This window comes from Dipteris shenzhenensis, chromosome 32, assembly GCF_047967505.1.
Source record: "Dipteris shenzhenensis isolate YYH24624 ecotype China chromosome 32, Dip_SZ_1.0, whole genome shotgun sequence".
NCBI classification, from domain to species: domain Eukaryota; kingdom Viridiplantae; phylum Streptophyta; class Polypodiopsida; order Gleicheniales; family Dipteridaceae; genus Dipteris; species Dipteris shenzhenensis.
The window spans coordinates 25,201,194-25,489,551 of NC_141627.1; the positions used below are offsets into that span (position 1 = coordinate 25,201,194).

Below are 288,358 nucleotides of genomic sequence, written 5' to 3' on the forward strand. Positions count from 1 at the left end.
TAAAAAAATTAGTGGGGTAAAATAGGGCTTCTTGTGGCCCTATTTAGCCCCACTCATGTCTTTTTTTAGTTTCTGCTAAGCATCGCTATATAGCGACACTTTACCAGTGTCTCTATATAGTGATGTTTACTAGAGTCACTATATAGTGACTCTTATATAGCAACAGTTCTTTTTCGATGCTAATTGTGACGTAAATACCGACCTTTGCGCCAATCAAAAAGAAACTTTTTAGTGTGAAAAAAATCAGTATTTTCATCGAAAAACGGCTTGTGCCTTGTAGTGAAATTCATGCGAGAGGATTCCATTAATGACAATGTGTTCTTTGTTCATATAGAATAACTGCCAAAGGGAGGAGGAAGTGACATGAACATATTTTGGATGATCCTTCCATTAAAATAGGTCCTTACTGTCCATAGGTTCTCATTGTGTGTAGACCCTGTTTCTCGATAAGTAGTTTTGTGCATCACAATCATTGCTACCTTGGTTTTCCATGCAACTTGACTTAGAGGATCATTTTCTCTACTTTTCTTGTCTACATAATACATAATGTTACTAAAGCCTAGTGCCCCCATGACTTGGGCTATAACACCTAGCCAATCGTGAATCTACAACTTTCAATTAAAAATGCACATCAAAATCACATAAATATGCATGTTGCATGTGAAGTTAAACTCCACTTTCCCTTCTTTAAGGTCCATGTTTGTATCACCCTGTGCATCACTAGATATGGAAGTAAAATGTTTGTATCACCTTATGCATCACTAGACATAGTAATGTTTCAAGGCACCAGATACCATGGCTCATTGGTCCCTTGTCTTTCATTTTGTGCTACAAATGGAAGCTTTCAACTCTTTTTTACTCTGATAACCACATGTTAAGCTTTTACACTGCATCCATTGGCAAAGTAGCCCCTTTTATTGACTTAAAGAATCCTAGAAAAGCATGTGTAGACTATGTCTTGCACTTCAAACCTTTTCCTTTTGGGATCCTTTGGAAGTTTAAACAAATTGTTTCAAAAATATGTACTTGCATTTGTTCTAAGACTTGTGGCATTGATATAATGTTTTGAATATCTTCCTCTCTTAGACTTTTGGTATATTGCAAGGTAGGCTTATGAATGAGCATGGGAAGCTCCATGGTGAAGGTAGGGGGGAAGAGATCGAGAGGGTAGGTGTTGGTAGGGAGGGCTCAGAGAAGGGGAAGGGAAAGGAGTTATAGCAATGGGGGATTCCATGTTGACTTGGGTGCCATGATGAAAATTTTAAAGACTTCTATAAAGCATGAAAAACTAGTAATGTAAGAAATCAAACTAATTTAAGCAATGAAATAAACAACCAATCGCTATAATGAAGTACAAGTTGTGGAATAATAAAAACAAGAAGAATATCAATGAATTAGGCATGCAATAGACTAGCTATAGTATATAGTATAAACTATTGGGCTTACGAAAGTACTCGTTATGGACATTAAAGCAATATCGAGAAGATTTAGGGTTAAAAATTTTTATAAACATAAACAATTATTATAATATACACAGTAGATTATAAGAATCACAAAAGTATTCGATATCAAATATTGAATCAATATCAAGAGGGATTAAACAAACAAAAGCTACAAATTTAAAGTAGCAACTCAAGACTGTGTAAAAAAGGGGGGGGGGTCACTAACAAATGTGCACAAGAGCAACTACAATCAATCGAATGGGTTTTCATGTGGAGTTATAGCAATAATACATAAATTAGGGATATAAAGGATATATAAATATCCATTGAGCAATCACAAGTGCTATATGGGGTTCCATTGCCTAGGGAGACTTTGAAAAATGAATTAGTGATGGAGGATGATACCCAAGGTCAGTTTTAAAACCAACTTTGAATATCCAACTTCATCATGAAGGCTATTTCTTGTGAGGGAGGTGCGTTGAGTATCCTCCACCTTGCATGTTACCTTTCTCTTCCAAAGCACTTAGGCTCCATTAAAAACTGACCATGGGTATCTTGCTCCATCATCAAGGATGTCCCTTGCTCTTATAGAGGTGCTACTACCAAGGTCAATTTGGCTATCCACTACCTTGCCTAAGAACCTCCCCTTCAAAAAGAAGGGTGCCACCAAGGTCAATTTCCAAAGGAGGCCCTCTAATTACAAAAGGTTAGGTTCTAAGGTCAGCTTTCAAAGGAGAGGTGGAGCTATCCTTCACCCTACCTAAGACCCTCCACTTCCAAAGGAGAGTTGCCACCAAGGTGACCTTGGGTATCCCACTCTATTACCAAGGCTCTCCCTTACTCTTAGAACAGGAGCTAGCAAGGGAAATTTTGAAATTATTCTAGGGTGTCCTCAACTAGGTATGAGGCTTCTCCCTTCCAAGAAGATATGTGCAACTGAGGTTAATTTTCAAATAGACCATGACTATCTAGGGCCTCAAGAAAAGTGGAGAAAAGACAAAATTGACCTTGGGTATTCTCCATTACCAAGGGAGAGTTTTAGATATGTATTGGTGATGGAGGAAGATACCCAAGGTCAATTTTAAACCTGATCTTGGATATCCTGCTCCATCACCTTTGTTCCATGGTAGGTGCCTTAGGTAACCTCAACTTTGAATATTACCCTCCCCTTCCAAAATGCCAAGGTCAATTTTGAAGCCACCAAACCATGGTGATATTGCTCTATCATCAAGGAACTCTCTTGCTCATAGGACGGTTTCAACCAAGGTCCAAAGCTTGTTGAGATTTTACATTACAATGCTTAGAGGGGTTTAAATGCACATTAAAATGATAGGTGGAGATAGATATTGGATAGGATTTGGGTTAGGATATGAGAAATCGGTTGCTATAATAAATGGGTGGTCAGCTCCCTTGCATAGTGTGCATCACTCTAGCCTGAACCCTTTGATAAAGGTGGCAGCCAATACAATCTTTGATGTGTTAACTCAAATGTGTGTTTTCCATTTCTCTCTCCTCCCTCGTGAACTCCTTGCCTCCTTGAGCACTCTCTCTGTTTGGTTTTCAACATGGTATTAAAACTCCTAAGCTCTTCTCCCTCCCTTCCTTTTGCCAATATTTCTGCCACCAAGTTTTTATAACTGTTAGTTCTTGAAGCTTTTTTGGTTGAAAAATGGTTGTCATAGCAGCCTTCCTCTTTTCTCCAACATTTATAAGAGGCAATATTATCAGTACTTGTTTCTATGAGCCATTTCCATCGTATCTTTTTTGCACAAAAAGAAGTGGTATTATATCATCAAAAATATTTGTACATGATGTTCTTGTTACATTTCATCTTCAAGTAACAGTATGGACAGAGCCAATAAACAAGATGTGTAGAAAGACATTGATAGACATGATCATCAGATTCTGAAGCAGACTCAAGCATTCCCTGGAACTGAATCTCCTTGTGGTATGACCTCTGGAACTCATCTTCATGTTCGTGGATCTCATTGCACAATATTTCCTGGTCCTTATTGTAAAGCTGAATCACCTGGGACAATCTTGTTCTTTCCCATTTAACAGTCCAACAACAAAATCTCAACACTCATATTTTCATGATTGAACTGGAAAGCATTTTTGGAAATCCAAACAAACAATAATGCATGGTCCCTAGTAGGTATCCATAAACCATGTTTCACCACAAGACACGAGCCTCTTTCCGACATGTCTATCGACGCTTCATAGATGCGGGCACGAATATCATCGGTATGGTTGGTGAGCGTGGAAGGTGTCGGTGTAGTCGTCAAAATATCAGTTGGTATGGTAGTCAGTATATATGTAGGTATAGGGTTTGGTATATACCGACCCCTATACCGACATACATACCAACTACTTCCAAACCTTCCATCGATGCTTTTATCAATGCTTTCATCGACTTTTGGGTACAATTTTCCATACCGATGTTTTTACAGGATGTCATTTCCAAGGGTCCCAAAATAATTTTTGGACCACAAGTGTGGTCATTTGAAAGATTAAAAATATAAGATTATGTACACCAAAATTGAGATCAAAACACTCATATTTTCATAGTGCAGTTAACATACAGATTAATGTGCAAAATGTCACTATAAAAATGTGAGGGCCAAATTACACATAGGAAGTCTCATTGATGTCAAAACTATGAATCAGTAGCATTTACATCGATGGATTCATCTTGAGCCAAGTCTTGCATGCCAAATATGTCTATCTCAAGGCTTACATACAATTGATCACCTACATCATCATCCCCTATTGTATGTCTACCTAAGACTTGATCCTCTAGTTCACCGGCCTCTAGTTCTCCCTCTTCTTCCCCAAAGTCATGATCTCCACCTTCCTCCATTATAGTGCCATTATCGTCACCTTCTTCGTGGCCCATATCGTCATCTTCATCCTCTTCCCTAGATCCATCGACATCATTATTTGGATCTTCTGTCGGCATCCCCATATCCACATTCATATCTTCAAGAATATGTTTTCTTTGAGGAGCAACTTGGACCACGTACCATCATCTTGGATCCAACGATCCTGATGAAAGACCACCTACGTTGAAGATACATATCAAGTTCTAGTAATTATATTCATTTATGCTTAAGTATATATATATATGAACATCTACCGACATTTGTTTGAAAACGAAGATATTAGCTTTTAACCAATTCATTAGTATATACCTGTTCACAATGCTCTCGAAGAACCAAAGTACCACTTTCATTGGTCCAGGGTCTTGGTGGAGTTAATGGTAGAGAAACCACTACTATCTCTCCTGAATGTAGCATTGGGACCATTGTAGATAGTTCTAAACCATTTGACATCAAGAATGAAAATACTAAATCATCAAAAAACAAATTCATAGATGTCACATATGGTCCCACAATAGTCTAATTATGAGGTGAGAAGATTGGTATCAGAAGCACTTGCTCAACTATGTTGTAAAAAGTTAGCCATGACTCCATAATCATATGAGACTCTCCTTGGATTGATGCGTTCCACACAAAAATTCCATCCATGTGACCACAATGCACTGTACTTTCTGTACTAAAAAAGAACAAGATTAAAACAATGAGGATGCATTTGGTAGCGATTGTGATCATAAATGCCCAAATTTAGTAGAAAGGTAAGAAACTTATACACAGTATACATCCGACTGCAAGCTCTTGCTCTCGATCGGTTACATCCTCTCCATCATCTTCGACTTCACAAAGAGCTTCTTGAAGCCAATCACGAGACATGTGTCTTGGGAGAAGAGCAATGTTGGCTCTTTCCCATGGCTTCCACATGAAGAGCAAGGTATTCTCAATATGCAGGGTTCCGAGTCTTTTTGTCACCTATAGATGTATCAGTGTTGTCATTTGTACTATGTGTAGCTTAGGACCTCGAGTTGTATTTTGGTGAGAGATGTAGGCTTAACTGTGGTAAGCAAACATACTGCATGCATGTGTGAAAGAAACATGCATCATCATGGTTGGGGTAATGAAGGCTTTTGCCTTCATTGAGGGTTGAAGGGTTAAGGAGGAGTTTAAGGGTTAGAGGTAGGTTCAGGGTTTAGAAGGAGGTTCCAAGGTTCAGAGAGAGGTTCTAGAGTTTAGAAGAGGTTCAAGGGTTAGAAGGAGGATCCAAGCTTCAGGGTAGAGTACATGGTGGAGAACTTGTCTCCCTCGTAGATCATGGAGGTTAAGGGTTGAGGAACTAAGTGTTAGAACATGAAGTCAAGTTGAGTGTTCTAGTGTGTACTAGGAACTAGTATTTGTGTGAGAGTGCCACGTGTCATATTGGGAATTATCCCATATACACTAGGTACTTTAGTTTTTGTGTGCACTCTATAAGAGTGTTGTACTTCCTTGTGTCAAATCAGGGGAGTCTACATCTACATCAAGCTTTCCATCATGTGAGTACTTTGGTTATCTTTGCTCTAGCATTTTCATTATGTCTTTCCATTCCATTCTTGCACCTTCATGTGGTATCAGAGCCATGTTCTCTCCTCCTTTCCCCTTCTCCTAGCTCAGCCTAGAGGATGAGGGCGGCCAAAAAAGGAAGTTGCCCTCTTCCTCTATGATGGAGCTCCCCTTCCCTTAACCCCTTCATGTGGAGCTGGAACTTCCCTTCGATCTTCAACATGAGTTGCCCACCATCTCCGTCTACTTCTGCCCACCATCTTCCTGAAGTTGCCCGCCATCATCTTGCCATGTTCTTCTCCTAATTGCAGCCCACGATCTACTCCAATATTCAGCACACCATTTCATCCTTCTTTGCCTTGCCATTTCCAGCTGCATTCTGCCTGCCACTCTGCACATTATTCTTGCCATGTTTTGCCCCAAATCTACGTCACATTCAGCTCCAAAAATAGCGCCACATTATGCTCAAAATCTGTGCCATTTTCTTCTCATTCTGCCTGCCATAAACTGCCTCAGATCTATGCCATTCTGTGCTGAATTTCTACACCACATCTTGCTGAAATCTGTGCGCCATGTCTTGCTCAAAATCTGCCCCAAATTGTGCTGATTATGTTCGTTGTCTTCCCATGAATCTGCCCGCCATTTTCAGTTCACTGTCTGCGTGCATGGGAGTTGCATATTGCTGATCTTCACTTCGAGTTTGGGGTACTTTCCAGCTTGATCATGATGAATACTCACGTTGCCATTGAAAAGTTCAATGGCCAAGGATTCCACACCTGGCAAATGAAGATCAAGTTTCACTTGATGAAGTACAATCTGTGGAATCTGGTCAAAGGAACTTCTTCATCAAACGAGAGGGAAAAGGAACCTCAACGTCTCGAGCAAGCATTCGCAATCATTGCATTGGGTCTTGGAGACAATTATCTACATCACATTGCCAATCTTGAAGATCCTGCTGAAGCTTGGGCTGTGCTTGACCACTTATTTGGTGCAAGTAGCAAGCATTCTAAGCTGTCACTCAAGATTGAGTTCTTTGAGTTAGAGCTGACATCTGGAGCACCTCTTGATGCTCACATCAACAAAATGAGAAGTCTCATGAACCAGTTGGCTTCGGTTGATTCACCGGTGATAGAAGATGATTCTATGGCAGTGCTTCTCAAAAGCATGCCAAAAGAATACGATAACCTGGTAACCACGCTGAAATATGGTCCTAATCCTTCATTTGAAGGAATCATAAGTGCATTGCAGGAAGAGGAAAGGAAGAAAGAGAAACAGAAGGATGAGGGAGAACTAGCTTTGGCAACCAAGTTCAAAAGGATGAATTTTAAAGCTTGTAGACATTGTGGCAAAAACAATCATGATGAGAAAGAGTGTCTTCGCATCAAGCCATGTGGGATTTGTGGCAAGAATGGCCACTCTGAAAATAATTGTTTCTCAAAGAAAAATCCAGCAAATATGGTGGATGACACAAGTGATGAAAAAGCATATATGGTAGATGATAAAGATTTCTGTTTCTAGGGTTCCCTGCCTGGATCATGTTTCCAAAAAGGATTTTGTAAACCTGTTGCAACCGCTATGAGTATGCAAAGGTATCTTGTCTTATTTTGTCTCAGAGGTATCTATTATGTTTTGTGTGTTTATCCTGGTATATCCCATATTATGTACCTACCCAAGGATGTCCAACTTGCATGAGAGACTAGAGCCGTGGATTTATCCTTGACCAGAGACCCTGGCATGAGAGACCATGAGCCTATGATTTATCCTTGTAGTATGAGGCATTTCCTTGAGGGGGATTTGTTGGGAATATCAAGGAATTGCATCTTTTATGAACTCATGCTTTCACTCACCTTTCCTTCATGGGGGGGTGTTAGAACATGAAGTCAAGTTGAGTGTTCTAGTGTGTACTAGGAACTAGTATTTGTGTGAGTGCCACGTGTCATATTGGGAATTATCCCATATACACTAGGTACTTTAGTTTGTGTGTGCACTCTATAAGAGTGTTGTACTTCCTTGTGTCAAATCTGGGGAGTCTACATCTACATCAAGCTTTCCATCATGTCAGTACTTTGGTTATCTTTGCTCTAGCATTTTCATTATGTCTTTCCATTCCATTCTTGCACCTTCACTAAGGGTTTAGGGGGCGCATAGGAGTGGAAGAGGAAGAAGATGTAAGAGCATGGGGGGAAAGGAGAGAGAGAAGAAGGGAGGGAGGAGGAGGAGGAGGAGGAAGGAAGAGGAGGAGGAGGGAGGAGGGGGGAGGGGGAGGAGGAGGAGGAGGGAGGAGGGGGGAGGAGGAGGAGGAGGAGGAGGAGGGAGGAGGAGGAGGAGGAGGGGGGAGGAGGAGAGGGAGAGGATGGGTTGCAAGGTTGGAGGAGAGGGGAGGAGTTGCAAGGTTAGGACATGCTTTTGGATGTGGAGTGCAAGGAAGCATGGACACTTGAGACAAATGCTTGGAATACCAAAGTAGAACTCAACACAATGTCCCAAACAGTGTGGGCTTCATTCCATTATGGGGTATTTATACAAGTTGGAGAGCTTCTCTCTCTGCATGTAAGAATTGTAAGACTTTCTCTCTCTACATGTAGAACTTGCATATAGAAGTTGCATGTAGGAGTTGCATGTTGCAAGTAGGAGTTGCATGTTGCATGTAAGAGTTGCATGTAGAACTCGCATGTTGTATGTTGCATGTAGGAGTTGCATGTTGAATTCAAATGTAAGAATCGCATGTAGGACTTGCAAGTAGAACTTGCATGTTGAGGATTCCTAAGAGAGATTATTCCTAGCCTTATGCAAGTACAAGTGGAGCTTTGCCACTACTCTACACACATATTCTGTACTACCTAAGTCCATGTTGGCACATACACAACATACTCTCACATCCATTTTATTACCCATCCTCAGGTTATGGATTATTATGATCACATAGTTGGGATGCCATGTGTGAAATCTAGTGGCTGTGGAACTTGTGTCATGCCAATCGATCCTGCTGTAAAGTCTTGGCACCATACAATTTATACTCTGTTTCCAGGTAGCTTGTATCCACCATTTGTTCGAATCGAGATATGTGGTGTGCTTCTAAGAAGATGACTCTTTGATAGATTCGGCTTGTAATCTGAGCATCGATCCGTTCATTGGGATTGAAACTGAGTGGAGGAAAATGGCGGTCGATGTGGCTGGGGACCTCTAGAATGTATTCCAATGTTTTCCAGAAGATAGCACTTTGGCGAAGGAAGCAGTCAATGCTACCGTGCATTATTATTTGCTCATGCTGCTGAAGTGCTCAGATCATTGTGCCTTGGATATTTCACTCTACACTACAGTATGGTTCGATCATTGGCCAATTAATGATGTGATCTTCACCCAAAGTGTATGTTGGCTTCCCATCTATGATGTCGTGGAACTGCATAGAACTTGGGATGGGTTCTGAGACATGGAGGTGCATGTAGGTACTCTTTCAAGAAGATTACATCAAAGAGCTTGGGATGGTGCCAATCAGGTTGGGGATCCAACTTGTTTATCCAATCTTCACTAATTTGACACTGACGAAGGTTGGTAGGGAAGTTGTCCAGGGTCGTCCAAGGTTGAATTCAGTCGGCTTGCATGTTGATGTTGGTTTGCGTGTTGAAGTAGTAGCGCTTCAGTCGGCTCCCGTTTATGGTTGTGTTGAATTGGACTCCATCCAATGTTTCTTGTAGCACAGCTCCGATGGGATTCATCTTTCTAACTCAGTAGGGTCCTTGACCTAGATACTTGAGTTTTCCCTTGTGTACTTTGGCATTGTATAACAAGACTAAGTCACCTTCAACACGCAAGCTTCAGTCGGCTCCCGTTTATGGTTGTGTTGAATTGGACTCCATCCAATGTTTCTTGCAGCACAGCTCTGATGGGATTCATCTTTCTAACTCAGTAGGGTCCTTGACCTAGATACTTGAGTTTTCCCTTGTGTACTTTGGCATTGTATAACAAGACTAAGTCACCTTCAACACGCAAGCTTCAGTCGGCTCCCGTTTATGGTTGTGTTGAATAGGACTCCATCCAATGTTTCTTGCAACACAGCTCCGATGGGATTCATCTTTCTAACTCAATAGGGTCCTTGACCTAGATACTTGAGTTTTCCCTTGTGTACTTTGGCATTGTATAACAAGACTAAGTCACCTTCTTTGATGTCTTTAGCTTTAAGATTCCTATCAAACCATGCCTTTCTTCTACGTTTTTCTATTGTCATGGCATGGTAGGTGACTAATCTGGTCTCTATATGCTTCTCTACTTGATAGAGTCTTTCTTTCAAGGATGCATGATCTCCCATGCGTTCCTGTACTGCTATGAATAGGCTTGGTATTACAAATTCTAGCGGGACCATAGCTTCAAGACCGTACACCAATTGAAAAGGTGTATTCCCTGTACTGACCTTGAGTGTGGTTTGGTATGCCCATAAGGCTGCATTTAGTTTCTCTGCCCAATCAAAACGTTGTGGTTCTACTACCTTGATGAAAATCATGCATAATATTTTGGTGGTGGATTCAACCTGTCCATTCCCTTGGGGTAGTAGGGTGAGCTTTTTCTATGGATTACCATAAAGCCAGACAAGAGTCCTTGGATTACCTCATTGACAAAATGTGTGCCTCTATCCGACACAATTTCAATGGGGCATCCGAATCGGGTGATCACATTCTCATATAAGAATCTTGTTGTGCTTCTAGCATTTGCCTTTCTAACTGCTTTAGCTTTAGCCCATTTTGTAAAGTAATCAGTGGCCACAATGATGTAGCGTGCCTATGTTCCCTTTGCTGCTGGATGGATGGGACCCACATAGTGAATTCCCCATTTTTCAAATGGTTTTTGTGCAACAAGTGTTGTTAGGGGATTGAAGTCTTTGTGTTGGGGTTTAGTGGTCCGTTGGCATAATCACAACCTTTCACATATTCATAGGCATCTTCCCAAACTGTTGGCCACCAATAGTCTATGAGGACTTTTCTTGCTGTGGCTTCCCCTTGGAAGTGTCCTCCTGCAATGCCTTCATGGACTTCACTCAAGATTGGCATAATCTCATGAGGCATTACACATCTTCTTAAAACCTAGTCCTTGCCCATCTTGTACAGTTGTCCTACAATGAGTTGATAGGGTGCAACTTTTAAAATTAGTTTTCTGGCATCCATTGCTTTCATTTCAAGGGGTGGTCACCCTGCCATTAAGTACCCAATGATATCTCCACACCAATCTGGAACAGCATCTATCTGAAATAGTGTGGCACCTAGCAAGTCATCTCCTACTCCAGTGGCTTCTTCTTCCAACTTGACACGAGACATGTGATCGGCAATGTAGTGTTGGGCACCTTTGCGGACCACTATTTTGAAGTTGAATTCTTGAAGCAAGAGGAGCCATCTGGTTATTCTTCCTGTTGTACATGGAGGGTTCACAAGATAAAGCAATGTTTGATGGTCGATGTAAAGACAAAATCATTTGCCAGTAGATAGTGCCAAAATTTCTTAACACTATACACCATTGCTAGGGCTTCTCTTTTTGTGGTAGTGTAGTTGATCTCCGCATCATTGAGTTGTTGACTGGCAAAGTAGAATGGGTAGTCTTTCTTATGTTCACCAGGTTGACAAAGCACACTCCCAATTGCATACTTGGATCCATCAGTATGAACATGAAGATAAATATCCCAATTGGGAGATATAAGGATGAGTGTTGTGATTAGGCACCACTTTAAAAGCTCAAAGGCTTGGTCGCACTCTTCTGTCCATAAGAATTCCACTAATAATTTGTAAAGTGGTCTGGCTATCATGGCATACCACAAGATCAATCTTCGATAATAGCCGGCATGTCCCATAAAGACCTGTACACCTTTGGAAATTGTAGGAGGAGGCAATTCCATGATGATTTTGATTTTGTCCATGTAAGTTGCAATTCCATGTTGAGAAACAATGTGTCCCAAAACAACTCCGTGGGTGACCATGAACTGGCATTTTGTTGGATTTAGGGAGATGCCATACTCCCTGCATTTGATTAGTACTACTTCAAGACATTTGAAGTGGTCTTTTTTGTTCAAGTGGATTCATAAATCATACCAAGAACACTTGTAAAAACTTATTCATAAATGACTTGAAGCTGTGAACATGACTCACTGGAATGTGGCCGGGGCATTACAAAGGCCAAATGGCATGACTCTAGAGGCAAAAATACCCCATTCTGTAGCAAATGTTGTTTTTGATTGGTCTTTAGGAGCAATTTGGTTATAGCCACTAAAGCCATCCAAGAAGCTATATATCTCAAAACCTGCCACCTTTTCCAACACTATTTCTGTTAAGGGTAGGGGATAGTGATCTTTAATTGTGGCGGCATTCACATTCTTTAAGTTTACGCATATTCTGAGCTTCTTGTTGCGTTTAGGCACGATGATGATGGGTGAAACCCAATCAGTGTGCTCTCTCTCATAGATGAATCCAACATCTAAGAGTTTTTCCAGCTCGTCATAAACCATGGTGCCATACTTTGGATTGGTTCGATAAGGTCCACATACCTTAGGGTGGGCACCTTCCCTTATAGGTATCGTGTGTACTGCCACTCTTTGTATGACCATGCTAGGCAGTCATAGTATTCCATTAGGAGTGCTTTGAGCTTGATTTCATCTTCCTGTCAAATCTATTTCCCAATGAAAACCAAATTTTCTTCCTCCCCTTCAAGGGTGAGGTTTATTGTTTAAGTTTTTGTTGGTCCCTCATAAATTGGAGTTTCTCCAATGCTATCGATTTCTTGAAATTTAGATTCTCTTAGTGGTCTTGGCATTGCTATGGGGACACTCCCACGTGCAATTCTTGAAGTACTCCGGCACTTCTCGAAGATTGGCCTCTGATGGTGTTGAACTAGCCTGACATGTGCTATGGGTACTGGGTGGCATAGTATCGTTAACCAATTTGTTTGGCACTTGGGGACTTTTTTTTTTTTAAGTCTCTTGGCACGGGGAATGAGATTGTCCACAGTGGTTTGGAACTTGCAGATCTCTTGAAGTGCCTTCACACCTAATTTTTTGCATCTCTTAATCTTTGGGGGACCCTGCACTCGCCTTTGGACATGGCTCCATGGCCGCTTGTCTGCTTTGAACTTCTTTCACCTCTCCTCCCTTGCAACCATCTCTACAGACTCCTCTTCCTGTGTCTGATGGGTCATTTGAGGTGGTTTGTCGTGCCTAGGGGCTACTTTGTCCTCGGTCTCTTTTCCTTTTCGTGAGGCTGTGAGACAGCAGGCTGAGGCTCTTGCTCAGTTCGTACTAGAGGCTCCTCATATCTGATAATATCGAGGCACGGAGGGTTGATGGTGCTCTTCTGTGCGGTCTGCTTGGTTGGAGGATTGGGGCCAAGGTTCATAGGGCATGCAGAATGGCTAAGTCATTATTAAAGATTTAATCTTCAATTTGAGCATTCTTAGCCTTAGTTTCGAGGTCTCAAGGAAAATCTGAGTCATCATTGGTATGGGTACCTTCTTCAGGTTCATTATCCCACTCGAGATCAGCCATAAAGAATGGCACCTCTAGATCGATTAGTTCTTCATCTGTGAGTTGAGGATCTACCTGTTTCACCTTAGCATCTCTCTGTGAGAAGATGGGGTCTAATGTATGGTAGTTGTCAATGGTTGCCAATGTTTGTATCCAATTATTGATATTGCTTTGTGTATCGCCCGCCATGGCATGCTATTGCAGGTGAGAGCTGATTTGCTTGAGATCATCGTTGAAGAGGTTTCATCCAATGCTCTAGGCACAATTGGTTTTATTGCTCCTGTCCCCACATTTACTCTTACTGCAGTGTCACAATTTTGGATTGTCAGTTTATCAATTCCCTCATGGAGAACTGATGCTTCTCGCAACCAAGGACGTCCCAACAAGATTTGATAGGATTTCTTAGGGAGATCCAAGATTGTGAATGGAAGGGAAAAGCGAACTCTTGCGACTTTTATTGACACGCCATTCACTATTCCCAAGGGTTTTGCCCGTGAATTATCGGCAAGGCGTATGTTGAAATTAGCCTTTTGCATTGGTGGGAGACCCCATTCATCGTAGAGCTCCTTGGATAGGACATTTACACCTGCTCCACCATCCACTATGGCTTGGACTTCATTATATGACTTGTGGATCAAAGGCACAGTGATATTGCGTATGTCAGCTCTCCCACCCATCCGCACAGGGATATCTTCGATGTCTTCCATAGGTGGAGAGGAATTTGCGAGTTCAATCCAGCCTTTGAAACTCTCCTAGAGATTGGGACAATTCTATAGTAGGATTGTGATGGGAATTGAGACAGGACAACTACGAACGCTAAAAAGCACGGCTCCTTTAAGTTGGTGGGATAGTACATTATGTTGCGGATCCTGTTGTTGGAACAGAGGCTTGAGTATAATATTAATACTCTATGGGGCCAAGTCAAGGATTGGATCTTGTGCTTGCTTCTCAGCCTCAAATTAAGCTTGTTCCTTTTGTACCCATTGTTGAAGTGCCTAAAATCGAGCCTTATCCTCTATGTCTTCAAAAGGCATTGCGATAGGAAGCAAATAGGAAGAGTGCACCCAATTGAATTATCGGTCATATATCAAGATTGTACCTCCATTCCACTGAATGTTACCTTTCCATAAAGATAGACGTTCCCCTATTAAAGATGCATGCTCGTTTGAGAGACCAAATTCCCTTCTAATCTCAATCCATGTTTTCCTATCTTCTTTGTTTCCTTTGCCATAGTTGGCCCTAGCTTTGGAGCCCTTTTTAAAAAAGACCATAAGCTGTGGTAAAATCGTCACCCTTTAACGGGGAAGACCTATGCATAGAGTAGATCCAAACCCCTTACCAGAGAACCTTATTTGGGTTTTGATTGTTTCAAAAGAAGCCCATATTTCCCTCATATGTTGAATGAAGGACTTGAGCTTGCTTACCAATCATGGTTGCCTCATTTTCATTTTCCTAGGAGGTCTGCCCACATTGCTTTGTCGAGTTCTTGCCAACCTTCTATTCAACACATTGTATGTTGTGTCTTCTTGGAGAATCCTTTGTTTCCATCACCGATGTTGTATTTCCAGGTGGAGTTTATTTTCCTAGCCTATAGTTATTGCTAGGAATCATGGGTTTGCCAAATAGAGTATCACATGCTGCTGCTCATTGAATCAGATGACATAATATGTAAAAGAGCATGCTAATCATCATGGATCTCTTTTGTTAGAATCAAATATAAGTTATGATTGAAGAGTTATCCATTAATTGTTTGTCATTAGGAGCTCTAGGTTATTTTTCTTGCAATGTATATTTAATACAAGGTGGTTTTTTATTGACTGCAAGAGGTGGTCTTTAACAAGGGACAGGCACATTATTTCTTTGTTTTTTACAGCTTTGTTGTTGTTGTTTGAAGGCCTTTTCCATGATGTGGCGATGATAGTTGCTCTCAAATGACTTTTCATGTTGTAAAAAGCTTTTGTTCTATTGTAGGGAGCTTGAATGTGACATGATGTTAATAATGTAAATTTGGAAATGCATGACTACAACATAGGGGCTGGAAACACAAAACGATAAGTGGTGCCAAAAGGAAGGAAGTGAGGAGCAGGGCAAGGTTGGAAGTGAATTAGCACGGGAACCTGTCAAGTTCTGGGAGCCTTGGACTGGATGTAGTGGTTTCACATTCAAGATATCAAATCATCCCCTCTTTGGGTGTGACATATGACCAATACGAGAACTAACATCTACTAGGGTGGAGGGAGTGTGGAAGTATATTGGGGGGGCGGAGGGGGGGGAAGCATAGGTAGAGCCCATGGGGTGGCAAGTGACGAAGCTGGGAGTCACTTTTACTTTGAGGTAAAGGCCAAATTATGGCCTGTACGTCTCGTCAAAGTTGGGGTGAGGAGGATGCAATTTTAAAAAAAATTAACAATGATGTGATGGACTAATTGGAAAGTTGGACACATAAAACCTTTTATCGAGAGTTAACCATGATGAGTGTCAGCTAAGGCTGAAGTGCTCACCATTTTCCTTGGATCAGTATTCTGAGGCCGGCGGGAACGTAAGTGCACTAGTAGGTACTAGGAAGAAGGGAGGAGAGAGAAGAAGAAGAGGAGAATTTTTTTAGATTCAGGTTACAACGCAGGTGTCAATGGGGTCATCGGATGTCGATCCTGTAACCTATGCGGGTTGTCAAGGGGTCATCGGAGGTCGATCTTGGGGAGCGAACTCAACACACCCACAACAACAAGAGTCAATGTGGTAACCAAGAGGTCTCCTCACCAAGAGAAAGAACACAAGAGTCACCCTCATGCACCTCCTTGTGGCGACTACCAACTTTCCCCCCAATCAATGCTACCGTAATTACAGTTATTCTCGGTTTTTGACGGACAAATGCTACCTGGTCGCATGAGCGATCGAATCCATATCGGTGACGATGTTTCGTTCATTGCGGGTGGCATTTTGTTTATGTTAAACGATGCGGGCAAAAGATATTGAAATAAACAAGTAAATCTGGCTAGCAAAATTGATGTAATGTGCACCGCTGAGACGAGCAGCGATCTCTAGAGTTCGAATTTTGGAGGGTGGTTTTCTGTGAGATGCTTTCACGTGAGTGTAAACGGATGAATACTTGCGATATGGGTGGAGCGAAATCTCGTAAAACATCATCCATCTGACCTTGTTTGATTCAAACAGTATCGGCCAACGAAATCAATGAAACAGAGTTACCCGTCAACATTAATTGAAGTCCCTCTCAGTTGCAAATTGGTGTACTTATCTGTGGACGATGGGTTGATGCTACAGTTTGAGTGGGCATGTTCTAGCTATGGCTATGGAAATAACTTGCCGAATTCCCAATGCTCATAGCTGCCCAATTCTAAGCGTCGCCTATAACAAAGACCGCAAGGAGATATACAGCGGCTCGCACGATGCAAAAATCAAGGTTTCCCTTTTTAACTGTCCGCAATGTTTCCTTGAATTTCTTATGATTATGAAAGAGCTCTCATGGAGGCTCAATTGGTTCCTATCAGGTCTGGGACGTAGAATCGGGAAAACATCTAAGGATTCAGCAAGGCCACCAGGCTTGGATTACAGACCTCCTGTATTCCTACGCGGCATCCATACTGTTTTCTTGTTCTCTAGATGGGAATATTTTGGTCTGGTCAGACAAAGGCAAACTTCTGCAGGTTTAGTTAGTTTGTTTGAATCTTCTCTCCGAAGTTCAAGCGTAACATAAGTACAATTGAAATATGAGTTTTGATAAAAAATTATATAGGCAATCAAAAAGGCGTATATTTTACTTAATGATTGGCACTTGCGCACTGTGGTGCAATTTTTAAAATGGATCTCACTGGAATGTCCATAGACTGAATAATATTAATTACTTCTTTCTAATTAAGCTTTTAAATCCATATGTCGAGAAGCTTAAGCTCAAGAAGAGAATAAAATATCAAAATTTATTTCTTCCTTTTTTTGTCATCAGATGGTCGAGTTTGGAGGACCTGTAAATTGCCTTGCATGGGATGCTAAAGGCAAGCACCTCATAGCTGGAGGACGTGGCGTAGTGCAACTTTTCCGTTGTGTGAGATCATCTTCCAGCATGTACATCAAGTCTGACTCTCAAAATCAGAGAATTGGGATTGTGAGTGACTCCTCCATAATTGTTTATTGAGATGCACATGGAGGATACATGCGTCAAGTATCTCAATTACTTTGCAAATTTTTAAATCGACTACTGGCACTGTCAGCCAAGGAGTCAGGCAACACGCTGTTAATTTGAGTGTATGAGGATTGCCACTGAGGCTCCTTACACCCTAAAAATGGGTAATATACTGGACATGGCTGTCTCCTGACAGTAAAATCCCTGGTGTTTGCCAGTTCTGCCTTTCTGAATCACCAGGGGGCACAGCAAAAGCCGGCATGGCCTAGGTCAATGTCTCTGTACTAAACTTGTGATATGTGGTACCGTGGTTATCTTTCACATATAACTATCTCAGATGATCAAAGATCAAACAAATGAGGAGCATAACCAAACTGTAATCATGATATTCTTCTTTTGGGCGTCATTTATCCAGAGAGAACTTGTGTCTCTCCTTTTATTCTATCCCAGATTCCATAAAGGTTTTTGTAAAAGGATATTGCAGACTCTGGAGAGTGATATCTTCAAACACCATGTCATACTTTGATTGGGACTCACCATTAGTCAAGAGGTGCAAGATTGCCAAAGGGAAAATCAGTTTGTTTGAAGTTTTTCAGTAGTCCTGAAGAAGTGTTTTTTAGAGACCTGCAATGCCTTAGGTTAGTGCATGGAAGGAATTTGCCTTTCTGGGTTATTGTGGAATTAAGGGCGGAGATTCAATATAGGCATGCATAACGTTAGTTCCATGTGAGAAAATTGCTTAGTCGGCTGTTTAAACATGAGTTTTGGCTTACTCAGCCAAGTCTTCTGGATCCAGTCATCCAGATTGTCAGGCCAAGGATCTATTGAGCTGCTATCATTGTGTGGGCTACTTTGATCATTTGGAATACACTGCTCCTTGCTGCTTACCCTCAAATCTCTCCAGTGCTAAGAGAGCTTGGAATTTAGAATACTGCCAAATCGTCGAGTACATAGATGAATAGAATAACTCAATTAAATGATATTCTTCTTTTTAAGAATTTAACCCATCAGTCCTCTACCCATACACACAATTAATTACACAATTTGGACTAGAACATTTAATGTATCCTAGGCTTGCTGTGGCCATAACTCAGGCTAGACTCCTCCAAATTAACCCAAACTAAAGCTCCTACTTAGGGTTTGATGTAAAATATCTAATGTGCATGTGAGTAGTCGGTTTAAATATGAATATGCTCTAAGATTATTGATTCCAGAGATTACGTCCAACTCTCAGTTTAACCTATGTAATCTTGTTCGTAAAGATCAAGCATTATTGCCTAGCACACCAAGGCTCATCCCCCCATGGCCCAATATGAAGGTACTAGGACTGCAGGGGGTGTGTATAGTGGGTACAGAAACTCTGTGGATGGGCAGAGCATCCCAATCTCATGAGACATGATGTTGAGGGGCAAGTGGAGGCTGATCACATAAGTAGAGTAATACCAAGTCCTAGAGACATGGAAAATCCTATGGGCATGCACTGGCTCCCAGTGTCTTGTCATCGGAAGGTGACTAGCTGTAAATTGTAAGAAGTATCAACTGTGGCTATCCTCGCCAAAGGTGTCACCACCATAGTAGGATCGTGTATTCATATGCTGTATAAAAGGACATAAGATGTAAAAGACCGATGTAGGTGTGTGAAGTCGTACAAAGAACTTACACAAATTTCTCACATGTGTTGCGCAAAACTGAATAATAAATAAATCAGCTAAAATGATACGATATGGAATAAGTGTCCATGGAGAAGTAAAGGCCTGTTAATGCAACAAACCAATTTATCTTTCCACAACCCTAGATTGTAACAAATTTAGAAGCATTCGATTACTATGTTGCAAATTTAGAGTGAGGACCTCATTTCTAAGTGTGACATGGACCAAATAATAAGACTCAATTTTGCGATTTGGCATTCTCACCAAACTAGACTTTCCAACAAACATGCCTAGCTTTATATGTGCTGTACAACATACTTTGGTTCAACCCCATGAGCCCTATGCAGCCTGTATTGCTTCTACATTTGCTCTACAAATTTTTTCAAAGCTGTCATGTGACACAAATCCTTGACAGTAAATCACCGATCTTTTGTATATCAGCACTGTCCCATCATTTCTGATCCACGTACATTCTCTGCCCAGCTATCATTCCATTCTAAGAAAACTTTGCAGACTCGAAGTGCAATCTTCACTTATATCATAGCCTGTATTTACTGATGAAATGGTTAATCAATAGCAAGTTAAATCTCAACTGGCCATCAAATACAAAATAATATAATTTTCTTTAATAAATGTTAAATCAAAGAGGGCGATGCAGATTGCAGAAAGGGAAAAAGCAAGCAGGAGGGGAAAGGAAGGAGGGAGACAGGTAAATCTGAGGGCAGACAGAGAGTGCAAGTAAGGAGCTCTGGTTTATCTACGCCTGAGTTTGCTTGCTTCTATCAATTTCGTGCTCATGATCTACCAATGCTGACAAAGAAAGGGGGGTTCTGGCACTTGATTGGACCTGATGACTGACACAGAGTGATGGCGATTTGCAGATACTGCTACTCCAGGAATTTTGGTTTGACCGGATCTGACAATGTTTGCATGTTATGGCTTTTTCCGGCATCATCTGCATGTCGATTTCACTGTTTGGCATTGTTAAGGCAACTGTTGAAGTGGCCTTCCTGTGATTGAAGGAGGATTGCTGTGTCTGTAATGTTTTTCTACTAGTTCTTCATTGCCAATTATCTGAGATACTGATTGGACTGACGTGGAAAGTGATTGTGACAGGGACTAGGACCTTGAGTTCTATACTTTCATCCCATGCTTTGGCTGAGTTTTGCCATCATACATCAACAATCCATGGTTCTACTTGTCTCTTAATCTCCTCAAGATATTTTGGCTTACTAGGGCGCTCTTCTCCCATTCGATGACCAATCTAGCATAAACTCTTTTTGTGATTCTGAAATTTTCTGATTTCAGCATTCAATGTAGTGTGTATTGTTTTGTTTGCCACTATCAATGCATACCAAATACCTTCTCTAGGATAATTACGGCTGCACACATAGCTTCGTAGTGAATGTAGCGTTTGTTTATATCCCATCCTCAATCGAGATGGATTCTATCTTGTGGATCCATTGTTGCAGTTTGAATGTGTGCATCTCTCCATGTCTAAGTGAGGATAATGATTGGCATTTTCATACAGCAGTAAGTTATAGTGAGTGTGTGTGTGTGGAGACGAAGCAGAAGACATGATAAACATCTATAGCAGAGTGTCCATAGAGCCAAGAAGTACGGGCATGATATAATGACCATAAAGCCCATTACCGACACCAACTGAAAAACTGAGTGTAGTTAGAGGTGTTGGTATATCTCCCAAACAACCAAAACTGCCTGCCAAAAGCAATACGAGGAAAATGGGCTCAGAGATAAGTCCCCAATCTGAGAAAAAAAGTCACGGGCAACTAGGCAAGTCCAGAGTAGTAGATGGACTGTCTCCCTCGGGTGTGAACAAGATGGACAATGCGCAGAAGTAATGCGCCTAGCAGCCAAAAAAGAACCCTGGGCAAAGCACCAAACAAACATCGCCATAAGAAACGCCACTGTCTAAGCGGGAGCTTTGCTCTCTGCAGGATGCACGTTGCATGGTGGTCTAGCTAGAAGTGTTTTTTGAGTGTTTTTAGTTCTTTTGTACTAGCTGTTCTTTATTGGAGCAGCTTTTACTGCTTTTAGTTGTCAGGAGTAGCTGTCCCACTCTGGGACAGCTATGAATGAAAATGTTTTTTTAATGCAAAATTTCTTTCACAAAAAAAAAAGGTGTGTGTACGCCCTTGCAAAGGCCACTATGACCTCCATATTAGTAGGGCGTTGTTTTTGGTACACCTTATTGTGGAAAAGAAGAAAATCCCTAGATGCTTCAGGACGAAACTGCTGCACTTAATTCTATACACGGATGGATCTCTAGGAGTTTTAAACATGCCCAACCACTCCCTCTCGGACAGATCAGCCTCCTTTCAGGTTTTTGGATCCATTCCCATTAAACTAAGTCCATATTCAGCGTGAAAAGCCTCCTTCATAAGACACAACCTCCTTTGCTTTGGATACTCCAGTTTGGGAGCTTTCCGTCGCCTTGAACACAGAATAAACGATGTGGAGACGACACATAGAGAAAAAACCACAGTTACGCTGAAACGCGTTTCAGAGCCCAGCCAGGCCTGAAACGCCGTTTCAGAGCCCAGCCAGGCCTGAAACGCCGTTTCAGAGAAGCGCCGTTTTCTGAAACGCGTTTCAGGGTCTGAAACGTTTCAGGACCCTGAAACGGCTGGCTGAAACGTTTCAGCCAATCTGAAATGCGTTTCAGAGCCCTGAAACGTGCCATTTCAGACAACACAGGCTGCTAGGTCTCCAAAATCACATTTTTTGTCTTTTTGCTTTTGATTTTGGTCTCCAGGCTCCTTCCACTCCTTCAGCCTCATACTCTCTCCATCCTCAAGGTTTTCCAGCCCTCCTTCAGCCCCATTCACTCCTTTCCTCTCCTTTCTCTCCTGCAGCCTGCTTCAGCCCTCCATCATCATCTACTCCCCTCCCTTGCTGACGTGGCGTTTCCCCGTTTCAGCCCTCCCAGAAATCCCGAAACGTTTCCGTTTCCGTTTCCGTTCCCCGTTTCCGTTTCCCCTAACTATGGAAAAAACAAACCTCTAGGTATAGAAAAAGGACGAACCAGCAGTAGAAGAGGCGTGCATGTCGACTCTCCTCCTCTTTGGAGGGGTTTTGTCTTTTGCTTCTTGTTCTCTCCTGTGCCTCCTTTCTCTTTTCGTCTGGCAATCTTCTTCAAAGCTAGAGCTGGAGGTGGCTCTGGCTTCTCTCGCAGGAGCAGCTTTCTCTTTTCTGTTGGCAGTCTTCTTCAAAGCTGGAGCTGGAGGCTTCTCTCAAACCTGTTCTCTCTTGCGCTTCCTTCCCTCCCTGAAGTTGTGGAGCCATGCTCGCCACTCCTTCCCTTCCCAGCCATGATGATCAAGTTGTGCAAGCACGTCGCCCATTACAGAATTTGCACTTTCTGAGCTACTCACTAAGGCTCCCAACTGTCGTTTAACTTCACTTGGATTCAGTTGAGACCAAGGCCATGCAAGGCCATGCCTTGTTGTTATGATTATTCATGTACTCTTAAACATTATTTTATAAAATAAAAATATCAAATGAGTATGAATCATTCTCAAATGTGTGTGCTTTCAACTCATGCTATCTTGTCAATGCTAAAAAGCACAAAAAGCGTAGCGGGTTAACGTGCTTCCACCCTTCCACCAATCGTGACACCACAACTCATGTTCTTCGCTCCGATGGCAATGATCGAATGTGTGTATGTGCAACTGCTTCCTGCTGCTGCTACTCTGCAAGTAGTATTATTTCTTCTTGTTGTTTCTCCCTTCACAAATGTTGCAAAAGTGTCTTCTATTGCCATTTCGATACCATTGCTTTCCTCGAGCCGCAATTTGTTCCTTGTGCCTTGGCCAGGCTTTTCAGCTTTCCTGTCTCGCAGCCTCTGTCTGCTTCTCTTGCAAGCCATGGCGATCTGCATGTTGCCATTGACGTCATGGCCACGATCAGTCCAAAATAGACCCAGAGAAGGTAGCTTGTGAGGTGAGTGTGTGTGTGTTGCCAAATATCAGTTCGTCCAAGCATCTCTGAGACAATCGTTTTATAATTGATCACATGCTTGGGATCTTGATTATACTGCCTTCTTGTCACTAATGACATCTTCTTATGCTTGTAGATGATAGTCCCTTTCTTTGAGACTGTTTCTTGTAATATAATGACAACTAGATTTCACCCCCCCAAAAAAAAAGTGTGTGGAGACGAAGCACCTTGCATGGGGCCGTATACATTCTTAATATTCACATTCACATGTTGGCTCACAGAGCTACGCTCTTGAATTCTTTTTTGGAGCAGCATCAGCCTTGAGCTATTATGCTTTCGTGTATCATGTATGGTTACCTCTATTTGTACAGATGCTTTTGGCCACTGGATTCCCACTGTTGCGGATGTCATTTTTTGTCATTTGCGGCGCAGATTCCTGGCTGTCCTTTCTCTACTCACCTCATACATGATTGATAGGAACTTTGGCTCATTTGCATTGGTTGGGTCAACCTTCGGACCTGGTAACACCCTCCGTTTGCAAAGTATACAGTGGAGCTAGGTGTTCGATTCTTCTTTAGCACACCTTCAACCTTGAAAGGCGTATTTTCTACGCTGCTTGGGGCTTTCTACTGTGAATGATGTAGTGGATATTAAGGGCTGCATCCTTTCTTTTCCATAAGTCAAGAGTTAGTTTTTCTTGGGTTTACATCACAGGTGAAACAAGCCTAAGCTAATTCTCTCTCAGATCATGGGCGATGGCACTAGTTATTTCCACCCAGCCATACTCTCATGGATCGCAGTTTTGCAACAGATCCGTGTGTTCTTTTTTCTCATGCATATCCACAAGACCCACAACTCCCTAGATGGTTCCCCTTGCCACATGTCAACATTTTAGCCCTTTTCACTTGGTGCACCATTTACCCCTCTCTTGGGGCACATTTAACCCATTTGCCCCTTGGCATTATTGCACATTTAGGTGCACCTAGGCCTTAGCACTCAGAACCACCTAGTCAATGCCATTTCACCCTTACCTAGGACCTTGGCAGTTACTTCTCTTGACCATTTTATTTACGCACATTAAATATTACAAAAGTCGGTCATCTAAGAGAAAATGCCCACCGATCTTTCCGAGGTCATGCTATCTCGGCTAGAGCATAACAACAGGCCTGTTTGGCATACTCTTTCTGATATGTTGCAACCTTCTCTGCCGGTCCCTCGTTTGTTTACTTCTCTTTCTCTTTTGGATTGGAAGGTTGATAGAACACTCCAAGACTATTCTTCATTTTCATTTGTTGATCTTTCTGCTAAGAGAGCTTATCATCTTTTACTACCGCAGCCATGGATTCAACTGCATGCAAATCATTTATGGCATCTCAATAAGCCCCTTGCTTGGTGGAAGGTTGTCTTTGACGAATCTGGGGCAGTAAGCTTCCTCTCAAGCAACATGTTTTCTTATGGCAATCTTTGGTGGGGACTTTACCGCTTCGATATTTATTGGCTGCCAGAAGTATAGCCTCCTCGTCATGCCATGTATGTTCGCTGCCTAGGGAGTCTGTGCTGCATCTTTTCTGGACTTGTCTTGCCGCCGCTCATGATTTTCTTCCTAGGCTGAGAGCTGGTCTTCGTGCTCGTTTTCTGAGGATGTCCTTTGGCAGGCAGTTTTGGTTGTTTGGCGGATATGCCTTTTGGCCAGATTATGATCAGTTCTTCTGTTGGTGCCGTTATTGGGCTTTGTGATCGTTATATCAGCTCATAACATTCGACCATACGAGCACTCTAGTTGGATATTTATCATTTCTTCCATTCCTCCTTGCATCGATCTCTCCAAAATGCACATCCTATTGGAGAACTTCCTTCGCTCCAAGTTAGAAGTCTTTTACTACTATTTTTAGCTCTGAGTAGTAGCTGTCTCGTTTTGAGGCAGCTATGAATTTATATTTTTCCGATTGAATACTGCTTTTTACAAACAAAAAAAAGTGTGTGTGTTTGTGTACTTTATGGAAGGACCATAGTCATAGTGTCTTTGGTGACCCTTTCTTGTCTAAGTATCATTTCTTCGGTGCTTCCCTACGGCAATCATTCTTTGATTGCCTGCATGCACAGAATCTAGATTGTCTACCCTTCTTGTCCTATAATGAGATCTTTTGATGTTGTAATGTCCCCTCTTTTTTACAGTTTCTCCTTGTGTATGCAGGAAGGGCATATAGTGAGCCTCCACCCTCTGTTTTTCTTTTATATTTCCCAAGAGAAGGCTATATAGACTAATAGTGCACCATTAGTGCATTATATATGACACCATCAAAACTATGTCCTATCCCAAAGGTGTGTTCTTCAAAAGCTAAATAGAACTGGTATTGAAATCTGAAGCAACTTGAAGATTGATTGAAAAGTAAGGCCGGAAACTAAATTGAGTGAAGGGGAAGAGAGAGGGACAAGAAGTTCAACAAAATGAGGACTTAAATTTTCATCAGCGAACAGTGTGCATTAGCATTGAAAGAAAACAGCTACGTTGGTTTGGGTGGATTACAGGTGTGAGTTGAAGGGGGGGTGGGGGGGGGTGGTACATATCAAAGATGAAGCAGTTTTGTGTAAGCTTGCATAGTCTCAAACAGGCCAGGAGGTGGAGAAGCAGTGCAGCTTGTAGATGACACTGTCAAGTTTAGACTAAGAGATGTACAAGAATGCTGGATAGCAGGCAGACGTGCTATTTAGTGGACCAAGTGTGCAAAGAGAGGACTGGGTAAGCTGTGTGGGAAGAGACAGTATGAAGTAAAGCAAACGAGGCAACAAGTTGTAGCAGGCAGATGTGCTATTCAGTGGACCAAGTGTGCAAAGAGAGGACTGGGTAAGCTGTGTGGGAAGAGATAGTATGAAGTAAAGCGAACTAGGCAACAAATGTGAAGGATGGAGCTTGTGATCTAACTGACCACTCGAGTATTGAGTGGCACCATGTGCTTATCTCCAGTCTCTCAGATTCTCTGGGTTTTTTTTGTTAATTTTGGGATTGCATCTTTTAGATAAGTATGAGAAGGCCATCAAGGAGTAAAGGGACGCAAATAGTGGATTATCAAAGCAAGAAGTAGTCAAGAAGGCACTTGAGAATTCAAGGTGTTATATGTGAATAGGTGTTATTTCTTGTTTTCTTTCTCTTTTGTTTATTTGATGTTTTTTAGTAAGCACTGGGTTTGCCCAAGAGACTCCGCGGGTCTTTAGAAACCCAGTATAGCTGCTTATGCTTGGGCACTGATGACGACGTAAGTGTTGCTTTGCTTGCTAAGTGTGTCTTCCTTTTGTTTTTCATAAATGTTTTTGTTTACCTCTTTTTTCTTCTCTTTCATTTTCTCTTTTATTTTCGGTGTAGATTTTTTATCTTTAGAACAACAAAATGTATGATTGGACTTATTCTAGTCTTACAAAGGTATATATATATTGGATATTGGCAGTTGATAAGTAGCTACAATGCCATCTCAAATTGTTGCATGAAAATCTGAGGATCCTGTTGAAAATCAATCCTTTCGAAAACCTCATCTTCTGTCGCATTTAAAACAGCTTATAAATCTTGTTGATGCTTTTGCAGGCCAAATTTTTGCTTCATCGTACTGTTCTATACACTCATAAAGATGTAGTACAAAGCATTTGTACTTCAGATCTCGGGAACGTTTTCACGACTGGGTAAGATACTAAGTTTAGAATGTGCTGTACCAGAGATTAGCAAATGATGTTCATTGTGCACAGCACAGCAATAAATTCATAACTAGAAAGCAGAGGTCATTTCTGAACCTTTAATGCAGTAGGAAAGGTATGAAAAGCAAGCAGATAGGGCCATCACATAATACACTCATAGGCAGACTTGAATTCATTAGATTCTACTTGTATATAATTTCCAATTTCATTGTGAAAGAGAAGCTTGTTTCAGAAACTAGAAGCAGGGTATAGAAATAATCACAAATTTTTTCTTTGTTCAATAAGGAGTAGTGTTTTTTCCATGTATGCCAAAATAAACTAATAATAAAAAATATTTTAAATTTTTTATCAAGATTCAACTATTGCACCATGATTGCTCATGTTATAGATGAATGGTTTTGCCATGGTTTTTCTATAGTGGTCCTATGTATTTTAAGACCATATGCTTTTTAAATCAGTATGCCTGGGTGAAGCGCTTTCTTCACATGGCGAGTAGGATATTGGATGATAGTATAAGCCAGCTGGGTGTCACCTTGTTTCTATAACAAGGGAAAAACCACACAAAACTCCAAGATCTCGAGAAAAAGCTAGTTATAGAAATTGAGCTTTGACCAAAAAGTGAGGATTTTGAGTCGCCTTACAAGAAAAGCAAGCATCCTTGTATTAGGACATTGATGGGTTGCAGTAAAATCAAGTCAAGTGGCACACTGAAAATAGCTTTGCAGGAGGAGATTGATGGGATGAAACAAGCAAGGGTAAGTGGCACATCCAAAGGGAGAAGTGGACAGCTTGAGACTATTACAATAGAGACACCCCATGCAGTTGCTATCTTCAGGCGTTGACCACATGTCAACACACGTTGACCATGTGTCAACATAGGTCAGCCACACGACACTAGAGGTTGACCACACGTGTTCATCCAGGAGTACTATCCGAGGCGACCATGCGTCGACTCATGTCAACCACAGGTCGACACATGTCAACCACATGTCGACACATGTCAACCACAGGAGTACCATGCCCAAGGCGATCTCATCGAGAGCTACGCACATGGAGAAAGAAAGAAAGAAAGAAAGTTTAATAAAGTCTTCGGGAGACCGTGAAGGTCTATGAGACTAAAGATAACTGATACAATGAGCATAACGGTGGCGGTCTCAAAACGGGCCAGCCAACCGTTTCTACAAAAAAAAAGAGGTTATGAAGGACGGTGTGTCTAGTCCTGATACAAAAAAAATACGTGTCTACCTCCAGATGATACAAAAAAGAAGGGGGGGGCACCAAAAATGGGGCAGAGGGGGGAGATACAATATATATGTGCAGGTGGTGATCGTCAGAGACCAATCATAGAGGGGCCATCAAATGGGAGGCCGGAAAAAACCCTGCGATAGATGATTGGCCTCTGACGTCACGCGGCCTAGTCGAGCTCGGTCGTCGGGGGCGGCGGGTGGCCCTGTGGATGAGGGCAACGGTAACCCCGGTGGGGCGGGCAGAGAGCAGAGACGAGATGTCATGGACCCAGATGTGTGAGTTTGTCCGCTGGTGCAGTTGTCGTGGCTCTAGCTCTCGCTCACGTCCGCGTCGTCGGCTAGACTGAGGAGAGGTATCCTGTGACTGGAAGAAATCAGTGATGGGCCGCTGGGTGTCCTCACGCTGTGTGTGATGCGCGTGTCGCCGTGCTCGGAGAGAGGTATCTCGGTGGCGAGTCATCTCATGTAAGAAAGCAGCTAGGCATCGCTGATCCGGGAACTGCAGCATGTGTGGGAGGGGGCCGAATCTGTCGCAGAAGAGGCAGTGGTACCGGCCTCGAATGGCATAATAGATAGGACATCTGAAAGCAAAGTGCTCCTCCAACTCGATCTCCTGCAAGTCGCAAAGTGGGCAAAGGCGGCCCTCTCGTGGGATACCCTCTGTGCGTCCGCTCTCAATCTGTAATCGGTGTGACGAAACCCTAAACTGACAGAGGGAGATCCGGAGCGCATGTGGTACATGAAGCTGTGTGTAACCCGGAGGTGTGATGAAGCCCTTCTGTGAGATCTAGAGGCAGCGTCGGCGGTAGAAGTCAAGCTTCACAGGAAGCTCGGGGTGAAGAAACCATGTCCGCCAGGTGTGGAGCTAGAGCAGATCCGCTCGAATGAGCCGGTTGACCTCCTGGTCAGTGGGGGAGAGGGGAGATGGTGGAGCGTTGAGGCTGTACTGAAAAGGAGGCAACCGGTCTAAGTCGAGGCCCAGTCGGGTGAACCAACTAGAAAGACGACTATACCAGCATCGCTGGTCCCCATCAACGGATAAGGCCATAGAGGAGGATAGGGCTAGCCAAGGTAGGCGGAGGCGACCGTCGGAGGAGGAGTTGAAATCCCTGACTCTGTGTAGATAAGTGATAGCCTGGAAAGCCGCATCGAGCTGTAGGAGTGAGGCACCGAACTCTGCTAGAATGATCTGGTGTGGTACCGATGGTTTGCTGCGGATCATCCGAGCAAACATCAGTATCTGTAGGCGCTCGACTCGAGCCCACTCTGTGTCTGAAAGGTTGGCTCCCCACCACGGGCTACCGTACATGCCTGTTGGGCGGACCAAAGAATCAGAAAGGAGAGACTTGGTCCGCGGGTCCTGGAAGTGGGAGTGGTAGCACTGTCGCTCCAGCCTGGCCAGAGCGGCGTAGCCCCCGCTGATCCTGGCCTGCATGACCGGGCGCATCGTGAAGATCGGGCCTGAGAAGACAACGCCCAAGTATGTGTAAGAGTCAACTATCTCAATAGGGTTGCCGGCGAAGAGGAACTGCTTTCGGTGCATAGCAGGTCTGGAAGTGTTGAAGATCATCACCTTGGTTTTCCCAAGGTTGACCTTCAAGTCATGTGTATCACAGAAGACCTGAAGTCCATCTAGGTGTCGCTGAAGACCAGTAGCAGAAGAGGATAGCAGTACTACATTGTCTGCGTATAGGAGAATCTGGATGACAGCCTCCGCAAGAGAGCAGCCTGCACCTCCGAGTGTCCTGATGGTGGTCTCGAGCTCGTCGATGTAGAGGCCAAATAGAGTCGGTGACAAGGGACATCCTTGTTTGACTCCGATAGTGCTCGTGATCTCTGGGGTCCAGCTAGTGCCAATCCTGACCTGGCCCGTCACCTGCTCATAGAGAGCTACTACTGCCCAGATAACCTCCAAGTCGTAGCCTAACTCCTACAGGCGTCTGACAAGTCGGGCGCGGGGAACGGTGTCAAATGCCTTGCGAAAATCCACAAAGCAACAATATACTCTCTATCTCCTCTGTCTGGCCTCCTCAATGATCCCTCTAAGTGTAAAAATGTGATTGTAAGTCGAGTGATCCGTCCTGAAACCGGCCTGTCCGGATGCCCTGAGCCCCTGTACCTCTGCGCGAGCATTGACCTCGCCATCTAACACTGATGCATAGATCTTGGACATGGATAGTGAGCTTAGCACATGGAGCAATCAGGAGTATTTACAGTTACACAGTGGTTCAGTGGTTGAGTGGTGCGGTGATCCAGCTCACCTGCACCTGGAGTATTTACACCACCCTAACTAGAAGAGGCTGGCGAGTCAAGGAGTCAGGAAGTCACCGAGCCATCAAGAGAGCCAGCGGCGCAACGGGTATCCTCAACAGCTAAGGAGATAGGAGGATGACCAATCGGGAGAAAGGGGAGAGATTCTTAGCGAAGAGGAGACCCTCCAAGGCAGGGGATGAGGATGAAGGAGAAGGGGGAGAGGGGAGCTTCAGCATAGAGCATTCGGCGTTCGGCATTGGAGCGGGAGAAAGGAGAGTGTGAGGAGAGATAGAGGCTGGAGCTACGAGCTCGCCAAGGAGGGAGTGTGGAGAGACCTGTGTGTACCCCTCTATCTACTATGGGGATAGATATGTGTGTTCTTGTAACTTGCGACTTGTGACTTGTAGGTGCTGGTCCAGTGATATGTACTTTGGCCATCTTGGTCACTTTCTCATTCCGTCTCTTTCTGATATGGGGACTGTTCACTAGTGTATGACCATGTTTCTTCTTATGCTTATGTTGTGGAGTTCTCATGTGATCGTCATTTAGCATAGTGCACTCGTACGTCATCGTTCATTGCACTACACCCTACGACATCCGCACACCACTGCACAGTGCACTCCATGCGCGATCCATTGCATTAGATCATTGCAACACTCATGCTTCTCACGCCAGCGGCCTTTGGCCTCCGGTAACACCTCCAGAAGTATAGGAACCCCTCCCCTCAGATAGTTTATGGCGATCACGGTGGGACACTGCTGGTGTTGTGAGTAGCAAGAGGGAAGTGGAGTTCTAGGGTCCTAGAGGAGAGAGTTCTTATGCCGAGTAGTTCTGATACCCTTCAAGAAGCGAGTGAGAGAACTAGGAGGTACTTAAGGAGAGTGGAGAGGAGACTTCTGATCGACCAAACTCGATACAAAAAGCATTATGTGAGACGGAAGTTCGCAAAGTCCTCAAGAAGAGCACAAAATGAACCTATTGGAGTTGTAGCCATCAGAGCAAGTAACTTCATCGAGACTCTCATCGATTTGGACCAACAAGATCAGTGGTGGTCAGATCTTGACTCCAGAGAAGAAGAAGTACAAAGTGGGGAACGGGTGAAAGAACAAAGTACTAATGTGACACTCCACGTGGCCTGCCATGGTCATCCAAAATCGAGTCATTCCACATGACGGGCTACTTGTGAATTTCTTCATGAGAGGTAGGTGGAACTTTGCGAAGAGTGTTTCTGAAGCTGCTCTAAGCTTTCAGAATAGCAGCCATGAGAGGGGAAGGGGGAGATTTGAGATGGGCTTAAGTAAAGATCCATCCGATGCTATTTATCCAATCTCCCCTATGAGATGGGAGTACAAGAATGAATGCTTCGTGAGAAGAGATCTTTTTAGGGTTCCTGTCCAAGCATCAATCCACATACTACGAACTTGCAGAGCAAGGCCATACACTGCAAGTTCGGGTCAATAATATTGAGACCTCCTTCTCTTGTGGGGAGAATGAGGGTCTCCCAAGCCACCTTGGCTACAACATCTGAGATGCCATCTAAACCGCTCCATAGGAAGTTCCTAATAGGTCTCATGAGCTGAGCAATACAACCTCTAGACCTGCACCAACAAGAGCAAACAAACCAGGTAGTGGCCAATAATACGTGGTTCACAACCACAACTGTGGATGCAAGGTCAAGTCTGGCAGAACTCCAAAAGATGAGTTTCCTCATGATACTCTCCAACCTCTTCCTTCCTTTTGAACTCCTCTCCTTTTAAACTCTTATCACTTAATGCCCTTAAAACCACTGGTCTTGCCCTATAGTAGCAAACCATAAGCTGTATTGGCATTCTCAATCAACCGAGACATGTTAGAAACCTTGGACTTTGGGCAAAAGTCTCGAGTTTCCTTTCGGCAATCCACATCAATATTTCTCTACCTGCTCAAACAATGGAACATGCCGATAGGAACTAACTGGAAACAGGGCTTCTCAAAATTTCTTGTTATATTCTTCCAAGTTGCAGCAATTCTCTGCATCCAATTTATGTCAAGCTGTCATGATGTCAACTTCAAATGTGGTGGTCAACCATGCAGCTGAAAAGACCTGCTTAAACTCCACCCATGTGGTGGGTGCTCTCCCTTGCTTGCAAAAGAAGATTTGTCCACCCATTTGATGGGTGCTCTCCCTTACTTGCTTGCAAAAGAAGATTTGTCCACCATTGCAAAGCATTTCCCTTCAAGAAAGTGGCAGCTTTTAAATTTGAGGACTTTGTAAAGTTCCCACTTGAGTATGCTGTATCAAATTGCTGAATAAAACTAAGAGCTTTCAACCTATCTCGACTCCCATTAAAATTATCAAATTTTACAGCTGAACCAACGTCTTTATAAACTTTCTGCTTCCCCTTGGGTGTGAGATTATCATAGTGTGAGCGCACAACGGAAACCTACGGGAAGGGAGAGCAAGAAGAGAGAGCCGTATAAGTTTTGGTGGGTGTAGAACATCCTAATATCCATATATATATATATATGTGTGTGTGTGTGTGTTTGAGTATTGTACATAACCGGGGTTAAGGCACAGTGTCCTTTAATCCCCACAACCTCCCACTTAAAGGCCAATGTGCATTTATGGGAGAACAACCAATGGACATACTATCCAATGCCCATCAATACACGACAATACTCAAACCGCTGACTAGCAGGTAGACTCTTCGTCAACATATCTGCAGGGTTATCATATGTATGAACCTTGAGAAGCTCTATGCGCTTGTCCTCAAGTACCTCCCTAATGAAATGGTACCTGACCTCAATGTGTTTGGTCTTTGCATGAAAGACTAGATTCCGTGCTAGCTGAATAGCACTCATGGAATCTCTATGTAATGTCGGTACACTTGTATGAATCCCCAAATCTCCCACTAGCCAATCAAGCCATGTATCCTCCTTGCAACCCTTTGTGACTGCAACATACTCGGCCTATGTGGTAGACAAAGCAACGCACATCCACGAAACTGCACCACCTGCAAAGGTGAACACATAACCAGAAGTGGATCTCCTGCTATCCACATGCCCTATCCACATGCCCTGCATAATCTGAATCTGTGTACCCAAGTACACGCATCTCTCCTTTGCCAAATCAGATGCATATCTCTCCTTGGTACGCTGCATGTACCTCATGATGCACTTAACTGCCTCCCAATGCCTCTTTTCTGGATTAGCCATATTCCGGCTAACAACTCCTACTGCAAATGCAATGTCCGGTCTAGTAGCTATCATAGCATACATAAGACTCCCAACCGCTGATGCATAAGGAAACTTGGCCATCATGGCCCTCTCCTCACCTGATTTGGAACTATCTCTCTGACTCAGTTTCACATATGGAAGCAATGGAGCACTTATTGCCTATCCAACAGGGGACGACAGAAACAGGACGTAACTATCGTGTCCGCACTCAAGTAAGTACCAGGACGAGAGGCTGACAATCCTGGCTGTGAAGTCGAAGGTTCAGCAGCACGGAAAGAGGTAGAATAAGGAGCTGGTCGTGAGGGAGGTCCAAGTAGGGTGGAGCTATGAGGCGCACCCATTGACCTTTTAGGTCTTTTCTTCTTTCTTTTCCTTGGGCAATCTATGGCGAAGTGCCCAAGGGTCCTGCAAATCCTACACTGATCCTGTCTACCTACAATCTCGACTCTCTGTCTGAAGAAGGAGCCATCTGGACGTTGAAGCATAATGTGGTCATTCGAGATGTGAGGCAGTCGATCAAGCGAGCGGTGTCGAGCGAGCAGGACCAAATAAGCGAGCGAGAAAAAGCGAGCAAAGCAAAAATGGTTGAGCTACCAACACATAATCTCATTGTATGTATGTACTTATCATTAATAAAGATTTATAGTGCTTTCTCAACATTGAATATGATTATAACATAATATTGCAAGTACGCATTAGTAATAGTGTTCTATATTCTATGAGATGAGCTTAAATAGAAATACTTTGGCTATCAATAACAGGTACTATATAGTTGAAGTGCATCACTTGAGAAAAATATAACCTCACTATATGTATGTATTGATTGTTAATAAAGCTTTATCGTATCACCATAATTTTATTTTTTTATTTTTTGCAAAAAGAGACTTCTATTAAGTATTAAAGAAAACCGTTAGAGCAAGCTCCATACGAGATACATCATGCAATGCATGAAAAGCTCAAGAGCCAAAAAGAAAGGATTGAGGCTGATAGTGCTATCTCAATCCGGTAGAAACCTCCGAGAAAAAGGGAGAACCCCTCCAAACTCGAAGAAATATAGTCCTTCTAGAAGAGGCTGCCCGTGAAGGGCCCTGCATGCTAGCCCATATGGCTATCAAAGTGTGAACCGTGTCAGTCCAAATACCCGTGAACACCTGTGATGGGTGTATTTGGGTGCCATCCAAGGCCTCTGTACATCTGGCTCTCCAAATGTGCCAAGAGGAAATGCTAGCCAAAATTTCCCAAGAGGTGTCCACTGAAGCATGAGAAGCTCTGAAGGGAGTAAGTGGTACATCCTGAAGAGAGCAGGGCTCTATCACCTGCCGGCGGACCGAGAGTGCCCAAGAAGAAGGCTCACCCTCATAAAACACCTGGGGCCCAGTAAGGGATAACCATGCGACCGAGCCCCAAGTCATGAAGAAAGGGGAAGTATGAAAGATGTTGATTATCCAAGCAACCCCTTTCCAAGCAGTCCTCGCCTGACTGCAGTCCCAAAGGCAATGTCGCACTAACTCCTTTGCAGAATGACAGTGAGGACAAGTGGGATCAGCCCCAAATCGTGATCTCCACAGGTTCACTGCAATCCCTCCATGAATAGAAAGCCAAAAGAAAAGAGTGATCTTTCTATTTCTGAGGGATTTCCAGAGCCTCCTCCAGAAATTTCTACGCAAATCTGCGGTGATGAACAAGCTTTCCCAATGGGGGGCTCTGGAGGGAATCCAACCCCTACTGTTCAGCTGAAATCTCCTGGCATTACCAACGGTGAAACGAAAGAAGGGAATCCCCCTCTCTCGGTGCCCATGGTCTATCCACTCCCACTCTCCTGGGTCGCAGTGCAAGCACCTGATAGGTGCATCTCCATATAACCACAACCTCCAGGATCCCAAGGCCAAGAGCAGAGGGTCGGGGTCTAAGTACCACTGCAAGCCCGCTCCATGGTCCACAAACCCAGCATTCCTGACAGGCTGAAAGGCAACCTCTAGAAGAATATCATCCTTGGATGTAGAGAGTATACCTCCATCCCCAACGTCAAAGACCAATGCATCTTCCCCGAGACCTCGAAGAGCGATTACCTGTAAAGGAACTGCTGTCCCTGAAAAAGCTCCCATCCAAGTGGTGGAAGTAATAGGCAACTCAACTGTCCATTCCATCGGGATGGTTGCATCTATCTGCTGAATCCTGCGTGCTACCCCTCTGAGGTGACTCACGGACTGCAGTCTCTGATCCTCAGGTAGCCTGATAAAAGCCTTCCAAGTGCCTATTGTGTAGGCGGGGCCTCTCTCCCATTTAGACCACTGCATGTAATGGGAAGTGCCCAGTGGTCTGGCATGCTCATCAAGTATACTATCATTCCAAATGATCTGCTGCCTATCAATCTCTTTGACGGTAGAAGGTGGAATCCTTCGAAGAGTGTTCCTGAAGCTCCCCCAAGCTTTCAGGATGGCAATCATGAGAGGAGAGGCAGGAGATCTGAGAGGGGCGGAAGTAAAAATCCAGCGAGGGCTGTCCACCCAATCATCTCCCAAGGTTGGTGTGCAAGCCTGAATGCGTCCAAAAAAGAAATCCTTTCAAGGTTCCTGCCCAGGCATGAGTCCCCTCGCCACCACCTTACAAAGCAATGCCCTGCACTGCAAGTCCAGGTCAATGATATTAAGGCCCCCTTCACATGTAGGGAGAATAATGGTCTCCCAGGCCACCCTCGCTGCAACATCTACTGTGCCATCAAGTCCACTCCATAAAAAATTCCTAACTGGTCTAATAAGCTGAGTGATGCAATCCCTAGACCGCCGGCACCAGCAAGAACACACAAACCAGGCAGTGGCCAAGAGATACTGGATCACTATCACAACTCTAGATGCAAGGTCGAGTTTGGCAGAGCTCCAGAAAAGAAGCTTTTTCCTAGCAGTCTTGAATTATGTGTTGGTAAAGCGTGCATCAAGTGAGCATAACATCTCTGGGGTGACCAACACAGGTAAACTCTGCCAAACTTCATCTCTAGCCACATCTCTGGCCTGTGTGTTAGGATCTGCGGAAAGTAGGGAGGCATAGAAAGCTATCGCTAAGTGCATGACGGTCTCCGGATGGGACTGCAAAACACCATCAGAGTCAATAAGCTGCCTGACACTCTCTCTACTATGTCTGGGACCAAGTGTAGAGAAAAAGTGTTTATTGACTCTCCCTCCCATCTGTATCCAAAAGGACTCTCGTGCATGGAAGGCATACTCTGCTCTCTGATCAAGCAAAGTCTGCAAGTGAGCCCTTGCCACAGCAAGGCGCTCCTGTATCCAAGCATCTGATGGTCATCTCTGCTCCTCCCTCTGTAAGGCTACCAACTGCCGGCGGATACCAATCTCTCGCCTGAGTAACTCACCTCGCCGAGCACTAGCAACGGAGTGATAAAAGTCGCTGATACTGGTAAGTGTTGTGGCCACATGTGAAGGACCGGCCACCCCCCCTGCATGTGAGAAACCCTGATATCCAACACTGCCTCTGTGAGAGTCTCATCCGTGTATAAGGCATCGGGGATCCTGATACTGTGAGACCGCCGTCCTCTCAGATGAGGCTCTGAGATGGACATAACTACCAAAAAATGGTCTGAAGTGGAAACACCAGGTGCAATGCAAACTGTCCCCCCTCTATCAAGAGCCCAGTCAAATATTGGGGTCCTGGACAATGACCCTAACCCTGGGTACCCCATCCGTCCTGACCGCCTCAGCAGCCGAAGAGGGCTCGCCAAGAAGAGGGGGGATCTCTGCTACCACACCAAACCTCTCGCCAATAAAGCAACCGGTGATAAACTGAGGGGAGACTAGGGAACCTGATGAAAACAGAAACTCCCTGCTTGTCCTCTTCAACTGGGTCAAATCCCAGTTGAAAAGGAAATAAAAAAATCCTCCTGTAGCCTAGAAGTAGAAACCCAGCCTGTAGCAGGTCTCTCGTGACGTCCGGGAAATCTAAGCACACCTGAAAGAAACCTCGTCCCAACAAACAAACATCCTTAAGGTGGGGGGCGAGCTCCTGAGGAAGCGTCGCAAGCATCCAATCTCTAGCTTGTGATCTGGAGGGGTGGGAGCCATGAATGCGTGCGAAGAGAGTCGTGGAACACCCATGCTCCATATCCTTTTGCAACTGCTGCAGCTCGTCTTTTGAGAAAGTGACAGTTCTTGCGGCCGGTGCGAGCGGAGACGGATTGACTGAATGGGAACCCATTTGTCAATCGAGGTGTGTTGGCCGGTTCAAACACAAAAAATAAATAACTCCGTCTGCTTTCCTGAAACCCAGGAGACCCCTATAAGAGAATAGGGGTACTCCAGATGAAGGAGAGGGTGAAGGAAGAAGGGAGAGAGAAGAAGAAGCCAAGAAGGAGTCGTCAGCAAGGGGGCAGCAAGGAGGAGGAAGGGAGAGGAGAGGAGGATAGAGGAGAGGAGTGGAGGAGAAAGAAAGAAAGAAAGAAAGAAATTTTATTAAAGGTCCACGGAAGGCCATACATGGCCTATGGGACACAAAATCATCCGAAAGGAAAATACATCATCAACGATGCACCAACTAGGTGGCCTCATCGTAATACAGCTAAGATGCCAAAAATGGCTACAAAATCCTAGATACAAAATGAAATGAAATAGAGTACCAAAAATGCCTAGATACAAAATGTAAAATATGAAATATGAGGAACATCGTCTTCCCTAAGGGGTCTATGATCCAAAGAAATGATGGAAGTCATGGCCATCGACCATGCCTCCTGCCATGAGTGTGAAGATCTGGGCAAGTGTCAAGTGGGCTGCTGGCGGTGCCAAGTCTCCATGGAGCAATCTCCTCCGAAAATTTGCCATCATCCTCCGTCGTCTAGAAATAAAGCGACGGGTAAGATCATCCTGCGGTGCTGCCGGATCATGTCATATGTACATCCTCGGGGTGGAACCATCGGTGCTCTCTGGCAAGATGGGCTATCTCTGTGCTCATGGTCCTGCGCCTCGTCCTGCTCCTCATGAATAACCAGGTCTCTGGCAGGGATGCGACGGTGCTCTCTGAGGAATCTCTCTCTGTATCTGGTGATCTCCCTGATGAACAACGCTAAGCAATACTGATCCTCATACTCCATAATCCGAGAGAGAGGTCCAAATCCGTGCCCAAGTAAACAGTGAAATCTGCCACGGATCTCATAATATAAAGGGCATCTGCAAACAAAGTGCTCCTCAGTCTCCACCATAGTGCAACAAGGGCATATCCTAGTCTCTCGCCTGGGTATATGTCCGGTAGCTGTACGACGCATCCTGCCGGCCTCAACGTCTAATCTGTGGGAAGATACCCTGAGCTGGCCCAAGGCAATCCTGAGTGAGTGCGACATATGAACGCCGATATATCCTGGGGATATGATGAAGCCATTCTCTGAAATCCTGAGAAAATGGTCACGATATGTGGCCATCTTCGTAGGAAGCTCCGTGGGATGAACCCAAGTGCGAAACGTGTGTAGCTGCAACAAATCTGCCCTGATAACCTGACTGAGCTCTGTCGAGTGAGAGGGAGGCGAGGGGCATCTATGCTGTATCGAAATGGTGGCAGCCTATCCATATCCAAGCCCAGCGAGGTGAGCCATGTGGAGAGTGTGTGGTACCAACAAAAAGTATGACCTCTCTCCGCTAACATCTGCGAGGATGTCAGTGCTAGCCACGGTAATCGTGCTCTGCCTGCTGCTGAGTCTCCGAGCACCCTGATCCTATGCAAGTATGTAACTGACTGAAATGCTGCATCTAGCGCTAGGGGTGTAGCTCCGAACTCTGCGAACGTAATCTGATGCGGTACCGTGGGCTTCGCTCTGATCAATCTGGAGAACATGATGATCTGTAACCTCTCTACTCGTCTCCAATCTGCAACACTGAGATCTCCTGCCCAAAAGGGGCTAGCATACATGGCTGCAGGTCTCACCAACGTATCGAAAAGTAAGGACTTCGTGTCGGGATGCTGAAAATGTGACTGTGCACACTGCCTCTCGAGAAGAGCCAAGGCGGCATTTCCTCTACTGATCCTATCTCGTGCTGCATGCGTCATGGTGAAGACTGGACCTCTAAATGTGGCACCCAAATATGTATACTCCCTGACTAGCTCCACCTGCTGCCCATCAAATGTGAAAGAGAACTCGCCTCTCCTATAAACCTGGTATGACGTGTTGAAGACCATGACTTTGGTCTTCCCAAGGTTTACAGACAACCCTCTGTCCTGACAAAAGCTGTGGAGTGCATGGAGATGTGCCTGTAAACCCTGCTGGGAGGAAGAAATAAGAACCACGTCATTTGCATAGAGGAGAATCGGTATCGTGGATCCTGCCAGTAAAGAACCTGTACCACCCATCGTCTGTATGTACATCTCTAACTCATCGATATAGAGACCAAAGAGTGTCGGAGACAAAGGACACCCCTGCTTCACCCCTATCGTACTGCGTACTTCCCCCGACAGCCCCGACCGTGTCCTGACTCTACCTGTGACTCTCTCATACAAGGCCATGATCGCCCATTGAATCTCCCCACTGAATCCCAAGTCACGAAGTCGCTGGAAGAGCCTGAAACGCGGCACAGTGTCAAATGCCTTTCTGAAGTCCACGAAGCAACAATAGAGCCGTTGCTTACGTGACTTCGCCTCCTCAATCAAATCCCTGAGTGTGAAGATATGATCTAGAGTCGAGTGCTCTGCACGAAATCCTGCCTGCCCTCTAGCTCTCATGCCTGTCGCCTCGGCATGGTCATTTATATGTCCTTCTAGAATGGTCGCATAAATCTTGGCCATGACATGGCCAATCATAATGGTCCTGTAGTTCGACGCCTCCAAAGGATCCCCCAACTTGTGTATGGGTACTATAGTATTTTCTAGCCAACTAGGTGGAAGACGTGTACAAATGGACTCGTTAAAAAGACGGGAGAGGACTGTAGCTAAGGCATCAATCCCATGGATTACATACTCCGCTTGCAATCCATCACAAACGATGAGCTGCTGCTCGGACACTACTGGATGAGAATAAGGCAGAGGAGGTGGGTCTACGCACATGGGATAAGTCGAGGTCTGGAATATCATATAAAGTGGAAGTATAGGCAAGCCAAACCTGCGGGTCTGTAAGAGGAGTAGAGGAGAGGAGGAGAGGGGGAGGAGAGGAGGAGTAGAGGAGAGGGAGGAGAGGGGAGGAGAGGGGGCCGGGAAGGGGAGGCAAAGAGAGAGAGGGGAGGAGAGGGGGCCGGGAAGGAGAGACAAAGAAAGAAAGAAAGAAAGAAATTTTATTAAAGGTCCACGGAAGGCCATACATGGCCTATGGGACACAAAATCATCCGAAAGGAAAATACATCATCAACGATGCGCCAACTAGGTGGCCTCATCGTAATACAGCTAAGATGCCAAAAATGGCTACAAAAATCCTAGATACAAAATGAAATGAAATAGAGTACCAAAAATGCCTAGATACAAAATGTAAAATATGAAATATGAGGAACATCGTCTTCCCTAAGGGGTCTCTGATCCAAAGAAATGATGGAAGTCATGGCCATCGACCATGCCTCCTGCCATGAGTGTGAAGATCTGGGCAAGTGGGCTGCTGGCGGTGCCAAGTCTCCATGGAGCAATCTCCTCCGAAAATTTGCCATCATCCTCCGTCGTCTAGAAATAAAGCGACGGGTACGGCCTCTGTGTAAGATCATCCTGCAGTGCTGCCGGATCATGTCATATGTACATCCTCGGGGTGGAACCATCGATGCTCTCTGGCAAGATGGGCTATCTCTGTGCTCATGGTCCTGCGCCTCGTCCTGCTCCTCATGAATAACCAGGTCTCTGGTAGGGATGCGACGAGAGAGGGGGGGGGAGCAAGGAAGAGCAGGGGGGAGGGGAGGGGGGGGGGGGTTGTGCAGGCAGCAGCGCGGGGGGGGCCGTGCAGGAGGCAGCAGCACACGGGGGGGAGTAGGCTGCAGCGGGGGGGAGCAGCAGCAGGCGTGGGGGGGAGCAGGCTGCAGCAGGTAGGGAGGGAGGGGCAGCGCGCAGGGGAGAGGGCAGCGCGCGGGGGAAGAAGGGGGGAGAGGGGGGGAGAGGAGGGGGCAGCGAGGAGGGAAGGGAGGGGGCAGCGAGGAGGGGAGCAGGAGGAGCGGGGAGCAGCAGCAGGAGCTTCCGTGTGCAAAGCTCATCACCATAATTTTGAAGATGACTATAACATAAGCTTGTAAGTCTACATTAGTGATAGTGTTATTTATTCTCATAAGATGAGCTTGCATAGAAATGCTTTGGCTACCAGCAAGTAGTATATATTTTAAGTGCATCATTCAATAAAAACTTTAATTTGAGTGACTTTTAGTGTGTTCTAGAGGAGTACTATACTACTTTATATCCTAGAGAGCCACGTGTCACTATGGGACTTATCCCATATACATTTGACACTTAGAGTGTGTGCCTATCCTATAAAGGCATTGTTCTTTCTCATGTCAAATCATCAAGCCTCAAGCCTTTCTTGATCATGTAAGTACTTTGCTTGGTTGTACATTTCTTTGTAGCATTCTTTTATTTCCATTATGTTTGCCTAGTCTTGCTTTTCTACTTTCCTTTCCATTCCATGTTTTGCATCTTCATATGGTATCAGAGCTAGGCTATCTTCCAAGAGGTTGAGGTAAGAGATTGAGGACATTGAAGCCTCTCTCCCTCATTTCCCTTGAAGGAATGCCTTCTCCAATTTCATCTTGAGCTCCCTCTCTCTCTTCCACCTTGAGCCTCACCATTCGAGAGCTTCATCAACAAAAGATCGTGCTTCAGCTCGCGCCTCAGCTTGCCATTCAGCCCACGCTGCTGCTGCGCCATACAACAAAGCTGTACAACAGCCTGTACCAGCCGTACAGCCAGCCGTACAACTATATGGACTGTTGCGCCGTACAACAGGCCTGCAAACAGCCCGTACACCCGCTCCTAATCTGCTGCCCGCTCCTCTTCTCTGCCCGCTACTATTCTGTCAGCCACCTACAGCTCCATTCTGCCCGCCATCTCTTCCTCTGCTCACTTGTGCCCGCCATCTACTCATTCTGTCCGCTCTTCCTCTTCTACATTCACTCTTCTCTCTCCTAGCTGCCAGCTTTATGGGTTCGATTTCCACCAACTCTCTTCTTGTGGAAAAATTCAAGGGGGACGGATTCCCCACATGGCAAACAAAAGTGCAACTCCTTCTCATGAAGGAAATGCCTTCTCATGAAGGAGAATGTTTGGGATGCCATCGAAGATGATGAAGAACTTGAGGCATCAACGGAGCCTTAAACACGCAAGATTTGGAAGCAACACAATTCGAGGGCCATCGCAATCATCGGGCTTTGCCTAGATGATTCATTGATTCATCACATCGACTTCAAGTCCAAGGGCTGCCTATTTTGGCCCAAAAGATGAGAATTTTGGATGCTACACAAGAAACACTACTTTGCATGATCTTCATTGATAACACTCCAACAACCATGAACATTTCATGATCTAGAGGAGTTAATAAAGAACAAGAAGAGCAACATGTTAACCAATTGGGTTAATAATATGCCACCGCTGGTTAGGATGTGATGTGATTTGATGGACAGTGCCAAGTCCATAGAGCCAGGATTGTGACTTTTTGGTCCTGGAAGCATCTGGTATTTCTTTGCATAGAAGAAAAAAGCTCCAGTAGCTCAATTGGACGGGCAGCCCGTGACGAAACATAGGAACGGCTACAAAGATGCCAAAATTCTCATCTTTTGGGCCAAAACAGGTAGCGCGTTAACGCGCTCCCTCTTTTGGCCCAAAAGATTAGAATTTTGATGTCTTGTATCTTTTGAATTACAAATCCAAACGGGGTCATGTTACATATCAAAACGAATGGCAAGGCATGATTTCGATGATTATCATGACCTTTTTCACCATTTATTAAGAATTCATGCATCAAAATGTGAATTTAATAAATAATTAGCCGATTTCTTGCATTGGATCTAGAAGAAAGTTTACCTAATAGGAACAATGCCAATATGTTGTCTATTTTGGATTCTACCATTGATTTCTTTAAGCAAAGATTGATTTGTTTTGGAATTTAATTCATTTTAAAGAAAGGGATGTACTTACTCTTTAGATTTTGTTGGATTGGTGGGATGTAAGAGTGATTCGTTAGGGAGGGTTTTTTGCAAACAGAAAAACATGGGTTTTGTTCCAAGAGTGAATAGAGTTTCAAAAACCAAGCATTTGCACATGCATGTAATGTGGACTATTCCATTCAAGAAGTCCTATGAAAGTTTTCACTTGTGTGGAAGATTTCATTGGTGATCTCACTTATGTTGGTGGAGAGAGAGAACTTGATTATGGACGATTACAAAAAATCGAATGAGTAAAAGTGAGCGAAGATAGGGTGTATCTTTACTTGGCAATGACATAGGTCCAACTCTCTCATGGACTTTTGAAGAAATTAGACAGTTGCTAAAATAAGTATTTGTCAATCTATTATTGTTTTGTTTTGATTGTTTTTTTTTGCTCGCTCACTTTTTCTTGCTCGCTTTTCAGGCGGTACCCCATCCGACCTAACTGCCTCTACTACTGAGGAAGGAATCCCAGGGAGAGGAGGGATCTCGGTAAACATACCAAAGGCGGCTCCAATGGAATGCGAAAGTCGATGGCACACCTGAGGAAGGCTGGGAAATCTGATGAAGAGTGACGCCGTTCGGCTATCCTCCTTGACAGGATCAAACCCCAATGAGAAAGGGGTTTAAAAAATCCTCCTAGAGCTCAGTGCTAATGGACTAGCCTGAAGCACTGTACGTGCTACCTCCAAGGAGTTAGAAACAACCTGGAAGAATCCTTGTCCAAGCAGACGAACATCTGTGAGTGCCCTGAGAGGTCTCCAGGTAGAGCAGAGAGCATCCAGTCCCTAGCCTATAATCTAGAAGGGTGGGACCCATGGATGCGAGCAAAGAGTGATGTCGAACTCTCTTGCTCCGCGTCTTTCTTAAGCTCCTACAACTCGTCTTTTGAGAAAATCAATGTTTTCTCGGCCAGTGGGAGTGGACGGAGATCGGCTAAAGGCGGAGCCGGAGAGGGGGTAGGCAGAGAGGGGGGAGGTGGAGAGGAGGGAGGAGGTGGAGAGGAGGGAGGCTGAGAGGAGGGAGATGGGAAGGGGATAGGAGGCGAGGAGAGGGGAGCCGGAGAGGGAGGCGGGTACACGGGGAGAGGAGGCGGGGGGGAGAGGCCAGAGAGGGAGGCGGGGGAAGGGAGGGCTGAGAGAGGGAGGAGAGGGCTGAGGGGGAGGGGCTGAGGGGAGAGTGCAGCTAGAGGGGAGGAGCAGCAGCTCAAAAAAACCCGTTAGGGGAGATTTTATAGACGTTGCCTGACATCCAGTTTGTGTTTCTGAATCATGGGAATATCAATGGTGCCCCCAGTAACACCTGGATGAAGTTGGTTATGAATCAAGTGCCTACGACAAAAGTGAGGTACACCTCTGAGGCCCTGAACATTCCAACTGACAATCCTCATCGGCGAGAGGAAGAGGCCGTATGAAAAACCCTACTTGACCTGGTAGCGGAGATATCCCTCTCCTGGGAAAAATTCCTCTTATCGAGAGGAGGGAAGTCAACTAGGGAAGGCACTCCCACACCTACAAAAGGGGAAGCTCTATCCACAGTGATGTGAACAAGGTGGTCCCCAAGGGTAGAGGGTACAAACTCCTCTAACTCAAACTCTGCCATGTCTGCCAGAACTGCAAAATAATTCATGAATGATGCTCGTGGCACAGGTGTGTGGAGTGGTGCCATCAATAGCCTCCTAAGGTGAAACTGGCTCAACAACTTTGACTGGCACCCAACGGGAGACCATTGGAACAGGACATGCTGAAGGTCCCGTTCGCGCTGTAAACGAAGGTCCAGGATGAGAGGCTATAGCTGACGGTCCTGGGCGAGAGGCAAAAGGTCCAGTAGTGCGAGAAGTGGTAGGATGTTTGGTAGATCGTGAAGTAGGTCTTGCCAAGGTGGTGCTATGAGGTGCTACACCCGTGTACCTTTTAGGCCTTTTCTTTTTTCTCTTCCTTGGGCAATCTCTGGCAAAGTGCCCAAGGGTCTTGCAAATCCTACATTGATCATGTCTCCCAACAATCTTGACTCTTTGCCTGAAGAATGAGCCATCTGGATGCTAAAGCATGATGTGGTCATCCATAATGTTAGGGTCAAAGACAACCACCCTAATACGTGGTACCCTGTCCGACTTGACTGCCTCTGCTACCGAGTAAGGCATCCCAGGTAGGGGGGGGATCTCAGTGACCATCCCGAAAGCAGCTCCAATGGAAGATAAGAGTCGATGGTACACTTGAGGGAGGTCGGGGAATCTGAGGAAGAGTGAAAACGTCCGGCCATCCTCCTCCACATGGTCAAAACCCAACGAGAAAGGTGTCAAGAAAATCCTCCTGGAGCTCAATGCCAAAGGACTGGCCTAAAGCGTTATACTTGCTGCATCTTGGGAATCAAAAGAAACCTCGACCAAGCAGACAAAAAACTGTGAGGTGCCCTGCGAGGTCTCCAAGTAAAGCAGTGAGCATCCAGTCCCTGGCCTGTAATTTGGAAGGGTGGGACCCATGGATGCAAGCAAAGAGCGATGTTGAGCTCTCCTTATTTGTATCTTTTATGAGCTGTTACAACTCGTCTTTGATGGTTTTCGCGGCCAGTGGAAGCGGGCGAGGATTGGATGAAGGCAAAGCCATCGTCAATCAAGGTGGAAAGGCCGACTAGAACACTGTTGAGCTCCATCCCTGACTAAAAAAGCTGTTAGGATAGAGAAGAGGCTGAGGCTGAGAGAGAGGCTAGAAGAGGCTAGGAGAAAAGGGGGGGGGGGGGATGGCTGAAAGGAGAGGGGCTGAGGGAGACGGGGAGGAGAGAGGTTGAGGGCTGAGGGAGGGGGGCTGAGGGGAGGAGTGAGGCAGAGGGGTGAAAGGAGATGGGTTGAGGGAGAAGGGAAGGAGTGAGGCAGAGGCTGAAGGGGAAGGGAGGCGGAAATAGGGGGAGGGGGAAGGGGCTGAAGAGGGGCTAAGAGAGGTGGGGGAAGGGGGCAGGGGTAGGGGTAGGGGCTGAGGGGGCGGGGGTAGAGGCTCAGGGCACAGGGGAAGGGGTCGGGGGGAGAGGACAGGGGTGGGGGTTGAGGGTGCGGGAGCGGGGGTAGGGGTAGGGGGCGGGGGAAGGGGGTTGAAGGGGCGGGGGTAGGAGGCAAGGAGGGGGCTGAGGGAGGAGGGAGAGGGGAGGCAGGAAGGGGGCTAAAGGGAGGGAATAGAGAGGAGCGGGGAGGGAGGCAGGGAGAGGCTGAGAGGGGGCAGAAAGGGGAGTCGGGGAGCAGCAATGTTTGAGGGGAGGGGTTCCTATCCTTTCGGAGGTGTTACTGGAGGCCAAAGGCCACTGGCATGAGAAGCATGAGTGTTGCAATGCTCTAATGCAATGGATCGCGCAGAGTGCACCGTGCAGTGGTGTGCGAGTGTCGTATGCTATACTACAGTGAACGACGATGTGCGAGTGCACTATGCTAAATGACAATCACCTGTGAACTCCACAACATAAGCAGAATAAGAAAATCTCGTGCTACACTGGTGAACAATCCCCATATCGGGAAGAGACAAGAGAAATGAGAAAGTGACCAAGTTGGCCAAAGTACATATCACTAGACTAGTGTCTCCAGGTCACAAGTCGCAAGTCACAAGAATACACAGGTCTATCCCCATAGTAGACAAAGGGTACACACAAGTCTCTCCACACTCTCTCCTTGGCGAGCTCGTAGCTCTAGCCTCTATCTCTCCTCACTCTCTCCTTTCTTCCGCTCCAGTGCTGAATGCTGAATGCCCTCCCCCTCTCCACCTCCTCCTTCATCCTCATCCCCCGCCTTGGAGGGTCCCTTCTTTGCTGAGAATCCCCCCCTTTCTTCCCATTGGTCATCCTCTTATCTCCTTAGCTGTTGAAGATAGTCGTTGCGCCGTTGGCTCTCTTGATGGCTACGGCGACTTCCTGACTCCCTGACTCGCCAGCCTCTTTTAGTTAGGATGGTGTAAATTCTCCATGTGCAGGTGAGCTGGATCACCGCACCACTGCACCACTGTATCACTGAACCACTGTGTCAATGTAAATACTCCATGTGCGCAACTCTTGATGAGATCACTTTGGACATGATACTCTTGGTCGACCTGTGGTTGACATGTGTCGACCTGTGGTTGACATGTGTCGATACATGGTTGCCTCGAATAGTACTCCTGGATGAACCCGTGTGATCGCATGGCTGACTTGTGTTGACACATGGTCAACAGGTGGTCAACAGATGTCATCATGTGGTCAATGTCTGTCGACAGGTGATCGTCGTGTGGTAAGGTAACAGTTTCCCCTGCCGCTATCATTCACCGTCCCGGTGAATAGAAATGGAGGACGAATTCGTCAAAGAAAAAAAAAATGAACTTACAAACCATTGATATGGTGATGGAGTGGAAAAAGGAAATGGTACAGACCATGTGGTTGGCCGTGGGAGTAATCCAAGATTTGTATTAAGTTGAAACATGAAAAATAAACTGCTGCGTGATAAGGGACAACATGGAAAATTGCAAAAAAAAACAGAGTACATCTTGAGGTAAAACACTGATATTTACAGTGAGGGCCAAGCAGCTTGGCAAAAATCTAAAAAAAAACCCAAACACCCATGTATGAAACCCTTGTATGAGATTACTGAGGGTGGTAATCAGCAGCCTGTTCCTCAGCCTTCTCCTCTTCCGCCTTCGTATTCGGCCTGTGGCCTTTTGCTCATCCCTTTGCTCTGGCTAAATCATATGTATCTATGATGGGGTGCTTCCTCCTCACACTCAAGTGTGTCCATCACATTTCTCAGATTTTCATACTCGGCTTTATATCAGTGGTATCACCGGTAGTAATGATCCTTTTGCCCTTGCAAGGTGGACTGGAAGTCTGGAGGGTGGCCAACTGCGTCCGAAGATCTGTGAATTCTTCCTTCATGGATGAATGCTTATTTTCCAATTCAGCCACTCTGGATTCTGATTTTTCCTTGGCAATCTCGGAGGAAGACAACGACTCCTTTAACTGTGTAATCTCCTGGTGAAATCTAGTCACCTCTATGACATGCTGGCTTTGCAAAGTTTCCAGAGCTGCTGCATGTTGGCTGCGTAGTGTTGTCGTTTCTGCTTCCCATTCCTGCTTGTGATTATGGAGGCGATCCTCAAGGGCATCCTGCTGAATGTTCCAAGCGATGTCACGCTCATGTATTGCTGAGTCCTTCTCTTTCTGCCACCTTTCCTCCTGTTGTCAAAGTGTCACTTCTGTGGCGCGCTGCTGGGCTGCATGTGCTCTCTCAAATTCTAACTTCAAATGTTGATGTTGAGAGAGGAGCTTATGAGCATAATCTATGGAATTGAAGACCGCTATCCCAAGCTGCGTGAAGGTGTCATCCATGATACGCTGAGCAAGATGCAGGGACCTTTTCATCCACACATACCTATCGCTGTAATTCATCCTGTCTACCAAATTAATCACGTCCCCCAATTCCTCAAACATGTCAGGGAGAGCTCCCTCTTCCTCGGTTGACAGGTTTCCTGTAGGTGCCAATTTGTCTAAGTGCACAAAACATGTCGGGGCCCTAGAGATCTTTCTGTTTTGTGCGAGGCATTCCTGCAAAGGAATGGTGAAGATTTGATTGAGATCCTCCTCTTCCCCACATACTGGTGAGCGTTTCTTGTGAAGGACAGATAGTAGTTGGCTGTAATCTTCATTCTATTTTTCCACTAGGGAAATATTTGAAAGAGGTGGGCCTGATGAAGCAGCTATGTAAGCTGTGAACATATCATTCTCATGAAGGGGTGGGCAATCCACAGATTGGGGCAAAATCCCTCCCTCAAATACCTCCTCTGATGCTGAAGTGGCCGATGGAGGATCTCCTCCGGAGGGGCTCCCACTCAGGTCTTTGCTCCTGTCTCTACCCTGTGGTGGTCGTGGTGGGGAGGCCGAAATGTGAAGTACTCCCTGGGATGACATCCCCTGAGAAAGCCCGTGGGAGTCAGGGCCCAGGCTAAGATTCAGGTCCAACACTTGGTCCAACACATGATCAGAGGAGGTCGCTTGAACTGTGGTGATGACTGCATCAGTGAAAGTGGTAGGGAGGGAAATAGCTGCAGACCTTCGTAACAATACACCTTTCGAGGAAGTCCCTGGTACAACAGTCGTATCTGGTACAACAGTCGTCGTCACTGGTACAATAGGGGGTGTACCTGGTGCAATCCCTCCCACTGAAAGTCTGGAGATCCCTGGAGAAGCCTGGACAAGTGTGACTGATGGAGATGCAAGTCCGAGCACGGGCACTGGCAAAGTGACTGATGGAGATACGAGACATGTCACTGATGGGAAACCTGTAGCACAAGTAATAGAATATACTGAAGAAGCTCCGGCGCAGCCTTCATCAGGTGGCGCTCGCCGAGGTGTCCTCCCGGTCGAAAGAGGAGAGGAGGCAGTTCCGGGGGAAGGGACACTGGAAGTGACAGTGAAAGAGATGGAAGAGGGGGTGATAGGAGGGGAGAGAGATGATGAAGGGAGGCGACCTGTGACAATGGAAGGAGGGTTGGCCTTCCATTGGTGAAGTAAGAAGGTGAGGTGGGGCCCACAAGTACAGGTATATGTGCCCCGACGCTTGCGGACTGTGTTACGGAAGGCAGAGTAGAAGAGTGAGGCGAAATCATAGGGAGTGACCGAGAGAATGGAGTCTAAGGCAGAATGGATCGCCTTGGTGATGAAGAAGTGGCCTGGGGCAGAGTAGAAGTGCGTGAACAAATACCTCGCTAAAAGCGCCTCTCGGCTGTTTCCCTCGAGAACCTTCTTGCACTCATGTCCTCTACGATGAGTTTTACACGTAGACAAGAAGGAAAGGAATGTGGGTGAGTCAGTGTGAGGTGGCAAAAATGGAAGTGTGGGAAGACGGAGATATGTGGATACAAGACTAATAGTGAACATGTGACAGGAATTTAAGAATCCAAATGTGTCTGTTGTAAAGTCATAAGACTGAATGAATGCAGTACAAATTTGGACGTCCACCTGGGGAAGTGTGACAGCATCAAACTCCATGAGAGACATGCGGGCTATCTCATCAGGTGACAAGATGCTAGACAGCTTGAGTGTGGGATCAAGGAAAGGTTTGAAAACCACCCGAATGATCGAGAAAGATGAAGCAGGGGGTGGAAGATCACAAGCTGTACTTTGTGGGGCCAAATCGCCGCCACCGGTACTGTGACCACTGTGCCCACTGGATGCCTTGGATGGTATTTTGATTGTACCTGTGGGGGACAGATAGTCAGAGCCTCCATGATCTGAATCAGAGGAACTTGAAAAAGGGGATAGCTCCTCATCTGATATGATAGTGATCCTATTGGAGGGAGGTGAATCTGCAACTGCTCGAGGTCGTTTGGAAGTGCTCTGTGGTGTAGACCCGGCACCCAGGTCATCAGTGGTGCGTTTGCCAAGTGATGCCATGGAGGATGGTCCTGATCCTGTTTTGTGGCCTGTCCGAGCCCGATGGAAGTCAACGAATAGAGTATCGCGGGGTATCTGGGTTTGTACTTGTGGCGAGGGTCACGGGTAGGCATGAACGATGGTGTCGTATGGAGAGGAAAAGAGTGCGGAGGGGGTGTCGATGTCGAGGTCTGGAGAGGCAAGGAGGGAGGAGGAGGTGTTGATGTCGAGGTTAATAAGAGAGGAGCCCGGAATCTGCTACGAGAGAATTCCTTAGCAGAGCCACCAATGCAGGCCCATGCTTCGTATGGAGAGGAAAAGAGTGAGGAAGGGGTAGGAAAATAGTGAGGAAGGGGTCTCGCTGTCGAGGTCTGGAGAGGCAAAGAGGGAGGAGTAGGTGTTGAGGTCAAGGTTAACAAGATAGGAGCCTGGAATTTCGTACAAGAGAATCCTTAGCAGAGCCACCAGTGCAGGCCCATGCGTCGTATGGAGAGGAAAAGAGTGAGGAGGGGGTGTCGGTGGAGAGGTAGAGGAAGAGGCGAGTGATAGGGAGGGAGGGGTGACGAGGGGGGGAAAGGGAGTGGGAACAAGGAGGGGAGAGGGGGTGACGCAGAGGGTGCAGGGAGGAGAAGGGGGGAGAGTTGCGCAGGAGAGGGGAACGTAGGCAGGTAGAGGGAGAGGGGAGAGAGGGGGTTGCGCTGGAGAGAGGGGAGGCAGGTAGAGGGAGAGGGGGGAGGGGCTGCGCAGGATAGAGGGGGGGGGGCAAGGTGGTGGGTAGAGGGAGAGAGGGGGGGGGGGGGGGGGGCTGTTGCGCAAGAGAGGGGGGGAGGCAGGTAGAGGGAGAGGGGGGAGGGGCAGGGTGGCGGGTAGTGGGAGAGGTGGGGGGGCTGAGTAGGAGAGAGGGGGAGGGGCAGGGTGGCGGGTAGGGGGAGGGGGGGGGGGGGGGGGGGGGGGGGCTGTTGTGCAAGAGAGGGGGGGGGCAGGTAGAGGGAGAGGGGGGAGGGGCTTCGCTGGAGAGGGGGGAGGGGCAGGGTGGCGGGTAGAGGGAGAGAGGTGGAGGGGCTGCGCAGGAGAGAGGGGGAGGGGCAGGGTGGCGAGTAGAGGGAGAGAGGGGGGGTGGGGCTGCGCAGGAGAGAGGGGGAGGGGCAGGGTGGCGGGTAGAGGGAGAGAGGGGGGGGGGGGGGTGTTGCGCAAGAGAGGGGGGGAGGCAGGTAGAGGGAGAGGGGGGAGGGGCTGCGCTGGAGAGGGGGGAGGGGCAGGGTGGCAGGTAGAGGGAGAGAGGTGGGGGGGCTGAGCAGGAGAGAGGGGGAGGGGCAGGGTGGCGGGTAGGGGGAGAGGGGGGGGGCTGTTGCGCAAGAGAGGGGGGGGCAGGTAGAGGGAGAGGGGGGAGGGGCAGGGTGGCGGGTAGAGGGAGAGGTGGGGGGGCTGCACAGGAGAGAGGGGGAGGGGCAGGGTGGCGGGTAGAGGGAGAGAGGGCTGTTGCGCAAGAGAGGGGGGGAGGCAGGTAGAGGGAGAGGGAGGAGGGGCTGTTGCGCAAGAGAGGGGGGGAGGCAGGTAGAGGGAGAGGGGGGAGGGGCTGTTGCGCAAGAGAGGGGGGGAGGCAGGTAGAGGGAGAGGGGGGAGGGGCTGTTGCCCAGGAGAGGGAGCTGCGTGGAGTGGGAGAGAGCTGGTTGCCAAGGAGAGGAGAGCTGGGAGGAGGATAGTTGGCCACCAAACTAGCGCGCTTTTGAGTGTGGTGTGTAAGGGGTGGAGAGAACCGATGGAGGGGCCAAAAAGCAAATCCACCAAACTTAACCTTATCCACCAAAAATAGCATATCCACTAAATTTAGCATATTCGTCAAATTTAGCATATTCGCCAAATTTAGCATATTCGCCACATTTAGCTAAGTGTCAAAAATAGGTTGGACGTGCATCGCCAGGATGTTGCGCAAGAGAGAGGGGGGGCAGGTAGAGGGAGAGGGGGGAGGGGCAGGGTGGCGGGTAGAGGGAGAGAGGTGGGGGGGCTGCGCAGGAGAGAGGGGGAGGGGCAGGGTGGCGGGTAGAGGGAGAGGGGGGGGGGGGGGCTGCGCAGGAGAGAGGGAGAGGGGCAGGGTTGCGGGTAGAGGGAGAGGGGGGGGGGGGGGCTGTTGCGCAAGAGAGGGGGGGAGGCAGATAGAGGGAGAGGGAGGAGGGGCTGTTGCGCAAGAGAGGGGGGGAGGCAGGTAGAGGGAGAGGGGGGAGGGGCTGTTGCCCAGGAGAGGGAGCTGCATGGAGTGGGAGAGAGCTGGTTGCCAAGGAGAGGAGAGCTGGGAGGAGGATAGTTGGCCACCAAACTAGCGCGCTTTTAAGTGGTGTGTGTAAGGGGTAGAGAGAACCGATGGAGGGGAGAGAGAGAGCCAAAAAGCAAATCCACCAAACTTAACCTTATCCACCAAAAATAGCATATCCACTAAATTTAGCATATTCGTCAAATTTAGCATATTTGTCAAATTTAGCATATTCGCCACATTTAGCTAAGTGTCAAAAATAGGTTGGACGTGCATCGCCGGGATGATGGGAGATGGAAGAAAAAGAGATGAGTGTGACAAAGGGTGGAGAGAGAAAGTATTGGTAGGAGAGAGGTGGGGGAGTGACATAGGGCAGAGAGAGAAGGTGTTTGTAAGAGGGAGACAGAGGTGGAAAGGGTGGAGAGGGAATGAGTTTGTAAGAGAGAGGTGGGGGTTGGACAGAGGGTGGAAAGAGAAGGCTTTTGTAAGACGGAGGTGGGAGGTGGACAGAAGGTGGAAAGAGAAGAGGTTTGTAAGAGAGAGGTAGGGGGTTGGACAGAGGGTGGAAAGAGAAGGGTTTTGTAAGAGAGAGGTAAAAGTTGGACAGAGGGTGGAAGGTTTTTGTAAGAGGGAGGTGGGAAGTTGGACATAGGGTGGAAAGAGAAGGTTTTTGTAAGAGGGAGGTGGGGAGTTGGACAGAGAGTGGAAAGAGGAGTTTTGTAAGAGAGAGGTAGAACTTGGACAGAGGGTGGAAAGAGAAGGGTTTTGTAAGAGAGAGACAGAAGTTGGACAGAGGGTGGAAAGAGAAGGTGTTTGTAAGAGAGAGGTAGGGAATTGGACAGAGGGTGGAAAGAGAAGGTTTTTGTAAGAGGGAGGTGGGGAGTTGGACACAGGGTGGAAAGAGAAGGTTCTTGTAAGAGGGAGGTAAGAAGTTGGACAGAGGGTGGAAAGAGAAGGGTTTTGTAAGAGGGAGGTGGGGACATAGGGTGGAAAGAGAAGGTTTTTGTAAGAGGGAGGTGGGGAGTTGGACAGAATGTGGAAAGAGAAGGGTTTTGTAAGAGAAAGGTAGAACTTGGACAGAGGGTGGAAAGAGAAGGGTTTTGTAAGAGAGAGGTAGAAGTTGGACAGAGGGTGGAAAGAGAAGGTGTTTGTAAGAGAGAGGTAGGGAGTTGGACAGAGGGTGGAAAGAGAAGGTTTTTGTAAGAGGGAGGTGGGGAGTTGGACATAGGGTGGAAAGAGAAGGTTTTTGTAAGAGGGAGGTGGGAAGTTAGACAGAGGGTGGAAAGAGAAGGATTTTGTAAGAGGGAGGTGGGGAGTTGGACATAGCGTGGAAAGAGAAGGTTTTTGTAAGAGGGAGGTGGGGAGTTGGACAAAGGGTGGAAAGAGAAGGGTTTTGTAAGAGGGAGGTGGGAGATGGACAGAAGGTGGGAAGAGAAGGGGTTTGTAAGAGAGAGGTAGAAGTTGGGCAGAGGGTGGAAAGAGAAGGCTTTTGTAAGAGGGAGGTGGACAAAAGGTGGAAAGAGAAGGGGTTTGTAAGAGAGAGGTAGGGGGTTGGACAGAGGGTGGAAAGAGAAGGGTTTTGTAAGAGAGAGATAGAAGTTGGACAAAGGGTGGAAAGAGAAGGTGCTTGTAAGAGAGAGGTAGGGAGTTGGACAGAGGGTGGAAAGAGAAGGTTTTTGTAAGAGGGAGGTGGGAGGTGGACAGAAGGTGGAAAGAGAAGGGGTTTGTAAGAGAGAGGTAGGGGGTTGGACATAGGGTGGAAAGAGAAGGGTTTTGTAAGAGAGAGGTAGAAGTTGGACAGAAGGTAGAAGGAGAAGGAGTTTGTAAAACAGGATGAAAAGGGGAGACCGTAGTTAGAGAGAGAAAGTGACAGAGTGAAAAAGGGAGGCCGCATTTAAAGGGTGGTCATTTAGAGAGAGAGTGGCACGGGATGAAAAAAAGTTCACACTTAGAGAGAGAAAGTGGCTCGGGGTGAAAAATGAAGGGCTCACTTAGAGAGAGAAAGTGACACTCGGGTGGAAAGAGAAGGACCCATGTAGAGAGAGAAAGTGGCACCAAGGGGAGAGAGGAGGAGCCATGTAGAGAGACAAAGTGGCACCAGGGGTAGAGAGGAGGACCCTTGTAGAAAGAGAAAGTGACCCTCAGAAGGAGAAGATGTCACCAGGAAGGAGACGGTAAGAGTCTATTTGGAAGGACTAGGAGGGTGTTTCCTCATTGATCATGGTACCTCTTAATGCGTGACCCATTCACTGGTGCAGGTAGGAGTCTGCCTCTCAAAGTGGCCAAGTAGATTCCGCCACTTGGGATAAGCTTGGCAATGAAAAATGGGCCTGTCCAACCACTTACAAACTTAGGTTTGTGTTTGAGAAACTTACTGGAATACAAGATTACTAAATCTCCAACTTTGAAATTTCTTTTTCTGAGGTTCCGGTCATGCCAAGATTTTTGTCGTTTCTGCCACACTTCTTGAGCGAAAACTGCTTCGGTCTTGATGTAGGAGTTCTGTCGGTGCAATAGCAATGTCGGCATAGAAACATATGAACCTTCGGTAATATCCTACATGCCCTAAGAAGGACTTCACCTCTTTGGGTGTACGAGGGATGGGCAATGAGATGATCACCTCTACCTTTGCGGGGTCCGTGGTCATGCCCTCAGCAGAAACAATATGACCAAGGAGAACACCTCGGAGGGCGAGAAAGAAACATTTGTCAGGGTTCAAACACAAGCACACTTCTCTGCACTTATCAAAGACCCATCTCAACTTATGTAGATGATCATTTTGTATGGCCGGATCAAGATGGGAGGCCGATTTACCATTAAAAACAGAGAAGTCATCTAGAAATATCTCAAGAAACTTGCTAATATTCTCTTGAAAGAGTTTGGTTACAAGTCGTTGAAAGGTTGCCGGGGCATTACATAGTCCAAAGGGCATCATTCGGTAGGCGTATGTTCCCCATTGAGTGACAAAGGTAGTCTTAGGCTGATCCTGTTCTTTCACTTGGACTTGGTTGTACCCGCTATATCCATCCATGAATGAGTATAAGGCATGTCCTGCCACTGTCTCCAACATTCTATCTGTGAAGGGAAGGGGGAACCTATCACGTTGTGTTGCAGCATTCAAACTCCGATAGTCAACACATATTCTAAGTTTTCCGGTCTCTCTTTTGGGTACAATGACAATTCCGCTGACCCAATCGGAGTAATCCACTGGGTAGATTAATCCTGCTTGCTCCATTTTTTGTATATCTGTTTGGACTGCCTTGCCGTAGTTGGGATTCATGCAGTATGGACCTTTAATCACAGGGTCTGCATCCGGATATAAGTCGATGCGATGCTCCATGAAATCAGCGGGCACCCCCTTCAGATCCTTGTAGGACCAAGCAAAGACATCCACAAATTCTTTAAAAAGGTCGGTGACTGAAGCTAGAAGATAGTCATGTTCCCAGACCCAAGTGGCTAACTTCAAATGCCTGGGTTGGTCCTTACTTCCAATGTTGAGATACCGCCAGTTCCGTGCCTCATCAACAGGGGCAATGCATTGGGATGTTGAGGTACTTGGTTCACCCATTCTCAGTCCTGTATGTGCCGGAGTATCTTCAAGGGGAAAGTCCCCCTCCACTTCTCTCAACCAAGATGGGGGGTAAGTAACTGGTGGGATTTCGGGCATTGACTGAGATGTAGAATCAGTAGATGTTGCAGATGTTGTATGCCTTCGATGCCTAGGTGACTGTTTCAGCATGCCCCGGTAAGGTAAGCCTTCCACCTCATAAGTGGTTTCCGGAAGGTCTTGAATTGAGGGGTGGTCGGCTTCTGATAAGAAAAGGTCAAGCAAAGTGAGATCGGCCATGTCCTCACCTCTGTATCCGGTATGCACCCTGGGTCCCCCCAAGACCTCAAGCTGTTGGTGGTGATTCTCCTCAAGTTCAGCAATGTCTATGTCACTTTCTTCTAAATCACTATCACCATCAGTCTCGTCTTCATTAGTGTTACTGTCTTCTGTATGACCATCATTGCACTCAGCAGTACCATGGTTGTACACCGTAGTACCATGGTTGTACACCGTAATACCATGATTGTACTCTGGAGTACCATTGGTGGGTTGTGCAGTACCAGCCTCGTCTACAGTAGATCCTTCATTGTATCCTATAGTATTGTCAGCATCATTTTGACCAATGTCCTCCATGTCGGCCACAGGACGATCCTCAATGTTTATTGCAGTACCATCATTGTCCTTAGTACGATCAGTGGTGTCCGCTGTAGTACCCCTAGTGACCATTCTCTTATACATGTGTGGACTATTGCAAAGTCCAAAGGGCATCCTTTTGTAAACTAGTTTAGCTAGACCCTGTGGTTCTGGGTGGATTTCTGATACTTCAAGTAGGTGTTCTTCTTGATCTTCTTGTTGGCATAGTTCCACCATGTTGACGGCTAAGGAGCCCAGGGCTCCCATCCAATCCAAAATGACAGCTTCCTTGTCTTCTTGATCAGCCCGATCCAACAAGTAGGTCAAACTTTCAAATCCTTCTAGGGCTGTCTCCTCATTGATATCTTGGTCACCACCCTTGGGCCCGTCCCCACAGGCCCAGTGCTCCTCTTCGGCTCTGGCTTGTTCTTCAAAATCCTCCTCTGCTAGTTCTATTGGTATGTGCCTTGCCTGCCCTGTGACCATATCTATTTCGAGGGATGTGGATCCTAGGGGCAATCGAACTTCATCAGTTGACCAATCCTGAATGGCCTTTGAAGACCGCAACCATGGCCTACCAAGAAGTAGAGGGTAAGTTTGTTCATTTTCGGTCATATCAAGGACAACAAAATTGGAGAGAAAAGTTACTCTGCCAATCTTCATGTGAACACCTGTGACTGCACCCATTGGTTTTACTTTGCGTTGATAAGCCATGCGTACCTGAAAGTGGACATCACTTGTCAACTTCAACCCTAGTTTTTGGAGTGTACCTTTCGGCATAATGTTCACAGCCGCCCCACCATCAAGGAAGACGTCCTTCAGCTCCACTCCATGGATCTCCACGGTGAGCTTGGGACTTTGTTCACAAGTGAGGGCAGCATAGGCAGAGAAGTGGTCCGGTGTAGACCCATGCTGAGCCGGTAATGTCTCTGGTGTTGGCCCACTCAGAGTAGATCCCTTGTGTCAACCTCCTGGGAGGCGATTAAGAAATGTAATAGTCTGATGCTTGATTTGGGGGGACAATAGACAAAGTTGTCGTAGAGTGAGGTTGGGTTTGAAACTCATAAGATCTTCAAACAGGGAGTAGTGGTGGACACTAGCATTAGCCTTCTGCAACCTCATCCTCCTAGCCTCTGGCTGAGGGTTGAAGCTTACACGAGGATGTGGATGTAGGTCTGAACTGTGAGTCATTGTCTCCAATGGTTTCTCTTCCATCACTCCTTTCCCTTTTTCCTGGGCAGGACTAGGTCTTGTTCCCATAGCCCCTTCTCTGTTGAGTGCTGTTGGGGACAAAGTGGGAGGACCTACTCGTGCCTCATTATCCCGGTGCTGTCCGAGGGTTGTCACTTCTGTTGCAAACCTCACAGTTCTAGACTTGCAGGATGGAAACTAAGGTGTGCTACCTTCATCTTCAGAACTTGTTTGAAGATCTCTCGTGACACCCTTTACCACCTCCTGATACCTCAAAGGCATAGAGTGATCACCCGAGGATGAGGCACTTCCAGAGTTAGTGGTTGACCTTAATGGCTGTGTGCCCTTCGAGTTTGTTTTTGAATCACTATCAGAAGCCAGCATGGGTGGTCTATTCCTGGGCGTACTGTGAACCTTGGAGGGGGAGAATGACCTCGGTGGGGGAACACTTGTCGAACTCATTGGTGCTGAGGTCTCCGGTGCTGACTCTGAGTCGCCCTTACATTTGTTACCTTTTGTATGTGACCGTGTCACAGCGCCCAACACTGCGCCAATCAAATGGGGACTGTTGCCCTCCCCCGCCGCTACTACATCAACCATATTCACTTGGGATGTGGGTTCCACTCTTCCATTGCGACAATCTCTGGTGTGGTGGTCATTTGTGTTGCACTGTGTACAAGAGGGTCCCCCGAACGGCTGTGTACAATCATCTTGGTAGTGGCCGTACTCGCCACATCTGTAACACACGATGGATCTTCTAAAGTTTGTACCTCTACCTGCACCTCCACGTCCACCTCGGAAACCACCCCTTCGACCGCGTTGATAAGAGGGTCCATAGCCACCTCCTGATGTAGGTGGTTGGCACGGTGCATAGTATGGCTGAGGATAGAAATAAGGGGAACCAATTGAATTGGGGGCAGGAGCTTGGAGCAAAGGGGGAGTCGGAAGCAATGGAGGCGGCATGACAGGAGGTAGAGGTGGCTCAGATGCTCGTGCAAGAGGGGGAGCAGGAGATACTTCTGCTGGGCCAGAAGTTATGGGTACTGTTCTGTTGATTGCAGCAACTAGAGGTTCCTTCGAGGTATACTCTCGAAGAAGCTTCCTTAATCCTTTGAGGTATCTACACTCAGAGGCATCATGTCCATGGATCTCACAAAACATACAAAATGAGGTAGAAGTAGGTACCTTTCGCTTGGAGGGGCACTCCCAGTAACCATGGTTAGAACCCTTGCATTCTGTGCACCAAAGGCCACTTCGAATTTGGGCCTCAAAGGACGATTGGCCATCCACCTTTATTCTATCTTTCAGGCCTTCTTTGATTTCTTCTAACTCCTTCTTGAGTTGCTGCCATGCGGGTGATCCCTCCTCTCTTGGGAGTTGGGTGGTCGTAGTCGTTGATGAGGCAAAGCTTAGCTGTGACCGTTCCATCTTGACAGCTTCTTTTAGGAAGTCTTGAAGTGAGGCATGTTCAGGGAGTTTATCAACCAACCTTATAGCAATGGTAGGGGGTAATGCTTTCAAAAACCATCCCTTCATGACAGCATCATTAGGTGGCACAGACATCTTTGCCACCAAGACCCTCATCCTTGTGTACATCTCAGAGATGCTTTCTCCAGGCTTCATGGTGTCAGTGGATAACTCTTGGACAATCATGTGTTCGAATTTTTGCAACTTGAAGGTGCGTAAGAATTCCTCCCTTAGGTCTGTCCACGTCTGGAAGTGGTCTGGAGAAAATTGAATGTACCATACATCCGCGGCATCCTCCAATGACGAGGGAAAGATGTGAAGGAACGCATGCTCATTCTCCACACCTTTAGCTCTACATGCTGTGAGGAACTTCCTCACATGAGCTTCCGCATCCTCATGGAGGTGGCCTTTGAACTTTTGAGTCTTCACGTGGACCTTGTTGAGTAGCTCGAGAAGTCTAGCTCTATCTGGAGGACTGAGAACGGCCATCCCCACCCGAGAGGTTGGAGAAGATGCAAGAGTTGGAGGGAGTCCCGATGGGGCTATAATGAGTGTTGGTGCTCCCAAGGAGGAGACCACCCCGACAACTCCTCCTGTGGAGAACCACAATGGGGAAGTCACTATTGATGTAGTCATGGAGGAAGTGTACCCAGATGGTAGCGCGTAAGTGGGGGGTCTCGGTGTTGCAGAGGGAAAGGGTGAGAACATGGAAGATGTGGGGGTGAAAGAGGATGGGAGAGCATTTGGGAAAGAGAGGGACGGAGTTGAAGTCATGGATGAGTACGCAGAAGGGAAGGAAGGAGGTGGTGGAAAAGGCAACACCGGTGTGGATGGAAAGGGAGATGAAACCATCATGGCAAGTAAAGGCATGGCCGGAGCAAAAGTACCCCCAATGGGATAGATGTAGAAGAAGGATTAGCTAGGAGCCCGGAGCTATGCATAACAGATGAGGTAACAGCTTGTCCACAAGAGGTCGAGGCGGGAGCAGATGGAGTCACCACTCCGGTAGAAGAGGTGGTTGATGAAGACATCGTTGCAGGAGGAGGAGAGGGGCTGCCTTGACCTTGATGAGTCCCTGAGGAGCCTTCGTCCTTAGTACCCTCTTCTTTCACCTGTTCTCCGCTTTGCACTTCTTCATCTCCGGAGTCTAGATCTGATCACCAGGGTTCCTGTTGATCCAAGTCAATGAGAGTATCGATGAAGTTACTTGCTCTGGCTACTGCTCCAATGGGCTCACTTTGTGCTCGAGTTGAGGACTTCACAAACTTACGTCGCACGTAATGCTTCTTGTACCTAGTTTGGTCTGCAGGAAGTTCTCTCACTAGCTCCTTCAAATGTTTCAGAACTACTCGGCATAAGACCTCTCTCTAGGACCCTAGATCACCACTTCACTCGTGCTACTCAACACCAGCAATGTCCCACCGTGATCGCCATAAACTGTTTGAGGGGAGGGGTTCCTATCCTTCCGCATGTGTTACCGGAGGCCAAAGGCCACTAGCGTGAGAAGCATGAGTGTTGCAATGCTCAATGCAATGGATTGCGCAGAGTGCACCGTGCAGTGGTGTGCAAGTGTCTTATGCTATACTACAGTGAACGACGACGTACGAGTGCACTATGCTAAATGACAATCACCTGCGAACTCCACAACATAAGCAGAATAAGAAAATCTTGTCCTACACTGGTGAACAATCCCCATATCGGGAAGAGACGAGAAATGAGAAAGTGACCAAGTTGGCCAAAGTACATATCACTAGACTAGTGTCTCCAGGTCACAAGTCGCAAGTCACAAGAATACACAGGTCTATCCCCATAGTAGACAAAGGGTACACACAAGTCTCTCCACACTCTCTCCTTGGCGAGCTCGTAGCTCTAGCCTCTATCTCTCCTCACTCTCTCCTTTCTTCCGCTCCAGTGCCGAATGCTGAATGCCCTCCCCCTCTCCACCTTCTCCTTCATCCTCATCCCCCGCCTTGGAGGGTCCCTTCTTCGCTGAGAATCCCCCCCTTTCTTCCCATTGGTCATCCTCTTATCTCCTTAGCTATTGAAGATAGCCATTGCGCCGCTGGCTCTCTTGATGGCTACGGCGACTTCCTGACTCCCTAACTCGCCAGCCTCTTCTAGTTAGGATGGTGTAAATTCTCCATGTGCAGGTGAGCTGGATCACCGCACCAGTGCACCACTGTATCACTGAACCACTGTGTCAATGTAAATACTCCATGTGCTAAGCTCAGTCTCCATGTGCGCAGCTCTTGATGAGATCACTTTGGACATGATACTCCTGGTCAACCTGTGGTTGACATGTGTCGACCTGTGTTTGACATGTGTCGATACATGGTTGCCTCGGATAGTACTCCTAGATGAACCCGTGTGATCGCATGGCTGACTTGTGTTGACACATGGTCAACAGGTGGTCAACAGATGTCGTCATGTGGTCAACTCCTGTCGACAGGTGATCGTCGTGTGGTAAGGTAACAAGCAACAGCTCTCAACACTTCAAATGCCTAGGACAGACACCCTTGTTTGACCCCAATAGTACTCAAAATCTCATATGTCCATCCAGACCCTGTCCGAACTCTGCCAGAGACTCTCTCGTAAAGTGCCATGACAGCCCAATTGATCTCTTGATCATGACCCAAATCCTGTAAGCACTTGATGAGGCAGGCTCTCAAGAACTGTATCAAGCGCCTTGTGGAAGTCCACAAAGCAACAATAAACCCTCTTCTTCCATGCCCTAGCCTCCTCAATAATACATCTGAGTGTGAAAATGTGATCCATGGTCCCATGATCATGTGAGAACCAGCCTGTCCAAATGCTCTAAGCCCTTGCATCTCTGCAAATCGACTGACCTCAGCGTCAAGCACTGTTGCAGAAATCTTGGACATGACATGTCTGATCATGATGGTCCTGTAGTTTCCCGGGCTCATGGGATCCCCTACTTGTGTATGGGTGAAATAGTGTTAATACTCAAGGTGCATGGGAAGCCAAGGCAAAAAGCTTCATTGAAGAGCTTTGCTAGGATCGGGGCTAGGATATTATTCCCATATGCAATGAATTCAGTGCATATACCCTTATGATCTTTCACTTGGCTATCATGAAGCTTCATCAAAGCATCCTTAACACCCCCCTTGTGAAACTCAGCTTCAGAACTTTGAGCTCACTCTCTAGAGACAAAGATTGGACACAAGCCCACAAGCTCCCATCCCACAATGCACTCTCATTGCTGTATGACAGCATCACGGTACCTCATGACACCACATGTGCATCCCGTAGGGAACAATAGCAGCAAATCTTAGACAATTTCCAAAGGCACCAAGATCACCCATGGACGACACACGATAACACACACAAGAAATGTATTCCTACTTCTACTTCTAATTTTGACATTAGATTCGCCTTCACCCATATCCTCTTCCAAGCACCCAAAAGCCCAATGATTGGGCTTTCCACAATAAACTCATTATCCTTTCTTCTGGAGCAAATGGGTCATTGCCCCCCCTCCTGTGAGCCCCTAGATGAGAAAAATGTTGCAGGACTCCTGTTGCACGTTTGGAGGATGCCATCATGTGGGCACATTGTACTGGTGCTAGATGAAGAAATAGCTCCACATTGCCTGCCATGTGGGCAGTAGCATGGCTGCCACAGGGGCAGCCACCTAAGCTGCAGATCGGACCTAGCATAGAAGGCTGGATGGGGCTGAAGGAGGAAGCCCTAGTGGCACGAACAGGCCCACAGCTGGGGCTGGAGAAGAGCCTGGAAAAGGACTGCAATCTAAGGTCAGAAGGGGATTTTACAGCCACAGGCCTGGTCAGCCTAAACAGCAGGTCGTCCAGAGTCAATAGCAAGTTGGTGGGGCCAAATTAGGTCAGCATATGGATAGCAGGTACTGACCCCACCGACATCTCCAGCGCCAAACAATAGGTGTAGAGTCATAGAGACATATGCTCTCAAACATACGTCACACTTGAGCATCTTATTTTACAAAGGTTTTTGTACTGAGTTTCTGTCAGCACTCCAGAGATGAAGAGAATATATACATGAATCTATGATGCAACCACAGATTGAATTATTTGTATCCATTTTCCCTTTTGCTACTGCTTTTATCATGGTTAGTGGGCCGAATGTGTGAAGCTTGATGGTGATCTTGCACTACTCCTTTTTGCATATGTGCTTATTTTATGCTCCAGAATTAGGTCATACAGCTTTTATTCTTCGTATCTTTGCTATCCACTTCTTTGTTTTATAGTTTTCCACTCGTTTGTGAAACCTTTTGAGAATGAAAGAAAAGTTATTACCGGCATTAGAAGATCAAAATGGGCTAAGTAATTTAAATGCCGGAAGCCTAACACTTCTCCTGCTCACTAAAGAAAAACAACAAAGCGCAACTTGGCTGATGTGTGATAGGGTGTGCAGGTTTGACAAATGTATATGCATATTTGATAGTGCTAAACCTGGAGATACCATACTGAAGATCACAAGGTGCCACGAGGTATCTGCCTTTACCTTAAATGTCGAAACAGTTGGATTATTTCATAACATTCTTATTTGAAGTTGTTTAGTTTTTTTCCTTTGGTCTATGAATTTTTTGATGTGCAGAATAAGACCTGTTTGAAGCTTAAAGGAAACATGCATCTACAACTTGTCTATCCTTTGTATGCTGACATAAGCAGACTAATGGCTAACATTATGAAGATTCTGCAAAGATCGCTAAAATTAACAAAAAAAAACAGAGGGCTTGGCCAGCATCAAGTGGCATAATCATGTTTCCAGACTGAGGATTTCAGTGGGATCAGCAGGGTGTGGGCAGCTCGTGAGATAGAGCATAAACACGAGTGTCCAGATCATATATCCTCGTTACAAGAACTTCAACCTAATTTCCACAAATTGACTGAGAGAAGACACAGGATCCATGATTCTAAATGCACAACACATTGACGATTTCAAATCTGCATAACTGCCATTGACTCCTCTATGAATCCCATGCTAATATCTCCTGGGCAATTGTTTTTAAAATTTGCATTATAGAATATTTAGAATAGATCCTTTTTGAAAAGTTTAGTGTTTGGGGTCACTCTTCAAGGTTGGAATGATCCATAATTGCCAAAGAGAAATTTTTTGAAAAAAATATGGTCTTGGTGCAACATAAAAGAGTTTTGGGTTTCTTTGGACCAATGGAGAAGATGGAGAGAATGAGAGAGCTTGTACTCCCAAAAGTTGCAAACACACAATGAAGACCAAAGTCAAATTTTTGGCCTTTCATACATTCCAACTTTTGAAGGGAGGGCCAACCTTGTTCTTTCTTTCTTGTCTGTTACTCTCTTTTTACAAGCACTTGGGCCATACGTGGCTCTAAGGCCATCAGTGCCAGCTAGACGCAGAGCTACGACCAGGAGACGTGCCAAGACCGCACCTCTGAGTGGCCGACAGCACTCTATTGCCGACTTCATGCCTCCACTGCCTCATCCATCCTGATATCTTGCTGTTGCTGGGGATGATGATGATATTGATGATGATGCTGAGATTGATATATAGTCGACCATCGACATGACTATGTTGTACTTAGGACGTTGTACTTAGGACTTAGTACTGCCATTCTGCATTTTTGCATTTTTTGCATTTTGCATTTGCATTGGTATGGACACTCGTTTAGTAGCTCCACTACCACAGCTCGTTGTATCAGGATTTTCACAGTCTCATAGACCCATCGGTCTTCCGAAGACTTTAATAAACTTTCTTACTTTCTTTCTTTCTTTCTTTCTTTCTCCACAGGCACCTTTTTGTAGTTGCATGTGAACTCACAGTGCCACCTCAGCTTTAATGCTTCATAGGCACTCTGTGCTCCAGCATATGCACCCTCGATCCACATCATCATTTTTGGGTCCTTTTCGGATCAAAGTTGGCCATTCTGCTGGGAGCCATAACTTTTGATCGAGGTGGAATGTGGAGGAGCTGTAAAAATTAAAAATGATCGATAGATTGTGCTCTACGCGGTGAGCACCTCAGATCTGCGATATGACTTATGGACAGGTCAACATCATTTAATCCTCTTCATCGGAACCACCTCCTAATCCATTGCAACCACCCAGCATATAAAAAGAAACGAACTAAAATTCATTTTCCTGTATTTTGCACTTTGCCGTGTAGTCTAGTTGTAGACTAGCACAGCCATAGAGGAGGTTAAATTCCACCAAGCCATCAAGCCAAGTAAGCCATTGCCATATCATCCGATTAGTTCCCACACGTGTCAGTTCCTTGGGATCTATCATCGATATACACATTCACACATCTAACACCAGTTCAGTACATTTGGCATTTTGGCACTTCTTCACATCAGGGATTTGTGACACTTGACAGAGTCATCTTTCTCGGATTCAGGATTGTTGCATACATCTTGCACACACATGTGCCACCCATATACAATCACACATTGGTGACTTTTTTTTGGCATTGGTTCCTACACATATCCATCAGCCTCGTACAGTCTCTTGGTTACTCCCGAGACATAGTTGTCACCATTATGTTACAGGCTTGATCTTTGGCATACACATGTTCTCACATGACTTGGTTTTGACAGTTTGGCGTAAGCCCCCAGTGGCAGCTTTCACACAGTGTTCTCACAGGTAGACACTCTCGCCGGTACACGGGTAAGTCTCTTGCACAAAGCACCAAACCGCCTCTAGCACGAAGTTATTCACATCACACAGTTGATGATATACTAGTCATGACTCTAGACGAGATCCGTGAGTGGAAAGAGAACCTACTTCGACAATTCATTGCCACAGGGTATGTACTGACGATATATGATGCCGACTCCATCATTGGTCTTGAGAGATTGGATACAGATGTTAACATGGATCAACATTCACTTTCTAATCATGCACATTTGATGGTAAGCCCTCAACACGAGGCATATTCGGCAGTAAGCCCTCAACGTGAGGCATATTTGATGGTAAGCCTACAGCATGAGGCACTCCCATTGACATCAGCACAGTCTGATTCTTGTGATTCACAGCTATCAACTTCACACATGGATCCGACTCCATCTACTGTCACATCAGATGCAGATACACAATAGGAGTTCAGTTATGATCATGTAGATTTATAACATGTAAGTCCTCAGTATGAGGCACTCACATCTCCAGCCGCATGCGGAGATACATGCCATTGTGCATGTAGCTCCTTAGGTGATTCCATTCTAGCATCCATCACTGATGCTTTCACCTGTGATACGGAGCATATCACATCTTTGGACATGGTTTCCACGAGCAGTTCAGATCAGCAGATCAGTCTTTATGATACTCTATAATCGGCTCAGCCATGCCACATTGTACCACCCTTGGATCTAGTGATCACCACCTCTTTCCATCAGCAGATCATTCCTCAGCATGAGGACATTTATGCATTAGTGCAGTTCTGCCCCAGTGCAGTGGACATCATCAAGTTCAGCCATAACACAACCGAGGGAACCCCAGTGCAATGGACATCATCAGGTTAGCACAACCTAGGGAACCTCAGTGTTTCAGCATGCACTTATCACTCCACATGAGAGGCTACCTAGCAACCTCTTCCAAAGAAGAGGGAGGGATTCCCCTAAGGTTAATCCTAAAGCTGCCCCAAGCTTTCAGGATGGTAGCCATAAGAGGGGAGCAAGGAATCCTAAGATGAGGTAAAGATCCACCTGGTAATTTCCATCCAATCACCATCCCAAGGAAAAATATTATAAAAAATATTTCGGCCATGCACCTGCATATCATAATTAAGATCCAGGAGAAAAGTTTGCAATCGCAAATTGATAGCTTTTTCCAAGATCTTATAACAATTGCCAAAAGAGTGATTGGCCTCCATTGGGCAACCATAGTTTTGCCCCCTTCCTTTTGGATAAGATGAATGAGACCCTTTGTTGTAAGTGAATAAGGCATAGCAGTAGAGCCCCAGACGCCCTACAGAGTGAAGTAACATGGTCCCCAATCATGTCCCAAAAAGAAATGAAGAACGAAGGTGTCTATTATGCTCTAGCTGAGATAGCATGACCTCGGAAAGATCGGTGGGCATTTTCTCTTAGATGACCGACTTTTCTAATATTTTATGTGCGTAAATAAAATGGTCAAGGGAAGTAACTGCCAAGGTCCTAGGTGAGGGTGTATTGGCATCGACTAGGTGGTTCTGAGTGCTCTAGGCCTAGGTGCACCTAAATGTGTAATAATGCCAAGGGGCAAATGTTTTAATTGTGCCCCAAGAGAGGGGTAAATGGTGTACCAAGCTAAAGGTCTAGAATGATGACATGTGGCAGAAGGAACCATCTAGGGAACTGAGGGCTTGTGGATATGCATGAAAAGAAATTGAATTACGTATCTTTTGTACATGTCATCCATGAGATAGGCTGGGAGGATGTTCGTGATGCCTACGCGTGTGAATCTCATCCGTGAATCGACAAAAAGGCTGAGCGATTTGTTACGGTTTGTTTCATTTGGTATCAGAGCCAGGTTACGGACAGCGGACAGCAGAATAGTGGGCAGGCTGCGCAGGAAGACTTCGCAGGAACCATTTCGCCGATTACGTTCTGAATAAAGGCAATTCTGAACAGGGCTGGAATTGTTGGCGTATGCAAGTATCCATGGGCTGATGCACAGTTAGCGTGGGCTCTCGGATAAAGCTCTCAGCTTTCTGTTGCAGTGCAACCGATTCGACGATTCAGAGCAAGGGTGGAGAATATAGGTGGCTCTGTCGTGTGGACTTCCGTTGATGGAGCGGGTACAGCTGCAGGCTAATTCCGTTGCATGGGACTACGTCTGAGAGACCTGGGAAATTAGAGAAGGCGTGGCGCTCGACGACGATACGTGATTGATGAAACGAAAACCAATATCAATTGGTATCATTGGTGGCGCTCGACGACGATACGTGATTGACGAAACGAAAAAAGAGAGACATGAGAATTTGCCTTGCCTGTGATCCGACGAGAACCAAGAGAGGGGGTAGAAATTGTACGTATCATTCGCAAGGTCATCGCTTATAGCCTGTGAGCGAGGTGTTGGCGGAGTCAAGCGTATCAGTGGCCTCATCTACGAAGAAACTCGTGGTGTCCTCAAGATCTTCCTCGAAAACGTCATCCGTGATGCTGTTACCTACACCGAGTATGCCCGCAGAAAGGCTGTCACCGCAATGGACGTTGTCTATGCTTTGAAGCGACAAGGCTTGGGAGAAATAGATTGACGGAAACTCGAATTACGTGGAGCTTCCAGGGAGCATTATTTTTTCCTGTGATATAAATTTTAGTTTCCAGTTTGCAATTGATTCATTCCTGTACAGCAGAGTTTGCAGTCGATTTATTCCTGTACAGCAGAAGGAAATTCGAAGTGAAAAAATAAATAAATAAATAAATAAAATAAAATCTATTCTCCCTTTTTAAAGAATGGAGGAAGAGGTACAAGATTCCAAGGTAAATCCTGGTGAATCTAGAGCGCGATCTACACAACAAGTGTCCCATCACACAACACCTACTCTGGTGGGTAGGATTTATGTACTAGAAGATGCTTTACAACAGATCATGAACCAGCAACTTCAAGTGAACGCTGGTCAAAATGAAATTAGAGAAATGGTGCAAGCCTTGTCGGCTAGACCATCTAGGAATGATAAGGGCAAAGCTCCAGCAGAGCCAGAGCCCAGTATACACTCATCAGAACGTGCGAAGGTCAAGGTACCTAATATTGCCAACTATAGACCGGAGAAGTACGCTGGTCAGATGACCGAGCGCAGTTCTGATGTGATCGAGGTTTGGTTACACAAGTGGGAAGAAGCCTTCGCCATTTGTGAAATCAGATCTGATCTAAAGAAAATCCGGAGACCTATTGAGGCAGCGGATAGATGGTGGATTAAGCAACAGAAAGATCAAGTTGCCCCTACCACCTGGGAAGGGTTTAAAGCTGAATTTAAGAAACACTTTCTTCCACCTGACGAAGAGTCCCGAGCTTGGGATGCTTACAGAAACCTTTGCCAGAGGAATTTGTCGGTGGCAGAGTACACTGACAAGTTCAGGGAATGTGTTATGAAGATAACAGACCCTCTCCCTATGTCGGTTCAGTTAAAAGACTATATCTATGGACTGAACGACAAGATTAAAATGGAAGTTCGGGCTAAATATGTGACTACATTAGATGAATCTATTGCAGTAGCCCTGAACTATGAGGATGCCAGAGGCAGATCTAGTGGATTTGTGCAGGCAGGGACTCAGCATGAGTACCCGAGAAAAGGGGGATTACAGAGGAAATGGACTTCAAAGACAAGTGTCAGTACTCCTCCCCTTCCCTGAAAGAGCTGCTGCTCCGCCCCGCTCCCTTGCTGCACCCTCTCCCTCAGCCCGTCCCTCCCTCTCTCCCTTGCTCCTCCCCGCTCCCCTGCTGCACCCTCTCCCTCAGCCCGTCCCTCCCTCTCTCCCTTGCCCTCAGCCCCTCCCCCTCCCTCAGCCCCTCCCTCCCTTCTCCTCCTCCCCTTCAGCCCGCCCCCTTCCAGCCCGCTCCCTCTCCTCCCCCTCTCAGTCTGCTCCTCCGCCCCCTCCCTGCTTGCTTCTCCGCCCCCTCCCTGCCTCTCCGCCCCCTCCCTGCCTCTCAGCCCGCCCCTTCCTCTCCCTCTCCTCCCCCTTCCCTTCAGCCCGCTCCCTCTCCTCCCCCTCTCAGCCTACTCCTCCGCCCCCTCCCTGCCTGCTCCTCCGCCCCCTCCCTGCCTCTCAGCCCCCGCCCCTTCCTCTCCCTCTCCTCTCCCTCTCAGCCTGCACCGCCCCCTCCCTGCCCCTCCCTCTCCTTCCTCTCCCTCTCCTCTCCCTCTAAGCCTGCCGCAGCCCCCTTCCTCCCTCTCCTCTCCCTCCTCTCCCTCTCCTCTCAGCCCGGCCCCTCCCTGTCCCTCAGCCCGCCCCCTTCCTGCCTCTCCTTCCTCTCCCTCTCCTCTCCCTAGCCTGCCCCCTCCCCTTCAGCCTCTCAGCCTGCCCCCTCCCCTTCAGCCTTTCAGCCTCTCCCCTTTACCCCTCCCCTCCCCGCCCCTTCCCCCGCTCCCTCCTCACCTCCTTTCCCTGTTTTCTACCCCCCTATCTCCCGCAGCATTTTTTGGAGCGGAAGGAGCCTCCAAATTGTCAGAGTCGGCCTCCTCACCTCGATTGGCGATGGATACTCCGTCAGCCAATCCTACTCCACCTCCACCGGCCGTGAAAACTATTACCTTTTCTAAAGACGAGTTGCAGCAGCTCAAGAAGATGTAGAGATTGAATGCTCTACCACATTGCTAGCACGCATCTTCGGGTCTCACCCCTCCAGATCCCAAGCCAGAGACTGGATGCTTGCGGCTCTCCCTCCAGACCTCACTCCACGTTTGTTAGATGTTCCTCTTCTGGGATGAGGTTTTTTCCAGGTTGTTTTTTACACTCTAGAGGCTGCGAGCACTGTGCTCAAAGCTGAGTTTTTACACCTGGGACACAGGAAGATCTTCTTTGAAGCCTTTCATATTGGTTTCGACCCAGTGGAGGCAGATAAGGAAATCTTTTCGCTCTTCATTAGATTTCCCGGGCTCCCCCAGGTTTACCATCGACTTCTTTCTGTTATTGGGGAGCATTTTGGCGCAGTTGCTGAGATCCCACCCCTCCCTGGGTTGCCATTGACTACAGCAGAGGCAAGCAAGGCTGATGGGGAACCTAGAGTTAGGGTCCTTTCTAAGGATCTTAACCTCAAGATGGATCATGTTATGATCCCCAGCGCCCGGATGGTTCTTTTTTTCGCCAGAGAGTAGAGATTTCAGGCAGATAGGACCACTGCAGGATATGCAGGACCATTGGACACTTTGCCAGGGATTGCCCCAGGAAGAAGAAAAGGCCCAAGAAGCCCTCTGGTACAGCTACCGTCCCATGGCCTCGACAGGGGGGACAGGGGGGTGGTACAGGTCCAGCATTTGCTCCTCGACCTCGACAGAGGGGTGGTACAGGTCCAGCACCTGCTCTTTGACCTTCGCATGGCGGTCCTCCTCAGGATGGTGGTGGTACAGGTCCAGCACTTGCTTCTCGGCCTCGACAGGGGGGTGGTACAGGTCCATCACCTGCTCCTCGACCCCCACCTACCTCAGGGGCACGGGTTTTGGCATGTGTGCAGATCCCTCCTTCAGTTCACGAGGGTACATTAGTGGACTCTGCTTCACCTCGAGCTGTCCCTCCAGTCTCACCTCGCACAGTCCGTGACACTGAAGCTTCGACGTCCTCCCCAGTTGCAGCTTCTTCCCTAGATCCGGCGGTGCCAGACGCTCTTCTTGAGGCAGTAGAGGTCTCCACAGCTGGGCAGACACAAGATAGAGAGCAGTCCTCACTTCCTCCCTTGGATAGGGGGAAGGGGATGGTTTACACTATTGATCCTCTTCCCTCAGAAGGGATCCTTCGCACTCCGGTGTCTGGCTTGCTTCACTGGAACTCTTTTTCAGCCCTGGCAGATGGTTCAGATTTCCCAGAGGAGTAGTTTGTGCCCGCTACTTTTGGGGAGCCAGTGATTGGGTTTCCTGTTGACAGGGCTTCTTCTTCAGGTGGCAGGGTTCTTTCCCCTGTTGATTTTCCACCACTTGGTTCCATTCCTCCCTCCTCGAGCAGGAGGTCTTCCCCTATTGAGGGGTTTGTTTCTGCCACTAGGTCGGGTAAGGTGTTCCACTCTACATCCTCCCGTCGATGAGGATTATTAGTTGGAGCATATAGGGCCTAGGTGGCGTCCCACATCGCCGCTGTAGACAACTGATCCGGGATCAGCTTCATCCAGGTGTTACTGGGGGTTCCATTGATATCTTATTTATTCAAGAGCACAAACGGGATCTAGAGATTGTGCCAAGTCATGCAAGTTGCTTTCTGGCCATACTTTTTGGTCGCCTGCCTTGGGCACCAGGGGGGGCACTTCTATTTCAGTTTCGCAGTCGGTTCTCCCCTTAGTTGTTGGACACGGAGTCATTATTCCCTCTAGAGCTCTGGATTATTCTTTTGATTGGAGGGCTTAAGGTTGGTTTCCTTAACCTATATGCCTCCAACATTAGAGGGGAACGTGTCCTTATGTGGAAGAATTTGCTCTCCTGGGCCCCCATTGCGGATTCATGGGTGATTGGAGGTGACTTTAACATGGTCGAGTTACCGTCAGACAAAAAAGGGGGTAGAGAAGGTGGACTTCACTCTTTGGAGAGAGCAGCTTGGGATGCCTTCCTTTTTCACTTCTGTGGCAGAGATACTTGGTGGGATGATGCCTTTCTTATTCAGCCATAGTCCCTCCTGTTCTCTTGGTCGAACAGGAGGCAGCAGATGCCTATTCATGCACGCATTGACAAATTTTATGTAGATGATTGGGTACTAGACAGAGGTGGATCGGTATGGATTGCTGCTGGGGTTTCCAGTTCAGACCACTTTCCTTTTGTGCTGGCTATCTCAAAGCCTCACTTGAGAGGCCGGTCTGCCAGCATCAGGATTCCAGATGCCTTTTACACAGAGGAGGACCTTACAGAGGCAGCCCTACAGATATGGGTTTCTCATGTCCAGGGTGGGCAGCCATATCCATCACATGTAGTTGTTGCCCTTTCTGGTATTAGCGACTTCTACCGCTCAGTTGCTTGTACCAGGAGACGAGATATTCTAAGACGTGAGATTGGTGTTCGCCAGCAGTTGGCAGCTTTGCAGAGGGAAGAGCAGAAACGGCCTTCAGATGCTTGGATTCAGGAGCGCCTTGTTGCAGCAAGGGCTCATTAGTAGATATTGCTTGATCAGAGAGCAGAGTATGCCTTTCATGCACGGGAGTCCTTCTGGATTCAGATGGGTGGTAGAGTCAATAAACACTTTTTCTCTACTCTTGGCCCTAGACATAGTAGAGAGAGTGTATCCCAGCTTATTGACTCACATGGGGTTTTACAGACAGAGCCTGATGATTTCTTACGCATAGCTTCAGATTTCTATGCCACCCTTCTTACTGCTGATCTTGAGACACATGATAGAGAGGATGCTAGACAGGCTATTTGGCAGAGCATCCCTGTGTTGGTGAATCCGTGTATGCATGTTCTACTCGATGCACCTTTCACCAACACAGAGTTCAGGACTGCACTTTCAGCCCTTCACAAGGGCAACTGCCCAGGTTCGGATGGCCTCACCCCATCTTTTTTCATTGCAAAAAGGAAAGGAGCAAGGGGGCATCCCTGACGGACTGATCTTGAAATCTGAAATCTCTCACCCCTTACCCCACCAATAAGTACCTGGCTGTGGGCTGATCTGTACAAAGAGGAAACACCTCTAATCCAAGCATCAGTAAAGCCGAAGCGTAGAAGGCTGCCCTCCAAAGCTTTCGCAAAATCCAAAAGTAGAATGGCTAGATTCTGGCCACTCTGCATGGCCCACTCTGAAGCTTCCCAGAAAGAGAAAATGTTATCAAAAATGCTTCTGCCATGCACAAATCCCGTTAGATAAATTGGCATAAATCCAATGGCTTTTGGATTAGTGATGAGGACACTCCAATTTGGGGGCTTGACATAGGATTCACTTGGGTTTAGAGGGGTGAGCCTATCAGGTATTTGGGCTGCCAGGTCAGCCTGGATATTTCTTCCACGCAGCAGTTTGCTCCCATTTTGGAGAGCATCAGGAGGAAGCTTCTTTTTTGGAGCTCAACCAAGCTGGATCTTGCCTCTAGAGTTGTGGTGGTTAACCAGGTTCTCTTGGCCACGGCCTGGTTTGTTTGTTCATGTTGGTGCCGTTCTAGGGACTGCATCCTTCAGCTCAGAAGACCGATCAGAAACTTTCTTTGGAGTGGGCTTTATGGCACAGCAAATGCCTTAGCCAGGGTGGCTTGGAAGACCCTCATCCTCCCTACACAGGAAGGGGGTCTCAATATTATTGATCCAGATTTATAGTGCAGAGCTTTACTTTGCAAGATGGTGGTGCAAAGACTTATGCCAGGGCAGGAACCGTGGAAGGACTTTCTTATTAGCAGCATACAGAGGTGCACACCTTCTTCAGGAGGAGACTGGATGAGCAGTGTTAGGTGGATCTTCACCACAACACACCTCAGATCACCTTCGCCCCCTCTTATGGTTGCCATTCTGAAAGCTTGGGCCAGTTTCAGAAGCACTCTTCGGAGGATTCCTCCTTCCTCTCGGGAAGAGATTGATAGGCAAGCCATAATGTGGAATGACAGTATTTTAGATGATCATGGCAGACCATTGGGTGCCTCACTCTACATGCAGTGGTCCAGGTGGGAGAGGGGACCTGCATCATCTATGGGGTCTTGGAAAGCTTTCCGCAGGCTTCCAGAGGAGACCAAAGCAAGGTTGATAGGACATCTCAGAGGGAGTGCAGGGAGGATCTTACAGATTGAGGCAGCCCTTCTAGAGGTTTGGGTGGACACAGATGATATGCCACTCACTTCCTCCACTTGGGCAGGTACTTTTACGAGAGGCGGTGTTCTGCTTCAGGTTTTGGCCTTTCAAGATGCACAGGAGGATGCTTTAGTTTTTAGTGTCCAGGATGGTGGCAGATTGCTCAGGTCCACAGAGGACATCTTGCTTGAGTTTGCTTTTCAGCCTATCAGGGTTGTAGGTCTTTTGGTGCAGGGATCAGATTCAGAGTGATTCCTAGACCCAGACCCCCGCCACCGGGTCTTGGAGGCTCTGGCTCTATGGGGGAGTTCCCATCAGGTATTTGCAGTGGGACCCCGGAGAGTGGGAGGATTGACGCAGGGCATCGAGAGAAGAGCATCCCCTTCTTTTGTTACACGGTCAGTAATGCCAGGAGATATCAGCTCAGTAGTAGAGGTTGGAGACCTTCCAGAGTTCCTCATTGGGAGACATTTGATATCACTGCAGATCTGCAGAGGTGTTTCTGGAGGAGACTATGGAAATCCCACAGGAATAGAAAGATCACTATCTTCTTTTGGCTTGCTATCCATGGTGGGATTGCAATGAACCTTTGGAGATCCAGGTTCGGAGCCGACCCTACTTGCCCTCGATGCCTCTCTGCTTCGGAGACTTTTCAGCATTGCTTATGGGATTGCAGACAGGCGAGGATGATTTGGATGGGGGTAGCCAGGATTTTCAGTCACTTTGCCCACTTCCCATTTTTTATGACATGGGGCTCAGTGGCTTGGGTTTCTCTTATAGGGCCTCAGGTATTCTATGAGAGATTTGACTCCTCTCGGGCCATTTCGGTTCGACGTCAGCAAACTGAGTCCTGTTTGTTGGATGTGGTACCACACCTTCCTTTTACAGCTGTACATGCCTCTGTGGATACTTCTTGGGAGATTCTAGCGAGCATAGCATCCTGGCATATCTGGAGAGCTAGATGCACAGAGGCTTTGGAGGGTACTCAGGTTCATCCCTCGCACACATTGGCTAGTATCTGGACAGACACCGTATATACTTTGATGGCCGTATGGACGGGTATGCAGGGAGACTCCCGTGCAGCCTCAGCTAGGAGGGCTTCTTTCTTCAGGGAATGGAAGGATTCTCCTTTCTTCTCTGAGACTACTACAGGGTTGAGGTGGCACTTTCAGCCTCAGCCTTGGTTGTTTTCCACCTCACTCTGAGGGGGTTTTTATTTATCCTCATGATTTCATGATGTATTCCGCTTTGTGCTTGCTCTCGCAAGTGTCTCGCAGCCAAGTGGCCAAACCAAAAATCGGTTGAGGGACAAGCAAAGACAAGTACCACCGTTGGGGTGAAAAGGAAAGTAACTCCAATGGTAGCCAGGGCTTAATCAAAGTCCTCGTTGACCCCGGAGCAAAAAGAAAAAGCTAGAAAAGAAGGATTGTGCTTCGGCTGCCTTCAGCGACATCAGTGGAAAGATTGTCCACTAAACAAAGACCGTCGCATGGCCAATATGATAATATTTGAATGCGACACGGAAATGCAGGAGAGTCCCAATGCGGAATGTATGCAGATGCAATTGGCGGGACCTTCTCAAAGGTTAGTACCGGTGTGTTAAGTGTGTCTGTTACTAAGTTAGTAAGCGGTGCACCTGATAACATTCTTTCAAAGCCCGCAGCAATGGGGTATACGGTTTTCGATGAGCGCGAGTTGATTAAAATGAAAGGGCAAGTAGCCAATCATGATGTGATTGTGTTGTTCGACTCAGCGTCAACACACAATGTAATTAACTCGAAGCTTATTAAGAGGCTCAAGTTGAAAACTAGTCCGTCTGACTATGCTTATACGGTCAATGGCGGACGGAAGTTCAACTGAAGTATGGGACCAAAGGGTTACCCAATTGGAACTTCGAATACAGGACTATGTTGAGAAGCTGGACTTTGAGTTGACCAGGCTTGCTCACGCAGATGTAGCCCTAGGCATGGCTTGGCATTTTTGGAAAAATCCAGCGATTGATTGGAAAAAGCATATTTACCAGTTCAAGATGAACGGGGTAGAATATGTTTTACGAGGTGAGAAGGATTTACCTCGAGGGCCATTGATTTCAGCCATGGAAATTCGGAAAACTCCGAAAGAGTTTCTATATCTGTGTATAGCATCGGTAGAGTCGATTGATGATGCATCGACTAGCACTGAGGCTACCCAAGATGGGAAAATAGCCGAGTTGGCTAAAGAGATATCGGAGAAGTTCTCTGATTGTTTTAGTTTGCGATCATTCTTGGGATTTGTCTAATTTTATAAAAGGCATATCAAAGGATATTCCGAAATAGTATCGCCATTGACTGATCTGACCTCAGATAAAGTACCTTTTATATGGGGAGAGAATCAACAAGAAAGTTTTAACACCATAAAACAAGCTGTGGTCACAGGACCGGTGTTAAAAATAGTTGATCCCCAGAAACCGTTGTTCTTGAAACCGATGCAAGTGGCATTGCGGTAGGAGCAGTTCTCCTCCACCAAGAGGAAGGCCAGTAGCCTTTGAAAGCAAGAAGCTTTCTCCCTCTCAAAGAAATTGGCCAACTCATGAATTAGAGTTGTATGCTGTTGTCCATGCTTTGAAAACATGGCGACATTATTTGTATGGATCAGAGTTTTATGTGGATGTTGATCATGATACTCTAAAACATTTTTGTAAACAATCTGACTTGAGAGGCCGCCAAGCTAGGTGGGCAAAACTCATGCAGGAGTTTAATTTGACGATTCGGTACCGAAGAGAAAAAGATAATAAAGTTGCTGATGCGTTGTCACGCTTTATGCATAACATGAGTTTCACGGTGTTAGAGAGTGCTCTAATGACCGAGATTAGAGAAACTCAAAAGGTGGACGAGTTCGTCTAGAGCCTATGGCATAAGGCTGATGTATTGAAACCCGGGGGAAAGCATGACCTGGCATCCAAAAAAGGCCAAACTTATGCAAGATATGCCATAAGGGATGGTATGCTGAAAAGAAATGGCAAGGTAGTAGTACCTAATTAGAATGATCTCAGGCAGAGAGTCATTCGACAGTGCCATGATAGCCCATGTGCGGGACATCCAGGAGTCGAGAAGACATATGATCTCGTGAAGCGAGATTTCTTTTGGTCAAAGATGAAAAAGCATATTCATGAATATGTGACACGGTGTTTTTCGTGTCAGGTAAGTAAGGCCGAGCGGGTGAAGCCACCCGGACTTTTATAGCCCTTGGAGATACCACTAAGTAAGTGGGAGAGCATTTTCATGGACTTTATTGTAGGTCTGCCTACGACACAAGGTGGATATGATTTTATCCTTGTGATGGTTGATCGTCTTACCAAGATGGCTCACTTCATTCCAACTAGGGAGTCTGTTAGTGCTCCGCAAGTAGCGGATTTGTTTATTAGACATATATTTCGTCTGCATGGATTACCCAGATCCATAGTGTCAGACAGAGATGTCAAATTTACCGGTCATTTTTGGACTGCGGTATTTGAGACACTAAGGACTGAGTTGGGAATGAGTAGTGGGGATCATCTAGAGACGGATGGTCAGACAGAAAGAATCAACCAGATTTTAGAGGAGATGCTTAGAGCATATGTGTCATTGAGGCAACATACATGGGACAAGTGGTTGCCATTGTTGGAGTTTGCCTACAATGATAGAAAACATTCCTCTACAGGGTTCAGTCCATTTGAGCTGAACTATGGTTATAGGCCTGCGAATTCAACTATAGTTGGAATACCTCAAAAGTGCCTAGTGCCGCAAACTTGGTGGTTCATATGCAGGAGATGTTAGTGCTTGTGAGAGCTAACATCCGCCAAGCTATGGATAGAGATAAGGTGTATGCGGATGAGAACCGATCCACTAGAGAATTTAAGAAAGGAGAAAAAGTTTTTCTCAGAGTTCCTTCGCACTCTAAGTCTTTGACTGTAGGAGAGTGTGCTAAGCTATCACCTCGATATTGTGGGCCATGGTTAATTCTAAAAAGAATAGGCAAGGTAGCCTATAAATAAGAATTACCACCGGGGTCTAAGGTGCACCCAGTGTTTCATGTTTCTCGTTTAAAGAAATTTTTGCATACAGGTGACTCACTAATCGAAGGTGTTGTTTTGTTTCAGCAGATAGAGGATAATGCAAGACGCAAACCAACAAGAATCCTGGACCGAGGAACAATGCAAGTGCGCAATCGAAAGATACCCACGGTGTTGGTTGCATGGCATGGTCTACCTCTATCAGAAGCTACGTGGGAATCCGTATACCGGTTACGGAGAGTGTTCCTAGATTTCATCATCGAGGACGCTGATGCTTGAAGAGGGAAGGAATGTTATGCTCTAGCTGAGATAGCATGACCTCACAAAGATCGGTGGGCATTTTCTCTTAGATGACCGACTTTTCTAATATTTTATGTGCGTAAATAAAATGGTCAAGGGAAGTAACTGCCAAGGTCCTAGGTGAGGGTGTATTGGCATCGACTAGGTGGTTCTCAGTGCTCAGGCCTAGGTGCACCTAAATGTGTAATAATGCCAAGGGGCAAATGTTTTAATTGTGCCCAAAGAGAGGGATAAATGGTGTACCAAGCTAAAGGTCTAGAATGATGACATGTGGCAGAAGGAACCATCTAGGGAACTGAGGGCTTGTGGATATGCATGAAAAGAAATTGAATTACGTATCTTTTGTACATGTCATCCATGAGATAGGCTGGGAGGATATTCGTGATGCCTACGCCTGTGAATCTCATCCGTGAATCGACAAAAAGGCTGAGCGATTTGTTACGGTTCGTTTCAGTGTCAATCCATATGAGCCCAGAAACTTGCCTTATGAAGGGCAAAAAGTGTAGTCCTGAATTCCGGATTCATAAAAGGTGCATCAAGTAAGAATATCTTATCTGGTTTCACTAATGTTGGAATAGCCTGCCAAACTCTATGTCTGACAAGCGTTGGATGGACAAAAGCAGTAGAGCCCAGACCGCCTTCACAACCACCCTCATCCACATTTAAAGCAAGTGAACAACACTATCAGAAGGTAAAAGGCATTCATTCAACATCCTTGTCTCTATACCCCTTTACATTCAATTCATACACTGGCCACATTTCCTCCCAAGCCAAACAACCTAAACAATCCAGTGGATTACACAGCTCAACACAAGCTCTCCTACTGACTGAGCTCAAACTCAGAAAACACACAAAAGACACATGAAACATGAATTCATCTCTGCAAGCGTACTCCACAACTACAATTATTCACTATGCACAACCACTTAAGGCCTTCACCCATCTCATATACAAGCTATTTGCTATCCATGAGCTCTCATCAAAATTCTTTGAGTCTGAAGTGAACCAAGCTCTCCTACAATAGCTTGCTATCCTTTGAGTTCATCACAACCAGTATTTCATCTTCTTTCCTGCCTTCACATTTATCCACTGAATTGCCAACAACCTATTGGCAATACTATCTACCACCCACAAGCTCCTAGAGGGATTCATGGAAGTTTGAGGTGTGTTAAGCTTCCGTATCATAGCTTGCCATCCCTCTTCACGCTATGATAGTCCTTCACAACTTCTCCAAGCTCCCACAACCAAGGTCTCCACAGTAGCTCTTGACCCTGCCTTCTGTTATTTTCTTGCTCTCAGAGCATCCGAGCTCCCGTCACCCTTCTACTTCATGCAATGGTAGCTGCCTTTACGTAGCTTCTCTCCTACAACTCCCGTGCACACACTCATAGCCAAGGTCTTCCAATTCCCTGGCCTGCATAGTAGAGACACCACGCCATGTCTAGCCACACCCCACCGGATTCCAGAACTCCCTGTCGCTCCCAAGCCTTTTGAACCTTCAAGCAATTGCCCCGTCTAGCTCCCGCGGACAAATTCTGAAGCTCCCACCAACACAGCCGATCTCCCTTGTTCTTAGAGCTCACGAAGCTCCCATCTCTTCCAAGGTCCTCCAACTTGTGTAGTAGTGATGCTCCCTGCCAGCCCAGAATCCCTCCACATTCTCTCCCCCCCATGAGCTCACGTCCTCCCCCTCTCCCTTGCTCATGGAGCTCTCCTCCGCCATGCTCAAACCCCCCCATTGCCTACACCATCTCCTACCAGAAGCCATGCCTCCTTTATGAGAAGCTCACACGCTTTCCCTTTGCATCGTTCTTCCAACCAAGCTCTCATTGATCCCCTCCCAACTCAGCTCTCCATCACTGCCCATCCTTCCACCACGAGCTCACGTCCTCCCTACGCTCCAGCCCACGATCTCCTCCTCGCATCCTCCTGCAAGCTGCCTCTCCACATAGCTCTAGCTCACCATCTAGAAAACTCTCCTTCATCCATCACGTAGCCACGTTGCATGCATACCTTTCTTGATTATAACCACGTCACCTTGATTAGCCACCTCATGCTGCCTTTTTACCACTCCCAAGGATTCCCACAAATCTTAGTCCAAGGCCTCTACCCACATTCCAACCTTAGGCACACCAATGCATGCCACAAGCACTTAGCATCTAATTGCCCACGGACCATCCACATATGATGAACACAATCCCGACTCAATAGATTTACAAGACAACCACAATCAACACCGTCACACTCTGGATACCATGCTTTGGATTGTCTGGTGCACCTACACTGCACTTCATCATTTCCTAAAAGTCCCCGTAGAAGTATCTACCATCTCAAGAAAATATATACATCAGTGAAGAGTACTTTATGAGGGTGTCCATAACTCCAAGCCACCACCCATGAGCTATGTACATAGCTATGCACCTACCCATCAGCATGCAACAAGTGAAAAACATTTTTACATTTTTATCCACACAGCGTGTCAAAATCTGCAAAAAGAGGCGTGAAAATCATAGGCAATACATAAGTCAGAATCAAGATCTAGTTGTAAAACACGTCAGAGTCAAGTAGCTGAGAAACACCCTCTACCATGTCTTGGGCTGAAAGTAGAGAAGAAGTTTTTATTGACTCTTCCTCTAAAATGGACAAACCTCTAACACCTATTTTCCTTCCAAATCACGGCGTAGGCACATTCTTGTTCCACCCAGCCAACCTTTGGTAAAGCCAGCTCGAATAATCACCTACAAATTCGCACGTGCAAGCTTTTCCAGCACCCTCATCTCCCTAGACAAATCTGGATGCCACATGTTATAAATTGGAAGCCCCTACCATGCACCCTTTTACCCCTCTCTTGGGATAAACATTAATTCCATTTGCTGCTTGGCAATTTACACATTTAGGTGCACCTGGGTCCTCGACCTTAGATTCAACTAGTATGCACCATGTCACCGTCACCAGGACCTTGACATTGATTCCCTTAACCGTTTACTTGAAACACAACAAAATACAATAAATCGGCCCTCTAAAAGAAAATGTCTACTGACCCTTCCGAGGTGATGTTACCTCGACTTGAGCATAACACCCTCCCACCTAAATCCAAATGGACTCCCATGGAGTAAAGGCATACTCCGCTTTTTGATCTAAAAGAACCTATTGACGAGCCCTTGTTGTAGCTAGACGCTCCTGAACCAAGCATCGGCATGCTTCTTCTGCTCCTCCCTTTGTAAGGCTGCTAACTATTGTTGAAGGCCGAAACCCCATCTGAAAATATCATGTCTCTTGACTAGCAATAGAGTCGTAAAAACTACTAGCTTTTACGACTAGCAATTGAGTCATAAGTAACATTGCCTTTGTAAGGCCCTCCTTTGCATACAAAATCCGGATCCTGATATTGGCAAAACGGGCTCTCAAGCGAGGCTCAGAAATCATCAAAAAATCGTAAAGTGATTAGAGGTGAAAATGCTTGGAGAAATGCAAAGAGAACTAATGCCCAATCATCAACATAAAATCTATGAATCCATTCATAGATGGGAACCTAATGTCTCCTATTTGACCACGAGAATAGGACCGAGTAAGGCTGAGTGAAAAGCATCATCTGTCCAAGCATCTTTGCCCACTGAAATGGAAAAGAAAAGCATCCCAAGCTTCTCTTTGAAGAGAGTGAATGCCACCTTCCTTTCCTCCCTTTTTTCTCCGAAGAAAACTTCACCACGTTGAAGTCACCTCCAATAATCCATGAATATGCAATTGGGGCCGATGAAAGCAGTTACCTTCACAAAATGTCATTTTCCCCTCTATTATGGGGGGCAGACAACCTTATGCCCACCAATATGAAGTAAAACCACTGTGATCTAGAGGGTATGATGATGCCATGTCCAACTTGAAGGGCAAGAAATGAATCTAAAAGTGAAATGCAAGGTCCTCCCCTAGTGCCCAAGGAGACAAAAAAGTGTGATTAGAAAGGAGTTTGCCTGAATTTACATAGTCTTTACCATCCAAATTTTTTTCCCTAGAGAAAAACAATTTCATTAATGCTTGAAAAACCATTCAAATAAATCAACAATCCAATAAGCGGCGTTGATCAAGGGGGAAAGAGAAACAACTTACTATCAGAAAAACCAGCAAGTTTCAAGAGCTACCTAGGGAATCTTTGGAATAGGGGCTAATGACCAAGATGGAGGTCTATATGTCCAACAAATCCCTCAATCAACAAAATCATAAGAAATGCCAAGCCTTGCAGAAGTGGCGGTCACCCTTGATCTTGAAGTCCCGCACTCCCACATGGCGCATAGAGTGTAGATGATGTCGTGCAATATGTCTACCAAGGTGGCTATCGGGGAACATGATGGCCTCCCATCACCAAACTGAAGCTGGCAACCCAAATGTACCAAGCAATGATTGTTGGAATAGGACCGGTCACCTCTGCACTTGTGAGCCCCCATATGAGGAGTGCATCAGGGGAGTGGACCAAAGAGAAAAGATTAGCATGGGGCTGCCACATGAGCAGCACATGGGCTGTCATGTGGGCAACACAAGGCAAGAGCAGGTCGGAGCAGATCCATGGAGGTTTGGTTGACTGCGCCAGGTAGGAGATGACATCAACATGTGCAAAGGCTGTATGGGAAGTACAGACCTTGCATAGAGCTTGGAAAAGAACTGGGACTGCTGGAGCAGCAATCAGGCGCAGCATAGGTGGCTGAATGGAGCAGACCTAGGGCCTCCAATAGGCCTCAGATGGAGGCTGTCCAGTGGCACAATGCCACGTGGTAGGATATGGGTGCAAGGGCCAGCAAATAGGCTGAGCCCGACTCAGTTTGGGGGCTAGCAAAAGTTGGCTGGATTTTTACTTGGGATATGATGTCTCGGGTATGTTCTTTGGTTGCAGATCTAGCCAGACGGAGGACGAGTTGAAACAGACCCTGAGAGCTTGGTGCCTGGAGGACTTCAAGCTCTTCACCTACGATGAGAGGTCCGTCTGGAGGCTACTGGTACTCGGAGAGCTCAAGTTCAGAGGCGGGTTCATGACTGAAGGTGGTGGTGCCATCAAGTGTTGCTCAAAGATGGACCTGCGTACCAGACTAGTGTGCGAAAGCGGAACCGGCGGACCTGGCGGAACAGGAGCCATTGGTTGAAAATCGAGAGAAAGAATATGACAATGCCAAATTGTTCTAGAGGGCTACGACACGGGAGCTCCTGGAGCATCTTCATTGACGGATTGGGATTGGACCATTGTGGGTCGGTGAGAGGGGGTATTGGAATAGGGCTGGTCACTTCTCCACTTGTGATCCCCCCCACATGAGGACAGCACCGGGGGGGTGGACTAGAGAGAAAAGATAGCACGGGCTGCCACATGGGCAGCACATGAGCTGCCATGTGGGCAGCACAAGGCAAGAGCAGGTCGGAGCAGATCCACGGAGGTTTGGCTGGCTGGAGCAGGTTGGAGATGACATCAGCATGTACAGAGGTTGTACGGGAGGGTACAGACCTTGCATAGAGCTTGGAAAAGAACTGGGACTGTGGCCGATCTGGAGCAGCAAGCAAGCGCAGCATAGGCACCTGAATGGAGGGAATGAATGCTTTCATCTTGTTCTCTAAAGCTGTTTTGCTTTTGCTTGGTGCCCTTCTTTGAACTTCTCTCCATGACGATAGGGCTGGTCCTAGGAGTTGAAGGCCCTTATAATGATGTCCTTGACTTCCACTGGTACTCTCCTTATATAGCCCATTGGAAGCTATATTTACCCTAAGGCAATTGGCCAGTCCTAGGTATGATGTTGCTGTCCTTGACTCTTGAGTTGTGCTCTGCTTATACAGCCCGTCGTATGCCATATTTAAGTACTTTAGAACATGCCTTAAGTAGGTACTAGGTTGAAAAATAATTAAAAAACAAATTCTTAGTCCAGTTAGCCTTGACCTCATCATGCTAGTTCAGTGACATGGATTAAGGGACATCTGGTAACTATATGCAGCAGCGTGTTCTATTTCTCTGGAAATCAAGGCATATTTTTGAAATGCTTGCAATAAACACTCTTTAAATATGTTTGACGCTAACTTCTTGCTCTTGAACACAAGGCATAAAATTCAAACGTAGTAGCTCTCTTACAAGCTCCCTATTAAATTAACAGGTATTTCTCAGCTCACATCATCTCTCTTGTTATTTTGAGCTGGAAATTTTTACAATCTTCACAAAGATGGTCCTATTCTTGAGCATGTTTAATTCAATTTCTCTAATCCAAATAGCTCCATCAATGGTTGCAAACTCAACATTTCCTTAAGTAGTCTTTGAGTATTTGCTGCCATAACGGGTCCAGTTTCACAGACCAACCTGGTCGTTTGAATTTTATGAGGTCCAAATTCGGATGGTGTGTTGGGCTGTGGCTATAAAATTAATATTCAATGGGAAAATCCAATTACAAAATAATTATGAAGTAGTCTTTCTCAACAAAATTACTGTTTGCTTTATGTTCCTCAGTGTGTTTAGTGATCGGCTTTATGTACCTTGTGTGCTGCTTTTGTTCTTGTGCCTAATGCAATGTTTGTCATCAAGCTATAACCCCATTCTTGCAATATTTAGTAGCGGTAGCAGGCCCAGTTTCACAGATCAAAACTGCTCTGTGTGAGTGCCAGGAAGATTGTGTTTTGTTTGCAAAAATACAAGTAACAAAAGTTGAGTCGCTGAATTTTGTTGATATTTTTAGAGAAAGAGGCCATATTGTCGTTTGGGACAATATCTTCTGCTCTCAGTTAATAAATTCATTCGCAGCCCTTATATCTGCTGAAACTTTGGCAGTGAGTATTCCAAGTGGTGTCGTCTTTTGTTTTGTTTGTTTTGGGGCGGAGGATTTTATAAGTTGATAACATTGTTCATTATCCTAATACTTTGCCATGAGTTCTAGGGGGCAATCAGTGCTGCAGCTTATGACAAAGATGGAAAGTCTTTAGTAACTGGCTCGTATGATGGGTCTTTGAAATTATGGAGCCATGAAGGACATTGCTTGGATACTTTTAACAACATTCTTGATTGTGTCACATCCATTGCTTACATACCACAAACGAAGTGCTACTGGGTTACAGGAAAGTCAAGGTCTGTGGCTTAACTTGAGCTATCTTACACAAGTTTTGCAATGTTTTGTTCTGGGCATAAGTGATGAAATACAAAAGAAAAGAACTGCGTATGTATCACTGGATTATTTCAAATTATATAGAGCAGATTTGAGTTCTTTTCTTTTTTGGGGGGTCATAAAAGGTCCTTATTGATAAGTGTGAGAAAATTAGCTAGCAATCCTCCCATGGCTGTATAATTTCGGAAGAGAAAAAGGAACATAATGGCATATCAAAACCATGGCTGCACAACTATAGACCCCATGGTGATAGCAGCCTATGTAGCAGCAGAGTGGAAAACAATTGAAAGACAACCACCAGGAAGAAGAAGACTAATGTGACTAGAGACCATGGATGCTGATCCCTAGGGAAATCAGTAGTTTCTTGTTAAAAATGGGAGCACTACAGTGGAAACCTCTGGGAAGTCAAAATCTAGCTGGGAGAAACCCCTATGAAGTAACCTGATGTTGAGATGGGATACCTGGTCCGAAGAAAGTACTGTGAGGTTCCAATCGCGAATGTAGCTTCTCAAGAGATGAAAGCTGAAGAATTTTCCTATCAAGGTCTGTCCATGCTCCACAATGATGTCCTCCTTAGGACCCTAAGCTTGTATTCTGAAAAAGAAATGATTCTCTGGCCGTTGGGGTGGAATAGGATCAGCTGAAGTCATTTTGCAGATCAAGGGTCGAGCAAGGAGTCGAGGGAGGGATGGCACAGAGAGGCCAGGGGTGGGCTAAGGGCTGGAAGGAGAGGAGGGAGGGGGAAGCAAGGAAGCAGGGAGCTCAGGATCACCCGTGGCTATTGTTCTTGAAGGTCTCCTGGATGATCATTTGTGCCTTTTGATTACTGAATACTTTGGACCAAGATTCAGCTTCCTTGGCATGTGTTCCCATGGTGGCTTGAATCTTAGCCTCTACCTTCTTTGTGTCCTCAAAAGCATCCCCTTGGTTGCTCTTCAGTTCTTCTATGCATATCTTAAGTGCCACATCATCTTCTCATAGAGTATCTAAAGCATTCGTGTCCAAGATACTTGCATTCCGATGTCCTTCCAAGTTTTCATATCCATTTCACAATTCTTCAAGGACCTTGCTGAATGATTGATCTTCTCTGTGTTCTTTTAGAACATCAACCTCTTCCTTCAAGTCATCCTTGTATCTAATATAAATACTTCTTTGTATGCTGTGAACCCTTCCTCCGCTGCTGTGGAAAAAAGAGAGATACTGTCCAAATCCAAGGACCTTCTTGAGTGCGTCCTGAAGGGCCTTAGCCATCCTCAACTAGTAGGCATCCTTACTGTTTACGTCATTTTTGCACTGTGTATGATTTCTTTGCTCTGACTCCTTTTGCATGCCATTGTTGCGCATGATGTTCTAATGTGAGTGGATTATACTTTCCCTTTGGAGATTTCAGATTTGGGTGCTCCACCTCTATGCACCCAGTGTGAGGAGGGATGGGAATTGCCTTTTGGAGGGAGATTTTCTAGTTGGCTGCCACAGGGTAACTCTTGGATAGTAGGGGGGGACTTTAACATGGTAGAAAGAAAGAAAGAAAGTCTATGAATGTCCATGAGAGACCAACAGGTCTATGGGACAGCAAAAAACCATGTAGTACATCTGCTTTAGGGAGGGCGCATGGCAGCTCCCAGGGAGTGCAAAAGCAACCCCAGTTATTTAAAGTACCTACATAATAGTCTGAAAGAGGAATCAGCCATACATCAGTTTAAGACTGAGAGTCTTTTGGTTTGAGTAGTGCTATGCCTTCACAGCAAATTGCCCATTTTCCATCCTTCCTAGCAGCCCTGACTTTAGCTAATTCCATTGCCTTATTCTTCAATTGAGCTCGTGTAAGTTCCTCAGCTATCCATATCTTGGTCCCTTTCAACTTGTAAGATTGTTGAAGAAGCTTGATCCATTTATCTCACGACTCAAGTGTAAGGATAGCATGTCCTCTAGAGTGCCAGATATTAGTTGCTCCGTCATCATTAGAGAAGCCTATTGACAAATAGGGCAGAGATAGCTAGTTTGAGATCAAGTTCTAGATCAACGGAGCCTCAAGGGAACGCTTCATGTTAGGATTGACCGTTTCTACGTTGACAACTGGGCATAGATACAAGAAGCTGCACTTTCATCTCAGCAGACACTACTATTTCGACCAACTTCCCATTATTCTTATTAGGAAATGTGGTACAGAAAGCTTCATTTGCGAGGGACATGATACCGGATTCTATGTACTCGGATGAGAATTTTTCTAAGAAGATTGTGGATATTTGGAGCAGCTAGGGGTTCTCTACCAAAAATGGCTCTTTAGGCCTCACCGGAGCTCTTCGTCTCAACTAGCGATCTCTATCACTAGGCAATGTGAAGGAGGAGGCAGATGGTTCTTCTCTAGGAGGGTTCAATAAGGTAGCGCAATCTATCTACTCTTCAGAGAGAGGAGGAGAAGTACCCATCAAATCCTAAGAGGCTTATGGCCGATGCTGGGAGCAGCACCTTCTTGACTAGAGAACAACGTATCATTATCACACTAGGGAGGCCTTTTGGACCTAGACCGGGGGAAGATGCATTAAGCAGTTCTTCTTCATCATGGGCCAAAGACATGGAAGAGAGGGCATCCAGCAGGTTCTAGATTCTCATAGAGTCTTCTAGGTAGATCCCTTGGTAGTCAGGCAGATTGCTACGGATTTCTACTTCTCTCTCTTTTCTAACAAGGCTAGAGCCTAACTAGCTTAGAGTTTAAGAGTATTTGGGAGTACATGCCATGTCTGGTCACAACAGATATGAGGATCCAGTTGGATGTCCATTTCACAACACGAGTTTCAATTGCCATTTCTTGCTGTGTTGCCGAGAGGTAATTGCATAGGGGATGATTGGCATCTCACCCTTCTTTTTTCATTGAAACTCCATTGGGAAAACCATCACTTCAGCATTTTAGGAGATTTGGGACAGCTGTAACATGTCTCCCTCCCTATCTCTCATAGGGGCTTATTCATATCATCCCCAAAGGGAGAGACAAGGTCCTCATCTCCTAGGGAAGGATCACCCTCCTTGGCACCACGAAATCTTGGCGGAGGTTCGAAGACTGAGACTCCAACCACTCCTAACTGTCCTCATTCGTGACTCTCAGGTCAACTTCGTACAAGACAAAAGCATCTTTGACAATGTCTTCTCAATTTGGCAAGCAATTGAATGGTCCAAGGAAAGCTACCAGCCCCTTGGCTATTCATTTGCTTGACTTTTAGAAGACATATGATAGACTGAATTGGAGTTTCTTGGAGGAAACCCTACATTGCATGGGTTTCTTTGAGCAGTTGATCTTGGGAGTCTCTTCATCACTTAGTTTAGAGCCAAGTTCTCACATAGAGGGGTAGAGGGGACAACTTTGAGATTCCTAGATCCGTCCGCTAGGGCTGCCTGCTTGGTCTCTTTGTGGCTGAGGCGATGAGTCATTTTTTCTATTCGCAAGCACATCTTATAGCCCTTGGTGTTTCCATACATAATGACAAAGAACTTTCGTCAGCGGTCTTGTGAACGACACAACTGTGTTCCTTGACGCCTCCCATTGTTGCTTCAGAGCAGCATTGGAGGAGTTTTTTCTAGCAACAAGAATTGACACGTTGGTTTTTGGGTAGGAGTAGATATCTATCCTTCTAGCAGTTTGCTCTTGAAGGCACAGGAACGGAATTGAAAGGAAATGGAAAAGCTGGAAATGAAGATACAAGTGCAAAGCAATGATAACCAAAGTACTCACATGAATAGATAGCTTGATGTTGGCTGATATGTCAAGACTAGACAAGTACAACACATATATAGTGTGACACTAGACTCGGCACTGGCTTAGGACTCACACGACTATAAAATAAGTCCTAGGGACCTAGGACACACAAATACACTCACTTTGACTTCATATTCCAACATCCCACCATGAAGGAAAAGTGAGGGAGTATGGGTTCTGAAATGGAACCAAGAGCTGAACATGGTAGTGATGGAGTCAATGGAACCAAGAGCAAAACATGGTCATCTACAACATGATGGAGTCTACGCATCTGTGCATCCCAAGTAGCATAGAGGCTTAGAGTGAAGCATGGCTACTTGACCCAACAAATCGGTTTGGGAAATGCACCAGCATTTTGGAACTCGGCCAGGAGGCCTGATAACTCAAAACATCTATCCATCAAGACCAATACATGGTTCCCCAATACAGCCCCCCCTGGCTTCATATCGGGAAACCGGGATGAAGTCACACACCACTCATAAAAGAAATAACATCAGTTTAGGATAACTATCCAAGGCTGAGTACTTTAGAGACTCAATGAAAACAAAATACTCAATACATATTATTTTAGGGGGACTACCCAGGGTAGAGGACCCCAAAATAACATCAAGCATGCAGTAACAAAAAATAGATCTCTTATGATAAGAGATGTCCTCCAAGTAGCCACTACACATGTGTGCACATCCCTGCGAGACGATGACGATGTCGATGAAGTGCTAGGAAGGGATGCCCCAAAAGATGTGTCAGTGAAGTCCATGGGGTAGCTAAATGGAGCACTCACATAGTGACTCTCAAAATGCCGGTCGGAGAATCACGAGACGTCGGAAAGAAGCCCTAATGGGGGTTAATTTTGCTTTAAGGTAGCAAAATCCCCAAATACAAGATACAAATAAATGATGATTTTACATGGATTTTGCGAATCCCCAAAAGATTTACATAGTAGAGGCTTCAAGTATGCCAAGGGAAGACAAGAAACAAAAAAGCCCCGAAATTTTAGGGAGCTAACTCATCAAATTTCTGTCCTAAAGTAATCGATCACAAAATATCCAGGAGAGTGTGTGCAGCAAATAGGGATGACAACCTCGAAAATAATCCTCCTCCAAGCAAATTGTGACGCAAATTGTGGGCACAAGATAGCGAGGATGAATCAAGTTGTTGCAGAAACCATGGAGGTCATATTGTTGAGGACTGAATGTCAGCCAGTGGGTCAAGCTTTTAAAAACTGAGACAAACCTCCACCAAGGATAGCGGCGTCTCCTCTAGAAGTGGCAGCTGCTTGTGGTGCTGAACAACTAGACCAAGCTTAGGAGATTTCTGCGTGGAAGTAGATCCTCAAAGATAGGCAAAATATTGCTGGAAACCTTCTCACATTCTGGCTGGACATAGGCGATGCCAATCAGGGCCAATCGTGGCGGAATATCACATAGAGTACAGCTGGAAATTGTACGCCTCAATTAGGGACTCCTAACTGGGAAAAGAGAGATGCCAAATGGTGAAGAATCAGGCAGGAATAGGCGGCGAACTGCAGCAGGGAGGAGACTGAAATTTATGGTGCAGGTGTGGCATCGATGGATGGGCAGGACGCTTTCTCCATGACGAGTGCTTCCCCTTTGCTTTCACTCCCCTTCATACACAGCTATGGAAGGTAGGTGTGCAGCTCCATGTTGATGAATATCATCACCTCAAGGAGAGGCTAAGGAGAAGAGGAAATCACGAGTAGCTACAAGAGGAGCTCACGAGGAGAGGGAGTGGAGAAGCTAGCCTCTCCATAGGTCTGAGGTGACCTTCAAGTCCCCCTCATTCCTTGAGGAAAGCTAGCTCTGATACCACATGAAGGCACAGGAACGGAATGGAAAGGAAATGGAAAAGCTAGAAATGAAGAGACAAGTGCAAAGCAATGATAACCAAGACTAGACAAGTACAAGGGGACGAGCATTTTCTGAGCGAAATCTTCCGAGCATCCGAGCGAAGGAAAAAAAAAGCTTCCAACTATGCATAAATATGGCAAAAATCGATCAGAAGAAAACATAGTTTCACTTAGAAATATGCAAAGTATTATAGTAATGCCTATTTCATACAAAAATCTTTAGGTGAATCTGTAGGAATGGTGAGAGCATAATGGGATGGCTTCTGAAGAAACCCACATGTAGAGTAGACTTCTCTATGAAAATTCCCTTATGATCCTTCTTACAACTTTTACTTAATAGGGGGTGACATTGAAAACCCTCTCTCAACCTATCTTCATGAAAGAGTTTCTTCAAAGAAAACTCATTGAAGCAAGCCATCCAAGTAGTTTCGCCAGCGAAACCCCTTTGAAGCAAGTCTCCCAAGGTAGTTTCGCTGGCGAAACTACCTTGGACAGCACTTTTAAAAGTGACATAACTTTCATATCCAATGTCCAAATATAGTCATTCAACCACTCAAATTGATCGGAACACCCCATTTGAGCACATCTATGGAGTTATATTTTGGAAAATCTTTCATATATAGTATTAAATATTACATGTATTTTATGAGAGTGATATATAAGCCCAAGTTAATACTTATTTATAGTAATTTAAACTTCTTTAGAAACATGTCCATAAATATGCTATAAAAACACTAAAAAGATATTGCCATATGATATAAATGTGTTAATAAGTAATTATATATGCATAGTATTATTACATTGAGAGTGATTATGAGGAATGTTTCTTAAAGGAATCAACACTTTTTTAAGGTAATAACAGGGGTACAAAGGGATGTCTCTAAATAAGAAAATTATGTTGTGTAAAAATGAATGAGTGACTAGTCTGTATATTTTTATGATAAAGGGATCTAGTTCTAGTGAAAACAAAAGTGTAAAAACCATGTTTCCTAAAGAAAAACATTTTTAAAAATCTCTTGAAAAACACGCTCAGATAAACCTGCTCATAGGTTTTTGCTCGTAAAATTGACGCATCCACAAGTACAACACATATATATTGTGACACTAGACTCTAGAAAGTCACAATGCATATGGGATAATCTCCCATATGACACGTGGCACTGCCTAGGACTCACTAGACTATAAAATAAGTCCTAGGGACCTAGGACACACAAATACACTCACTTTGATTTCATATTCCAACAGCTCTAGCCTTGGAGAACATCAAGAGAATTCTACTTTGTTGGAGTTCCACCACTTTAGACCTAGCTCCAAAGAGCAATTTTTGTGGTGAACCAAGTTTTGTTAGCCTTTGCTTGGTACATAATCTCCTACTGGTGCTTTTCATGTCATTGTACATATTGGTTCAGAAGGTTGGTACAGAACTTTCTTTTGTCCAAATCTAACTAAAAACATCGACACAAGGGCTAGAGTTTCCTTGAGCACTATCATGTTGCCCTTACATGAGGATGGCCTCAATATCATCGGTCTTGACATCTAGTGCAAATCCTTGTTAGGCAACGAGCGTTGGAAGAATTTCTTCACATAGCAGTAGCATGTGGAAAGATCTTTATGTTGACGACTACTAGGCTGCTCAAGAAACATTCAATGGTCGAAGAGTCTTCAGGAAGTTGCTCTCACTGCTGCTTCCAGGATACCGCAAGCTTCCGAGCGTGCAAGTTTCAATACTCATAGACGGAATGTGTGATTGATTGTTGCTAGACCCCTATAGTGAAGGTGCATGGTGGAGAGGGAGAGAGAGAGAGGGTAGGCTAGGGAGAGAGATAATGATACTCAAAGAGAGACATAATAAAATGGAGATGAAATAGCAAGAGCAATGAACAAAATGAAAGTACTCACATGTAGACCAAAGAGCTTGTAGGCTTGATACTTGATTGATATGACAAGTGACAAGTACAGCTCTTATATAGAGCACACACACACATATGAGTACCAATGCATATGGGATAACTCCCAATGTGACACGTGGCATCCATAGGACACACTAGACTAAAACTCGCACTAGGACTCACTAGAACAAACTAAAACTGACTCAACTTGACTTCATTTCCTAGCAACCCCCCATGAAGGAAAGGTGAGTGGTTACTGGAATGGAACCAAGAACAGAACATGCAATGACAGTCATCGAACTGTGCAATGACGGTCTAGAACTAGACATGGCTCCCATGCTAACTCAGAGGCTAGTGAGCATGGTATAGACTTAGAGGCTCACCTAGCATGGGGCAGAGACTCGTCATGCATGGATGCATGACCAACCCAAAGGTCTAGGAGACCAATGGACCAACATCCTGGAACTCACATGCCAGGCCTGATAAATAGACCTATCAAATCCAATACATGGATCCCACAGTACATCCCTCTCTTGGCTCCAGGGACTAATGAGGGACATGGAGCCACACATGACAAATTTAAAATCAATACATCATTTTAGGAGGACTATCCAAGGCTGAGAACCTTTATTGATACCTCAAACATTTATTTTAGAGGGACCACTCAAGGTAGAGAACCTTTATTGATCCCAATCATAGAAAATAAAAATATATTTCATTCATTTTATGCATAGTAAGGGCAAAGAACCCATGAATGATCCCAAGTAGCTGCTGCACATAAGAGTGCACATCCCGATCTGAAGAAGTATGTCGGTGAAGAATATGGCGAGAATGCCCCGAATGATATCTCGATGTCGACCATGTGAGCAGCTACAAGGACCAATCACATGATGACTCTCAAAATGTCGCGATGTGAAGGAGGCAAAATGCCCAAATGAATGTACCAAATAGTAACATCAATTCTAGGAAATCCCCAAAAATTTTACATGTCAGAGGCTTCAATTATGCCAAAGGACTGCAAAAGTCAAAAAAACTCTAAATTCTGGAAATTAGGGTTTTCGACAAAAATTAGGGTTTTAGAAAATTTAGGGCGTTTCAAAATTTGTTGTAGGAAAGCATCCTAGCAACACTCAAGAGCCCTCTGATCATGAAAGTCCCAAAAAATACTGAGTATCCAACTTGAAATTTCGTTTTAGGTTTAAAAAACACAAATTTGACTGTTTTTCTCAGATTTCAGCACTGGATTTGCTGTTCAGAGTTTTGTCCAGTAGCAATAGAGGTGGGCGACTGGAGAGATAAAGGCGGCAGCTGAAAAATAACCTCAACCAAATCCTAAATCGTCCAAAACAGTGTGGCGGCTAGTTGAGAGGCCACAAACTTACTGAAAAAGGGGTCTAGAGTGAAGTTTTCACGATGAAGAGCTCCAAGACCAGCAGCTTCACCAATGGTAGAAGCTCCAAGCTTGAATTTTTTGAAGAAGAGCAGCTCATGGAGAGGCTAAGGTTTAGAAGAGATGTTAAGCTTTTGGTGCAGCAGGCGACCTTGAAATGGCCAATGCATTCGGCCTTAGCCTGGACGGCAAGGCAGTTCAATGGTATAGAGCTCTCACCCCAGAGGAAAAGATCAACTGGGAGACCTTGAGAAAGGCTTTCATTGTGGGATTTACTCCCAGCGGTCATAAATGGAGCCCGATCGACCAGCTATATGGGGTGAAACAAAATGACAAAGAATCCCTTAGGAATTACATTGCAAGGATTAAGCACCTCAATGCCCGCTGTGAACCCTATGAGCGAATGAGCAACGAATGACTGTTGCCACGCTTCCTTATCGGGTTAGCAGACTTAAAGCTGCATGACCATCTCATGGTGATGAATCGCACCTCCTTTGATCTATGTTGTAAAGTGGCCATCCGTATATGTGACAATATGATGGACAAAGTAGATTCGGACAAGGCCTTGGCCCCCTCCAAAGTAGCCCCATTTGTTAGGTCCTCGAGTGTAGAGTCAAGCAAGGAGGCTAACGAGCCTAAGAGCTTGGATGTGAGTGAGCTAGCCTCCAATTTGTTGGAGCAACTAGGTCAACAATGGAGAGCAAGAACCTCGAAAGAAGTGCCAAGCAACCCCCACTTGTTTCCACGACGAGACAATGTCTGGTGTGGGGTATGCAATGGCAACCATCCTTCCAATGAGTGCTCGCGCCTAAGGGCAAGGCCAGCACTCTACTGTGCACATTGCCATAGGTGGGGAAACCATGATACCTCCCAATGTCGCTTTTCGAGGTCCCTTCCCCAACCCATGTATCAAATGCGACCCCTAGTGGCCCTAACCGCCTCACCCAACCCCCAACTCTCACAAGGTGGCCCTGTAGCTAGCTCTAGCCAGTACCGTGCTCAGCCAGCTCCGCTGCCTCCACCCATACTAGGCCCACAACCCCCGCTACCTCGCATCGCCCGAGTCAATCAAGTGTTGGTTGAAGAGGTACCCAACGACTGGGAGGAAACGGACCCTGATCATGGACCTCATGATTATTACCCTTACGAGGAGGGAAGTGGAGCCTTAGCTCACTACCTTCCGCCAGAGGATCAACAAGTCCCGGTATTTCAGACTGCTCCCGTAAACACAAGGGCGAGAGATCTGAACTCAATTGCTCGGAGGCCCCCGCTCCAATGTTATACCTGCCAAGGTCCCTATAGAGCAAGTGAATGCCCCTATTGAGGCACTTCGAACCTGCCAGTGTCCTGTTTCAAATGCTAGGGCCCACACTTCTTGAAGGATTGTCCATACAGGGATCGTACGCCCACCTGCCCAACCACAACCAACCCTTCCCCCTTGTGCGCAGGATGTGGCATGGAGCATCTATTCCAGGAGTGTCCTACGAGAAGACCAACCACTCCACTCACCCCGCCAAAGAGCACCAACCTCAATCTGCTTAGCATCGAACAAGGCCATGTGGCCACCGTGCCACTACAAGTCATTACAAGGATGCAGGCTAAGGCACTAGGCAAGGCCATGAAGAAGCTCACTAAGAAGGGTAAGGTATCCCCGTTGCCTGGTCCCAAGATTCCTCCACAGCCTCTAACTCATTCCAAGAAAGCCATTCGAGTAGGTGATGGTTCCGATCAGGTGTTCATCCAGGACAGTTTTGATGAGGAGACAGCTACCCTTGCCATCTCCTCCGCTTCCAAATAGTCCTCCATCCAGGGTGACCCTGAGGTACCCCCTATTCCAAAAGTAAACACACCAGTGCAGGCTTAGGGCCTGGCACCGACTCCTACCTATAAAGAGACCTACCCTGACCCGGTCTTAGAAAAGCAATATGTAAAGGATGCCCAGGACTTGGTGCGTGAGTGCCAGGATAAGTTTGAGCATCGACTAAAGGCCAGTAAGGGATCAGATACTATCCATCCAGCCCACCTGATGGGGCATCGAGGAGCGAAATCTCTCAAGGTCCCAGAAAGAGTGGAGGAAGAAGAACACCTCAGCTTGGAGCAGTCGGAAGCTCCGGATCTGATGCAGAAGATGTTCCAACAAGACCCAATGCTACAAAACCTCCAAGACGAAGGAGACCTGTACGGCTTCGATGACATGTTGTCCATGGAGGAAGAAGCTTCACCAGAACCCTGCGACAGTGCTGGGTTGGCTGTCTTCCTATCTACAGAAGTGAAAATGCTGATCATGTCTCTGTTAAGAGGAAATCCCATCCTATGGCGTGATCTATCCACTTGGATGAATAGGCCATTCCTACCTCCAACCCTTGCCGGCCCTAAGCCCAACCAATCAATGCTAGATAAGGGGCCAAACCTACCCTAGATTCCCATCAACAAGTTAGGCGAGTATTTCAAGGGTGACGACACAAACGCCTCAATCCCCATAGTCTACTAGAACCAGAAGGTAGAGCCATCCTAGATGGGGGAGCAGGAGTGAGTGTCTGCACCAATGAATGCTGGAAAAAATGGAAAAAACCTGCACTCGAGCAGACCCATCTAGTAGTAAAGCTAGCCAATGGAGGAACCGCTGAACCTCTGGGAGTACTGACTGGCATAAACATTAAGTTGTTTGGATTCGCGTACCCTGTCAGGTTCGTGGTCATGGACTTCACACGACAGCCTGGATATGAAGCTATCCTAGGCAGACCCTTCTTACGAATGTCCGGACTCGTGCATGATTGGCGTAATGATAATATCTACTTACGACAGGAGGAGCGAACCATGAGAGTGGACCTGCATTCCTATAAGGCCCACCCATTGTCAGGACACCTCTTTGCTGTGTAGTCCGACACCACCGCCCAAACCACCTCCGTGAAGCTATTCCAACCTTGTGACAAGGGAGAGGATGAGAAGGAGTCTGACGACTTCTAGTATGCACCCCTCCCTGCGCCAGAATTCTCGCAGAACTGGATGCACATCTTAGCCAACATAGATGTCCCAGAAAGAGTAGGGTTTCAGATCACCACCCCAGAGCTCAAGGGTCTAACTCCGGTGGTTCCCCTAAGGATGTTCAATATGCTCAAACCACGAGAGGTAAGCAAGAGAACAATAAGGGTAAAATTAGATATTCACTGGCTAACCTATGTAGGCGCCACAACCACCCACCATGAGTTCTCCTCTAATTGGGAAAACAGGGTGAGTAAGGTAACCACCCCCGTCCGCTCTATAAGTACAATGGAAGAGCCCCCTTCAGGTCCCAAATCCCTTGCATCCCAAAGGCAAGGCAAAGGCCAAAAAGTCGACTGCCCGGCAAATAATGAGAAGGAGATTGAGAATAAAGAAAACCTGTGGTAGGTGCCAGCCCACTACAAGGCCTATACTATTTAGGATCGCAAGATCTTATACCAACAAGCCAAAAGAACCCAAGAGGACGGTTGTTCTTAAGGATATGATGGACCGGCCCCGGTCAAGGAAGTAAACTTAGCCCCGGAAGGCCAAGATCCACAACTTGTATTTATCGCCGATGACCTCACTCCCAGTGAGGAGAATGCCTTAATAGCTCTCCTACGGGAATTTAAGGATTGCATGGCCTGGAAGTACACGGACATGAAAGGAGTACCGGCTGTAGTAGTGCAGCATACAATCCCCATGATGGATGATGCCAGGCTAGTACGGCAATGTCCTATCCTATGAATCCTAAATACGTACTCATAGTGAGGGAAGAAATCCAAAAACTCATAGATGCAAGATTCATTTACGAGATTGAGCATACAGACTAGGTATCACCCATTGTGATAGTCCTGAAGAAGAATGGAAAAATCAGAGTATGCATGGATTTGAAGATGGTTAATGCGGCCACGAGATGTGACCACTACCCCTTGCCATTCACGGAACATGTTCTAGAAAGGGTATCCGGAAAGGAAGCTTATAGCTTCCTAGATGGATTTTCGGGTTACAACCAAGTCTCAATTGCCCCCCAAGATCAACATAAGACCGCCTTTGTAACCGAATGGAGAGTATATGCAGCCAGGGTTATGATCTTTGGTTTAACCAATGCCCCAGCAACTTTCCGATGTATGATGATCACGGTATTCAAAGAATACCCGAGGGACTTTGTGGAAGTCTTCTTGGACGATATCTGCGTGAACTCGAAATGGGATGACCACCTGAAGTATCTCAGGCTCGTCCTCCAGAAGTGCCACTTATACCACATATCCCTCAACCCCCTTAAGTGCCAGTTTTGGGTCAAACACGGTGTCATCCTAGGTCACATAGTGTCCCGGAATGGAATCTCTACGGACCACAATAAAATCAAACTCATTTTGGAGTTACCGCCCCCCACTAACGCTAAGGGAGTCCAACGATTTATTGGCCATACGGGCTATTATCGGAGATTTATTTTGTTCTATGCCAACATAACATACAAACTGCTAGTATCGTTTGAGTGGACCGAAGAATGCCAGACATCCTTTGAAACCCTCAAGCTAGCTCTAGCCACTGCCCCAGTACTGAGGTCTCTCGACTGGAATTTAATATTCCACGTCCACATTGATGCCTCTAACTTTGCCATTGGATGTGTGTCAGCTCAGCCCAGGGAGCATAATTTGGATTACGTGGTATACTTTGCAAGCCGTCAACTAAATGAGGCCGAAGTTAACTACACCACCACTGAGAGAGAGGGTCTCGCCATGGTCTATGCAGTCAAGAAATTCAGGCACTACTTGTTAGTAGCTAATAAGTCTATCTTCTTTGTGGACCATCAAGCACTGTTGTACTTGGTCAACAAACCCTGCATGACGGAACACATCACTAGGTGGATGCTGATTTTGCTAGAATTCGACTTTACAGTTGCTATGCGCAAGGGCAAAACCCACGTTTTAGCCGACCACCTATCGAGGATCCCTAATGGCGAAGCTCCAACAGGAGTAGAAGATGATCTCCCCGACGCTTCCCTCTTCTTCTTCGACATGATTCCAGAATGGACCGCCGAAATCGGCCACTACTTGGCTAACGGACTACCCCTAAGCCAAGACCTTAAGAAGGAAAGAGCCCGTAAACTCATTAAGGATGCAACGCCATATCAGCTGATAGCAGGCCAACTCTACCGCATGGGTAAGGATGGCATACTGCGAAGGTGCGTATGCAAACACGAATACATCGAGGTGCTTGAAGAAGCCCACTCAGGAATCGCAGGAGGCCATTTTGCCGCTAAGGTTACAGCATGTAAAGTGCTGCAAGTTGGTCTCTGGTGGCCAATACTCTTTGGAGATGCGGTCGAATTCGTCAAACGCTATGACCCCTACCAGCGCATCCAAATTCCACACAAGGCAGACATGATGCCCCTGACTAGGATCCTGGCTGATCAACCCTTCGAGAAGTGGGGCATCGATTTCATTGGTCCCATAAGCCCAACTGCTAAGGGAACCGGGGCACGATACATCACCCTAGCCACCAACTACTTCACCAAGTGGGTAGAAGGAAGGGCCACGATAAAGGCTGATGCAAGATCCACCGCCAAGTTCTTATATGAACAAGTCATCATGCGGGTTGGATGCCCGTTGGAGTTAGTCAACGACCGAGGAACCCACTTCCTCAATGAAACCATAGCAATCCTGACAAGCGAGTTTATGATCATTGATAGGAAGTCAACGCCATATTACCCCAAAGCAAATGGCTTGGCCAAAAGCTCCAACAAAACTTGCTGTAAGATATCACATGTACGGTAGAAGCCAGTTGTATCGACTGGGCGCATAAGCTCATAGCAGCGTTATGGGCCTATAGGACCACCTACAAGGTGGCAACACATTGTACCCTAAGTCGACTGGCGCGCCCGAACTGCTTCACTTACCAATGGTGGTCAAACGGCGGTAGTCCCGCTGTGCAGACCAAGCCCCCCTCCTCGGCCTCGACCTCGCCAATTCACAACAATGAAGCGACACAGCAAAGACGACCGGAAGCCCCAGCGCACCGCCCTAGGGCCCAGCTCGAAAGGAGCACAAAGCTCATTGCAGTGGTAAACCAATGCCATTGCACGCTCAACCCACGCCACCATCCTTCGCTCAAGAAATTTGAGAGCTGCAAGTACAAGATGCTATCCTCACCGCCCAACGTCACTTCGATCGAAACCGATGCCCGGAGAACGGTGATACAATAGCAGTAGCTCTAGCCACCTCGAGATCGCTTCCCCCATGCACAGGCACTACCCGGAGGAAGCCGCGTCCAACGCTCATGCCTCATCAACTGCCACGCATCACCAACAACTCGGGCGACCAAGGCAACAAAGTTACCTAGATCTAGAAGAAGACATTGCAAACCCCGAAGGCAATGAAGGCAACACCACAAGATCCTGTGCCCTCACAGGATACAGCACCACAAGAACCTGCCAACGATTCGGACACAACAGGCCAGCCTCACGGTACCAAATACGCAATGGTGCCATGGGCGGTCCGACTCAACACAAGCATCGCCACCACCAGTCGAGAGACCCCACAGGAACCGAATTCCACCCCATCGGGAGTTACACAAGAACGTCGCCTTAGGGCTGGACACTTGACATCGGAGCCCGCAATAGCAACAAAGTCCGACACAAAGGTGCCTCTGGCATCCAAGGTAAAGAACAAGCTGGACACGTACTCTACATGGCTCCTTACTTGCTATGCTGTAGTACGGCATCCACCTCCACCGCATTCATCATAATCATCACATCTAGGTCTAGGTGAGTCAGTACAGTAGGCATCTCACATGACGCACCAACAGCACACTAGTCTTTGCCGAACACACCGCACGTGCACACACGGTCAGCACTAGGTGACTAGAGTCCGCTCTTGCATTTTTTATAAGTGTTCATGTTCTCACATGCTGACCTCATTCTCACATCGCACAACACAAGTGCACCCCGCTCCGTCCACATTTCCCCCACCCCACTCCCCCTTCTCTTTTTTTTCCTATTTTTACATAGTCACTACCCCATTGACCATCACTAAAGCGTTCGCCACCGATCGTCGCTAAAGCATTCGCCACCGACTGTTGCCGAAAGGTTCGCCGCCGACCGTCACGATCACGATTCTCGCCGGATCGTCGCCATCCAACACAGCACCGCCCTGTCGCCATTTGGGGTATCACGCCGGCCATGGCCTAAGATACTTCGCACCGACCATCGCCATCTAAGTTCGCCACCAACCGTCGCCAAAAGGTTCGCCGTCGACTGTCGCGATCATGATCCCTGCCAGACCGTCGCCATCCAACACAGCACCACCCCATCGCCATTTGGGATACCACGGCGGCCACGGCCTAAGATACTTCGCACCGACCGTCACCATCTAAGTTCGCCACCGACCATCGCCATCTAATTCAGCACTGACCGTGGCCATACCAGTATCCCGCCGGTCGGGGGAATAGAAATCTATAAAAGTAGGCCTTAACCCGCCGGGTCGTCGCCATAGCTATTGCAGCCAAACTCTGTCAAAATTTATCCAGAAAATTGACAATTTCCTGCCCACTTCTTCTCCATCTCCACCAGCAAATTGATGTTCTCTTGTTCCTCCTCATCCACCAATTCCCTCTTCACGCAACTTCCACTTTTGTTTGCCATGGAGTCCGAACATGACTTTTTCGAATTCGAGACTCACCTGGATCTCCACCCTCATCCTATTCCAGAGGCCATTGGCCCATCATATTCTCAAAGCACTCCTTCGGCCACAATTCGAATGCCGGATGAAATACCCTCGGAGGACTTACAACACGAAGAAACCTCCACCAGGCAGGCGACTCAAGAAGAGCCAGCCACAGTAGGCACAACCCCCACGAAAACACGAAAGCGCACCCCGGCGCCAACCGTTGGCGAATACAAGATCGTGCATTCACAAGCGCACTCGCCATTGGGAGAAGCATGGCTCCAAGAGCTAAATGCTTGCGTGATCCACTCGCGCTTCGCCTTCGAGGGTTGGGACTACACCCTCCACTACCAGACCGCAACAGCATCTACCGCTCTCCAGGACCCGGCAGTCGTGGAAGCCCTTAACTTTTTAGGCTTGCAGAGAGTAGCAGTCCGCTTCCCATGCCACCTGGACATGAAGCTGCTGGCGGACATATGACAACACCAACATTGGTGTCTTGAGAGATGCAGCAGGCAACCCCTGCCACTACCAGATCAATCAAAACACGGTACAGGCAGTATTCAACCTACCAGTGGTGGTAGAAAAATATTCCAAGCAAAAGAAGAGCCTTGACTCCCTAAAGACGCGGTCTGTCCCTACGACCGCCACAAGTGCAGAGGCCGCATCCAGTTCAACACCATCTACAAGCTCGAGGTAGAGTGCACAGCAAGAGACCTACAATGGCTCACTCAAGTGAAGCACACGGATCATCATCGATTCGTGGTGTCCAATATCTTGCTGTGAATGGTGAACATGCAGCAGACGAACTGGGCTGACTACTACTGTAGCCAAATGAGAGATGACCTCAGCACCCACGGGGACGTCATCGGCAATTCAATGTTGTACATACGGGTCCTCTATTACCTCAAAAGTTAGCATCCATCCATCGGCTTTGGACTCGCCGAGAAATCCGCAATCGGTCCCGTGCAGACCGAGTAGGAAGAGACAGAAACCAGGCCCAAGAGAGCGAGGACAACGCCAAGTGCCACTACGATCACCCAGGTGCAACCGGAACCAAGTCGGTCGCTCAACCAATATGAGGAAAGCCAGTTGCACGAATTCGTGCAATGACAACTACGCATGCAACGGCTAGGTCCTCAGGATAAGGGCAAACAAGTGCAAGGAGGGCCTATTCTCATTGAAGACCTCTAGGGCGATGACACCATCGAAATCAGCCTCCATACAGGAGCCAAAACTACGCCGACAACCCCCGCTACACCCTTCATCTCAGTCTCCACCACCCCTTAGGAGACAACATCCTTCGCCACAGGCACCTCTTCCATGCCATGGGTAGGCCTAGTAGAGGCCATACAATTTTGCAGCGCACCTCCTATGGACGGTAAGAGTCGATGATAGACCTAAGGAAGGTCTGGGAACCTGATGAAAAGTGAGGTAACCCTGCTATCTTCCTCTACTGGATCGAAACCCAACGAGAAGGGTGTCAAAAAGATCCTCCTGGAGCTCAATGCCAAAGGACTAGCCCTGAGTACTGAACCTGCTGACTCTGGAGAATCAAATACCACCTGGAAGAACCCTCGTCTGAGCAGACGAACATCGGTGAGGTGTCTTGCGAGGTCTTTGAAGAATCATGGTGGAGAGAGGGAGAGAGAGAGGGTAGGCTACAGAGAGAGAAAGTGATACTCAAAAGGAGACATAATGAAATGGAAATGAAATGACGAGCAATGAACAAAAATGAGAGTACTCACATGTAGACCAAAGAGCTTGTACCTTGATACTTGATTTATTTGACACTAGACAAGTACAGCTCTTATGTAAGAGCACACACACACATATGAACACCTATGCATATGGGATAACTCTCAATGTGACACATGGCATCCATAGGACACACTAGACTAGAACTCATACTAGAACACACTAGAACACACCAAACTGACTCAACTTGGCTTCATATTCTAACATTCCCCCATGAACGCATGGTGAGAGACTACTGGAATGGAACCAAGGACATAACATGACAGTGATAGGACTACTAAACTGTGCAATGTCTGAACTGGACATGGCTCCCATGCCAACTCAGAGGCTGAAGTCTGAGCATGGTTCAGAGGTCAAACTGAGCACTCACATGGCTTTACGGCCCAAACATGACTCAGAGGATCATGTCTCAGCATGGATGCATGAACAACTGAGAGGTCTAAGACCAATGCACCAACATCGTGGAACTCATATGCCAGGCCTGATAACTAGACCCTATCAATGCCAATACATGGCTCCTACAATACATCCTCCTCTTGACTCCAGGGACTAACTAGGAACATGGAGTCACACTCCAAACATATAAGAGAAAATACATCATTTTAGGAGGACAATCCAAGGCAGAGGACCTTTATTGACACTCCAAACATTCATTTTAGAGGGACTACTCAAGGCAGAGAACCTTTAACTCAAACATATAAAAAATATAAAAGATTTCATTCATTTTATGCATAGCAAGGACGAGAACCCATGAGCCGGAAGTATCTACTGCGCAAGAGTATGCACAACCTGTGTCGATGAAGGCCATAGGAGCAGCTACCAAGGGAGATCACATCATGACTCTCAATGTGCCGGAAGGAGTTACAAATGTCGAGTAACTTCACTTGATTTTACAATGTACACATGGAGTACTTTACTCACTGACTCGTAGGAGGTTGGGGAGTTGCACAAACCATCAAGGATGAAGTGACAGAACGGCTAAGGAGATAGGAAGACAACCAATAGGAAGGAGGGAAGGGGATTTTCAGCAAGGAGGAGCCGACGAGGGGAAGGTGAAGAGGGGGAAAAGGGGGAGAAGGGGGCATTCTAGGGGTGTGCATTCAATATAGGTACATAGGGCAAGAGGGAGAGAGAGAGGCCAGATTCAAGAGCTCACCTAGTGTGTATCTTCCTTGGCGTATCATATGTGCCGGAAGGAGTTACAAATGTCGAGTAACTTCACTTGATTTTACAAATGTCGAGTAACTTCACTTGATTTCACATCATGGCAAGCCTCAAGAGTTTTACATAGAGGAGGCTGTAATACAACTGTAGGAATCAAAGAATCAGAAAAGCCCTAATTTTTGAAATTAGGGTTTCTGATATTTTCTCAGAAACATGCAGAACTGTAAGCCCTAGTGCATCAGAGGCTAAATATGCCAAAATCTCCAAAAAATACTGAAAATCTGGGCTAAAATTGCAAAAGTCGACTTTTAGGTCAAAAAGCATAGTTTTGACAGTTTTTCACAGATTTCAGCACAAAATGAACCTGGAAACTTGCTGTGAGTATTGGATAAGCTTCTCTTCAGTAGGGCGACCAGTTCTGAAGCAAAAAGATGGCTGGAACCCTAAAACCGGAGGTGGTTTTGGCAATACCAGCAGTGGTTTCGAGGATGGGAGCTGATTTTGAAGGGGCTTTTGCACCAGGATGAGGCGCCCTGCTGTAGTGACTGCAGATATGCAAGAAAATTTGGAGTTGATCAAAACCACCCAATCGAAAAGCTGTTTTCTTGTTTTAACAAGCGATTCTCGCGATGAAACTCATCCAAAAGCTCTCCAGAAGGCTGGACCAGCAAAGAGAAGGTGCGGCAATCGCTGAAGAGACGGTTTGAGTACAAGATCAAAGTGATGGCGGGCTGGAGCATCATTGGACTTCAATGGCGAGGCTAAGGAAAGGGGAGGGCAGCTCTACCTTGGAGGGAAAGGGTAGCTTCCATTTGCGGGCCTCCCTCATCCTCTAGGTTGAGCTAGGTGCAGCGAAGACGAAAGGTAGGAGAGGTGGCTCTGATACCACGTGAAGGAACATGGTGGAGAGAGGGAGAGGGAGAGGGTAGGCTACGGAGAGAGGAAGTGATGCTCAAAAGGAGACATAATGAAATGGAAATGAAATGACGAGCAATGAACAAAAAGAGAGTACTCACATGTAGACCAAAGAGCTTGTACCTTGATACTTGATTTATTTGACACTAGACAAGTACATTTCTTATATAAGAGCACACACACACATATGAACACCTATGCATATGGGATAACTCCCAATGTGACACATGGCATCCATAGGACACACTAGGCTATAACTCATACTAGAACACACCAAACTGACTCAACTTGGCTTCATATTCTAACAGTCTCCAAGTAAAGCCGATGTGTGAAGATTTTTGAAAACCCCAATATCGTCTTGTACATGTGTACATGTGCGATGTTCAACTTGTGTGTGTGCTTGCTGGCGTTCAATCAAATCTTGTGTAAGCAACTTTTGAGTACAGCAAGGTATCCAGTGTGATGGTGTTGATCGTGGGTGACATATGTCCGTCATAGTAGTCCTTTACCAAGAGTTCATAGGGTCATGAGTGATGTTCCGTATTGTGGTAAAGTCATGGAAGCATAGACCTTGTTCTCTGTGTGTGCATCGTATTGCTTTGCATTTGACATTGGAATGATGTCTAGTGTTTTGAGATTTGTGTATGTATTTGCATGCTTGCACACGTGTGATTAAATAAATGTGCAAGTGCTTGGGGTGGAGTTTTTTTTTTGTGTGCATTTGAGAGGGGTAAAAAGGCATAGATCTTGAGAAGCTAAGTGGAACGTGATGTGGCCATGCAAGCACATGTAGCCTCTCTACGTGGATCTAGAAGCATGAATGTGGGTTGACGAATTCCTCACGGTGGGCTGGAAGCGTGGATGTGTGTGGAGATTTCTAAAAAGAAGAGAATTGGAGGGAGCGGGAGGGGGATGTGTGTAGGAAAATGGACGAAGAATTGAATTCTGGGGGGAGAGTTTTGGGTCTGTTGATAGCTGTTGCGATCATCTAGGAGAAGGTTTGGTTGGAGAAGTGGACTAGGTTTGAGAGATCTCAGGCTTGACGTTGCCTCGCCAGAATTGCGGTTGACGCCTCTCCTCGATTTCTGTTTTGATTTCTATGAGGAAGGAGACCTACGTATGGAGATGCATGTGTGTGCATATGTGCAGTAGCATAGTAGCATTTGGGAATTTGGATCTGCCGTGGTCTTGAGCACAAGAGAACTGATGTGCAACGAAGCACCTCATTGGCGCGGCTTTTCCGGGTGATTGGATTCTTCCTGAATTTCAGATGCGTATGCAGCGGCAGGGGGAGGGTGAATGCTACTATATGCTATGAGAGCTTGGGCAACCGAAGGGAGAACTCTATGATGCAGAGGAGAAGCTGCAAGGCTGCAAACACTGTGTGAAGGCTGAGAAAGTCTATGCGTTGTGAGAGACGACTGTGCAAGCTTGGGCGACAGGAGGTTGTGATCATTACATGAAGACCAATACCAGGTGATGGGAGCGCTGCAGTAGAGGATCTAAGCTACGGACCGTAGGGGCGGCATCTCTACTACACTAAGGCTTGGAGAACCATGGGCAACAGAAGGCAGGTGCTATTGTAGAGACCTTGGCCGATGGAATTGTAGAGATGACGAGCAGTAACAAGCTGGTCCTTCAGTTTGGTGAGCCCACAGGGCTGTTCTACAACATATACTATTGCGAGATGCCTTGAGTAGTCTCCTACAGGCTGGGCGACAGCAATTATACCCTGCTTGATGGATTTCACACATGTTTGCACGTAGAAGAGGCTGAGCGACCTGAATTTGAACTGTTAGGAGTTGTCTGCTGCATGAATTTGCTGTTGGGTGATTTTTTTTTCATATCGAGCTATTGGTGCAAGCCACTTGGAGTTTCTTGCAGTTTATGGCTTGAGCCAAAGGACTCGACTTTTGTTTCTTGTTTGGCACTCACAGCATGGGTGCTGACTATCTTGCAATGCTGCATTGGATCAACATTTTGGCATGGAAGCATGGTGCTCTTACTTGTAGTTGACGGGCCGGTCCCCCTGAATTCATGATGAAGATGATGCTGGCCAGGGAGAAGGAGTGGAAAGTCAAGAGACTGAGGCAGCTTGGCATGCAAGAGGAGCCTAAGAATCTGATTAGAAGTCCAAAAGCAATAAAGGCATATGCAGAGGGAGAGCCTATGCATATGTTCCTATGTAGGATGATTCCTTTTAAAAGGATTTGCATGAAGCTGTGGAGCTGATGAAAACACTCAGCCTAATATGGATGGAGACTGCAGGAAGAGGCAGAGGTCAGAATAACAGGAGAGAAGCTATGGCTGGAGGAGAAGGAAGTTCAGCTGGTACAGGGAGAGGACCAGGTTATATCAGCAATGTCCAATGCTGGAATTGTGGGGAGTGGGGACATATCAGCCCTCACTATGATAAGCCAGTAAGGGCAGGGGGAGATGTCTATCCTGAGCAGTAGAGAACAAATGATAGATCAAGTGACTACAGTATGGAGGTGAAAGATCTGAATCAGCTCTCTACCAGTGGTGTGAAATGGGAGGATAAGGGGAAAGGAAAGGCAATTAGCCTAATCAAAATGGAGACCATACCAGAGATTATGTCTGTACCCATGCAGTGAAATATGAGCTGTAGGCTGGAATTGGAAGAGGAACCTGAGGAGACAGTCACAGACGAAGATACAGAGAGTGAGACAGAGATAGAGAGCATCTCTTCAGAGGAAGAGAGTTAGTTTTCTTCACTGCTGAAGGAACCGAATGCATATAGTGTTGATGATGCAGGGGAGCTGGAAATCATTACACTTATCAGTTGCTATGGAGGAGGGTGTTGTTCAACCAGATCTGTGTGAGGTGGCAGAGGAGAGCCCGCGTGAAGGGGTTGCTGCCATAGATGGCAGAAAGGTTGAGAGCCCATAAGGATAAGTCTGTGTGTGTAGTGGTAGATGAGGATCATGTTCCAGTTCCATGTGATGATGTGCATATGTTGGCTGGTCATGTTGCAGCAGTTATGCAGCCACTTGACGACAAGGCTTGGAAGGAGTACATAGCTAAAGGGAATTAGTTCATGGTTGACACTGTGATTGTGTATACCAAAGGGACTGAGATTTCAGATTCAACAAGTGAAGAAGAAAGAGGTGAAACTAGCAGTGAAGATGAGAGCTCAATCATGTCTGACAGTGATGAAGCTGATGTGGTTATTACTAATAAAGTAAAAGATCTGCAGTTAAAACTCTTAGTTTGGGGGGGACCAGCAAGTGTTGATTGTGTGCATGCGGACTTTGATGTGTATGATGAGGTTAAGATTCAGTGTTAAGATTCAGTGTTTACAAGAGGATGGTGATTCAGATGATGAGCTGGATTGCATTCTTGATGATGCACTGGATGATATGTTAGCATTGATCTCTTCGAAAAAGAATGTAAACACCAGTATGCATGTTGAGCTGGATGGTAGTGATAGTGTGGTTAATGATCAGCTAGATGCTTTACTTGATGATACCCTCATGGATTTTACATGTGTGGTTGGTAATGACAAGAAAATATGTACTTCATATGACTGTTCAAAAAAATGAAAATGTCAGTGAAGACCTGATGCATAGCAGAGAGTGTGCTAATATGTTTAGCACTCTTCAGGTGGGAAGGATGTTTGTTTGCTCCTGGGTGATCTTGATAATTCATGTGATGGGCTAAGTTTTGCAACTTACAAGGTTGAGGCAAAATAGGGTATGTTGAGAAGTCCCTAATTACAGATTATGGGCTAGTTGTGCCCGAGAGCTCTATGTGTGAGGTAGTGACCTCAAAAGATGTGGCTGAAGCTTAGTAAGGATGTGGGTATATGGAAGGAGCTGGTGGCTACATCGATCTGGTGTGTTGTTGATTCCTTTTGATCTAGGGGGATGGTGGATTATGCATATCTGGCAGTGGAGGGTTCAAAGTTATCCTTTTGATCGGGGAAGAGAAAAGTAGAGGCATAGAGTACAAGCTTGCTTTGTTTTTGATCCAAGTGATTTGTTGATTTTTTCCTTTTAGCTGCTGGACATGAATGTCACAGCAGAAGAGTGGGGTTGCTAAAGTTGTGTGAAGATTTTAGAAAACCCCAAACTCGTCTTGTACATGTGTACATGTGTCAACTTGTGTGTGTGCTTGCTGGTGTTCAATCAGATCTTGTGTAAGCAACTTTCGAGTACAGCATGGTATCCAGTGTGACGGTGTTGATCGTGGGTGACATATGTCCGTCATAGTAGTCCTTTACCAAGAGTTCATAGGGTCATGAGTGATGTTCCGTATTGTGGTAAAGTCATGGAAGCATAGACCTTGTTCTCTGTGTGCGCATCGTATTGCTTTGCGTTTGACATTGGAATGATGTCTGGTGTTTTGAGATTTGTGTATGTATTTGCATGCTTGCACATGTGTGATCAAATAAATTTGCAAGTGCTTGGGGTGGAGTTTTTTTTTGTGTGCATTTGAGAGGGGTAAAAAGGCATAGATCTTGAGAAGCTACATGGAACGTGATGTGGCCATGCAAACACGTAGCCCCCTCTACGTGGATCTGGAAGCATGAATGTGGGTTGACGAATTCCTCATGGTGGGCTGGAAGCATGGATGTGTGTGTGGAGATTTCTAAAAAGAAGAGAATTGGAGGGAGCGGGAGGGGGATGTGTGTAGGAAAATCGACCGAGAATTTCATTCCGGAGGAGAGTTTTCGGTTTGTTGATAGCTGTTGCGATCATCTTGGAGAAGGTTTGGTTGGAGAAGTGGACTAGGTTTGAGAGATCTCAGGCTTGACGTTGCCTCGCCAGAATTGCAGTTGACGCCTCTCCTCAATTTCTGTTTTGATTTCTATGAGGAAGGAGACCTACGTATGGAGATGCGCGTGTGTGCATATGTGCAGTAGCACAGTAGCATTTGGGAATTTGGATCTGCCGTGGTCTTGAGCGCAAGAGAGCTGATGTGCAACAAAGCACCTCATTGGCGTGGCTCTTCTGGGTGATTGGATTCTTCTTGAATTTCAGATGCGTATGCAGCAGCGGGGGGAGGGTGAACGCTACTATATGCTATGAGAGCTTGGGCAACCGAAGGGAGAACTCTATGATGCAGAGGAGAAGCTGCAAGGCTGCAATTACTGTGTGAAGGCAGAGAAAGTCTATGCGTTGTGAGAGACGACTGTGCAAGCTTGGGCGACAGGAGGTTGTGATCATTACGTGAAGACCAATACTGGGTGATGGGAGCGCTGCAGTAGAGGATCTAAGCTACGGACTGTAGGGGCGGCATCTCTACTACACTAAGGCTTGGAGAACCATGGGCAACAGAAGGCAGGTGCCATTGTAGAGACCTTGGCCGATGGAATTGCAGAGATGACGAGCAGTAACAAGCTGGTCGTTCAGTTTGGTGAGCCCACAGGGCTGTTCTACAACATATACTATTGCGAGATGCCTTGAGTAGTCTCCTACAGGCTGTGCGACAGCAATTATACCCTGCTTGATGGATTTCACAGATGTTTGCACGTAGAAGAGGCTGAGCGACCTGAATTCGAACTGTTAGGAGTTGTCTTGCTGCATGAATTTGCTGTTGGTTGATTTTTTTTCATATTGAGCTATTGGTGCAAGCCACTTGGAGTTTCTTGCAGTTTATGGCTTGAGCCAAAGGACTCGACTTTTGTTTCTTGTTTGGTACTCACAGCATGGATGCTGACTATCTTGCAATGCTGCATTGGATCAACATTTTGGCATGGAAGCATGGTGCTCTTACTTGTAGTTGACGCGCCGGTCCCCTCTGAATTTATGATGAAGATGATGGTGGATAGTGGCTGTCCCGTGGGTTGTGGTTTTGTAGTATGCATGGCTCTGATTATACCTTGAGTTATCTGAAAGTGTTCATGGCAGTTATGCAGTTTTGAAGTTGTCATTTTCTGGAGTTTTATGTTTCATGGGTCTTCTATGTATTTTCTGAGCTTGATCTCAGTCAGTAGGAGAGCTTGTGTTGAGCGGTGTAATCCACTGGGTTCTTTTAGGTTGTTTGGCTTGGGAGGACATGTGGCCAGTGTATGAATTGAATGTAAAGGGGTGTAGAGACAAGGATGTTGAATAAATGCCTTTTACCTTCTAATAGTGTTGTTCACTTGCTTTAAATGTGGATGAGGGTGGCTGTGAAGGTGGATTAGGCTCTACTGCTTTTTATCATCCACCAAAAGCATCCAATCTGATCTTTTTGAAGGGTGCAACCTGCAAATAAGCATCCCAAAACTTTTGATTGTACACCTCCATTGTATCCCCTGCATCCATATGTAAACTGTCCCAATCTTGGAGAACATGATCTCTAAACTGTTTAGGCATGAATTGCTGGTAGAAGGCTTTCTTGAAGCCCTTCCACCTCTTTGGGGCTGACCCATCTGTGGTCTGTGCACTCCACCATGCACTAACTGTCGCTGTTAAGTGCAAGCTGACCATTCTCAACTTGGAGGATTCTGAAAAGTTTTCTGTACCAAATGTAGCATCAAACTGCCTAATGAACTGCAATGCTTTGTCTGTATGACCATATTGTCTATTATAGGTCATAAACTTGACAGATTTACCTCCATCTTTGAATTCCTTGGTCTTGGAAGACTTGCTCTTCCTAGACTTCTTGCATTTCCTTCTTTTTCTGGATGGTTTATCTGATATAGAAGTTGAGCTTGAGGTAGACGGTGAAGGGCTTGGAGATCGGTGATGATGCCTCGATCTCTTCCTGCTTTGAGACCATCCCCTATGAGATCCCTCTCTCTCGGGTTGTACACGAGAGTGTGCCTCTAGCATTGGCACATCATAAGCTACATCAGGCATAGTTTCAGCTTGAAACAAATGCTGAGCTCTTGGATCCCTTCTGAGTTTTTCCATCTCCTGCATATGAATGTGTACCATTTGCTCAAATTCTTGCTGAGTTTGCTGCACACTTCTTTGTCTTGGATGTGCATCCCTATTTGTGAATCCCACTGGATAGGTGATTGAGCCATTCTCCTACAACTTGACTGAGATCTGCAAGCTCTTACACACACTGTGTATGCAACTGATGCACGTAGCCTTTGCTTTTCAAAGAGAAAATTACCTCAACAAGAGGTGTCTTGCATTCACAACTTGTGCCAGTACTTGGCTGTCAACTCAAGGCATGAACCCAAAACTGTGTGCCCCTTTTCTGGCTACTGCAAATGACTTCAAAAAGCATCTGTTTTTCCCTCTTTTCACTGCTCAAAGGCATGCATATTCTTTTTCTGCAAATCTCTGATTTTACTGTGTTTTTGCTGCTTTCTTGACAGTAAAAGTCTGACAGGCAGGTGGAAAACTGCTGGCAGAAACAGTCTCTGCAACTGTCTTTTTTTTCTTTTTTTTTGTGTGATAGTAACTAGATAGGTAACCGGCTAGTTACTCTAACCAAACTAGCTAGTTTTGATTTGGTTAGTCTGCAATTGGACTAATTGAACTGGTCACAGTCTGGTTACAATGACCAGACTAGTCTAGTTAAGCCACGCTAACTGAACCAAGGTTAACTAACTGTGATGAGGTCAGTTTAACCTCAGGTCTGCCAACTGGCTGCCACGTGTCAACCACCCTACCACATCAACTCTGCAAGCTTGCCATGTCATCACACACATGTGGCCACCACGTCACCTGCCACGTGTCTTGCCATGTCATCTGTTGAGCTGACTGCCATGTCACCTACTGAGTTGGCTGCCTTGCCTGCCACATCGTTGGCTGTCACGTCAGCCTAAGGTTCCAAACCTTGGTTGATTGATCTGCGTCGCGCATCACGCTTGCGCCTTCTAGAGACCTCCGTCGTGGGACTTCTGTTAGCGCTCAGCGTCACCAGCCCAACCACCGTCAAGCAAACGGAACTGCGCCATATACCCCTGTGAAGGCATCTCTCAGCATGCTCTACGTGGAGATATCTGTCGAGGTCATTGCGTCAAAGATCTTCTCCGTACGTGGCTTTACCACCGAATCTCCGTGTCACGTTTGCGTGGAGGCGTCGGTTCTTTTCCCCACAGTTAACAGCAGTGCTTTGTCTGCATCAGGCAAGAAGGGGCGTGCGAAGACCAAGGCCGCTGGGCTCTTCGTCTCATGACCTCGCTCCAATCAACTAGCTTCAAAATCTTGTTAGCCCTTACTACTAGCGCATCTTGCAAGCAGCCCAATCAAAACTTTGACAAGTGCAATGATCTTCTAAACACCCAGGAACGTCACGTCCACAAACCTTCTTGGATCGTCACAGTTTGAAGAAACTGTGGGACCATGCTCTGATACCAATGCAACCCGCTTCAAAACTCAGCCTACACAACTCAGATGTTATTCAGATGTTATTCAATCAACGATTACTATCCCTCTCTCTTCCTCTCTCTACAAACAGCTAGGGCCCAGGACAATCTGTCGGACTGGACCCCTCGAAGGTTTTTATTCATGAAGAGAAAAACTGAGTACATGAGTTTCAGCTTGCAGGCTGAAAGATTATTCAAACGTACATGAAAAATCTGTTTTACAACGAGCTCATGGCTCATTTCTTTGGCAACATGTCAAGTGTCAAATTTTGAACTACTTTCTAATTACATGCCACTAAGGTCAACTCTAGGGTCTTCGATGTTCCTTGGTCACATGAACATCTTTGGGTTGCTTGCTAAGCTCCAAATTGCTTGGGTCTTCAGCCCCTCATGGTACTTGTGATAATTAATTAAAGCGCACCACCATGGCACCCATTAATTGTTAGCGCTTTGCATGCAAATAATAAACTATGGACTAATCCTATTCACAAGTGGGCGTTCCCATTGAACAAACATGTGAACAAAACATAGAACATGATTCTTGGTCGACCAAAGTCAACCCTCTTCGTCATAATTAAGTGGCTTTGACCAATGGTCGTGGCTCCTTAATTATGGCCAAGTCTCTCCAACCGAAGTTGGCACAACTTGGTTAACTGTAGTTAACCCTCTTGGCACATGCCAAGTCTCGTCGACCGAAGTCAACACTCTCTAACCGTAGTCAGATCTATGGTTCTCTGGTTAACCACAGTTAACCTTCTTGGTGTAAACCAAGTCATCCAGGCTTACTTGACCAAAGTCAAGTATCTTTGACCGTAGTCAAGTATCTTTGACCAATAGAAAAACTCATTTGACCATAATTAACCTAGATGGAGAATTGTTTAATTATGATCAAATAAATGGTCAGCTATACTTTGACTTCGGATATTTACATTGTGGTGACACCTCCACCCTCTCTTTGTGACCTACCCTAGATGGCCAAAACCACTTTCTTGCGTCCCTCTGTATCTCCCGAAGGGGGTAGCCCTCCCAAAGCCAGAGTTGCCACTTGGGGGCATCCTCATCCGGGATGCTGGGAGGGTCGATAACCATGCGTTGCCTAAGCGGCCCACCACTGTGATCAGCTGCCAGTGGAGTCAGTCTAGGCTCCCATCCTGAAGGCACATGGTGGAGAAGGGAGAGAGAAAGGGTAGGCTAGGGAGAGAGATAGTGATACTCACAGAGACATAATGAACTGGAAATGAAATGACTAAGCAATGACAAAATGAAAGTACTCACATGAGCTTGTACCTTGATACTTGATTGATTTGACACTAGACAAGTACAGCTCTTATATAGAGCACACACACACATATGAACACTAATGCATATGGGATAACTCCCAATGTGACACGTGGCATCCATAGGACACACTAGACTAGAACTCACACTAGAACTCACTAGAACACACCAAACTGACTCAACTTGGCTTCATATTCTAACTGGAACTAAGAAGAGAACATGACGGTGACAGGACTACTAAACTTTGCAATGTCAGAGCTAGACATGGCTCTCATGCTAACTCAAAGGCTGGGTTCAGAGGTCGGACTGAGCACTCACATGGCTTTACTTCCCGAACATGACTCAGAGGCTCATGTCTCAGCATGGATGTATGAACAACTCAGAGGTCTAGAAGGCGAATGCACCAACATCGTGGAACTCATATGCCAAGCCTGATAACTAGACCCTGTCAATGCCAATACATGGCTCCCACAGTACATCCCCCTCATGACTCCAGGGACTAACTAGGAACATGGAGCCACACACAACAAATATAAAAGAAATACATCATTTTAGGAGGACTATCCAAGGCAGGGGAGCTTTATTGACTCAACACACATTATTTATTGCATTCATTTTTGGGAAACATCCCTGGGCAGAGTACCCAAATATTCCTAACCATTATCTATCAATTCAGATAGATCATGTAAAATAATAGATAAAGCTTTTCGGTCAGGTCCAGTAGATGTAGCATGAAGATTCTCAAACTTAGCTTTGATCTCTGTGGCAAAAGCAGTGAGGTCAACCTGATGGAGCAATCTGTTGTCCAACCTCACACCAATGAGGGCAAGCGCTTTCTCTCGAGATGAAGTGACTTCTCCAAGAGGACGAGGTTCCATGGTATCAACCTTGAAGTAGCTAATTAAGCAGGCTGAAAAGAATATCCAGCTTGCAATAGCTCACGCAATTGGAAAGGCAATGAGCACGAGCAATGGCACGTAGGCAGCTGCAAATGGTTTTGAGGGCAAAAGGGCAGCTGCAAATGATGCGGCAGAGAGGGCAAAGGTAGCAGAGAATGTAAGTTATGACGGCTGAGGCAGAACTGAGCATCAGGTGAAATTGCAGCAAATGAGGACAAATGTGGCGCAATTATGGGGCGGAATGAGGGGTAGAAATGGCAGACTGTTTGGCAGCGTGGGCAGGAAGCATGGATAGCAAGAGGCAGCGCGATTTAGGAAAGATTCATGGCGGGCAGATGGAGCAGCAAATCGTGGGACTTGAGGGAGCAATTGGAGTGGCAAAGGGCTGGAACAGTGTGATGAATTTGCAGCAGCTCCCTACCGAACAACTCCATACGCAGCATCACGAGTAGCAAGGCTTCATGTCGGGCAGCAACCACTTAGCTTCGAGACATCCATGGAGAGGCTGAGGTAGATGAAGGACTAGGAGGGTTAGAGAGCTCTACCTTGGAGGGAGAGGGTAGCTTCCATTTGCACGCCTCCCTCATCCTCTAGGTAGAGTGAGAAGAAGGGGGAAATGGAAGGCTCTGATACCACATGAAGGCACATGGTGAAGAAGGAAGAGAGAAAGGGTAGGCTAGGGAGAGAGATAGTGATACTCAAAGAGAGACATAATGAACTGGAAATGAAATGACTAAGCAATGACAAAACGAAAGTACTCACATGTAGACCAAAGAGCTTGTACCTTGATACCGATTGATTTGACACTAGACAAGTATAGCTCTTATATAGAGCACACACACACATATGAACACCAATGCATATGGGATAACTCCCAATGTGACACGTGGCATCCCTAGGACACACTAGACTAGAACTCACTAGAACACACCAAACTGACTCAACTTGGCTTCATATTCTAACACATCCATCTCTGGGTCTCCCTCTATCAATGGCAAGAGTCGTCCCCCAGCCCCTAGTCCGAAGAAACTGGCTCGGCCACTACCTTCAGATCCATCACTTGTTTATAGTAACTGTGTTAAGTTGTGCAATCTTATTTGATCACCTGTTGCTTCTAGAATGAGTTATATATATTTTCTACTTTTAACTCATATTTTCATAATCTTACATTCTTAAATGTTTCTTCCAAATACTTGAAGGTACCCCGTTATTATTGATGCATTGGCTCCTGCCAATGTAACAGAATGGGTAGCAGATACTTGTTCCCTTCGCCAGCTCCCTTTGAGCAAAGTAAAAAACTCAACTCCCAAATGGTATCGGCTTTCTTTTCATATTTAAAGTGTCCAGAGAAGTGTTTTTTGTTATCTGACACATATATAGTTTTACTTATAAGTATTAAAAGGAGTATATGTGCCAGCTGAAGCAGTATTTTTGTTGCAGGTTTTCCATGCAGCAAATACAGATGTTGCAATTGGATTAACCACTGAACGGGAAATTGTTGTATGGAGATATAATCGGTTTGGACCACACCGGGTTTTGCAAGGCCATACTGACTGGGTTGAAGCAGTTGTGGTGGCCTACAGAAAACAACCTAAGATTAAAGAAGATACCATGAAAGCTGCATTGACATCCAAAAAACTGTAAAATGTTTGTTTAGTAAATGACACTCATAATTCAACTATTAGAAAAGAGGGTAATAGAAGTTATACAGTGAATGGGGGAAATGTTGGATTGGAAATTAAAGAATTCTCTAATTTGATATGTTCTGGACACAGTTTTCCAAGTTTCTCTTCCTTCTCCAAGAGGCACAAGGAACCGACACAGGTTAAGTTTGGAACTTGGGAAGAAGGCTTGGCTCCACCTGACATTGAAGTTTATAGTGGTGGTGGTGATGGAGCTCTCTTAAGGTGGCAGACCGACAGGACCTCAAAATCATGGGTACTTTCAGAGTTGGGTCCTGCCTCACAATATTCTATTCTCTGTATGCTACATCATGAAAAGCTGGATGTTCTCATCACTGGTACTGTTTCTTCCTGGAGCTCTCTAGCAGATTAAAGTGGGATGAAAGCCAAATACTTCCACATTGTACTGTCCATCATTGCTTTTGTGATTTACAATTATAAAACATTGTTTTGCAACATTTAGCTCATCTAGTATTTTTAATGATTTGTGCCCATAGGGCTATTAATCAGTCACAGAATTACAAGGCATTCTAGGACTACTAGAGGGATTCGAAAATCATATTTCAAGAGTCAGAACATGCATATGCAAAGTAAATAGCATTATTTCCTCTGAAAGGAAGAAAATTTTTACTTGAAGATCACAAAAGTTGCCACCCGTGGGAGGAAAGAGAAGTGAATATTGTTGGAGAAGTGAGTAATTGACTATGGATTTAGTTCATTAATTCACCCTTGGGGTTAGGATCATTAAAATTTAAAAGCTCAAAATATTGGTAGGTCCAGGTTAGGCCACCTATGACTTAATGTCTTTGTAGGTTAGAGATTTATTGAGGGGCCACATGAGGTGGCATAACCTTCGCACGGATGGAGGGGATGGGTGCCACATGGCACCATAGTAGTTTGGTCTAACTAACGTGGCTTTTTTTTCTTTAAAAAAGATTACTTCATTAAGTATGAATGAAAGCCGCTGGAGCAAGCTCTATGAATGAAAGCCACTGGAGCAAGCTCAAATGCGGAATTACATCACAACATGCATGAAATAAAAAACAGCTAAAAAGGAGCTAACAAAAATCGAAGGTGGAGGCTGAAAATGCCACCTCTACCTTTAAGAAGACTCAGAAAAGAACGGAGATCCTCTCCAAACTCTAAAAAAAGTCTCTCTCCTGGCTGCTGCTCTAGAGGATCCCTTCATGCTGACCCAGATGGCCATCAATGTGTGTAAAGTATTGGCCATAGACTGGGAAGGATGAATCTGTGAATGCTCCATCGCCTCTATACATCTGAGCAGCTCTGAAAGGAGTGAAAGCTGAGGTCCCATAAGAGATAACCATGCCACTAATCCCCATGTCATGAAGAAGGGTGCTCTATGAAATATGCAAAGACTCCTGGCAACACCCTTCCATATCATCCTCGCCTATCTACACTCCCAAAGGCAATGTTGAACTAACTCAACTGTTGCGTGGCATCGAGGATAAGTAGGGTCAGCCCTGAACCTCGATCTCCACAGGTTCACTGCAATCCCTCCATGAATAGAAAGCCAAAAGAAGAGAGCGATCTTTCTATTTTTGAGGGATTTCCAGATCCTCCTCTAAAAGTTTTTCTGCACCTCTGCAGAAATATGAAAACTATCCCAATGAGGAGCTCTGGAGGACCTCCAACCTCTACTACTATGCTGAAATCTCTTGGCATTTCTAACTGTGTAGCGAAAGAAGGAAATGCTCTTCTCTCGGTGCCCTTCATCAATCCACTCCCACTCCCCTGGGTCCCACTGCAAGAACATGATGGGAGAACCACCATATAACCAGAGTCTCCAAGACGTGAGTGCCAAAAGAACGGGGTTAGGATCATCAAGATACCACTGTGAGTCCATGCCCCACTCCATGTAACCTGCAATCCTAACAGGTTGAAAGGCAACCTCCAAAAGAATATCATCTGAAGATTTGAGAAGTCTGCCTCCCGACTAAACATCAAAGACAAGGGTCTCCTCATGTGCATCCCGCAAGGCAATAACCTGTAATGGAACACCCGTCCCCATAAAGGCTCCCAACCAAGTGGACTCTGTGATCGGTGAGTGATCGGTATTTGTCCACTCTGCTGGTATGGCTGCCTCTATCTGCTGCATCCTGACTGCACTCCCTTTGAGGTGGCCAACAACTGATAAGTCTATGATCTTCTCGAAGCTATCTAAAAGCCTTCCAGGCACCTACAGTGGAAGCAGGTCCCCTCTCCCATCTAGACCACTGCATATAATGTGACACACCCAATGATCTGCCATGCTCATCCAATATGGATTCATTTCACATAATTGGCCACCTATCTATTTCTTCGCGAGAGGAGGGTGTAAATCTCTAAAGAGTGTCTCTGAAGTTGCCCCAAGATTTCATAATGGAAGCCATGAGAGGGGAAAGGGGAGATCTAAGATGGGCTGAAGTAAAAATCCATCTGGACCTGTCGATTCAATCTCCCCCGTGAGAAGGTGTACAAGACTGAATGTTGCGTAGGAAGAAACCCTTCCAAGTTCTTGTCCAAGAAATAATCCTCTCACTACAAATTTGCAGAGCATGGCCATACACTACGAATTCGGATACATAATATTGAGACCTTCTTCCTCAGTGGGGAGAATGAGGGTCTCCCAAGCCACTGTGGCTACAACATCTGAGGTGCCCTCTAACCCACTCCAAAGAAATTTCCTAACGGGTCTCATGAGCTGAGATATACAACCTCTAGATCTGCACCAACAAGAGTAAACGAACCAGGTAGTAGCCAATAATACTTGGTTCACAACCATTACTCTAGATGCAAGGTCAAGTTTGGTAGAACTCCAAAAAATGAGTTTCCTCCTGATGCTCTCCAACACGGGAGCAAACTGTTGTGCTGGAGAGATGCCCACCCCAACCAGGCATCCTAAGTACTTCATGGAAACACCCCTCTAAATCTAGGTGAATCCTATGTCAATCCCCCAGTCTAGAGTATTCTCATCACTAATCCAAAAGCCATTGGATTTTTTCCATTTAATATGAGCCCCTGCTGCAGAGCAAAACAAATCCAAGGCTGTCCTGAATGAGGTGAGTGTTTGTGGTGTGGCATACAAAAAAATAGTTGTATCATCTACCAACTCACTATCCAATAGCTCATCCTCCTCCCTCAATGGAAGACTTAGCCCTATAATATCAGCTTGAGCTCTAAAGCAATAGCTCATAGCTTCGGCGACAAATTAAAAAAAGAAAGGGGACTAGAGGGCATCCCTGACGGACCGATCTGGTAATCTGAAACTTGTCTCCCTTGACTCCACCAATGAGAACCTGGCTATGGGCTGATCTGTAGAGACCTGACACCCCTCTGATCCATGCATTTGTGAATCCAAAGCGAGTGAGGGCACCCTCTAGAAAGCCCCAGTCTACTCTGTCATAAGCTATCTCAAAGTCCAGGAGTAGAATGGAAAGCCTATGGCCATTATGCATGGCCCAGTCAGAAGCCTCCCAAAATGAGAAGATGTTATCGAAGATGCTCTTGCCATGCACAAATACCATCTGTGTATCATGTATAAGATCTGGAAGAAAGAACTGCACATGTAGGCTGATTGCTTTTGCTAAGATTTTGTACAGAGTACCCAATAGAGTGATCAGTCTCCACTGAGACACTAAATTTATGCATCCCCGTATTGGGATAAGATGAATGAGGTTCTCCATGAGTGAGTCTGGCATCTCACCCGAGTCCCAAACGCCCTGCAACGCTGAGGTAATGTGATCCCCAATCTGATCCCAAAGTGAAATAAAGAAAGGGGGTGTAAGCCCATCTGAACTAAGGCACTTGCCCTTGTGAAGGGCAGAAAGAGCAGTCTTGAACTCTATGTTGGTGAATGGTGCATCAAGTGAGACTATCATATCTCAGTCACCAAAATAGGTAAGTGTTGCCAGATAACAACTGGAGCATCATCTCTGGCCTGTGCGTCAGGATCTGTTGTAAGAAGGGAGGCATAGAACTTTGTGGCTACCTGCAAGACGTCATCTGGATGTGTCTGTAAAACTCCGTCTGAGTCAACAAGCTGTGAGACGTTCTCCTTACTATGTCTGGGGCCAAGAGTAGAGAAGAACTGCTTGTTGCCCATCATGCATGTGAGATACCCAAGTCCGCAACACTGCCTCTGTGAGACCCTCCTCTGCGTAGAAGGCATATGGAATCCTGATATAGGCAGAGGGTCTCCTCACATGAGGATCTGAAACAAACAGAACAAATGGAAATTGGTCTGAAGTGGACACCCCAGGTGTAATGCATACTATCCCCCCTCTGTCCAGATCCCAATCATCCACATAAAATCTGTCAATTAGTGCGTGGATAGGCATCTGCAACCTCCTGTTCGACCAAGAAAACAGGAGTGACTGTGGCTGAGTATGGAAAGCATCGTCATGCCATGCATCTCTGCCACTATATGGAAAAGGAAGGCATTCCAGGTTGCTCTCTCTAGGGAATGGATACCACCTTCCCTACCTCCTCTTTTGTCTGTGAGCATTTCAACCATGTTGAAATCACCCCCAATGATCCAAGACTCTGCAATGCATGACCAAGAAAGCAGCTCCTTCCATAGAAGGACATAGTCTCCTCTTGAATTGGGGGCATAAATGTTTAAGAAACCAAGCTTACGCCCACCAATCAAAAGAATGATCCACTGAGCTCTAGAGGGAACTATGATCCCATGTTCAATCACCAAGGGTAGCACCGCAGAAGAAACAGAAAGGCAAGTACCTCCCCTATTGCCCAAGGCGGTGACGAAAAAGTATGCCCCAAGAGAAGCTTACCCAACTTGCCACAATCCTTGACATCCAGTTTGTGTTCCTGAATCATGAGGACATCGATGGGGCCCTCAATAACACCTGGATTAAGTTGGTTACGACTCAGCTCCCTATAGTGGCGGTGAGATACACCTCCAAGGCCCTGAAAGTTCCAACTGACAATCCTCATTGACGAGAGGAAGAGGCCGGATGAAAAACTCTACCTGACTTGGTAGCGGAGATATCCCTCTCCTGGGAAAATTTCCTCCTCTCAAGAGGAGGAAAATCAACTAGGGAAAGTACTCCCACACCTGTAGAGGGGGAAGCTCTATCCATGGTGCTCTGAACGAGGTGCTCCCCAAGGGTAGAGGGTATAAACTCCTCCTCTAAATCAAACTCTGCCATGTCTGCTAGAACTGCAAAAGAGTTCTTGAAAGATGCTCCTAGCATAGGTCTGCGGAGGATCCCTACGGATGAAGGAGTAAGAGGAAAAGGGGGCTGCTGGTGCTTATTGATCTTGGCCAAAATAGCCGCATTAGCCTTGAGTACAACACGAGATTCAGCAAAGGCTTGCTACCTAGGAGAAATCTCCTTCACATGAATGGATGAAGAGATAGAAGCAATCTCATCAGCAGAAGGAACTAAAACATGTATATCTCCTTTCTGTAAAGGAGAGCCTGTGGCGCCATCAGTAGCCTCCAGATGTGGAGTTGGCTCAACAACTTTGAGTGGCAGCCAAGGGGGGATGACTGGAACAGGACGTGCTAAAGGTCCCATACGCGCTATAAACGAAGGTCCAGGACGAGAGGCTGTAACCAACGGTCCTGGGTGAGAGGTGGAAGGTCCAGTAGCGTGAGAAGTGGTAGGATGTGCGATAGAACATGAATTAGGTCCAGCCGAGGTGGTGCTAGGAGGCGCAACACCCGTGGATCTTTTAGGCCTTTTCTTTTTTTTATTCCTTGGGTAATCTCTGGCAAAGTGCCCAGGGGTCCTACGAATCCTACATTGATCCTGTCTCCCAACGTTTTCGACTCTCTGCCTGAAGAAGGATCCATCTGGACGTTGGAGCATGATGTGGTCATGCTTAAGGTTAGGATCACAAACAACAACCCTAACACATGGTACCCTGTCCGATCTGACTACCTTTGCTGCCGAAGAAGGCATCCCAGGAAAGGGGGGATCTCGGTGACCATCCTGAAAGCGGCTCCAATGGAAGATGAGAGTTGATGGTACACCTGAGGGAGGCCGGGGAATCTGAGGAAGAGTGAAAACATCCTGCTGTCCTCCTCGACAGGGTCAAAGCCCAACGAGAAATGTGTCAAGAACATCCTCTTGGAGCTCAATGCCAAAGGACTGGCTTGAAGCACTGTACCTGCTGCATCCGGGGAAAAAAAAACAACCTAAAAGAAACCTCGACCAAGCAGGCGAACATCTGTGAGGTGCCCTGCGAGGTCTCCAAGTAAAGCGGCGAGCATCCAGTTCCTGGCCTGTAATTTGGAAGGGTGGGACCCATGGATGCGAGCAAAGAGCGATGTCGAGCTCTCTTGCTCTGTATCTTTTCTGAGCTGCTGCAGCTCGTCTTTTGAGAATGGGATCGTTTTCGCAGCCGGTGGGATTGAGCGAAGATTGTCTGAAGGCTGAGCCATCGCCAATCGAGATGGTAAGGCCGACTCGAACACAATGGGGTCATTCCACACAAAATGCTACCTGAACAAGAAGGAGAATGAAGAGGGAGGCAAAAGAGAGGAGGAGGAGGCCCAGTCAGGGAGGGGGGCAGCAGCCGGGAGGGATAGGCTGCCAGGGAGGAGTGTAGGAGCTGACCGGGGCGGGGGGGGGGGAGGGGAGGGCAGAGAGGCCGCCAGGAGGGGGCAAGAGAGGCTGAAGGCTGAAGGCTGAAGGAGGAGGAGGAGGAGGGGCAAGAAGAGCCCGGGGGGGGGGGGTGCAGAGAGGCCGCTAGGAGGGGGCGGGAGAGGCTGAAGGCTGAAGGAGGAGGGGCAAGAAGAGGCCGGGGGGGGGCGTGAGGGGCCGGGGTAGGCTGAAGGGGGAGAGGGGAAGGCTGAGGCAGGGGGAAGAGGAGGTGGGGGGGAGGGGTGAGGCGGCGGTGAGGCGGAGGTAGGGAGACGAGGGAGGGAGGGCTGAGGCGGGGGCAAGGAGAGGTGAGGGGGGGGAGGGAAAAGGTAGAGGTAGGGAGACGAGGAGAGGGGGGTAGCAGCCGGGAGAGAGGGAGGAGAGGGCGGCGGGGCTGAGAGGGAGGAGGGTTTGGAGGAGGGGATGAGAGGGAGGGGCTAAGAGGGAGGAGGAGGGGGCTGAGGGAGAAGCTAGGCTGAGAGGAGGGGGCTGAGGGAGAGGCTAGGCTGAGAGGAGGGAGGGGCAGCTCGTGCGGGGAGGAGCAGCAGCTCGCGGTGGTTGGAAACGGCTTTTGCACACGTTGTGTGAATAAAAATGTAAATAGTTTTTTCACTTGTTGCATGTCTGCGGGTAGGCACTTAGCCTTGCACACATAGTCAAAAAGTTCTGATGATCTTGGGATATGTGAGCACCCTTTTATCAAAAGGATCTACTATGATGTAAAAAACTCTTTGAGCTTATGAATGGATTTTTGCAAGGTTTCAGTGGGAAATGATGAGCCCAAGGTGTGGGTGCACCAGGCACTCCAGAGCACGGTATCGAGTGTGTGTTGTGTTGATGACGGGATGGCATGTGTTCTTAACTATTGTCTTGAGTCATATGTTTATGTTGTCATGAGTGTTTCGTGTTTGTTGTGAGCCATGTGATCCTTCCATGTGTCAGGATTGGGTTCATCATGTGTGATAGTCTGTGGGTAAATAAGCATTAAATGCTTGCTTGAAGATAGTGTGTCAAAGGTTGGAATTTGGGCATTAATAGCCTTGGTCTAAGTTTTGGTAAAGGATGGGAGAGTGGTAAAAATGCAAGTGATGACGTGGCTGGAATCTAGAAGAGCATGCATGCAAGATGGCTACATGATGGAGAAGGGCAAGCTTCTGGATGGTGAGTTGGCATGGGACGTGGGTTGATAGCTATGAGTGTGAGGCAAGGATCCTGCTTGGGGTCGGCTGTTGCTTTTGGGAGAGCTTCTTGATTTAGGGTGGCGTCTCTACTATGCAGGCTTGGAGGACATTGGTCCATCCAAGTGTGTGGTGACCAATTTATGCTTGAATAGTTGGGTGCTAAAGGTTGCAACAGTGGTGTGGGGTGATCAGAGAGTTAGCATGAAGGTCTTGGGAACATGCGCCGAACAGCTGCAGCCCTTATGCTTTGTGGTCCTTGAGCTGCCATCAGCCCGTTCGTGGGTTGTTACGTCTCGCCTCTTGCACGATGGTTTTGTCAGCGTTCGCTCTACCATCTACCCCCCGTGGTCTCTAGCAAGGCCTTGCCTAGCCTCTTTTCCTCTTGGGGCCAAAACAGGCCCTTGCTGTATTTTCCAAGCCTTTCAAGCCCGCCCTTGCCGCTCCTGGCACTTTCTTTTGCCATCTCTTTCTCACCTTGCTTTTCTCCCCTTTTTTTGCCAAGGTCTTTTCGAGTCCCTAGAGGGCACCTTTTCCCTCTCATGAGGATGAGTAATCACTAACCCAACATGACTTTGTGGAATTCATCCCCGGACTGAGGCATGGGTAAGCAAGCCTAAATGACACTACGTCTAAATGGGTGTGTGTAGAAAATAAAGCCAAGATTTTTAAGCGTATAGAAAATAAATGAGGTGACATCGATGGGCTCATCAATATGCAACATGCAAGAGTTGTGCATGTGTTGAGGTGTTAACTATTGGCCATGCAGTGATGATGTGGCAATGTGTAGAATGCATCGTTTTTTTCTTCTATTTTTCCCTAGGAGGAAAGGAAATACTATTAATGTTTTGAAAAACCAACCATACAAATCAAGAAGACTGAAAGGTGCTGACCATGGGAAAAAGACAAAAACAAAACTTCTTTGTCAGAGAATTAGCTATTTCTAGAAAACCCAGCTCACTGCCTTGGAAATCTCTGGAATAGGGGCTAGCAACCAACATGGCAGCTATACATCCACCGAATACCTCTTGTAGTGAGGGAATAAAAGTGCCCATAGGCCATGTCTTGCAGAATCGCTCTGCGTTCAACGATCACTATAGAACCTAGAGTCCTACGTGTTGGAATATGAAGACAAAGTGAGTTAAAAATGTGTGTTCTAGTGTGAGTTCTAGTCTAGTGTGTCCTATGGATGCCACGAGTCATATTGGCAGTTATCCCATATGCATAAGTGTTCATATGTGTGTGTGCGCTCTTATATAAGAGCTGTACTTGTCTAGTGTCAAATCAATCAAGTATCAAGCTACAGGCTCTTTGGTCTGCATGTAAGTACTCTCATTTTTGTTCATTGCTCTAGTCATTTCATTTCCATTTCATTATGTCTCCTTTTGAGTATCGCTTCCTCTCTCCCCAGCCTTCCCTCTCTCTCTCCCTCTTTCCACCATGTTCCTTCATGTGGCATCAGAGTGTCCCTTCCTACCTTCCCCTTCTTCTTGCTCTATCTAGAGGATGAGAGAAGCCCGCAAATGGAAGCTCCCCTCTCCTCTAAGGTAGAGCCTCCCTTCCCTTAGCCTCGCCATGGTTCCTCGCCATCAGGTACTCCACGGTCCTCGTTTGTGAGTTCAGCTCACTCCCGCATCAGTTCGTGGTTTTCCCTCAGCATTGGCGGACATTCCTTGTCAGTTTCTCGCCAAAAACTTGTTTGGAGCAGTCTAGCGGCTGTTTTTTGACCTTTTGAGGTCCAATTTCTACATTTTTTGAAATTTTGGCACTTCCCAAACACAAATGACCTTGTCCCGCCCTTTTCGAGGAAAAAAAAATTCGACTTTTTTATCCGTACAGCTATACGTACATCTATATAGACCTCTGCAGGTGGATGCATGACAGTGCCAGGAGTCCGTACAACTTGTCAGAAGGCAATTCGGAGCAGTTTTATGCTATTTTTTGGCATATTTTGCTCAGATTTGGACTCCCGTGACCTCCAGCAGTGATTTGGGCAGCTCCCTTGAGCACTTTCACTCATTTGTTTGAGCCTCTTCTGCGCATTCGCCGATCGGCACATTGAGAGTCATGACGTGATCTCCCTTGCTAGCTGCTCCTATGGCCTTCATCGACACATCATTCAAGGGTATTCTTGCCTGGTTCTTCACGGACATGCCTCTTTGCATTAGGATGCGCACACTCTTGTGTGGTAGCTACTTCGGGCTTATGGGTTCTCTGTCCTTGCTATGCATAAATGAAATATATCTTTACTACTTTCTTGTTTGAGTCAAGGGTACTCTGCCCTAGGTTGTCCCCCAAAATGAATGCAAATAAATCATGTGTGTTGAGTCAAAGGCTCTCCGCCTTGTATAGTCCTCCTAAAAAGATGTATTTTCCTATTTTGTTTTGGTGTGTGGCTCCATGTCTCTCATTAGCCCCTGGAGCCAGGAGAGGATGTACAGTGGGAGCCATGTATTCGCTTTGATAGGTTTAGAGAGGGATGTATTGTGGGAGCCATGTATTAGCTTTGATAGGTCTAGTTATCAGGCTTGGCCAAGTTCCAGGATGTTGGTGTATTCCTAGACCTATGAGCTGGTCATGTAGCCATGCTATAACGTGAGCCTCTGAGCATGTCAAGTCTCAAGCCATGAGAGTGCTTGGATCAACCTCTGAACACGCTCAGACTTTAGCCTCTGAGTTATATAGGGTGCTCAGTTTGATGACCGTCATTGTCATGTTCTGTTCTTGGTTCCATTCCAATAGTCCCTCACCTTAGACCATCATTGTCATGGTCCGTTCTTGGTTCCATTCCAGTAGTCTCTCACCTTGCCTTCATGGGAGGGTGTTGGAATATGAAGCCAAAGTGAGTCAAAAATGTTTGTTCTAGTGTGTTCTAGTGTGAGTTCTAGTCTAGTGTGTCCTATTGATGCCACGTGTCATATTGGGAGTTATCCCATATGCATAAGTGTTCATATGTGTGTGTGTGCTCTTATATAAGAGTTGTACTTGTCTAGTGTCAAATCAATCAAGTATCAAGCTACAAGCTCTTTGGTCTACATGTGAGTACTCTCATTTTTGTTCATTGCTCTAGTCATTTCATTTCCATTTCATTATGTCTCCTTTTGAGTATCACTTCCTCTCTCCCTAGCCTACCCTCTCTCTCTCCCTCTTTCCACGATGTTCCTTCACTGCGCTCCCAGATGGCATGCAGGGTGCAAATAATGTCTTGCCAGATGGTGACAAGAGTGGCCTTCGGGAGATCTTCATGTCCTCCCATCACCAAACTGCATCGGGATACCCAGATGTTCCAAGCAGTGATCAAAACACTATCTTCGAGTGAAGGCACAGTGCGTATGCGTGAGGGAGGCACAACATCATGTATAGTCTCAATCCTAAGCACATGCTAGCCCTGGATCTTGTAACCTAGAGAGGTTGGGTCAATTAAGAAAGCATGACCCTGCTCTATAATCCGTGCGACCATCCCCCATGTAAAATTTCACTGCATCCGTTGCATGCTGACCACAATTTTGAAAGCTGTTGACCAAATCCTCTGCATTGCTGGGCAACCCTAGAGACAATAGGGTACCTCTAAGCCTCTATCTGTGTAGCAATGGCAGCTGCCATCCACCCACATCTGGTCTAGCCATGGGCGAGTGGACAAGCCCCCATGCGCCATCTTCTAGAAGAAGTATGAATTCTTTCGTCGTGGGGGTCCAGGCTGCTCAGAAGAAGGGCACCTTCTCCACTCTGTCTGTGGGCCCTACGTAGGCCATAACCACTCACCTGGGTCCCAATGGCGGATGTCCCACAGATATCTACCCTCCCATAACTAGAGGTGCCACTGTGCTCCCTTGTGATATAAAAGGATTGTGTTTGGGTCAATAGTCCAAACCTCGCCTAATCAGCCCACTATCCTGATCCGCTGCCACCCTAGTCTATCGAAGACCTCCTCATCCCAATTGTCCCTCTCTATCTTGCATGCAAGAGGCCCCCCATTCCCACCATGTAGTATCTGCAATGATAATAGGCCCGTAATTGCTGTAGGAACTGAATCCTAAGAGACACTATTTGCACCCCATAGCCGTCTTCAAATCCCAAAGGATCTCACTAGGCCATTGTCCCACTATGCCTTGCCAATGTGTGACCCTCTGGAGCCTGGAGCTCTGGGTGCCAGATGACCGGCAGCTGATTAGACTCCTCATAGCATGCAGGACTAGCCTGAATAAGTCCCCCTGATAGGCGCTTCCAAACTCTGAAAGGGATTCTCATAAGAGGGGATCCCTTCCTTATGAGGGGGCCTCCGAAAAGATCCCATCTGTGGGACTATTGCCACTGTCCACCTGTGCCGGGAGTATTCTTGAGAATCCATCACTGAAGCAAGAGCTTCCAGGGCTCAACATAGGGTGAGACCACGTGCCAACAAATTGCCCAGAAGGGCTCTGCTCTGCATGTCTGGGTCAATGATGCCAAGGCCTCCCTGGGCCTACGGGAGGATCGTCGTCTACTGCCAAGCCACTCTAGCTTTGGTGTTTCGTATGCCATCTGACCTTGCCTTTCACACTAAGTGCCAAAGATGACCCATGAATCCCCTGCAAAAGCACAAGCGTGAGGCTATATACCAAGCTATGGCCAAGAGGACCTAGTTGGCCGTCGGGCCTTGCCTGCTAAAAAGAGGGTTTGGCCAAGTTCCAATAAAGAAGTTGCGCTGCACACTCTCTAGTACCGAGGTGGTTTGCTACTCTGCTGAAACGTCCATGCCCACTTGGCACCCAAGGTATCTCACTATCTGCCCCCCCACATAATTCATCTAAAACAAAGGGCAACAATCCCCAGTCTCGAACCTCTCGAGTCACAATATATGGATAGAGCCTCCCTAACTGCCTCAAGGCTCTTTGCAGAACCCTCCACATAAAGTGTCGTATCATCTGTGAACTATGAATCCAGCAACCCCTCTTGTCGGATCAGGAGCCTCGTCCCTATAAGGCCTGCAGCCTGAGAGTTCAAAAAGTATTTCAATGTCTCTTCTACAAGAAGGAAGAGAAAAGGGGCGAGGAGAGCCCTATCGAACTGAGCGTGAGAGAAAGAAAGCCTCGCCTGTGTGTCCGCTAATCAACATTTGACTGAGCTCCCTACATACAAGGTCAAGACCTCTCTGATCCATCTGTCTAAAAGCCCAGTCTATGCATGGTGCCTTCCACGAAAGGCCACTCCATCCTGTCATAAGTCTTCTCAAAATCCAAGAGAAGGACAACAAGAGGTTGAGACTCCTCCCGGGCCCACTCCAATGCCTCCCAAAAAGTGAAGATGTTGTCTAGGATGCTATGTTCCTAAACAAACCCTATCTGCATGTCATGAATGATATCTAGGAGATGAGCTTGCAACAGCAAACTCAAGACCTTGGCCACGATCTTGTATATATGCCCTGTCTCCCCCCCTTTAGGATCAAACAAATTCACCCTTCGTAGGGAGAGATCCTGAGTTAAATATCTCCTAGAAATCCAAATGAAGTGGGGGGTGCGGATGTGCTTCTAGAAGCACCTAAAGAAAGACAGTATCGGTCCGTCCTTCTCACGGCACTTTTGGCGGGAAGGCCTCCTAGAGCTCCTCGTCCCCCCTCTAATTGTTTGCTCATGCTCTAAGATACCATTGTCTGAATGTGGGCCCAAACAGACTCCTGGGAAGCATGCGCAAGGGGGGACGACTCCTCAGAGTGAAACTGGCTCTGATAAAACTCTGTAGTCATCTCTAGAATCTCCTGGGGGTTTGAGTGCGTCTAACTGCTCGCATCTCATAGTCTCTACAACTGTCCCCCTGCTGATCAAGGCCCCATGTTCTGGAAGAACTGTCTAGTCATCTCATCTCCTTGCTGCACCCACCAGGCCTTGGATGAGTGATAGGAAAACTGTGCACAGTGGATCTCTCTGTCTTGGAGGTCCAGCCACTCGCACTTATTTCTATCTACAAGCCATTGCAAGATTGGGTCCTACTCCCTGAGATGCTCGATGGAAGCTAGGTATCGTCTCAAAGCTCTCTCACGGACCTCAAGGAGGTGGTGGTGGCAGAAGGGTGGTGGCGGGAGGCCTGAGAGTGAAGCTCTTCATTGCTCCTCTAGATCGCATCTTCTACCGACCGGGCCCAACGTCCCTCTAGAATGGTCTCTAGCTGTCGCCAAATCTCTAAGACTAACTTTGGTGCCTCAGATCAGGGCATGTGCAATGCAAATCCCTCTCTGGAGGAGCCCACGACGGGGCTGCTGAAAGGTGGAGAACGGCAGGGCCCCCAATGCATTGCATCATTTATCCTTTCCCACGGATATTGAGTCAAGGCTATACGTAAATTACAGCTTGCCCATACTTATGTTTGCAGACCCATGCACACTCTGTCTCTTGGAGGTCAGCTCTATTATGTTACATTCATTGATGACTTCATGTGTTTTACATGGTTCTTTGCTCTTATTAGAAGTCTGAAGTTTGCAATGTGGTCAAACACTTTGTTGCCTTGATTGAAAATCAATTTGAGTGCAAGATATAGACCCTCCATTCACAACAAGGGGGGAAATAATTGTCCAAGGCATTGCAACAATTTTTTGCTGAGAAGGGCCATTGTCACTGCAGGGGGATGTTAGAAATATTTATATTTCCTAAGGCACTAGCCAATATTATGTAATAAGGGGCCAGGGGCACATTTTCCCTTTGTTAAAGTTTTTTACCCCTAACCTCAGCTAGAGGTTGAGTTTGTGTGGGACTTATCGCCTCACATCTTTTGACCCTAGTTAGGGTCCATCCTAGGGTTTTATCTCTATGACTACCCTAGCTTTGTACCTCATTAGTGTTGTTGCAATTTCATTCTAGCTTGCTTCAGTTGCTTCAGGTTCATCCTCTTTCGTTTTGTCGCTTCCATCACAATTGACTCAGATTCAAGCAGCACAATGCAAGGAATCTCTTATTTCAATATCTATAGAGGTAAATCTGGCATCTACATTGCAAGATGAAGTAAGCAAAGCTATAGTAATTTTAATAAATTGATGGTCTTTTTGTCTTATTTATGAAGCTGGATGAATCTAGGTACAACAGATATGACATGCCTCTATTTCCCCCCGTTGGGGATTTCCGTTTTTCTTGGTCTCATACGCTTTTTTTTTTGCCTTTTGAAAAAGTGAAAAAACCGTTCTTTCTAGACAAATCTAGCTTACTTGGGGTCTGCCTCAGTGTGGATGCGGTCTCTTTGATATAATCTTTAGAAGGAGAAGAGCACATGTCTTATACTACCATATGATCTCATACAGGATCTGAAGATTGCAAAGTAAGGGTTTGGAATCTGAATGGTCATTCTGGTGCACCAAGGTGGAAAACAGCAGCTCAAGGTGCAGGCAGGGGTCCAGATATTCTTCGAGGTCATACTGGAAAGATCACAGCACTTGCTGCATGTAAAGATGAGGTAGGTTTCATTTTCATTTCTTTCTTTTTTCTTCTTCAGAAAAGAGACTTCCATTAAGTATAAATAAAACCCGCCGTGGCAGCAAGCTCAAAATGGAAATACATCATGCTATGCACGAGAAAAACTCCTCGATTTTCATTTCTGATTTGAGTAACAGATAATTCCAAATTCAGCATTTTAACGTGGATTGAATATGGCATTATTGCATTGATTACCTCTGGATTGCAGTTGTTTGAGCTATCATTAGATGGTTTGTCATATTGTCCTTCTTCATGTTTACCAAAAAAAGGTGATACCTGTCATGATCTGGAGGGCACTTAACAAATATTCTAGCTATTTAACTTATAAGTGAAAGCATAGATTTCTGATGACAGTTACAATCATGCTTTCATTATATTTCAATTTCCCAATTTCTTTTCATGGAAATTGCAGGTTTTGGTTTCTGGGTCATATGACAGGAGCTTACGTTGGTGGGACCTGAACCTGTGCTTACCATTGGACATCATTGAGACAGCGCATGAACTTCCCATTCAAGTACCTCAATATCTTATTTTGTACTAGAACCACGTTCCTTCTAGTGGCTTCTCGGAACTTTGATGAGTAGCATACTTTTGATGTTTAAAGGCCTTGGTAATGTCAACGATATCATCCTTGGATTAAAAATAAGAGAAGTATGTTGACTTTTTGCTATACCGGGTTATTTGATCATAAAACATTAAAAAAAAGAAGGCAAAAAGCAGCACCAAAACGTACTGTATAATGTGGGAGCAGCCCTAGAGGTCATCGGTTAGTTGAGACTATGGCGTCGAGAGATTGCTTGAGGAGCTCCCGTCCCATCCATGTGCCAGTTTTGAGTCTTCCATCTCAGATGGTGTGACTGCCCATGGAAGAACCCCATGGCTGGAGTAAGTACAATGTGCTGCGTAAAAGTCAGTTTTCCTTGTACTGTGTGCGAGATCCCAACATTGCAACTTAGGCTGTTTACACAGTATGGCCGCCGCCCAGGCAATAAATGAATCCGTATCATGGGCAGGCTGCGGGCGACGAGCAATCTTGCCCGTCCATCAGCCTTGGGCATGCCCATGGGCGAGCTAGTGTGTAAACGCCCTTACATTGCAAGCATCTTCTGTAAAATCCCCATCCACAAGAAGTATCTCTAGGATGGCCTCTGCCTGTTACCTTCTAAACCATTGCTTAGTGTCCTCAATCCAGCTTGACTCTAGGATTTTCCTCTTGACCCTTCTTCTCTTCTTCGAAGATGGCATCCCAAGCCCGGCGAAAGAGCTTGTTCGTCGAAATGGCCTCCACTTCATGGTGCCAAAAATGCTAGCCTAGGCCTCTGTTCCAATGTGCTCGTTCAATATACATGTGATTCCTTGGTATCTTGCCTCCTGCATCTCAGACCTTTTGGTGCCATAGAAAGGGATGCTGAGTTGTACCAAGCCCAAGTGTTACAATAGAGACACCCCACGCAGTTGCTATCTTCAAGCATTGACCACATGTCGACAGGCGTTGACCACATTTCAACATGCGTTGACCACATATTGACACGCATTGTTGACCATGTGTCAACACACATCAGCCACACGACATGAGGGGTTGACCACACAGGTCCATCTAGGAGTACTATTCGACGTGACCATGCGTCGACACATGTTGACGTATGTCAACCACAGGTCAACCAGGAGTACCATGCCCAAGGCGAGACCTGCGCACATGGATAATGAGCTTAGCACATGGAGCAATCAGGAATATTTACAGTTACATAGTGGTTCAGTGGTGCGGTGATCCAGCTCACCTACACATGGAGTATTTACACCACCTTGACTAGAAGAGGCTGGCGAGTCAGGGAGTCAGGAAGTCACCGGAGCTATCAAGAGAGCCAGCGGCAGCACAACGGCTATCCTCAATAGCTAAGGAGATAGGAGGATGACAAAATGGGAGAAGGGGGAGAGATTCTTAGCCAGGAGGGGACCCTCCAAGGCAGGGGGATGAGGATGAAGGAGAAGGTGGAGAGGGAAAGAGGGATAGGGGATTGAGCATTTGGCATTCGGCATTCGGCATTGGAGCGGGAGAAAGGAGAGTGTGAGGAGAGATAGAGGCTGGAGCTGCGAGCTCGCCAAGAAGAGAGTGTGGAGAGACCTGTGTGTACCCTTCAGTCTACTATGGAGATAGATCTGTGTCTTCTTGTGACTTGCGACGTGTGACTTGTAGGTGCTGATCCAGTGATATGTACTTTGGCCATCTTGGTCACTTTCTCATTCTTACTGTCTCTTTCTGATATGGAGATTTTTCACCAGTGTATGACGATGTTTCTTCTTATGCTTATATTGTGGAGTTCTCATCTGATTGTCATTTAGCATAGTACGTCGCTGTTCACTGCAGTACAACCTATGACACCTGCACACCCCTACACGGTGCACTCCGCGCGATTCATTGCATTAGAGCATTGCAACACTCATGCTTCTCACGCCATCGGCCTTTGGCCTCTAGTAACACCTCCGGAAGGATAGGAACCCCTCCCCTCAGATAGTTTATGGCAATCATGGTGGGACACTGCTGGTGTTGAGTAGCAAGAGGGAAGTGGAGTTCTAGGGTCCTAGAGGAGAGAGTTCTTATGCTGAGTAGTTTTGATACACTTGAAGGAGCGAGTGAGAGAACTAGGAGGTACTTAAGGAGAGTGGAGAGGAGACTTCCGGCCGACCAAACTAGATACAAAAAGCATTACGTGAGACGGAAGTTCGCAAAGTCCTCAGGAAGAGCACAAAGTGAACCTATTGGAGCTGTAGCCAGAGCAAGTAACTTCATCGAGACTCTCATCGATTTGGACCAACAAGATCGGTGGTGATCAAATCTCGACTCCAGAGAAGAAGAAGTACAAAGTGGGGAATGGGTGAAAGAAGAAAGTACTAAGGACGAGGGCTCCTCAAACGCGCATCAAGGTCAAGACAGCCCCTTAGCTCCTGTTGCAACGATGTCTTCATCAGCAGCCACGGCAGCCACTTCAACGGAAGTAGTACCCACTTCAGTGCCGGGCTTGACATCCAAGCTGTCATCGTGTCTGCCATGCATAACCCTGGTCCTTCGATTCTAGTCTCTACTTCCTTCTCCTTCCCAGCTGCCTCCGCATCCCTATTGACCCCCACATTCCCCATGTCTTCACCATCTACTCTCGCACCAGTAGTGCCTGCAGCGTATGCAATACCGTCTATCTCCACTATGGCTACATCAGTAGTAACTGCACCAGTGTGGTCTCTTGCACGGGGTGTTGTCTCATCATCCACTTCACCATGTCTCCTTAGTACCCACATTGAGTACTGCTCCATCGGGAGGCCCTTCTGCTCTTCCTTTCGCCTCAGCTCTGGGGGTGGGTGCGTGGTTCTCAATCTTGGAGAAAAAGCAAGACTTCTGAAGTTACTCAACAAAGTTCTTGTGAAGACTCAGAAGTTCAAAGGTCACCTACATGAGGATGCGGAAGCTCATGTGAGGAAGTTTCTCACAGCATGCAAAGCCAAGGGTGTGGAAAATGAGCATGCCTTTCTACACATCTTTCCTTCGCCATTGGAGGATGCAATCGATGTATGGTATAGCCAATTTCCGGCTGACCATTTTCAAACTTGGACAGCTCTAAGGGAGGAGTTTCTATGGGCTTTCAAATTGGAGAAGTTTGAACATATGATTGTCCAGGAGTTGTCCACTGACACCATGAAGCCTGGAGAAAGCATCTCTGAGATGTACACAAGGATGAGGGTCTTGGCGGCGAAGATGTCTGTGCCACCTAATGATGTCGTCATGAAGGGGTGGTTTTTGAAAGCATTACCCCCTACCATTACTATAAGGATGGTTGATAAACTCCCTGAACATGCCTCACTTCAAGACTTCCTAAAGTAAGCTGTCAAGATGGAGCGGTCACAGTTAAGTTTTGTCTCATCAACGACTACGACCACCCAACTCCCAAGAGAGGAGGGATCATCCGCATGGCAGCAACTCAAGAAAGAGTTAGAAGAAATCAAAGAAGGCCTAAAGGATAGAATAAAGGTGGATGGCCAGTCGTCCTTTGATGCCCAGATTCGAAGTGGTCTTTGGTGCACAGAATGCAAGGGTTCTAACCATGGTCACTGGGAGTGTCCCTCCAAGCGTAAGGTACCTACTTCTACATCATTTTGTACATTTTGTGAGATCTATGGACATGATGTCTCTGAGTATAGGTATCTCAAAGGATTAAGGAAGCTTCTCCCAGAGTATACTTTGGGGGAACCTCTAGTTGCTGCAGTCAACAGAACGGTACCCATAACTTCTAGCCCAGCACCAGTACCTCTTGCTCCCCCTCTTGCACGAGCATCTGAGCCACCTTCTCCTCCTGTCATGCCACCTCCATTGCTTCCAACTCCCCCTTTGCTCCAACCTCTTGCGCCCAATTCAATTGGTGCCTCTTATTTCTATCCTTAGCCTTACTATGCGTCGTACCAACCACCTATGTCAGGAGGTGGCTATGGACCTCCTTATCAACGTGGTCGAAGGGGTGGTTTCCGAGGTGGACGTGGAGGTGCAGGCAGAGGTACAAACTTTAGAAGACCCATCATGTGTTACAGATGTGGCGGCCACTACCAAGATGATTGTACACAGCCGTTCGGGGAGACCCTCTTGTAGACACTGCAACACAAACGACCACTACACTAGAGATTGTCCCAATGCAAGAGCGGAACCCGCATCCCAAGTGAATATGGTTGATGTAGTAGTGGCGGGGGAGGGCAACAACCCCCATTTGATGGGCGCAGTGTTGGGCGCTGTGACACGGTCACAAACAAAAGGTGACAAATGTAAGAACGACTCAGAGTCACCACTGAAGCCCTCAGGACCAATCAGTTCGACTAGTGTTCCCCCACCAAGGTCATTCTCACCCTCCAAGGTACACATTACGCCCAGGAATAGACCACCCTTGCTTGCTCCTAATATTGATTCAGAAACAAACTCGAAGGGCACACAGCCATTAAGGTCAACCACTAACTCCGGAAGTGCCTCATCCTCGGGTGATCACTCTATGCCTTTGAGGTATCAGGAGGTGGTAAAGACTGTCACGAGAGATCTTCGATCCAGTTCTGAAGATGAAGGTAGCACACCTAAATTTCCATCTTGCAAGTCCAGAACTGTGTAGTTTGCAACAGAAGGCACAATCCTCAGACAACACAGGGACAATGAGGCACAAGTAGGTCCTTCCACTTTTTCCCCAACCGCTCTCAACAGAGAAGGGGCGATGGGGAAAAGACCTAGTCTAGCCCAGGCAAAAGGGAAAGGGGTGATGAAAGAGACACCACAGGAGACAATGACTCACAGTTCAGACGTACATCTGCATCCTCGTGTAAGCTTCGACCCTCAGCCAGAGGCTAGGAGGATGAGGTCGCGCAAGGCTAATACTAGTGTCCATATTTACTCCCTATTTGAAGATCTTATGAGTTTTAAGCCCAACATCACTCTACGACAACTTTGTCTGTTGTCCCCCCAAATCAAGCATCAGACCATTACATTTCTCAACCACAACCTAGGAGGTCGACATAAGGGATCTACTCCGAGTGAGCCAACAACAGAGACATTACCAGCTCAGCATGGGTCTACACCATACCACTTCTCTACCTACGTTGCCCTCACTTGTGAACAAAGTCCCAAGCTCACCGTGATGGAGATTCATGGGGTAGAGCTGAAGGATGTCTTCCTTGATGGTGGGGCGGCCATGAACATTATGCCGAAAGGTGCACTCCAAAAACTGGGGTTGAAGTTGACAAGTGATGTTCACTTTCAAGTACACATGGCTGATCAACGCAGAGTAAAACTAATGGGCACAGTCAAAGGTGTTCACATGAAGATTGGCGGAGTAACTTTTCTCTCCAATTTTGTTGTCCTTGATATGACTGAAAATAAACAAACTTACCCTCTACTTATTGGTAGGCCATGGTTGCGGTCCACAAAGGCCATTCAAGATTGGTCAACTGATGAAGTTCGGCTGCCCCTGGGATCCACATCCCTCGAATAAGATATGGTCATAGGACAGGAAAGGCACATACCAATAGAATTGGGAGAGGAGGATTTTAAAGAACAAAAGCCGGAGCCGAAGAGGATTGGCCCATGGGAGGTGACCATTTTGGATTGGATGGGAGCCCTGGGCTCCTTAGCCGCATCAACATGGTGGAACTATGAGAAGATCCCGAAGAACACCTACTTGTAGTGTCAGAAGTCCACCAAGAACCATATGCACAGGGTCTAGTTGAACTACTTTACGAAAGGATGCCCTTTGGTCTTTGCAATAGTCCACACATGTATAAGAGAAGCATCGCCTCGTGAAGGCCCCCATCCTCAGGCAGCCAGATTGGGATGTCATTTTTCATGTCCATGTGGATGCTATTGGGTGGGCAGTATGTGTTATATTGGCTCAACCTAACCAGGATTCCAAGATTGATTTGCCCATCTACTTCGCCAGCCGACAACTCAATGGAGCAGAACGCAATTATAGTACCACATAAAGGGAAGGTCTCGGCATGGTTTATGCCACGACCAAGTATCGTCACTACTTCTTGGGCAACAAGTTTGTGATCATCAAGCTCTTAAGTATTTATTGAATAAGCCTACTTTTGGTGGCCGGTTAAGCAGATGGATTCTTTTTTTTCAAGAATTTGAATTTGACATTGTGGTGAGGGCTGGCAGATGGCATCAACCCGTAGACCACTTGTCCAGGTTACATTCCGAGGAACCAGCCAGTGGTATCACAGATGAATTGTCCGATGCGGGCCTTTTCGGGGTGACGGCACTACCTGATGAATGCCTGTTTGCGGTGGATTGTTGCCCACCATGGTATGTCAACATAGTACACCTCTTGTATACAGATGGCTTTCATCCAAGTCTGACTCCAACAAAGAAACGCAAGAGTATCCTTCAAGCTGCTCCTTTTAAGTTGATTGTAGGTCAATTGTACAAGCTCAGGAAGGACCAAATCTTGAGATGGTGTTGCTTCCCCACGAGACACAATCCATTCTTGAAGAGGCACATGCTGGCATAGGTGGAGGGCATATGGCCTCATATGCTATTGCTAGGAAGATCATGCATGCGGGGTTCTGGTGGCCCAAGCTCTTCCACGAGTGCCATGCTCATGTGACCCAATGTGATTCATGTCAACGAGTGGGCCCCAAGCCTACAAGGCACGAGTACCTTCCTCTCAACCCCCACTCCGGTGCCCCCCTTCTATCATTGGGGATTAGATTTCATTGGTCCAATCTCTCCTGCCACACGCCAAGGGAACAAGTATGCTCTGCTTGCCACCGACTATGGAACCAAATGGGTCAAAGCTAAGGCAGTCAAAAACTGTACAGCCCAGGTGGTAGCCACATTTCTATATGACTAGATCATCTCTCGGTTTGGCTGTCCTATAGAGTTGATGAGTGATAGAGGATCTCACTTCCTCAATGACACCATTGCTGCCCTGGTTTACATGTTACAAATAATTCACAAATTTTCATCTCCCTATTACCCACGTGCCAATGGTCTAGCTGAGAGCTCAAATTGAACAATGTGTGGGATCATGCATCGTCTTTGCCTCATTTGTCTAGCAGATTGGGATGACATACTTCGAGCTGCTTTATTCGCCTACTGAACGGCTTACAAGGCTAGTACTGGGTATTCACCCTTCGAGCTGGTCTATGGGCTGGAGGCTGTCATGCCTTATGAATTTCATCTTGACACCCATAGGGTGCTTCTGGACAAAAATGACAACTTTGAATCCTGCACTATGGAACGCTTGTGGGATTTGGAGGCACTAGTAGAGCATCGACGTGAAGCAGTCTTCGCTCAAGAAGTGTGGCAGAAACGAGAGAAAGCATGGCATGACTGGAACCTCAGGAAGAGGGATTTCAAAGTCGATGATTTAATACTGTTGTATTCCAGTAAGTTTTTCAAACACAAACCTAAGTTTGTAAGTGGTTGGACAGGCCCATTTTTCATTGCCAAGCTTATTCCAAGTGGAGTCGTCTACTTGGCCACTTTGGAAGGCAGACTCCTACCTACACCAGTGAATGGGTCACAAGTTAAGAGGTACCATGTTCAATGAGGAAACACCCTCCTAGTCCTTGTATATACACTCTTGCCCTCTCCCTCCTCGGTTACACCTCTTTCTACCCGGTGCCACTTTCTCTCTCTAACAAAATCCTTGTTCTTTCACCCTTATGCCACTTTTTTTCTCTACATGGATCCTTCTCTTTCCACAGGTGCCACTTTCTCTCTCTAAGTGAGGCCTCCACTTTTCACCCCATTGTTTAGACCTGGGATACGTCCCACGGGAGTCACGGTGGCTCTGGTCTTGCGTCGAGCCTCCTCCAGAAGACCGAGACACATGGGACCCCTTGACGGATGTGAGCGCCCCATCACCGGCTATGCACCAGCCAAGGCGACATGACATACGGAGGATTACGCTTGGCTCCAGTCTTTTTTCTTTTCACTGTCATACCCAGATGTATTTGATTATGTATGAACAGGCTTAGGATTCAGCACGGGTGATGATGCTCGTTTGAGTAGCTCCACCCTTACTGTGATTTGTATCAGGTTTTATTTTAGTCTCATAGACCCATCGGTCTTCCGAAGACTCTAATAAAATTTCTTTCTTTCTTTCTTTCTATAACAGAGTACTCGCTTTCCACACGGGCATCACCTTCTCTTTCTAGAGGGGATTCCCTTTTTGAGTGTCACCTTTTTCCTCTGAATGGGAGCTCTCTCTTACAACCTCCTTCTCTTTCCACCCTATGTCCACCTCCACCTCTCTGTTACAAACACCTTCTCTTTCCACCCTATGTCCACCCCCCACCTCTCTCTTACAAACTCCTTCTCTTTCCACCCTGTGTCCACCTCTACCTCTCTTACAAAACCCTTCCCTTTCCACCCTCTGTCCACCTCTACCTCTCTCTTACAAAAACCTTCCCTTTCCACCCTCTGTCCACCCCCTACCCTCTTACAAACTCCTTCTCTTTCCACCCTGTGTCCACCTCCATAAATGAATGTGGGACATTGGTCACCACAAGTTGGATGTGGCTCAAAGGATGCCACACAGTAGGCTTATGCCTTGAGACTCTCTATATAAGAGGTCTATCATTGTATTGTTCATCAAGCATTGGAATAGATTGATTGAGTGTTGCCTACATTGTTGTCTCTCCATTATGGATTTTCTTGTATGGTTCAATCCTCCATGATTGTTACACTGATCTCATGTAGCCCTAGGCTTAGTGGGGGTTGTCTCACTTGTAGTTTCTTATCAATGGCTTGCGTGTTGATGTAATAGCACTTCAGTCAGCTCCCGTTTATTGTTGTGTTGAATTGGACTCCATCCAATGTTTCTAGTAGCACAACTCCGATGGGATTCATCTTTCGTACTCGGTACGGTCCTTGACCTAGATACTTCAGTTTCCCCTTGTGTACAAACATCTTCTCTTTCCACCCTATGTCCAACCCCTAGCTCTCTCTTACAAACCCCTTCTCTTTCCACCCTATGTCCACCTCCACCTCTCTCTTACAAACACCTTCTCTTTCCACCATCCTATGTCCAACCCCTACCTCTCTCTTACAAACCCCTTCTCTTTCCACCCTCTGTCCACCTCTACCTCTCTCTTACAAAACCCTTCCCTTTCCACCCTGTGTCCACCTCTACCTCTCTCTTACAAAACCCTTCCCTTTTCACTCTCTGTCCACCCCCCACCTCTCTCTTACAAGCTCCTCTTTCCACCCTGTGTTGACCTCTATCTCTCTCTTACAAAACCCTTCCCTTTCCACTCTCTGTCCACCCCCCACCTCTCTCTTACAAGCTCCTTCTCTTTCCACCCTGTGTCAACCTCTACCTCTCTCTTACAAAACCCTTTCCTTTTCACCCTTTCTCCACCTCTCACCTCTCTCTTACAAACTCCTTTCTTTTCCACCCTCTGTCCACCTCTACCTCTCTTACAGAACCCTTCCCTTTCCACCCTCTGTCCACCTCTCCCTCCCTCTTACCCTTCCCTTTCCACCCTCTGTCCACCCCCCACCTCTCTCTTACAAAATCCTTCTCTTTCCACCATGTGTCTGTCCACCTCTAACTCTCTCTTACAAAACCCTTCCCTTTCCACCCTTTGTCCAACCCCTACCTCTCTCTTACAAACCCCTTCTCTTTCCACCATGTGTCCACCTCCACCTCTATCTTACAAACACCTTCTCTTTCCACCCTATGTCCAACCCTTACCTCTCTCTTGCAAATCCCTTCTCTTTCCACCCTGTGTCCACCTCTACCTCTCTCTTACCCTTCCCTTTCCATCCTCTGTCCACCTCTATCTCTCTCTTACAAAACCCTTCCCTTTCCACCCTCTGTCCACCCCCTACCTCTCTTTTACAAACTCCTTCTCTTTCCACCCTGTGTCCACTTCTATCTCTCTCTCACAAAACCCTTTGTTTCCACCCTCTGTCCATCCTCCACCTCTCTCTTACAAACTCCTTCTCTTTCCACCCTGTGTCCACCTCTACTTCTCTCTTACAAAACCCTTCCCTTTCCACCCTCTGTCCACCGCCCACCTCTCTCTTACAAACTCCCAATCTGTCTTCTGTTCCAGCTAAGCTCCCCCACAAAGCCCGCACACTCGTGCATGATTAAAGGTAACAAACCCACAGCCAAAAAAAAAAAAAAAAAGCGACTCGCACTTCATGTCGATCAGCCCATTAGCTCTCCGCTCAGCTAATCGTCCATCAGCCTTGTGCTTTTTTTTGTCCAGATCATCACACTCCGTTGACAGCCCGTACACAGCCCAATCGCCCTCTCAGATCGTCACAGCCCTCTATACCTTCATGCATTGCTTTTGTACAACACTTTGAAGCCAATGAACCATCCGTTCATCGACTAGCAGATCCTTTCCTCTCTCTTCCTTCTCCACTCTCTGCCCCCCAACTCGATCTCTCTCGCTCATCAACGTTTTCCAGCACTCTCCAGTAGCTACCATCCCACGTATCAACCCACTCGTCAGCTAGAGCCCAATCCTCGATCACATAGCCACCTTGCATGCATACATTCCCTTCCAGATTTTCCAGCCACGTCATCACTTAGAATTTACCACTCTTCCATTTAAAAAATGCAAATATCCCCCCCAGGGCACATTAAATGCACATTTTGGACCTTTAGTCACACAATTCCCACACACATTAGCATGCACATTAAAGCTTGCATGCTCCCCGTACACCCACATGAAAAGCCCCTTGACATGGACACCAAAACATATCAAATTCTCGTGACATGCAAGACCACATTGACTCAGGAAAATAAAATAAAAAACCCCTTCATGACTCGATTTTACATGACCCCAAAAACATTTTCACTTGACCACACACTAGGATACCCTTGCTCTAGAGATCTGGTACAACCACATTGCATTTCATCATTTCCCAAGAAGTCCCTGCAAAACATACTTTATTGTCTCAAAAAACTATACATCAGTCCATCATGCTTGTGAAAGAAAAATCCACAAATGCCAAAAGCCCACACCTACCCTAGATGTGTACAACTATGTGCCTACCTACAACTATATATAGTGCTCAAAAACTAGATACAGGTTTTGTCCTATCATTTTGCCCATCCCCCAGTCTTCAGACATTCATGTCTTGCAGACAGGGATATATAAGATTTGCATTTCTTCAGAGATATCCTCATCCATGAGGTCTTCCGGCTTGTCTTGTTTCATCACAGTAGGTCCATAGCTGCCCACACTCATGATCCTATGAAAGTATTTTTTTAGTCTGAAGCCATTGACTCTATTGTTATGCTGCTGACCATCCAAATCCTCAAGTTGATATGAGCCATTTTTGAATTTCATTGTCACACGGAAAGGTCCATCCCATTTGGTCACAAATTTCTTCTTGAAGGTAGAATCCAGACTACTGTTGTATCTCAAAACTAGATCACCCACATGGTGTAGGCTCTAGAAATCCCTCAGAAGGTTCAGCGCAAAAGCAAAAAGGCTCATCATGAGCTGCTTCTCCTCCCCGTGAGCTACTGCCCCCCCCTCTCCCTCTCTCAGCCAGCCCCCTCTCCCTCTCCCTCTCCCTCGCTGCCCCCCCTCTCCCCCCCTCGCTGCTCCTCCTCTCCCTCCCCCCTCGCCAGCCCCCTCTCCCTCCTCCCTCACCCTCCCTCTCCCCTTCCTCCTCCCCGCCCTCCCTCTCCCCCCCCCGCTGCCCCCTACCTCTCCCTCCCTGCTGCCCCTACCTCTCCCTCCCCGCCCTACCTCTCCCCCACCCGTCATCCCCCCCGTCCCCCTTCTCCTCCCCCGTCCCCTCCCCCATGATCCCTCTCCCCCCCCCCCCCCCCCCCGCTGCCCCCCTCCCCGCTGCCCCCTTCTCCTCCGCCCTCCCTCTCCCCCGCCAGCCCCCCCTCCCCCTTCTCCTCCCCCGCCCCCCTCCCTCGCCCTCCCTCTCCCCCCCCCCGCTGCTCTCCCCCTCCCCGCTGCCCCCTTCTCCTCCACCCTCCCTCTCCCCCGCCAGCCCCCCCGCCCCCTTCTCCGCCCCCGCCCCCCTCCCTCCCCCTCCCTGTCCCCCCCCCACTGCTCTCCCCCCCAAAAAGACCCCCCCCCAACCCCCCCCCCCCCCCCCCCCCCCAAAAAAAAAAAAGAGAGAGAGAAAAAAAAAAACTCCTCTCTCTCCCTCCCCGCCCCCTTCCTTCCTAACTCAGCTCCCCACGCCTCCCCCTTAGCCTACCTCCGTCTCCCCCTTCAGTCTATCCTCTCCTTCCCTTCCCCTCTCTCCTACCCTCTCTTTCTCCTTCTTCCTGCGCCTGCGTTCAGGGCGTCCTGGGTAGTAGTTTCACGGGCGGAGCTTTTTCAGTGTTGGAATTGGCCTTTTCACATCGATTGGCGAATGGATCCCCATTCAACCTGTAACACATTCTTCTAATTTCTACTGCAAATCACGGGAGCAGCACCTATTCTTTCCTCCCAGCCAACCTTGCTGAAGCTGACGAGCTGACAGAGAATTCAGATCAGAAAACCATTACGTGAATACCACATTCTCTTCTCTCTCTAGCTTCAACAAGCCCCATCTCCCTAGATGGATCTAGGTGCCACATGGCATCATCACAGGGCCTTCCTAATGCAACATTTCACCCCTCTCTTGGGATGCATTAAATCCTTTGCCCCTAGGCACATTCCTTGCATTAGGCCCTTAGCCTTAGATCCACCTAGTCTGGTGCTATCAACTCTCACCTAGGACCTTGACATTAATTCCCTCCCAATCATTTACGTGAAGCGCAAACAAATAATTACAAACATAGATCCTTTAAGGGAAATGTCGACTGATTCTTCCGAGGTCATGCTACCTCGGCTAGAGCGTAACATTCCTTCCCTCTTCAAACATTAGCGTCCTCGATGATAAAATCTGGGAACACTCTCCGCAATTGGTATACGGATTCCCAGGTAGCTTCGGATGGAGGCTGACCATGCCATGCAACCAACACCGTGGGTATCTTCCGATTTCGTATTTGCATTGTTCCTCGGTCCAGGATTCTTGTTGGTTTGCGCCTCGCATTATTTTCTTTCTCCTGAAACAAAACCACACCTTCGATTAGTGAGTCACCTCTATGTAAAAATTTCTTTAAGCGCGAAACATGAAAAACCGGGTGCACCTTACACCCCTGTGGCAATTCTAATTTATAGGCTACCTTGCCTATTCTCTTTAGAACTAACCACAGCCCACAGTATCGAGGTGATAACTTAGCACACTCTCCTGAAGTCAACGACTTCGAGTGCGAAGGAACTGTGAGAAAAACTTTTTCTCCTTCCTTAAATACTCTTATAGACCGGTTTTCATCCGCATACACCTTGGCTCTATCCATAGCCTGGCGGATATTAGCTCTCGCAAGTGCTAGCATCTCCCGCATCTGAACCACAAAGTTCGCGGCACTAGGCACTTTCTGAGTTACTCCAACTATAGTTGGATTTGCTGGTCTATAACCATAGTTCAGCTCAAACGGACTGAACCCTGTAGAGGAATGTTTTCTATCATTGTAGGCAAACTCCAACAATGGCAACCACTTGTCCCATGTATGTTGCCTCAATGACACATATGCCCTCAGCATATCCTCTAAGGTTTGGTTGACTCTCTCCGTCTGACCATCCGTCTCAGGATGATCCCCACTACTCGTTCCCAACTCAGTCCTTAGTGTCTCAAATACCGCTGTCCAAAAATGACCGGTAAATATGACACCTTTGTTTGACACTATGGATCTGGGCAATCCATGCAGATGAAATATATGTCTAATAAACAAATCCGCCACTTGCGGGGCACTAACAGACTCTCTAGTCGGAATGAAGTGAGCCATCTTGGTTAGACGATCAACCACCACAAGGATAGAATCATACCCTCCTTGTGTCGTAGGCAGCCCTACAATAAAGTCCATGGAAATACTCTCCCACTTACTTAGTGGTACTTCCAAGGGCTGTAAAAGTCCTGGTGGCTTCACCCGCTCGGCCTTACTTACCTGCTGGCACGAGAAACACCGTGTCACATATTCATGAATATGCTTTTTTTTTTTCCATGAAAAAGACTTCTATTAAGTAAGAACAAAAACCCGCGAGAGCAAGCTCAAAGCGGAATACATCATGAAATCATGAGGATAATAAAAAACCCCCTCAGAGTGAGGTGGAAAGAAACCAAGGCTGAGGCTGAAAGTGCCATCTCAACCCTGTAGTAGATTCAGAGAAGAAAGGAGAATCCTTCCATTCCCTGAAGAAAGAAGCCCTCCTAGCTGAGGCTGCACGGGAGTCCCCCTGCATACCCGTCCATACGGCCATCAGAGTGTGTACGATGTCTGTCCAGATACTAGCCAATGTGTGCGAGGGATGAACCTGAGTACCCTCCATAGCCTCTGTGCATCTGGATCTCCAGATATGCCAGGCTGCTATGTGAATATGCTTTTTCATCTTTGGCCAAAAGAAATCTCGCTTCACAAGATCATATGTCTTTTCGACCCCTGGATGTCCCGCACACGGGCTATCATGGCACTGTCGAATGACTCTCTGCCTGAGATCATTCTGACTAGGTACTACAACTTTGCCATTTCTTTTCAGCATACCATTCCTTACGGTATATCTTGCATAAGTTTGGCCTTTTTTGGATGCCAGGTCATCCTTTTCATTTTCCCCGGGTTTTAACACATGAGCTTTAGGCCATAAGCTCTGGACAAACTCGTCCACCTTTTGAGTTTCTCTAATCTCAATCAATAGAGCACTCTCTAATACCGTGAAACTCAAGTTGTGCATAATGCGAGACAACGCATCAGCAACCTTGTTATCTTTTCCTCTTCGGTACCGAATCGTTAAATTAAACTCTTGCATGAGCTCTGCCCACCTAGCTTGGCAGCCCCTCAAGTCAGGCTGTTTACAAAAATGTTTCAGAGTATCATGATCCACATCCACATAAAACTCTGAACCATACAAATAATGTCTCCATGTTTTCAAAGCATGGATAACAGCATACAACTCCAATTCATGAGTTGGCTAATTCCTTTGAGAGGGAGAAAGCTTCTTGCTTTCAAAGGCTACTGGCCTTCCCTCTTGAAGGAGGACTGCTCCTACCGCAATGCCACTTGCATCGTTTTCCAGGAACAACAGTCTCTGGGGATCAACTATTTTTAATACCGGTCGTGTGACCACAGCTTGTTTTATGGTGTTAAAACTTTCTTGTTGATTCTGTCCCCATATAAAAGGTACTTTATCTGAGGTCAGATCAGTCAATGGCGATACTATTTCGGAATATCCTTTGATATGCCTTCTATAAAATTGGACAAATCCCAAGAATGATCGCAATTATGCGGTCAGACTCTGAGGGATTGGCCAAGTCAGTATCTCAGCCACTTTCTTCGGATCCATTTCTACCCCCTGTGGAGTAATTATGAATCCTAAATATTCAAGTCTAACCATACACAGTATAGTTTTCTTTTTATTTACATAAAGACTGGCTTTCCTCAAAGTATTGAACACTATTATTAAGTGTTCACGATGCTCAGTAATACTTTTACTGAATATCAGGATATCGTCAATAAAATGTACTATAAAATTTCCGATATACGGACGTAGTAAATCGTTCATAAGCATGACGAATGTCGCTGGAGCATTGGTAAGTCCAAAGGGCATTACCAAAAACTCATATTGACCAAACCTGCTTCTGAAAGCGGTTTTATGCACATCCTCGGCGCTCTAATCCGGATCTGATGGTAGCCACACTTAAGATCTATCTTGTTGAAAATCATGGCTCCATGTAATGCATCTAGCAAATCATCAATCCGAGCCATCGGATACCTGTGCTTAACAGTGATATTATTCAATGCTCTGTAATCTATACAGAGGCGAAACGTATCATCCTTTTTCTTCTTTAATATCACTGGCGAAGCAAAAGGTGAGAAACTTGGTTGAATCTGTCCCAACTTGAGGTATTCTTCCAGTTGTCTACGCACCTCCGCCTCTTCAGTAAAACTCATTCTATAGGGAGGTCTATTTACAGGTTCTTCCCCCGGGATCAGTTCAATCTTATGCTAACATTCCGTTTTGGAGGTAACCCATAAGGTAGTTCATCCCTTAAACATTCAGAGAACTCCTCTGTTATAAGATTAGCCAGCTTGGCCATCTCACCACTTTGCGTAACATCAGTGCTAGCCGAAGAATCATCAACCGGCTCTACCGATGCTGTGCAAAGGAATAAAAACTCTTCTTGAGCTTTTCGGATTTCCATCACGGAAACCAACGGTCCCTGAGGTATATCTTTCTCACCTCGCAAGACATAAAGCACATCATTCATCTTGAATTGATATACGTGCTTTTTCCAATCAATGGCTGGATTCTTCCTAGAATGCCACGCCATACCCAGGGCCATATCCGCATGAGCAAGCTTGGTCATTTCAAAATCAAGCTTCTTAGCATAGTCCTGAATCCGAAGCTCCAACTCGGTAACCCTTTGGTCCCATACTTTAGTTGAACTTCCATCTGCCATCCTGACTGTATACGCATAGTCAGATGGACTTGTCTTTAATTTCAGCCTCTTCATGAGCTTGGAGTTAATCACATTGTGAGTTGACGCCGAGTCAAACAACACAATGACATCATGATTGGCCACTTGCCCTTTCATTTTAATTAACTCCGTATCATTAAAGGCTGTATACCCTGTTGCTGCGGGCTTAGATAGGATGTTATCAGGTGCACTCGTCACTAGCTTAGCAATAGGCACACATAACAAACAAGGTACTAACCTCTGAGAAGATCCCGCTAGCTGAATCTGCATCTCTTTGCTCTGGGACTTCCCTCCATCTCCACGTCGCATTCTGAGACCACCATCTCAGCCATCCGACGATCTTTATTACGTGGACAATCCTTCCACTAATGAGGCTGAAGGCAACCAAAACATAAGCCTTCTCTTCTCGCTTTTTCCCTTTGTCCGGGTTTAAGGGAGACTTAGACCAAGCCCGGGTTGCCATTGGGGTTACTTTCCTCTTCACTCCAATGGTGGTACTTGGTTTAGGAGTTTCAGTCGGTTTCGCCTGCTTGGCTTGACCACTCGGTTGAGAACCACTCCCTTTACTAATCCATTTCTTCTTAAACCCATATTTTTTCGGATACCCATACTGGGTTCCGACCTCTGCAAACCCACTTGGCCTGCTGCCCTTGGCATCTTCATAGTTCAAGGCTATAGCTATTGCATCATCTAACGTGTTCGCGTACTTAGCCCGAACTTCCATTTTTATTTAATCATTCAATCCAAATATGAAATCTTTCACTTGGATTGATTGAGGCAGGGGTTCATCAACCTTCATTACACTCTCTCGAAACTTATCAATGTATTCTGCCACCGATAAATTTCTCTGACGAAGGTTCCTATAATGATCCCAAGCTCGGGATGCTTCGTCAGGAGGTAAGAAGTGTTTCCTGAACTCTCTTTTATGATGTCATTTCTGATTTCACAAATGGCGAACACCTCTCCCATTTGTGTAATCAGGTCTCAATGACATTGAAACTACGGTCGTTCATCCGACCAGAATACTTTTCTAGCCTGTAATTGGCAATATTTGGCACTTTAGCCTTCCTAGGCTCGACCGTATGAACACTAGACTCCGGTTCCATTGGAGCCTTTCCCTTCTCCTCTCGAGAAGGTCTGGCAGACATACTGTGTATCGCTCTCTTAAGTTCAGACTGCCCTGCATTGGCCTGCAACTGCTGTGCTAATAACTGTTGCAAGGCATCCTCAAGCAATGCAATCCTGCCAGATAAGGTATGAGCTACTGGGCGCGACACTTGCTGGGTTGGCCGGACTCTTGACTCACCAGGGTCCCTCCTGGAAGCCCCTTCTTCTGCTTCCATTCAGTTCAATGGGTGTTTTGTTTTGTTTTGTTTAAAACACCGCTAGAAAACTGTATTTACAAACTGACACAATTCAGTGTACTGACACTCTGACACAATTCCCTATACTAGGGAATTCCTGCAATCCCACATGCACACTGACTAAGCATTTGACACATGCATATATCTCAAACAGCGCTTTTCCCTATCCTAGGGAAGCTCCTGCAAACAACTCTGACTGTAGCACATAGGCATAACCTCAAGCATAATCTGTCCTTGCTACAGCATCAAAGCTTCACGCAGACTATTTCTTTACGAGATCCTGTTTTATGAAAGCAGAGCATCAACTGACTAAATCGAGAAGAAAAAAAAAACACGAAACTGATGGAGGTCAAAGAGAGCTCCCTGGTCATCAACAATTTCGTCATAGCCTTCTTGGATCCATACAAATCCAGCCAACAGTCTCCCGCACTGTTCAAGCCCCTGCGCTCCTGCGACAAGTCTGCAACCAAGAGCTTTGTTCGAGTGTCGCTCCAGTCACAGCTTACGAGCTGGCTGCGTGGCGTTGGAGAGCTTTGATCGCATGTGCGCCAGGGAAGCATGTCAAAGCTTATTACGGGCCAGCCAGACCCATAGCCAGATATCGGGAGATACGACGAAAAGGCAAAGCATACTTTTACAGGCTCCCCATAACCTCCGTAATCCTGTGTCGCTTATCCCCCAATCATCGAAGGCCTCCCTTACCAAGCCTTCATTCCTTCGTCCATCCTTCAGAACCGCCTTGTTCAGAACATAATTGACGAGATGCTCTCTGCGACGTCTGTCCACCACAGACCACGGGCAACGCCAACCTCTACGCTCCACACCTGCTGTCCGTCGTCACGAGCAGCCCCCTCCAATTTCGTCATCGCCTGTCGCAGGTCAGCGTTGGTTCCGTCTGTCCGTCGTAGGTCACAAGTCAGTCGAGCCGCCACACCTACGCTCCACGCCTGTCGTCCATTCCAAAATTCAACGATCACGCATGGAACAGCCGAATCGCTCCACGCTCCCATGCACTTCACGCATCCCTTATGGACTCTCTGTGGATCTGGCGCTCTGGTCCTTCGACGACACAGCTTACGAACCCCTTCCCTTGGTCTCTTCCCTTGAGCTCTGATACCAAATGTAACACACTCTTCTAATTCCTACTGCAAATCACGGGAGCAGCACCTATTCTTTCCTCCCAGCCAACCTTGCTGAAGCTGACGAGCTGACAGAGAATTCAGATCAGAAAACCATTACGTGAATACCACATTCTCTTCTCTCTCTAGCTTCAACAAGCCCCATCTCCCTAGATGGATCTAGATGACACATGTCATCATCACAGGGCCTTCCTAATGCAACATTTCACCCCTCTCTTGGGATGCATTAAATCCTTTGCCCCTAGGCACATTCCTTGCATTAGGCCCTTAGCCTTAGATCCACCTAGTCTGGTGCTATCAACCCTCACCTAGGACCTTGACATTAATTCCCTCTCGATCATTTACATGAAGCGCAAACAAATAATTACAAACATAGATCCTTTAAGGGAAATGTCGACTGATTCTTCCGAGGTCATGCTACCTCGGCTAGAGCGTAACAGAACCAATCTCCGTCCACCTCCATCAACCGCGAGAACCATCATTTTTTTAGAAGACAAGTAGCAACAGCTCAAGAAAGATGTGGAATTAGAGGGCTCCACATCACTTTTTGCCTGCATCTTTGAGTCACACCCTTCCAGATCACAGGCTAGAGACTGGATGCTGGCGGCGTTACCAGGAGACCTCGCCCCACACCTCAGGGATATTCGACTTTTGGGACGTGGATTCTTCCAAGTGGTTTTCGACTCCCACGAGTCCACAGCCCTTGTTCTCAAAGCTAATCCCCTGGCTTTGGGTTCGAGGAGGATCTTTCTTTTACCCTACACCTTGGGCTTCGATCCGATCGAGGAGGACAGGCAAGTCACATCACTGTTCATTAGATTTCCTGGTCTTCCTCAAGTCTACCATCGACTGCTTGCCACTATCGGAGCCACATTTGGAGTGGTCATTGAGATCCCCTCCCTTCTTGGCATGCCTTCCTCGACAGAGGCAGTCAGTGCAGACGGGGTGCCTCGTGTTAGGGTCATTGTCTCTGACCCTAACATCTTAGATGACCACATTATGCTTCAGCGTCCGAACGGCTCTCTCTTTCGACAAAGAGTCGAGATTTCAGGTAGACAGGACTAGTGCAGGATTTGAATACCCTTGGGCACTTTGCTAGAGACTGCCCAGATAAGAGAAAAAGACCCAAGAGGTCTTCTGGTGCGGCTCCTTCACGTACTACCACGACCGCACCTCCCCAGCACCCTGTACCACGCACTTCAGGACCACCAAGAGCAACAGGGCACCCTGCTTCGTGCACCCTAGGACCACCAATGCCAGCAGGGTGCCCAATGCCCGCAGCACACCCAGTACCACGATGGAGAGCTATCAGAGCGGCTCCCTTACCTCAGGAGGAGACTTTTGATCTTGTTTAGACAGACGCCTTCCAGACTCCAGAGGTGGATGTTGCTGAGCCCCAGACACTACAGCTCCACATCAGGAGGGGCCTTTAGATCCACCAGCCCCAGTCACTTTGGTTTCTGACCCCTTGGTTTCTGACCACGAGGGGGCTACAGGTACTATCCCGCAGACTGTTCCTGCCATAGTCAGGACAACCGAGAAAGTGCAGGCATAGATGAGGGCTCCTGATTCCTCTTCACCCAAGCCATAGGCCTCCTCAACCCCCAGCTTCAGTTCTGCTGATAGAGGCTTGGCAGGTCCTTCTCCTCCATCTTCCACGAGTGCAGGTCTTCTTCGCACTCCTTGGCCAGACTTGCTTATCAGGAATTCTTTTTCGACACTGGCAGATTCGACGACTTTCATGGATGATGAGGAGTTTGTGCCCTCCACCTTAGGGGTTTCAGTCATTGGGATTCCTTCTGACAGGGCCTCCCTTTCAGCAGGTGTGGGGATCCTTTCACCTGTTGAGTTTCCTGCCCTCAGCAGGAGTGTTTCGGCCCAGGGGAAGCTGGTCTCCTCTACTAGGTCGGGTAAGCCTTTCCATCCAGCATCCTCCTGTTGATGAGGATAGTCAGCTAGAACATACAGGGCCCAGGCGGAGTTCCACACCGTCGCCTTAGGCAGCTGTGATCGGGAACCAGCTTCATTTAGGCGTCACTGGAGGTGCTATTGATATCCTTTTTATTCAGGAACACAAGCTGGATGCCAGTGATTGCTCTAAGTCTAGCAAACTGCTTTCAGGACATACCTTCTGGTCGCCTGCTATGGGCACAAGGGGAGGTACTTGCATTTCGGTCTCTCTTTCTATTCTCCCCTATGGTATTATCTCCCCTTCTAGAGCTGAATGGATCATTATTTTGATTGGAGGGCATAAGATTGGTCTTCTCAATCTTTATGCTCCCAACAACAGAGGGGAGCGGATCTCCTTTTGGAAGGAGTTACTCTCTTGGGCCCCCATTGCAGATTCTTGGATCATTGGTTGCGACTTCAACATGGTTGAGTTGCCTTTAGACAAAAAGGGAGGCAGACAGGGTGGAATTTATTCTTTGGAGAGGGCAGCCTGGGATGCCTTCCTCTTTCAGTTCAGTGGCAGGGACACTTAGTTGGATGATGCCTTTTATATTATGCCACAGTCACTCCTGTACTCCTAGTCGAACAGGAGAATACACATGCCCATTCATGCACGGATTAACAGATTTTATGTAGACGATTGGGCACTTGACAGAGGAGGATCTGTATGCATTTCTACTAGGGTTTCCACCTCATATCATTTTCCAGTGGTGTTGCAGATTCTTGAGCCTCATCGGAGAGGATGCTCTGCCAGTGTCAGGATTCCGGATGTTTTTTATGCAAAGGAGAGCCTCAGGGAGGATATTTTACAGATTTGGGTTTCTCACATACAGGGTGGAGCTGTCCACCCATCTTAGGGAGCTGCAACCTTATCCGGAATTAGTGACTATTATCATACAGTCGCTGATTCTAGGAGACGTGAGATTCTCAGATGTGAGATTGGTATACGCCAGCAGTTAGCGTCCCTTCAGAGGGAAGAGCAGAAGAGGCCCACAGATGCTTGGATTCAGGAGCGCCTTGCTGCAACAAGGGCTCATTTGCAGACATTGTTGGATCAGAGAGCAGAATATGCCTTTCATGCATGGGAATCCTTTTGGATTCAGATGGGTGGCAGGGTCAACAAACACTTTTTCTCTACTCATGGGCCTAGACATAGTAGAGATAGTGTTTCGCAGCTTGTTGACTCAGACGGGGTGTTATAGTCAGATCCTGATGCTGTCATGTGTGTAGCTTCAGATTTTTTTGCATCCCTTCTTACTGCAGATCCAGGCACACAGGCCATTGATAATGCCAGAGAGGTTATTTGGCAGTGTATCCCTGTATTGGTGAAGGATGAGATGTATGTTTCTCTGGATGCACCTTTCACCAATGCAGAATTCAAGACTGCATTACTTGCCCTTCACAAGGGCAAGTGCCCAGGTTCAGATGGACTTACCTCCTCCTTTTTTATTACTTTTTGGGAGCAGATTGGTGATCACATTACATCAGCCCTGCAGGGCGTGTGGGACTCTGGTGAGATGCCGGACTCACTTACAGATGGTCTCATTCATCTCATCCCAAAGGGGGGTAATAGGAATCTTGTGTCTCAATGGAGACCCATCATTCTATTGGGCACTTTTTACAAGATTCTGGCGAAAGCCATTAGTCTACGGCTACAGGTTTTTCTTCTAGATTTGATTCATGACACACAGACAGGGTTTGTGCATGGCAGAACTATCTTTGATAATATTTTGGGAGGCCTCAAAATGGGCCATGCAAAGCCGCCAGAGATTGGCCATTCTACTCTTGGACTTTGAGAAAGCTTACGACAGAGTAGACTGGGATTTTTTAGAGGGCACTCTATCTCGCTTTGGTTTTTCAGATGCATGGATTAGAGGAGTATCCTCTCTCTACAGATCAGCCCAGATCCGTCCGCTAGGGATGTCCTCTTGCCCCGTTTCTTTTTCTGTTTGTGGCGGAAGCTATGAGTATCTACATTAGATCTCAAGCTGATATTTATGGGCTGAGGCTTCCTATCCGCCGGGAAGAAGAGCTCCTGGATAGTGAGTTGGCAGATGACACGGCTGTTTTTTTGGATGCCTCCCCAAGAGACTCACTTCCTTTTGGACAGCCTTGGATTTGTTTTGCACGACTGTAGGTGCACACATTAATTGGCATAAATCCATTGGTTTTTGGATTTGCGAGGATGACACCCCGGATTGGGGTAATGATATTGGCTTCACTTGGGTACAGAGGGGCGTCTCCGTTAGATATTTGGGCTGCCAGGTTGGAGTGGGCATCTCTCCTTCACAACAGTTTGCTCCGGTGTTGGAAAGCATCAGAAGAAAGCTCCTTTTCTGCTCCTTTTCAGGAGCTCAGCCAAACTTGACTTGGCCTCCAGGGTGGTGGTGGTTAACCAGGTTCTTCTAGCCACAGCATGGTTTGTATGCTCTTGTTGGTGCCACTCTAGGGATTGTACCACTCAGCTTAAGAGGCCTGTACGAAACTTTTTATGGAGTGGTCTAGATGGCACAACTGATGTTACAGCCAGGGTGGCTTGGGAGACCTTGATTCTTCCTACAAGAGAAGGGGGTTTGAATATCATCGACCCAGATCTACAGTGCAGAGCTTTACTCTACAAGTTTGTTGTGAGAGGGCTTATGCCAGAGCAAGAGCCTTGGAAGGATTTTTTTATCAGATGCATACAGTCTCGCACGCCCACTTCAGGAGAGGATTGGACACACAGTACTAGATGGGTTTTCACCACAGCCCACCTCAGGTCTCCCTCTTCCCCTCTTATGGTTGCTATCCTGAAAGCATGGGCCAGCTTCAAGAGTACTCTTCGCAGGATTCCCCCGTCCACCCATGAAGAGATTGAAAGGCAGCCTATCATGTGGAATGACAGGATTTTGGATGAGCTTGGTAGACCACTTGGAGCTTCTCCTTACATGCAGTGGCCAAGATGGGAGAGGGGCCCTGCATCTACAGTGGGAACATGGAAAGCCTTCAGGATGCTTCTTGCAGACCAACAGGCTCAGATGGTTCTTAATCTCAGAGGGAGTGCAGGGAGAGTCCAACAGATTGATGCATCCTTGCCCTTGGATTGGGTGGACACAGATGACATGCCTATTACTTGCTCCACCTGGATGGGAGCATTTTCCAGATTGGGAGTTCCTTTACAGGTGATTGCTTTTCTTGACCCACATGAGGATGCCTTAGTATTTGATGTTTCTTCGGGGGGCAGGCTGTCCAAATCCACAGACGATATCTTGTTGGAGGTACCGTTTCAGCCAGTCAGGATAGTGGGCTTCATGGAGCATGGCTCTCTTTCACAGTGGTACTTGGATCCTGACCCGCTTCTCCTCGCCCTTGGCTCATGGAGGCTGTGGCTCTATGGAGGTGTCCCTATTAAGTTTTTGTAGTGGGACCCTGGGGAATGGGAATGGATAGATGAAGGGCACCGAGAGAAGGGCATCCCCTTCTTTCGTTACACGGTCAGTAATGCCAGGAAATTCCAGCTCAGCTGTAGGGGGTGGAGGCCCACCAGAGCTCATCATTGGGAGAACTTTGAGATTCCTGCTGACTTGCAAAAAAAATTTTGGCAGAGACTCTGGAAATCCCACCAGAATAGAAAAATCACTCTCTTCTTTTGGCTTTCTATTCATGGTGGGATAGCAATAAACCATTGGAGGTCCAAGTTCGGAGCTGACCCTTCTTGCCCTCGCTGCCTTTCTGCTTTGGAGACAATACAGCACTGCCTTTGGGATTGCAAACAGGCGAGAATCATATGGAAGGGGATTGCAAGACTTTTCAGCACTTTTGTTCGCCTACCTTTCTATATGACCTGGGGATCGGTGGCTTGGCTTACTCTTTCAGGGCCCCAGGTATTTTTTGAGAGACTTGATTCCTCTTGGTCTCTTCACATCCGACGACACCTTGTGGAGTCGTGCTCTCTAGAGGATGTTTTGGCCACTCTTTTCAGGGCTGCTCACTCCTCGGTCGACTCTCCATGGGAGATCCTAGCTAGCATTGCAGCATGGCACATTTGGAGAGCCAGATGCACTAAGGCTTTGGAGGGTTCTCAGGTTCACCCTTCTCAGATCTTGGCCAGTACTTGGACAGATATGATACACACTCTGATGGCCATTTGGGCGACCATGCAAGGATCATCTCGAGCAGCCACCTCCAGGAGAGTTACTTTTCTCAGACATTGGAGAGACTCTCCCTTCTTTGCTGAGACTTCTACAGGGTTGAGATGGCATTTTCAGCCTCAGCCTTGGTTTCTTTTTACCTCATTCCTCTGAGGTGTTTTTTATTACATGCTTAGCATGGTGTATTTCCGCACAGAGCTTGCTCTAGCGGGTTTCTTTCTTACTTAATAGAAGTCTCTTTTTTGAAAAAAAAAAAAAAAACTAGATCACCCTCCTCGATTTTCTTATCCCTGAACTTCCTGTTTGCTCTCTTTTGATGCTCCTCTTGAATTAAAGCATAATGTTCCACCGCCTTTTGTCTGTCTAGTTGTGCTTCCTGCAAATCCAATAACCGGTTCTGGAAAGTAGAATTTGAATCCTCGTTCATCTTCATTAACATCTGTAATGGAGGAATTTCTACTTCCAATGGGTAATAGAGCTTCTTTTTTGTAAACAAGATGAAATGGTGAAAACTGGGTGCCTTCTTTTACTGCAACTCTGTAAGCCCATAAAGCCAAGTGCAAAGCAAGGTCCCACTCCTTCTCATGTGTTCTCATGATTTTTCCCATGATATTGGTACACACACCATTAAATTTTTCATTCATCCCATTTTATTGAGGATAATAGGTTCTTGCATATCTGTGTTTAATCTTCAGCTTACCACATAATAAATCTATCAGTTCACTCCTGAAAGCTGGACCTTTATCAGAAAGCAACTCCAGTGGCACATCAAATCTACAGCAGATATCCTTATACACAAATTTACATACAGATTTCGTATTGACAGCCCGTACTGCTCATGCTTCAGCCCATCTCGTCAAATAATCCACAGCTGTCAGCACATAACAATTTCCCTTGGCTGTCATAGGTAGAGGACCGATGGCATCTATTCCCCATTTCTCAAAAATATTATAAGCAAGCATGATATTTCTAAGTTCTGGATGTAAGATCCTCTTACTCATCTGCTGACACTATAGGCATGACCTACACCAATGTCTTATGTCTCTCTGGAGGGATGGCACATACCCTTTTGTAAGTATTTTCCTCAGCATTATTTTGAAAGCAAAATGTCCTCCACATACTCCCTCATGATTAGCTTGTAGGATATGAAAAACTTCTTCATGCCAGGGAATTCTTCTGATTAGCCCCCTTCATGTAAAGAACATCATCTATCAGACAATAAGAAGTACAGCTTTTAATAAATCTGTATTTTCTTTGTTTTGGAACTTCTTCAGGCACTTTACCAGTTAACAGGAAGCTTTCCTCACAAGCCAATGTCTCCCTTCCTTTGTATAAGGGCTCCTGCACTCCTACAGCATCAACATAAGCTGTTGTAACTTCCTGCACAGCATCATGTGCATTTACATTCTTACCTCTTTCAATATGCTGGAGTGTCCAGGCATCCAATTGATTTAACAGTTTCTTCACCGCACTTATCCATCTCTTCAAATGAACATGCTTAACCTTCCAGACACCCAAAATTTGCTTCACAACCAACAGAGCATCTCCCTTAATCATGAGTCTCTTAATACCCAGACTAATGCATACTTTCAAACCTTCGAAGAGGGCTGCATATTCAGCTTCATTATTACTGCTGGCTTCGAGCTGAATTCCCATTTTCTGAATCTCCTTTCCTCCAGGATCATAAATGACAATTCCTCCTGTACTTTTATTTAAACTCTTTTTGTAAGATCCATCAATGTGTAAAACAAATGCATCCTCTAGTATTTTTTCTTCATTCATGTCAATGTTCTTCTCCACATCTTCAACTAAAATTGGTCCTTCCTTATAGGTGAGGAGATCAGCCAAGGAAGCTCTGGTAGAGTTCTCAACCAAGAAGGTAAAAGAGTACTCCTGTAACTCTACTATCCATTTCATCATGTTCCTGGAGATGTTTGTACTATTCAACATATGAGGCAGTAGTGAACATGAGGTGAGAACCACCAAAGGCCTGGACAATAGATAAGACCGGAATCTCCTATAGGCATACAAGAGGCTAGCCAGGACCGATTCAGCCGCTGAATACTTCCTCTCTACTTCACTCTTTACCCTACTGGCATAGTAGACTGGCCTCATATATCTGGAACCCTCTCCCTGCTGCAAAAGAATAGCACCAATAGCATCTGGTCCTACAGACGGATTCACATAAAAAGTCTGGAATAATCTGATAAAAGAGTGATATATTCCATTCAAAACGAATCATACAACAGGTGGGAGAGAAAGTACTCTATCCCTAGCCTCAACAATGTGGCAAAAAAGCCATGGTGGTGGTCTAAAATGCCACAACATCCCAAAAGGGGTCAAATGAAAAAATAATGAGCAGTCCCATGTCCTCATGAAGGATATAAGTCTCCCACGAGCTGCCAAAGAGGTGCCTGTACACCACTCCCACTAACTCCTGAGATTGAAAATAATCTCCGCCCAAATGGAAGTGAGAGTGTCAGCCTCCGTGCATAAATGGCCCCCAAGGACAAAAGAACATCGCGAACACCATATCCGCCATAGGGTAATGCTGGAAATCACCTCCCAGGCTGACCCTGCAGCTGAAGTAGGCAGGGAATCCTGAGCTGGTACAGGTACCAAAAGCAAATCTTGCAGCTCCATGATGCTGGCCTTTGTGGGACCCCGTCTCTGGCGACGCTGCATGAAGATGGTCTCCTGGCTCTGACTCAAAGAGAGTAAAGACTCCAGATCCTCTCCCCCAAAGGGCAACGCCCCATGTCATCAGAAAGGACTCGGATGTAACATGTGAGAACAACCTGAAGATACCTGTCCAGACCACTCTAGAGCTAGGGCAGCTCCATAAACAATGCTTGCTAGATTCCTCTGCAAGCTGACAACGTATACACAAGGAGGGTCTACCCATCTGCTGAAGCCAAGTACCCACAGGTATGCCCCTTTGTATAGTGAGCCAAAGAAAGTAGGAGACTTTCCTGGCTCTACTGATGCCCCAAAAGTGAGTCCAGTAGCTCAACAAGAGCTCTGCAGTAAGTCCCTGTGCGTGCCAATGCTAGGATGCAGATGGTAGGTGATGAGAGTCTCTCTGCTGAAGCCTGTAACCTGCCCTCGTCGAGTACTGGAAAAAGGAAAGAGGACGATCGCCTGCCACCGGAGCAGGCCATGCCCACTCACCTGGGTCTCAGTCAAGCTCCGCAAGAGGTCGACCCTGAAAAATCCAAAGTCTCCATCTAGTATCCTCTGCAATGGTCAACCTGGAAGGATCTGTGGCCCATTCCTTACCCAGGCAACCAATGACCCTGACTCTCTGCCAAAGGAGCTCCTGTCGATCCAGGGGCTGAGTGGGATACAATCTGTGAGAGGAGTCCGTCTCAAAATAAATAAACAGTGCCGGTCCTAAATGAAGAAGAAGAACTGTAATATTTTGCTGACTCTCCTTCGCCCAGTGAGTGGCCTCCCAAAAAGTGAAGATGTTATCCAAGATACTTAGATCTTGGACAAATCCTGTCTGAGTAGGTCTGATGATATCTGGCAGCATAGGCTTTAAGCGAAGAGCTAAGGTCTTCGCTAGGATCTTGTAGGCTGTCCCTAGAAGTGTAATGGGTCTCCAATTGCGTAGGACTGTCTGGTCTCCCCCTTTCGGGATGAGACAAATCATACCTGTGCATAATGTCTCGCCCAAAGATCGTGTATCGAGAGCCTCTGAAAAGGCAGAGAGTAGATGAGGCCCAATCGTATCCCAAAGAGCTCTGAAAAGAAGTGGCGACAAACCGTCCTCCCCCGGGCATCTGCTGTCTCTGGGCAGCTCATGTAACGCGTCCGTGATCTCCAGGAGTGATAGTGGGCTATCCAAAACATGACTCATCCTGTCTGAGACGACCCGGCCTCATCTGCAAGTCTACGAAGGCTGTCCGAAGAGTATCTCTGACCCACTGCCCTAAAGAACTCTCTAGAGCATCTATCCCCCTTTTGGATCCAGAAAGTCTGCTGGGAGTAAAACGTGAACTGTGGGCCCTCCTGCCCTGAATCTCCTCTAGTCTCTCCTGAGCCTCCGAAAGCTGCCCTCTGATGAAAAGAGAATGAGAAAAACTCTGAATCAATCTCTGAAGTCTAGATACCTCCGCTCTTGCGTTCCGATCTCTGATTCTGAGCTTTTCCTTCTCCTCTTTTGCCCTCAACTGGCAGGCCATGCTGACTCTAGCCAAAGCCCCCTCTACCCACATCAACCAGCCCTGATCCACAGGAGTGTCCTCTGACACCCAAGCCTCTCTCAACCGTTCCACGAACTCTGTGTCCTGAAAAACAAGTCCGGAACTCTCACAGAGCCTGTGCTCTCCAATCGAGAGGTAGGAAGAATCTGCAATAGGACTAGAGCATGGTCAGATAAAACATAACCCGGGCGGATCTGTCCTACTCTGTCATGGCCCCATTGGCCAATATAAAACCTGTCAAGTCTGACCAAAGAAAGAGAGCCATGGAAAACCCCGAACCAAGAGAACTGAAGACTGTCAGCCAAGTTACGAAAGTCGTCTTCTACGTATATGTTCCCCGATGCTTGCGGACCGTGTTGGTCCAACCTCCCTTCCATTATCACGTCGCCTTCCTTTGTCATCCCTCTCCCCTCCTATCACCACCCCTGCCACCTCTTCCACTGTCACTTCTACAGTTCCTGCCTCCTCTCCTCTTTCGACAAGGAGGGCGTCTCGGCGAGCGCAACTTGATCCAACCTACCTCGAAGCTGTCCAACACATCTCATCAGTACCTTCTATTACAAGTTCCCCAGCAGTGGTGGACTTTGGTTCCTTATCTTTCGCATCAGTGACATGTCTCGCATCTCCATCAGTCAGTTCTCTAGTGACCGGACTTGCATCTCCATCAGTCACACTTGTCCAGGCTTTCCCAGGCACCTTTAGAGTTTCAGTGGGTATGGTTGCATCAGGTATAACCCATGTTGTGCCAGTGATGACGGGTGTTGTATGAGTGTCTTCCTCGAAAAGTGGATTTTTGCGACCATCGCGAGCGATAGACTGCAGCTGTTCTATCTTCCTTCGCCACCACTTTCACCGATGCAGACATCACCACAGTTCAGGCAACCTCCGACCATGTGTTGGATCTCAATCTTACTCTGGGACCTGACTCCCACGGGCTTTCTCAGGGGCTTGCGTAGTCTTCTCCGGGAGTACTTCACATTTCAGCCTCCCCACGACCTCCACAGGGCAGTGATAGGGGCGAAAACAGGAGCAGAGACAAGAGTGGGAGCCCCTCCCTGGGAGATCCTCCAGCAACTTCACCAACAGAGGAGGTATTTGAGGGAGGGAGTTTGCCCAAGTCCGTGGATTGCCCGCCCCTTTATCAGAATGATATGTTGACAGCTTACATAGCTGCTTCATCAGGCCCATCGCTTTCAAATGTTTCTCTTGTGGACAAGCAGAATCATTTGAGAGAACATATATGATTGTTCAGAACCTAGGATAGCAATCCATATAAACTACAAAAACCAACTCATAGTGACTAGTACACTGATCATAGAAGTCCCAAGGTAGATATACTATCAGCAAGTAGTACCTCGGGTGAAACATACAATGTCACCAAGCAACCTCTTGATATCTGAGCATGTATGTGGAAAAACAGAGGAGGTACTACCCCTCTCTTGAGCATCAGGCAATCCTCCTCTGCTGATCCTGAAGGAGCCACAACTAAAGTCGGCTCAAGCTGAAAAGGTTCTAGATAGAGCTGTAATAACTGAGGTGTATCTGCCAGATCATCCTTGGCCAGCCACTTTGCATGTAAGGAAGAATAATTTCCAAATTTTACCCATGCAAAGAAGAATAATTTCCAAATTTTACCAAGTAGCGGCAGGAACTCTACCTTTGATCTTTCTTTCCTTATGTTCCAAAATTTGCTCTAGAACTAGGATCTCATTCAGCTCCTCAACCTTTGGTTACATCAACAGGCATATTCTCTGTCACATCGCCCTTGAAAGGCTTAAAGAGGCTCACATGAAAAGCATTGTGAATCCTCCAATGATGGAGTAGCTTCAACCTGTAAGCTACATCACTCAACTTCTCTGAAACTTGAAAAGGCCCATAATATCTCATGCTGAGCTTGGGAAACAACCGGTTTGCCCCTCTTTCTTCAGTCTTGCCTTTTCAAAGCGCAAAAGAACCTAATCAACTTCGTTAAAGATTAATTCACGACAGTGACGATCAGCTGCCTTCTTTTGCTTTGCCTAAGTCTTCTAGAGATCCTGTTTCACCTTCTATACGTCACATCCATGCCTCAAAAATCTTATCTTTAGTATGCAAGATAGGTGGAACTTTCCTGCCCCCTTCCACTATCTCAAAAGGAGCTTTCCCAGTGGAAGTATGCACAATATTGTTGTAAGCAAACTCCACTAAGGGCAAATATTGCTTTATTGCTCCCATTGTGTCTTATGCTCAAACAAATAACACTTTAGCAAATCAAGAACAGTGGAATTAGTCTCTACGGGTTGCCCGTCTGGCTAAAGATGAAAAGAAGATGAAAATCTCAAAGTAGTGCCCATATTCTCAAAGGGCCCTCTCCAAAAGAGACTTGTCATACTTGGATCTCTATCACTGACGATAAACTGAGGCATCCCACTGAGCACTCACATGGCTCTACGTCCCAAACATGACTCAGAGGCTCATGTCTCAGTGTGGATGCATGAACAACTAAGAGGTCTAGAAGACCAATGGACCAACATCCTGGAACTCACATGCCATCATTTCCCGTAGGTGTCCTAAGAAGATCAAATATGAAATCCATGGCAATGCTCTCCCACGGTCTATCTGGGATTGGCAATGGCTGCAACAATCTATGTGTCTTCTGCTTGTCAAACTTGACCTTCTAGTAGATGATGCATGTTCTGACAAAGACATTCACATTGTGTCTCAAAGCTGGCCAATAGAAAAAGTGCTCCACTTCTTTCATTGTGGCATCAATGCCTCTATGCCCTACATATGGTGGAGCATGACTTTCTATCATAACCTTTGACCTTAATTGCTTTGTGACACAATGCGTCCATGCATCATAATAAAGCCATCTATGATAGTATAATGGTCATGCCAACCAGTGATTATTAGACAACTGGTCATAAATCTTGGAGAAATCCTACTAATCCTGAGCATACCGGTCCTTTATTGCATATAACTCACTGTGCTAAGCAATGGTTCCTGCGGAAACCTGAGGCTTCCTTGACAATGCATTGGCCACTACGTTCTTTTTACCTTCCACATGTACTATGGGGAAATGAAATATAGATAAGAAATTGGCCCACAACGCATATGCTTCTTATATAATTTTGTCTGAGTGAGGAAATATCTCAAAGACTGATGATCTGTCTGCACTGTGAAATTAGATACGCTTCCATGTAGCAAGGGCATGACAGCAATTCCTTTTCATAAATGCCGACATGTCTCTCATCATCCTGCAAAATTCTACTCTCATAGGCCGCTACCCGTCCTTCCTACATAATGACTGCTCCAAAGCCATTCTTTCCACATGCATCAGCTTGAACATGAAAAGCTTTCCAAAGATCTGGTAAGATCAATACTGGATCTGTGGTAAGCTTTTCTTTTAGCATCTCAAATGCTGCAATCTGATTCTCACACGCAGGATGCTCCCTTCTTTTGCATAGCATAGAGAGGTGAAGCACTTTCAGCGAAATGGCATATAAATCACCTATAGTACTAGCATAAGCCCATAAAGCTTCGTAATTCATGCAAACTTTTTTTTTTTCAAGAAAATTACTTCATTAAGTATGAGTGAAAACCACGAGAGCAAGCTTAATTGCGGGAGTACATAATGCAATGCATGAGGGAAAAAAAACAGCTCAAAATGAGCTAATAAAGAAACAAGGCGGAGGCTGAAAGTGCCATCTCAACCCTGAAGGAGACCGAGAGAAGAAAGGAGATCTTCTCCAAACTCTGAAAAAAGTAACTCTCCTGGCAGTGGTTGCTCTGGAGGATCCTTGCATGCTTGCCCAAATGGCCATCAGAGTGTATACTGTGTCAGTCCAAATACTGGCCATAGTCTGGGAAGGGTGAACCTGGATACCCTCCATCGCCTCTGTACACCTGGCTCTCCAAATATGCCACGTTGCAATGCTAGCCAAAATCTCCCAAGACGTGTCTACTGAGGCATGAGCAGCTCTGAAAGGAGTGAAGGAAACATCCCGGAGAGAACAAGACTCCACTGAGTGTCGCCATACAATGAACGCTGGATCTAGATCATGTCCCTTGAAAAACACTTGTGGGCTAGTAAGAGATAACCAAGCCATTAAACCCAGGTGATATAGAAAGGTGTTGTATGAAAGATACTAAAAATCCTAGCAACACCTTTCCAGATCGTCCTCGCCTGTCTGCACTCCCAAAGGCAATGCTACATGTACTAACTCAACTGCCATGTGACAACTAGGACAAGTAGGGTCAACCCCGAACCTGGATCTCCATAGGTTCACTGCAATCCCTCCATGAATAGAAAGCCAAAAGAAAAGAGTGATCTTTCTATTCCTGAGGGATTTCTAGAGCCTACGCCAAAAGTTTTTCCGCACAACTGCGGAAATCTGAAAACTATCCCAATAAGTCGCTCTAGAGGACCTCCAACCTCTACTGCTGAGCTGAAATCTCTTGGCATTTCTAACTGTGTAGTGAAAGAAGGGGAAGCTCTTCTCTCGGTGCCCCTCATCAATCCATTTCCACTCCCCTAGGTCCCACTGCAAGAACCTAATAGGAGAACCACCATATAGCCAAAGTCTCCAAGACCCCAGCGCAAGGAGAATAGGATCAGGGTCAAGATACCACTGTGAGTCCCTGCCCCCCTCCATGAATCCAGCAATCCTGACAGAAATGCAACCTCCAAGAGAATATCATCAGAAGATCTGATAAGTCTGCCCCCCGACTGGAACATCAAAGACAAGGGTATCCTTATGTGCATCCTGCAATGCAATAATCTGTAATGGAATGCCCTTCCCTAAAAAAGCTTCCCACCAAGTGGACTTTGTAAGCGGCATGTCATCTGTGTCGATCCACTCTGGCGGAATGGCTGCCTATATCTGCTATATCCTGAGTGCACTCCCTTTGAGGTGGCCAACTGCTAAAAGTCTCTGATCCTCAGGAAGTCTCATAAAGGCCTGCCAAGCGTCTACAGTAGTGGTAGGTCCCCTCTCCCATCGAGACCACTGCATATAAAGTGACACTCCAAGTGGCCTGCCATGATCATCCAAAATCGAGTCATTCCACATGACTGGATGCCTATGAATTTCTTCACGAGAGATGGGAGATTTGAGATGGGCTGAAGTAAAGATCCATTTGCTGCTGTCCAACCAATCTCCCCCATGAGAAGGGACACAAGACTGAATGATGCGTGAGAAAAAATCCTTCCAGGGCTTCTGTCCAGGCATCAATCCATGTACTACGAACTTGCAAAGTAAGGCCATACACTGCAAGTTTGGGTCAATAATATTGAGATCTCCTTCTCCTGTGGGGAGAATGAGGGTCTCCCAAGCCACCATGGCTACAACATCTGAGGTGCCATCTAAACCACTCCATAGGAAGTTCCTAATAGGTCTCATGAGCTGAGTGATACAACCTCTAGATCTGCACCAACATGAGCAGACAAACCACGCCGTGGCCAATAAGACCTGGTTCACAACCACAACTCTGGATGCAAGGTCAAGTCTAGCTGAACTCCAAAAAATGAGTTTCCTCCTGATACTCTCCAACACAGGAGCGAACTGCTGTGCCAGAGAGATGCCCACCCCAATCTGGCATCTCAGATACCTGACGGAGACTCCCCTCTGAATCCAAGTGAACCCTATGTCGATCCCCAAGACTGGAGTGTCCTCATCACTGATCCAAAAACCATTGGATTTGTTCCAATTTATGTGTGCACCTACCGCAATGCAAAACAAATCCAATGCCGTGTTGGGCCATGCATAATGGCCATAGGCTGGCCATTTTACTCTTAGACTTTGAGAAAGCTTATGACAGGGTAGACTGGGGCTTTCTGGAGGGCACATTTACTCGTTTTGGCTTCTCAGATACATGGATTAGAGGGGTGTCAGCCCTCTACAGATCAGTCCACAAACAGGTTCTTATTGGTGGAGTCAGGGGGGACAGGTTTGAGATATTACCAGATCAGCCCGTCAGGGATGCCCCTTAGCCCCCTTTTTATTCCTTTTTGTGGCTGAGGCTATGAGCTATTACATTAGAGCTCAAGCTGGGATTATAGGGCTCAGGCTTCTTCTAAGACAGGAGGATGAGCTCTTAGACAGTGAGTTGGCAGATGATACGGCTATTTTTTTGGATGCCACTCCACAAACACTAAATTCATGAAGATTTTATACAAAATATCTTCAATTCATGTTTTTGATGTGGCATGGGAGGTTACTTCTAGGGATTGCCCTCTGAGGGCAAGCAGACGAATCCATGCAAGGTGAGTGAGGGAATAAATAAAAGGCAGGAGAACGGAGTTCTAGAGATAGAGGCAACTGAGGATGGAGCAGCTAATCAGGTAATGCAAGGAGGAGGGTCAGAGCCATGGGCCAGAAAGGGAAAAAGAATGGACACTTGGGTCAATGTGGTGCGGGAGGAAAATAATGGTATCAAGTTGACTAATTCCTTTGTCCTCTTAGAGGAAAAAGGCATGGGAGCTGAGAGAAATGAGGAAAACTTGGAAATAGTGCCTAGCACTCAGAGTTTTGAGGAACAACTAATTGCAGCAGACCAGTTCCCAAATCAGAGGATCCTTTCATAACTATCAAAGGGAAGAAAGGCATAGGTAAATTGGGCAGACCAGTCCTCAAGGAGATCAATGGGCAGGATCAGGATCGGTGAGACAAACAATTGAAGGCTTTCCCTGGGCTTTGCTGTTTCACCAAAGCAGGGAGCTGCCCAGTTCAAGAAGAAGAAGAAATCCTAATTACTTATGGGAGACAATAAGCTTTTCTTAATCTTAATGTGCAAGGATTGACAATTGACTTCAAGGCTCTTATTCTTAAGCTTAATCTTAATGTGCAAGGATTGACAATTGACTTCAAGACTCTTATTCTTAGGAGATGGATTAGGTGTGTTGAAGTTAAGACAAATTTTGTTTCTCTTCAAGAACTTAACGAAAGGGGGGGATTGTAAATTTAAGATGGCAGCTTGATAAGTGGATAAAGACAGTGGAAGAATGAAGTGGGGATGGCAGTGGGCAGAGGATTAAAGGAGGAGGATGGGTGAACAGGGGTAAGGAGGGCTTGAGGGGTTGAGAGAGAATGGCCAAGAGGGAGGAGGGAATGGGTGGGAGGAAGGGGTTTCGACAGAAATAGCAGAGGAGGGATGTCGTGTGGAGGGGTGGGAGGGGAGTGCATCTGGTGCATCCTGGGGCCCCGGGAGGCAGGGGGGGAGGGATGGTGGGAGCGAGGGGGAGGGTCAGGGGTAGAGTTACGATGTAGAAGCAGCAGGCAGCAGAGGAGCAGGGAGGGCAAGTGGAGAAGCAAAGGGACGGACCTACAACAACTAGCTGTAGGAGGGAGAGATGTAGAGTAAGGGGGAGTTGAGCCTGCAGCAAAGGGGGGAGAGAGCGAGGAGGAGAAGCGGGGCGACAGGGAGAACCATACATATATAAGTCTTGTCTAGAAACATTGTACATGGAATCCAGAATTTCACTCACTGTTCCAATGACTCCTTAAGGTTAGGATCCCTATTGCTTGTTGACCGATTGACCAAAGAGATTGTGTTTTAGATCCATGAATTGAGCTCGGCATAATGAGAAACCTAAGTTTGTAGCCTGTTTTCATGCACTTCTTTACCCTTACTCTTTTACTATTTTTTTCGCTCTGTAACAAAGGGGGGCCCTTCTACGCATAACATTGCTTGCCATGCTATCTGAAATGATGTGTCATTAAACTCAATGTGTGAAGGCACATGGTGGAGAAGGGAGAGAGAAAGGGTAGGAGAGATAGTGATACTCAGAGAGAGACATAATGAACTGGAAATGAAATGACTAAGCAATGACAAAACGAAAGTACTCACATGTAGACCAAAGAGCTTGTACCTTGATACTTGATTGATTTGACACTAGACAAGTACAGCTCTTATATAATAGCACACACACACATATGAACACCTATGCATATGGGATAACTCCCAATGTGACACGTGGCATCCATAGGACTCACTAGACTAGAACTCACACTAGAACACACCAAACTGACTGATTTTGACTTCATATTCGAACAATGTGGTGCTGTCTAAGTTTGGACAGCTCTTTCATTCAATATCATTTATGACATAAATTGTGCAATGTGTAGGGCCTAGAATTTTGTGAAAAGAGAGACGAGCTTGCCTCTTGTGCTAGAGAACCTAGGTTCAAGGTTTGGAACGTTCGAAAGCGAAGACGTCTGAATAACGTTGCAAGTAACGTAGGTGACATAATCATGGTAACTCTTTTCCCCTCTATCACTAAACAATAAGTAGCCTTATATCAAACTTTTTAAATGGCACCTTTGACCATATTTGTAAGTGAATAAGCAGATTTTTTTTTTAAGTTAAAAAATGAACGTAATAAGTACTACGTAGAATGCTTGGAGTGCCCTGTGCCCTGACTGTGAAAGGCACAAATCTATGCTCCCTCAACCTGCTCCAACCCAACCTTCTCTGCCCTTCACCTTGTTGTCTCGTCCCTTGCCTTGCCTTCATACTGCTTCCTTCCTTGCTCTGTCCAAGACCTTCTGAGCATGCCCCCCCCTTCTTATGATCTGAATGCGACACACCATTTGCACAAATTTCCAATTACGCCTCAATTTCCAGGCCTTCCTAATAAATACAGAGCCCCTCATCTTCATCTTGGGCTCATCAAACGCACTCTTCATAGGTAAGTCTGTCCGCACTAGTGAAGTTTCCGCATCTCTCTTTGGTGTATATGTTAGATGAGGCTCCCCACAATTGGACTATCTCTACTACTGCATCAATAGGACTTTCCACAGTGCGCCGCAACCAACGCCCTTCCCCCCTCCCCCTCCCCCCATCAGGATTGTTACCTGAAATATTAAGGGATTGGGTGAGGATCCATACTCCCTGCAAGAAGCATGTCATTACGGACCAACTTCAGCCATCAGGGCCGATTCATATTCTCCTTCGTTAAGAGCACAAGCTCATTGATAGACAACAACCCAAGATTGAAGATAGGCAAGCTTTTACCTGAGCAGACCTTTTGGACTGGTGATCTTCTGTTATTGCACATGATGTCTTGATTCTAGCAAGGCTCGATAGCCTATGCTTCTCCTTGGGGGCTCTCAAATTACAATACTCAACATTTATCTATCGAATTTGAGGAGGGATTGTGTTGTTTTGTAGGGAGATATATGTTGTTTAGTACATGATAACTCTTAGATAGTACGAGGGGACTTCAACACAGTAGAATGGCCTCCTATTGATAAGAGAGGGGGAAAGGAAGGGGGCATCCTTCCTTTTGAGAGCGTTGCATGGAAGAACTTATTTTGGGAATCAGAGGTAGGTAGAGATAGATCATCTTAAGACGATTTTCAGATCAGTGATCGATGCTCTTAGTCTAATAGGAAATAGGAGGAGACTATATATGCCAATCTTTGATGCTCTTAGTCTAACAGGAGACTTGGGGGGACCATCCATGTCAGGATTGGGCATTTCGACATTGATGATTGGTCTTTAGATCGAGGTCGTCGCACTTTTATCGGTAGGTACCACCACATGTGACCAGGTTCCCGTTATCCTTTCCATTAGCTTCTTGGTATTGACATCCTTCATCTCCCAAGTTCAGATACCGGAGTTTTTTATACCAGGTCAAAGGAACTCTCAAAGGAGATCTTGGGTGTCTGGAGGATGCCAGGATTTCTGAGCCAGAAATGGCTCCCTAGCCTTTTCTATTCATCTTACCTCTTGGGGAATTTCTCATCAGTTTCTGATGCCTTAGACGGTCTATTACAATAGAAACACCCTGACCACATGACGACAGGCGTTGACCACATGACGACAGGTGTTGACCACATGACCATGTGTCAATACAAGTCAGTCACACGACACGAGGAGTTGACCACACGGGTTCATCCAAGAGTACTATCCGAGGCAACCATGCATCGACACATGTCAACCACGGGTCGACACATGTCAACCATAGGTCAACCAGAAGTATCATGCCCAAGGCGATCTCATCGAGAGCTGCGCACATGGAGCAGTCAGGAGTATTTACAGTTACATAGTGGTTTGGTGGTTCAGTGGTGCGGTGATCCAGCTCACCTACACATGGAGAATTTACACCATCCTGACCAGAAGAGGCTGACGAGTTAGGAAGTCAGGAAGTCGCCGTCGCCATCAAGAGAGACAACGGCCCAACGGCTATCCTCAACAGCTAAGGAGATAAGAGGATGACCAATGAGAAGAAGGGGGGGGAGATTCTCAGCGAAGAAGGGACCCTCCAAGGCGGGGATGAGGATGAAGGTGAAGGTGGACAGGGGAGGGGAGATTGAGCATTGAGCATTCAGCGTTCGGCACTGGAGCGGGAGAAAGGAGAGTGTGAGGAGAGATAGAGGCTGGAGCTACGAGCTCGCCAAGGAGAGAGTGTGGAGAGACTTGTGTATACCCTCTGTCTACTATGAGGATAGACCTGTGTGTTCTTGTGACTTGCGACTTGTGACCTGTAGACGCTGGTCCACCAGTGATATGTACTTTGGCCATCTTGGTCACTTTCTCATTTTTCTTGTCTCTTCCCGATATGGGGATTGTTCACTAGTGTATGACGAGGTTTTCTTCTTCTGCTTATGTTGTGGAGTTCTCAGGTGATTGTCATTTAGCATAGTACACTCGTATGTCGTTGTTCACTGCGGTACAGCATCCGACACTCACACACCACTGCATGGTGCACTCTGCGTGATCCATTGCATTAGAGCATTGCAACACTCATGTTTCTCATGCCAGCTTTGGCCACCGGTAACACCTTCGGAAGGATTGGAACCCCTCTCCTCAGACAGTTTATGGCAATCATGGTGGGACACTGCTGGTGTTGAGTAGCACAAGTGAAGTGGTGATCTAGGGTCCTAGAGAGAGGTCTTATGCCGAGTAGTTCTAAAACATTTGAAGGAGCTAGTAAGAGAACTAGGAGGTACTTGAGGAGAGCGGAGAAAAGACTTCCGGCAGACCAAACTCGGTACAAGAGGCATTACGTGCGATGTAAGTTTGCGAAGTCCTCAACTCGAGCACAAAGTGAGCCCATTGGAGCAGTAGTCAGAGCAAGTAACTTCATTGACACTCTCATTGACTTGGATCAACAGGAACCCTGGTGCTTAGATCCGGACTCCGGAGAAGAAGAAGTGCAAAGCGGAGAACAGGTGAAAGAAGAGGGTACGAAGGATGAGGGCTCCTCAAGGACTCATCAAGGTCAAGGCAGCCCCTCTCCTCTTGCAACGATGTCTTCATCAACCACCTCTTCTGTCGGGGTGGTGACTCCATTTGCTCCCACCTCGACCTCTGCTGGATAAGCTGCTACCTGATCTGTTATGCATAGCTCCGGGCTCTTAGCTAATCTTTCTTCACATCTATCCCACTGATAGTACTTTTGCTCCGCCAGCCATGCCTTTATCTACCATGATAGTTTCATCTCCCTTTCCATCCACACCGGTGTTGCCTTTTCCACCACCTCCTTCCTTCCCTAGTGCCTACTCATGCATGACTTCAACTCCATCCCTCTCTTTCCTAGATGCTATCCCATCCTCTGTACACTTCCTCTATGGCTACATCAGTAGTGACTTCCCCATTGTGGTCCTCCACAGGAGGTCTTGTCGGTGTGGTCTCCTCCTCTGGATCACCCACACTCATTACAGCCCCATCGGGACTCCCTCCAACTCCTACTCCAGCCTCTCGGGTGGGGATGGCCATTCTCAGTCCTGCAAACAGAGCTAGACTTCTCAAGCTACTCAACAAGGTCCACGTGAAGACTCAAAAGTTCAAAGGCCACCTCCATGAGGATGCGCAAGCTCATGTGAGGAAATTCCTCACAGCATCTAGAGCTAAAGGTGTGGAGGATGAGCATGCGTTCCTTCACATCTTCCCCTCATCATTGGAGGATGCCGTGGATGTATGGTACAGTCAATTTCCCCCTGACCACTTCCAGACGTGGACAGACCTAAGGGAGGAATTCTTATGCACTTTCAAGTTGGAAAAATTCGAACACATGATTGTCCAAGAGTTATCCACTGAAACCATGAAGCCTGGAGAAAGCATCTCTGAGATGTACACAAGGATGATGGTCTTGGTGGCAAAGATGTCTGTGCCACCTAATGATGCTGTCATGAAGGGGTGGTTTTTGAAAGCATTACCCCCTACCATTGCTATAAGGGTGGTTGATAAACTCCCTGAACATGCCTCACTTCAAGACTTCCTAAAAGAAGCTGTCAAGATGGAACGGTCACAGCTAAGTTTTGCCTCATCAATAACTACGACCGCCTAACTCCCAAGAGAGGAGGGATCATCCTCATGGTAGCAACTCAAGAAGGAGTTAGAAGAAATCAAAGAAGGCCTGAAAGATAGAATAAAGGTGGATGGCCAGTCGTCCTTTGAGGCCCAAATTCGAAGTGGTCTTTGATGCACAGAATGCAAGGGTTCTAATTATGGTTACTGGGAGTGCCCCTCCAAGCGTAAGATACCTACTTCTACCTCATTTTGTACATTTTGTGAGATCCATGGACATGATGCCTCTGAGTGTAGGTACCTCAAAGGATTAAAGAAGCTTCTTCCAGAGTATACCTCGGGGGAACCTCTAGTTGCTGTAGTCAACAGAATGGTACCCATAACTCCTGGCCCAACAACAGTACCTCCTGCTCCCCCTCTTGCACGAGCATCTGAGCCACCTTCTCCTCCTATCATGCCGCCTCCATTGCTTCCGACTCCCCATTTGCTCCAAGCTCCTGCGCCCAATTCAATTGGTGCCCCTTATTTCTATCCTCAGCCTTACTATGCACCGTACCAACCACCTATGTCAGGAGGTGGCTATGGACCCCCTTATCAACGTGGTCGAAGGGGTGGTTTCCAAGGTGGATGTGGAGGTGCAGGCAGAGGTACAAACTTTAGAAGACCCATCATGTGTTACAGATGTGGCGAGTATGGCCACTACCAAGATGATTGCACACAGCCGTTCGGGGGACCCTCTTATACATAGTGCAACACAAACGACCACTACACTAGAGATTGTCCCAATGGAAGAGTGGAACCCGCATCCCAAGTGAATATGGTTGATGTAGTAGTGGCGGGGGAGCGCAACAGCCCCCATTTGATTGGCGCAGTGTTGGGCGCTGTGACACGGTCACAAACAAAAGGTGAAAAATGTAAGGACGACTCAAAGTCAGCCAGGAGACCTCAGCACCAATCAGTTCAACAAGTGTTCCCCCACCAAGGTCATTCTCCCCCTCCAAGGTGCACAGTATGCCCAGGAATAGACCACCCATGCTTGCTCCTGATAGTGATTCAGAAACAAACTCGAAGGGCACACAGCCATTAAGGTCAACCACTAACTCTGAAAGTGCCTCATCCTCGGGTGATCACTCTATGCCTTTGAGGTATCAGGAGGTGGTAAAGAGTGTCACGAGAGATCTTCAAACAAGTTCTGAAGATGAAAGTAGCACACCTCAGTCCCGCAAGTCCAGAACTGTGAGTTTTGCAACAGAAGTGACAACCCTCGGACAGCACCGGGAGAATGAGGCACAAGTAGGTCCTTCCACTTTGTCCCCAACATCACTCAACAGAGAAGGGGCGATGGGGACAAGACCTAGTCCTGCCCAGGCAAAAGGAAAAGGGGTGATGGAAGAGAAACCACGGGAGACAATGACTCACAGTTCAGACGTACATCCGCATCCTCGTGTAAGCTTCGACTCTCGCCCAGAGGCTAGGAGGATGAGGTTGCAGAAGGCTAATGTTTGTAAGAGATTACAAAGATATGGTGTTGTAAGAGATTACAAAGATATGGTGTTGTAGTAGTACTTGGGTACTATATATACCAAGTACTTGTATTGTTTCATTTGAACATTTCTATTGGAGCTTTCTTCTGTGTGTACTCTTGCTCACTTGTGTTCACAACCTGTCTCCACTTGTTCCTACATTTGGTATCAGAGTGCTTCCGTCTCTAGAGCCCATTCCTGCGCTTGCTTCCAGACTCCCGCAAGCTTGGTGCTCCAGTGCGCATTCCTGGTTCTCACATTCAGCTCTCCAGCTTTCGTTTGAGGTAGCTCCAACAGTCCAGTGGCTGTTTTTTGACTTTTTGAGGTCCGATTTTGACGTTTTTCAAAATTTCTGAGCTGCCCGCATACAAACAAGCTTGTCCCGCACCATTTCAAGCAATTTTTTTTCCTGTTTTTTGTCCGTACAGTCCATACGGATCTGTGCGTACAGTTGCGCGTTAGTGCCGTGTACAACTTGTTAGAACCTGATTTCGAATCCGTACAACTTGTTAGAAGGCGATTCGAGCAATTTTCGGCTGTTTTTCGGCGTTTTTGCTCAGATCTGGACCCTTTTCAGCTCCAGCCTCTCCTGGGTGTGTTTCAGCAGCTCCATGCGTCTCCATACTTCTATAGGCTCTTCCCTACACGTGTGTTGTATTGAGAAGTACTCGCGATAGCTTCATTTAGTTCCAAACAGCTTACTTCAACTCTTTGTCATCTCTAGCTTGCCCACACAGTTAGTGGACTGTTTTGCAGGTGTTTCGGGCGAAGGTGCACTTCCAGTAAGTGTTTTGAGCTATGTATTTCACTTCGGGACTGTTTTTGCAGCCCATACTCTTGCACTCTCAGGTGCATTTGTAGATACTCTGCATTGTTGGGTGCATTTGCAGTTACTTTAAAGTTGTGGATGCTTTTGAGCTCCATTGGATGCATTTGAGCACTCGTGGGTGCCCTACTTTAGATGTGGGTTGTGCATTTTCAGTTTGGGATTACATTTCAGACTGCAGCAGAGTGCAGTGATTGGTTTATGCCATTTTTGCAGTGATGCTTTGTGCAGTCAGTGGCAGCCAGTCTTACTTGGCATTTGTAGCAAGCATTTGTTTAGGATTTGCAGGCACATTTGCAGCCAGTTGCACTTTTGGGACTTGTAGTTATTTTTGCAGGTACATTTGCAGCTTGTGGGTATCCCATTTTGCATCATGTCGACTCTTTCAGACAGTTTTGGCAATTTGTCCGAGGGTGACAAGCTGGATGGACTAAACTATGCCTTGTGGTCATTCATGCTTAAGAACATCTTGGTTGGTAAGGGCTTGTGGGATATTGTTAGTGGGGATGAGGTGAGGCCAGCAAGCTCATCTACATCCAGCACAGCTTCTTCGGGTCAAACTACAGGCAGACAGCAGACTGCTACAGCCCCTCTTGCTAGTCCCATAGCATCGACGGAGGAACAAAAGAAGTTTGACCGCCGTAGTGCCCAAGTGATGTTTTTGATTGCCACAAATGTGAAGAGGCACATTATGACGACTATCAATTCATGCAAGGATGCAAAGGCAGCATGGGAAACATTGGCAAACATGTATCATGTTAAGAATGAGGCAAGGGCCATTGCCTTGACTAATCAGCTCAAGGATCTTGAGATGCAGGAAGGCCAGGCCATCACTGATCATATTGCCAGGATCACTGATCTACGTGATCAGCTCGCAAGTATTGATCAGGAAATAGAAGACCAGAAGTTCGTCTCTATTACTCTCAATAGCTTAGCGTCCTCATATGGCACATTCATCACTTCATTGACCATTGTTCTCAAAGCAGCCCCACTCTCGTTCGATGAGTTAGTTGGGCTTTTGTTGCAGGAAGAGGAGAGATCCTCAAATTTTGCCAAAGCCTCTCGTCAGGTTGAGCAAGCACTTGCCATGGGTGGAAAGGGCAAATTTCAGAAAAAGTTTGAGCCAAAACATAGCCATACAACTCAGTCCAAGGAGGGGAATGCAAGCAGTTCAAGCAAAAATTAAAAAAAGGGCAATTATTGCAAGAAGCCAGGACATTACATCGCAGAGTGTCAGAAAAGGATTGCCAATGAAAAGAAGAGGCAAAGGGACAACTCTAGCAGTAATTTTGTTGCCCCCACTGAAACTCGTCCTTCAAATGCACATGGTGAAGCTCATCTTGCCCAAGGTGATAGAGATTTTGTGTTTGCTTCATTTAATGAGAAGATGGATGCCAGGGGGGATTTGAATGTTGAAAATCAATCAGGGGATGCTTCCCTTGTTGCAAGTGATACATGGTATATCGCCAGTGGTGCTACTAAGCACATGACTCCTCGCCAGGAGTGGTTTGAGAGCATCACACCTATTCATGGCAGACAAGTTACATGTGCCAATGATGCTTCTCAAGACATCATCGGAGTTGGGCACATTCCTATTCAGCTTGATAATGGAAAAGTTAAGTATATCTGAGATGTTTGGTATGTTCCAGATTTGAGGCAAAATTTGATTTCAGTTTCAAACATTGCCCATGATCAACATATGTTGGTCGAATTTCAGGATAACCAATACAGGATCAAGGATCCAAAGAAAGGGTATGAGGTTGTAGCAACAGGCACATATGACAGAGGCTTATACAAGTTGATGCTCAGCCTTATGATCAGAAGGTATTGGCTGTAGCAAACACTTCCCAGGCCGATTTATGGCATGCCAGGTTTGTACATGTCCATCACAGGGCATTGTCTTACTTGTACAACAATAATATGACTCAGGGAATGCCAAAATTGCAGCAACCAGCAAATGAAGTGTGTGAGGGGTGTGCACTTGGCAAATTGCATCGCTTTCCATTCAGTAAACAAGGCAAGAATTGGGTCAAGGAAACCAGAGTGTTACAGATAGTGCACAATGATGTATGTGGCCCCATGACTATTCCCATGCATAGAGGAGCAAGGTACTTTGTGACCTTTATAGATGACTTCTCCAAGTTCACATGGTTTTTTCTCATGAAGGAAAAATATGAGGTGTTCTATTGGTTTTAGGAGTTCAAAGCTATGGCTGAGAACCAAACCAATTCTAGAATTGGAACACTCAACTCAGATAGAGGGGGAGAGCACATGTCACATGCATTCCAGGGATTTTTGAAGCAACATATCAGTGGTGTCCACTGTAGTACCCCTAGTGACCATTCTCTTATACATGTGTGGACTATTGCAAAGTCCAAAGGGCATGCTTTCGTAAACTAGTTCAGCTAGACCCTGTGCATGTGGTTCTAGGTGGACTTCTGATACTGCAAGTAGGTGTTCTTCAGGATCTTCTTGTTGGCATAGTTCCACCATGCTGACGGCTAAGGAGCCCAGGGCTCCCATCCAATCATAAATGACAGCTTCCTTGTCTTCTTGATCAGCCCGATCCAACAAGTAGGTCAAACTTTTGAATCCTTTCAGGGTTGTCTCCTCATTGATAACTTGGTCACCACCCATGGGCCAGTCCCCACAAGCCCAATGCTCCTCTTCGGCTCCGGCTTGTTCTTCAAAATCCGCCTCTCCCAGTTCTATTGATATGTGCCTTTCCTGTTTTGTGACCATATCTATTTCGAGGGATGTGGATCCCAGGGGCAATTGAACTTCATCAGTTGACCAATCTTGAATGGCCTTTGTGGACCGCAACCATGGCCTACCAAGAAGTAGAGGGGAAGTTTGTTTATTTTCGATCATATCAAGGACAACAAAATTGGAGAGAAAAGTTACTCCGCCAATCTTCATGTGAACACCTTTGACTACACCCATTGGTTTTACTCTGCGTTGATCGGCCATGCGTACTTGAAAGTGAACATCACTTATCAACTTCAACCCTAGTTTTTGGAGTGTACCTTTCGGCATAATGTCCACGGCCTCCCCACCATCAAGGAAGACGTCCTTCAGCTCTACTCCATGAATCTCCACGGTGAGCTTGGGACTTTGTTCACAAGTGAGAGCAGCGTAGGCAGAGAAGTGGTCCGGTGTAGACCCATGCTGAGCCGGTAATGTCTCTAGTGTTGGCTCGCTCGGAGTAGATCCCTTCTGTCGACCTCCTGGGAGGCGGTTAAGAAATGTAATGGTCTGATGCTTGATTTGGGGGGACAACATACAAAGTTGTCGTAGAGTGAGGTTGGGCTTGAAACTCATAAGATCTTCAAACAAGGAGTAGTGGTCTACACCGTAGGCAGAGAAGTGGTTTGGTGTAGACCTTATAAATCCATTTCGTGCCAACCACATTCTTTCCAATAGGTGCATCAACCAAATCCCATGTGGCATTCTTCTCAATGGATTTAATCTCAGCTTCCATAGCTTTCTGCCATGCTGGATTATGCTGAGCATCCTTGAAGCTCTGAGGCTCATTTTCAGCTTCCATCAGTGAGGCTATCAAAGCAAAATTGACCTTTTTCTGATATTTTTGAGTGTTGGCCCTGGTTTTCCCCAAAGTAGGCTGATCCTTTGCATCTTGAATGGTCAACCTTGCCCAACGTGGAATAGATTTCTCTTCTGTACCACTTGGAGCTGCATCAACATCTTTAGTGGCCTCACAACGTTGATAATGCCTCCAAACATGAGGCGGTCTATTCTCATTAATTGGCTGCAAATCTGAAACATTTGAGAGAGAGCCATCCTCAACATGTGGCAAGCCATCTAAACTATGAGAATTAGAAGGGGAAGCATCAAGAGACTCCGTCTTATCATCCTCAAACCGGATGATGTCCAAAGGGTGTCATCGTATGGTGGCAAGTCTGCACTAGCAGGCTGCATGCACTCATTCTCAGCAAAGAGAACATCTATGCTGATTATTACCTTCCTGGTAGTGGGATTATAAAGCCTAAATCTCCTACTTTCAGTGCTATACCCCACGAAAATGCATTTGACACTCTTGTCATCAAGCTTTGTCCGATGTGCATCTTGAACCAAAGCATATGCCACTGAGCCAAAAACTCTGAACTGACTAACCTTTGGCTTAAAGCCATACAAAGCCTCAAATGGAGTCACATTAACCAAAGCTTTGGTAGGGCATGGGTCTACACCGGACCACTTCTCTATCTATGCTACCCTCACTTGTGAACAAAGTCCCAAGCTCACCGTGGAGATTCATGGAGTAGAGCTGAAGGACATTTTCCTTATTGGTGGGGCAGCCGTGAATATTATGCCGAAAGGTACACTCCAAAAATTAGTGATGTTCACTTTCAAGTACGCATGGCTGATCAACGCAGAGTAAAACCAATGGGTGCAGTCAAAGGTGTTCACATGAAGATTGGCGGAGTAACTTTTCTCTCCAATTTTGTTGTCCTTGATATGACCGAAAATGAACAAACTTACCCTCTACTTCTTGGTAGGCCATGGTTGCGGTTCACAAAGGCCATTCAGGATTGGTCAACTGATGAAGTTCAATTGCCCCTGGGATCCACATCCCTTGAAATAGATATGGTCACAGAACAGGCAAGGCACATACCAATAGAACTAGGAGAGGAGGATTTTGAAGAACAAGCCGGAGCCGAAGAGGAGCATTGGGCTTGTGGGGACTGCCCATGGGTGGTGACCAAGATATCAATGAGGAGACAACCCTGGAAGGATTCGAAAGTTTGACCTACTTGTTGGATCGGGCTGATCAAGAAGATGAGGAAGCTGTCATTTGGGATTGGATGGGAGCCCTGGGCTCCTAGCCGTCAACATGGTGGAACTATGCCAACAAGAAGATCCCGAAGAACACCTACTTGCAGTATCAAAAGTCCACCTGGAACCACATGCACAGGGTCTAGCTGAACTAGTTTACAAAAGGATGCCCTTTGGACTTTGCAATAGTCCACACATGTATAAGAGAATGGTGACTAGGGGTACTACAGTGGACACCACTGATCGTACTGAGGACAATGATGGTACTGCAGTGAACATTGATGATCGTCTAGTGGCCGACATGGAGGACATTGGTCAAAATGATGCTGATAGTACTATAGGATACAATCATGGATCTACTGTATACGAGGCCGGTATTGCACAACCCACCAATCGTACTCCAGTGTACAATGATGGTACTACGATGTACAACCACGGTACTACTGAGTACAATGGTATTGCACAACCCACCAATGGTACTCCAGAGTACAATGATGGTACTACGGTGTACAACCATGGTATTGCTGAGTACAGTGATGGTCATACAGAAGACAATAACACTAGTGAAGAAGAAATTGATGGTGATAGTGATTTAGAAGAAAGTGACATAGACATTGCTGAACTTGAGGAGAATCACCACCAACAGCTTGAGGTCTTGGGGGGACCCAGGGTGCATACCAGATACGGAGATGAGGACATGGCCGATCTCACTTTGCTTGACCTTTTCTTATCAGAAGCCAACCACCCCTCAGTTCAAGACCTTCCTGAAACCACTTATGAGGTGGAAGGCTTACCTTACCGGGGCATGCTGAAATAGGCACCGAGGTGTCGAAGGCATACAACATCTGCAACATCTACTAATTCTACATCTCAGTCCGTGCCCGAGAACCCACCAGTTACTTACCCCCCATCTTGGTTGAGAGAAGTGGAGGGGGATTTTCCCCTTGAAGATACTCCAGCACATACAGGACTAAGAATGGGTGAACCAAGTACCTCAACATCCCAATGCATTGCCCCTGTTGATGAGGCACAGAACTGGCGGTATCTCAACATTGGGACTGAGGACCAACCTCGGATTTGAAGTTAGCCACTTGGGGCTGGGAACATGACTATCTTCTAGCTGCAGTTACTGACCTTTTTAAAGAATTTGTGGATGTCTTTGCCTGGTCCTACAAGGATCTGAAGGGGGTGCCCGCTGATTTCATGGAGCATCGCATCGACTTATATCCGGATGCAGACCCTGTGATTAAAGGTCCATACCACATGAATCCCAACTATGACAAGGCAGTCCAAACAGATATACAGAAAATGGAGCAAGCAAGATTAATCTACCCAGTGGATTACTCTGATTGGGTCAGCGGAATTGTCATTGTACCCAAAAGAGAGACTGGCAAACTTAGTTTGAATGCTGCAACACAACGTGATAGGTTTCCCCTTCCCTTCACAGATAGAGTATTGGAGACAATGGCAGGACATGATTTATACTCATTCATGGATGGATATAGCAGGTACAACCAAGTCTGAGTGAAAGAACAGGATCAGCCCAAGACTACCTTTGTCACTCTATGGGGAACATACGCCTACCGAATGATGCCCTTTGGATTATGTAATGCCCCAGCAACATTTCAACGACTTGTAACCAAACTCTTTCAGGAGAATATCGGCAAGTTTCTTGAGGTATTTCTAGATGACTTCTCTGTTTTTAATGGTAAATCGGCCTCCCATCTTGATTCGGCCATACGAAATGATCATCTACATAAGTTGAGATGGGTCTTTGATAAGTGCAGAGAAGTGCGCTTGTGTTTGAACCCTGACAAATGTTTCTTTCTCGCACTCCGAGGTGTTCTTCTTGGTCATATTTTTTATGCTGAGGGCATGACTACGGATCCCGCAAAGGTAAAGGTGATCATCTCATTGCCTATCCCTCGTACACCCAAAGAGGTGAAGTCCTTCTTAGGGCATGTAGGATATTACCGAAGGTTTATACGTTTCTATGGCGACATTGTTGTTGCACTGACATAACTCCTACGTCAAGACCAATCTTTTTTTTGGGCCACCCCGCAACAACTAGCCTTTGATGATCTAAAGCATCGCCTCGTGAAGGCCCCCATCCTCAGGCAGCCCAATTGGGATGTAATTTTTCATGTCCATGTGGATGCTAGTGGGTGGGCAGTAGGTGTTATACTGGCTCAACCTAACCAAGATACCAAGATTGATTTGCCCATCTACTTCGCCAGTCGACAACTCAATGGAGCAGAACGCAATCATAGTACCACAGAAAGGGAGGGCCTCGGCATGGTTTATGCCATGACCAAGTATCGTCACTACCTCTTGGGCAACAAGTTTGTGATCATCACTGATCATCAAGCTCTTAAGTATTTATTGAATAAGCCTACTCTTGGTGACCGGTTAAGGAAATGGATTCTTCTTTTTCAAGAATTTGAATTCGACATTGTGGTGAGGGCTGGGAGACTGCATCAACGTGCAGACCACTTGTCCAGGTTACATTCCAGGGAATTAGCCAGTGGTATCATTGATGAATTACCCGATGCGGGCTTGTTCGAGGTGATGGCACCACCTGATGAATGCCTGTTTGTGGTGGATTGCTTCCCACCATGGTATGCCAACATAGTACCCCTCTTGTCTACAGGTGGCTTTCCTCCAGGTCTGACTCCAATAGAGAAAAGCAAGTGGATCCTTTAAGCAGCTCCTTTTAAGTTGATTGCAGGTCAATTGTACAAGCTCGGGAAGGACCAGATCTTGAGACGATGTGTGCTTCCCCATGAGACACAATCCATTCTTGAAGAGGCACACGCTTGGAAGATCATGCGTGCGGGGTTCTGGTGGCCCAAGCTCTTCCGCGACTGCCATGCTCATGTGACCCGATGTGATTCATGTCAACGAGCAGGCCCCAAGCCTACAAGGCGCGAATACCTTCCTCTCAAAACATTCACTCCGGTGCCCCCGTTTATCGTTGGGGATTGGATTTCATTGGACCCATCTCTCCTGCCATACGCCGAGGGAACAAGTATGCTCTGCTTGCCACCAACTATGGAACCAAATGGGTCGAAGCCAAGGCAGTCAAGAACTGTATAGCCCAGGTAGTAGCCACATTTTTTATATGACTAGATCATCTCTCGATTTGGCTGTCCTATTGAGTTGATGAGTGATAGAGGGTCTCACTTCCTAAATGACACCATTGCTGCACTGGTTCACCTGCTACAAATAGTTCACAAATTTTCATCTCCCTATTACCCACGTGCCAATGTGCGGGATCATGCATCATCTTTGCCTAAGTTCTTTAGCAGATTGGGATGACATACTTCTAGCTGCTTTATTTGCCTATCGAACTGCTTACAAGGCGAGTACTAGGTATTCACCCTTTCAACTCGTTTATGGACTGGAGGTTGTCATGCCTTATGAATTTCATCTTGACACCCACAGGATTCTTCCATACAAAAATGATAACTTTGAAGCCTGCACAATGGAACGCTTGTGGGATTTGGAGGCACTAGCAGAGCATCGATGTGCAAGGGTCCTCTCTACACCTGGTGCCACTTTCTCTCTCTACATGGGTCCTTCTCTTTCCACCCCAGTGTCACTTTCTCTCTCTAAGTGAGGCCTCCCCTTTTCACCCCATGCCACTTTCTCTCTCTACGTGCGACCTCCCTTTTCCACCCCAGTGTCACTTTCTCTCTCTAAGTGAGGCCTCCCTTTTCACCCCATGCCACTTTCTGCCTCTAAGTGCAACCTCCCCTTTTCACCCCATGCCACTTTCTCTCTCTAGGTGAGGCCTCCCTTTTTCACCCCGTCCCACTTTCTCTCTCTAAGTGCGACCTCCCCTTTTCATACCATGCCACTTTCTCTCTCTAAGTGAGGCCTCCCTCTAAGTGTGACCTCCCTTTTTCACCCATGTCACTTTCTCTCTCTAAGTGAGGCCTCCTCTTTTCATCTCTTATCACTTTCTCTCTCTAAGTACGGCCTCCTCTTTTCATCCCGTGTCACTTTTTCTCTCTAACTACGGCCTTCCCTTTTCATCCTGTGTCACTTTCCCCTTCTCTTTCCACCCTATGTCCAACCCCCACCTCTCTCTTACCAAACCCCTCTCTTTCCACCCTATGTCCAACCCCCCATCTCTCCTTACAAAACCCTTCTCTTTCCACCCTATGTCCAACCTCCCACCTCTCTCTTACAAACCCCTTCTCTTTCCACCCTTTGTCCACCCCCTACCTCTCTCTTACAAACCCTTCTCTTTCCACCCTATGTCCAACCCCCCACCTCTCTCTTACAAAACCCTTCTCTTTCCACCCTATGTCCAACCTCCCACCTCTCTTACAAACCCCTTCTCTTTCTACCCTCCGTCCACCCCATACCTCTCTATTACAAATCCCTTCTCTTTCCACCCTATGTCCAACCCCCCACCTCTCTCTTACAAAATCCTTCCCTTTCCACCCTACCCCTACCTCTCTCTTACAAAACCCTTCTCTTTCCACCATATGTCCAACCCCCACCTTTCTCTTATAAGATCCTTCTCTTTCCACCCTATGTCCGACCCCCCACCTCTCTCTTACAAAACCCTTCTCTTTCCACCCTCTGTCCACCTCTACCTCTCTCTTACAAACTCATTCCCTTTCCACCCTATGTCCACCTCTACCTCTCTCTTGCAAACACCTTCTCTCTCCACCCTAAGTCACTCTCCCACCTCTCTCCTACCAATACTTTCTCTCTCCACCCTTTGTCACACTCCATCTCTCTCTCTCTTACCAAAACCTTCTCTTTCCATCTTCCATCATCCTTGTGATGCACTTTCAACTAATTTTTAGCACTTCGCTGAATTTGGAGAATATGCTAAATTTGCCAATATGCTATTTTTGGTGGATTCCGTTAAGTTTGGCGGTTTTGATTTTTGGCTCTCTTCCCTTCATCGGTTCTCTCCACCGCCTTACACATTACACTCAAAAGCGCTATTTTTAGCACCCTACTAATTTTAGCTTTCTTGCTTTTTTGTCAACTTTTCTCTTGCTTTTTGACAATCCTCCCCCCAATGTATCACCCTTTCTTTTGTCACCTCTATCCACTCCAGCCTTGCACGCCTCCTGCTAGCACCATCTCCTCTACTACATCTCTTACTCCAGCTCCTCTTCCATCTGCTTCCGCCATCCTTGGGCCTTCCATCATCTCCTCTTTGGGCCTTTACTTCCTCTTGCTCTCTATCTTCAGCTCCTCTCCTTGCACCCTCATAGCCTCTCTACGCCACCCCCTCTCACCACCCTCTATGTAGCTCCCCCTTCTACCCCCCTACCCTCTAGGCAGCCCCCTAATCACCACCCTCTACGTACCCCTCTACACCCCCCTACCCGCCACCCTCTGCGCAGCCCTCTACGCACCTCCTCCCGCCACCTTCTATGTTCCCGTCACCCGCCTCCCCTTCCCCTCTACATGCCCCCCCTATGTGCCTCTCCCTCTCCCTCTACCCGCCAACCCCCTCCTCCTTCTACGCCTCCTCCCTCTCCTACCTCTCCTCCCTCTCCTGCAACGCATCCCCCCCTCCCACTCCTGTCTCTCTTTCAACGCAACCCCCCCCCTCCTGCTTCTCCTTTAACACACCCCCCTCCCACTCCTCCCTCTCCTGCAACGCACCCCCCTCTCACTCCTCCCTCTCCTTCAATGCACCTCCCACCTCCCACTCCTACCTCTCCTGCAATGCACCCCCCCCTGCCTCTCCTCCCTCTCCTGCAACGCACCCCCCCCTCCCACTCCTCCCTCTCCTTCAACGCACCCCCCCCCTCCCACCCCTCCCTCTCCTTCAACGCACCCCCCCCTCCCACCCCTACCTCTCCTGAACGCACCCCCCCTCCCTCTCTTGCAACGCAACCCCCTACCCCTCCTCCCTCTCCTGCAACACCCCCCCCCTCCCACTCTTGCCTTTGCTTCAATGCAAACCCCCCCCTGCCTCCCTCAGATCAACGCAACCCCCCCCTCTCTCCCTCAGATCAACGCAATCCCCTCCCTCTCTCTCTCCTACCGCTCCCCTCTTGGCTACTAATCCTTTCTCCTCTCTCCAATCAATCTGTCACACTCCTCTCCAGAGTCTCGATAGGCCTTTCCAGCCACATGCTCCTATCTTGTTGGCCTTGACATCAGCACCCCCTCTTCAGTCCTTGCCTCTCCAGACCTCGACATCGACACCACCTCCTCACTCTTTGCCTCTCCATAGGGAGCCATCGTTCATGCCTTCCCGTGCCCCTCGCCGCTAGTACAAACCCAAATTACCCCGAGATACTCTATTCGTTGACTTTCATATAGCTCGGGCAGCCCGCAGAACAGGATCAGGACCACCCTCCATGCAATCACTTGGCAAACGTACTGCAGATGACCTGGATGTCGGGTCTACACCACAGAGCACTTCCAAACGCCCTCGAGCACTTGCAGATTCACCTCCCTCCAACAAGATCACTATCATATTAGATGAGGAGCTATCCCCTTTTTCGAGTTCCTCTGATTCAGATCATGGAGGCTCTGACAATCTGCCCTCCATAGGTACTATCAAGACAACATCGAAGGCATCCAGTGGGCACAGTACCGGTGGTGGTGATTTGGCCCCACAAAGTACAGCTAGCGACCTTCCACCCCCTTCTTCATCTTCCTCGATCATTCGGGTGGTTTTCAAACCTTTCCTTGACACTCAAGCTGTCTAGCATCTTGTCACCTGATGAGATAGCCCGCATGTCTCCCATGGAGTTTGATGCTGTCACACTTCCCTTGGTGGACGTCCAAATGTGTACTGCGTTTATTCAGTCTTATGACTTTGCAACAGACACATTTGGATTCTTGAATTCCCGTCATATGTTCACTCCTAGTCTCGTATGCACATATCTCTGTCTTCCCACACTCCTTTTTTTGCCACCTCACACCGAGTCACTCACATTCTTGTCCTTCTTGTCAAAGTGTAGACCTGATCGGCGTGGACATGAGTGCAAGAAGGTTCTCGAGGGAAACAGCAGAGAGACGCTTTTAGCGAGGTATTTTTTCACTCACTTCTACTCTGCCCCGGGACACTTCTTCATCACCAAGGCGATCCATTCTGCCCTCGACTCCATTCTTTCCGTCACTCCCTACGATTTCACCTCACTCTTCTACTTTGCCTTCCGTAACACGGTCCGCAAGCATCGGGGAACATATACCTGTACCTGTGGGCCACACCTCACCTTCTTACTTTACCAGTGGAAGGCCAACCCTCCTTCCATTGTCATAGGTCGCCTCCCTTTGTCATCCCTCCCCCCTCCTATCATCGCCTCTGCCATCTCTTCCACTGTCACTTCCCTAGTTCCTGCCTTCTCTCTTCTTTCGATAAGGAGGGCGCCTCGGCGAGCGCAACCTAATTCAGTCTGCCCCGAAGCTTCTTTAGTACATTCTGTGACATGTCTCGTACATCAGTCACTTCGCCAGTGCCTGGACTTGCATCTCCATCAGTCACACTTGTCCAGGCTTCTCCAGGGACCTCTAGAGTTTCAGTGGGTCTGGTTGCACCAGGTACACCCCATGTTGTATGTGTGACGATGGGTGTTGTACTAGTGACTTCCTCGAAAAGTGTATTTTTGCGACCTTCCCGACGGACTGCAGCTGTTCCATCTTCCCTCGCCACCACTTTCATAGATGCAGTCAACACCACAATTCAGGAGACCTCCAACCATGTGTTGGATCTGGATCTTACTCTAGGACTTGACTCCCACGGGCTTTCTCGGGGGCCGTCTTCTCCGGGCGTACTTCACATTTTGGCCTCTCCACCAAGACCTCCACAGGGCAGAGACAGGAGTAGAGACAGAAGTGGGAGCCCCTCCCCAGGAGATCCACCACCAGCCACTTCACCATCAGAGGAGGTATTTGAGGAAGGGAGTTTGCCCAAGTCTGTGGATTGCCCAGCCCTTCATCAAAATGATATGTTCACAGCTTACATAGCTGCTTCATTAGGCCCATCGCTTTCAAATGTTTCTCTTGTGGAAAAGCAGAATGAAGATTACAGCAAAATACTATCTGTTCTTGATAGGAAATGCTCACCAGTATGTGGCGAAGAGGAGGATCTGAATCAAATCTTCACCATTCCTTTGCAGGAATGCCTCGCACAGAACAAGAAGACCTCGAGGGCCACGTCATGTTTTGTGCACTTAGATCAATTGGCACCTACAGGCAACTTGTCTATGGAGGAAGAGGGAGCTCTCCCTGAGATGTTCGAGGAATTGGGAGACGTGATTAATTTGGCCGACAGGCTGAATTACACCAATAGGTACGCTTGGATGAAGAGGTCCCTACATCTTGCTCAGCATATCATAGATGACACTTTCACGCAGCTGGGGACAGCCGTCTTCAATTCCACAGGTTATGCTCATAAGCTCCTCTCCCAGAAGCAACATTTGAAGTTAGAATTCGAGAGAGCTCAAGTAGCCCAACAACGCACCACAGAGGTGACACTTCGGCAATAGGAGGAAAGGTGGCAGAAAGAGAAGGACTCAGCTATTCACGAGCGTGACATCGCTTGGAACATTCAGCGGGCTGCCCTTGAGGATCGCCACCACAGTCACAAGCAGGAATGGGAAGCAGAAATGACAACAGTATGCAGCTAGCATGCAACAGATCTGGCAACTTTGCAAAGCTAGCATGCCACAGAGGTAACCAGATTCAGCAAGAGATCGCCCAGTTAAAGGAGTCGTTGTCTTCCTCCGACGAGATTGCCCAGAAAAAATCAGAATCTAGAGTGGCTGAATTGGAAAAGAAGCATTCATCCATGGAGGAAGAATTCACAGACCTTCGGACACAATTGGCCACCCTCCAGACTTCCCATTCCACCTTGCAAGGGCAAAGGATCATTACTACCAGCGCTACCACCGGTATAAGACCAAGTATGAAAATCTGAGAAACATGATGGACACGATTGAGGCTGAGGAGGAAACACACCATCCAGAGCTACATATGACTGGGGCAGAGGAGATGGGTGAGCAAAAAGCCATAGAGCTACATACGAAGGCAGAAGAGGGGAAGGCTACTGATGACCTCCCTCAGTATTTGGATACATGGGTTTCTGGTTTTTTTTTGCACTGTTAGATTTTTGACAGGCTAATTGGCTCTCAATGTAAATATCAGGGTGTCCTATCCTCAGGATGTACTCAATTTTTTTGCAATTTCCCATGATGTCCCTCATCAAGCAACAGTTTATTTTCACAGTTTCATCTTAATACAAATTTTGGATTTACTTGTAAGGCCAGCCACATGGTCTGTAACATTTTCTTTTCCTACTCCATCACCATATCAATGGTTTGTAAGTTCTTTTTTTCCTTTAGACGGGTTCCCTCCTCCATTTTTATTCACCGGGACGGTGAATGATAGTGGCGGGGAAAACTGTTACAATAGAAACACCCTGACCACATGATGATAGGCATTGACCACATATCGATAGACGTTGACCACATGACGACAGGTGTTGACCACATGTTGACCATGTGTCAACACAAGTCAGCCACACGACACGAGGAGTTGACTACACGGGTTTATTTAGGAGTACTATCCGAGGCAACCATGCATCGACACATGTCAACCACAGGTCAACCAGGAGTATCATGTCCAAGGTGATCTCATCGAGAGCTGCGCACATGGAGAGTGAGCTTAGCACATGGAGAAGTCAGGAGTATTTACAATTACACAGTGGTTCAGTGGTGCAGTGATCCAGCTCATCTGCACATGGAGAATTTACACCATCCTGACTAGAAGAGGCTGGCGAGTCAGGAAGTCAGGAAGTCGCCGTAGCCATCAAGAGAGACAGCGACCCAATGGCTATCCTCAACACCTAAGGAGATAAGAGGATGACCAATGGGAAGAAGGGGGGGGGGGGAGATTCTTAGCGAAGAAGGGACCCTCCAAGGCGGGGATGAGAATGAGGGCGAAGGTGGAGAGGGGAGGGGAGATTGAGCATTGAGCATTCAGCGTTCGGCACTGGAGCGGGAGAAAGGAGAGTGTGAGGAGAGATAGACGCTGGAGCTACGAGCTCGCCAAGGAGAGAGTGTGGAGAGACTTGTGTGTACCCTCTGTCTACTATGGGGATAGACCCGTGTGTTCTTGTGACTTGCGACTTGTGACCTGTAGACACCGGTCCAGTGATATGTACTTTGGCCATCTTGGTCACTTCCTCATTTTTCTTCTCTCTTTCCGATATGGGGATTGTTCACTAGTGTATGACGAGGTTTTCTTCTTCTGCTTATGTTGTGGAGTTCTCAAGTGATTGTCATTTAGCATAGTACACTCGTACGTCGTTGTTCACTGTGGCACAGCATACGACACTCGCACACCACTGCATGATGCACTCTGTGCGATCCATTGCATTAGAGCATTGCAACACTCATGCTTCTCACGCCAGTGGCCTTTGGCCTCCGGTAACACCTCCGGAAGGATAGGAACCCCTCCCCTTAGACACAGTCTACGTAAAAGCTGGGTAGGGCTATTTTATATGTCTATTGTAAGACAGTCTAGCTCAGTAGAAAATTTTGTAAACTTGTAAATATCATAAGGTACACCTCCAAAAGCAAAAACTTAGGCTTATCCCCCATTTTGTAAATCCAGAAACTATGGGAGAATCTGGCATTTGATATTTTATTGTGCACAAATACAAGGATCAGCCTTCATTTTCCTGTCATTAATCACCAGAATATCTTCCCTTAACAAATCTTTGACAGGCAAAGGAATTCTTAATCTATAGTGGTGTAGATGATCATCACTATCTTTTGGTATGCAGTAGGTGCTACAGATTCTTTTATTGGTGATCACCAAATGAAAGATAAGATCAATAACTTATTATGAATCCAAGTCTTAGGATCTGGTATTCTATCTGGGATTTATGAGAGCTGGGCACATATTGAGATCTCCAAATCACTTGGATAAAGATGTAGTATATTATATTTTATTCATTGTGGCAGCATAGTTTTCTCTTTGGATCGATATATTTTGCAGGCCAAAAACCATAGCACTGGTCCAATCTGCCGATCAGCAGCAATGACGCACTTTTGGCAAGCAAGTACCTTGGAAAGGTAATTTACCTTCATGTTGGAAGTATAAAGGTAGTGTCAATGTATTAATAAGGTTAGAAGGTTTTCCCCTTAACCATAGTTAGTGATTGAGTCTAAGGTCCAATAAGTGAAAGCCAGGCCACTAAACCTTGCTATCCCAGTCCAAATTGTGTGTGTGTGTGTGTGTGTGTGTGTGTGTGCGGAGCTGCTATTACTGTTTCAGGCCTGGCCACACCTGTTCGCGGACTGCTGCCTGTGTTCCAAGCCTGGTTGCACCTGTTCCAGATCAGATTCTCTGATTTTGAACAATTGCACCTGTTTTTTGAGCAGATGCCTCTTTTTTTGTGCCGTTTTGAGCTGCTGCCTCTGATTTGAGGTTGATTTCAGACCTGTTCAAACAATCTTTCACTATCCTGGCAGTTTCAAACAAGAAACAAGCTGCTCTAGGTCGTTTTCAAACAAAAACAGGCCCAAATTCATGAAAGACAGGGTGTTCTCTGTTTTGTTGATTTTACTGTTGAGTTCACACAGAGGAAGGTGCATTTGCTTCAAAATTCGTTCTGTCCAGTCACTTTGAGGTGGTTTTGATCATGAGCAGTTCAACCTGCTGCAGGGTATTTGCCTTGCAAGGATTCAGTCCTTTTTGTTTGCAGATCGAGTATTTCTTTGCCCTTGATTCTTGTTGGCTCTCGTGCCAAGGGAATAGATGTTTGAAAGTACATTTAGTGTGAACTTGTTTAGCCAAGCATTGACCTGTAGAGAACATTTATTTGGTGCAGAAACCATTCACAGCAAGCGAATTTTTTGGGACAGTTCGTGCATTTTGCTGAAATGATAATCTATTTGGTGGAGCTTTGTCCAGGAAGACAACTCGATGGCACTAATCATTCCTCATGAATTGTTGTTGTCGTTTTATTCACTAAATGCAGTTTATTTTGTTCCATGAGTTTTGCTAATGGCACTTGCTGAAGATTTGCCAAGCATGTCAATATTTAAATTTTAAATCTCTTAGCATAAATGTCGGGTAATCAAGTGGTTGTTCGTCTAGTATTTATGTCAAGTGCTGCAAGCACATGCTTTAGTCCGATACATTACTATTTTGAACATTGATTGCCTTGGATTTGGCTAAAAATGTGCCACAATTATTTCAAGACCAATTGTTGTGATTGTTCTACTTGAAGTTGGCAAAGGCTTGTCCTAATACATGAGTGATGTGCCATCTTATCAAATGCTATGATTATAGTAAACCTCTTTGTATTGGGGTTTGGTGTCCTGGTTTCGTTAAGACAGAGTAAATGCGATGCTTGGAGATTCTAATCTGCATTCACGAGTTTCATGGTTAAAAATGTGTTCGCTGCCAAAGGTTAATGGGATCTAGTGAATGAGGATGAACCCTGACCTGTCAATGCTGCAACTAATGCACCAGCCACACCTGGTAGAACGCAGGCTGCAGTAGTGGATGGACCAACACCATCAGTATTTGTATTGTCACAGCTAATCAGAGAAGATGGGATGCCCGTGATGCCGAGGCACTTGCCTTGATTTCTTTGTTATTCCTCAAATCAAGTCTTGGCGGACTGCTTTGTGTGCATGACATGTCTTTCAGACTATGTATGAGCCTAAGGAAACATTAAGGTAGTGTCAGTGAATTAATAAGGTTAGAAGGTCAGGGACAATTTTCCCTTGAATAAGGTTTTTCCTCCTATCCACAGTTAGTGGTTGAATTATTAGTAGCTGTGTGTGTGCTCTCTGTAGGAGCCTGATGTGTACTCGAAAAGAGAACTCATGCTTCAGGAAATAGAAAATACACACGATCAAATCTTATGTGGAAGAAGCAAGATCGTTGAAAACCAAAACATCAAGTTCATCATTACGTAAATCAAGGTATCCCTAGATCACATCATGGAATCTAGCCAAACTTTGCCTTACATAGCTCAAGGTATCCCTAGATCACATCATGGAATCTAGCCACCTGCCACTTGATTACATCACAGCTTAACACATCATGACTCGTACCTAATTTACAGCTTCTTTATTAGCTTAAGATGATAGCACCTCTCACTGGAAAGTGGCTAGTGTGCGTCTCATAGCCTTCTACGGTAGGATTTCCTCTGTCTTGGCCATCGCTCTTGTAGGACTTCCTCTCTCGAACCTCACTACTAACATATGTAAACATTAGGTTCTGCAAAAGTGTAAAAAGAGCCATGTAACCCCACTTCGCTATGGAGTCCAAAGGGAGATGGGGAATCTTGAGAGCTTCGGGACGCTCCGAAGTCACGAAAATCAGAGTCACGGAGAGAGAGTTACAGGGTTTTCTTTCCGTGTGTAAGACGTGATCCCATTTGGAGGTGGGGGGGGTGGAATGGTTTATTAAAGATTTAGGACTAGGTGTGAAGGGGAATAGAGGAGGATGATTCCAGAGAGTTGAGGTGGAGTGGTTTCCATGTATGAGTTGGTGGTTCGCTGAGATGGGGGAGTTACATTGTACAGTTTGGGGTGTGAATGGAAGTTGAGTTTTTTAGATGAGTCCCTCTCCCTCCTTCACCATTCCTTGCATCACACAATCGAAATATGCACAGCACTCTCATAAATAAATCTACGTTTCATTTTGGTGGAGATGTCGGGTAAGCCTGTGGTCGTGGAGGAAAGGGAAAGTGTACAGTTTGAGCTTCCAAGTTCTGAGGCCATGTAGGAAGAGAAGGGCGTGGGAGCTTGAGGAGCTTGAGGTCAAGAGCACAGAAGGGATCAATCTAAGATTTGGTGATGAGCTTGAAGCAAGGAGCAGGGACGAAGCCATTTTGTGAGTTTGTGAATACGAGCTGAAAGAAGGCAACGCTTTTTGAAATTGACGCGAGTCATAGAAGGGTAAAGTGGATGTATGTGAGGCCACAAGAAACGGGAGTGCATCTAAGTACTTTGTCCACAACTCTCGAACCTAAGTGCCACCTAGAACACTTGCTCTCCTTCAGACTGCCTTAAACCCTCAATTTTTTGCAAGGATACTCTCTCACCTTGAACTTCTTGACTAAGGCACATGACAAGGCATTCCAACAACTCTTGACTGTCAGAGACAAAGACCTGTACCACATGAGTGCAGTGCCCTCAAGAAAGTCACCTAAGATATTAGCCCACTCTACCTCAGGCCACTGATATGAGCCACATGACCTCAGGGTCCTCCCCCTTGATCCACAGAACACTAGCAGCTCCGTCAAAGATAACCCACAAATTGTTACCCAGAAAAAACCAACCAAACCTCCAACTTATACCCAAAGCATGTCCACCCTATAGTTTTTCACCACCTTGTACATGCATCAGTTCACCATCTACCTCAAAACCAAAGTCAAACAACCTCAAAGACCTCTCAAATACAGCAACCACATGAGTGCAGTGCCCTCAAGAAAGTCACCTAAGATATTAGCTTACTCTACCTCAGGCCACTGATATGAGCCACATGACCTCAGGGTCCTCCCCCTTGGATTCACAGAACACTCGCAGCTCCGTCAAAGACAACCCGCAAATTGTTACCCAGCAAAAACCAACCAAACCTCCAACTTATACCCAAAGCATGTCCACCCTATAGTCTTTCACCACCTTATACATACATCAGTTCACCATCTACCTCAAAACCAAAGTCAAACAACCTCAAAGACCTCTCAAATAGAGCAACTTCATAATGGTCCACCGACCATGTAATACACCTCATGCTATCAATTAGTTTCCTGCATCAAAACCCTGTTTCATAACTGATCAACTCCCATACATCAGAAAAACCTTCCAAGTCCCTCGATGAAATCTGAAACTGAGCTGAATCCTGAAATCAACCTTTGACTTTGTAATATTTTTCTGAATGGGTAATGCATCACTGAGTGTCCCCACATCACTGAATGCCTCCTTCAAGTGTCCCCACATCAAGGCATACGATTGGGCATCACAGTACACAAAAACAAAAACCCTGGCAACACCTTCAAAAAATAAAAGGCCTCAAAACACCCACAAAACAGCCCTCTTCCTGCACAATTTCCTGTTTATTCTCCATAATGCAAAATCCCAACAACCTCCACAAAGCTCCAAGAAACACCCATGCAGGAAATACCTTGAAGCTTGTGCGTTTCCTCCATCGACATCATCACTCTCTTCACACCATCGCCTGCCTTCTCCACAAATCAACCCAGGATTTCTCTATGCAAACTAATACATAATCCTCTTTTGTAGCTCTCTGCCAGGCTGCCCTTATTCACTTTCCAATTATATCATATCTCAGCCATGCATCTACGTTTTGATTCCGTCTCACATGTTGTTATGCAAAGCTCCCAAGCATCTTCGGAATATAAAATATCTTCATTCCTAGCTATGGCTAGTTTTGTTTGTAAGCTTGTTCTTAACATACTTGTGGGCTTACCCAGCCCTCCTGCTTGATCGAATCACTTGATCAGCTCTCTCTTCCAGCTTGATTCCACACATCAATGCTCTACATCACTTCCGGTTCAGAGTGATGGTGCTTTGGAACATTTTAAATTGAAGTCCTTTGTGGATGCATTGTTACCCTAGTTTTGCAGGTATGTTTTGAAGAGGGAAACGGTGTCTTTTGATAAAGCAGTGTACTTTCCTGAGAGAAAAGAATGGAAGTTGCAAGATGTGGCTGAGTGTGGTGGCATGGCAGGAAAGATGACAATGCACTTTTTTTTCTAGTGGCAGATTATGCTGACGCTATGTTGCCTTCACCTTTGGTGAAGAAGAAGGAAGTTGATCATGTCCTTGTATGTGAGTAAGTGAAGGAGATGATGATTGTTTAGGATGAAACTTTGGCTGTGCATGATTAAGAGGTTGAAGTTCTGATGCTTTGACAAAGGATGTGAGTGAGGGTGAAGCTCTCATTGATGACATGATGCATAGTAGTCAGGGTGGTGATGTGCCTAAGGATGGATGTCTTTCAGGTCTTTTCTATGAGCATTCTTCAGATGGGGGGGTTGCTCATGTGCTCCTGGAAATGACTCAAGTGATGTGGTTTTTGAGAGTATTCCAGCTTGCAGGGATGAGGCAGCGGAGCCTGTTGAGGGGTCTCTGGTTATAGATCACGGTCTGGGTGAGCCCCAGGGATCTATGTGTGTGGAGGTGACCTCAGAGGTTGTGGCTTATGTGGAGATGAGCCAGCCTCATGATGCAAGTGTGATGCCTAATGATGAATGGAGTGCAGTGGTGTCCCAGCAAGGGGAGAGGTTGCTGGTTTGTTGGATGCTATGCATGGTCATGTGGGTATGAGTACTTCACAGTATCGAGTTGGTATTAGAAGACTCTTGTTTGTTGGCCTATGCCTTGGCCATGTTCGGGGAAGCATGGTGTAACTTGGATGAACGTGTTTTATGGCATTGCCTTTGTTGAGGCTTTTTTGTTTTTGTTATCTCACATGGTGGGAAATATGCATGTGGGGGCTAGGAAGGCCTTGAGTCTCTTGATGAGTTATTTTACAGTGGATGGCAATTCTACTCATTATGCTTTTGATACAGGTTGAGGGGCTTTCCTTGGAGAAGTTGAGCTGATGCAGCTGCCGAGCACGCGCTGTGTATTCTGCAACTGGGGGGGGGCGGGGATGTCATATGTAAAAATTAGTTTCTGCAAAAGTGAGTAAACAATGTCGAGCCATGTAACCCCACTTCGCTATGGCTCCGGGACAACTCTGAAGTCACGAAAATCGGAGTCACGGAGAGAGAGTTATGGGGTTTTCTTTCCGTGTGTAAGACGTGATCCCATGGTCGGGGGTGTAGAATGGTTTAATTTAAGATTTAGGACTATGTGTGAAGGGGAATAGAGGAGGAGGATTCCAGAAAGTTAAGGTGGAGTGGTTCCATGTATGAGTTGTTGCTTCGCTGAGAGGGGGGAGTTACGTTGTACAGTTTGGTGTGGATAGTTTGTTGTGTGAATGGAAGTACAGTTTCTTAGATGAGTCCCTCTCCCTCCTTCACCATTGCTTGCGTCCTGCAATCAAATCATGTGCAGCACTCTCATAAATAAATCTACGTTTCACTACCTGATGTTAATGATTGCTGGTGAGCATAAGGCATGGGATTCCCTAACAAGATCCCCCTAACCAAGCCAGATCATTGTGCTGGTCCCAATTTAGGCCAAGCACACCCGATATATAAATTGCAGAAATAGCTAACATTTTGTTTGATGGCAAAAAAGTGGTACTCTAGCTATCGATTTTGGTACTGCTATGTGTTTTCAGTGCATAGCGCTTATTAAACTGAGAAAAAACATAAAGCCTTAATTGATTAATTTTTTGGAGAAAAAAACCTTAAACAGGTGGCATTTTTTAAAGTTGAGTTTCAGGATTGGCTGAAATAAATCAGGGCTTCACCAATTTTAGCTTCACATGACGGCTAGAATAACTATTTCATAAGTCAACCGATCTTATTGCACTTCAGGCTTACTTGAACAGTCATTCACGTTTCAATGCATACAGATTTTGAAATAGAAACGCCCTTCCAATTTTGTTATGACATGGGGAAAGCTTACACATTATTTTTGCCAATACTAGGTGAAATGGTGCAATTTGGATGATGGTTTTTGGCTGACGGCTTCAGACGATGGAACTATTGCCTTATGGGATCCTATGTCACTCTGCCCTATCCGGTCAATATGCTACAGAAAAGAACCTGTCACGGCTCTTCTAGTTGATGAAGCTAACATGCTTCTTCTCATAAGTATGCAATCAGATTATGCGATACGTGCTTACAGGCTTGACTTGACAGGAGAAGAACTGTGTGTGTACACAGGTCACACAGAACAAGTTCATGCTCTTGTATACCTGAGTAATAGGAATCAATATTTGTCAGGATCGTGGGATAACTCCATCAGGATATGGCTTGCTCCAGATTTAGAGACCGATACAGTTGAGAAGAAGGCCAGAAAAATGTCAACAAGCCCAGAGAGCAGAGAACAGTTTAAGCCAAAGGAAGCCGAGTATTTGCAACAAGAGAAGTACATCAGTGCATACGAAAGAGACCATCCTTTGGTAATTCCAAAGCAATTACAGGAAATTTCAGCCAAGTTTTCTACACACAAGCACACCAATGATATAGATATCCCTGTTGATGGAGTACCACCAATGTCTGCGCGTCCTAAGACAACTGGTCAAGGTGAGTTGGTTAGGCAGCCCTCACTTCTGTTTAAGCTGACAGACCTTGAAAAGGCCCTTAACGATCAGATTCCTTGAACTTTTTTTTTCTGCAAGTAAAGATATTAACTTTGATATTGTATATGCAGTAGTTGCTGAAGTAGCACCCCTTTGTTTTTTCTTTCAAAGAGCATCTCTCTCTGTTGAGAACTATTCGTGTGTGCTTGTTCTTTTTTTTTTGGGGGGGGGCGGAGGCTTGCTAGATCACAATGTATATTAACTGCAGCAAGAACCAGTTAGGAAACAGCAAACAGAAAACAATGAGAGAGATGAGGATGTGAGGCTGAGAAGAATGTGCACCTGCTGTATTAACTTTGTCTACAATAGGTAAAGCATACAAACTCTAATAGGATCGACATGACTATTCCAGCATTAGTCTCTAATCCTCTTATGCGCACATTTAGCATAGCATATGCATAAGTAAGTCTTTGATTTACAACACTCCCCTAAAATGCTAATGGGAATGGAATCAGCCCTAATAGCTTAGGTCTGACATATTGAGACGTGTCCCTCCCTGTTAAATTCCAGTTAGCTGTGGCATGAGCTCGCATGAATTAGTTGACAACAATCTTTAGAGTGACCACGAAATGTTTAATATATATATAAATATATAAGGTTTGAATCAATTAATTTGGAGTTATGTATCTTCTGTTCTGTAAAATGGTCGAAGGTTAGTTATAGAGGTTCTCACTAGGGGATATGAGAAGACTAGACGTGTGCTAGTGCTCATATTTTTTATGGTGGTCAAATGCCTAGGGGCATATTATGACCAAAGGTTAAACACGAGGTCCTTGTGGAGGACCTAACGGGCATTGTGAGTGGATGACACTTGGCAAGTTGCCAAGTTGGAGATGTCTAAGGTTGAGGGGACATCTATAAAACCTGTGTGTTGTGGACATGAGGGGTTTTTGTGAAAGTTGTATTGGTTGGGTGGCGACTATTCAGTGCAGATCGTGAGTATTTGCTCAATTAGAGAGTTGTGTCAAGACTTTAACATAACAGTTTGGTATCAGAGCGGTTGTTCATGGCAGTTGGTCTGGTAGGAGGGAATACGTAGCAATTGATGAAGCCATTCGTGGGTATAGGAAGCACAAGCGCTGAAACTGCAATAAATAGCTTGCAGAAGATTTCTGTAATCTAGGTGACACCAGCAAGGCCATATTTTTTCTGGTTTGGATGTGCAAGCTTGGGCTGAGAGCCGTTATGTAGAACAGTGAAGCTAGCTGAGGCTTGTGGGAGCTTCAGACGTGCTCTAACGAAATAGGTCAAGCCGTATCCTAGCTTTGGAGGAGAGCATATGTGATTAGCCATAAGGTTTCATTGGAGGACTTCTTTTGTAGCTTTGTATATTTCAGATGTGCTCTAACGACATAGGTCAAGCTGTATCCTAGCTTTGGAGGAGAGCATATGTGATTAGCCATAAGGTTTCATTTGAAGATTTCTTTTGCATAGCTTTGTATATTTTAAAGAGGGTGAGATTTCTGTTTGCATAAATGAAAAAAAGAAAAAGGAAAACTTAGAAGCATGGAAGGTGTCACATGCACTAGGGTCAAAAGCCCAGGTTGCAGTGACAACTCGCTGCCTGGTCAGCAAATCACAGCATATTTGGCAGGTTTTGGGGCTCCCAAAGGGCAGCACCAGGTGCAGTAAGTGGGTTGGGTGAGGTGCCCCAACCGCCTCCAGTTCGGTCCCTAGGCTGGCCCTAGGCTGAGCAAACATCCTGACCAGCCCAGCCAACCAGCCCACTGGCTGGTCAGCCAGTTAGGGCTGGTTGGGTCGGCCAAAAGCGGCCCTTCCAGCCCCTATATAAAGAGGGCCTTTTCCCCTCATTTCAGCATCCAGGTCCCAGCCTCCAGCAGCCCCTTTCAGCCACCTATGGGCAAGGTTGGGTGTCCTATTTCCGTAACATAGCTCCATCTCCTGCATGTCGCAGTTAGGGGAGTTGGCAATTATGTACAACAGTTTTTAGGGCATTACTCCGTCAGTATAAATGAAGTAGTGTACTCTAATTAGGTTGATCTCTGGCGTCTTTCATGCTTGAGTTCTTCCTTGTATCTTCCACATAGCTAGTCCCTGCATGTTACATTGGTATTAGAGCAGTATGGTTCCTTGTGATATAAAATAGGCTAGAGGGATTTCTGGCAGAAAAGCTCAGTTATGGGGACTCCGTTAGCAGACGAGGGAGCATGTTTGGGAAATCATGTAATTTTGAATTTTGTCCCTACCCCGAACTAGTGGTAGTACCATACTCCATTAGCCTCTCCCTTCCTTCATCGCACTTTGGGCCAGCTCCTGTCTATGTTTACACCTTGCGGGGCAAGATTAGGGGGGATTTTTTTTTTCCTTTGCCAGTCGTTGCTGCAGAAGTTGATGGGTCTACCAATCTTCCATCATGGACGTGTCTAGTATAATAGCTCTCACGCAAGCGTTCAAAGAGTAGGATCATCTCCTTGAGTAGAATGTGCTCTTTTCTAAGCAGCCCGAGAAGGAAGAAGACAGAGGAGGATGCAATGATATTGGACCATTTCCAGCTTGAGGCTGCCATGCATCGATCCACCTTGAGGAATAGGAACCCTTGAGGCTACCGCGCATCGATCCAGATGCTTTGTCGACTTGGCAGCATACGAGGGACAGTGTAGGCGAGAAAGGGAGCAAATGCTTTTCTAGCATCAGCAGTTTCTCACGGCCTGCTCACAGCTCCTCTCCTCATCCGCAACTACCAGCGTAGGTCCATCATTCGCTCCGCCGGGGGGGGGGGGGGGGGTCCTTCCACCCTAGAGCACATTGTAGTCGACTATCCTTTTGTAATACCCATGGACAATTCTTCATCAGTAGGCGGTCCTTTATCTGCTCAGGAGTCTTCCATCTCCAAGCACAGTTCAGTGGACTATTCTGCAGCAATTCAAACTTGGTCTTACCTTGAGTCTACCAGGCTAGGGGACCATTCAGTTTCCACAATAGCTTCATGTAGCTCCTCAGGGTATTCCACCCATGGGGGCAATGCAACCATTTCCACAGCTAGCTCTCATGGGTTTTCCATCCCTACGGCTAGTTCAGCTTGGATAGCACGCCTAGACGATGAGCCTCTTGGGTCTACCAACCATAGGGATCATCTGGCTTCAACACCTTACTCTCTAGGGTTCCCACTGAAGGGGGCCCTTTAATTAGTGCAGCTATATCGAATGGGTCTTTTAGTCGTCTAGCAGCTTCATCATGTCCAGTTACTTCCTCTGGGGCTTCCTCTCAGGGAGCTCAATCACCTGGATCAACTTTAGCAGGGGAGTAGATGGTTTCCACAGCTATGAGTGATGGGACATCTCAGACCCATTAGCATTTACAATAGATGAGCCTCTTGGATCCACCACCCGAGGGGGTCATCTAGTTCTTACAATTAGTGCTCTTGTGGCTTCCACCCAAGGGGACACTGCAGCATATAGGTGTGTTGGGTCTTCCACCCATCAGGCCTCTTCATTACCTATGGTCCGCGTTCCTATGGGATTCCACCCTTGGAGCTTAGTTGACCACATCAGCTTTAGTCCAGAGGACTCATAATTCACCTTCTCATTAGGAGTGTTCAGGACTTGTGGTCTCAGTTTCCAGCCCCACTAGCTTGACGCTCAGAAAGAGGGGGCATAGCAAGAGTGTGCCAGACCAGTTTTAGGCCTAGTAGGAGGGAGTATCCTCATAGCTAGAGTATCAGGTGTAGCTATCAGCAGTACGGAGGTTGAAGATTCCTCAGCAGCCCATTAGGATAGTCATGCAGTTCCCCTCCCTCAGTTCTTTAGGGAGGATGCAACTCCCCTCCCTCAGTTCTTTAGGGAGGCAACAGTTGCAGTAGCAATCAACAGAGAGGTTGACAACTCCTTCCCATTATTGTGTCCTTCACTCCGGGCATTTAGTCATATAGGGTCCTCTTCTTCAGATCGCGAGCCACCAGTAGTAGCAGTGACCACCACCGTGTACACCAGCAATTCCCTTGGTGATGACAGTAGTGCGGTCGCTTCATCAGAGGTGTGCTCATCAGCCTTAGAACTTCTTTAGTACCTAAGTGGACAAGATCAGTCCCATTATCCGTTCACGAAGAAGCTATGCCATTCATCTCTCAATCCTTTTGAGAGGCATACTAGTCGCTCAGAATTTCTTTTGGGATTCATAGGTGTCCAATTAGGCTTCTCACTTGACTTTAGCATGGAGTAAACTTTCATCTATTGTATTAAAATTCCTGAGAAGCGTTAGTGTCTAAGCTTTCAGAGTTCAAAGTAGACATATTTTCCTTGGATCCGTGCGCTTATTTAATATGTATTTATTTGATATGTGGACATGTGGCCATCCGGTTGAGAAAAAGCAAGAAAAAAGTTTTTTCACATCTTGCAAGTGGTGGTTCAACAAATAAGGCTCAAGTGTAGTGATCGATGTGAAAGTGGATGAGAGTCCTATGGATGCCACGTGTCATATTGGGAGCTATCCCATATGCATAGGTGTTCATATGTGTGTGTGCTCTTATATAAGAGCTGTACTTGTCTAGTGTCAAATCACCAAGTATCAAGCTACAAGCTCTTTGGTCTACATGTGAGTACTCTCATTTTTGTTCAATGCTCTAGTCATTTTATTTCCATTTCATTATGTCTCCTTTTGAGTATCACTTCCTCTCTCCCTAGCCTACCCTCTCTCTCTTCCTCTTTCCACCATGTTCCTTCGGAGAGCATCCAACACAGTCTACCTCTTGGAGCGGTGCTCTGCAGTGCCAGTCGCCTCTCAGCTCCTTGAGGAGACATCCATAGTTCCATCTCTCTTGGAGTTTCTCAGAGAGATAGCTACAGTTTCAGTAGCTCCCAGCATCACATAGGTTTTTCGGGAGACATTTACATACACAGTTTCAGATTCTAAGAGGGTGGTAGAGTTTTTATCATGCCAGCAGAGGAGGCAGGCATATTCCATCTTTCCCTCACCATAGTCATGCAAACAACAATACCATAGTTTCCAGGAGTGCATGTGAGTATTTTGGAGTTTCTAGGTTTTCAGATTTGGCTGCCTGGATTTTATACCTCTGTTGAAAACAGAGCTGCTGCTCCTCCCCGCTCCCTTGCTGCACCCTCTCCCTCAGCCCGTCCCTCCCTCTCTCCCTTGCTCCTCCCCGCTCCCTTGCTGCACCCTCTCCCTCAGCCCGTCCCTCCCTCTCTCCCTTGCCCTCAGCCCCTCTCCCTCCCTCAGCCCCTCCCTCCCTTCTCCTCCTCCCCTTCAGCCCGCCCCCTTCCAGCCCGCTCCCTCTCCTCCCCCTCTCAGCCTGCTCCTCCGCCCCCTCCCTGCCTGCTCCTCTGCCCCCTCCCTGCCTCTCCGCCCCCTCCCTGCCTCTCAGCCCGCCCCTTCCTCTCCCTCTCCTCCCCCTTCCCTTCAGCCCGCTCCCTCTCCTCCCCCTCTCAGCCTGCTCCGCCGCCCCCTCCCTGCCTGCTCCTCCGCCCCCTCCCTGCCTCTCAGCCCGCCCCTTCCTCTCCCTCTCCTCTCCCTCTCAGCCTGCACCGCCCCCTCCCTGCCCCTCCCTGCCCCTTCCCTCCTTCCTCCCCCTCTCCTCTCCCTCTAAGCCTGCCGCATCCCCCTTCCTCCCTCTCCTCTCCCTCCTCTCCCTCTCCAGATTAGGCTGCCAAATGAGCTGTCTATACTAAAGAGGATCTGAAACTAGAAAAGTGTCAAGTACTAACAACTAGATATTGCATTCCCTTGGAGTAGAGAGTGGCTTGCAATCATGTAGATGAAACTGCTTGAGTATCCTCTGCGTGTACTTTCTTAGAGAGAGTGTAATCCCTTTGTCATCCTCCCATATTTCTATCCCAAGAAAATCATGGAGTTCTCCGATATCGTTCACGTCAAACTTCAATGTGAGTTGACGCTTGCCTTTGAAATGAGAGATGTATATTGGAGCTCGTGATGATCAAGTCATCTGCATAAAGTAATATGAGAAGGATGTCTTTTGTAGGATTTGTAATGTAAAGGGATGGATCCCAATCTGATGGCTAAAAGTTAGATGCCAGGAAATGATGGTGAATCCTTGCATTCCATGCATGAGAAGCATGTTTCAAACCAAAAGTGACTTTTGCAACTTGCAGAATTTGTGTTCCTTTCCACTGACAGTTTAGCTTAGAGGCTGTGTCGTATATATCTACTCATCCAAAAAACATTGTGGAATGCATTCTTCACATCCATCTGATGGATGGTTAGTCAAAGTGAGAGGCAAGAGCTATGGCTGTCTTGATGATTGTGGCCCTCTTTGCAACAAATCTGTGCCATACTCTTGGGCATATCCCTCGGCTACCAAACTTAGCCTTTCTCTATGGGGAGATCTATCAAGGTCCAAGTTTTGGAGAAGGGCATTGTACTCTTCATTCATTGCATGCTGCCACTTGGGGACTTGCACTACTTCTTCGAAGGAGGGAAGCTCTTCAAACTCCATTACTTTGGCCATTAATGCAAAGTCACTCTCGTAGGTCCATCTCTCAAGTGCCTTTGGGCCACAAGTAGAATTTTTTGAGATTGCTAGACCTCCATTGTAGATTCATTGATCAGTGGAGGTGACTTCAACATGGTGGAGTGCCTTCAGATAAAAGAGGGAAAGAGAAGGTGGCCCTCACTCACTGAAGAGAGCATCTTGGGATGACTTTATTTTTTAGTTCAAAGGAAGAGATGCTTGGATAGACGATGACTTCACACTTTGCCTCATTCACTCCTATTCTCGTGATCGAATAGGAGATTGCACATGCCCATCCATGTGCGGATTGGTAGATTTTATATGGATGATTGGGCACTAGATAGAGGGGGTTCAATTTGCCTTTCACCAAGGATTTCCACCTTAGATAAATTTTTGATGGTTATGGTGATTTCCAAGCCTCCTTGGGCGGTGTTTGCTACCATTTTTGGACCCCCACTAGCATCTTTGGGCTCTCAATGCTAACAATGGGGGCATGGAATCATTTTTGCCCAAAAATAATGGTGGGGGCACAATGGTCAAACGGCCCAACATCAAACTTCTGGCACTCAAATGCCAAGGCCAAGCACAATTCTAGCATTTCGAGTAAAGGACTAAATTATGCTACTCTTTGTACATAAAGTGAATTTCAATCATTAGATGAAACTTGAAATGTTGGTTTTGCTTTTAGCATTAGCATAATTATAATCAATGTTTTGATTGCTACCATATCTAGAAATGGTTTGCATTCTCATTTATCACTGCTATCCAACATATAACCATAATCTCAAGCATAGTTCTAACATTTGAAATATTGCGTTTAACATTTTCCATTCAATTGTTAACTACTTTCATCCACAAAAATGGCTTTCATTTCTCGAAGCTAAATTTTCTCAAGAAATGGACATCCTATGCAACAATGGGGTACTTAGTATTTACTTAGTATTTGGCAGTTGAATTGTATTTGCTTAGTATTTAGCAGATGGAAGTCCAACGGACGTACAGAACCAAAGGGTCACATAGTTGAAACTCCTTATCCAAAATCCAAAGAGGATGGATTTTGAAATGACAAAACTAGCTCATGGAAATGTGGCTCTTGGAATGGTTGGAGTGGTGTTGTAAAAGAAGAATAATGGATTTCCATTGGTAGAGGCACAATTATCAATTTAGATTGAAGGATGTAACATATATTCTTCGAAGTGAGAAGAATGTGTCATATGCTCTTTGAGGATTTACTTAGGGTCATTTAGATTGAAGGATGTAACATATGTTCTTCTTATGTGAAGGATGTGTCATATGTTCTTTTAGGATTTACTCAGGATCATATAATGTCCACTATGGAGTTTCGAAAGACTCTAGTGATTTTTAATTTCTCTCTAGTATATTAGTAGAGTTATTCATGCAGGGGTTCACTAAGAAATTTGTAAGATACCATGTGCGATCAATAGAAGGGGTTTTATATTTTCATGGATTTACATCAAATATATAGACATAAGGAGTTTGTTAATTAAAAAAGTGAAAATTTCCATACATAAAGGATACTTTTATAATCTTAAAATCTACAGAAGGGTGTATATAGGTTATAAAAATTATAGGTGGGGAAGTGTTATACCCCCCTTGATCACACGCGCTATATGGGGTTTTTACATAATGACCTCCTGAAGGATGCATCGACTAGCTATTTAGCTATTGGATATTTTTTAGATGACCTTATTAGCTGATTAGATTCATAATGACTTCTTTGATTCTTCTAAGGAAAATCTACCTCCAAAAAGAAATGTTTAGCATAAACTTGAAAAGGTATGTGGGGTAAAACTTGTAAATAGACCTCTTTATAGATTTTATTTTCTGAAAGAGGTTGAAATTTAAAGATAACTAATAGGGGGCGGGCCTGTGTAGGCAGCAGTACGGGGGGGGGCACATGCAGGTGGGCAGCAGCACGGGGTAGGGGCGGGGCTGCGCGGGCAGAAAAATGGATCATTTCATCATGTATTGGTTACCAAGGGTTAAATAGTATAATTACAGCACATATCGAAGCCATTTTTAAATACCCCTTGATTGCACGTGCTACAATGGGCCTTTACATAGTGACGCCCCCAGGAGTTGTTTGGGGATGTATTGACTAGTTATTTAGCTATTGGAGATTTTTTAGATGACCTTATTAGCTTATCAGACCTCATATTGGGTCTTTTAATTATTCTAAGGAAAAGTTGCCTCCAAAAATGAATGTTTAGCATGAACTTGAACATAGTTCTGGGGTAAAACTTGTAAATAGACGTCTTTATAGATTGATTTTTTTGAAGGAGGTTGAAATTTGAAGACAACTACCAAAATACCTCAAGTTGGCATCGATTCAACTAGTTTCTTACCTTTTTCTTCTTTGATGAGATTAAAGAAAAAGAAAAATTGATCCTTTCATCATGTATTAGTTACAGAGTGTTAAATAATATGGTGAAAGCGCATATGTGGCTAGGACAAATGATATATTAGATGCATTACATGGGACAACAATCTTTAACAAGGTGGATCTTATAAGGGGTTATCATTAGATTACAATATGAGATGTTGATGTGTATATGACTACTTTTGGATGCATATTTTGCAATATTGAGTTTCTGGTAATGTGGCTTACACTTAACAATTCTCCGGCTACGTTTTTTTTACCGGTAAATAAAATATATATATTGGAGCTTTGTAGTACATTTTTTTGATGACAACCTAATTTATAGTAAGAGTATTATTGAGCATTGTGAACACTTAAGAAAAGTGTTCAACAATACTTTGAGGAATGTAGTTTTTTTGTTAACAATAAGTAAACCATGCTATGCATGGTCAGGTTAGAGTATTTGGATTTCATTATAACTTTAAAGGGGCTTGAAATGGATCCAATGAAGATAGAAGTATATATAAGTATGGACAATTCTTGAGAGTATGATGGTCAAGTCAGTATATTTTGATTTTTGTATAACTTTAAAGAGGTTCGAAATGGATCCAACAAAACTAGCAAATGTATTAGGATGGCCAATTCTTGAGAGTGTAATAGCATTGAAATCATTCTTAGGATTTGATAGAATTTCTTAGGATTTGTTCACTTTTGTAAAAAAATATCAAAGGATATTCTTGATATGCTCTTGGATTAACCTCTAAATAGATGCCTTGGGTTTGGAAATGAATCAAAATGAAATTTTTATTCAAATAATGAAAGCATCTATCAATGGACTTGTGTTAAAAACTATTGATACCCAAAAATTATTTTTCTTAGAAAATGATGCAAGTGGTCGTGCGGTAGAAGCAACTTTACTTTTACGGGGAAATGCTAGTACCCTTTAAAAGTAAGGAGCTTTCTTCCTTTTAAAGAAAATGGCCAACTCATGAACAAGAGTTGTATACAACTAGTTATACATGCTTTGAAATCATGGAGGTATTATGTATATGATGGTTCGGAGTTTTATGTGGGTTTTAACCACAATACTCTAAAGTATTCTTATAACAACTAGATTTAAGTGATTGTTAATCTAGATCCTAGCTAGATGGACATATCTCATGCAAAAATTCATAGGGTCAATTTAGATTGTACACATGCAGCTGGTAGTGATCGAAACAACCCCATGTTGAGGCTACGCTATAGGGGGAGGGTTTCTATTTTATTGAGTTCAGATTCTCAAGGGTTCAACCCAATTGCTTTCCATATGAGGATAAACTACAAATTTAGACTATCATCCTTTCCCACTCTAGGGAAATTTTCTCTTTTTGATCTGATGTAACTAACTTCCCAAAAGTAGATAGGTGTATGCATTAAATCATCACATCCCAATGGATTAGTTGCCTTTGCAAATCAACTCATCTAAATCAAAATTCTGAGTAAAGAGATTAAGCAAGACATGCACTTGATAGATTTTTTACTTTAAATGACTTAATAGATTAAGCAAGACATGCACGTAATAGATTTTTTACTTTAAATGACATTTTATCCTATCTTTTCAGTGTATGATTTTAACATGATGATGGTTCATCCATGTAACATTGGGAATGACAACTACAAATATCTCTTAATTCAGATTCTTGGTCTACCATCATAAGATCATGTGTGGAAAGCCATAGAAATATAAGAATGTGCACAAAACCAAAGTATGCTTCTTGGGTTAAAAAGCATAAACAATGAAAAGAAAAGAGAAAATTCAATTAAGTTACTAATATAAGTGTTGGGTAAGCTCACGTGATTGCTACTCTTGTTAGTAAGTCTCAACGAATAGTTGTTGCTAGAAGCAGTTTTGCTTTTTCTAGTTGTTACTAGTAGAAGTGTTGACTAAGCTCATGTGATTTCTACTCTTATAAGTTAGTAAGAGTCAATGAATAGTTGTTACTAGAAGAGGTTTTGGTTTTGCTACTCTTGTAAGGTAGTAAGAGTCAATGAATAGTTGTTAGTAGAGGAGGTTTTTGTTAAGCTCATCTGATTGCTACTCTTTTAGGTCAGTAAGTAATGATGGCTTTTCCATTAGAAAGAGAATTATAAGCATACCAAATTAAATAGAGTATGCTAATCATCTTTCATGCTCTTCCTCACTTGATTGCACTCTTGTACATTAGTAAGTAATGATGCTTTGCCATTAGAAAGAGAATCATAAGCATGCCAATAAATTAAATAGAGTATGATGATCATCTATCATTCTATACCTCATTAGATTACTAGCATTTGTTATCTTTATAATTGAACATTTTAGCACATAATGTTACTAGAAATATATGTATTGTTATGTATAATTAAACAATGCTAACCACTAGAAAAGTTATGTATAGTTAGAATGTCTTGAATCTGTTTCTTGACCTTTAAGAAGGTTGTTGCTTCCATAATCTCTTAAATTAGATTTTGTTTCTAGAAAGAATGTTAAATTATGAAACATCCTTTTATTTTCATTGATAACTCAGAATGGTGAGTTGCAAGTCTGATGGTTAAGGAGGTTATTGCTTTTATTTTTTCATAAGTAAATCTAAATCTTTGTTCTTTTTACTTGTCATTGGTAAGTGGGATGTAGGCCTATGGAACTCTATTTTTATAGATAGGTCAATTCAATGAAGGATATTCTATGAGTAGAAACAAAAGAGCAAAGAACTAATATCCTCTAGATTTTTTAAATGATTGGATACTCATGTCTTCAAAGTGGATTTTACTTCTAATGTGACATGATAAATCTAAAGGCTTTATGCATAATCAAAGTAATAAAGATGGAGATATGGATTAGGGTATAGGTTGGTTGTTTTAGTTCATTAAACATATGTGAATATGTTGGTCTTATATGTGAAAATCTATATGGCATACATAACCACCTTCTTCAATTTGATTAAAGTTTGAGGTTTAGGTTTTAATATTTATGAATGCATTTCTGAAGTGATCTATACTTATTTTACTTCATCCCCAAACGTGTTGACATCTATGCACAAGCTCTCAAGCAGTTTTCTTCTTCTTCAATAGCTCAAATAGATGCATGTGACCATTGCAATTGAGAATCTAGAAATGTATTCTCTTCCCTATAGTTTTGTGACAATCCAAGGCACCAACATATTGTTTCTCATCCAAAAGGTCTTAAGAATATTGGTGGCTCAAGGAAAAATATTTCTTGAACTCAAAGTTAGAACACAATTACTACTTGTGACATTGGGTGACAAGAGGGGTGTTAATGATTTTAGTCATATGCTTCCTCTATTTTAATCCAAATTGTATGTTGGTAAAATATTGTACTATGCAAAGTTTGATTATGTGCTATGTTGGGCATGTAGAATTCCATGTTGTGAATTGCCAGTCTTTATATGAACAAAATGTTGACACAAACTTAGAGGTTGCTAGGCCTCTGCTTGAGAAGCAAATGCACTTAATGAGAGATGAATTTTTGCATGTAATCCACTAGGCCCTCATCTATGAATATATAACAACAAATGCTATACCATATGCCCTGTATGATGGATCTCACAAAATTGATTATCCGATGTTGTAGTCATTTGGTAATGTCATGTCATCATTGAGCATTGGATTGAGTACAATATAATATGATTCTTTGTGCAAAATATTGCAAAGAAACATTCCAATTTCACAAAGGGCTCCTTCCAAGTTCTTTATACAAAACATATTGAATTTGGGAAATATGGGAGGGCAAGTGGATTGATCACAAAGGTTGAGTTGCATTTCAAACTTTTATCTTATGCCAAGCATCAAAATAAGAGTAGGGAGATCAAAACTATGAAATCTTGCAACTAAACATGACTTAGAAGAATGTGCCATCAAAATAAGAGTATGGAGATCAAAACTATAAAATCTTGCAACTAGATATGACTTAGGAGAATGTGCCATAATCCAATTAACAACACAATTTTTATTTTGGTGGTCTGTAAATTTAAAAAAGTTGTCTAAATTGTAAGAAATAACTCCTTAGATAAATAAAAAATTGGCATATTCCCATGGTTTTACATGTAATTTTCTTGTATGTCTCATCTAGTTTCAAAGACTCTTTGATAGGCATAAATAATTTTTGTTGGTAGATGGTTAGTTTCGCATCTTACTCAAACATATGCATCTATTGCATGGCAAGATACATCATTTTGAACTTTAAAAAGTGAATGGCACTTCAAAAAGAAAAGTTATTTTATCATATGACAAAATGAAGAGAGGCTGGGTAAAGTTTCATTAAGATAATTAGACAAATCAAGAAAACGTACTTCGGTGGTTGAAGATTATTCATTAAAAGCATCCCCTCCATGTGCTCCATCATCCTTGGACACATTTTTATTCAAGGAAAGACGAATTATTATAACTACTTCAATCAAGGTCATGACATAATACTTGATTTCCTATTGAGAATGGTGAAGAATCATCCCAAACTAAGTCTCTTTGGGAAGACCTTAGTTATCCCTACTTTGAGAGTTAGTGAGAAGGAGAAACTCAACTTTTGTTTAATGTACTTAGATAACAAAAAACTTGATTTGTTGTCATGATGATAGTTGTATTTAGACTCGATAGCTAGAAACCAATGACATGTCGTTTTATGAAGAAACTTTGTTATTGAACTTATACCCATGCAAGTTTGTGGAAATAAGAAATCCAAAAGTATGGTATGATTGCAATATTATAGTTGAATTTAGTTTCAAGTAATATCCAGCTTCTGTTAGCCTTGTGGCAAGCCATTCCTCGATAAATTTTATGATAATATTACTTTTAATTAATGAGAAGAATGATGGTATCTCTTTCATTTTTAGAATAATTTATAGTGTTATAGATCATACTATAGAAACCTTATTAAACTATAGATTTTTAAATTTTCTACACCTTTTTGAAGGATCACTCATATTGATATTTCTTAAAGGATCAATCATATTTGATAACCTCTCTTGCTAAACATTATCCTTACAAACTCTCCTTGAAGAATCTATGATTACTTGGAGTCAATATACAAGATCAAGCTTTTCTTGAGACATAGTTGCTACATTTAGAAGAAAATTACTAAATTGCTAGTATATACTAAACATTTATGAATGTCCTTATCATAGATTTATGTTCCCAGACTAGGAAAACTAGCTCTTTTCCCTGTATTGAAAATGATAAAATTATACCAATGGCTTACAAGAATCTTTGTAAATTTGCTTTAGGTGATATAAGGTGTTACTACTTTTCATGTGCTTAAAATTAATTCATGTGCTTGAAATTACATCATTTTACTTTCTCACTTTCTAAAATTTTGCATTCTTGCTTTTGGTTATGAGAATTTCATGCTCTACATAAAGAGTAGCTCCATGAGCATAATACTAGTTTGATGTAATGACCATGTAAAAAGTGATCATGGAGGTTCATCTTTGTAGTCAAAGAAAAAAGAATATAGCCAGCCCAATTTCTTTCTTGACCAATCCAAGAAAGTGAGATTAGACTTAATTTAATTAAGTACTATCGAGATCATCAAATTGGTGGGTTATGACCTTTTAGTGGCAAAGCAATGTAAAGAATTGGAGGGTGAAGTTAACAAGATTTGAATGGCATAAACATAAAGGTGAATATAATCATTTTGGAAAATACAAGATAATTATATCTGGAAATTGTCTACATGTAATACAGATTGACCATGACTCTAAAAGGGAGAGAGGAAAAGGGGACAGAACACAAAGATTGAGACAAATTTAATGGTTCACTATAGTGAAATGTTTTCTATAACTCAACTTAGAAAAAATAATAGCCTCTAGTTCATTTCTTCATGATGTAATTGCCTCCTCGGGCTACATGAATGTATTCGAGTGGGTAAACCACTTGCAATCTTGTAGAGATTTTGGAGCTTATACAAAAATTTGAAAGCACTTACAAGCTAAATTAATGAAGCTCTAGTGTTACTTGGCATATATACATTGGTCTTTATTGCTCAACTTTAAGATTTGGAAGGAGTGAAATCTAGTCGATTGCTCCTTGAGGCCCTCTTAAGCACATAAGGCATCTGAAAACCTATTACTTGCTTAGTGGTGTCAGACACAGCCAGTGCATCATATGGCAACAATTGAGGGGGTTGGTGGTGGGCAACAAGCTACTTTTGACGACATGTACAATGGTCTCATAGATCAATTGGGATACTTTCCCATTGTAACATGCACATGGAAGAAGTGATTTTATATAAGTAGTTCAACGGTCAATTATTTATCGAGTACCTTTCCTACCAATCAACCATTCGAACCCCATTATCAAATAAGTGTAATCGTCATTGTTGACATGACGATCCTTTATCAACAAAGGATTATGATATTATTTGGAGTAGATTGGTTGGGAGAAGAGTTGGCTTACCTTGATTATAATATTACCTAGGATACTATGCCTCTTCAATTCAGTGATGTCACCCATGAATGGCAAAGACAGGCTTGGGGCCACATTGAATTCTATAGAGGGGATAATGATTTCTTTTGGAGAACCAAATCAAACTAAGTATGGAACCTTAATCTTAAGATTGCAGCTTGTATGGGCTCCAAAATCCAAAATCTCAAAGTAATGGGTCATGATAAACAAGACCTCAAAGAATGCATTAGAGGACTCAAATAATATTTCATGGTGCATGGGAATAAAATAGAACAAAGTTGCATGGTTCATGGGAATAAAATAAAACAAAGTTGCTCCCCTTGTACAGTAAAGGGATTGCATTAATATGGTATGAAATTCTACCTACTACTATAAAAGATGATCGGACCACCAAAATTGGGTCTATGTACACTAAGTTTAGAAAGAATGAAACTCACCAAACCATGCTAACATATGGTCCATCAATTGAAGCAAGCTTTGAATGAAAAAGTGGAAGGTTATGCAAACTAAGCCATGAAGTTACGAGGTCAGGTATAGAAAGCAACAAAAATCACCGAGCCCTTAGTGAATGGTCTCCATGCTCACCTCTTTGATCGAAGCTAGAAATTGAAGAAATATTGACTTGGAGGCTTCTATTCAATTATCAAGTAAGTGGGAGACAATCTTGTAAGAAGTAGAAGCCCTTGAGTTTGAAGATCCTATGACCATTCCTCATGAATATCATCCTAGGCCCATAGTTGATGAATATTCCTCATGAATATCATCCTAGGCCCATAGTTGATGATCCCAACGTTCCATGTCCATCTTCAATACCTCAAGTTGTTCCTATTTCCCTACCCCACCACAAGCAAATGCTTACCTCATTCTTACCCCTCCAATAACTATCTCACGTTATACCATCAACCAACAAGTTTCCCTTTACTAACTTGATCAAATTTGATCAACTAATGGTTCATCTTCTTGACACTCAAAATTAAGGTGGTGGCCTTTCATCCTATGATGATGAGTCAAGAGTAGTGTTACTTGTCATTGGTACAGAGAGAAGGGTAATTACCAATTCGAGTGCCCCAAACAAACACCTAGAATGAATATCCTAGAGCTGGAAGAGCCTAAGGTGGAAGTTTTTGAAGGAAAGACAACAAGGGAAGGAAGTGATTCTAGGAACAAGGAGAGAGGTGGATGTAGGAGGTTAGGAATGAAAGTTAGAGCAACTATTTATGGAGTCCAAGCAGCTCCCCTAAAGTCAAGATGTTTGAAGCCTCCCTAGTAAAGAAACATTGATGGTGTAGGAGACATTTGGTTCCTATTGTTCTTCTTGTGGGAAAGGGAGAAGAAACTCATTATGTACTCACCAATCTAGCCAATTGTCCTATCTTCAATCACCTCTCCTCAACTTCTTGTGCTAAGTCCATTAGCTCATCAAGAATTGAGCCAAGATGTTTCTACAAGGAAAGTCCAAAAGAAAGGAGTGCCTATAGGATCAGCCCATGGGGAGCCCATGAAGTACACATGTCATCCAATGCTTATAAGTTTGCTCATACCATTTACATTGTTATAGATGGTATGGACATCCATAAGGCTTGCATTAATGGAGGTGCTAGCATGGGCATCTATGTAAATGCATGCATCACAACCCTATCAAAATAAAGATGGTTGACAGAAGAAGGGTTTTGCCACCATTGTGGGGAACAATGTATGGAGTGGTCATAATGTTAGACTTCCATGTGATGTAGATCAATGAGAATGCTAGAGACTATCCCAGGTTTTTGAATAGGCCTTGGCTCCATCAAGTGAATGCAACCAATTATTGGATAATTGACCAAATGTCAATGGGAAATTTAGTAGAAAGGATTCCCATCCAACCAGGGGCACAAAAAGTGATGGAAGTAGCTTTGACTACCTCTAAAGTAGAAGGTCCAATAGTGCCTAGTTTGCAATGAGATTAAAGCAATAGAAGGAGCTAGCTTAGACTTTCCACCTCTAAAACAAAAGATGAGTAAATCTTAAAAGGTTGGGACCTATTATACAGAGATCGTGCAGGACCAACTATGTCCAGTCACTTTGTGAGGTGATGACATGATCACAAGGATGACATGTTCACTTGGCGAGACATGGTCACAAGGATGACACAAGTCGATAGAGCCACAAGGATGACACAAGACAAGGAGGTGGCAGGGTCACAAGATGACACAAGTCATGGAGGTGATAAGGTCACAAGATGAAACAAGTCATAGAGGTGACAGGGTCACAAGATGACACAAGTCATGGAGAGGACATGGTCACTAGGATGGCATAGTCAATGGGGACATGGTCATCAGGAGGACATATCACCCAAGTGCATGGTCATGCATCAAGTTTCTACCAACCTCTGCAGACCAGACTCATAGGTGGCATAGATGTTTCATCCATCAGTGCCTTGTTGGGTACAGGTGCCTTGTCAGATATAGGGTGGTTGTAGGCAGTGCACATGGAGCAGTTACGACACACTGAGCTAGCTGTTGCAGAAGACATGAAAAGACTCAGCGTCGGGATGGATAAGGATGAGGGGACAACCTATACGAGAGAGAAAGAGGGGATTTGCAACCCAAGAAGGCGAGGGTGAAGAGGGGAGATGAGGGGCATGGGGATTCATTCAACATTATACAAGGATTGAGAGTGAGAAGGAGTGATAGATGAATAAGGATAGTATGGTAGATTAGAATCTCCTCTCTTGCCTTCTTTTGATAGTCTAGAATGGCCACTTCCAAGCATGGAGATAAGTGAATCATATAGAAATAGAATGTTTAATGATGTGAGAAATGCTATGAAGCCAACTACTGGTGGAAGAAATGCTAGGTTGAGTTGGTTTCTTCTATTTCCATGCTTTGTTGATTTCTTTGCAAGTTGTAGGCAATTAAGGAAAACAAAGATTACTTACACTTGCAAGAGCTTAAAATTGGACTAGTTGTTTGAGCTATTTGACAATGGATGGACAACAAGAACATGTCATGCTGAAGATTTAGTACAATGTTGATTGAACACTTCAGATGTGACATTTCCGTGAGCACATCTTATAATTCTTGTTTGTATAAAAAATGATCATGATAGTATGTATTAACAGATCCCAAATTTTGTAGGTATTTCATTGGAAGGAGAAATCTCTGCATGACTTGTGAGTGCTTCTCCTTGTATTGCTAAACCTATAAACTAGTTTTCATGCTTGTTTTCAAAGGATTGAAACAAAAAATGAGATTTCAAGAAAGAAAGAAGACTCACCTCTTCTAGTCTTTTTTGTATTTCTCTTCCTTCTCTTTCTCCTTGTCTCCTCAATCTCCTCCTTTCAAGAAGTTACTTTTGTAATCTCCTCCTTCCTCTAACATCTTATTTGAAAAATGGTATGTTTCCTCTCTTTTGTAGGGCCAGTCCACAACACCGAGTGGGATGTACTATTTTAGGTAAGTGCTTCCTCTATTTTCCATTTGTCATTTTTGTTATTTGCATTGGCCTGCAGCTAGCACCTTAAGTGCTAGCTGCAGTGATGGGCATAGGAACCCTCTCTTCCCCTCTCTTTTCTCTTCTTTCCCTCTTCTCTCCTCTTCTTTCCCTCCTTTCCTTCTTCTCTCCTTCAATCTTTCAATCTCTTTCCTCCTCTTTTCCCCTCTTTCCTTTCCCTCTTCTTCTCTCTTTCTTTCCCTCTTTTTCTCTCTTTCTTTCCCTCTTTTTCTCTCTTTCCTTTCCCTCTTCTTCACTCTTTCCCCCTTCTCTTATGCTCATGCATAAGCATAAGCTCAAGCTTATGCTTATGCATGAGCATAAGAGAAGTAGACATATGCTCATGCATAAGCATGAGCATATGTCTCTTTTTCCTCTTTACTTTCCCTCTTCTTCTCTCTTTCTTTCCCTCTTTCCTCTTTTCCAATCTCTCTTTCCTTTCCCTCTTCTTCTCTCTTCTCCTCTTTTCCCCTCTTTCCTTTCCCTCTTCTTCTCTCTTTCCCTCTTTCCTTTCCCTCTTCTTCTCTCTTTCTTTCCCTCTTTTTCCCTCTTTCCTTTCCCTCTTCTTCTCTCTTTCCCCCTTCTCTTATGCTTATGCATGAGCATAAGAGAAGTAGACATGCTCATGCATAAGCATGAGCATATATCTCTTTTTCCCTCTTTACTTTCCCTCTTCTTCTCTCTTTCTTTCCCTCTTTCTCATTTTTCAATCTCTTTCCTTTCCCTCTTCTTCCCTCTTTTCCTCTTTTTCCCTCTTTCCTTTCCCTCTTCTTCTCTCTTTCCCTCTTTCCTTTCCCTCTTCTTCTCTCTTTCTTTCCCTTTTTTTCCCTCTTTCCTTTCCCTCTTCTTCTCTCTTTCCCCCTTCTCTTATGCTCATGCATAAGCATAAGCATGAGCATATGCTCATGCTTATGCTTATGCATGAGCATAAGAGAAGTAGACATATGCTCATGCATAAGCATGAGCATATGTCTCTTTTTCCCTCTTTACTTTCCCTCTTCTTCTCTCTTTCTTTTCCTCTTTCTCATTTTTCAATCTCTCTTTCCTTTCCCTCTTCTTCTCTCTTTTCCTCTTATTCCCTCTTTCCTTTCCCTCTTCTTCTCTCTTTCCCTCTTTCCTTTCCCTCTTCTTCTCTCTTTCTTTCCCTCTTTTTCCCTCTTTCCTTTCCCTCTTCTTCTCTCTTTCCCCCTTCTATTATGCTCATGCATAAGCATAAGCATGAGCATATGCTCATGCTTATGCTTATGCATGAGCATAAGAGAAGTAGACATATGCTCATGCATAAGCATGAGCATATGTCTCTTTTTCCTCTTTACTTTCCCTCTTCTTCTCTCTTTCTTTCCCTCTTTCCTCTTTTCCAATCTCTCTTTCCTTTCCCTCTTCTTCTCTCTTCTCCTTTTTTCCCCCTCTTTTCCCTCTTTCATGCTCATGTTCTTATGCTCATGCATAAGCATAAGCATGAGCATGTGTCTCCGTCTCTTATGCTATGGCTTATGCTTATGCATAAGACTCCTCTTATGCTTATGTCTCCGTCTCTTATGCTATTGCTTATGCTTATGCATAAGACTCCTCTTATGCATAAGCATAAGCAATAGCATAAGAGAAGAAGATATATGCTCATGCTTATGCTTATGCATGGGCATAAGAGAAGTAGACATATGCTCATGCATAAGCATGAGCATATGCCTCATTTTTCCTCTTTCCTTTCCCTCTTCTTCTCTCTTTTTCCCCTCTTTCTCCTTTCCCTCTTCTTCTCTCTTCTCCTCTTTTCCCCCCTCTTTTCCCTCTTTCATGCTCATGTTCTTATGCTCATGCATAAGCATAAGCATGAGCATATGTGTAAGAGAAGCAGACATATGCTCCTCTTTTTCCTCCTCTTTTCCCTCCTCTTCTCCTCTTTTCCCTCCTCTTTTCCTCTTCTTCCTCTTTTCTTCTTCCTCTTGTTTCTCTCTTCTTCCTCTTCTCTCCCTCTTCTTCCTCTTCTTTCCCTCTTTCCTTTCCCTCTTCTTCTCTCTTTCTTTCCCTCTTTTTCCCTCTTTCCTTTCCCTCTTCTTCTCTCTTTCCCGCTTCTCTTATGCTCATGCATAAGCATAAGAGAAGTAGACATATGCTCATGCACAAGCATGAGCATATGTCTCTTTTTTCCTCTTTCCTTTCCCTCTTCTTCTCTCTTTCTTTCCCTCTTTCCCCTTTTCCAATCTCTCTTTCCTTTCCCCCTTCTCTTATGCTCATGCATGAGCATAAGCATGAGTATATGTCTCCGTCTCTTATGCTTATGCTTATCATGCATGTGTCTCCTCTTTTCCTTTCCTCCTCTTCCTCTTTTCCTTTGCCTATGCCTATGCCTATGTTTGTTTTTTGTTTTTTGTTTTCGTGTTTATGTCTATGTTAGACATGGGATCACGTCGCACATCCGACGAGTACGGACAGCCTCGCAGGAGGAGAGCTCACGATCTATATGCTCCAGAGGACTTTGATTCCTCTCAGGTGACTACCCCGAGAACTACCCCTGGTCCGACTCCTCTCGGACCTAGCACTGCGACTACCCCTAGTCCGAATCCTCTCAGATGTAGCATTGCGACTACCCCTCGAGGAACTCCTTTACTAGCCACGCATGGCATTGTCGGGAGTCTCGACGAGTTTGTAGCACAGATGAGCGATGAGGAGGCAGCGAGATTCTTCTCTCTGGTATCTCAGAGGACCTCAGCAATTCCCTCCTCTATACCGATGGCTGGATGTACTGCCCAGTCATCCCCTCGTGCCACTTAGACCGAGGGATCATCACCTGCATGTGCCTCTCGTAAGGGAAGGAAGAGTAGGAAGGGTAGCTTATGTTGTGCTGACTCGGGAGATGTAGACGAGTCAGCACACTCACATTCCTACAGGTCTCCACTTGGTCTAGAGACACAGTATCAATCAGGTCCCTTGCCCTCTCCTACTCCCACAGCTACTCCTCGCTCCGAAAGCGCTCGCACAGCTTCCACTCCTTTTGACTCTGCTACCATCAATCCTCCTTACTCATCAGGGGATCTCTCCTATCAAATCACAACTGTCGGAGAGATAATAGAAGGTAGAAAGGACAAAGCAGTGATGGCCACCATGAGGCGGTTGATGAGCCATCACTTCAAGAGCGGCATTACTACCGATTGGCGGTATCAAGATGACCAAAAAAAGCAGGCGGTCATCAATGAATTAAAACAAAAATACCCTAACCCGCCAGATTGTGAGTTTAATGAGGATTATATGCGAGAGCGCATGGGTTTGGTCTTGAAGCATCGTAGATCAACCTTGCATACTTCCATCACAAAGGGGTTGGCTAAACCCAGCTGGGCAGACAAAGCTTATTGGAAGTTCTTCAAGAAGCAGAATAGGGACCATCCCGAAATGTTTGAGGGTCAGAGGAGGGTTGCAAAGAGACGGCCGGACATCGTAGCTACTTTGCACTTTGGTGTAGGCAGACGGTTGGCATTCGAGGCAACCGTGGTAAGTCTACTTCTTCTCATTTAAGTATTGTTCTATTTGTTTTACTACATATTACATGCACTTTAGCTAACTCTAACTCTCGTAAATTGGATCCACAGCAAGCCGCGATGGGTCATCTTCCTACAGATGTAGAGACGTGATGCGCATTTCGCATAGAAACAAAGCCGTGGTTTATTAAGCAAGAGGCAATGGGAGCGATGGTTGATTGGGCTGAGGTGGCTGCTCGCATGGTATAAGTCTACTCCTACTTGTAATCTCACTTTTTAAATTGTTTTATTCTTTAAGTTCCAATCTAATTTTCAATTTATATATTTCACTCTTAGGGTCAAAGCTCAAGCATCCCATCATCGGAGGCGAGCGATCACTAGGGCCAGGAATCAAACACACGTGACGAGGATCAAGAAGAAGGTGCAGCTCACGAGGACCAAGGATCAGGCCAACAAGACGAGGACGATTCGTATGAGTAGTAGTAGTAGTAGTAGTAGCAGTTTACATTTTCTTCGCCATGTATGTTATTTTGTATATCCACTCGTTTGAGCAATTTTGTATCACCCTTTCGAAAGGGTAATTTTGTAACAAACAATGTTATATATGTTCAACATGTATATGCTTTTGTTGCTCGATCATTTCATTTGAGTGATTTTGTATCACTCTTTTCGCAAGGGAAATTTTGTTATAAAAAACTTTTTTTTTGTAATTACAAAAAAAAAAGGATTAGTGGGGCTAAACAGGGCCATAGCAAGCCCTGTTTAGCCCCACTAATCCTTTTTTTTTAGTTCTGTTAATTGTCGCTATATAGCGACGTTTACCACTGTCGCTATATAGGGGCGATTATCAGTGTTGCTATATAGCGATGTTTAACAGCGTCGCTATATAGCGATGGTTCTTTTCCGACGCTTTTAACCCATGAAAAAAAAAATTAATGTAAAAAGCGTCGGTATTTTCGTCGGAAAAGGGCCTATGCCTTGTAGTGTGTGAACAAGGGGGGAAGGGACAAAAAGATTAGAAAAGGCACGGGTGTAGTTAGCTCTTGATAGCTTGGTACCTTTACTACAAAAGAAAAGATTCGAAGATGATGATGCACAATGCTTCATTAATGTTGTGAATGAATTTAGCTAGAATATGGAGATAGCTTAGGGAAAGAATTATTTCACACAATACATGGTAGCCTCTAGCTTGGACATTGAGATGTGCATATTGAATGATCCTATATTTACTAATTTGTTTTTCTATTTGGCAACACATTTTATATGCTCATGCACCATACATGACATGGAATTATGGAAGCATCGGAGTGTGGTCCATCACTCGAGGCATGGAAAGATTGCATTGGCAAGCACATTGTGCATATAATAGAGTGACCCAACATGGGGGTGGTAGAACTAAGTCAAGCCCAATGGCTCAATTGATTCAATGGTGGTACACACATATCAAAATAAGAGCAGCTGCAACACTTGCATTCAAAGAGTCCTTAGTGTCCCATGCAGTGCAAGATGTTAATGCATAATGTCGAAGAAGAATATACAACTCATCAAATGCAAGACAGAATCATGCAAGGTGGCATGTAACCCATCATAAACAAGGGCGCATATAGGTGGAGACAGATGAAAATGATGGTGTAGACTCTTCCAATGTGGATGCCCATGCATAAGTTTTATAATTTCTTCGTAATTTTAGTTATGTGATTTGTAGTAAAGCCAATGTATAATGGCCATGAGTTGCAGTACAAATGAGAAATTTTGAGTTATTGGATGTTAATTATAAGTATTTAGCTCAAGGTTGCACCAATTTTACTTTTTTAGAGTTTTTGTTAAAAACAAGTATTTTTAAAAATTAGGGTTTTGGGCCCTATATAAAAGAATGGGCCCTCATTTTCATTTCATTGTTTAATGAGCCACTCCCACACCACCTCCCACTTGGCCTTGACATTTCCACCCTTTCTCTCGCACACTCTCTCCATCCCCCATGGCCAGCAGGCCCAAGATCAAGGCACCACAAAGAATGGCACAGCAAGACCCACCTCCACATCAGAGATAGAGAGTGATAGCCCCCCCCCCCCCGATGATCCCCATCAAAGGGAGAAACTGCCATTCGGGAGTCCAAATAGGGAGCAAGGGGAAGGCCCGTAGACAGAGGGACAGAGAAAGGCACAAGAGGATCATTATGTAGAGGTCGATGCATAGAGGAGGAGCGCAAGGAAGAGCAATAGTGAAGGATAGAGCAAAGGACTAAGTCAAGAGTAGAGAATCGGGTCTATGCATGTTAAGGTGGTACAATTAGTGGTGTCCGGGACACCACTATTATTCATGCTATTATGTGACAATTAAACAAAAATTGAAACAAATGATGTGCTTTTAAGACTCTTTGTAGTTTAACTAGTCATATAAGAGCTTTTAGATTTTTATGAATAACATTGGAAATGTCTTAATAATGGAGATTTAGATGTGCTAATAGACCATAATAGTGTACCACCTTAACATGCTTTCACCCAATCAAGATCCACGCCCACGAGGGAGAGGACATCGAGCTCTAGGTCCAAGGCAAAGAGGCCCTCAACATCCAAGAAGAGGCCCTCCACATCAAGGGCAAAGAGGCCCTCCTCTAGTGAGGCAATACAGATTCAAGCTAGGGAGGGTGGCACTTCGAGAGATCAAAAAGTTTCAAAAATCCATCGATCTGCTCATCCCGATGGCGAGCTTTGCAAGGGTGGTACGCGAGGTCATGCAAGACCTCAACAATAGCCCAATGTCCCACTATTATAGGCGTAGAGTTGTGGAGGCTCCATGGCATATTTCTAGAGATGCCTTGCTTGCCATGCAGCATGCAGCTGAGGCCTACCTAGTAGACCTCATGGATGACACCCAGCTGGCTGCCATCCATAGGAAAAGGGTTACGGGGACCGACAAAGACATGAAGTTTATTGTCCATCTTACGAAGCCCAAGGGCACTTAGGGATGTTGTATTGTCCATCTTGTGTGATAGTTAGAGTTCATGTACTCTGCCTACGGGCATCAGTCTTGTATCAGCCTCTTTTCAATATAATAAACTGTCTATTTTTGAATTATTTTTGTATGTGCAATCTCAAATTTATTTTCATTGTATTTGCAATCTATTAATTTACTTACATGCAATCTCAATTTAGTTACATGCAAAATGAAATAATAAACATCAAATCTCAATAGAACATGCAAAAGAAAATAATAATCAATGTTACTTAACATGAAAAAGGAAACAATGTTTCATAGTGGGAAGAGAAATTTTTTTTAAAATGGTAGTTTTTATTGACATAGAGTAGTATTACAAAGAGCACCCACTTTAATGCACAAGCTACTCTAGTCTACTCTTCTTCTTTCTTGGCTCAGATCCCTTTTTTGTTTGCTGAAGCAGATAGGGTTGCACAATTTCATTCTCTATAGCCTAGGGATCTGTAACACCAGCTAGCCCTGTACTAGTTATGATACTATGGAGAGGACTGGATCGTGTGTTCAAGAACAAAATTAAAGCTATACTCTATCTAACCAAAACAACACGATCCACAGTAGAACAGATGGGCCTCATCTTCACCATCTAATTGAGGACACTGCACTTCATGACGTTCAGCTTTCCATCCAGTGATAATTGTCGATGGAAGACCAAAATGTGTTGAGCCACTATGTTGATGTAGTGGCCAATCAAAGCCATCCCCCCACCACAAGAACCTCTGGCTCCACGCTTGTATCTAGCATATTCATCAACCCATAAGATATCCTGCAACCAACATATCACATCAAGACTTGAAGATTATATAAATTAAGAAAACATCATTTTTTAGGAATTAATAAGAATTAGGGTTTTCTCACTTAAGAAAAATAATCTATTAAAACAATCATTTATGGGAGGCCATTGAGACATCGGGAACCATATGCATGATTTTTATGCAAAAAACACCCCTGCAAACCCTAAATCTGACATTAGTAGAAATTGGGCTCTGGTTGCACGATGTCAGATTTAGGGTTTGCGGGGTTTTTTTTGCAGAAACTGGGCTCTAGTCCCATGATGTCAGATTTAGGGTTTGCAAGGGTTTTCTTTGCATAAAATTCATGCACATGGTTCCTAATGTCTCAGTGGCCTCCCAAAATGATTTTTAAAAAAGATTATTTTTTATCTATGAGAAAACCCTAAAACTAATTGTATTCCCTATGGGCTGAATAAAAACCATAAACTTGTTATTTTCCCTATGTTAGAAACTATAACCTTAATTTTTTCCACAAATGGAGTGGCAGGGGCAAGTTGGAGGGGGTTGTGGGAATGGAGAGTCAAATTTATTCAATTTCAAGTGAAGGAATAAAAAATATAATGTAGGGTACAAAACCCAACCAAAATTTTTTATTTTAAACCCAGGTTATCCTGCATGCATACAAGGCATGTACATGGATTTTCAGCCCAAAATATGCCCTGGAAGCATGATATCCAACATCATGAGACCAGGGCCCTGGTTGCACGATGTTGTATATCATGCTTTCAGGGCATATTTTGGGCCCTGGTCGCACGATGTCAGATATCATGCTTCCAGGGCATATTTTGGGTTGAAAATCCATGTACATGCTTGCTATGCATGTAGGATAGCCTAGGTTTAAAATCAAAAATTTTGATTGGGTTTTGTACCCTAAACCCTATTTTTAATTCCCTACCAGTTGAAGACAAAGAAATGATTTTTGTTGCTAAAATGAAACCTAGAATTATACTGATGATTTTGAATCACATGATGAAGTTGGCAAAAATACATATCTTTTCTGCCTCAGCGCGGACTGCATCAGCTACAGTGTCCAACTGGACTCCCTTTTGTGGTTGATCTTGAACTTCATTCTGGCTTGAGGTGCTAGCTTCTTCATCTCTCTCCCCAAACAATTCCCTTTGCAAATTCATGAACTCGTCATTGGACATGTCATACTCTAGTGCGGCATTGATCATCGATTGCCTTTTGTGTTTGTTGGATTGCCTCTAGATCAGTGAGGCTCGAGTCATCGAAGCGTGCAATCTCATCGATTGCTGGATTGACTAGAGCATCAAAGTCAATGACATTCATCAAAGGTGTCATTCGAGAGCCAAAATAGCACCTCATCCTCTCGAAGACTGGTTTCTTCCATCACTTCCAATAGGGTAAGGCATTCCTCATCCTCAATCCTAATTGGATCAAGTGAAGCAAGGTGTAGCTTGGTTGCTACCTCATCTGTATTATAGGTGGAGGATGGATATGCATGGATATGATGATAAGATGACCTCGCTTTAAACTTCCTCCTCAACTAGGTTAATAGTATGCTCCTTAGGCTCCAGGGCTAGGTTTATGTCATCTCCTCAACCACTTGTTGATGGACTTGCTCCACCACTTATGGACGAAGAAGGACCCTCGAGCTACTCACCAACATCCTCATCAAACTTGCTAGTTGCAAGGAGAACGGAAAGGGCTGTATCTCTCTCGATCAAATGAATTGGGGAAGATGAATCATCCCCAATGGGAATAGCGTACTCACGGAGAGAGATAGGGACATTATCCATGGCCCTACCTAGTGTCTTCTTGAACTTAGCACTCTGGTCAAAAGAGCTCAAAATATCAAATGAAACCCATTGGTGAGGGGAGTTAGCATAGATTGCCCATGGATAATTCTATCAAAAAACTGAAGAGAGGGATTATCAGTAGGAAGGAGAGCTCTCAAGTGAGACTCAAGATGGAATGCCTTGAAGAAGATAGGATAAACCTGATCTGCAAAGGCATGGGAATCAATGGATGACCTTAGAAGTGTACTTTATAAAATGGGCATTGCCCCTAAAAATGCTTTTAATTACAATATTTTTCTATTAATTGTTTTTACTTTGGAAAGTCTCTCTCTCTCTCTCTCTCTCTCTCTCTCGTTGGCCTTAGTTATCTCCCTCTCCTCTCTTTCTCTCTCTTCCTCTCCCTCTCTCTCTCTCTCTCTCTCTCTTTGTCTCTCTCTCGTTGCCCTTAGCTATCTCCCTCTCTCTCTCCATCTCTCTCATAGACCCGCAAGGTCTTCCAAGGACGTTAATATATACTTCTTTCTTTCCCTCCCTTTGTGTCCCTCGTTGCTCTCTCTCTCTCTCTCTCTCTCTCTCTCTCTCTCTCGCTCCCCCTCTCTCCCTCTCTCTCTCTCTCTATCACTTTCCCTCCCTTTGTGTTCCTATTTGCTCTCTCTCTCTCTCTCTCTCTCTCTCTCGTTGGCCTTAGTTATCTCCCTCTCCTCTCTTTCTCTCTCTTTGACTCCCTCTCTCTCTCTCTCTCTCTCTCTCTTTGTCTCTCTCTCGTTGCCCTTAGCTATCTCCCTCTCTCTCTATCTCTCTCATAGACTTGCAAGGTCTTCCAAGGATGTTAATATATATTTCTTTCTTTCCCTCACTTTGTGTCCCTCATTGCTCTCTCTCTTTCTCTCTCGCTTTCCCTCTCTCCCTCGCTCTCTCTCTCTCTCTCTATCTCTTTCCCTCCCTTTGTGTCCCTATTTGCTCTCTCTCTCTCTCTCTCTCTCTCTCTCTCTCTCTCTCTCTCTCTGTGGCACTTGATGATCATCTTGTTGGCTTGTTGCCCTTAGCTATCTATGTCATGGATATTGATTTTGCATATACATTTTTGTATTTTGTTAGCGGCTCCACCCTTTGGATCAGTTGTATCTGGGGGGTTTTTTCAATCTCATAGTTTCTCGAAGACCTTAATTAACCTTCTTATTTTTCTCTTTCTTTTTGGTACTGAGGGGTTTTATAGTAGTGAAGAGCTACCCAAAGTTCATCCATCAAGGAATCCATCTCTCATAGCAGGTCATGAGGAATAATCTCCGATGTGGCCTCGTCCTCCATCTCAATAAAACAGTAATCCAACGTAGGTGTCTCATTACTTTGATGTCCTTCCATGGCTGGAAAATATCTCGCACGGGAGAGGAACTAGAAGAAAAACAGCTGCATCCAAACACATGCTCTTCACACTAGCAATAGAGAATTTGGTGCTACGTGGAATCAAGGAAGACGTCTAGTAGAGGATAGTAAAAAAGATGGTAGAATCTGATAGGCTAATCTCAGACTGAAAGAGCATGGGAAATTTGCCTTCATGCACTGAAGTGCTGAAGTGAGAAAGAGAGAGAAATCCCGAGTATATAAATAGCAGGAAGGGCCATCAAAATCTAGGCGAATTTAGGGTGGATGCTTGATTTAGAGCAAGTGTTTTCCTTGCTAGAGAAAAAAAAAAAAGCAACTTGCTCTTTTTTTAAAACCAAAAAATAGTCTCGCTTTTAATAGATCTAGTCCCGCTTTTCTCCAACCAGCCAAAACGCGCTAGATTTAGAGCAAGTGCTTTCCTTGCTAGAGAAAAACAAAAAAGCAACCTGCTTTTTAACCAAAAAATAGTCTCGCTTTTAATAGATCCTATCCCGCTTTTCTCCAGCTAGCCAAAAATAGCCAAAACGTGCTAAAATCAGGCTATATGCTCCTTCTCAGAGCCAAGCGCCTGCCCCAATCATATCGCCCATATCTCTGATGCCCAAATCTCCTAGACAAGCCACTTTTTAGGCTTATGAACGCTCTCTCTTTCCTCCTACTCCTCAACTATAGCAAATCTAGGTCTCTAGGGTAGGAATCTCATCCTTGAGAACCTAGAGCGGATTCTTTTCCTAACCAGCCTACTATCATGCATCCCCACACAGCCAATCACATCAACAACCCAAGCATGGATAGTTATAGGTCAGAAACGATCCATCCTCATATCTCTTGCTGAAAGCATCAAGTCTTCTCATCGCCTAGCCTTCTCAGGGAATCATGATTTCCAAATACGTAGCAACTGAGAGAGCACATAGCCTATGGACTTCTATTTCTTCACAACTCTCCCAATCATGAGCGCACATCATCAGCCAACGATTCAGCCCATACATGAGCGAAAATTCAGATTTGCAAGAGCAATCTCAAAAAGCATACCTGGAAGACATCTTTTCTGCATACCTCGTGTTGAATTCAATCATGATAGGATGGCTCTGATACCAGATGACATGACCCCGTAGGATCTGACCCTATCACTGACCTAGAATCTCATCCTCAATCCAATCAGAATCATAGCACAGGCGCCTCGATTCTCTCGACCACCCCTGAGCACGTAGGCTATAGCTCTTGACTCATCCATAGGCCCGTATCTAACCTAGGCGTCCCATACCACCTGAGCCCGTCCAGAGGACCTTTGATACACCACCTATGATCCGCCATGTAGATGGCTAGAGTCCTGGCCTAAGGGTCCAATCCCCATCCATCAGTTGAGGAGCGCTCAACTGATCTACACAATAGCACTGGCCCTCCCTCTATATAGAAGGTAACCCCTATAGATAGCATAATGCTATGAATAGCTCCCTTCATATAAAATGAGCACTATGTATGAGTCAATCTATATATATAGCAATCTCGGCTAAAAATAGCCATCTAGCCCTATGCTATCCCGTAACCCATGTTAACCTGCTATCCAACCCTAGGTACACCATGCACATGACACTCCGTAGGCTACCTGAGCTAGTCATGTGTAACCCAGTACATGTCAGATACCCATCCGTGCACATGACATACTTCCCTCCTCTAAGAACTCACTCTTGAGTTCAGAAGGAAACTCGAAAATGACTTTTGGAGTTTCGATGATGTCCCCCATGTTGCGTCCTCCTCAAGATGAATCTTTCCACCTAATCTTGTATTCAGTGATAGTTCTTTGTCTGTCTCGGAATCCAAGAATATGCTCTGGTTCATGTGGAATAAAAGTCAAGTCAGTGACTTCTATTATTTCTTGAGGAGAGACCAATTGATCCTCGACACCCAACAACTCTTTTAGTCTACTGACATGAAAAAATGGATGGACCTTGACATCAAGAGGCAATTCTAGTTTATATGCAATTGGTCAAGTTCGCTTAATAATCTTGAATGGACCACAGTATCTGGGGGAAAATCTAGGAACCTGACTAGTACTTAGGCTCTTAGATTCCTTGGGAATACATAAATATACCAACGTTCCTTCAGAGTACTCTCTGGGTGAACGATGTCTATTAGCATAAAATCAGTCCCGATCTTGGGCACTTCTAATAGACTCCTTGGCAAACTGCAACATCTCTTGCATGTCTTGCAAGAATGTCTTAGCAGCATCATTCTGTATGCCCTTGAATCCAACCATTACTGGTGACTTAGGTTGAAATCCGTACATAAGCATAAAAGGACTATAACCAGTACTTGATAGCTTTGCACTCTTATAAGCAAATTCTATCATGGGGAGGTAATCTTCCCATGGAGATTGTCTCTTAGAAACATATGCCCGAAGCATATCTTCAAGCAAATGATTAACCTTTTCTATACTACCATGGATTGTGCATGTGCCATGATATGAGGAACTCATACTTAGAGTAGTTTCCAACTTCTCAAAAAAAAGTGTCCAGAAGGTACTTGTAAACTTAGAGTCCCAGTCACTAACTATGTTTGAAGGTAAATTGTATAGCTTGAACAATTGGTCCACAAACGCATGAGCCAACTGAACAGCCGATATGGTCGATCTAGCAAGGCATCCACGTGAGTAAGAGCTTGGATGGTGCTCATCATGAGAGTTATCGAGGTTTGTAGTGCATTCATCTGATCAGGCAAGTGAGAGCGAGTCTCATTGAGCCTTTGATGCAGAGCGGTCTGGAATGCTTTAAAGGACCAAATCATCCAAGAACCCATGATCATCTTCTCCCGATCTTCATCTTGGGAGAGGTGATCGACGTCAGCCATGAAGAAGGGAAGAAACTAGAAAGAGGAGAGTGAAATAGGGCAAGTAATTCTAGCCAAGAGTAGGCTAAAGTATGGAGGAATATGATCAAGTGCAAGGAGAGAGGGAGAGAGAGACTGCGAAAATCCTGCAGGGTAGGAGGCTATGCGGGTGGGAGAGCTTGGAAGAGGTGAATAGCTAGAGGGGGTTCAACAAGAGGGCAAGGCTTGTTTATATAGGCTATTAGGTCTTGCTTTAGATTCCCAAAAAGTTGCTATTTTTTGGCAAAAACACTGGCCCCAAATGTTAGAAAAGACTCAACAGAGGGTATGCATAGCGGAAGACTGATAGTAATGCCTAGGAGCTCACACAGTGTCATGTGGGGTGTAGAATCACAAACTTCTTAACTTATGTGCATAAAATAGATGTGCAAACTCATCAATAGACAATGAACCAGCCAGATAGAGAAACCACCAAAATAATACATTTCCATCCAAAGCTATGGACACAATACAAAAGAGATAGATCTAGAGTCCCACCAATGGTGTGGTCCTCTGATCTTACCATAGGGTACCTCTCCTATGTACCAGCTATCTCTAGAGTTGAGCCTATGTGCTCCACCTCGAGCGTCTGTAGACTTTCCGTTCAGAACGATCCTCTCCACCTTGTTGTCTGGAAACCAGCCTAGGTGGGTTGCCACTCAAGCTTAGAGTCTGTAGCTCCTTCAGGTTCACCTTCACCTCCTATGGATAGGCCCAAGGCTTGCCTTCTTGCTGCTCCTGTATGCTGTCAGAGGGCTGCTCCAAAGAATAATTTATGAGCATTGGAGGCCCTCCTTTTATAGGCCTAAGGGCCTGTCATATAAACCGACCAGTCAGCAGCTTCATACTAGCCGACCAGTCTGCTACTGGTCCAGCCCTTTAAGGGCTCTAAAACTAGGGCCCTTTGGCCCAAATTTATAGGGCCTTTGGCCCTCCAGTTAAGGCAAGGGCCCATCCCTATATAAGGCGTGCCACTGCCCACTAGCAACCCCATTTGCTGCTCCACCTGGCCTCCATGTGGCCAACTTAATCTGCTGGTCTGCCCTGCCCTTCTGTGCCATCTCTTTTGCTAGACAGCTCGCCACGCAGGTGCTTCCAGCCTACCTATGCCTCCACCTATGCACCTCTTTTGCAGGCCCATGGATTCTTGCTTTGACAGCTGCCCACATGGCAGACTGTGTGCTGCCCATGTGGCAGCCTCTGCCCTTTCTGTGTGCTGCCCATGTGGTAGCCCCAATATCCCCTGGTCTACCTCCCCCATGCTCTCCTCATATGGGGGCTTACAGATGGGGAGGTGACCTTTCCAACACCCCCTCTCACCGACACATCTCGGCCCAATGCCAACACGTCCATCTAGTGGCTCCTCCTCCACCAGGTCTGGTTTCGCTTCCACACACCATCCTGGTACACAAGTCCATCTCTGGTAGCTCCTGGCACCACCTCCTTTAGTCACGTTCCTGCCTTCGAACTCGAACAATCTAGCCGTCATGATCTTCCAGTTGTCCCCCTCATAATGAGTGAACAATCTGGAGTCTTCCAGGCACCATGCTCTGAGGGTCTGTTTCAACCCGTCCTTCCTTTGGCAAGGTCTGCAACCAGTGAATATTTCCAGATAACCTGGACCATGAACTCTTACTGAGTTCTCAAGCAGGTACTCTTCTGGCTTCAGTACTCCTTGTCCATCACCTTCTAGCAATCTGTGTCCGAGATTTGAAGAAGCACCAATACTTCTTCTTTTGCCTTCAAAGAAGGCCAATTCCTTCCAATCTCGTATCACCTGAGACAAATGAAGATCAAAGTCTCTCCATAGCATGCTATAAAGGCTCAAATGCAATATCAAGTACATACCAAACTGTTGTACTGCTTGGCCCTGCCAAGGCGAGCCTGAATCGCAGCAACAAGGTAGGGGGCGATGACCTTGCTTGGTCATCACTCCTGTGCTCCAGGGGCTGTTGGGTGTAGGGCTGCACCTACCAGTCCCTTAGTACCTTCTCCTTGCAATCTAGAGGGTATTCCCTCCATCACTTTCCTCCATCTCGCTTGACGTTCTACCCTACTTTCTCATACCCATCCTACAGACTGAATACTCTAGCACTACCTTCAGCCAACTCTCTAGTTCTCATCATCCCTAACTGAAAATTACACCATCTTGAGATGGGAAAGCACGGCAAATAGTAGATTCTTGAGGCATACGTGGAAGAAGCTTCAACAAACCTCGCTCTATAGAATTCCATTACAGGAGCTGGCTCTGATACCAACTGACATGACCCTAGCTCTCTTGAAAGCTTAGACCTGCAAAATAAGCACCAGAACATATCCATAGAACAATGATGGAAATCGTAGGCATGCTCACCACCCAATCGTGACATCCTAGACTTGGATGTCCCCTCTGAGCCTCGAATAGAGCTAGTCGTACGATCTCCCAACCATGTTCCCAACCTGTTAGAAATGACCCAACAGAGGGTACGCACAGCGAAAGACTGATACTAATGCCCAGGAGCTCACACAATGTGCATGTGGGTGTGGAATCACAAACTTCTTTACTTAATGTGCATCAGATAGATGTGCAGACTCATCAATAGATAATGAACCAGCCAGATATAAAAGACACCAAAACTAATATATTTCCGTCCAAAGCTATGGATACAATACAAAAGAGATAGATCCAGAGTCCCACCAATGGTGTGGTCCTCTGAACTTACCACAAGGTCCTTCTCCTATCTACCAGCTATCTCTAGACTCGAGCCTGACTCGAGTCTGCGTGCTCCACCTTGAGCTTCTATAGACTATTTGTCCAGATCCCTTCCACCTTGCTGTCTTTGCACCAGCCTAGGTGGACAGCACTCTGAGCTAGGTTTGCAGCTCTACAGCCCACTTGAATCCTCCTGGATAGAGGCCCACATGTGGCTCTTTAGCTGCTCTTTCTACTCATTGAATTGCTACTCCAAGTGATGATCTATGAGGGCACAAAGGCCCTCCTTATATAGGTCCTTTAAGGGCTACAAAAAACCGACCAGCAGCAGCATTCTGGCTGACCCAAACAGGCCGACCAGTCTGCTGTAAAACCAGCCCTTTAAGGGCTCCAAAACTGGGGCTCGCTGCCCCATATCTTCATGCAGGTTCCAGCCTTGGTTTGGCCCTTCAACCAGGCCTGGTTGGCTGGCTGTATCTAGCCCAACCAGCTGTCTAGTCAGGCCTTGTCCTCTGCTGTCCACCTGCCATCTCTGCTTTGCCACTTGCAAGCTCTGTTGCAGTTCATATACTTGCCCATAAGCAATGCCACATGGCTCGCCTTTCTCCTGGGTATTCTCTGCATTTGGTGCTGCTCCAAACAAGCCTATGACAGGCCAGACCCAAGCTAGACCTCCATAGCCAACTTTCCATCCATTTGTTGCTACTACCATGGCTCCTCCAGGTTCTTCTTTCTTTCTCTAATCTCTGCCCCCATGGCCTAAAACTTGTTGCCCATGTGGCCATCCCTCAGGACCTAGGTTTACCCCCCCATGCTCTCCTTATATGGGGGCTTATAGATGGGGAGGTGACCATTCCAACACAGCCAACTTGTTGTCCCGTACCACCAGGTGGCGCTTGAAGGCCTTGGGCCTACTATGGACCTTGGGCTATGCTAGGAAGCAGGCGCGCATCTGTGACACAATCCAGGATCAGACCTTGCACAAGGGAACTGACTAGCTCCCAACTGCACAATGGAAAACTAAGCCTCTGGGCTCCTTATATACACTTGGGCTTGGTGCGCCAAAAATAGCAAAACCCTAGGCTACCTGAGCTAGTCATGTGTAATGCAATACACGTCAGATACCCATCAGTGCACATGACAGCCCTGGTACTTTGTGGTCTCCATTCTCATGTTTAGAATGATCTTTGCAATGGTGCTCCACTGGCCTCCAGTGTATCATGACACCCATTGTTCTTGCAGTTCTCTATCTCTACAAGGTGATAGGAGTTTCTCTAGCCTGGCTAACCTTTCTTCTAGAGCTTGTGAAGGGCTGTTGCAACCCTCCTATTCATCGGATTAAGGTGCTTCCCTCCCCGCTTCATAGGCATCCACTAAAGCTCATTTGGAGTTTGCATGAGCCAGGGGGATGGATCGCTGCTGCATATTCCTCCATAAGACATATTATGTTTTGTAAGCTTGCTGCTAGTTGCAATTGTGACTCCATTGTGCTAGCTGCAAGGAGAGTCAGAAATTTACTTTGAGGTAATGGAAGAATAAAGCTAGTAGTAGAAATGTATATGTGTGTAATGATATGAAATTCTAATATTGCGATTTACAGACTGCATGCAAAAACAAGGGGAATGAAGCAGATAATTTGCAGAATTTAGACATGAGAGTAGAGGTAAGTGCATATTTCAAGTAAATCATATTATATGTTCAGAACTTTTTATCTACTGTATGTTCATGGTAAATTATTCATCATCATTGAAAATGATTTCACTCCTTTGCAGTTCCAAGGAGAGCCAGAAATTACTTTTGAAGCAATGGAAAATGATGAAAATTGGAAAGCTAGTGAAAATGATTGGCTCGAGACAATGGGGTAGGTCCAAACTTAGGTGTAAGCTTTGGGTATGTGCCTTATAAAGTGCCATTTATTGTTGTTGAACATTCATGATCTGAGACTTTGATATTTATAGAAAATAACCTTATGCTTTTGCAGTACCATGAAGATCATCCATTCAAGAATCTTAATAGTAAGCGGGAAATGATTGTCTTTGGATCAAGTACCTTTAGGCCCTATTTTGTTTCCTGCACAATAGTAACTCACAACATGGGTACTTGATCCATGTAATTGCTTGATTTATTACAAGTAGGTCTAGAGGGTGCTATATGTAGTGTCCCTTTAGGCCCTATTTTGTTTCCTGCACAATAGTCCCATACCAGGTCCTTTTGTTCCATGCTATGTAGTCCGTCCATGTAGTTTGATTGGCTAGTGCATTAGGAGGATGTACAACCATAGGGGATGTTGAGAGTAGCTAGCTGTGGTGGCAAAAAATGCCCATAGCTACAACAAGTACTAGACACACATAAAAGAGGCAAATCATAGTAGTAGTAGTAGTAGTAGCAGCAGCAGCAAAAAATGTCCATAGCTAGAGCAAGCACTAACCACGGGGCTTATACAGTTGACAAAAGGGATTAACTTTTCTTGTATCTTGCGTAGGACTTCAATTTGCCTATTATAGTTCCAAGCTCAGTGACGACAAAGTATAAGAGCATAAATAGTGAATTGGTAAGGAAGTGGCAAATCAAGTTTGATAGTCAATATTTTGAATTTAATCAAGCCATGATGTAACATTCCAATATGATAGGGTTCTACATGCGAGGAGAAATCAAAGATGAGCAAGAAGCTTACCAAGAAAAGAAAGGTAAATTTGCATTGGTTTGTAAATCTATGTGTAATTTCTTTTTTTGGAAATTTCATATTAAATTGAGTAGATTTTTTGGCTGAAGGTTTCAAGAGAGTTGTTGCAAACAAATGGAGATGGGTACAAGGAACACAAATGTACCTCTAAAACAAAAGAGGTATTTTCTTACCTTAGATCATGATATGATTTATAAATTCATGTCATTTGTTCCTGAGATATGGTCTGCCTATTTGCGTTGTAGGTTACGAATAATTTGAACCAGGTTACCTTCTCCACCATTGTTTTTGTAGTATAATATCATTCGCATCGTATTGCTCTCTTTTCAAATTTGCTAATCGTGTCACTGTCTTACAGTCTATTTTTTTAGGGTATGGTGCAGGTGAGATCTACAAGAGTAATAAAAATGCCGAAGAGATATGAAAGCAGCAATATGGAAAAGGTAAAAGGTGATTTCATTGCATGTCCATGTGATTTCAAGAATCATTTCATGGCTGATAGAACTCTGAAAAACTTGCAGGAAAATTGTGTAGGCAGGCACCCTTCCCTGAAAAAGGTGAGCACTTACACTTCTAATCAAATTGAGGATTACAGAACAGTAGAAAGGAATTGTAGAACATATTTACTTGCTATATATTAAGGGATGTCTTGATTATCACTAAAGAACCGAAGCTGAAACATGAAGATGAATTCCAATATAGATCTATAAACATAAGATGCAAGTTTTTATGAAATCCAAGCATTTACTTAATTCAAGTGTGTTAAATTGTTTGTAAAGGGTGGAGTTTCTAATGTAAAAAGCAAGAAGATGAAAGAATTGTTAAAGGATTACAAAAATGCCATGATGGTAAAGGTATGTACGGTTATTCTTTCTTAGTAATTTTATGAAAAATGTACAAAATTTGCACTAGAATGTATCGGTAATTTGTTTAAAATGCATGTTGAGTAATTAAATGGCAAAGAGATATGAAAGAATCAATATGGAAAAGGTAAAAGGTGATTTCATCGTGTGTCCATGTGTTTTAGGAATCATTTCATGGCTGATATAACTTTGAAAATTTTGTAGGAAAATTGTATAAGCATGCACCCTTCGCTGAAAAAGGTGAGAATTTCTAGTTCAATTAAATTTAAGGATTACAGAATAGTAGAAAGGAATCGAATTTCAAGCATAGGAGAACTGATTTTATATAGAACTATTCATATGCTATATTTTATTCTACTATATAGATTAAGGGATGTCTTGATTATCACTAAGGAATGAAGCTGGAAACATGAAAAATGAACTTTAATATCTATAAACATAAGATGCAAGTTTTTCTGAAATCCAAGTGTTTTCTTAACTCAAGTGTGTTAAATCTTTGGTAAAGGGTGGAGCTTCCAACGTGAAAAGTAGGAAGATGAAAGAATTGTCGAAGGATTATGAAAATGCTACGCCGGTGAAGGTATGTATGGTTATTCTTTCTTAATCATTTTATGAAAAATGTTATAAATTTGCATTAGAACATATCTATTTTCAAGCAAGTTAAAGGATGATTAATCTATTAAAACACAAGATCCCTTTATGTCATGGGAATTCCAAAAGCCTGTGGCCATGCTGGCTATAGGCCAGCACAGCAGCCACATGGACTGCCGAATAGGTATAGCCAGCCAGCCATACAAGTGCGAGTAGACGAGCATGAGCAAGAGCAGGCATGGGATTGCCATCGTGTATGATGACATCATTGTTGGCATCCCTACTGATTGCCACATCAGCATATACGTCGGTGCAGCCAGGTCGACAATCTGCAGCCCTCCAATCGGTGCATCTAGGGGCCCAAGGGGGGCTATAAAAGGCAGCCCCTTGGCCCTCATTTTTCATCCAGTTTTTGGGCCTGAAGTGCTCAAAGTGCAAGGAAACTCTACATTTTTGCAGTGAGGGTTTATCCTAGTTTACTCAACCTTATGGGATTCATTCTTTAGTTATTCATTGCCTCTTCGGAGGTCCCATATATTCAGTCTCTCACACTCACCATCACAGTTTTCACATGGTTACTTTGAGTGTAATCTATTTCAATCTATCTCTTGCAGTTAGAGGTGAGGAGAGAGAGTGAGTGAGCACCCCTTACATTGGTTTTAGAGCTTCAGTTTCAATCTTGAGACAGCGAGTTCCTCATCTCTCTGTGGTAGTATCTTTTGTCCCTACCTCGGACTAGTGGTAGTACCCTTTGTGCCTACCCTAGACTATTAGCCGCTCCCTCCCTTACTTCATCATGCATTGGGCCAGCTCCCGTCTTCATCCATAGGTCTTTATACCTTGCGGTGTGCAGAAAGGAGGGAGAAATTTTTCCCAGGGATCAGGAGGTGCGGGTCAGCCAGGGATAGCCCATCAATTTATGGTCTAGACAAGATCCGGCAAGGACACCATGAATCTTACAGAGCAATCCGACAGCGGGGTTGACGAGGGAGCCAACACATTCCTCACCCATCAGTTACACCACAACAGGAGGCTCCATTAACAACTTCTGCCATGCAGGCCATGATGCAAGCCATGATGCAAATTTAGGCTCAACAGAACGAGCAACAGATGCAGATGTAGGCTCAACAATCCGAGACCCTATTCAACCGCATGTTACAGCTTCAACAACTACGGGAGGATAGAGAGCAGGACGTCAGAGAGCTTGTGTAGGCTGCTCAAGAAGCCAAAGAAGGAGACTGGGCAGCTTGGGAAGCAAAAGAAGAATGGGACCATCTCCTCCTCATCTCTCTACTTCACCCTAAGGAAGGAGAGGACAAGGAGCGAGTGCCGCAGCCCACAAAGTCTTCATTCCCCGACAAACTAAATTTTTAAGGTATGATGAAAAAGCCGAGCCCCTCGTCTTAATCTCTTGGCTTCCTCAGTTCAATAGTTATTTTTCCCCTTACACTTTATGTGCAAAATGGTCTCTTATATCCGATGCAAAAATACATTAATGAAAACTGAGTATTTAGAGGAGTTTACCTCAACTATACCTTCACCAGTTGCAACTTCAAAATCCATAGGACTTGTAAGCCCTATCAAGGCTGGTTGCCTTGCACATATTTCAAATAAATGGTTGTTTGCATGCACAAAAGAAGGCTCTGACCTGCTTGCGAATTCAGTCTATCATTGTAAGACATAAAGCTACTCGAGCTTAACTCTTGTGCTAGATAAATTACTATTTTACGACAACCAGCCACAAGGTTAATCAATACACAAAAAAGAGAGAAATTATTAGAGCAACAAACAACCAAAGTCCACCGGGGTACAAAGAGCAAGGTGGTGAAGTAGAACAATAGCAAAGCAGAACCAAAAAATAGATCCATAACTCCCAAACAAGTTGGAGAGTCACATCTAGTTGATAGTAGTGGCATCATATCTAAGCTTCCTTGTATTTTGTTGAGATAGTTACCAGCACCTCTTTGTGCAGCTTCAAAGTCAAAAGTGGTAGACACTTACTTAGCAAAGCTATTGCATGTGATTTCTGTTATCTTTCTAGGAAAACATGGCCCTCAAGGAAAAACCTACAAGGGGCTCCCAAATGAAAGTTCTTTGGCAAGAGGTATTGATCATCCTGTCCTGGATGACCTTAGAGGTTCTTAACCATCCTCCCAAACTTCAAACACCACTACTAGCTCTCTATTACCGCTCAAAAATGGTGGCTGAAACAGTTGTCTTTATAGGCTCTCATTTCACGACATCCACTCATTTGCACGTCCTTGTGATGGTTGACTACATGGTAGTTATCTGTGATTCCATTGCCTCAAACACTGCTCGGGGCTGTTACCACGGCTTCGACCACCTTATGAGGTGTGATATATTTTTGCTCAAGCTATGGATGAGGTGGGGCTGCTCCTCCTCTCATGTTTAAAGGTAGTGTACTTTGATGAGAAGATGCTCCCAAACGTCCAATCACTACAAGACATAGGCCCTTTTCCGATGAAAATATCGACGCTTTTTACATTAATTTTTTTTAAAATAGACGTAAACGTCGTTATTAAAGTCGTTAAAAGCGTAAAAAAAGAACCGTCGCTATAAAGCATCGTTATATAGCGACGTTGTTAAACATTGCTATATAGTGACACTGATAATCGTCGCTATATAGCGACACTGGTACACGTTACTATATAGCGACGATTAACAGAACTAAAAAAAAAGCATTAGTGGGGCTAAACAGGGCCATAGCAAGCCCTGTTTTGCCCCACTAATGCTTTTTTTTTTGTAATTACAAAAAAAAGTTTTGAATAACAAAATTTCCCTTGCAAAAAGGGTGATACAAAATCGCTCAAATGAAATGATCGAGCAACAAAAGCATATACATGTCGAACATATACAACATTGTTTGTTACAAAATTACCCTTTCGAAAGGGTGATACAAAATTGCTCAAACGACCGGATATACAAAAATGACATACATGGCGAAGAAAATGCAAATTGCTACTACTACTACTACTACTACTCATTCGAATTGTCCTCGTCGTCCTCGTCCTCGTCCTCATCCTCATCTTGTTGTTGATCCTTGGTCCTCGTGATCTGCACCTTCTCCTTGATCCTCGTCACCTGCGTCTGATCCCTAGCCGTGGTGATCGCTCGCCTCCGGTGATGGGACGCTTGAGCTTTGACCCTAAGAGTGAACCATATAAATTGAAAATTAGATTGGAACTTAAAGAATAAAACAATTTAAAAAGTGAGATTACAAGTAGGAGTAGACTTATACCATGCGAGCAACCACCTTAGCCCAATCGACCGTCGCTCCCATTGCCTCTTGCTCAATAAACCACGGCTTTGTTCCTATGCGAAATGCGCATTGTGTCTCTGCATCTGTAGGAAGATGACCCATCGCAGCTTGCTGTGGATCCAATTTACGAGAGTTAGAGTTAGCTAAAGTGCATGTAATATGTAGTAAAACAAATAGAACAATACATTAAATGAGAAAAAGTAGACTTACCACGGTTGCCTCGAACACCAACCATCCACCTGCACCAAAGTGCGAAGTACCTATGATGTCCAGCCGTCTCTTCGTAGCCCTCCTCTGACCCTCGTACATTTCGAGATGGTCCCTATTCTACTTCTTGAAGAACTTTCAATTAGCTTTGTCTACCCAGCTGGGTTTAGCCAACCCCTTTGTGATGGGAGTACACAAGGTTGATCTACGATGCGTACTGGGTACGCAAGCTGGGTAGTACGTCCAGTGGTCAGTGTAGGGGAGGGAATTACTGAGGTCCTCTGAGATAGCAGAGAGAAGAATCTTGCTGCCTCCTCATCGCTCATCTGCGCTATAAACTCGTCGGGACTCTCGATAAAGCCATGCGCAGCTAGCAAAGGAGTTCCTCGAGGGGTAGTCGCAGTGCTACGTTTGAGAGGAGTCGGACCAGGGGTAGTTGCAGTGCTAGGTCCGGGAGGAGTCGGACCAGGGGTAGTCCCCTCAGGTGTAGCCTGAGAGGAATCAAAGTCCTCTGGAGCATATAGATCATGATGTCTCCTCTTGCGAGGCTGTCCGTACTCATTGGACGTGCGATGTGATCCCATGTCTAACATAGACACAAACACAAAAACAAAAAACAAAAAACAAACATAAGCATAGGCATAGGCATAGGCATAGGCAAAGGAGAAGAGGAAGAAGAGGGAAAGGAAAAGAGATTGGAAGAGGGAAAAGAGAGAAGAAGAGGGAAAGGAAAGAAGAGAGAAGAAGAGGGAAAGAAGAGGGAAAGAAGAGGAGAGAAGAGGGAAAAGAGAAAGTGGAGGAGAAGAGGAAGAAGAAGGAAAGGAAAGAGGGAAAGAAGAGGAAGAAGAGGGAAAGAAGAGGAAGAAGAAAAGAGGAAGAAGAGGAAAAGAGGAGGGAAAAGAGGAGAAGAGGAGGGAATTAAAAGAGGAGAAGAGGAGGAAAAGAGGAGGGAAAAGAGGAGAAAAGAGAAGAAGAGGGAAAGGAAAGAGAGATTGGAAAAGGGGAAAGAGGAAAAGAAAGAGAGAAGAAGAGGGAAAGAAAGAAGAGGAGGGGGAAAGAGATTGAAAGAGGGAAGGAGAAGGAGAAGGAGAAGGAGAAGGAAAGGAGGGAAAGAAGAGGGGAAAGAGAGAAGAAGATGGGGAAGAGGGAGGAAAATGGGAAAGAGGGAAAAAGAGACATATGCTTATGCTTATGCATGAGCATATGTCTACTTCTCTTATGCTCATGCATAAGCATAAGCATGAGCATATGTCTTCTTCTCTTATGCTCATGCTTATGCTTATGCATAAGAGGAGTCTTATGCATAAGCATAAGCATACTTGAGAAAGAGACATATGCTCATGCTTATGCTTATGCATGAGCATAAGAACATGAGCATGAAAGAGGGAAAAGAGGGGAAAAGAGGAGAAGAGAGAAGAAGAGGGAAAGGAAAGAGAGATTGGAAAAGGGGAAAGAGGGAAAGAAAGAGAGAAGAAGAGGGAAAGTAAAGAGGGAAAAAGAGACATATGCTCATGCTTATGCATGAGCATATGTCTACTTCTCTTATGCTCATGCATAAGCATAAGCATGAGCATATGTCTCCGTCTCTTATGCTTATGCATAAGACACGAGTCTTATGCATAAGCATAAGAGACGGAGACATATGCTCATGCTTATGCTTATGCATGAGCATAAGAACATGAGCACGAAAGAGGGAAAAGAGGGGAAAAGAGAAGAAGAGAGAAGAAGAGGGAAAGGAAAGAGAGATTGGAAAAGGGGAAAGAGGGAAAGAAAGAGAGAACAAGAGGGAAAGTAAAGAGGGAAAAAGAGACACATGCTCATGCTTATGCATGAGCATATGTCTACTTCTCTTATGCTCATGCATAAGCATAAGCATGAGCATATGTCTTCTTCTCTTATGCTCATGCTTATGCTTATGCATAGGAGGAGTCTTATGCATAAGCATAAGCATAAGAGACAGAGACATATGCTCATGCTTATGCTTATGTATGAGCATAAGAACATGAGCATGAAAGAGGAAAAAGAGGGGGAAAAAGAGGAGAAGAAAGAAGAAGAGGGAAAGGAAAGAGAGATTGGAAAAAGGGAAAAAGAGGGAAAGAAAGAGAGAAGAAGAGGGAAAGTAAAGAGAAGGAGACATATGCTCATGTTTATGCATGAGCATATGTCTACTTCTGTTATGCTCATGCATAAGCATAAGGATGAGCATATGTCTTCTTCTCTTATGCTCATGCTTATGCTTATGCTCATGCTTATGCTTATGCATGAGCATAAGAGAAGGGGGAAAGAGAGAATAAGAGGGAAAGGAAAGAGAGATTGGAAAAGGGGAAAGAGGGAAAGAAAGTGAGAAGAAGAGGGAAAGTAAAGAGGGAAAAAGAGACATATGCTCATGCTTATGCATGAGCATATGTCTACTTCTCTTATGCTCATGCTTAAGCATAAGCATGAGCATATGTCTCCTTCTCTTATGCTCATGCTTATGCTTATGCATAAGCATAAGCATGAGCATAAGAGAAGGAGACATATGCTCATGCTTATGCTTATGCATGAGCATAAGAACATGAGCATGAAAGAGGGAAAAGAGGGGGGAAAAGAGGAGAAGAGAGAAGAAGAGGGAAAGGAAAGAGAGATTGGAAAAGGGGAAAGAGGGAAAGAAAGAGAGAAGAAGAGGAAAAGTAAAGAGGGAAAAAGAGACATATGCTCATAAGCATAAGCATGAGCATAAGAGAAGAAGACACATGCTCATGCTTATGCTTATGCATGAGCATAAGAGAAGGGGAAAAGAGAGAAGAAGAGGAAAGGAAAGAGGGAAAAAGAGGGAAAGAAAGAAGAAGAGGGAAAGGAAAGAGGGAAAAAGAGGGGGAAAGAGATAGAAAGATTGAAGGAGAGAAGAAGGAAAGGAGGGAAAGAAGAGGAGAGAAGAAGGAAAGAAGAGGAAAAAGAGGGGAAGAGAGGGTTCCTACGCCCATCAGTGTAGCTAGTGCTTAAGGTGCTAGCTGCACGCTAATGCAAATAACAAAAATAACAAATGGAAAAAAGAGGAAGCACTTACCTAGAATAGTACGTCCCACTCAATGTTGTGGACTGGCCCTATAAAACAGAGGAAACATACCATTTTTCAAATAAGATGTTAGAGGAAGGAGGAGATTACAAAAGAAACTTCTTGAAATGAGGAGACTGAGGAGACAAGGAGAAAGGGAAGGAAGAGAAATACAAAAAAGACTAGAAGAGGTGAGTCTTCTTTCTTTCTTGAAATCTCGTTTTTTGTTTCAGTCCTTTGAAATTAAGCATGAAAACTAGTTTACAGGTTTGGCAATACAAGGAGAAGCACTCACAAAATGAAATCTAACAAAAAACCTACCTACATTGTTGAAAGAGACTCACCTCTTGAAAAACTTCCTTTCAAGAAACCAAAGAGAGAGAAGGGTGGAGAGGGAGCACAAGAGCTAGGAGAGGGGTGAGGAGTGGAAAATAGAGTGGGAGGTCATCGGAAATAGGTGGGAGGTCGTCGGAAATAGGTGGGAGGATAGATTGCCTTGCTTACTTGAAAGATTAAAGAGTGCTAAAGAAAGCGCCGTGTGTCACATCGGGTTTCGGTTTTAATCCACAGCATCACTATATAGAGACGCTTTTCCATCGCTATATAATGATGATTTTAATTAAAAATGTCGCTATATAGCGACGAAACAGAGCAAAACATCGCTATATACAATGACGCTTTAAGACACTTTATGTTCTTAGTTAAAAAAGCTGCTCATAGATGCTATTTTATAACTGTTAATATATTTTCTTGCAACTTATGTTGTGATTTTATAAGTGTAGATGGAAGGGACGAGTGGAAGCTCGTCCGATGATGCGCCAACGCCCGGGAGCACAAAGTGGCTTACGGAGAGGTTATACTATCATTGCACTCATTGCAAGTGAGAAGTACGACATCAACGTCGTATTATCATGCACCACTTGCGGATGTATGGGGAGGAGCCTGAACCAGTACCCACCGTTGGTGTTGCACATGTTGATGGATTATCGGTAAGTCAAAGCTATTTAAGTTCGCGGTTAATATTGGATACTAGGAAATACAAGATCTTATATTTACATGAAATCTTAAAACAAGATGAGGAGGTTGACGAGGGTGCGCATATACCTTCACACTTTGAGCAAGACTATAGTCTCCTGGATGATGACGAGGGTATGGTCGACATGATGGTTTCTATTTTTAGGGGCACTACATCCCATGTACACGTGATGTCAGAGTCAGAGGTCAAAATGCGAGAGTTGCAATCAACACAATTATACGAGGATGCTAGGATGTCTAAACTACGTGCTTGTCTCTCAATCTTGAATCTGCAAGTAAAGTATGGGTGGTCGGATACAAGTGTCTCGGCCTTAATGAGGTTAGCTCTTGCATTAATTTGACTCATTATTTGGATATTGTTTGTTTTGAGAATCATCATGTATGGATTAGTGTATACCGAATCATCAATGTTCGAAGCCTATGTATGTTTGAATTGTGATAGGTTGCTCCAGAAGATGTTGCCTACACCAAATACCATGCCCGCATCAAGAGATGAAGCAAAAAAGATGCTAACAACGGTGGGTATGGATTATGATACCATCCATGCTTGCCGTAATGATTGTATTCTCTTTTGTCGTGAGCATGGAGATTTGGCTAGTTGTTCGAAGTGTGGGGAATAATGATATAGAGATGACTTGTAGGGTGAGCGGATACCAGTAAAGGTCTTGAGACACTTTCCCATCATTGTAAGAATACAACACATGTTTCAATGCAAATCCATAGCGAAGTTGATGACATGGCATGCATCTCATCGGTCCATTGATGACACATTGAGGATTCCCGCAGATTGTGCAGCTTGGAAGCACATAGACAATCAGTGGCCGAACTTTGCGAGGGAGCCATGCAACTTACATCTTGGGCTCGCCATGGATGGCGTGAATCCTTTTGGGTTATGCTCGACATGGCCCATAGTCGTGGTGAATTACAATATCCCACCATGGCTAACAATAAAAAAGGGACACCTCATGCTTGCACTACTTGTGCCAGGAAAGTACAAGGCAAAAAATATGGATGTGTACATGGCACCTTTGATAATGGAGTTACAAATATTATGGAGAGGAGTGCGGGTCTTTGATATTTCCAGAGCTCCTAGACATACCAATGATATTTTGGTCAGGGCTATCTTGATGTGGACCATGCATGACTACCCAGAATATGGAGAGTGCGCAGGTACGTGGTTGTGTCTCTACATGTACAATATAGGATTATGCTTTTATGACTCTCTTTCGCATGCATGTCTTATACTAACACATTCATGCACGCATGCAGGACTTGTTAGAAGTGGGTACCATGCTTAACCTATTTGTGGATCGGGTTTGAAATCGCTTGCACGCTACTCCAAACATATGAGTAAAAATGTTTATGAAGGTCATGCTCGATACCTTCCGCTCGACCATCTCGCACGTGGACGTCAGCTTGATCCACCACCATCATATTTGAAGGCAAGTGACTGGATTCAAGCTTGGAGAGCGAATGGAGAGGAACCTCCTCTTGGTATGAAGAGGCTATCGATCTTTCATGAGCTTCCTTGTTCGGGTCAGTTACAAATCAATCATCTCTTGGATCCCATGCATATCTTCAAGAATGTGGGGGCTACTATTTGGGCACACTTGGTTGGTTCCAAAGACTCGAGAGGAGTGCGAGAAGACTTGCATGCTATGAATAGGATGTCTCGTTTGTGGCCCCAAGTGCATGCTTCGGGAAAAGTTGTCCTCCTGAAAGCAACATGGATCCTCTCTACGAGGGAGGAGGCAGCGGTCAAGGCAGACATTGCCTCTTTTCAAACACCAACAGGGTATATGCATTGCTTGAAAGGAGCATTTTCAAAGGACAATAAGCTTAGTGGGCTCAAGTCCCATGATTGGCACAAGGTCTTACAAATATTCTAAGTAGAATTAGTGTACCGATAATCGTGATGCATTAGCATAATTATGATTATATTATATTGTTGACATGACTTCTTTGTTGCTTTGATAGTTCATCCTCCCAATTACAATAAAAGGGTGCTTACAAGAATATGTTAGAAATGCTATATTCAAGATATGTGGTATTGTGAGGTATGCTTACTATCAAATCGCATTGATTGCATTTTCTTCAATTTAAGCTGATTAATCTGTAGACTGATTATGAAAATATATTACATGGACATGTGAAATAGGTGGATATCTCAAAAAGAGATCTCCATATCGAGCATCGAGAAGGCTAGGCTGGAATCCATCGAAGCCGTATGCTTGCTTGAGAAGCACTTTCCCTCGAGCATTATGACAACTCAAGTCCACTTGCTTGTGCACATAGTTGATGAGGTGGCTATTGCAGGTACCGTTCATAGTCGATAGATGTTTTTTCTCGAGCGGTTTATGAAAACTTTGAAGGGGTTTGTAAGACAAAGAGCAAGACCAGAAGCAAGCAGGGTAGAGGGATGGCTTGTGCAAGAGTCATTAGTATATATCACAGAGTTTCTTACATCCACGGATCCCGATATGCCGCGAGCTTATCATAACAAGGATGATGATCGCATTGTTGGCAAGGTTCCCCAAGGAAAAGGGATTGAAAGAAAGATGAGCGAAGAGCAAATGGAGAAATTCAATAAGTTTTGTATCCTCAATAGCCCTGAGATGCAGAAGTGGATTGAGAGATATGAAGTGGCCAAAGCAGAAAGAATAAATGCAAGGACGAGATTTGGAGTAATGTACAGGCGATCGCAACCATATCCACGAGATCTGGCTCTTCTCCCCACTCACATGTCACTTGATTGGCTACAACTAGCTCTACGTAAAGCTGAACGCGATGGAGAGATAATAAACGAGTGTAAGCGAGAGTTATCATCTGGATGTATGGTGCATGTAAGTTTCTTACCTCTTGACGTAATTAAGTAATTATTTGTGGCAATATACGCTATAAAATAGATGCATCTTCATTGTTTTAATGATGCTCTTTTATAGTACAAAAATTACAGTGCATTTTGGTCATATGGACGACATTTTCACGTGGAACGCATCGATTCAAAGAGAGTCACGTATGATTATGGAGTCATGGCTAACTTCACACAAGATAGCCGAGCAAGTGCTTCGGATACCTATCTTCTCTCCTCACAGTTGGATTATTGTGGAACCATATGCGAAATCTATGAAGTTGATTTCAAACGATTTAGTATTTTCATTCTTGATGTAAAATGGTTTAGAACTATTTACAACGGTCCCCATGCGATAGTGAGAAAAGATAGTAGCGGTTTCTTTGCAATAGACTCCACCAAACATTGGACCGATGAAAGTGATACTTTTGTTCTTCCTGAGCACTATGAGCAGGTGCATACTAATGATTTAAATAATTGAAGCTTTCGTTTTTTAAGATCCATTAATACATGTACTTGAGCATTATTTCATATATATAATTGACGACATTTGGCACCCATCTTCAATACAGGTGGTTTTTCATCCGGATCGTTCTGATCCAAGATGGTGGTATGTGATCCAAGTTGCACCACAAAGTAATCAAATTTTTAAAGATAGAGATGTGGATATGGAGATGCCACTACCAATGCCGGATTCGATTGATCCCGATGAATCTAGCGAAGAAGATGAAGATCACAATATGAGCCAAGAGGAAGATGCGCATAATGACATCACATGAGGAAGATGGAGATCACGATATTGAGGAAGAAGACAACTATCATCAAGAATCACCACACTTTATTGAAGAAGATGATCAAGTACTTTTAGGTGAATGTACGATGCTAGAGTACGATGATGATATAGGAGATCAACTCGGTATAGAGTTGGAGATAGACTTGTTTGGCGCCTTAGACTTGGCTCAAGATGAAACAGTTGATGTAAATGCTCTTAATTGACTTTTCATCTCAAATTTGGACATGAGTATATGAGCTTCGAAGGCTTGATGTACATGCTCTCATATTTTTATTCTCTATGAGATCAAACATGTATGAAAATTTAAAAAAGTTTGTCGTTGGAAAAAACTAACTTTTAAGGCCTATATGAGTAAAAAACCTCTCTGGAAAACGTCGCTATAAAATAGTATATCAGTGTCACTATATAGCGACACTTAAAAGTCGCTATATAGCAACTTTTATAATAGTCACTATATAGTGACGTTTGCCTAATGTCGCTATATAGCAACGCTTTACGGGACATGCTTTTCATACCAACGATTAGCACCTCATGCGTACTAAATGTCGGTACGTAAACATCGCAATAGGATCTGTGTGTAGTAGTGAATGGGATCGTGTGACCATGGAGAGACGAGTATGGATATGGTGTGAATGTGGCATGGGTGATACGAGGTAGATACCTACGTGGGGCTTTCTTTGGCTTTCCTATTTTAGCTTCCCTTGCTCAAATTTACACAGGGGGGAAGGGCACAAAGCCCTTCCTATCCATTAGCTGAAACAGGATGATCACAAGACAATGGAATGAAGGGGGCTCCTACCCGCTAGTGACACACTTACTATTCCAAGTGGTTCCCTCCCCTATTGGTGCTTTTCAAGTCCGATTTGCTGTCTTGGTTATCTTCTAGAATAGTCCAATGAAATTTGGAGTAGACTGGCATTTTTTGACAGGTTCTTGATAGGTCAGGGGGCTGAAGGGGTGTTTCTTGATCTTCCTGCAAGTCTCAGTGAGGCAAACAGCTAGAGCATATCTTTGTCAAGGGTTGGGGCTGGGCTATGAGAGAGAGAGAGAGAGAGAGAGAGAGAGAGAGAGAGATAGACAGACGTCCTCAGGAGGCCTCACAAGCCTATGGGACAAAACACACACCAAAAGCATAAACACCAAACATCAGTTATATACTAAGAGTCTCTTGGGAGTGTGTATAGCACTCACAAAGTTATTATAGGCTAACTATGGTCTACCACAAAAGATAATCGGCTTGCATTGCATCAGTTTGAGGGTCTCTGGGTTTGGATTTGAAGTCTCTGATAAGTAGCCCATTTTCCTTCCTTGCGGGCTTCCCTCATTTTGGTCAATTCTATTGCTTTCATCTTGAGCTGATTAGGAGTAAGCTCCTCTGAGATCCATATTTTTGTACCTCTCAGCTTGTTGGTTAGCTAGAGAATCTTACTTCTTGCCTTCCTATCATTGAGAACCACTTTGGCTTGTGTCCCAAACTAGAGAGCACTAGTTATGTCCTTTGACTCCCATTCAATCTGAGGGGTTGTTGCTATGATGCGCTCAATCTTTTCTTCAATATTCCCCTCATGCCAATTCTCAGGTATTCCTCCAATGTGTAGACACCGGATATTATTTTCCCTCATTTACTGTTCTTGTACCTCTTCATATACTTTGCTTTTGTCAATTTTATTGTCCATTGCTGCTGTAATTTCCTGTTTTATTGATTTCACTTGATTGGTAACCATGTCTTGGACTTTGGTCACAATTGTGGTGTAGGTGTTGCTTCATTGTGTATCTACATAACCTCCTGTATGATTTCTTTCGTGCCATTGCTTTCCATTTCCTACATTTTCCTCCTGAGGGCTACTTGAGCTCCCTTACTTCTTGATGTAGATAATAAATCTATTTGTTTGGATCTATACTGATCTTTAGCTTGTATGTCAATGCCAATGGGCTAGGTGTTGCTGCAATAGCAGAATAGGAGGGCTTGCTAGTCGAGGTAGAGGCAGACAGTTTGGTCTTGGGAAACTCCATATTGTCCATCGTGGGTTTTGGAAACCCCTTTGCTAAGTCATTTATATAATATATTGCCTGTTTTGGTTGTAAAGTTTTGCTTGCTTTACAGTGGACCCGAGCTTAAATATTACTATTGTATGAGTTTAACCTACTTGACATTCTTAGCAACATAGATTTTACAAACCCATGTCTGGCACAGAGTGTTCATGCTAAATGTTGGCTTTTTCTATCTTCCAAATGATCTACCCAAGCCCGTTTGGAAATATCCCATGTCTTATATTGCTTTCCACACATATGCAAATCAGGTAACAATACGACCACCTCTTCATGTTCTATAATTTCCATGTCCCTGATGGGTGTTTGTTAAAATGTTGTAAACGGGCTCACCATACTGAGATAATTTCCATGTTCTTGGTGGCTGTTTATTAAAATGTTGTAAAAGTAGCACCTTCTAGCTAGAGATTTGTTTTTCTTATAACTCACCAAAATGATATGCTCAATCATATGCACCCACTAGAAGCCCCTAATGGAGGGCAAGCCCCCCTTTCACAAGAATGTGAAAGGGTCTTATACCCTCTTTCCCCTCATATCTGACCTCAAGTGCAACCATAGGCTCTTGTTAGAACTACCATGAAAACTGCCTCCAAGATTTGAACCCATGACATAAACCTAATGCCTGCACGTGTGTGTGTGTGTGAGAGAGAGAGAGAGAGAGAGAGAAAGAGAGAGAGAGAGAGTCTCTCGGCCTTAAAAGCCATTCTAAAAGTACTATCATGTGGAAGATTACACTAAGCAATAAAGCAATTGATTAGTATGGTGAAGCGTCACTGAAGCGTAATCAGAAGCTTTACAACTTAGTGTAATCAAAATCTTTACAACTTAGTGTAACCTTCCACCATATTAATCAATTGCTTTATTGCTTAGTGTAACAGTGTCACTGAAGCGTAATCAGAAGCTTTACAACTTAGTGTAATCAAAATCTTTACAACTTAGTGTAACCTTCCACCATACTAATCAATTGCTTTATTGCTTAGTGTAATCTTCCACATGATAGTACTTTTAGAATGGCTTTTAAGGCCGAGAGATTCTCTCTCTTTCTCTCTCTCTCCTCCCACACACACACACACACACACACACACATGCACATGCACTCGCACAAGCATGGGCACACACGCATGCACACATGTGTGCGCACATGAGCACGTGCACACACACACACACACACAAATGCTTGTGCATGCACACACACATGCATAGCTTGATAAAGTCATAATGTAACACCGAGCCCACAAGCTAGAGATATATGTGGTTCATCGTCTCCTAAAGCCCCTAACATATGCGTGCACAGAGCACAAACCTAGACTATAAACAATGAATCAGGTTCAAGGCTTCTAATATTGGGTTTTGCATGTGGATTATCAGGGATTCTACAAAAATGACTTTATTGGTTTGAGTTTTGAGAACAATATACTAGGGAACCCTCAGATTTCTAGTGAGACAATTTTGAAAGATACTTATTAAGTGACCATGAGCTACTCAAAATGGGTGGATCATAATTCTAGGTATGGCTGTGGCATATCGTTTTATCTTTTTCTTTCTCATTAAGTTGAAAGAGAAAGTGAACCCACTAATTTGTTCCCTTATCTCAAAGCACTATGTCACAAATTATGTTTGCAATTCCCCCTTAGTAGTACTCAAAACAACATGTTAATGGGCTTATTTTATGTATTGTTCAACCATTGGTTGAATTCCTAATTTATCCAAATATTATGCATAAGTAATCCGGCCTATTTGTCAACAACCATCATTGTTCAAGGCACATTGATATAAACCTATCCTCCCTATGTTGTAGCATTAAAGGAAAGCAATTGACTTATAATGAAGATGTAATATATATATGTTACTTCCTTCTTATATTCCAACAACTTTTGTAGCACAATGTGACATTGTAATTTTACAAATTCATGCAAGTTTTTAATTTGACTTTCTACATTAATATCATGTGACTATATACACAATCACACTTGAAATGGGAATGTCACATGGTTTCAAGTTTGCATATTTTAAAAGATTTCTTATAGAGTAGGTAATAACCAAAGGATTTCTTGATTACAAGAACTTACTAGAAAAATAACATTTTGAGAATCAGCCGTTGATGAATATGGATTCAATGGCTAACATAAAGGCCATCTCTATTGATGATGAAAGTTTTCATGTTGAAGATATCTCCCCCTCTTAATTTTGTAACTGAATATTGCAAGGACCATTGAAAAACTTTGTTCTATCAAACGAAATGCTTGCTTAGAGCAAACATTCTTCTTTTAAACATTGATTATTGATGAATTCCCTTGAGTGCTACCAAAATATTGTTGATGGCTAAAATGATTCATCAAAAGGTCTTTGCATTGCAAATGTTTGCTACTTCCGTAATCTTGCATTAATTGAGATATATCGAAAACAATACTAGAAAGGTTGAAGTAATTAGTGAAGATTGCATTTAATTTTGATAAATTTGGTGCCTTTAAGATGACTTTACATGTCCAAAAGTGCATGAAAATATTGCTTGATTTGGGCAATATAATTAGGTACAAAATAGAGTAAAATATGATAAATTCTTCTACAAAACATGGGCTCTCAATGTGTGAACTTTGGACTTAACTGGGTCTAGTTTAGAAATAAAATGGATGAGTTTCACTCAAAATTAAGGGCTTTTTTAGGGGTCTTTTGCATTTAAGGACACATGAATTTCTATAAACAGTATTCCAATAGCATATACTTGGGTGATGTAGCATAGGACCATAGGTAGGTTTATAATTAATTTTGATGAGGTTTCAACTATGGTTTAAAAATCCAAGGTTATTTTCAACCCGTATGATATGGGAGTTGATGTGCCATTGTGACGTGGCAAAGTAAGTAATATTTTGATATTTTGAGACTTAAAATAGAGTTAGAAAAATTTGAGATTTGTTTGTTATGATTGTTTGGCTAAGTTCATGATCCTTTGCTAGCCTTCTTCATGGATTTATTCATTTTGTTCTATGCATTGTCAGTACCTAGGCAACTGTTTCAAAACTACCCATCCCCTTATACAATGCTTGTTGGAAAAACATGGTAGAATGCATCCCTAAACTCCGAACACTGGCTAGCCATCCTACAACTACATGTTTGGTTTAAGAGAACTCCGCAAATGGTGCCTTTGGTAATGATTGGGACTTTGTTGACCCATGCAATTAACACCCTCATCCACTCCCACAAAGAGGTAGTCAGCCATTAGTGATTATCACTTTGAGTCTCACCCACTTCCAACAATGGAAGAGATTCTCCCTCTACCTTCTTATTTTGATTATACCTCTACCTTTCTATTTAGGCATATTAGGGTAACATGAACTACATCTCCTAAAAGATTCATGGATCTTTTGGAATGGGTACCTTGGTCCTATTCCTTGTACAAATGGAATAGCTAGAGAACACACCATAAATGACTAAGTATACACTAGATTAGTTGTCAAAAAAGGAATAAATACAAACTCTTTTGGGTTAGGGTTTCCAACCCTGTTTCCTTTTTTGCACTCATACTATTGAGATAAATTCTCAACACCTTCCCCCAAGATTAACACCATGAAGTAAACCTTGAAGGGTATAACAGATTTTTTGCTAAGACTTGATTATTAGAGTTATGGTTTGTCACGGATTTGTCTCATCAAAATTATCTATTTCTTGCAATATCCTATTTGAGAGCTTTATATTCTTCATTTATTGAAGACAAGGAAATAATTGGTAGTTTTTTTTTACAACTAGGATATTGCACCTTGGCCAAGAAAAAATGCATATCATTGTGTGGATCTATTGGTCTCATTGTCTCTTACATATCACTATCACAATATCCCTACAATATCTATTCCAAATTGTCTTGTAGCTTTAATGTACATCAAGACTCTCTTACCTATATTCTAATAAGACTATTTGGGATTTGCCATAAATTGTGCTAGTGAACGTATTGTAGACCTAATATTTGGTCTTGTGATAGTCATATATCTAAGACATCCAATGGGTTTTCAATAAAGCTTATCATTTACTATAGGCTTTTCTAGATCTTTTGTGAGTTTTAGATTTCTCTCGATGGGATTGACTACAATCTGGTAGTCTACCATATGAAAATTCTTTAAAGACTATCCACATATTTTTGTTGACTCAATGCCAAGACAATAAGGCATAATTCCAAGAATTTTCGTTTCCAAAATCTGCAAATAAATCTTGTTTCAACTTGATGATGATGTATTCACTGATGCTAATAACAATCAAGTCATCTACATACAAAATTACAATGGTGAAGTCTTTCTCGTAAACTTTATAGTAGAGAGTATTATTTACCTTGGGCTTGATGAGTAAAATACTTGCTAATTTTACTGTATCAAATTCTGGGTGCTTGCTTTAATGCTGAGAAACTTTTTTTAAGTTGTTAAACTTGATTCCCTTTGCCATGTTCAGCATACCTTAGTGGCTATATCTATATTTCTTCATCTAAATAGTTGTTGAGAAAAGCATTTTTGACACCTAGTTGGTACAAATTCCATTTGTTGAGTGTGAAATTTAATGGAGTCCATCTTGGCTACTACTAGTGCATAAGTCTCATCACAATGTCCAAACTTATAAGAATAGACAGGATGAACACCATCAAATTGTGGTATCTCTAACCACACTCAACAAAGGGAAAGTGTACCATCTAGATGTCAAAAATGCTTTGAACATGCCACAAATAACTAATTATGAACTATATTCATTGTAAAGAATGAATATATACAAACCCATTAGGATAGGGTTAGGGCTTCCAACCATTTCCAACTATGACCATGGGATGCTTGCCTATGGTCGTACAACCATTTGATACAACTTTTTTGCAATTTATTCGAGAGCTCATATAGAGAATCTTGCATTGGAAACCCTTCATCCAAAAGGTAGAGGCCTTTCCCAATTGATGATACCTGCCTGCATAGATGTAACATCAACTTGAAATCAAGCATGTAGGCACATGTATTCAAGTATGTGCATGTACATTATGGTCTATGCACCTCCTTTAATACACTAATAATCATTACAAGGATGTGCAATAATCCTTTTCTAGTTTATGCACCTCCTTTAATACACTAACAATCATTACAAGGATGTGCAATAATCCTTAGAAAATGGACTTGCCTGTAAATTTATAATTGGAGACAAATCCATGCTAGAGGATTCCATTAATGACAATGTGTTCTTTGTTCATATAGAATAACTGCCAAGGGGAGGAGGAAGTGACATGAACATGTTTTGGATGATCCTTCCATTAAAATAGGTCCTTACTATCCATATGTTCTCATTGTGTGTAAAACCTATTGCTCGATAAGTAGTTTTGGCATCACAATCAGTTTTACCTTGGTTTTCCATGCAACTTGGCTTAGGGGATCATTTTGTCTACTTTTCTTGTCTACATAATACATAATGTTACTAAAGCCTAGTACCCCATGACTTGGGCTATAATGCCTAGCCAATCGTGAATCTACAACTTTCAAATTTGAAAAATGCACATCAAAATCACATACATGTGCATGTTGCATGTGAAGTTAAACTCCACTTTCCCTTCTTTAAGGTCCATGTTTGTATCACCCTATGCATCACTAAATATGGAAGCAAAATGTTTGTACATTACAAAAAATTTGGACTAAAAAAGGGCCCTGTAAGGGAGACCTTGGGCTAGTGACATGGAAGAATAAGATGAATAAAACCTCAATAAATCCCAATAGAATATTGGCTAGTGGAGGGCAATAGAATATTGGAAGTGGCCTGACTTCTCTATTTCTTTATTCAATGGCCCAAACTTGGGGTGCCAACTCAATATGTAATAAGTTACTATCCTTGTCCAAAATCTAGGGTATGGGGGGACATGGTCCGTATATAATATCCATGGATTTCCTTAAAAATTTTCAAATATGTAAGGGAAAAATATGAGAGTTTCATGTCCCCCCTCCCACAAAATATAAGGTATATACCTTGAAAAATATGCAAGATTTTAAGATTTGTACATATTTTTCATAATATGTGAGGCCCAAGGGGGGGGTCTTTTGAATGAGGGGGGGTAAAACAAAAAATACACTAAAATATGAAAACCTATCTCTGTTCAAATTGATGTAACTTTTTCATATATTACCCAAATTTTAAGATGTAAAGACATATTTGAAGCTCTTTTATTATAGAACACAACCATGCTAATTTGAATAATTTCTACTCGTGGCATATTTTTAAATTCATCTCATACTCAAGATTTTGATAGGTTTTCTTACTAAAGGGAGTTGGTGCCCCAGGGGCCCAAACAATGATGTGGAGCACCCACTTGCTATGTCAACCCTCCCATCATGTTTTTTAATTGTAACCAAACTGAGAACTGCCTTTTAGGTATGATGGAAATTTGAATTTTAATGCAATAATGTAAAAAGACTTAGAATATTTTGAAATAACATGTGAGCTTTTTTTGCAGGTGTTGAAAGAGTCACATTCAATTTTGAAGTGGTTTTTTTACCAAACCGATATCCCAAGTGTGATCAAAGATCATAACAATGGTAAGCTACTTGAAGTTGAGGGCTATGGATCCTATCGTGTAGAATGGCATCTAGCTGCTGCTGACCTCAAGACTATTAAATGTATGTTTAATGTGGCACATGGAGCAAATACAAGCCATCCTTGTCCACTGTGCATGCAAACAAGAGTACCTGCAAAGGGTGGTGAAAAAGAATCAAAAGTAATGGGCCTTTGAACTTGCAGAGATAGATCAAACTAAGGCACCGGATAGGGATGCTCCAGGGAAAGATCCACCATGGAGCCCAATTCTTGAAATTCCTCTTGAGAGAGTACACATTTATGCGCCTCATGCTATTGTGAGAATAATTGAAAAGTTGGTGCATCTATACATCATTGATGCATATAACTTGAAGCTCAAACAAAAGAGTGAGAAGATGATTGCAAGAATTGAAAAGGTCCTTTCAGATATGGGACTACACTCTGGGTAAGTGAAGATTACAAAATATGAGAAAAGATCTATAAAAATAAGAAATGTTCCTTGTAAGCCAAGCTTTGGTGGTGTCAAGGCTTTAAAATTCCTTTCTACAAAGAAGAAGAATGGCAAGCTCAAATGTGCTAATGAGTTTGATATATGGAGAAAGTTGCACAATGCCTGTTGTCACTACTACACACGGATCCTATTGCGACGTTTACGTACCGACGTTTAGCACGTGTGGGGCGCTAATCGTCGGTATGAAAAGCGCATCTCGTAAAGTGTTGCTATATAGCGACGTTAGGTAAACGTCGCTATATAGGGACTTATCAGTGTCGCTATATAGCGACACTGAGATACTATTTTATAGTGACGTTTTCCCAGAGAGGTTTTTTACTCATATATGCCTTAAAAGTTAGTTTTTTCCAATGATAAATTTTTTTTAATTTTCATACATGTTTGATCCCATAGAGAATAAAAATATGAGAGCATGTACATCAAGCCTTTGAAGCTCATATATTCATGTCCAAGTTTGAGATGAAAAAAATTCAATTAAGAGCATTTACATCAACTGTTTCATCTTGAGCCAAGTCTAAGGCACCAAACAAGTCTATCTCCAACCCTATACCGAGTTGATCTCCTATATCATCATCGTACTCTAGCATCGTACGTTTACCTAAAAGTACTTGATCATCTTATTCAATAAAGTGTGGTGATTCTTGATGATCGTTGTCTTCTTCCTCAATATCGTGATCTCCATCTTCCTCCCGTGCGATGTCATTATGCACATCTTCCTCTTGGCTCATATTGTGATCTTCATCTTCTTCACTAGATTCATCCAGATCAATTGGATCTAGCATTGGTAGTGGCATTTTCATATCCACATCTCTATCTTCAAAATTTTGCTTACTTCGTGGTGCAACTTGGATCACGTACCACCATCTTGGATCAAAACGATCTAGATGAAAAACCACCTATATTGAAGATGGGTGCCAAATGTCATCAATTATATATATGAAATTATGCTCAAGTACATGTATCAATGGATCTTTAAAAACGAAAGCTTCGATTATTTAAATCATTAGTATGCACCTGCTCATAGTGCTCGGGAAGAACAAAAGTATCACTTTCATCAGTCCAATGTTTGGTGGAGTCTATTGCAAAGAAACCGCTACTATCTTTTCTCACTGTCGCATGGGGACCGTTGTAAATAGTTCTAAACCATTTTACATCAAGAATGAAAATACTAAATCGTTTGAAATCAACTTCATAGATGTTGCGTATGGTTCCACAATAATCCAACTGTGAGGAGAGAAGATTGGTATTCGAAGCACTCAAGCTCGGCTATCTTGTGTGAAGTTAGCCATGACTCCACAATCATACATGACTCTATTTGAATCGATGTGTTCCACATGAAAATGTCGTCCATATGACCAAAATGCACTGTACTTTTTGTACTATAAAAGAGCATCATTAAAACAATAAAGATGCATCTATTTTATAGCGTATATTGCCACAAATAATTACTTAATTATGTCAAGAGGTAAGAAACTTACATGCACCATACATCCAGATGATAACTCTCACTCGCACTCGTTTATTGTCTCTCCATCACGTTCGGCTTTACGTAGAGCCAGTTGTAGCCAATCAAGTGACATGTGAGTGGGGAGAAGAGCCAGATCCCGTGGATATGGTTGCGATCGCCTGTACATTACTCTAAATCTCGTCCTTACATTTATTCTTTCTGCTTTGGCCACTTCATATCTCTCAATCCACTTTTGCATCTCAGGGCTATTGAGGATACAAAACTTATTGAATTTCTCCATTTTCTCTTTGCTCATCTTTCTTTCAATCCCTTTTCCTTGGCGAACCTTGCCAACGATGCGATCATCATCCTTGTTATGCCAAGGTTGCGGCATATCGGGATCCGTGGATGCAAGAAACTCTATGATATATACTAATGACTCTTGCACAAGCCATCCCTCTGCCATGCTTCCTTCTGGTCTTGCTCTTTGTATTACAAATCCCTTTAAAGTTTTCATAAACCGCTCGAGAAAAAACATCCATTGACTATGAACGGTACCTGCAATAGCCACCTTATCAACTATGTGCACAAGCAAGTGGACTTGAGTTGTCATAATGCTCGAGGGAAAGTGCTTCTCAAGCAAGCATATGGCTTCGATGGATTCCACCCTAGCCTTCTCGATGCTCGATATGGAGATCTCTTTTTGAGATATCCACCTATTTCACATGTCCATGTAAGATATTTTCATAATCAGTCTACAGATTAATCAGCTTAAATTGAAGAAAATGCAATCAAAGCATACCTCACAATACCACAGATCTTGAATATAGCATTTCTAACATCTTCTTGTAAGCACCCTTTTATTGTGATTGGGAGGATGAACTATCAAAGCAACAAAGAAGTCATGTCAACAATATAACATAATCATAATTACGCTAACGCATCACGATTATCGATACACTAATTCTACTTAGAATACCTGTAAGACCTTGTGCCAATCATGGGACTTGAGCCCACTAAGCTTATTGTCCTTTGAAAATGCTCCTTTCAAGCAACACATGTACCCTGTCGGTGTTTGAAAAGAGGCAATGTCTGCCTTGATCGCTGCCTCCTCCCTCGTAGAGAGGATCCATGTTGCTTTTGGGAGGACAAATTTTCCTGAAGCCTGCACTTGGGGCCACAAACGAGACATCCTATTCATAGCACGCAAGTCTTCTCGCACTCCTCTCGAGTCTTTGGAACCAACCAAGTGTGCCCAAATAGTAGCCCCCACATTCTTGAAGATATGCATGGGATCCAAGAGATGATTGATTTGTAACTGACCCCAATAAGGAAGCTCATGAAAGATCGATAGCCTCTTCATACTAGGAGGAGGTTCCTCTCCATTCACCCTCCAAGCTTGAATCCAATCATTTGCCTTCAAATATGATGGTGGTGGATCAAGCTGACCTCCATGTGCAAGTTGGTCGAGCGGAAGGTATCGAGCATGACCTTCATAAACATTTTTACTCATATGTTTGGAGTAGCGTGCAAGCGATTTCAAACTCGATCCACAAATAGGACAAGCATGGTACCCACTTGTAACAAGTCCTGCACACGTGCATGAATGTGTTTGTATAAGACATGCATGCAAAAGAGAGTCATAAAAGCGTATTCCCTCATTATACATGTAGAGACACAACCACGTACTTGCACACTCTCCATATCCTGGGTAGTCATGCATGGTCCACATCAAGATACCCCTGACCAAAATATCATGGGTATGTCTAGGAGCTCTGGAAATATCAAAGATCTGCACTCCTCTCCATAATATCTGTAACTCCTCTATCAAAGGTGCCATGTACACGTCCATATTTTTTGCCTTGTACTTTCCTGGCACAAGTAGTGCAAGCATGAGGTGTCCCTTTTTTATTGTTAGCCATGGTGGGATATTGTAATTCACCACGACTATGGGCCATGTCGACCAAGATGTCGAGCGTAACCTGAAAGGATTCATGCAGTCCATGGCGAGCCCAAGATGTAAGTTGCATGGCTCCCTCACAAAGTCTGCCACTAATTATCTATGTGCTTCCAAGCCGCACAATCTGCGGGAATCCTCAATGTGTGATCAGTGGACCGATGAGATGCATGCCATGTCATCAACTCCGCTATGGATTTGCATCGAAACATGTGTTGTATTCTTGCAATGATGGGAAAGTGTCTCAAGACCTTTACCGGTATCTGCTCACCCTGCAAGTCATCTCTATATCATTGTTCCCCACACTTTGGACAACTAGCCAAATCTCCATGCTCATGACGAAAGAGAATACAATCATTACAGCAAGCATGGATGGTATCATAATCCATACCCACCATTGTTAGCATCTTTTTCGCTTCATCTCTCGATGCGGGCATGGTATTTGGTGCAGGCAACATCTTCTGGAGCAACTATGATGATTCAAACATACATAGGCTTTGAACAATGATGATTTGGTATACACTATCCAAATGATGTTTCTCAAAACAAACATGATGATTCTCAAAACAAAAAATATCCAAATAATGAGTCAAATTAATGCAAGAGCTAACCTCATTAAGGCCGAGACACTTGTATCCGACCACCCATACTTGCAAATTTAAGATTGAGAGACAAGCACGTAGTTTAGACATCTTAGCATCCTCGTACAATTGAGTTGGTTGCAACTCTCGCATTTTGACCTCAGACTCTGGCATCACGTGTACATGGGATGTAGTGGCCCTAAAAATAGAATCCATCATGTCGACCATATCCTCGTCATCATCTGAGAGACTATAGTCTTGCTCAAAGTATGAAGGTATATGCATACCCTCGTCAGCCTCCTCATCCTGTTTTAAGATTTCGTGTAAATATAAGATCTTGTATTTCTTGGTATCCAATAAGACTGTGAACTTAAATAGCTTTGACTTACCGATAGTCCATCAACAAGTGCAACACCAATGATGGATACTGGTTCAGGCTCCTCCCCATACATCTGCAAGTGGCGCATGATAATATGACGTTGATGTCATATTTCTTTCTTGCAATGAGTGCAATGACAGTATAACCTCTTCGTAAGCCACTTTGTGCTCCTGGGAATTGGCGCATCATCGGACAAGCTTCCTTTCATCTACACGTATAAAATCACAAATAAGTTGCAAGAAAATATATTAACAGTTATAAAATAGCATCTATGAGCTTCCCTTCAACTTAGAACAAAAAGTGTCTTAAAGCGTCGCTATATAGTGATGTTTTGCTCTGTTCTGTTGCTATCTGTTGCTATATAGCGACACTTTTAATTAAAAATGTCGCTATATAGAGACGCTATGGGTTAAAATGGAAAACCGATGCTACGCGCGGCACTTTCTTTAGCACTCTCTAATCTTTCAAGTAAACAAGGCAATCTCTCCTCCCACCTATTTCCGATGACCTCGCACCTATTTTCGACAACCTCCCACTCTATTCTCCACTCCTCACCCTTCTCCTAGCTCTTGTGCTCCCTCTCCACCCTTCTCCCTCTTAGGTGTTAATTTATCGGCAAGGACATCCTGATTAGTAATGTTGGAATTGGAAGAGGAGTGGACCATGTGTGACATGAAGTTGGGGGTAATAAACTTCACGCACCTCTTCACTTCCTGCAGCATTCGAACTGACTGCCAAAGATACTTATCATTGAGAATGAGACATTAGAAAGAAGCTTTTATGCCAAGATACCATACCATACTTTCCTCCCTTAGATGAGAATGAAGATGGTAACATCCCAAGTGATGTTGTAGTCAAGCATAGGGAGAAGGAAAGGATCAGCAGAGGCCATAATCTCAGCGAGCCGGTCTGCACCAAAGAGAAGAGCGATACATTGTTGAAAGAAGATCTTGCGGATCAACATGACATGAACTGATATATATCAAGGAGTTTGAAGGGGCTGATTAGGTCAGATGGGTAGATTCCGAGGAAACATTGCACCTCATTCATAGACACCTTTATACTTAGCTCAAAACACTCTACAAACTGTCATTAGACACAGAGGCCTATAACTTTCAGTAGAGACATGATATCAAAGATTCAAGTACACAAAGAGATGCGCCTTGAGATGGGCTTCGCGCTGATATAAGTTTCATTGAAAACAGACAGACGGTTGAAGAGATATGGACAGTTTACTGGAAGGGGGTAAAAACTGTCATGAAAACAGACTGTCAAACACAGAGACTCATAACTTTTTGCTGCAGTATCTGATTCAAGATCTGATTATATAAGAACATGCGCCTTGAAGAGAGCTTCCCGCTGATATAAATTTCATTACAATCGGACTACCGAGCAGAAAGTTATGAGTAAAACACTAACAGGGGGTCAAACTATCATGAAAACTATCCTCCACCCAGGCTAATTTCGCCTGAGCAGGATGCTCCCTCAAGACTCCACCTTCATCAACGATCCACCCCTCATATATTTCGCCCAGAAGAGGGAACACTACTACACACGCATCCTATTGCGACGTTTATGTACCGACGATTAGCGCCCGCTTAGCGTTAATCGTCGGTATAAAAATCGGGTGTCGTAAATCGTCGCTATATAGCGACTTTTACTAAGCGTCGCTATATAGCGACGTTAGTAAAAGTCGCTATATAGCGACTTTTAAAGGTCGCTATATAACGACACTGAGACAATATATTATAGCGACGTTTTACAGAGAGGTTTTTTTTTTTTTTTAGCCTTAAAATTTATTTTCTTCTAATGACAAAATTTTTTAAATTTTCATACATGTTTGAGCTCATAGAGAATTAAAAAATGAGAGCATGTACATCAAGCCTTTGAAGCTCATATATTCATGTCCAAGTTTGAGATGAGAAAAATCAAATTAAATAAGAGCATTTACATCAACTGTTTCATCTTGAGCCAAGTCTAAGGTGCCAAGCAAGTCTATCTCCAACTCTATACCGAGTTGATCTCCTATATCATCATCGTACTCTAGCATCGTACGTTCACCTAAAAGTATTTGATCATCTTCTTCAATTAAGCTTAAGTGTGGTGATTGATCTTGACGATTGTTGTCTTTCTCGTCAATATCGTGATCTCCATCCTCCTCCCGTGCGATGTCATTATGCGCATCTTCCTCTTGCCTCATATGGTGATCTACATCTTCTTCGCTAGATTCATCAATTGGATCCGGCATTGGTAGTGGCATCTCCATATCCACATCTCGATCTTCAAAAATCTGCTTACTTCGTGGTGCAACTTGGATCACGTACCACCATCTTGGATCAGAACGATCCGGATGAAAAACCACCTATGTTGAAGATGAAAAATCACGTGCCAAATGTCGTCAATTCTATATATATCAATGGACTTAAAAAACGAAAGCTTCGACTAATTAAATCATTAGTATGCACTTGCTCACAGTGCTCGGGAAGAACAAAAGTATCACTTTCATCGGTCCAATGTTTGGTGGAGTCTATTGCAAAGAGACCGCTACCATCTTTTCTCACAGTCGCATGGGGACCGTTGTAAGTAGTTCTAAACCATTTTACATCAAGAATGAAAATAGTAAATCGTTTGAAATCAATTTCATAGATGTCGCGTATGGTTCCACAATAATCCAACTGTGAGGAGAGAAGATTGGTATCCGAAGCACTTGCTCGGCTATCTTGTGTGAAGTTAGCCATGACTCCACAATCATACATGACTCTCTTTGAATCGATGCGTTCTACGCGAAAATGTCGTCCATATGACCATAATGCACTGTACTTTTTGTACTATAAAAGAGCATCATTAAAACAATGAAGATGCACCTATTTTATAGCATATATTGCCACAAATAATTACTTAATTACATCAAGAGATAAGAAACTTACATGCACCATACATCCAGATGATAACTCCTGCTCGCGCTCGTTTATTGTCTCTCCATCACATTCGGCTTTACGTATAGCTAGTTGTAGCCAATCAAGTGACATGTGAGTAGGGAGAAGAGCCAGATCTCGTGGATATGGTTGTGATTGCCTGTACATTACTCTGAATCTCATCCTTGCATTTATTCTTTCTGCTTTGGCCACTTCATATCTCTTAATCCACTTCTGCATCTCAGGGCTATTGAGGATACAAAACTTATTGAATTTCTCCATTTGCTCTTCACTCATCTTTCTTTCAATCCCTTTTCCTTGGGGGACCTCGCCAATGATGCGATCATCATCCTTGTTGTGCCAAGCTTGCGGCATATCAGGATCCGTGGATGCAAGAAACTCAGTGATATATACTAATGAATCTTGCACAAGCCATCCCTCTACCATGCTTGCTTCTGGTCTTGCTCTTTGTCTTACAAACCCCTTTAAAGTTTTCATAAACCGCTCGAGAAAAAACATCCATCAATTATGAACGGTACCTGCTATAGCCACCTCATCAACTATGTGCACAAGCAAGTGGACTTGAGTTGTCATAATGCTTGAGGGAAAGTGCTTCTCAAGCAAGCATACGGCTTCGATGGATTCCACCCTAGCCTTCTCGATGCTCGATATAGAGATCTCTTTTTGAGATATCCACCTATTTCACATGTCCATGCATATGTAAGATATTTGAGATATCCACCTATTTCACATGTCCATGAAGAAAATACATAATGCGAATTGATAGTAAGCATACCTCACAATACCACAGATCTTGAATATAGCATTTCTAACATCTTCTTGTAAGCACCCTTTTATTGTAATTGGAAGGATGAACTATCAAAGCAACAATGAAATCATGTCAACAATATAACATAATAATAATTACGCTAATGCATCACTATTATCGGTACACTAATTCTACTTAGAATACCTGTAAGACCTTGTGCCAATCATGGGACTTGAGGCCACTAAGCTTATTGTCCTTTGAAAATGCTCCTTTCAAGCAATGCATGTACCCTGTCGGTGTTTGAAAAGAGGCAATGTCTGCCTTGATCGCTGCCTCCTCCCTCGTAGAGAGGATCCACGTTGCTTTCGGGAGGACAACTTTTCCTGAAGCATGCACTTGGGACCACAAACGAGACATCCTATTCATAGCACGCAAGTCTTCTCGCACTCCTCTCGAGTCCTTGGAACCAACCAAGTGTGCCCAAATGGTAGCCCCCACATTCTTAAAGATATGCATGGGATCCAAAGAGATGATTGATTTGTAACTGACCCCAATAAGGAAGCTCGTGAAAGATCGATAGCCTCTTCATACCAGGAGGAGGTTCCTCTCCATTCTCCCTCCAAGCTTGAATCCAATCACTTGCTTTCAAATATGATGGTGGTGGATCAAGCTGACCTCCACGTGCGAGATGGTCGAGCGGAAGGTATCGAGCATGACCTTCATAAACATTTTTCCTCATGTGTTTGGAGTAGCGTGCAAGCGATTTCAGAGTGGGTCCACAAACAGGACAAGCATGGTACCCACTTGTAACAAGTCCTGCACGCGTGCATGAATATGTTAGTACAAGACATGCATGCAAAAGAGAGTAAAAAAAGCATAATCCCTCATTGTACATGTAAAGACATAACCACGTACCTGCGCACTCTCCATATCCTGGGTGGTCATGCATGGTCCACATCAAGATACCCCTGACTAAAATATCATTGGTATGCCTAGGAGCTCTGGAAATATCAAAGACCTACACTCCTCTCCATAATATCTGTAACTCCTCTATCAAAGGTGCCATGTACACGTCCATGTTTTTTGCCTTGTACTTTCCTGGCACAAGTAGTGCAAGCATGAGGTGTCCCTTTTTTATTGTTAGCCATGGTGGGATATTGTAATTCACCACGACTATGGGCCATGTCGACCAAGATGTCGAGCGTAACCCGAAAGGATTCACGTTGTCCATGGCGAGCCCAAGATGTAAGTTGCATGGCTCCCTCACAAAGTCTGCCACTAATTATCTATGTGCTTCCAAGCCGCACAATCTGCGGGAATCCTCAATGTGTGATCAGTGGACCGATGAGATGCATGCCATGTCATCAACTCCGCTATGGATTTGCATCGAAACATGTGTTGTATTCTTGCAATGATGGGAAAGTGTCTTAAGACCTTTACCGGTATCCTCTCACCCTGCAAGTCATCTCTATATCATTGTTCCCCACACTTTGGACAACTAGCCAAATCTCCATGCTCACGACGAAAGAGAATACAATCATTACGGCAAGCATGGATGGTATCATAATCCATACCCACCATTGTTAGCATCTTTTTCGCTTCATCTCTTGATGCGGGCATGGTATTTGGTGCAGGCAACATCTTTTGGAGCAACCTATGACAAAGACACTATCCAAATGATGATTCTCAAAACAAACAATATCCAAATAATGAGTCAATCAAATTAATGCAAGGGCTAACCTCATTAAGGCCGAGACACTTGTATCCGCCGACCACCCATACTGTACTTGTAGATTCAAGATTGAGAGACAAGCACGTAGTTTAGACATCCTGGCACCCTCGTACAATTGTGTTGATTGCAACTCTCGCATTTTCACCTCAGACTCTGACATCATGTGTACGTGGGATGTAGTGCCCCTAAAAATGGAATCCATCATGTCGACCATACCCTCGTCGTCATCCGGGAGACTATAGTCTTGTTGAAAGTGAGAAGGTATATGTGTACCCTCGTCACCCTCGTCATCCTATCATAAGCTCATTCGTGTAAATAGAAGATCTTCTAATTCCGGGTATACAATAAGATTGCGAACTTAAATAGCTTTGACTTACTGATGATCCATCAACATGTGCAACACCAATGGGGGGTACTGGTTCCGGCTCCTCCCCATACATCCGCAAGTGGTGCATGATAATACGATGTTGATGTCGTACTTCTCACTTCCAATGAGTGCAATGACAATATAACCTCTCCGTAAGCCACTTTGTGCTCCCGGGCGTTGGCGCATCATCGGATGAGCTTCCACTCGTCCCTTCCATCTACACTTATAAAACCAAAACATAAGCATGAAGAGGAGATGTACACAATTATGAGCATAGCATGTTTAATTTGAGCTTCTCTTGAGGCTATATAAAAAGAATGACATCGCTATATAGTAAGGATTGAAACAAAAAATCCTATATAGTAAGGCTATGTAGTAAGAGGAGATATTGACAATTATAGGCATAGCATGTTTGAGCTTCACAAGAGGCCACACCAAAAAATAAACAGTAGCGTCGCTATAGCGACGCTCTGTTCCGTCGCTATATAGCGACATTTTTAATTTAAAACGTCGCTATATAGCGACGCTTTAAATTAAAAACGTCGCTATATAGCGACGAATAAGCATCGCTATATAGCGACGCTGTGGGTTAAAACCCGAAACGCCGAAACCCGCGGCATTTTGCTCAAAGCTTTCCTAATCTCTCAAGTAAGCAACCCAAAATCTCCTCCCACCTATTTTCACTGACCTCCCATCTATTCCAAGCAACCTCCTACTCTATTTCCCACTCCTCACCCTTCTCCTACCTCTTGTACACCCTCTCTCTCCTTTTTCCCTCTTTGGTTTCCAGAAAGAAAGTTCTTCAAAAGGTGAGTTTCTTTCAACAATGTAGGTTGTTTGTTTGTTAGCTTTGGTTTTGTGAGTGTTTCTACTTGTATTGCTAAAGTTTTAAACTAGTTTTCATGCTTGATTAGAAAGGATTGAAACAAAAAATGAAATTTCAAGAAAGAAAGAAAGAAACTCACCTCTTCTTCCTGTATTTCTCTTCCTTCTCTTCCTTCTCTTCTCCTCAATCTCCTCCTTTCCTTGTCTCCTCAATCTTCTCTTTCCTTGTCTCCTTTCAAGAAGTTGCTTTTGTAATCTCCTCTTTCCACTAACATCTTATTTGAAAAAATGGGTTGTTTTCTCTCTTTTGTAGGGCCAGTCCACTACACCGAGTGGGACATACTCTCTCTTTTGTGGGCCCAGTCCACTACACCGAGCGGGACATACTTTTACAGGTAAGTGCTTCTTTTTTCCCTCTTCTCTTATTCTCTCTTTCCCCCTTCTCTCTTTCCCCCTCTCTCTTTTCCCTTCTCTCTTTCCTTTCCCCCTTATTCTCTATTTCCTTTCCCTCTTATTTTCTTATGCTTATGCTTCTCTCATTCCCCCTTCTCTATTTCCCCCTTCTCTCATTCGCATAAGCTCTTTTTCCGCATGAGCATAAGCTCCTTCTCTATTTCCGCATGAGCATAAGCATGAGCTTATGCTTATGCTTAAGCATAAGCATGAGTATAAACTCATGCTTATGCTCATGCATGAGCATGAGCTTATGCGTAAGTTTCCGCATAAGCTTATGCCGAAATAGAGAATGAGAGAAGCTTATGCTTCTCTCATTCTCTTTTTCCGCATAACCTCCTTCTCTTTTCCCGCATAAGCTCCTTCTCTATTTCTGCATGAGCATAAGCTCCTTCTCTTTTTCCGCATGAGCATAAGCATGAGCTTATGCTTATGCTTATGCATAAGCATAAGCTCATGCTTATACTCATGCATGAGCATGAGCTTATGCGTAAGTTTCCGCATAAGCTTATGCGGAAATAGAGAATGAGAGAAGCTTATGCTTCTCTCATTCTCTTTTTCCGCATAAGCTCCTTCTCTCTTTCTACATAAGCTCCTTCTCTATTTCCGCATGAGCATAAGCTCATAAGCTTCTCTCATTCTCTTTTTCCACATAAGCTCCTTCTCTCTTTCCGCATAAGCTCCTTCTCTATTTCCGCATGAGCATAAGCATGAACTTATGCTTAAGCATAAGCATAAGCATAAGCTCATGCTTATGCTCATGCATGAGCATGAGCTTATGCGCAAGTTTCCGCATAAGCTTATGTGGAAATAGAGAATGAGAGAAGCTTATGCTTCTCTCATTCTCTTTTTCCGCATAAGCTCCTTCTCTTTTTCCGCATGAGCATGAGCTTATGCGCAAGTTTCTGCATAAGCTTATGCGGAAATAGAGAATGAGAGAAGCTTATGCTTCTCTCATTCTCTTTTTCCGCATAAGCTCCTTCTCTCTTTCCGCATAAGCTCCTTCTCTATTTCCGCATCCGCATAAGCATGAGCTTATGCTTATGCTTATGCTTAAGCATAAGCATAAGCATAAGCTCATGCTTATGCTCATTCATGAGCATGAGCTTATGCGCAAGTTTCCGCATAAGATTATGCGGAAATAGAGAATGAGAGAAGCTTATGCTTCTCTCATTCTCTTTTTCTGCATAAGCTCCTTCTCTCTTTCCGCATAAGCTCCTTCTCTATTTCCGCATGAGCATAAGCATGAGCTTATGCTTATGCTTATGCTTAAGCATAAGCATAAGCATAAGCATAAGCATAAGCTCATGCTTATGCTCATGCATGAGCATGAGCTTATGCGCAAGTTTTCGCATAAGCTTATGCGGAAATAGAGAATGAGAGAAGCTTATGCTTCTCTCATTCTCTATTTCCGCATAAGCTCCTTCTCTTTTTCCGCATGAGCATAAGCATGAGCTTATGCTTATGCTTATGCATAAGCATAAGCATAAGCATAAGCATAAGCCCATGCTTATGCTCATGCATGAGCATGAGCTTGTGCGCAAGTTTTCGCATAAGCTTATGCGGAAATAGAGAATGAGAGAAGCTTATGCTTCTCTCATTCTCTTTTTCCGCATAAGCTCCTTCTCTCTTTCCGCATAAGCTCCTTCTCTATTTCCGCATCCGCATAAGCATGAGCTTATGCTTATGCTTATGCTTAAGCATAAGCATAAGCATAAGCTCATGCTTATGCTCATTCATGAGCATGAGCTTATGCGCAAGTTTCCGCATAAGCTTATGCGAAAATAGAGAATGAGAGAAGCTTATGCTTCTCTCATTCTCTTTTTTCGCATAAGCTCCTTCTCTCTTTCCGCATAAGCTCCTTCTCTCTTTCCGCATCCGCATAAGCATGAGCTTATGCTCATTCATGAGCATGAGCTTATGCGCAAGTTTCCGCATAAGCTTATGCGGAAATAGAGAATGAGAGAAGCTTATGCTTCTCTCATTCTCTTTTTCCGCATAAGCTCCTTCTGTCTTTCCGCATAAGCTCCTTCTCTATTTCCGCATGAGCATAAGCATGAGCTTATAAGCAAGCTCATGCTTATGCTCATGCATGAGCATGAGCTTATGCGCAAGTTTCTGCATAAGCTTATGCGGAAATAGAGAATGAGAGAAGCTTATGCTTCTCTCATTCTCTTTTTCCGCATAAGCTCCTTCTCTATTTCTGCATAAGCTCCTTCTCTATTTCCGCATGAGCATAAGCATGAGCTTATGCTTATGCTTATGCATAAGCATAAGCATAAGCTCATGCTTATGCTCATGCATGAGCATGAGCTTATGCGTAAGTTTCCACATAAGCTTATGCGGAAATAGAGAATGAGAGAAGCTTATGCTTCTCTCATTCTCTTTTTCCGCATAAGCTCCTTCTCTATTTCCGCATGAGCATAAGCTCCTTCTCTCTTTCCGCATGAGCTCCTTCTCTCTTTCCGCATGAGCTCCTTCTCTCTTTCCGCATGAGCATAAGCATGAGCTTATGCTTAGGCTTATGCTTAAGCATAAGCATAAGCATAAGCTCATGCTTATGCTCATGCATGAGCATGAGCTTATGCGTAAGTTTCCACAAGAGCTTATGCGGAAATAGAGAATAAGAGAAGCATAAGCATAAGCTCATGCTTATGCTCATGCATGAGCATGAGCTTATGCGTAAGTTTCCGCAAGAGCTTATGCGGAAATAGAGAATGAGAGAAGCTTATGCTTCTCTCATTCTCTTTTTCCGCATAAGCTCCTTCTCTCTTTCCGCATAAGCTCCTTCTCTATTTCCGCATGAGCATAAGCTCCTTCTCTATTTCCGCATAAGCTCCTTCTCTATTTCCCCCTTCTCTCATTCTCTATTTCCTCATAATCCCTCATTGTACATGAGCATGAGCTTATGCGTAAGTTTCCGCAAGAGCTTATGTGGAAATAGAGAATGAGAGAAGCTTATGCTTCTCTCATTCTCTTTTTCCGCATAAGCTCCTTCTCTATTTCCGCATGAGCATAAGCATGAGCTTATGCTTATGCTTATGCTTATGCTCATGCATAAGCATAAGCTCATGCTTATGCTCATGCATGAGCATGAGCTTAGGCGCAAGTTTCCGCATAAGCTCCTTCTCCATATCCGCATGAGCATAAGCATAAGCATAAGCATAAGCTCATGCTTATGCTCATGCATGAGCATGAGCTTATGCATAAGTTTCCGCATATGTGTGAGCATATGCGGAAATAGAGAATGAGAGAAGCTTATGCTTCTCTCATTCTCTATTTCCGCATATGCCGAAACATGAGCATAAGCTTATGCTCACCCATGAGCATAAGCATAAGCTCATGCGGAAAAAGAGAAGGAGCTTATGCGGAAATAGAGAATGAGTTTCCGCATAAGCTCTTTCTCTTTTTCCGCATAAGCTCTTTCTCTTTCTCTTTTGCGTGAGCATATGCGAAAATAGAGAATGAGAGAAGCTTATGCTTCTCTCCTTCTCTATTTCCGCATATGCGAAAATATGAGCATAAGCTCATGCTCACCCATGAGCATAAGCATAAGCTCATGCGGAAAAAGAGAAGGAGCTTATGCAGAAATAGAGAATGAGTTTCCGCATAAGCTCTTTCTCTTTTTCTGCATAAGCTCTTTCTCTTTCTCTTTTGCGTGAGCATATGCGAAAATGGAGAATGAGAGAAGCTTATGCTTCTCTCCTTCTCTATTTCCGCATATGCGGAAACATGAGCATAAGCTCATGCTCACCCATGAGCATAAGCATAAGCTCATGCGGAAAAAGAGAAGGAGCTTATGCGAAAATAGAGAATGAGTTTCCGCATAAGCTCTTTCTCTTTCTCTTTTGCGTGAGCATATGCGGAAACATGAGCATAAGCATAAGCTCATGCAGAAAAAGAGAAGGAGCTTATGCGGAAATAGAGAATGAGAGAAGCTTATGCTTCTCTCCTTCTCTTTTTCTGCATAAGCTCCTTCTCTTTTTCCGCATGAGCATAATCATGCGGAAACTCATTCTCTATTTTATGCATAAGCTCCTTCTCTATTTCCGATGCCTATGCTTAAGCATAAGCTCATGCTTATGCTCATGCATGTGCATGAGCTTATGCTTAAGTTTCCGCATAAGCTCATGCTTATGCATGAGCTTATGCGGAAATAGAGAATGAGAGAAGCATAAGCTCATTCTCTATTTCTGCATAGGCTCATTCTCTATTTCCCACTCTATTTCCCCCTTCTCTCATTTCCCCCTTCTCTCCTTCTCTATTTTCCCTCATCTCTTTCCCCTTCTCTATTTCCCCCTTCTCTCATTCTCTATTTCCTCATTCTCATTCTTTTCTTTCCTTTACATCTTCTTTCCCTCTTATCTTTCCCTCTTCTTTCCCTCTTTCCTTTCCCTCTTCTTTCCTTTCCCTCTTCTTTCTTCTTGACTATGCCTATGCCTATGAGAATGCTCATGTTTGTTTTTTGTTTTCTGTTTTCGTGTTTGTGTCTATGTTAGACATGGGATCACGTCACTCATCGGATGAGTACGGACAGCCTCGCAGGAGGAGAGCTCACGATCTATATGCTCCAGAGGACTTTGATTCCTCTCAGGTGACTACCCCGAGGACTACCCCTGGTCCGACTCCTCTCGGTCCTAGCACTGTGACTACCCCTGGTCCGACCCCTCTTCCACGTAGCACTGCGACTACCCCTCAGGGGACTCCTTTGCTAGCCGCGCATGGCTTTGTTGGGACTCCCGACGAGTTTGTAGCGTAGATGAGCACGATGAGGAGGCAGCGAGATTCTTCTCTCTGCTCTCTCAGAGGACCTCCGCAATTCCTTCCCCTACACTGACGGGTGGACGTACAGCCCAGCCATCCCCTCGCGCCCCTTCGACCGCAGGATCATCACCTGCACATGCCTCCTGCAAGGGAAGGAAGAGTAGGATGGGCGGCTCATGTTGTGCTGACTCAGGAGATGTAGATGAGTCAGCACACTCACGCTCCTTTAGGTCTCCACTTGGTCCGGAGACACAGTATCAGTCAGGTCCCTTTCCCTCTCCTACTCCCACAGCTACTCCTCGATCCGGAAGCGGTCGCGCAGCTTCCACTCCTTCAGACTCTGCTACCGTCAGTCCCCCTTACTCATCAGGGGATCTCTCCTATCAAATCACATCTGCCGGAGAGATAATAGAAGACAAAAAGGGCAAAGCAGTGATGGCCGCCATGAGGCGGTTGATGAGTCATCACTTCAAGAGCGGCATAAATATCGATTGGCGGTATCAAGATGCCCAAAAGAAGCAGGCGGTGATCGATGAGTTAAAACAAAGATATCCTAATCCGCCAAATGTGGAGTTTAATAACAATTATATGCTCGAGCGCATGGGTTTGGTCCTAAAGCATCGCAGATCAACCATGCGTACTTCCATTACAAAGGGGTTGGCTAAACCCAGCTGGGCAGACAAAGCTGATTGGAAGTGCTTCAAGAAGCAACATAGGGACCATCCCGAAATGTTCGAGGGTCAGAGGAGGGCTGCGAAGAGACGGCTGGACGTCGTAGGTACTTCGCACTTTGGTGCAGGCGGATGGTATGCGTTCGAGGCAACCGTGGTAAGTTTACTTCTTTCCATTTAATGTATTGTTCTATTTGTTTTACTTACATATTACATGCACTTTAGCTAACTCTAACTCTCGTAAATTGGATCCACAGCAAGCTGCAATGGGTCGTCTTCCTACGGATGCAGAGACGCGGTGCACATTTCGGATAGGAACCAAGCCGTGGTTCATTGAGCAAGAGGCAATGGGAGCGACAGTCGATTGGGCTGAGGTGGCTGCTCGCACGGTATAAGTTTACTCCTACTTGTAATCTCACTTTTTAATTTAAGTTCCAATCTAATTTTCGATTTATATGGTTCACTCTTAGGATCAAAGCTCAAGCGTCCCATCATCAGAGACGAGCGATCAACAGGGGCAAGGATCGGATGCAGGTGCCGAGGACGAGGGAGAAGACGCAGGTGTCGGGGACGAGGGAGAAGATGCAGGTGCCGAGGACCAGGGAACAGGCCAACAAGACGATTCGGATTCGGATTCGGATTAGTAGTGGTAGTAGCATTTTGTATATCCACTCGTTAGAGCAATTTTGTATCGCCCTTTCACAGGGTAATTTTGTTTCAAACACAGTTGTATATGTATATGCATTTCTTCCTCATCGTTCACAAGAATAATTTTGTATCACCCTGCAAGCAAGGGAAATTTTGTTATAAAAAACTTTCTTTTGTAATTACAAAAAAAAAAAAAGGATTAGTGGGGCTAAACAGGGCCAAAAGGAAGCCCTGTTTAGCCCCACTAACCCTTTTTTTTTACTTCTGTTAATCGTCGCTATATAGCGACGTTTACCAATGTCACTATATAGTGACGATTATCAGAGTCGCTATAACAGCGTCGCTATATAGCGACGGTTTATAGCGACGCTCCTTTTCCGACGATTTTAACGACTTTTATAGCGACCTTTGCGCCCGTGAAAAAAAATTTTTTTAATGTAAAAAGCGTCGATATTTCTATCGGAAAATGGCCTATGCCTTGTAGTGGAAAGAAGTTTGCATAGTGGCTTGGGAAACAAATGGACCATGTGTGCACAGTGAGCAGCCGAATAGAAAGAACTTTTAAGGCTTTGAAAGAAAGAAAAGGGAAGAGACACTCAAGAGAGAGAGAACCTGAAGTGACCTTCATTACAAATAGAGTGAGAATCCACCTCAACACTACAAACACAAGGGAGAAGAAGAGGTTTCATACATACAAGAGGGAGCGGAAGCTCCAAGACTACTCATAGAGAGAGAATAAACTAGAGAGAGAAGGACTCAAGAGTCTACATAAGAGAATATCTACAAGAGGAAGAGAAGGCTCATGGAAGAGGCTTGGGGAGACTAGAACTACAGCAACATAAGGCCCAATGGTGAAAGAGATTCTTGAACAAGGGAGAGGAGGGCTCCTTTTATAGAGATTTTGTTACCCTCCTTCACCCATTTACAATTGCTACTTGTAGATTCCTTTCCCCATCAATCACATAAGCACATATGTCACCATCCATGTCCTTTTTGGCTGCTCTTGCCATGTGTCCCATCAAAAGATGCTCAAGACTCTTAAAATATTGAGAAAGTCAAGAGTCTCCTCACATGGAGCCCATAGGGACCCTCTCTTTTCCACATGTCCACATCCTTCTTATTCCACATAGGAGTTCTAGAAGGATTCCTCTTGACTTCACACTCCTCCACATGCCTTCCACACGCTTGGCATGTGGCCTCTCTTATATTATTGGAACACATGGACATGAGCCCACCTCTTTATATGACTCACTCCTCCTATTTTCTAAAAAACTCCATAATATCCCATACACAAATAACTCTCACCCCATACCAAGGTATTTATAATTCATACCTATGGTATTTACAATGAGCCATTCCACTCATCCTCTCAATCCCATACAATATCATAGAAAATAGAAATAAGTGAGAGCCGCTAGCCTATCACTTGATACTCAAACTCTTATCAAACATAGAGAAAAACAATACCAATGCTAAATTAAAAATATCAATTTTTGGCGTCACACCATGGAATTCATCAGGGAAGAATTGCAGTTGGCAATAGCAAGCCCTCCCCAAGAATATTATTTTAGACTTGATAATCGTAAAGTTAAATATAGGGATGAGATACATATCATTTGTAAGAATTGTTGCCTCCCCCATACTCTAGAGATAGTAGAGACATGATGGTAGGTATTTCATAAAAAAATTCCAATTGCTTGGATCCTTAGTGCTTCAACAATGCACTTGGCAATGAGGCATTGTTACATGTATGAATAGAAATCATAAATAAAACAAAGTGTTGTTTCATTTATTATTAAGATTTTATTTATTAAGTTTGCACCTCTAGATTGATGGCTCTCTATGGTCTATGAATGATAAAGCGATAAATATTTATAATTTTAAATGTGTGGACATTTGTATATTTGTATTATGTAAGAGAGAGAGTGTGTGTGAGAGAGAGATAGAAATTAGAGTCTGAGAGAGAGAGAGAGAGAGAGAGAGAGAGAGAGAGAGAGAGAGATAGAGAGATAGAGATAGAGAGAGAGAGAGAGAGAGAGAGAGAGAGAGAGAGAGAGAGAGAGAGAGAGAGAGAGAGAGAGAGGTTGAGAGTGCAATAAGGGACACAAATCATGCACCTGGCCATGAGACAGAGTTAGATGTATGAATAGAGAGAGAGAGAGACTATGAGAGAGTGAGAGAGAGAGAGAGAGAGAGAGAGAGAGAGAGAGAGAGAGCAATTAGGGACACAAAGGGACACAAATAATGCACCTGGCCATGAGACATTGTTAGATGTATGAAGAGAGAGAGAGAGAGACTATGAGAGAGAGAGAGAGAGAGACTATGAGAGAGAGAGAGAAAGAGAGAGTAGTCACGGCCACAAAGGGAGGGAAAGAGACAGAGGGAGGGGGAGGGAAAGATGGAGATGGAGACAGGGACAGAAAGAGGGAGATGGAGAGTGGGATAGAGAGAGAGAGAGAGGTAAAGAATGGGAGAGGGAGAGTTAAGATTGCATTTATTCATTTGCATCTCTAAGTGGTATGGGACACTAAGGTATTTTACATTTAAGATTCTTTGATGTGGTGGTATAATCTAGCATGAAATAATACCCAAGGACCTCTAGGGTGAAGTACAAGTAGGCTGAATTGAATTGGGGGCAACTTGATTAGATTTTTTACATGGGCTGACTAAGATTCTTTACCCTGAGTGAAGCCATGTATTTTTTGGGTTCAACCCTGGAGCTCCATAGTCTAGACTCAATCTCAGGGAGGGTTACCACATCTCTTCTGATGATGGTCTATTAGTGCCTTGTTTGGAGCTTGATGTTCCTAGATAAGAGACCCTAAGAACTGGATGACCCTGTGATAGGAGCGGTTTATTGTGCACAAGTTTATACAGGATATCCGCTGGTGGATCTTATTTTAAGAGATCTCGGATTTTATATTTCCGTAGTCTTTGGATCATATAGGATGTTATTGTAACGAATTGAGAGTAGCTATGGAGGGTGAAGATGGATCAACATCATGAAGAGAAGAGATACAATGAAGCGTAATTTTATTCATGATAAAAAGAGCCTTAAGTAGGCAAAGATACAAACCATTCGACATCATTGATGAGCTCATAGTTGAGCATCTAGATCGATAAATCACTCCTAGATTATCTCCATCATACCTACCAAATGAGTCGAGCTCAATCCACTCCAAACACACATCTAACAGTGCTTATGGGTACCTAATTGTGCCTCTAGCACACACACACATAGAACCCAAGGTGTGCCTGAGGCATACACCTTGAGATATCCCATCAAACCCCCCCTCAAGGGAATGCCTCAGGCTATGTCAAGGATACATCTAGTCTCATAGTTTCTCATGCAAGTATGATAACGGGACAAGCGAGAATAGGAGGGAGTGACAAGTCACACAAAAGCAGCAAGAGGATGAGTATCATCATGGAAGCAAAGGTCTGTGAGGGAGGGCCATCTCATGGTGGTCAAGGATAAATCTACGGCTAGGATCTCATGCTAGCAAGGGTTCCCAAGGGTGTGAAGTAAACAAAAGGGATACATAAGACCTTCCAATGGTTATCTCCCCTGCATGTACATGCATACAATGTCTGCAGGAGGTACCATGGAGCAAAACACATACACATGGCCTACATCATATGGTGACCAGAGGTGTTTACAAAGAACACAATAGTTTATTCCATTCATTTTGGAGGACTATCCAAGCAGAGTACCTTGACTCAACATAAAAGAGAGATCTGGTGCATATATCGAGATGGTTCAAAAAGCATAATCTTCATAGGAGGCCTCATCTTTAATATTGGAAGTTTCTGGTTTTGCTTCCTTTTTGGCCTTACAAAACTTTTCATGGTGATTGTTTTTGCCACATTATTTGCAAGGATTGATCTTGAGGCAATCTTTTGAGAGGTGATTAGTCTTCCCACACAGGTAGATCCACAAAAGGACTTTAAGAATTGCAAAAGGGCCAAGTCTGTAGCATTGAACAAGTTGGCCATACTCCGCAAAATTGAGAGCCAAGAATGGCATGAAAGATACTCCCACAATCACTAAACTAGCAACAAATCAAGCTCCTTCAATCACTGGAATAGATAGGCTTTATACTTTTGGGAAGACTCCAAAAATACACAGAAGTGCCGTAGAGTTTTCCAATCGATCATGCAGCGTGAGTGAGCAGCTTTGAGTCTGCTTCTTAAGATCACATTTTTGCGATTAAATGAAGCAATCAACTTCAGAACTTCCTTGTTATCAGGTCTCGTGGAATGAAGGAAGGATGCCAAACCTTAGATTCACAAAAGTAGTCGCATGTGAAACATATGTGGTTCCTCAGAAAGAGTCAAAAACAAACTGTAGCAGCTGGTTGTTGAAAGCTAGATGACAAGCCGCTCAGGACCATAGAAGCAGCGTAGAATGTGGACAGATCAATGTATGATATTAGCACAAAAGTTTAAAGTAGGCCCAAATAGTCCGCATCATGAGCGCTTTGGAACTAAGGGAGAGGTTGCATTGATTCGAGAGAAGACGCGAAAGGGTGAAAAACTGTCATAAGCTAGAAATGCTTGTAGATAGTAGATGTCACTCAGCATAATCAACCTTGCAAAAATCTTTCAACATACTCCAGAACTCGTACAGACGCATGAAAAATCCTGAGGCTACATCTAGTATCCTTCCCGCAAGTAAGCTGATCGAATAGCTTTGTATGAAGGCGTGAGCAAGAGTACACGTTGAACAAGGATTGACTGTGGTGCTCTTAACGAATGATATGAAAGAGCAGATCAATCCTTTGCCGCAAGAGAGAACAGAAAGGAAAGAGCTACAACCAAATCCACAGACTTGCTAGGCTCTGATACCAAATGTAAAAAATGGAGAGTAGCTATGGAGGGTGAAGATGGATCAACATCATGAAGAGAAGAGATACAATGAAGCGTAATTTTATTCATGATAAAAAGAGCCTTAAGTATGCAAAGATACAAACCATTTGACATCATTAATGAGCTCACAGTTGAGCATCTAGATCCATAAATCACTCCTAGATTATCTCCATCATACCTACCAAATGAGTCGAGCTCAATCCACTCCAAACACACATCTAACAGTGCTTATGGGCACCTAACTGTGCCTCTAGCACACACACACATAGAACCCAAGGTGTGCCTGAGGCATACACCTTGAGATATCCCATCAGTTATTCCTATAATGGTTGACTATATACATGTCTAGAATAGTACCATTGACTGGATATAGCCAACTGAATTTTTACTGATTATCCTCATGTAGGGGCATTTCGAGGATAGATCAAGGGGACCATATCTTTGGTCAGGATTTTGCCCATTGAGACTTCCATGAAGCTTCTTCCATCATGAGTTATGAACGGATACCTAATTGTTCTGCGATGGAAAGCCTGTCATGTATTTCAACCCAACAATTTGAATTACAAGGGTATTCTATTGAGGGATTTTCTGAATACTAAGTAATTTAGGACATTAGGGTTGATAGAAATTGCAACCCAAAAATTGACCTTGAGGGGTTCAATTGATGGGGTTGTTTGAACAATGATTCCTCAATCTCAACCTAAGATTTTGAGTTCAAGGATACTCAATAGATAAGGTTGATAGAATCATTTACCTTCAGGTACAGATTTTACCATGCTTGTGTACGGATATGTCAACGGAATTAACTCTGTGGATTCAGGTGTTACTTGATTTCTCGAGGGGACTACTCGATGATATGTAACCTTATTTAGATTGAGAGATTTACTTTCCTTGGGTTAGTTATCAAAGATTGTGGCTTTGGCCTAAGATTCTCTTTGATTTGAATCTCATGGAAAGTATAGCACACTTAAATTGATAGTCAAAGTATAGTTATTGGCATTGACTCATCTTCATAGAGAATTTTCGGGCTTTCTAGTGAACTCAGGAGTGAGTTCTTAGAGGAAGGGGAGTATGTCATGTGCATGGTGTACCTAGGGTTGGATATTAGGTTAACGTGGGTTACAGGATAGCATAGGACTGGATGGCTATTTTTAGCCGAGATTGCTATATATATAGATTGACTCATATATAGTGCTCACTTTATATGGAGGGAGCTATTCATAGCATTATGCTATCTGTAGCGAGTTACCTTCTATATAAAGGGAGGGCCAGTGCTATTGTGTAGATCAATTGAGCGCTCCTCAACTGATGGATGGGGCTTGGACCCAGGGCAGGACTCTGGCCATCTACATGGCGGATCATAGGTGGTGTATCGAAGATCCTCTGGATGGGCTCAGGTGGTATGGGACGCCTGGGTTATATACAGGCCCATGGATGAGTCGAGCTGTAGCCCACATGCTCGGGGGTGGTCAGGAGGATCGAGGCGCCTGCGCTATGATTTTGGTTGGATTGAGGACGAGATTCTAGGTCAGTGATAGTACCCCTCAAACAGTGGAGTCGATGTTGTGGTAAAAAGATCGTCTTGCTCCATGATATCATCCCTACCTGAGGTTTGATGGACATATAAATCCCACACCATATTATCAAACACCTCCTCCTCCACGGCCTCATGAGGTAATGGCGGAGGGCTACTATCACCATCACATGATTGAGTGTAATTTTGCATGCACGATACATGTTTCCTTGACATCAATCACACATACATTTGATTTTTTGCTCAACCACATTTCGCGATGGTGGATACAGAGGGATTCATCCTCACTGGAGCTACTTGTTGAAGATGAAGACATGCTACAGATAAACAGCCCAAAAAATTTGCCTTACCGCAGCCTCATAGGTTCATTGATGTACGCCATGGTTTGTACATGCCCAGACATTTCCATAGCTGTAACTAAATTGGCTCAATTCATGACCAATCCAGGCACAGCCCACTGGCTCGCTGAACGAGTGCTCAGATATCTCAAAAGGACTTCTGACTATGGCATTGCATTCCATCAACAGTCCCTTCCAGACCTCCTAGGCTTCACAGTCGCAGACTGGGCCGGTGATACTGACGATCGACGATCCACAACTGGATATGTCTTCATGTTAGCTGGTGGACCTATCTCTTGGGCCTGCAACAAACAACGACCTATCGCACTCTCTTCCACCGAGGCTGAATACATTTCAGTCTGCCATGCCTCCAAAGAATATGTCTAGATCACATCCTTGGCCAAGGAACTTGGCATCACATTCAGCAACAGCGTCCTCTACAACGACAATAATGGCTGCATCTCTCTCAACAAAAATGGTGGCCGTCATAAACGGAGTAAACACGTTGATATCCAGTACCACTACATTCGCGACCTCGTGCAAAGAGGCATTCTCAAACTCCTCTACTGTCCAACGCAAGACATGCTAGCAGATCTCTTCACCAAACCGTTTGCAAAGGATCGCTTTGTGGTTCTACGCACAGGCATTGGTCTCACACCCATACATCAGACTTTGGATTGAGGGAGGGATTGTGAGAGTGTATCAATCCAGGATCTGAGGTTGCTACAGCGTGTGAGTCTGTTATCCTCACACGTCTTGTTTACTTCTTGATGTACGCCCATGTTTAGTTATATATTGCTCAATGAGTGACCTTTCAGGCACTCAACGTTTTCTGCTCATTCGTCTCTTAGCATTCACGTATCATCTCATCGTCTTGTTCGTCCATTGCTCTTGCCCTCACAGTCTCTATCTTCGTCAGTGAATCGCTGATGAAGGATCTACGTAATAGAACGTTCTTGTGATTCCAAGTGCAACTTTTTGCCCATCCAGTGGCTTGTTCATTGTAAGGCTATTTTCGAGAGCAGTCTACAATTCAAACCATCCAAAGTCAATACGTATCGTCTCGGTAATCGTGCTGATTTTCTAAATGTTGAAATCTACCGATGATTGGCGGGCTGTGTGGGTTTGGCAGCCTGTGTGGAGGTTCGTCGATCTCTGGCGTTCTGGGTATCTACAAGAAAGGGTGCATCATCTACTTAAACGTTAGTGCTCCCCTACTGCAATTGTGCTCTGTGTTGTAGGCAGTTGCTTCCTTGTTAGTGTGCGTGTTCTGTGTTTTGCTTCAGAGTTTCTGTCGACCATGGAAGGCAGCAACAAAGTCGATCCCTCTGTGCAGCCCATGGAGACGAAAAGTACAACCTTTGGGAGAGGCCTTTGACATATTCACTTCGTTCGTTCAGCTTCCTTCGCTTCGTTCATATCGAATTTCCTTTCATTCGTTTAGTTCCGGTCGTTTATTCCATACTTGCATTGTTTGTGGTTTACCTTTGGCAGATATCGAGAGGAAGTTCGGTAACTACGTAGATGAGAAAAGTTGCGATACTAATTTTGAATCCAGCGGTCTGTTCTGATCCTGCAAAACTTGTTTTTTTTGTACCATTTCCTTCCCTGTTGTCATGTCCACACATTCCACAATTTTCATTAGCCCGTTTATTCACTGAAGTGACGATAAGAGGGAGGTATGTCTTTCAAAATAGTATGTAGAATTTAAAACCACGCAGGTCATCGTAGGGCCTTTGAAGACGGAGGTGTGTCTACTCAAACTTTGGTAAGTTTTAGTGTTGTATTCGATCATTGGTATGTGCATATGTGTGACTCATCAAGGGCTGTGGTCTGCTGGAATTCAACTCCAGTCGTCCGATCCTTTGCACTTCTTACAAGGAAGTTCAAATCTGTGCAATCTCGGGTCAAATCACTATCAGAGATTCTGGCTTTGCTTCGTTGGCTGCTAGAAGATGAAAGACGGGTCGTTTCAAGATGGAAGATGAAGGAGGTGAGTTCTCTTGTCATTTTCATGGCCTCCCGCGGGGCCCTCGACGTACGGAGAAAAGCCCAAGGTTGGTTTTTTTCAAAGATGAAAATGGCTCGTGGTTGCCATTTTCATTTTTGGGAAAAGCCAGCCTCAAGGGAGGCTTTTCCTTTATACTTCAAACCGAGCATTTGTTTGCAAGCGTTCTTCAATGAGTGTTTGCTGTAGCACGATGGTCGATGCCCACATATTTGTATCGCCGCTGCGTCGCTTGCCATTTTCATATTTGGGAAAAGCCTCCCTTGGGCTTTTCCCTTATACTTCAAACCGAGCATTTGTTTGCACGCGTTCTTCAATGAGTGTTTGCCGTAGTACGATGGTGGATGCCCACACATTTGTATCTTTTTCTCTCTTAAGGAGAAGCTTGGGGGAGGACTATTGGAGAATTCTTAAGGAGAGGTTTGGGGGAGGACTATTGGAGAATTCTCCATCGTTCAATTAGATTGGGCTGAATTGAAAATTGTGGGCCATTGGATGCAAATTGGAATCTTTTTTTAGAAAAGCTGAAAAATTTAATGATCTTTTGGGAAAACTTATTGGGAAACGTTGCAGAAATGGTAGTTGGTATAGTTTGCATGGAGCATGCAGTTTCCATGCAAATTGAGTAACATGCAAATAGTTTGATCTCCACATCAGGCTGGCGCGTTTGATCCTCTGTGCTCCTCGGCGTCTTCAGATCGTGGAAATCGTGGTCATTTTCGTGATCGTTATCGTAGGGAAAGGCCTGAAGAATACCGATCTGTTTGGTACGTCCCTCCCCTTTCGCCTTTCTCCTTCTTGGCAATCGAAATTACACGACTCAGAAGAGATATTAACAATCCTGCTCCTTTTTGTGATGAATGCAGGAAAGGATGATCCTTTGCCATCATTTCTTACAAGACCCAGCACCAGAAAAGCTCAACCGTAAAGCGTAAGGATCACAACCTTCTTAGGCAAAGTGC

The 288,358-nt window shown here is 44.9% G+C and overlaps 1 protein-coding gene across 1 annotated transcript; it reads left to right on the top strand.

Annotated features, from left to right (window-relative positions):
• The first annotated feature begins 16,615 nt into the window (after positions 1-16,615).
• On the top strand, positions 16,616-202,043 carry LOC147880509 (uncharacterized). Its single transcript, XM_087371226.1, has 13 exons — positions 16,616-16,770; positions 16,859-17,014; positions 17,311-17,469; positions 26,674-26,768; positions 64,461-64,536; positions 86,622-86,809; positions 118,881-118,971; positions 119,122-119,321; positions 119,457-119,701; positions 134,420-134,571; positions 135,004-135,105; positions 172,505-172,633; positions 201,363-202,043. Exons 1-13 carry the CDS (start codon positions 16,654-16,656, stop codon positions 202,038-202,040), a joined length of 2,388 nt encoding a protein of 795 aa, XP_087227352.1. The 5' UTR covers positions 16,616-16,653; the 3' UTR covers positions 202,041-202,043.
• Positions 202,044-288,358: the final 86,315 nt, after the last annotated feature.

Coding starts and splice junctions, on each gene's coding strand:
- LOC147880509 (XM_087371226.1), top strand. CDS start 16,654: ATGGCTATGGAAATAACTTGCCGAATTCCCAATGCTCATAGCTGCCCA. Junction 118,972..119,121: donor GCCAGCTCCCTTTGAGCAAA/GTAAAAAACTCA, acceptor TTTTTGTTGCAG/GTTTTCCATGCAGCAAATAC. Junction 134,572..135,003: donor TTGCTGCATGTAAAGATGAG/GTAGGTTTCATT, acceptor TGGAAATTGCAG/GTTTTGGTTTCTGGGTCATA.